The sequence below is a fragment of the Sarcophilus harrisii genome, chromosome 3, assembly GCF_902635505.1.
Source record: "Sarcophilus harrisii chromosome 3, mSarHar1.11, whole genome shotgun sequence".
NCBI lineage: Eukaryota > Metazoa > Chordata > Mammalia > Dasyuromorphia > Dasyuridae > Sarcophilus > Sarcophilus harrisii.
The window spans coordinates 310,511,370-310,799,727 of NC_045428.1; the positions used below are offsets into that span (position 1 = coordinate 310,511,370).

A 288,358-nucleotide genomic window follows, 5' to 3' on the forward strand; every position below is an offset into this window, starting at 1 on the left:
CTTTTTATTGTTGGTACAGTTGTTTTTTTTTTCTTGCTTATTTTTTCCTTTCTCATTTTTTACCTTTTGATCTGATTTTTCTTACATAGCATGATAAATATGGAAATATGTTAAGAAGAATTGCACATGTTTAACCTATATTGGATTGCTTGCTGGCTTGGGGAGGAGGAAGGGAAGGATAAAGGGAGAAAAATTTAAACACAAAACTTTGCAAAGATGAATGCTGGAAACTATCTTTATGTGTATTTGTAAAAAGAAAAAATAAAATAAAAAAGATTAAATGCTATTTAAAAACAAAATTTTAAAAAGAAAGATAACATCAAAGAAATTGTTTTAAAAGAAACTAGCCTCATCACAAGATGAGAGCAACAGTTAACTAGTGGGCTATGTTCTACTGGTATCCTCACAATGTGAAGAGAAAGTAAGGAAAATTCTCATCATTTCAGATGAATGCCTTGTGAAAAAATTTATGGGAGGATGACATAAGAGTTATACAAATGAGGAAACTGAAAGAAGCAGGAGTTATGTGATTTGCCCGGTCTATGAAGAATCTGAGTTAGAATATGAACTCAGGAGTTTTTGAATCTATCTGCACTCTCTGCTATACCACTTAGTTGTTTCTTTCTAGTTTTAAATCTATGATTCTGTGTTTAAGACTGCTTGTAAATGAGTTCCAATCTGCATCATGGAAGGGAATACCTACATGAGTAAGTCTGAATCATAGATATATTTAAGGATTTGAACAGTAAATAACTATACATCAATTCGCATATTCTACTAATTACCTACAATTTAGTCAACTGCTCTCTTTTCTTGAGAAAATAAAAAGTCAAACCAGTCCAGGTCATTAGAAGTAAAGGACAATCACTTCGGCTTCCATAATATGAGGAGTATATTTTGATTTCTTCCATGCCCTGAATCTTCCTATCTATCCATTTTCAAAGTCTGCCCATTTTCAAGTAGACTGTGTTATGGTTTAGTGGAAAGGATGTGATATTGAAAGTCCAACAGAAGACTTTATTTTCAGTTCTAGTTGTACTATTTGTGTGATGTTGGACATGTCCCTGCAACTCTCCTGGCCAGAGTTTCCTCATCTGTAAAATGAGGAACATGAACTAGATGACTTCTCAAGTGTTTTCCAGCTATAAATTTATGAGTCTATGAATCCTATTTACTTCTCTTTCTAAGTGATGTTACCTGTCCTGAGCATCCACAAGATAGTTGTAAGAAAGCATCTGTGAAGGAATAATACAAGAATGTAAAACATCATAAAATTGCAAGGCATATTATCACCACTGTAATTTTCTTATGCTGTCACATAATGGAAAAGAAATACTTACTCATTTTTTTTTCATGATGTGAAAACACTTCAAACATTCCTCCTAAACAGTAAGTACAGCCAATAAGTTCTCCGGATATGGGCAGTAAGTGTAGGCTTAAACCAAGAAGAGTGGGGCAAGGCTTCTGAGAGAATTTCATTGCAGTAAAGGTTTCCCTTTACTCAAATAAGCCAAGCCAGCTCAACTCAGAAGAGCAAGAGCTCACTCAATCCAGCTTTTGAACAGAAGGGAAAATAATTCCTGCCTACCAAGAGTGAGACTGGACTATCTAAGGAAAACACTTTGAGCAAATATCTATAACAGAGGGAAACTAACTGATTACAGAGCTGTTCCCCTCCTTGTGGCTTGGTTAAGAAGGCTCATTTTTTTTCATCAGTCCACTGCATTCATAGAGGTAACTCAGCTCTCCTGTGGTGAAGGGAAGAGAACGTGGGAAGAAAGACCATGTCAACAACCCTTTGCCAAATGATAGGGTTTTTCCTGTCTACCCTGGGATTTGCAGGGTGTATTGCTGCCACAGGGCTAGACATGTGGAGCACCCAGGACTTGTATGACAACCCAGTCACATCTGTGTTCCAGTACGAAGGGCTTTGGAGGAGCTGTGTGAAGCAAAGCTCTGGTTTAACTGAGTGCCGACCATATTACACTATTCTTGGTCTTCCAGGTAGGGACTCATTCCCCTTTATAGATAAAATGGAGATTCTACTTGAAAGTTCTGTGTGTGAATGCAGGGTTATTTGTGGCATCCATTTGTCTGACTTTATTTGGCAGATATGGAAGGTACCTGCAAGTTTGAGAATATGCTGTCACCTATTTATGAGTCCCTAATAGCTCTGGGCTATACCCCTTGGGAATTCACTTTTGTAGCTTTGACAGCAGAATCCAAACCTGCAAGTGAGAGCTAGTGAGAGATTTTGATCCTGTGCTTTTGCTAACCATTAATTTTATACAGTGACACTGTAACCTCCAAATCATGAGATCAAATGAAATAATATGTGAAAAAACTTTGCATAACTTAAAGTGCTATATAAATATTTGTTACTATTATTGTTGAATATGAAATATGATGTATATGAAGTGTAATCAGGATGTGGATTATCAAGCTAAAAGAATTGCTTGTGAAAGAATAAAACAATCTAGATGAATATATCTTTCAGGGCATGCCAGTAAAGGAAAGAAAACAAGCTCAATTGTGTGTGTGTGTGTGTGTGTGTGTGTGTGTGTATGTGTGTGTGTGTGTGTGTTTTAAACCAGAAAATAAGGCACTGGTTTTCAAATCACTGTGATTGTGTGTATATAACAGAGAAAGATGGAGATAGGGACAGAGAAAGAGAAACAGATATAGAGAGAAAGAGACAAAGACAAGTAAGGACTCAGTTACACCAGGGGGAGGGGGAATCAATTGATTTTATAATTCTCATAAAAAGAAAATTAGAAAATAAAGGAAAGAGGCATTGAATGCATCATTTCAGTTACATTTTTTTCTCTGAGGTTTTCAGGATATGGGTAGTAACAATTTATTATTTTCATAAAAGTGTCTTGATCTGTATTTGTGAGGAATTCTGGAATGTGAACTTCAAATACACATATTTGTATATATATGTGTGTTTTACACATATACACGTGTGTATATGTATACAATATACATATATAAAATACATTCATATGCGCTCACATCTACAAGAACATGCATACACATATGCACATATATGATTAAAGTTTTTGTTTATTTGAATCTGTGATTTCATTGGTTTAGGGGATTCCCATGGTATAAAGTGCCACTTCTAATACAGACTAATAATTTTTCCATAACTTATGGAGTACAGAGATCAAGTAATTTGTTCATGGCCACATAGGCAACATTCATCAGAGGAAGAATTTGAATCCAATTATTCCTGGCTCTAAAGCCTGTTGTTTATTGGCTACATACTGTTTTTGCTCCTAAGTAGGAATATATGCATACACATAAATGTATGTAAACACATACAAAAAAACCCACCTCTGTTCTTCTTTAGGTTATGTAAATAATCACTTCAAGGATTAACATCACTTTAGACATATAGAATTGGCCAGAGGTTTTGCTGCCAATTCTGATTATTTAAGAATGCCATTTTTTGGTGTTGGGGATAGGAGAGTAGAAAGGAGTCCCTTTTCTTCTCCTTAGAACTCATTGAAAGGTTAAACTTCTCCATGTCTCCTAAACCTAGCACAGGGATATGTGTAGGTTCCAGGAAAATGAAATAGAGAAGGTTTATTAATCAGTGAAGTTGTTCATTGTTTCTCTGGAGGGTTTGAATCACTTTTTTGAGATATATTTTTCCAATTACATGTAAAAATGATTTTAACATTCATTTTTCAAAAGTTTTGAGCTCTAAATTCTCTTCCCCCTTCTCCACCATTGAGAAGGCAAGCAATTTGATATAACATATATATAAAGATATAGATATATGTGTGTGTGTGTGTCATCATGAAAAACATTTTTATATTAGTCATCTTGTGAAAGAAAACATGGACAAAAAACAAACAAAAATATAAGAAATTAAAATTTCATGCTTCAATTTGCATTCGGTTCTTTTTTTTATAAGTCCTTTGAAATCATCTTAGATTTTGTGTTGCTGAGAATAGTTAAGTCATTTATACTTGATCAACAATATTGCTATTACTGTGTACAGTATTCTCTTGGTTCTGCTCTCTTCACTTTGTATCAGTCATGTTATTCTTTCCAGGTTTTTTCTAAAAGTATCCCATTCATTGTGTCTCATAGTACAATAATATTCCATCAAATCATATGCCACAACTTATTCATCCATTGTTCAATTGATGAGCATGCCTTCAATTTCTAGTTCTTTGTCACCACTAAAAGAGTTGCTGTAAATATTTTTGCACATATAACTCAGTTTCCCGTTTTTAAAAAATCTCTTAGGCATATAGACCTAATAGGTGTATTGCTGGATCAAAAAACATACAGAGTTTTATAGTGCATGATATATATGCAAAGCTATATATCTTTGAGCATAATTCCAAATTGCTCACCAAAATGGTTGGATCAGTTCACAACTCCACCAACAATGTATTAGTGTCCCAATTTTAGCAACATTTACTATTTTCCTTTTTGGCCATATTAGCCAATTGATAAGTGTGAGATAGTACCTCAAAATATTTTTAATTTAATTTCTCTAATAGAAGTCATTTAGAGTATTTTTTTTCAAATGACTTTTGATAGCTTTGATTTTTTCATCTGCAAATCAGTTGTTCATAGCCTGTGATCATTTATCAGTTGGGGAATGACTTCATTCTTATAAATTTGACTCCATTTTCTATATATTGGAGAAATGAGGCCTTTATCAAAGAAACTTGCAGAATTTTTCCCCCCCAGGTATCTGATTTCTTTTTAATCATGATTGCATTGGTTTTAATTTAATGTGATCAAAATTACATCCAGTAATTCTCTCTATTTCTTCTTTGGTTATGAATTCTTCCCATATTCATAGATCTAAAAGGCAAATTACCTAATGCTCCCATAATTTATTTATAGTAGCACTTTTTAAGTACATACCCATTTTGACCTTAGGTTGGTCAAAAGATGGTGGGAAATGTTGGCTTAAACTTAGTTTCTGCCAAACTGTTTTTCAGTTTTCTCAACTGTTTTTGTCAAATAGTGAGTTCTTGTTTCAAAAGCTTAAATCTTTGCATTTATCAAATACTAGATTACTATGGTAATTTACTATCATGTATTGTATTTCCAATTTATTCTACTATTTCACCACTCTACTTCTAAGCCAGTATCAGATTGCTTTGATGAATACTACATTATAATACAGTTTGAAATCTTGTATACCTAGGCTACTTTCCTTCACATTTGCTTTTTATTAATTCCCTTGTTATTCTTGACCTTTTGTTCCCAGTGAATTTTGTTATTTTTTCTAACTCTATAAAATATTTTTTGGCAATTTTATTGGTATGACAATAGAATCAAGTAATAAATTTAGGTAGAACTATATTTTTATTTTATTGACTCAGCCTACCCATGAACAATTAATATTTTTCCAATTGTTTAGATATTATTTTATTTGTGTAAAAATTGTTTTGTAATTTTATTCCTATAGGTTCAGAATTTGTCTTTGGCAGGTACATACCCATGTATTTTATGTATTTTTTTAAATGGAATTTCTCTTTCTGGTTCTAATTATTAGATTTTTTGATAATATATAGAAATGCTAATGATTTACATGGATTTATTTTATATCCTACAAGTCTGCAAGTAATTAATTAGTTATTGATTAATAGTTGTTAATTGTTTCAACTAGTTTTTAAAGCTGATTTTCTAGGATTATCCTAAGTACACTATCCTATTATCTGCAAAGAGTGATAGTTTTGTTTCCTCGTTGCCCATTTTTATTCTTTCAATTTCTTTTTCTTTTCCTGTTGCTATAATTAGCATTTTTAGTACATTATTGAATAATAATGGTGATAATGGATATCTTACTTCACCCCTGATCTTAAAGGGAAGACTTCTAGCTTATCATCATTATAGATAATGTTTGCTGATGGTTTAAACAAATACCACTAATCATTTTAAGTAGACCTTCTTTTATTTCTTTCTATATTTTCTGGTATTTTTAAAAGGAGTGAGTGTTGTACGTTGTCAAAAATCCTTTTCTAAATCATTGAGATAATCATGTGATTTTTGTCCTTTTTGATATTAATATGGCCAGTTTTGCTAATATATTTCCTAATTTTGAACCAGCCTTGCATTTCTGATATAAATCTTATCTAATCATAATGTATAATCTTTTAGATATATTGTCATAATATCTTTTCTAGTATTTTATTAAAAACTTCTGCATCAACACTCACTAGGGAAATTTGTCTAAGTTTTCTTTCACTGCTTTTTCCTGGTTTAAGTATTAGCACAATATTTGTGTCATAAAAGAAATTTGGTAGGGTTCCTTCTTTGCCTGTTTTTCCAAGTAGTTTATATATTATTGTAATGAATTGTTCTTTAAATATTTAGCAGAGTTTGCTTGTGAATGAATCTGGTCCTGGGGATTTTTGCTTAGAGAACTCATTGATGTTTTGTTCAACTTGTTTTTCTAAGATGGAGCTATTTAAATATGCTATTTCCTCTTCCATTAATCTGAGAAATTTATATAAAAGTTTGGATCTCAAAGTGTTAATTGTAAAAGGCTGAAATGATGTGAATTTTAATGTTGAACATCTATGAGATTTAAATGTGAAAAATCATCAGGTTAAATCATCTATGGGAAAAGAAATATAAGAGGTTTGTTATTTATTCAGATTAACATTCAAAATTTACATTTAGAAGCTCCATTTTATAGTAAGAGATGTAGAAGGAATGTCTTGAACATGCTTAGTAATACTTGAGCATGAGACTTGAGTGCATATCTAGGGGGATAGATCATAAGGGAATGAAGACTTGGTATTTATAAGTGTAATGAAACTAAAAAATGCAGAGATAAGAGTTTAATGAAGGTGAGAACTACACAGCAAGGCTGAATCCAGGCAACAAGCTTCAGGACCAAGAATGAAACTCAAAGGACCAAATGAACTTTATTTTGAATGGAGACAGACAATTAGACTGAGACAGATAGGGACAGAAAAAAGAAAGAGAAAAGTAAGACAGGCACACAAGCATATAGGAAGGCAGGGAGAAGGAAAAGGGCAGAAAGAAATGTAAGGAGAAAGTCAGAAGAAAGGCAGAAAGGCAAAAAGGAAGGAAAACTAATTCAGTATTCATATCATCCAGTATGGCAATCTCTTCCTCCAATGAAGCTAATTACCTCTTAAGCATTTCTCCATCTTAGTGACTTGCTGTACAATTCTCCTCCATGTTTTCCCATAAATCTTCCATAGGATATCTAGTCAATGTCTATAGTCTTTCTTGTTCTTTTTCATCTGGAGGTACCAATAAAGGACTCAAGTTTTCCATCTTCCATTCTTGCTTCATACCCACTTCCTTTTCCAGTCATCATCAAGGGTGTCTCACACTCAAATTGCATTTTACACTCTGATCATCACTTTATACTTTTGAAAATATTAACATTCACTATCCACTTTTCTATTATAAACTTTTGGGTTATCTGTAATTTTAGTTCTTCAAAGATTCAAGTATTCACACACAAAAAATGAAAACAGAATCTATTAATCATATTTTAGTTCTATAACATACAGTATATGAACATATAGTGAAACAGGTACCACTATTTCTAAGTGAAATTTGCTTTGTATTTTGCTTTTTATTCAGGGAGCAGCACATTTAAAAACTGATAGAAGGCATCTGAGAAAATGCAGAGCTGCTAGCCAAAAAGTCCCTGAGGTGCTTAGTAGGCCATAAAAAGGGAACCCCTAAGAATAAATCAGAGATATTTCTGTGATGTTGGGATAGAGGTTACTTTATAAATTTTTGTTTGTGAACTCCAAATATGTCCTTATGTTATCTCAACTATAATTATACAATAGAAAAGATACATAAGTTGCCTCCCCAATTAGATTTTGAGTTTGTTGAGGACAGAGATTGGGTCTAATATTTCTTGTTAGCACCATAAAAACTAACATTATATCTTATACCTAAAAGATGCTCAATTGGTGATTATGATTCAATTATTTTATCATGTATCTATTCTGTTATACAATACTATTCTGAGTAGCTTATCAAATAATTAATATCATGATTGGTATGAGGACATCCCTCCATAGGTATATGTTATCTTCACCAAGTGTTCCATAGATGTGAGAAAAAAGAGGTTTTCTAGGCCAGGAAAAGTACATTTCAAAGAAGTTGTTAATACCATCTCCCCAACCCCTTCCCATATTATCAAATGATATAATATGTGTAAAGCTCTTACCACAATACCTGGCACATAGTAGATATTTTTAAAAATACTTATTCTCATTTCTCCCCTTTCACACATACAAAAGTTCTTTAAATCAGAAAATTAAAAAAAACAGATAGACAATCAATGAAACTAACCCCCTTCAAAAGAGGCAATCATAATATAAAATTGTGTGCCAAAATCTGACAATTCAATTTACAGCCATTTATTAAATGCCTATTAAACAGCCAGATGCTATGGGAGGTTTCCAAAGACAAAGACAAAGAAAAGAACTCTCAAGTAGCTTACCATATAATGAGGAAAATAGAATTTAGTACACACTCACAAATAAGTAAGTACTAAGGGATTTAGGGAAAGAAAGAATGTTAACAGCTGGGGGAAGTCATGGGTGACTCTATAGTAAAGGTGGAACCTGGGATGAGCCTTGAAGGGACTTCTCAAAAGTAGAGTAAGTGAAATACAGGATTACATAAATGCACAAAATCAGGAAATATAATGTCAAGGTCAGAGAACAACTCACAATTCAGCTTGGCTGGAAAATAGAGCTCTTAAAAGTGAATAATATAAAAGAAAGCTGAAAAGTTTTGTTGAGGTCATATGCTAGAAGGTTTTCAAAGGCAAACTGAAGAGCCTAGATGCAAGAAGCAATAGGGAGCTACTAACATTTTTAGTCAGGATAGTGACATATCAGAACTTTCATGAGAAAATTATCTTAGGAAGGATCTGGTGAAAAGGAGGACAATGTTTAAGTCAATGGTATAAAAAAGGGCAATAATTGAAAATTATCTTGGTAACTATGTAAAGATTAGATTAGAAAAGTAAGAGATGGAAGCAGGGAGCCAGTGACTATTTCAATAATACAAGGAAAAAGTGAGGAGTGCCTGAACTAGTATAAAGAAGAAGATGGATTTAAAAAAAAAAAAAGTTGGGGGAAGTAGAATAATCCATCAAATGAAAAGGAGAAGGATCAACCAAACAGATAAAGAAAAAGAAAAAAGATGAGTAACATAGAAGCAAAGGGAAGAAAATGTATCCAGGAGTGTGTGGCTTCATGTAACTTGTTTCTCATAGATCTATTAGCCACCTTGTTAAAAAAAAAAAAAAAGACATTTAGATATAATAGACTAATAATATTGGATAGCAGTTTGAGTTTGAGATACCAGGTTACAAATAGCTGAGAAATGAGTGAGAAGTAACAAAATTCAGGCAATGAATATAGATAATTTACTTAAGGAACTGATTAACTGAAGGAAAACTAAGAGCATGTGCAGCTAGGTGGTGCAGCAGAGACAATATGGATTCTATAGTCAGGAAGACCTGAGTTCAAATTCAATCCCAACACTTACATGCTATGTGACCAGGACAAATTAATCAACACTGTCTCGGTTTTCCCATTATCAATTACAGAAGGAAATAGCAAATCACTCCAGTACTTTTGCTAAGAAAACCTCAAATGGGATCACAAAGAATGTGATGAAATGAATGAATAATAAATAAGAAAAGGGCATGAATCAAAGCTATTTAATAAATATACAAGTAGAGACTTGCCTATTTAGGATGCAGATCTACAAAAAGGAAATATAAATACTATTTAGAGAGACTAGATTCTTTCTAAAAGTGAAAAACAAAATAAAATCATATGTTTCCATGTTAATTATGGGGTCACTGAGGACTAATAATTCAGTAACACCAGTCTTTTTACTGTTCCTTGCACAAGATACTCCATCTCTTCTTTTTGTAGATTTTTACTGGTTGTGAATTCTCTCCCTCCTTTTTTCTGTATCCTGTCTTCCCTGGTTTCCTTCAAGTCTCAATTGATTTTGGAATAAGTATTTCCCCTTCTGCCTTAATGATTCTGCTCTGAGATTATCTCTAATTTTTCTTGTAGATACATCTTGTAGATATATTGTTTGTACATAATTATTTCCATGTTTTCCGCCCATTAGATTATTGCTTCCTTAACTTTTTTGCTTTTCTTTGCCTTTCCAACTCATAGCATAGTGCCTGGGATATAGTAGCCATTTAATAAATGATAGTTCTTCAGTCTCAAAGAAGACCATGACATCAGGAAGGTGATGCAGTGACATGTAAGTTACTTGTGTTCAGGCAGATGAAAAAAAAAAAAAAGGTGTTTTTTTACACGTAACCAAAAGAAACTGTGCAATGAGGCAGTGTCATATATTGAATCATAACCACTACTAGTGGATGATGCTTTGCCATTAGTTGTTAGCAAAAATGCACATTTCCTCCCAATTGAAGTTCTCTGGGGCCACTACCTGGCACAGTGGATTGAGCACTGGGACCAAAGTCAGGAAGATTAATTTTCCTGAGTTCAAATTTGTTCTCAGACACTAGCTGTGTGATCCTGGACAAGTCATTTACCCTATTTGTCTTGGTTTTCTTGACTATTAAATTATCTAAAGGACATGGCAAATTCCAGATAGAGTCATAAAGAATCCAACATAGAGTGTTTTCCAGTGTTTGATTAAGGAAATAAATACCATGCTATCTGAATTCAAACTATGACATTCTACTAGAAAGTGCCCTTGTCTGGTCCTTCAATTAAATTCACCTTGGCTACAAGAATATCTAGTACTATCTCTGTGATTTATGAGAAGAATGCTGGGATGAGAATGGAAAGAACTAAGTTGAAATTCTGGTCCCTATACTTTTACTTTTCTATCTCTGTAACTCATTTTCTTCCTCTGTAAAATGGAGATTAGTTATAGATTACCTATAAGGTTATCTTCATGCTCAAAATTCTGTTATTTTTAGAGAATTCAGGAGAAATCGGAATCACTAAGTCAGGCTTTAGGCTTTGGATGACTGGAGAGAATCTAGAACTGAAAACTGGACTTGGGGGGAAATTAAGGATCAAATGAAGTGGCCAACTGGCAACCTGGCTATGATACATTAAATGAAAACCAAGAAAAAAATCTAAATAATGAAGGGAGTTAAGTCAAGTTGTGCTTAAATTAAAAACCAAGTACTTAAATTCTAAGTATTTTTACATTCACAACTGTAACAAAGTAGATTTATGAATGGATAGAGAACCAGCCTTGAAGTCAGGAGGACCCGAGTTGAAACTCTTAACATTTTCTAGCTATGAACCTGGGCAAGTCACTTAACCTAAATAACTTTGCAAAAAAAAAAAAAAAAATGCTCTAAGAAGCTGCTCCTTGTGTATTATACTAAAAGATGACAGAGTAAAAGAAGCAAAGCATTGAGAGATGGAGAAATTTGTTCCAGGGACATAATCTTGTATTGCTGGAGAAACTGAGGCAAGATAGACATTAGAGAGTATTTAATAATTTACCAAGTCCCAGGGCTGAATGAGAGTATCATCTTCAAGAATCCAGCGAACAATGTGAGTTCTCAATGACATATATACACATGGCTCAGACTCAGGGGGTAGACTGAGGTAGGGGCAGAGTCAGGGTGCTGAGAGTGGGAATGGGACTCTGACAGGATGGGGTGAACCTGGATATGGGATGACATGATGGGAGGAGAAACCCTGGAGATGGGGAGAGGCATATTGATAAGACGGTATCTGATATTCTGACAGCTTGGGATGGGGAGAGGCATTCTGATATTCTAAAATATAAGATCTTTTATCCTTATCAAATATTCTGATTAAGAGAGGGGGGTGATTTCACTGGACTGAGCAGAACAATTATAAACTGAGGCAAAACTGAGTCAGGATAATTAGGGAAACTGAGTCAGGACAATAAAAAAGAACTGTGGCACAACAATCTAGAGAAAAGAAATTCTATATGCCTTGGATGATATCATCCATAGAAAGTCACCAATAAAAGAACATTCAAGCAAACCACTTTTTTCTATGAATAGAAGAAACTTCATCCAACAGTTGGGCCAGATCACTCATAGTGATTAACATAAAAGATCACTAGATTTAAAGCTGGAAGAAACTTTTAAAAGATCAGCCTCTTCATCTTAAAAATTAGAAAAATGTCCACAAAAGGAAGCTACTAAATCTAAAGTATTATATCATTCCTTAATTGATAAATGATCAAATGATATGTAACTACAGTTTTCAAAGGGGAAAAAAACCCAAACTATCAATAATATTGAGAAAGTGACTCTAAAGCACTAAAAATGTGAAAAATGCCAATTAAAGCAATTCCACGGTTTTACTTCACACAAGTCAGATTAGCAAAGTTGTTCATAAAAGGATAAATGTTGAAAGGTTTGTTGGAAAACAGTCACTTTAATGCAGAATTGATTGAGTTATAAATTGGTCCACTCATTCTGGAAAACAGTTTGGTACTCTGCCCCCAAATGTTACTAAATTCTACATACCCTTTGACCTAATGCTATCACTACTAGGTCTATATCCCCCAAAGATATCACAGAGAGAAGGAAAGGACTCAAATGCACAAAAATATTTATAATGGTTTTTATTGAGGTAAGAAAGAACTGAAATCTAAGGAAGATACATATCAATTAGGGAATGACTAAGCAAATTATTCTGTGCAGGTGTAGTGGAAAAACCCTTGTCCTATAAGAAATGACAAAAGGAATGTTTTCAGAAAAATCTGGGAAGACATATGAAATAATGCAGAGTAAAATAAGCTAGGAAAATAATTTTTATAATAAATTCTTGTATTATTTTTTACAAATTGTTGCAAAATTTACAACAAATTTTGCAAAGACAAAAACTTTGAAAGACTTAAGAATTAAAATTCTTATCAATACAATGACCGATCACAATTTCAGAGGACCAATGATGAAGCATGCTTCATCATGTTACTCAGCTCTGAGAGAGTTAGTAGCCTCAGGATAAAATATATGTTTTTGGATATGACCAATGCAGAGATTTGTTATTCTTACCTAACTATTACTATTTAACTATTAATAATAATATTATATCAGTAATAAATATTAACTACTTTAAAAGAATTTTGTTTTTATTTTTTTATAATGAGTGAGAAGAAACTGGTAAAGAACGGAAAAAAATTTTGCTCATTGAAAAAATAAATTTAAAAATAAAGATATAATATTTCAATAGATAATCACTGAAAAACATAGCATATATATTTACACATGAAGTAATGGGGAAATGATTTTAATGAGTTTGTTGTATTTATACCCCAGTTGCTCTTTCATAAGTACTCAATAGGAAATGAAAATAAGTATCAAGATAGTCAAGTGGATAAATACCACAAATGAGAATAAAGACTCCCTATGACATGTATAATTGAGGGTTAAAAAAAAAAAAAAGCAAACTCCTGAGAAAGTATTTTCAGACATTTTGAAAATGTGCTAACAGAAGCTTTGCATATTTCTGCAAGTCACACAATATTAAAACTTCCTGATAATAAGTAAAAAAATTTAGTTACCCCGATATTTCACTCTAGAATAAAATCCAGTATATATCTAAATATCCAGGTTCTAAATTCATCATGTTTTCCATTCTTTTTTTTTTTTTTTTTTTGTCCCTTATAGTTTATCTATTGTCCATTTCACTGGTTCTTAACCATCAAATCCAGAATCTGAAGTCCAACTGGACAACCAACTGTTCATTTTCATCTAGATGTTTTGTCATTATGTAAATATTTTTATATAATTTAGGGAATTTTTCATCAACCTGTCTGTCAAATTTACAAAAAGGGAAAGAACATATATAAATATAATAAACATTTTTTTTCCCCAAACCAAAGTTGAACACATGGTCTGACAAAGTGTGTTCCTTTTGCAAAGTTTCATTAAAAGTACTTTCTTTTGCTTTGACTTAGGTAGCTGAAGAGGAGGTAGAAGAAATAGAAAAATGCAGGTGATGTAAAAAACAAAATATATCCATAAAGATCAATTTAAAAAAAGAAGAAGAAATGGGATGGTTGCCATAATCGAGGTCAATACTAGTGTGGTGCAGAGGACTTGGACTCAAATCTCACCTAACACTATTCAATGTGAACTTGGACAAATTCATTTCACCTCTTTTAGCATCAATTTTCTCATCTGTAAAATGAAAGATTTATGCTAGTCTCTGGAGTCCTTTTTGGCTCTAGATCTATGATCCTGAGAATAATTATACAAAATTAATATGACAATTCTATAGAAAATTGATAACCATCTTTCAATAGAATTGGTTTCCTTTGTAACCATATATATTTTGTTTTGTGCATTAAAAACATTATTTTGAAAAAAGGCCCATAAACTTCCCAGATTGCCAGAGGAACTGTAACACACCCTGTTCTAGTTTCTTATCTGAGGCTATCTCAACCAGCTTTTCAATTTTAGCTCTGTTCATCCTGGATTCTTTGTTTGCCTGTCTCATATGGCTAGGAAAAAGCTAGGGAAAAAAATTTCTGGGAAAAAATACCATTGTGCTAGAACTTGAAGGAAGTCAGGGAATTTAGGGGGTAGATTTGAGGACAAAAAAAAAGATTCTTGGTATGGAGGACAGATGGCAAAAATGCTTGAAGTTGGGAAATGGAATATCTTTTTTGTGTTGTAGCAAGGGGCAAGTACGTAGCACAGTGGATAAATTGTCAGATTTGGAGTTAGAGTTTTTTCTGAGTTCAAATCTTAACCTCAATTTCTCCTTTTTAAAATGATAGTGAAAAAAATGATGGATTTGAACACCAACTTTGCTCTTTGCAACTCATGTGACATTGGTTATGTTACAACTGTCCAATGGCAACGTTTCTGTGCCAATCTCTAAGCCATTTACAAGGTCCACCCTTTATCACTTCCTATACACGTTTTAAGATTCCCTCCTAATTCAGACCTGAAATACAGACCTATATTTCTTTTCAGGGATTCACAAAATATATTTCATGTTAATAATAATTTTTCTTTTGTTCTAAAATGTTTCATTGTCTTCCATTCAAACATTTTAAATATTTAGGACTCTCCCTCCAATTCATTTGCATGTAAGTATACTCAACTTCCATTTCCTGGTCTACAATTCTTCCTCCTTTAGGAAATCAGGTATTTTAGAATAGGGAGGGAACACCCTGTTCCCATTTTTGTATTTGCTTCTTTCTGCTTTGAATCCTGCCCACCCTTCAGGTCTGATAACAGTTTTTATTCACCCAAGAAGAATGCTGTAATCACACCTTTGCAAAACTGAATAAACATAAATAGTCAGTTGATTTACCTGGTATCAACTGATAAGCACACCCCTCTTGATCAGAATAACAAATAAGAGCAGAAGTGGCTATTTTTAAAAAGAGTGAAATGAAAACCATGAAAACCTTCAAGTATAGGGCTGTTCTTTTCCGGTTATATATAGAAAGTGATTAAAATCAATTAATTATATTGTAACCCTAGGGTCAAAACCTGAGATATCTGTTCTTCTGTAATGGGAGACAGCATGGATTTTTCTCCTGCTTTCCAAACTACTCTACTGCCAGAATCTCACAGCCTACATAAAAACAAAGAATTGCCTTGCTAGGTCAGAGCTAATATTTCCTTCTACCTCAATGCATTTAATCCCAATAAGGTAATATGGTAGGGCAGACCCAGACAATGCAAGGAAGATAAAGATCAGGAAAAAAAAGGAATTAAGATTGACAAGTATTCAGAAACTATACAGAAATTGAAAATGTAGGAGAGATACAAAACCAAGTCAACAGTTCAGTCATCAGTGATCATTAACTTGGGCTTAGAAAGGGCACCTACTCTTCCTATCTTACTACACCTCATATTCCCCCCTCCCCCCTTCGTCTATGACACTAGACTCCTTGCTGTTCAGTTGTTATTCAACTTCCCATGACTCTGTTTAGGTTTATTTTTATTTTATTTATTTATTTTTTTTTACAAAGATACTGGAGTGGTTTGCCGTTTCCTCCCCCAACTCATTTTATAGATGAAGAACTGAGGAAAATAGAGTTATGTATCCAGGGTCACATGACTAGTATGTGTCTGAAGACAAATTTGAACTCAGGAAGATGTCTTCTTGACTCCAGAACTTACAGTTTACCCACTGTGCCACCTACCTGAACTTTCCTATTCCTCAAAAACAACATTCCATCTCCCAACTCCAGACATCTTCACTGGCTGTCCCCCATACCTAGAATCTTTTTTCTCCTCATCTCTACTTCCTGAATCCTGGCTTCAAATCCTAGCACAATTCCATTTTTTTTCCTGAAAACTTTTTTTTCCCAATTCTCCTTACTTCTTATGTCTTCCTTCTGTTGCTTATCATCAATTGATCATGTCTACATCTTTTTTTTTTATGTAGTTTGTTTGTTGTCTCCCCCATTAGACTGTCAGCGTCTTCAGCATAGGAGCTGTCTTTTTGCTTTTCTTTGTATTCTGAGATGCTAACACTGTGCCTGATATGTTGTAGGAGCTTTATAAATATGGATTTGAGTCTCATATCTAACATTTACTAGCTATAGGACTGTGAGAAAACTACTTTACTCTTTTGGCCTCAATTTCTCCTCTTTAAAATGAGGGTGAAAAGAATGATGGATTTGAATACCAGCTCCGCTCTTTGCAACCCATGTGACATTGCTTATGCTACAACTTCTCTATACCATACTTCCATCATCTATAAAATAGAGATGATGATGCTCCTTTAAGCTTAAAAGCCGAGTCTATTATTCTTTGAACTAGATGATCTCTCAGAATTCTAAATCCTATAATCCTCTGACTTTTCTGAATTTTAGTTCCATTATTGGTAAAAATGAAAATATTATTTTTATGCCCAATCTCACTATGTTGTTTTGAAGATAGACTTTGTCAGCAAAAAAAAAAAAAAGTACCTCATGAAAATATGTCATCATCATAATTATAACCATAATTGATGATATGGCAAGGTAGAATAATGGGAAAATGGACTGAATTAGGTGTCAAAAGATCTGAGTTCCTATCCAACCTCTGTCTGTTCATGCCTGTGTGATTTTGGATGAATCCCTTAATTTCTTTGGGCATCAATTTCTTCATCTAAGGTTACTAGCTATGTGACTCTGGGCAAGTCACTTAATCCTAATTGTCTCACAAAGGGGAAAAAAAAGGAAGAAAATTAGGGTATATAGCTTATATAGTGCCATCTAGTTCTAAATCTATGATCCTATAATTGTATTCTGATGCTTTCTTGGCAGAGATGTGGAGTATTATAGATGAAGAGTGTGTCATATACTGTGACTACTGTGCCATAAGATCATAGATGAATTGATTGTTTTTATTTAATTACTTTTCTTTGTTACAAAGGAACAATAATTTGGGAATGAGAAATAACAATAATATAAAACCAAAAAGCATTAACATTGTTTTTCAAGGGAAGAAAAAACACCAAAGTCCAAGCTATAGGTCTTAAAATCTTGTATTCTTTTGTTGGCTTCTTCTTAATGGTACTTTCTTTTCTGAAGCTCACATCACTTCATCCTAACACACACAATCATTTTGTGTGCTCCAACAGAGCTCTTCTTAGCCTGTAGCAAATGTTTCCTACTTATATCATTCCCAGGATCAGCACTTTGATCTGCCATCTATAATTATGTTATTTGGTGGGGCTTAGGGTGAATGAAAGTAAAGAGAAAAATCTCATGAGAAAGAATTTTTTCAGGATGCTAACTTTTCAGTTTGAAGTCATGACAAAGAGGATTGAGGTAAGGAACCATTTGGCTTCATTTAGAAGCCAAGCCCTGAAGAAATCAACTCAATTTTCCCTGAGACTTAAAAGATAAAATATAGACTCCTCTATTTGGTTTTTAAAGGTATTCTGTCTTTAATCTTATCTTTGGGGTTTCAATCTCTCTTTCTAGCCTGATTTCATAATACAATCCTCTCCCACTTCTCCTCTCCCCTCTGTCTTTTGGTCATAATGGTTGATTCATTAATTTATCTCCATATCCCCATGAAAATCTATCTCCCATTTCAGTGTTTTTCACAGACTCTCTTCAGTGCTTAAAATGTTCTCCATCCTTACCTCCACTTTTAGGAATAATTAGCTCCCTTCAAAGCCCAAGTTCCAACTCCCAAGGCCATTGTTGACATTCTCTACTTTTCTCAATTATAGTACCATCTCAACTTCCTCAAAATTATTTTGTTATTTTCTACATATGTATCTGTATACATATTGCTTCCCCTAATAGATTGTAGTGGTCCTTTATTCTTGAAGAGGACCATGACATCAGGGAGGGAATACATACAAATGAATTGGATTTAAGTGAGGGAGGGCTATGCAGGGTCCCCTGTCTCACTTTCCACTTCTGAGCCATTTGGGTCTAGTAGCCAACTGGATCCAGACAGTTGTCCAGATAGGACAATTGAAAATGGTCCTGGATGCAATGAGAAACTTTGACTTTTTAAGCTAAGCTTTTCAATAGGTCAGTTTGACTGAGGCAACACCATTTAGTGACTAAGACTAGGTAGCAACTGAGGTAAAGGATCTCCTCCTTCATCTAGTCTCCCCCCCCAAAAAAAAAAATCTAAATAAACAAATTAATGAATCTGAGAAGGGAAGAGCCAATAGGTCCCAGAGCAAGCTCCATTTGGTTGTTGTTTGGGTCCTGATTGATTTAGATTAAATGTAAATACTCATTTCTGCTTTGACCAGTAGATTGTGAACTTCTTGATGACAGGGACAGTTTCATATTTGCCTTGTCATCCCAAGGGCTTAGCATAGACAAACATACTAGGCCCCAAATATGCTTGTTGAATTAGTTTGTATTTTGTACACTGCTGGGATATTTTCTACTTATAGTTCTAGTTCTTTAATTTTGTGATGAACCAAAAAGTTGTTTAACATTTCACTAATTTAGGCTAATTTCCCCTTGATTAGTGTGAATTAATGTTATTTTATACTACCTTCCACTTAAGTTGAATTATATCCAAGGAAAGTTTGCCATTTAAAGAAGTCCTGGGTAGATTTTTTTGTTTGTTTGATGAATAATTGATATCTAATGTCTCTGTGAGCTCAAATTTTCATTTTTTTCCTTGTCATTTTCACCATAATTGATTTTTCCTAAAGCAAGATAACAGCTGGAATAGCCATTTGGTCTATGTGAGTATGTGGAAGGCATTTGGAAATTGATCATGTGATCATAGATCACAGATTTAGGACTGGAAAAAATCTTTGAGATGATTTAGTTCAACTCTGGCTCCATCAAATATTAGTTGTATAACCATTAGTAAGTCTTTCACCTTGCTAAGCCTCAATTTCCTTACTTGTAAAATTGGAATAATGATATTTGTTTTGCATTCCTTATATAGTTGTTTGAAAGACACTTTGTAAATTTTAAAGGTAAACATGTTACAGTTATGTGATTTAAAAAAAATTCTGATCAATAATTAAAATTGGATTACTTTGTTTTTTTTTTTGTCTGTTTTGTTTTTGTTTTTAGCTATGTTGCAAGCTGTGAGAGCTCTAATGATTGTAGGCATTGTCCTGGGTGCCATTGGTCTCCTAGTGTCCATCTTTGCCCTGAAATGTATTCGGATTGGCAACATGGATGACTCTGCCAAGGCCAACATGACTTTGACCTCTGGAATCATGTTCATTGTGTCAGGTAAGTTCCAATTCAATCCAAATAGCTTTGCCTAAGTGAAAAGCTCTTCATTCAATTCTAAGAAAAGACAAAAACATATTCTCTCCAGGAGCTCACATTCTGAACTTAAGCTATTACAAATATCATTATATCCTCCCCTGATAAAGGCAAAAATAAAATAAATTTGGGAGTATAAGAACATGACCATAAGTCATTGTAAGAAAGAAATGTTCTTATACTATTCAACTGGGCAGTGGCCAATCTCTAGAAAGAGTGAGCTCAGTGAACCTAGAGATTAGAATACTATAATTCAAGTTCAGGGCCTGTGATTACAAAACCAACTCAAATCAAAAGTGCATAACTAGAAAGAAAAGTCTTGAGTGATGCCAAAGGAGGCTAGGAAATGGGACCAGATGAACTCTATGATGTTTCCTAATTTTAAGATTCTATGGTTGTTTAATATAGATTGAACTCAAATGATAAGAGCTGGACATAAAATGAAATCATAATCAATCAATTGTCACCAAATTAGGATTCATGATAATTTTGACAGGTCATAAGATTATAAAAAAATGTATTACTATTATTATTATTATATTAGAATCATTAGAAAAAATCATAAAGATCAAGTCCAGCTCCTTATTTTACAGATAAGGAAATTGAGATAAGGATAAAGACATTAAGTTACTTACCCAGAGTCACAGAGCTAGTGTCTGAAGTAAAATGTGAACCCATATAACCAATTAAAGTTCTCAAAACATACTCTCTCTTGATGTTACGTTTGCTCCTTCAAACTTTCTCCCATTAGCCATTGCCTTTTGAAATAACCTCTCCTCACCTAAATCTTCACAGATATTTCAGTCCAAAGGACCTCAAAATATCTTAAACTATTTTGGTTTCTGAATTGGATTTTTTTTCTGTACATCTTCTCTGAAACAGTGTTGGCTAAGCAAATTAGTAATATAAAGAATATTTCAGGGAGAATAACTTACTTTCTAAAACATTTTTTTTTCAAATCACATACACATAGCATACTAATTATTAATTTTTCTGATTTACTTATTAAAGTAGATTTAGCTAAACTTCTAGGATGTCTTGTTGGAAAGTAATTCAAATGACTATATACAACTGAATTTTTGAAAACATTTCAAAGGTCTAAAATTCATACATTTCACTAATTCCTTTTCTCTGAAATTGTCTAAACTAATAGAGCTTTACTATGTCATTAATATTTAAGTTTCATAAAATGAGTATTTGAAAAAAGCCTAGAACATTCCTCAAGTTCATTCCTCAGGCTTCTTCTTGGTAGTCTTACTCATTGTCACAGCTTCAATATCAATGAAACATCTATGTGTATTGTCTATCAGTATCTCTAGCCCTAGCTTCCCCCCCATTCCCTCTACCAGTTGGGTAAAACCATTTGGTCATATTGCCAGTGCATTAAACTCAATATATTTAAATTCATTTTCTTTCCTTCTAAGACTTCTCTTCCCAGTTCCTTTCTTTTACCTCTCCCCCCCCACCTCATTTTCCCAGTCACTCTACTACAAAATCTTGGTATCATCTTTAATTCCTCTCTCTCCTTTAACCTGCATATCCAATCAATTGACCATCCTGCCTCTACTATTTAATATTTCTTTGACATCAGGTAACAGAACAGCTTGGTAACATAGTGGATAAAGTGTTTGGCCTGGAGCAGGAGAACCTGAGTTCAAATCTAGCCTCAGATATGTATTAGCTATGTGATCATGAGTAAGTCACTTCAGTTTCCTTATCTGTAAAATGAGCTGGAGAAGGATATGAAAAAACAGTTCAGTATCTTGACCAGAAAAAAAAAAAAAACAAATGGGGACACGACTAAACAACAGAAACAAATATTTAACCTCCATAAGCTGTTTCCTTACCTCTAAAATGAGAGGTAATTACCTCTAGCATCCCTTGCACCATTGGATCTAAGCCCATAAGATCCCACATTTTGTTATAATTTCTTCATGAAGTATCCCAATGTCCCCTTTATTTTATCTCCCTAAAGATTTTATTACTTCTTATTTTTATTATTATTTAGTGATTTTTCAATAATATTTGACTCTTTGCAAGCACTTAGCAAAAATACCAGAATGATTTGCTTTTTTCTTCTCCAGCTCATTTTACTAATGAGGAAACTGAGGCAAACAGGGTTAAGTGATTTGCTCAGTAGCACACAGTGTGTCAAGCTGGATTTGAACTCAGGAAAAAGAGTTTTTCTGATTCCAGGATTTATCCTCTGTACCACCTACCTGCCCATATTACTTTTTGCCTACATTATTATAGTAACTTCTTTATTTCTTAACAGTTCTTCTATTTCCAAACTCCTCTATGATCCATCCTGAATTACACAAAGTATTTCTGTAGCCAAAACCCACTATGATCTTGTCAGTAACTTTTCATTAAGTATAAGACAAATTCCAAATCCTGAAACCCTTAGTATTACAGTCCTATAACTGTGTTGACAATATTTTTCTGACCTCATCTCCTACAGCCTTCCTATATGTAGCATTTTAGTCTAGTCTACTTTCCATTTCTGGGACACATTTTTTTGCTCAAGTTTTTGCTTTGTACATCATTTCTCTATGTCTACCTATCCAAAATTTACCTATCATTCAAAGAATATCTCAAATATTACCTCTCCCATAAAATGTTTTCTGATCATTTTAGGGGAAAAAAAGGCATTTCTTCTTAATCTGACATCACATAGTACTTTGCTTTCTTCAACTTATCTAGTATCTATCATAAACCCACATGTTCTCTGGTGATTTGTATACCTTGTTTTACCTCTCCTGAAAAACTGTAAGTTTATGACTTCCTAGATTAGATCATATATGTCAAACACACAGTCTATAAGCTATGGGCAGCTCACAATAGTCTTAAGTGTAGTCTTAACTAGTTAAAATATAACTGGTAGATATTTAATGAAATAAACAAAAAATACAATACAACATAGATAATGTTGGCATGTGGTTTTCTAAGTCTACATGAAATCCACAGGGATTTTGAATTTGACACCAATGGACTAGATGACCTCGAAGGTTCTTTTCAAATCTAATCTTCTATAACAGCCTGATATACTATAGAGCTAAGTTCCAAAAGCTAAATATATAGTACAATTTGTATGTTTTCCATAAGATTTAGCGCAATGCCACAAAGAAAAGCATAGATTCCCAAGTCATCTAATAACAGTTTTCCAGTTTTCTTTCCACTGAATTGCAGTGTTTAATAATAACCAATTTCAATATTAGGTTTCTATTTCGATGAACCTTTAAAGAGTAAATAAATATATTAAAATAGTGAAATTATAGAACTGGAAGCAGACAGTTAGTCTAAGTTTCTGATTTGGATGAGGAAGCTTAAGTCTACTGAGATGAACTATTTTTTTCAAGATTGCACATCAAGTCAGTGGCAGAACATATATTGCTGTTCTATCTTTCCCTTAAAAGATATGCAAAGCAAAAAATTATAGTGGGAGGGGGGGCAAGGCAGAGTGAAGTTTTGGCGGTGGGAGTGGAAGAAGAATATCAATAAATATATGTATGTTAAAATTAAAAGCTTGCCTAATAATCAAAGTTGTTATGAATCAAAATGTAGTTTTTTGTCCTTTTATTTTTTTTTTAAATAAATTTAGTAAAGTTCTATCATTATGCTATGGACTTCTGTGATATGCCAGAATAGGATGATAGATTAGACTAAAAGGTACCCTAAACATCATTTAGTTCAATCCTTCATTTCCTTATTTTATATGTAAGGAAATTGTAGGCCAGAAAGTTCAAATAACTTACTCATAGTCATAAAAAATAATAAGCAGGTGGTGCTTTGATTCAAATTCATCATAATCATGGTTCATGCAAATTTCTCAAGGAATAAGACTGAAAGTTTGTTGGGGTTGGAATTCAAGCCAAGAAAGTGTCCTATAGGGAGATAGACTGCCCAGCTCCCACATATTTATTCCAGCAAAAAACTGAAATTCACAATAGCCTCAAAACGATAAAAATTTAGTCAGAAACTATAATAAGTCATTTTTTTTCTTTACCCCAGATTGACAAGTCAGCCTGATATCCATAAACAATAGGACAGAGGGTTACTTGGAAAACCAGCACTAGTGCAGATAAACAAGTCAAGAGTTTAACAGTACCACCAGAGACAGACCAATAACATGTACCCAAGTACCAAGCAAGGCTCTGTATTAAGTGGAAATAAAAATGAAAATCTTAGCATGACCTGAGAACCACAATAGGGACTCGCCTAGCAATGGGAAAACCAATGTATCAAAACAGTACTCAGTGCTCAATTCAACCAACCAAGGGATCAAAGGTCAATTATTCAATAAGCATTTATTAAGCACCAACTATGTATTCAATAACATGCAAAGCACTGAATGCAAGGTCCTTAGAATTCTGTCCTGAGACACCACAGATAACTCTGAAGATCTAGATCTCTGAAGATCAAAGATGCCCAAGGGATTGACTTCAGGACATTGAGGTCAATGCACAAGCCTCGTTGTCTCAGACAATACCAAACAAGACTGTAATTGAAAATACAGCTGTGTATTATGACCTTATCCAAAAGCCCCAGTTCAAGGACTAAACCCAGAGAAATGAGTAACCAAAGATGTCAACTAATTTTTTTTTTAAAAGTATATATAGAAGTACTCAAAAGTCAACCTAAAAGAGATTTAACTTATTCAAGTAACTTCAACTTCAAGTAGCCACTCAAAGGGAAAATAGATTTTCCACAAGGGCTGAACAAATATTTAGAAAAAAATAAAGCAAGAAAATAAAAAATGAAATTAAAGTCTATACAAAAGTCAATACCACATAAGACAGCTACTATCAAAAATAAGAAGATATCATGAGATACAATATTCTAAAAGGCAAAAGATAGAACTTACAACAAAAAATAACTTATACTGCAAATTGTGGTGGGAGGGGGAAGAGATAATCTTTAATGTAATAGAAACAACAGAAGCACTTATAATATTTAATAATCAAAGACAAGAGATTAGTAGGAACTTGGAAGCAGAAGAGTTAAGAGAAAGGTAAATTTATTTGAGAAATTAGAAAATAGCTATGTGATGATACGGTGGCAGCAATTCTAATAGGGAGAGAAGTAATAAGTGTTCCCTTCAGGGTCACAATATGTTCAAAAGGTAGTGAGGCAGCCAAATAAGAAAAATAGAAGTCCTGAATCTGAAGATTATTCTGAGTTTTAAGAGGAAAAAGAGAAGGGTAAAAGGAATACATTCATGTAGAAAGAAGGAAGGAGGGAGTGTAACTTATTTCTCATATAAAGAACAATAAAAAACACAGAGAGAGCTGACCTCAGCAGAACCTAACTTATCTAAAATGGACAAAGTAAGGTTGAGCATACACACACGCATGCATGCATACATTTTTGGTGTAGTAATATGTTAAACTCAATAGAAAAATCAGTGGAGATTGGAAGAAGCATTACGAGAAGAGAGAATATTGAGAAGAAAAATGTCATTGTTTAATCATTTAGTCATATCTAATTCTTTGTCTCGATCCTAAAATACATTAAAACTCTTATCTTTGCAAGGGATTGAACATTGTCTTGCTCTGTCATCCTTAATAAGGATGAGAGAGCAAAAAGTTAATATTTAAGAGACTTTGAAGATAAGTAATGACATGTTTTATATTTTTAGGTATTTGTGCTATTGCTGGAGTGTCTGTTTTTGCAAACATGCTGGTCACTAACTTCTGGATGTCCACAGCCAATATGTACTCAGGAATGGGTGGAATGGTTCAGACAGTTCAAACCAGGTAAGCTATAATTTGGTATAAAGCATTCAAAGCTAAAACTGCTGTTATATGAAGCAGATTTAAGATATGTGTAATGTAACTGTCTCTGTCTTAAATATGTATTTATAAGAAGCAACCATTTCATATCATAAATCAGCAATGATCTATGAACTCACAAATTTCATTTCAGTAAAATATGATTCGGTATATGATTTGAGTCTGATCTGACATTTCCATTGAAATACAATGACAGCTTACAGTATTTATCTCACATTCTTACACAATATCTATTGTGGTTGCTATGGGATGATTGTTATTAAACCTGGCATACAAATTAGCATCAACTTGCATTTTGTCTTCCTGAAAGAAATTAGGCTAAGCTTATAAAAATCAGGTTATAAATGAGTAAAGCTCTAATTGAAACATAAGCTGATTATTCACATGCATGCACACACACATTTTTATACATCTAAGTGTATATATAGCATGCTTCTATATTCCACAGATGGTCCTTTCTATCAGACGCAATACTGATAGAACCTAGGGAACTGAAGAAAGGTAAAATTTTGATAGGCTTATTTTATCAGCACACAAAAACATCTTATCATCTTCCTATATTTACCAGTAATAAAACTACTTGAAGAGGAATTTTTCATGACAGATATTGTATTTAATATTTTACGTGCATAATGAATCCTAATCTCATAGGAATAAAAAAGTTAAGTAGATACATTAATATTATGCACATCATCTTGGAGAATTCATGAACTTCAGTCTGATCACAACATGCACTTTTTAAAATCTAGGCTTTATATCCTCTACCTCCATGCTCCAAGGTCATCTTTTTTTATAGAAAAGGCTTCCATTTCTACTAGCATCATAGAATAAGGAAGTGGAAATTTAGTCAATAAATACAATACTAAGTATTGTGCAAAGAAAGGACATTCACAATGGACATACAAAATTAGAAGAATAAGGTAATCTATACTTTTAATGGGTGTTGCATATCTGAGGAGGGGCTAAGCTGACATTAAATCCAAGGACAAAAGGGAATATTCCAAGATTTGCTCTACATGAATGTTCAAAGGCTCAGGAATTGAGGAGGGATAACTATTGCATATGCTCCCTTCAACCATTATTTGAATAAAAGACAGCATATTCCTCTCAAAATGGAATTAGAGTTAAATGAAAATACTGTCCCTTTATGGAGAGAGAAAAAATAGGGGCTGTCTCAAGGAATGAATTTTGGAAGAATCCAAAGAATAGTTCCAGATTCTCCATCTTCCATCCATGCATTATGAAAGGAAAGAGAAACTTTGTTGACTTGCTTTTTTTGATTATGAATGAGGATGAGAGAAAGGTTTATGCTTAGATATGAAGCCCTGATATCAGCTATTGTAGAAAGTGCCTTGAACAGTTGACCAAAACTATCAAATTGCCTCATTTATCTTCTTTGAGAGATCATGAATGTTTCATTATACAATGTCTAAATTGTATATTGAAAATCAGCATTTGCAGAGATACCCCATTTCACATTATCCCAACCAAAGTGATTTCCCAATAGAATCTTTAAGACATTACAACTTATGAAATGATCCAACCATTCTGGAAATAAATTTGAAACTATGCCCAGAGAGTTATCAAACAGGACATGTCCTTTGATCCAGCAGTGTCGCTACTGGATCTGTATCCCAAACAGATCATAAAAGAGGGCAATGGATCCACATATGCAAAAATGGTTGTAGCAGCTCTTTTTGTAGTGGAGGGAACTGGAAATTGAGTAGATGCCTATCAGTTGGGGAGTAGCTGAATAGGTTATAGTATATGAATGTAATGGGATATTATTTTCTATAAGAAATGATGAGCAGTCTCATTTTTAAAAAACCTAAAAAGACTTACATGCACTGATGTGAAGTGAAATGAGCAGTATCAAGAGGATGTAGTACCAACACACAGTACACAGTAACAACAAGTTTGTGTGATGATCAACTGTGACTGTGATAATGAACTTGGCTCTTTTCAGCAATGAGATGATTTAAGGCAATTCCAATAGACTTGTGATGGAAAGTGCTATCTGTATCCAGGGAGAGAACTATGGAGACTGAATCTCCATCTTTGGATCAAAGCATAATATTTTCATCTTTGTTATTTATTTGTTTGCTTGTTTTTCTCCTTTTTGTGTGTTTTTCCCCTTTTGAATAATCACTCATTTGGGTACAGAAACATCTTATCCTACAAGAAAATTAGGAGGAAAAAGGGGAAAGCAAATAGAGAGACTGTATAGAAGGCAGAAACACTACGAGAAAGGGGTAAGAGAAGGGAGGAGAGATGATAGAAGAGAGGGCAGGTACAGATAGATTAGAAACAAAACACAACTAAGGAGACACAGGGTGAAAAGAGAGAGCAAAAGTATGGAGCAGAGAAAATAGGATGGATGGAAATACAGAGCTGGTAATCATGACTGTAGTGTAAATGGGATGAACTGTCCCATAAAATGGAAGCAAATAGCAGAGTGGATCAAAAAACAGCATCTTGTAAAATGTTGTTTACAAAAAACACATTTGAAACAGAGATACATACAGAGTAAGAGTAAAAGGCTGGAACAGAATGTATTATGCTTCAGATGAAGTGAACAAAGCAGGAGTAGCAATTCTGATCTCAGATAAAGCAAAAGTAAAAATAGATCTAATTAAAAGAGATAAGAAAGAAAATTACATCTTGTTAAATATTATCATAGACACTGCAGTAGTATCAATACTAAATGTATATGCACCAAGTAGTAGAACATCCAAATTCTTAGAGAAGTTGAGCCAGTTACAGGAAGAAATAGCAAGATTATCTTAGTGGGGACCTCAACCTCTTCCTCTAAGAATTAGATAAATGAGGGTAGGTAGGTGGTGCAGTGGATAAAGCACCAGCCCCAAAGTCAGGAGGACCTGAGTTCAAATCTGGCCTCTGACACTTAACACTTCCTAGCTGTGTGACCCTGGGCAAGTCACTTAACCCCAATTGTCTCAGGGAAAAAAAAAGAATTAGATAAATCTAATCACAAAAAATAAAAATTAGGGAGGCAAGTAGAATTCTAGAAAACTTAGATACTCTAGACCTCTAAAGAATAGAGATTACACCTTTTCCTCAGCAGTACATGGCACCTACACAAAAACTGACCATGTAACAGGGTATAATACCCTTTTGTTCTGATTTTTCTTTTGCAGCATGATGAATATGAAAATAATTTTAGTAGAAATTCATATATTTAATCTATATTAGAATGCTTGCTGTCTTGGGGAAGGGGAGGGAGAAAAAGAAGGGAGAAATTTTGGAACACGAGGTTTTGCAAAGGTGAATGTTAAAAACTATCTTTGCATGTATTTGGAAAAATACTATTTAAATACTATTTAAGCAGCAGAGATTAATGAATAGTGGGTTAACCTTAAATTTATAAATGTATAAATATAAATTATATATATTTGTATTTATTATATAAATTTATAAACATAAATTTATATTCAAGTCCTACTTTTGACATATACTAGATCTGTGACCATAGTCAAGTCACTTTATTTCTAAGTGATTCTCTAAAACTAAAAATAACTAAAAATTCCTATCTATGTTGATAGAAGTTTAAACACTAGAAGTCTTGCATACAGATGAAATCACAGGTCTGAACCAAAAACATAACAAAAACAAAAGCCCATGCCTAACTATAATATAGCCAAAATTTGTTATGATGTCATTTATTGACTCTTAAGGGTACCAATTATCTCACTTTCATAGCTATATTTCCAGTACCTACCATAGCACCTGACATCACTAGCCACCTAATGTTTGTCGATTTATGTAGCAGGAATAATTCAGAATGTGTGATTTATGGTTGAAGAGAATATTAAGGATCATCTAGTCCAATCCTTTCATACTACAAATGACTCAGAAAGCTGAAGTGAGTCATCTATAGTAAGCAGTAGGTGTCACAAATTCAATAATCAATCTTTCTGTTGCATCTCTCAGAAATAAAGAGGCTAAGCATAGTTTCAGGCAACTACATGGAACAAGATCTGAGATTAGTAAGGTTTAAGTTCAAATTGAATCACAGTCACTTACTAGCTGTGGGTTTCTAGGCAAGTCGCTTAAGTACTATCTGCCTCAGTTTCCCCAACTGTAAAATGGGGATAATGGTAGGACTTCTCTCCCAGAGTTGTTGTAAAAATCAAATGAGATAATATTTGTAAAGGATATAGTAGTTACTTAATTAATGGATATTTCCTTCCTTTTTTAGCTAAATAATTGCTCTTATAAAAAACCTTCTAGAGACTATTCAGATCCTTGCAACAAAGGAAGGTTATATAAGATGAAACATTGTGGTTAGAGCATTATTTCAAAGAAGACTTGCTTCAACTTGTTACCCATCCATGGTACCATCTATTTCCCTTCTCTGTTCTTTTTTTCCAAAGGTTTCTTCAAGTAGTCTTCAATAGTGTAAGATAGTAACCAAAAAAGTTCATTCAATTTTAGGTCCCAATAAAAGAGATATAGATTAAATGATTAAGAAGATAGTCACCCTTTTGCATTCTTCCCTTGTCAGACCACATTTAGAATATGATATTTAGTTCTGGGAGCCAGTTTAGGAGGGAAAATAATAATATGAGAAGCATCCAAATAAAGGCAACAAGAATGATGAAGAGAGTCAAAGATTATAAATATAAGGATCAGTTGAAGAAATAGGGAAATTTTTTAAGAAAAGTCTCAGGAGGGACATGATATTTATTTTCAATAAAAATGGATAGACTTGTTCCCTTAAAACCCAGAGAGCAAAATTGTTTGCAATGAATACAAGCTATAAAGGGGAAAACTTAAGCTTGATGGAAGGAAAAATACCTAATACCTAGAACTATCCAAAAGTGGGATGGGCTATCCAGGGGGTTTCTCTCTTTATGAAAGAAAGGAATAAAACAAACAATTGTTAAAAATCTACTATGGCTCGTCTTATTACAAATTTTACTTCATATGATTCTTACAACCACCCTGTGAAGTAAACATTATTATCATCACCTTTTTTTTACAGTTGAGGAATCTGAGGCAAACAAATTAAGTCTTGCCCAGGATCATACAATCATTAAATATCTGAGATTTGAATTCAGATGTTCTTAACTCAGGCCTAGTGTTTTAACCTCTTCGCCATCCTGAAACTTTCAAGTAAAGATTAATTTAGGATGTTATGTAGTGAGGATTTTCTGGAGATTATAGATTAGACTAATTAATTTCTAGAATTCCCTTCAGCTCTGAAAGTGTGTGATTTCTAACAAGTATCAGTGTGAACCTCTGTGAGAAATACTGAGGAGACAAAAAGTCATCTTCCAAATGGACGGATAAGCATTTATTAAGCAATTACTATGTAATAAGTCTTGTGCTAAACTATGAAAAAAAATGCAAAAGCAAAATGAACTTCTTCCCTTCCATTACATTCTAGCAGGAGAGAAAAAATGAATTGGGAAGTAGTGGCTAGGGAGGATTATTTTGGTCATATGTGAGTTTGTATCTATTAGACCTTAGTCTGAAGGGGGGAAAAGTTGATTTGATGTTATTGTTTAGTAGTAATAATAGTGGTTGTAGTGGATGTGGTGGTGGTGGTGATGGTATTACCAATTACTCCTTTTCTTGCCATAGGTACACCTTTGGTTCTGCTCTCTTTGTTGGCTGGGTTGCTGGAGGCCTTGCTGTGATTGGAGGAATTATGATGTGCATTGCTTGTCGTGGTCTAGTCCCAGAAGAAACCCAGTAAGTCTTGATATGCAGATGTATTGATTGTAATGTTTCCCATAATTTATAGCCAGAATTATTAATTTGGAGCTAATAAAGCAAAGTACTTTATAAAGAACAAACCACTATACAAGTATGGCTTGCTATTATACTCAGCATTATTGTTATTATTATTATTATTATTAATCTACTCAAGACCTCTTTCAAAGCTTCATTGTATAGAGGGGTCTCTGATTCCCCAAGGCTATGCCAGTGGAATCCAACCTAGGGCAAGTCTATAAAGCCATAAGCACATTGATTTAAAGCTAGAAGGGATTTCAAAATGTTCTTTTTATAGATGAAGGAACTGATGTAAAGAGTTGTCAAATGACCCATAAGATCATATGGGTAGTAAGTGTTACAGAACAAGGCTTAGAACCTCAATCCTTTCACTTAGAATCCCACACTTGTTCCACCATGTCCTGCTATCTTCATGACATCAAGTATGGGCCCAATTATGGACCATGTGTCTGCTATACAAAGACCAAAATAGCTAAATTCAGAAAGGCACATCACCAGATAACTGACTATCAAGTAGAGGGATGTTTTTGTTTTAAGGTTTTGGTTTTTTGTTTTATTTTGTTTTTGTTATAGCAAGTCATGAAACCACCTCCTAAAGTGGGGAAAAGTTTCATTCTGCATTGGTTGGTGGAATAGCAATTGAATCATAAGTTTTTTGAAGTTTTGAAGAAATAATAATATGGAAGAACACCATTAAAATAAAGTTGTAAAAGAATGTCATAACATTTCCTTCTCTTGGTGTATTTAAGAATAGAAAATACTGATCAATCTTGTTTTAGCGGGAGTACTTCTATATGAAAGCAGGGATTGGAAAAGATTTAAATCAACACAAGAATTTAGTAAATGTTTCTCATGTGCATAGTAAAATGGATTAGCCAAATTGTAAACACCAGAACTGAGTCCATCTTCTGAGTCCCATGCCAGGGCAATATTCTCTCTATTGAACCATATTGATATGTTGTTTTCTTTTTTTCTTTTAGTTACAAGGCTGTGTCCTATAATGCCTCAGGTCCCAATGTTGCCTATAGAACAGGAGGCTACAGAACCAGTACTGCCTATGAATCCAAAATGAAATCCAAAAATGGAGATGAAGCACAGTCACATCCTTCCAAATATGACTATGTCTAAGGACCCATTATACAATGTGTGGGAGAAGAAAATTGTATCTCATAAGTACTAAGGAAATTATACACAGGCTTCCTTATTTCTTTTGGCTAAATTTAGTTGTTTGAATATTTGGAAGACTTTTAATTTCAAATATTGGTTGTCATGTGATATGGTCTAATATAGTACATTATGTGGTTTTCTATTTACAATTCCATTACAGTGTATTTTGTATAAAAGTTATTAGGAGCATTGGGAACAGTTATGATTTTTGCAATTTCCATTTCCTTTGTTAATAGGCTTTTTTTTATTTAGTTATAGTGTGAGATTTAGATACTTTTTGAAACCTTTGGTGTATTAGCATGCTTCTCCCACTATGCCAAAGGAAAATACCCCACTTCTAATCAAAAGAAATCATTTTAACCAATCAAAAAAGATTTTTTCCTGATACTTTCTTTCCATTCAAAAGCCTTTAGTTTTTTGACCATGACTAAACAAATAATAAAGAGTTAACTGAAAAGAAGGAAGCTTTGAAACTTTCTTTGAGTCTTTAGGTGAAAAGAAAAAAGAATTGGAACTTCCTTTGAGTCTTTCTCTAACTAAATCTTCCCATATTATAGTTTTCAAAGTCATTTTTGCTTTATAAGAATATACATCCCTGAATCCAAATGATTTCACAATTTGAGAAACTTTGAGTGCCTATTCTATTTGGTGTTAGCATTTTTCTTCTAGCACTTCAACCCAGTTAGGAAAACATCTAAATATTTCTCACACAAGCTCTGACAGTATCATTTTTTAAAAGAACATGAAAATAAAGATTTGAGGATTGTGCCTTTAGGGGATAGAGATGAGGGTTCCAATGAATTGTTTATTTTTATTTTTTGCTACTTAAGCTCTAGGTAAAGTTAGCCCAAGTGTTAAATTATAAAAATGATAATACATCTTTATAAGACAGACTAACCACTATACAATTTAAAGGATGAAATAATTTTTAAAAATTAGGGTTATATTATAGGTTTTGTGCTTTTTATTGAATCTCCTTTATTTTTTAATCCAATAATTATTAACAGATTCTGGTAACTTCTCACCCTTCAATCTCTACTATTTATATTTTGTTCACTTCACAGGAATAATTTAATATGACATTATATCAATTTAAAATGAAGAAAGCCATCATAATGTCTGGTACAAAAGGAGGTTTCATGAGTATTTTTGATCACTGGTTACAGCATTTTCTGTCCATTATTCAGAAGATAGTTGTTCTCCAAATGGTTTGCCTGCAATTAACCTTTATGTTTCTATAGACACTATCATATTGCATCAAATCAAATCAAAAGCACTTTTAGGCACCATGCTTGACTTTTTTTTTTTTTTGTTATTTTTAGGTTGTTTTATTGACTATTAATTCAAATCCAAGAAATGCATTTTGTGTAGAAATACCCTGAAACTTATTAAACTGATTCAGATTATTTTACTACCACATTATATGAAAATTTTGCTCAACTTTCCATATTTCTTTTTCCTGGATCTGGTTGAAGACATAGTTGGGCAATAATTTGTCTGAAAAATTCTGGGGGTTTTAGCTGCATATGAATTAGCAGTGTGATGCAGCAATCAAAAAAGTTAATGTAATCTTGGGCTAAAAGGAGAGGCATAGCTTCAAAGAAGAAGGAAAAAATAGTTTCTATATATTCTGTCCTCATCAGATTACATTTATAGGATTAGGGCTGCTTAGGGTTCTATTTATGAACAGCAATAAGTTGGAGAGTTTCTAAAAGATGACAACCACCTTGATAAAGGACCTTGAGGCTATGTCATATATGTCATATTTGAAAGAACTGGGCTCAGAAACAAGTATGTGAAAGACCATATTGAAGAACAGGAATTAAATTTGTTGTTTTCCTCCGGGATGGCAGGACCAAGAACAATAAGAAAAACATTTTTTAAAAAGGCAAATTTAGGCTGGATAACAAGAAAAGCTTCCTAATTAGAGTTGTTCAAAAGTGGTTCCCAGAGGTAGTAGATTCTCCCCTCACTGAAGACATTCAAGAGCAGTGACTGAATTATCATTTGTGCTGTAATGGGGGTTCCTTCCCAGTTATGGGCAGGTCTAAATGGCTAGTGTGGTCCTTTCAACTCTTTTTTTTTTTTTTTTATTTTGGAAACAGTTCTCTGGGAGTAAGATAGACACTCTGGCAAACTATAGTCTCTCTTTCCATCTCTGATAACAGTTTCCAGTTCAATGAAGTAATCATTCATTCACTAGGGATACATGAGAATTGAAAATGAACGCAATTTCTAAGAGTACCTTATCTAGGTGTAACTTAGTCACTAGGGAAACTGGATGATAACATTGTAAATCAGTCAAAAGAATATTCACACCATTAATTCATTATGATCAATTTTTATAAGGACAAACTATATTCAAAAAGCATTTATTTAGCACCTATGATATGTAGAACACATTGCTAGGTACTGGGTATACAAAGGCAAAATTTAAATCTCTACACTCCAGGAGTTTAGTTCTAATTGGGGATATATTACAATTTTTCTATCTAATCTAATTGAACATTTATCAAGTTCTTCTTACATAAAAGATACGTGTTGTGCACTAAGGACAACCAGAAGCAGAATAAAAAAAATAGGTTCTGCTTTGAAAGAGCTTACTTTTTACTTGGAGCATATATTAGGACTCTTTTCAATCCAAAAGCATATATAGCACACAAACTGAGCACAAGGCACTGTATTCAATATTATTCTTTCATTTGGGAAAATAAAAAAGCTAAAAGCTTTCCACAGTATATATAAAGTCCTGGGGGTAATGAATTGGATTTTTTTCTACCAAAAGTTAAATTATTAAAGCAATAATGCATTTCTAGAAGTTTAAAGGGAGTAATTTAGGAATATTTTCATTGACTATTTTACATGATAAGTAGTATTAACTGAAAAGTGTCATGGGATGAAAATATAAGTAAATTCAAGAAGCATTTAAATGAAATCAAAAGGTGTAAAGGTTGTAAGTAGATTTTTAAAGGTATGTAGTTATGTTTTAGGCACATACCTCAACTTATGAAATAGATATTATAATCTCTATCAAAACCTTGGTGCTTTTGTCAAAGATAAGATGATGGCCTACATGCATAAACATGACATTTTGTATATGATCGCATTAATTTTGTTTTGTTTGGGTTTCTTAGTGTGATGCCTCACTCTCTAAAATTTTGTTTTAAAGCCTAGATTTAGAATGACTCCTTTATGATTAATTACTCTTATATACTATTTTTGTATGCATCAAATATAACTTCATATGTTTCTTTATTGAAATATTAAAGGCACTATTACCTTAAAATTGAATTATTTTCACTTTGTTTTACCATGACTTGAAAAGTATAGTTGTTTCTCCTTGTTAATGAATTTGTCTAAACTATGATAGTCTATCTTTTCTAGAACATAAGCTTTTTGACTCTAACTCGAAGCTATAGTAAACATCTGCATCCCCCTCCCCACTAGTCCAGAAAATGGTTATATCTAAAATAATCTTTTTATCATGGAGTAATGTATGCTTTATTGAACATTCAAAAGCAAACAAACAAAAATTAAATAGTTTTTACTATCCAGGGGCATGCATTATATTGACTAGGTTATCCATAGGATTATAAATTTTCTGAGTTGAAAGGGACTTCAATGTCCATCTAGTCCAAAACATATCTGAAAAATTTAAATCTTCCTATTACATATCCCGCTAAAGATCCTATATCCTTTGCTTAAAGAATTCCAAATATGAGTAACCCACTTTATGAAACAGCCTGTATAACTTATATTGTTGAGAAATTATTTGTTTTCCTGTCAACAATTTTTTATATAAATTGATCTTTGATGTAGGCATTAGTTGCATTAGTTTTATCAAAAATTTTCAGTGACTTCCTACTGACTACCAAATAAAGACAAAACTTCAAATCTCGACACTCAAGATCCTTCATCATCTGACTTCAAGCTATTTCTTTCAATCTGAATGAAGCTTCCCTTGATTTCCCCTCACCCCAAGTAGAATTGATTGTTTGACTTCTTAGAATTCTATAGTCCTGTATGCATTTTCTTTTTTTAAAATTTATATTTCTGTACATGTCAAACCCTCCCCCCACATTGGATTATAAGCTTCTTGTTATTGGAATGTGTATATTATTTACATTTGCTTCTAGATGTGTCATCGCCACTAGTGTCAAATATGTCATGAAGTATTCATGAAAGGAAGAAAAGAAGGAAGGGAGGAAGAGGGGAGGAAGGAAGGAAAGAAAGAAGAAAGGAAGAATCCCAACAAGTGTCATTTTACCACAAGTCAGTTTGATATATAAGGGAAGTGAAAGTACGAATGGTTACTAAATAACTGGAAAGAACACAGTAAACACTAGCAAGGAGTGTGCTGGTAAAATTGTAACAATCAGGTCTAAAAAAAAGTTTAATCTACATTATTAACTTTACTCCATCACTTTCTTACATCTATTCATTCAACAAAATAATAAATTAAGCTCTGATTTGTAGAATTTGTCAAGTCTTAAAGAATAAATATTTAAACTAGCATTTGGCTCTGGCACCAGCACAACCCTGGTTAAAGGTTACAATAAACAAAGCTGAACTGGTAGAATAAAGAATGGAAACCAGGAAAGAGTTTCTAGTATTGTCACAATTTGTCTGAATCAAATGCACCTGTAGAATCTTGGAGGAAAAGGTCCTATAATTAACCAAGAAAGACAACAAAAGGGAAGAAGCAGAGAAAGGTAGGTTAAGGGAAAGCATTTATGAATGTCCATCCTTCTGTCAAGTCATATTACAGGATCAAGATGAGGAAACCAGCAACAGGATGCAGAAGCAGATCTAAGAGGTGCCTTCTCATAGGGCCAGGTCTGACATCACCTCCTTTGGAAGGTGACTGGGTGCTGCAATCTGAGGTAGAAGCTAACAGCAGGAACTTTTCCAACTTGGAATAACTATCAATATGTCAGCCTACCAGTCAGATCCCAAACAGAGACTCTACCTGTCCATTGTCCCAATACATCTTTTCTTGAGTTAACTTTTCACTGCCACTCCTCTGGGTATCAAGAATATTGATCTTTTGTAATCCAAACACTATATTTGTGATTCATTATCTTTCTCCCCTTTCTATTCTCAGGTGTTACTCTTTCCTAACAGTTTATTATATTGTGCTTCACCCAACTATCCACTTAAAGTTTACTAATGTGTAAAATTATTTAAGAGGATATAAACTAGGAACATTCCAGATACATATTCTCATTATCATAACACAGGCTTAAAATAGCAAAGTCTTAAGATGGGTGGGTGCCTTCCTGTTATGACTCACCTTCTAGTCATTGCACAAAGAATTATTCTAGATAAGTAATCTACTTTTCATTTTTCAAAGTTTAAAAAAAAAAAGCAAACTCTGAAGACATATGAAAATATGCTCAAAATCATTTAAAATTTAAAAAATGTAAATTAAAACAATGTTGAAGTTTTACTTACCCCCAGAAAATTGGAAAAGATATTAAGAATCTCATAGACAGTATTGGAAGGACTATGGGGACAAGCACATCCCAAAAAGGTCAAAGACAGCAAAGCCCCTTATATATTTAAAATTTTATAATAGATTTTTAGTGAGAATGAAAAACTAGAAACAAAGGAAATTCCCACTGGCAAAAAGGGGGCTTGGGAGCATATATTTAAATGGAATGTGATTGTAACATAATAAATATCATGAATTCAGAGAGAAATGTAGGGAGTTTTATATGAACTCATGCAGAGAAAAATATGCAGAAGCAGAATAAGATACATAAAAAGTGCAACAAACATAAAAATATCCCTAAGTGGCAGTCAAGTTCAGATTAATTGCAATAATCAATTTAGCCATAGAAAATCCTCTAGGTTAAGAGATAGGAGGTTACAGGTATAGAACATTGCATATAATGTCAAAGTTTCTTTGTTTAAGTGTTTGGTTTTTTGTTGTTATAAGTGAGGCTTCACTGCAGGGAGAATATAGATAGCTAAATAGATAAAGCATTTTATGAGGCAGCTAGGTAATTCATGTCAATGCTGGAGTCAGAAAGACTCATCTTTCTGAATTCAAATCTAGCCTCAGACACTTACTACCTGTATGAACCTTGGCAAATCACCTAACCCTGTTTGTCTCAATTTCCTCAATTGTAAAATAAGCTGGAGAAAGAAATAGCAAACTGTTCTGGTATCTTTGCAAAGAAAACTTCAAAATGGGGTCATGAGGAGCTGGACACAACTGAAAGGCAACAATAAAACCATTTGTCTGGGAAGGATTTAGATCACATGTACAGTCGATCATTAATTATATGAACTCTCAGATTTTATACATCTTGAGGATTCTCTTCCCTTCTTTGAAAGATAAACCAAGCACCAAGGGTGTTTCCTTCCCATGACATGAAGTATTATCGAAACAGGTATAACCTGTTACCAAGGGATCTGACTATGTTAGAAAGCTCTGATAAGAGTCTCATGATTAGCCAGTTGCTATTTATTCTGAGTCAACAAAAAGGATGGTCACAATCCAAGAAATCAATCTTAATTGGAGTGATGTCTGGCTTTGGGATTTTATTTTCTTCTTTTTAATAGATAATGACAGTCTAATGGAAAGAGCACTAGTCTTCAACTCAGATAGACCTAGTTTTGCAGACCAGCTCTGACAACTGCTTACTTACTGGCTGTGAGATCGTGGACAATTAACTTACCCTGTGAATTCACTTTGCTTCAGTTGCCTCATCTGTGGGGGATAATAATAGCACTACTGTCCAAGGGTTGCATGAGACTAAGATGAGGTAATATCCGTAAAACAATTTGTAGACTTTAAAGCGCTATATTTTCAGTCATTTTTAAGTTGTTTATCTGACTCTCCACAAAGCCATTTAGAGTTTTCTTGACAAAGATAATGCATTGGTTTGCCATTTCATTCTCCAGTTCATTTGAAAGATGAAGAAATTGAGGCAAGCAGGATTAAATGACTTGTTCAGGGTCACACAGTTAGTAAGTATCTGTGGTCAGATTTGAACTTGTGAAGATGAGTCTTCTTGACTGCAGTCCCATATTCTACTTACTGAAATACCTAGTTGTCCAAAGCACTATATTAATGCTAATTATTGTTGTTCATGATGTTGTTATCATTGTTATTACTTTTATGGCCAAGAACAAGTCATTTATAAAAATCAAATTAGAATATTTCTGCTGCCTATCTTATGGCATAAGTGTCAGAAAAGTACTATATAAATGTGAATTTTTCTCATCTGTTTTGAATCAATTCCCATCTGACACACTTTAACATTCATCCAATAAAATGTAGATTTCTTCAGGACAGTAACTATTTAAAGAAATTGTCTTTGTGTTCCCCCCACCCCCTGCCATTGCTTATCAAAGTGCCTGGTACATAGTAGGTGCTTAATAAACACTTATTGAATAAATAAATAAGCAATATCACTTGATCCATAGGATGTCCTCTGAAGTATATGTGGCAAGTATCATTACTCTTATTTGACAGATGATAGGAAACTAGAAACAGAGATGTTTGACAGCTTTTATCAAAGCAAGTCAGTCAATAAGTCATGAAGAAAATCTAGTAGAATATTAACTCCTTAAGGAGAGGCACTATTTTTCATTTATGTCTTATAGTGTCTAGGGCCTATGATAGTGCTTTGCATATGGTAGATGTATCCAATTTAATATAATATAATACTATATTAATAATATTATAATAATTATAATAAAAATAATATAATATAATACAATAGAGATCCCATGGCTCCTGGCAAGATGAGGTACTGGACATTGAGGTCCTTTCTTGAGTTAAACTGCCAAGCATTCAAATTCTACTGCAGAAAGCATAACTTTAATGGCTGACCACATTGGTTGAATGCCAAATGTACATTTGTCTAAAAGACTATTTTACAAAGAACTCATACATAACAAATGCTCATATGAAGGTCAAAAGAAATGCTACAAGGACATTCAATATCTCTCCGAAGAATTTTGGAGTTAATTGTGTGACCCAGGAGACAGTGGCAAAAGACTGCCCAACAAAGTGTGCTCATATCAAGAAAAAAAAAAAAAGCACTGGAATCTATGATGAAAGTGGTAGTAGTGCAGTAGTAGTTTAACAAATTAAATTAAATTAACAATTAATTAAATTAACAATTAATTTAACAAAAGACAACAATCATCACATGGATCACAATCTTTCTGCTAGATCACATTACTTTCCCAACTCTACACATCTAACCCATGACACAACATTGCATTACAGAATTAATCTCTTTTTATATACTGACCCCCTTTCCAAACAAGAGGTGCCAAGTCAGAACAGAAATTAGTGGCCATTGGAGAATAACCTGATTGTTGAGAAGTTTCCTGGAAATATTGCTCCCTAAGTATTACTGGGCCGGAAAGATAGCTGGATTTTCAATCAGATGACCTAGATTCAAATCTTCCATTTACTCTTTCATTCACTACCTGTGGGACCTTTGCCAAATCACTCCATCAGTTTCTTCATCTGTAAAATGAAGGGATGGGGCTAGATTGTCTCTAAGGCCCCCTTTTCAGCTCCATGATTCCCTGATCAATTAGAAGTAACATGAATTTGAGGGCGGAGAGAAGACAGCATTTCTCAATTCATGAAAAAGCACATGACAAATCTAAAAAGGGAACAGGAAGGTTTTTGCATATCATGCTTTTAATAATAAAATAATTGGCTAAGAAATAGAAAGAATGAAAGATCACATTTATATTATTGTTTATTAACTTAAAATAGACTTCTTAAAACAAAATCTCTTTCAGACTAAGGGTGCTGGGACAATGAGGGTGGAAAGATGGTAATGAGGTTTTTTAAGTCAGGAATCCTGCTAGCATTTCCAAAGGCCCTGCTTTTCCTACTGCTATGAGCTGGTCAGAAACCTTCTTCCTTATTCTCCCAAAGATAGGAAAATGGAGCTGGGAATGACTTTTAAGATATTAAGTTCCTTAATCCTGAAGAAGACCTACTACACTCATGGCCTTAGCATATTCCACAACTTGAGAATAAGAAAAAGTGTGATCTTTCTAGTCTGAGTCAGGAAGCTCTGACTCTACCACTAACGAGCTGACTCACTAGTTAATCATTTAACTTGAACCTTAGTTTCTGAAATCTGTAAAATATGGAGCAGAATCAGAGTTAGGAGATCTAGGAGCTCCTTTTGAGTACTACCATTCTATGGTCTACCTTTTCTGGTTTTCTCCCTTTGAGGGCAAGTGCAAGTGAGCACATACAGATACTGACACACTTGCTCCCAGGATCATTCTTATTTGAACCTTATAACCTCATGCTTTTCAACTTCCTCATCCCTCTTGAAATCCCTCATTACCATGTCCTTGATGTTGACTACATTGATTTAATATTGGGAAGTCTGTGGCAGAACAGAAAATATTTTAAGAATATTGATCCAGAAACATAACTTTGGAGAAAATAAAATTTAGTATATGTTGTTTCTATTACAGGGAAATGGAAATATAATGGAGTTGCTTATAAATGCCAGGCCAGTAAATGATTATCCTGGAAATATAGCTACCTAAGAAATTTTAGGTCCAGTTTTATGACCCTGTAAAAGGATAGCTATGAGAAAACTTGGGAAATTTTTGATGAAGGTTCAGACTGCATGAGAGAAAGAATAAAGATCACAGGACTACTATACTGAGGAATCTCTAAAAACAGGAACAACTCGAGGATACTGACCCTGAAGGTGGGTCCCCAGTTGGAGGGCTTCCCTGAGCTTCATTTCATCACACTGTATCATTCATTCCATTTTCTACATCACAGTCGTGCAGAGAGGGGCTTCCCACAGAGAACTAAGTAAGGCTTACATCACCCTTAGAGCAGTCTGGCTTCCTTTTTCCTTCTCAAGTAAAGCAGCAGGTATGCAAATCACTTTGGTTTCAAGTCTTAGACTGGGCTGAGCTTTCCTTATTATCAAAACCCAAGCAGTTGGCACTTGTTGATGATAAAAAAAATAGCCTTGTTGATTTTGTTCTTCAAGCCACCTTGAATTCCCCAAAGAAGATTTTGAAAAGTAAAATATCAAACATATTAACCAAGTCAGAGTTTGCATACCTCACACTGTGTCCAAAGAAGGGATGGAGGTTACCATGGTAACTCTACTGATAGGAAGGAGCCCAATGGAAAGCTACACAAAATACCACACTAGGGACAAAGGAATATGCAGGGAGCAAAAAGCATTTTAAGGGGGTGGGTAGTTTACTAAAGTACTTGGGAGTAAAATCATGATTACAGAGGGAGCTAAAGAAACAGAAAAAGAAAGTCACCTGAATTCAAAGAAATAAGTGGTGGAAAATCAGGATTCTTGAGCAGACATTTCTAAAGCAAATTCTTATAGCTGGTGCAAAACAACTCTGAGATCAGGAACTTTCAACCAAATTGCTCATTGGTCATCAACACAAGAGCATTACAAGCTGAGATCTCAACAGAGAAGTCATTCTGATGAAGCCCCTATAGAGACTGACTACAACTGATTGGCTTACCCCAAAGTATAGTTAAAATGGTCTTGCTACTATATAGAAAAACAGTACTTGTGAATGTGTGTGTAGAAATGTTCAAATTCCACTGCCTAGTCATGATTGTAAGGAAATATTTTATAGTCAAATTTTTCAATGTATAGAAACCATGTTTTGAAATTGGGGGAAAAGTTACCCTTACATTTGGAGCACAAGTTTCTTGCATACTCCTCTCCCCAAACCTTCCCACTTAATTTAAGTATTTAGCATTCCTTTCTGTATCTGAAGTTTTTAATCAGAGATCTCACAAACTTGAGTTTTTTTATTTTGATAAGTACATTTTTATAGTTTTCTTTCTAATTTTATGTATCTTGTTCAGTATATTACATTGAACATTATATAAACATTATTGTGAGGTGTACATAAGTTTCACCAAGCTACCAAAGAGATCCATGAGACATGTATGAGACATACATACATTTTTATAAACCCTTTTTTCTATATTTCTATGCTCAGCAATGATTTTCTATTTAATATAAAGTAACTGAAAAAGCATGGAACATGGAGTCAGAAAACCTGGTTTACCAGCAATTCGATTTTGACTAAGCTACTTCATCTTTCTGTTTACTTATCTGGAAAGTGAGATTAACATACCTCATGGATTTGTTTGTGTTGAAATCACACTTTGATAAACTTTATAATGCTCTATCAATGTATATTATTGTTGTTAATGATACCTGCCAATCACATGAAGTATATAAATTGAAAGTTTAAAATTGTAGCAGAGCAGTTATTATATTTACTATTTCATTCCTCATATTCTATTTATTTCATCACTATGTTATGGAAATAAATTAAGCCTTTAGTAATTACTCTATAGAAAACTTTCCCTTTTGGTCCATTTTCATACTGGAATTTTGCTGTATTAAGGGGAAAATTGAATCTTGAACACTGGACAGAGAGAGATGGGATGAGCAAGGGACAGCTGATTGAGTACTGGGAGTCATCTCCACCAATAAGGTTTTCCTCCAGGAATATAGCTACACTGGACAGAACCAACACCAAGATCAAGGGACTAGAGTTTTTTCTTCCTTTCTGAGTTCTGCTTCAACCATATGTGTTTGGTTTAAAAATGACCATCCACAAATTACAAATCTCTTTCACTCATTTGCTTAAATGTGAGTTTTTCTTCCATTATTCCTTCCCTTCCTGGAAGAAGAACAAAAACAAGAGAAAAAAAAAGAACAAGTTGTAGAGGAACAAAAGGAAGAACAAGAACAAGACAACAGTGCCTGCTGAAACAAATACCCCAAGCAGAAAGTGGCAATAACTCCAGTAAAGATGTAAAATTTCTGAAAATTTAAAAACCATAAGGAAAAAATGTATATGGTTGATTGTTTATTGGGTTGACACCAATAATTGTCTTTTTTTTTTCTCCTGGGGAAGAAAATTTGGAGAGAAATTAAATATATGGAGTACTTTTGCAGTATTACTATTAAAGTCCTACAGTGAAACAAATAAAATTTTAGTATTAAGAAGACACAGAAGTTTCTTATACAAGAAGGTGAAAAAGAAAGATAAAAATTACCTCATCAAATACAGTGTTTTACATTAAGTACCTCATCTTGATTTCTGAAGCATCCCTATTTAGCTCTTTCTATTTCTTCTAAGTACTTCATTTCTATCATCTCAAATGAAGATTTTTCTCAAATAGAGGCAAACTGTAGCCTTCATACCCGTGTTAGTTCAATTTTTTTATTTGGATTATTTCCAACCCAGGGCATTTTCTTTTATATGGTGTAGAAGATGGAAGTAGGCAAAAGAGGAATCAGAGGTTGGGTTGTTCAAAGACCTTGCCTATCATGGGAGAAGGGTGAAGACAACATTTCTGTACCAAGAACTTGAAGATTTTCTATTCTCTGCAAGAATTTCCTTATTGTTAAACAGTAAAAATGTCAATTGTTTTGTAATCCAATTGTGAATCCATATATGCATGTACTTTGTATGTATGAAGCATTAAACTGTAATATTGGCTTTCATGTACCATTACATAGAGAAAAGTCCAGCCTAAGATTTTGAATTAACTAAGGGTACAAGATAAGAACAAACTAAGATCATAAGTTCACATTCTGTGCCCCCCATTGTGAGACAGGGACTATCTTTTAACTTTCTTTGTATCCCCAGAAGTTAGCAAGATGCTTGGCAAATCATAAAGGCTTAATACATGATTTATTGACTGGATGACTAAACACCAAATAAAGTTCTATCTAAGTTATCATTTTATGCCTCTTTCAGTCAATGCTACATATATTCAGAGAGAGTTGGAATGCATGAATCTCCATGTATGATTTAAGAAATATTCATAGTCTCATAATGAAGCTTACTGTGCTGAGATCTGATGAAATGAAATATTGTCATGGAATATGATTATATTTGTATTCTAGCCTTCACTATGTTGAGGTACTTCATTTGCCTAGATTTTTCTTCTCTCATTACTTGTAGATTTAAATATTCAGTAGGACAATTTATTATAACCAGAACCAAATGAGGAGAAAAAGAGACAAAATATCTTTCTTCCTGAACAAAGATAGCGTACTAACAATGCACTATCACTCATGGTTCAAGATAGTAACGGGTGGAAGGGTTTTCCCTCCCTTTCAGGAACAACCGATATGGTTACAATCAGGGGTCATGTAAATTCACAGTCATCAAGAACAAAATATCTTTTCTGTTGGAACCATTGCTCCATGGACCATGTTTCTGCCAGCTTACTGTATGTTTTCCCATTTCTGCTCCAAGAATCCAAATGGGTAAAGATCTAGCATTGAAACAATTGTGGGATATTGTTAAAAACCAAGACACTTTACAATTCCTGACACATATTAAGTGCTTTCAAAATGTGTCAACTGACTTAGTATAGATGGATCTCAATGTGATTTAGAAATTTCAAGGAATAAAAAATATGAGAGGAAAGATATAAAGGTTTTTGTTTGTTTTTAATTATTTTTGATGCTGTCCTCCACCCACTCCATCCCCCTAGGACAGGAAAACATTAGATAATTTTGGACAATCAAAAAATATAACCTTGGAGATTTAGGCCTTAAACATCATGTAGTGCTATTCTCAGGGCAGGTGAATTGTAGAGAGAGTAGAACACTTATCTGAAGCCAGGTATAAATACATATTCCTGATTCCAGACCTAATAATCTATCCACTGCAGTACTTAATTGCCCCCCAAACTAAGGAAGGGCATCTACTAAGGTGGATTTATCAGAAGAGGTTATATACATACCCATATTAATATACATACACATATTAATTAATAATAACAAGAACTGAAATGTGCATGTGCTTTAAAGTTTGCAAAGACATGTTTCTTAAACTATCTCATTTAAATTAGATAGCATTCCTAAGAAAGGTGCTAAAAATATTATTATAACCAGTTCTTAGATGAACACACTATGGTTGACAGATTAAATGAAATGTCCACATTCACATGATTTGATATCAGAAAAATCTGAAGGCCAACATTCTTTTTGCTAAACATTGCTGTTCTTGTCCAATTCAATAGTCTTCTCATTACAAAACTATTGGAGATGTGCTGTAATAAAAACAACAATAATTATCATTGTTGACTTTAAAAATAGTAATTAGTCCAAACAATTGAGGTTTTACCCTTTCTCTACAGCCAAAGAGGAGGCTCAGAGTTGTCAAAAAAAAAAAAAAAAAAAAAAAAAAACTAGAAAATCATAGTGTGGTCAGCAGGGAGAAATAGCCAGAAGCCAAGAAAAGTTCAGAAACTTATTTTCCTCCTCTCCTGCTTACATTCAGATGTGCCACAGAACAAAACGACAAGAGGACATTCCATTATTCATGCCAGTTTACATTTGCATGAAAAGTGATAACAAAAAATGGCTGTTACTGGAATCCCAATTGTATCTGCTGTGAGCTGCCTGGCATTATCTAAACTGTTTAGAATCTTACTCAAATCTTTGCAGAAAGAGGAAAATTCATACTGGATTAGGCTTTTGTTCTTTTGTATTTTTCTCACAAGGGAAGCTGAATTTGTTTACTAATGCCACAACAAATAGAATTCTGTACAAGGGGATTGCCAAGACACCTGTCTCTGCATTGAAACCTGATTAAAAGCAAGTTTTGCCCACTTTATGCTCTCATGAGTCTTCCTAGTGTTCAGAGTTGTTTGGCCCTTTGTGACTCAACAATTTATCTGGCAGGAAGACTCTATTCTCATGTCTTCTCTTTATTATCAACACATAACACAACAAGGGTACTAACTACCTTTTATGTAGCCAGCAGGACCTGTTTTACAACAAAGCTCAAGAGGCAGTTGCTTTGTGATATGATTTAATAGGAACAGAAAGCACCCCCCCTCCAGGTCCAAAATATCTTCTCCATGCTTAACATTCTATCACTAGAGATGTATTCCTTTGAATTATTAAGGAATAGTCAATATTCCCAAGAGAGGTCTAAAAATTTTTTTAAAACATTGATAACTTGGTGTGAATAATTTCCAATATGAAAACTAGTTGTCACTGAATAATAAGACCAAAAGCATGTTCAATTTAATAGAAGGAAGGAGGGCCTTTAAATTAACAAGGAAGATAAGCATACTTGTGTAAGGGACTCCAAGTGGGAAGCCCTGGGTAGCCCAAGTGCCAATAGTAAAACACATTTAGGACTATGGGGAAGGTGGTGATTTGCATTGGACCTTGAGGGACAACAATATTTATGATTCTAAAATCATAGATTTGGAATTAGAAGGGATCCAGAATAATCCCAGATGAGGACACTGAAGCTGAGAGAGATTAAATCATTGCCCAAAGTTGCCCATGTAGATGAGCTACATGGGAAAGAAAAAGAAGGGCTTTGCAAGGAGGGGGAATTGCTAGAGCAAAGACACTGATGTAGGCCTAAGAATGCAGACTAAATATAAGAAAACCAACCCAAATGAAGAAAAATTCTAGGAAGTTGGGAAATATAAGGAAGTATGTAAATAAGGGTAAGAGATTACATTTTATGGTGTTTGAAGCTCCTGACTACAATGTCAAGAACACACAATTAGGATATTTTCTTGTAATCCAGAATTCCCTTTGTCTCTGTCTCTCTTTATCTCTTTCTCTATCTCTAAGTGTGTCTCTCTATGTGTCTCTGTCTGTCTGTTTCTCTCTGTCTCTGTCTCTGTCTCTTATCTGTGTGTTTCTTTCTCTTTTTGTTTCTGTGCATGTTTCTGTCTCTGTGTCTGTCTCTTTCTCACACATACATGCATACATACACATATAGACACACACACATACACATACACTATGGTCAACAATGGCCATATTAGTGAAAATTCAGCTTCATTTACCATCCTTAGGTAGGCATTCCTGCACAACCCTAACATAGATCTCAGCAAGAATATCACATTCAATGATACTTATCAATTTATCATTATCCCATGCAACACTATATTTTAGTACCCAATCATTAGGCCATAGAAACTTCTTTGTTATATAATATCCTATATAACAATTATTCTCAATTTATTCATCTGTAAGGGGAGAATATAGCTTCACCAGCTCACAGAATTATTATAAAGATAATATTTTGCAATGTTGAAATGATTAAAATGTTTTTGTAATGGAAATTGTATCAATATAAAAGAGAATAGAAAAAGCCAAGACTAAAAGAGAGCCTACAATTTTGCCACTCTGACTCAATAGACTTTCGAGCTGGCTGATAAGAGCTGAGTCCAGGAGTAGTCTCTACTTGAGCTTAAGTAGAGACTTAAGCTTGAGCTTAAGTCTAAGCTTCAGAAGTTGTGCAGCTTGAGGGAGGAGACTTTACCACCCAGACTTTGCCCTGGATCAGAATACTTTGGGAATACTGAAAGCCTGCAGGTCCCTAGACTATCCCTGGGATCCTGGAATAACACAGCACTCAATATTCCCAAGAAAAAATCTACAAGATCAGCTCAGGTCTTTTATCCCAAAGTAAGGCAGAATAAGACCTAACATCAAGTCAGGAAATGAGTTGGAAGAATGAGCAAACAAAAAAGAATCTTCTTCCCTCGTAATAAGTTATTATACCTTCAAGGATGCTCAAGTCAGAAACACAAAAGAACAGAATGACTCTAAAACATCTAGAAGCAATACATCAACTTGATCAAACCTTATCTAAAAGTCTTGGAAGAGGTAAAATTAGAGTTTTTAAATGAGTTTAAGACATTTTCATAAATGAGAGACTTTGAGGAAAAACTTGGAAAAGAAATAATACACATAGAAGAAAGAATTGGAAAGGGAATTAACAGTCTTACATAAAATGTTACAGAAACCTTTCACAAGCAACAAACTCCCTGAAAACTAGAATGGACCAAATAAAAGTCAATGACTTCATGAGACACCAAGAATTATTAAAATCAAAAGGTTAAAAATAGAGGAAAATATAAAGTATTTCATAACAAAAAATTACTGACACTGAAAATTGATCAAGAAAAAAAAACCTAAGAATCTTTGAATTATCTGAAAATCATGAACAAAACAAAAGTCTAGACTTTATATTTCAGGAAATCTTAAAAAAAAAAAAAAAAACAGCCAAGATCTCTTAGAACTAAAGGGGAAAGGAGAAGTAGAAAGTATCCACATATCATCTGCTGAAAGAAATCCTAAAATGTAAACAGTTAAGAACATCATAGTCAAATCCAGACTTTCTCAAATTACTGTCAGCATTCAAAAAGAAAGAAAAAATAATAAATAATAATCAGGATTTAAAGGAACAGAAAACTTAGAACAAGACATTTCAGAAGGTAAAGAATATGGACTGATAGCCAAGAATAACTTACCCAGGAAAGCTGAATATGATGCTACCTCAGGAATAAATAGACCTTTAATGAAATAGAACTTTTTCTAGGATTCCTGATTTTAAAAAAAAAGACCAGAGCTGTGGAGAAACTTTGAAGTAGAAATAAAAGTATAAAGTACAGGAAATGATGAGATCACAAGAAAAGTGAATAGAGCTATTAATCAATTGAATGCGGTACCTTTTCCAAGGACAGTTATTCCCAACACTCAAAATCTAGACTATTTCTCTCAAAGTCCAAGGGAAGGTGGTAGTCAAGGTGTTAATGGTGGAAATGGAATTTCATGGCATATATTGCCTCCTATCTCTTCCTCAAAGTTCCCTTTTGCTTGAGATAGCCTGCCTGTCCTGTGGGTGAAATTTGATCAGCAATTCATTGGGATGACTTTTTCCAGGATTCTTTTATTCTTTTTATTGATATCCCCAAAGCCTAGCAAAGTGTTTTTACATTAGTACATCCTTAAATAGTAGCAACTGAATAAGACACAAGAACATACATTGCAGGGAAAATAATTCAATGAAACCATGTTGGGAAAAAGGGAGCACATACAATTATGTACACTGATACTCTGCAAACATTCTACCCACTTGAAGGTTGTTTGAAGCCACTGTTTTTGAAAAGACAAGAGGAATCCAGTTTTTTTGCTATACTGAGTTTGATCACTTATAACTGAATGGACACAGAACTATCAAACTTGATGAAAGAAAGGAAAGATATTAGTTTATATTTTCACTATACTGAGGCAGCACTGCTATTGTGTTCTGTATTTCTAAGTGTTTTCCTTCTTTTGTATGGCAGTAGGTACTGTTGAAGTCAACTTTTTTTGAAAATACATTATGTATGGCATTCTTGACTTAAGGATAGCTCAGGTATTTGAGACTGTATTGCCCAATTATCCCATAATTCAGACAAAATTCATGCCACTGGGAAATTTATCTGAGATTATTCTGTACCTTAGAAACAATGGAAGCTATCCATCTTATAAATGACTTTTGATACTACTCCCTACACAGTAGGCACTAGAAATGAAATATAAAGATCTTAAAACCTAATGTGAAAGAATAAGATGTATATATAAATAATAGTGAATTAAAATGAGAATCAGAAATGGAATACAAGTACAAGTAAGACATGACAAATGCCTATAATCCTTGATACTGGGGAGGCTGAGGTTCATAGGTTGCTTAGTATGTTATAGTATGGCTAAAGCTAATTAAGTCATCCATTTTAAGTCTGGTTTCAATATGGTGAGCCCCCAAAAGAGGGGAACCACCATCTTGACTAAGCATGAGCAAATTAGCTCAGGTCAAAAACCTAGAAAATCAAAGTTTCCATGATAATCAGAAGTGAGATTCAATCTAGAATACAAGTAGGTCAATCAACAGGTAAGATACAAAATCTAAAAGGAAGATAGCTATCAAGACATCTAAACATCTATAAGCATGTCTGTCAGTATTATAAGACAAAGGAAATTAAACCAATGACTAATGAATAAAAAATACTATGTTACCCCAAGAAATCATGAAAATACACTTGATTGTTCCCAAATGGTTCAAAAGAAAAATAAAACTATTGAAATAAATAAGTTAAAGAAAAACAAACGTTGTAATATATGGCTACCACAGTACAAATTATTGATAGAATAGAAACTTGAATTTTTTTTAATGAGAATAAAATTATATAGAAGTGAAGGTTTAATCTAGAATAAAAGAACTAAAAGCATTAGCCTTAAAACTATGTGTGTTCTCCATATTAAATAAAGCACACTGATTTTGAAATCAGGAGGCACAAAGACAAGTTAAGGATTATAGACGTCTCAAAAGAGCTTAAGTCAAAAAGGCGAATATCATAATGCAAGACACAATACAAGAATACAAAAATAATACAAGATAATTTCTTGTAACTGATAAATATAGATAACAAAGTACCACTTCCAGGAGAATAAACAAAACTTATACTTCAAACTCCAAGACACATATTGGCTAAATTGAACAATTCCAAAGGCAAACAACAACTAAATAGACTTTCAGATATAAAGGGAAGAAAATGTGAATAATATGAGATTAATCTATACTCACCAGAAACCACTAAATGGAACAGGATAATGTATTCCAAGATGCAACCCCAAAGAGTTTATTCTATAAACTTGAATCTAATCAACATTGACAAAAGATGTGCATTTAATGCAAGAGTGATATTTGAAATTTTCCTATAAAAAATAAGTATGGAAAAAAGTGAATAGACTGCTCAATTTTCAAACAACCAAACAGTAGAAAGAAGAAACAATCACAACTATTAAGGAAGATACATGCAACAAAGTTAATTCATCTCTAGAAATTATAAAAGGAGGAAAAAACTTTTAAAAGAATGACATATTTGGAGCTTTAAAAAGAAACAACAGATGACCTTTTAGATATTTCTCTCTAAAAGCATACAAAATGATCAAGTGGAAAGTAAACATAAATAAAATAAGTAGTGGCACAACAGGCCTGAGTTATCATTGACTAAACCTCACAATCTCTTTCCCCAGAAAAATCAATGCATTTTGTGAAATCAAACTACAGCAAAGGAAAATGCATAAAAGGAAAGAAGGAAAGTTGAAGGTAGAGGAGCAAAATGTGATTTACCTAATCAAATTTGTAAACAGTGGAGGGGAAAATAATAAATAACTTCTGGAACCTCTCAGCAAGAAGAGGAGCTACAGGAAAACTGACTAGAAAGTAGAGAAGTATTGAGACAGAAAGAAAGAGGGAAATCTGAGTCGATGTTAGGAGAGTGAGCTGAAGAATATTCCTATGGGAGGAGAGATATAGGTATATATCTAGTGTTGCTCTTATATAAGTATACACACTTATATAAATGAACACAATATAATTTAAGTATAAAATATTGTTTCACAAGAAGAAGATGAAGCACAAAAAATTCAATCCATAAAAAAAAAAATCAATACTAGAGACACAAATGAAGGATAATTTCAATCTAATTCTCATAACTTTTGGTACAAATTAACTAATTCAATAAAATGAAAGAGTGATAGATTAGTTACAAAGCCAAATCCCACAATATTTTACTTAACCCCCCAAAAATCTGAAAAGCAAAGACATTCACACATATAAATGAGAGACTAAAAGAAAACTTACTATGTATAGGAATGAGTTTTAAAAAGCAAGGGCCAAAATCATGCCATGATAAAATAACAACAAAGAAAAATTCACAAATTATAAGTCAATATAAATATTAAAGTTGTATGCTCCAAATATCACAATATTTGAATTTATAAAGGAAAAATTAACTGAATTTAGACATAGAAAACAACCTAATAGTAGGAGACCTGAAAGCAATAGGAAAGTGAGCTACCAACAAAGTCAGTGCCAAAGCAGTGTACCCTCCCAATGTGACTAAAGACTACACAAAGATACATGTAAGCTTGCAATATTGGTTCCAGAGATTGCCACCAGAGTTCACATAAGATATCCCCAAAGTAGCCAGAAAGGCCCAGGAGGACCTTGAAAATGTTTGACAGTGAGCTAAGACTAGTGATATGCTTTAGTCCCACTTGAGAAAATCCGAGGCCCAGTGCTCTGAGGTCCCAAACACCCTGTCCCAAGAAGTCAGAAATGATTCAGAAAATTCAGTACTGTTTCCCTCAGAAACTCAGGAGAGTGCTAACTCCAGCAGGTAAAGATCAGCACGGGAAACTAAGTGATTTAGGAAAATACAATCAGGGATTACCACTCTATCCAAAAGCACAGAAGGAATAAAATAATTCCAGAGAATCCTGGTTAATTAAAGCTGATATAGAATGAAATAAACAGAACCAGAAGAATAATTTATACAAATAAAGCACTATTTTAAAGAAAAATAGAATTTAAAGACTTTAAAACTTTTATAAATAGAAGAATCAACTATGTTTCCAGAGTCCCTATGATAAATCAGGTTATCCATCTAACATAGACATAATGATAAGGTCCACAAAGAAACACACATAGTCTCTATATGGGTTCATTTTAATAGATAATTTATTTGTTACAAGGATTTTTTTCTTTTCCTTCTTCAATTTCCTTCTTAATGTGAGGGAAGAGAATTTAACAGTAATGGGAGGGGGGGGATATTGAACTACTTTTAAGTGCACAGAAGAGAACAAAATAAGTTCAAGTCTTCATCTAATCAGATATCCCAAGAGGCAAAGCCAGTAGCAGTAAAAGGATATGAACCAGCCTTCTGACTCCAAATCAGTGTTTTTGGCACTAATACATACCAACTAGTTGGTCAGTAAAAGTTTAAGTAAGAGACTTTAGCTGATGCCATGTTCTGTACTCCAGTACATGACATAATTCTTGACACATAAACACTAAATAAATACTTCTTGATTAATAAGCTGATCAATTGATAAAGAAAGAAGTTCAAAAAAAGGTATTATATGTTTTTCCCTTGATATAGACTATTGCCATGCAAATACAGAAGGAAAATGGTTTGGGAAAATAATCAGTTATCATCCCTGAATCTCAATTTCATCATTTGTAATATGAAGGACTTGTAATATGAAGATGGTTTCTGAAATGTCTTCCTCCTCTAAATCTGTAGCCCTATTATCCTATGGAAGGATGTTATTAACGCTAGAACAGATGGTCAAATCTTCTTTCCACCTACTATTAAAAGGAAGAAAAAATAGTCCCCTCTTTACATAAAAATTTTCTCGGATCAAAGCCTGTCTAGAGGCCCTAGAATGTGCTAGATGGCTTTTTAAAATCACTTCTGGCCCTGGCATTCTCAGAAAGGTTTTCAAGATAACTGAAGGGCAGTCAGTCCTCCAGCTGCATCTTTTTGTCGTACTTCAGCATCCCACTGTAGGACCATAGTCAGTAGCCGCTTTCCCATTACTTAGGGATGGGCTCTGATCGAGGCTTAGTGCTCTAGGGAACAAAGGCCTGAAGGAACAGAAGTCTTAAGAAAGCCAATTTCTGTCAATGTAAGAGAAAATAAAAAGCTTTCTAATAAAGATATAATCTGTGTATGAACTACTTTCTGAGTGGCCCTGTCAGTGAAGGTGTTCAGATAGACTTATCAGAGAGATGATAAAAAGAATTTTTTATACTGGGGGTGTAGCTGGACTAGAAATATATCTAAGTTTCTTTGCAAGAACATTCAGTTATTGTGAAGATTTTGTTTTTTGAGATTTTTTTTTTAAATGGTTTAAAATATTCACTTCTTAGGTAACAGCGCCATCGTGTGGCTATTTCATTTTACTTTCTATCATATCCTCACAACAATGATTCCAGTACTTTGAAAATTTAAAACACAATAATAATATATTTTAACTCCCTACTTCCCTTTTATTCTGGAAGCTAAAACCACCACGCCTGAAAAACTTCACACTTTAACTTTCTCCACTCTTCATAACAGTGAAGGAATATTTCTTATGAAAAAATTTATTCATATTTCTCTGCTCAAAAATCTTCAGTGTCTTCCTGTTTTCTGAGTAAAGTTCAAGCAACTTTGCCTGTTATGCCTTTAAGCTTTATTTAATATCACTACCTTCCACGAATTCTATTTCCTCATCAGATTTGTATGCTTTCCGTTCACAAAATACTGTATGCATCATACATTTCTATGCTTTTATTCATGCTATTATCTATGCTTACAATGTCCTCCCTTCTCTTTACCAGTGGAAGTCCTTGAAAGCACAAAACAAAAGCCACCACCTCCAAGAAATCTACTTGAATGCTTCTAGTAAATAATAACTTTTCCTCAAATTATCCCCCAGTATTTTTTATATCTTCAATGTACTTTTGTAATATTTTGTATTATTGTATATATTAGTTATTTTTATTTGTATCATAATACCCTAGAGTGGAATAATAGACTGGAAAATGCATGAAAGCAAGCAAGTATATTTTATCTGTGCTTCATAGGTCCCCCAATCCCTAGCATTTAGATATTTAATAAATCTTGGTGGAATGAATGAATGAATGAATGACCATGAGTTACTTCAATTTTTTACAACTTAGTACTCTACTGAAGTAAAAGAATGAGTAAAAATTTTACAGGTTATTTATCTTTCATACAAAACTACATTCCAAATCCTTAAATTGTATCCATAATTCTTTTTGATTTTGCAACAAAAGGACCACTATCAATCAGAAGAAAGACCATATATGTAAGGATGATTCATATCAAAGTCATTTCCCTACTGGGAAAATAAATCAAAGTCCAAAGTAGGTCAGTAGCATCATCTTCATAGAGTAGGAGAATACTTGACTTCCCTCCTATAATTAGTTATGTTACTTTTTTCCAATTTGGTTGGAAAAAAATAAATCTTCATAAGTCATAATAGCTGGTTTTTATATACTATACTTTTATATAATAGTATATAAATATATATATACTACTTTATTTGGTCTTCCCAAAAAATGTATAAAATTAATATACAGTTATTATTATTCTTATTTTCTAAAATGAGGCTTGGAGAGGTTAATTTATTTGATCATATATAGCAAGTATCAGAAGCAGCATTTAAACCCTCATTCCACGTCTCCCATTCTCTCTTCTCTATCCTATTACTTCTGATTGATCATTGGAAGAATCAGGATTTGAATTTATATGTCTAGTCCACAGACCTGCTAAAATCTCATCTTTTACAGGAAACTTTCCCAATCCCTTCTAACTCAAGTCCCTTCTCTCTCTCTTCATTATTTATTTCTCCTGAACATACTTTATTATTTTCTCCCACTTTATATTGTAATCTCCTTGAGGAACAGAGATTGCTTCTTATGGTATACCCAGAGTTTAACATGGTGATTGGTACATAGTATATACTTAATTAGTGTTTACTGACTTTCCTGCATCTATTACCACTTAATGTGGCTTGATGGTGTTAATCAGTTGCAACTATAGTTCCTTGAGAAATACTAGTGGGATCCTGTGCCTTCAGCATCTCTGCTCCCTAAAAAACTCTCGGCAACCAGAAGTTTCAGGACACATGCATTTCTGCATTAATAGGAGAGGTTCTTTTTTTTTTTTAATTTATTTAATAGCCTTTTATTTACAGCTTATATGCATGGGTAACTTTACAGCATTAACAATTGCCAAACCTCTTGTTCCAATTTTTCACCTCTTACCCCCCCCACCCCCTGCCCTGGATGGCAGGATGACCAGTAGATGTTAAATACATTGAAATATAAATTAGATACACTATAAGTATACATGACCAAAACGTTATTTTGCTGTACAAAAAGAATCAGACTCTGAAATCTTGTACAATTAGCTTGTGAAGGAAATCAAAAATGCAGGTGGGCATAAATATAGGGATTGGGAATTCAATGTAATGGTTTTTAGTCATCTCCCAGAGTTCTTTCTCTGGGCGTAGCTGGTTCAGTTCATTACTGCTCCATTGGAAATGATTTGGTTGATCTCGTTGCTGAGGATGGCCTGGTCCATCAGAACTGGTCATCATATAATATTGTTGTTAAAGTATATAATGATCAATGAGAGATTCTTAATCAGACCTCCACATACCCCCAAAAAATTAGACCCCCCCAAAATCATTTAAGTCTCTGTTCACAATTCTATTTTTATTTTTCTATTTTAAAAGGCTGCTTTTAAATATTTCAGAAGAAGCAAGAAGCAAGATACAAATAGAAGCAAGAAGCAATTTGAAGCAAGAAGACAAATATAGCAATTTACTTCTGGTCCCTGCCAGTTCCTGTTGCATCCAAAACTTCCTGAATCTCAAGATAAACTAACACAGCTGTGAGAGTTCCTCATGAAATTTAGTCATAAAGGGATAAAATTCCTTGATTTCTATTTTCCTTACAGGTGTACAATTTATGCATTGTTTTTAAACATGGAACCTGAGTTCAGTTATAAGAAAACTGTGTACAGATTTTAAGTGATTAAAATTGTTTATATGTTAGCCATTCCTATGAATTAGACCTAGATAATATGACCCAAAGAAAGAGCATTGATTTTGGAATCAGAGATCACAGGTTCACATGCTGATTCTATTTACTACCTGTTTAATTTGGGAGAAGATATAATTTCTTTGAGCTTTAGTTCTTTATATGTAAATGGGAGAGTAAGACAAAATTATCTCCGAGGTCTCTTCCAGCTCTAAATCTATGATCCTATTATACTATGAGTTAATACCACCTAAATTGTTAATTCAATTCTTCTAACCGTGAGTTATTACTGAAGCTGTTGAATCTGTAAGCCTGAAGTTAAAAAATAGTGGTAGATGTCACCCCATGTATATTAATGAAAGAGTTTTACAGGGGCAGGGCTGAGTCATTCCCCATTTTAAGTATTTTGTGGGTCAGAAATGTCTCCAAACCATAGCTCATAAGCTCCCACTGAGGGATTTTACTTTTTACCAGTCAACCTCATCCTCTCTCTGACCTTTCTACACTGATTTTATGAGGAAAATAGATAATTTGTTTTCTTACGCACCGAATCATGAAATTTTAGAGCCAGAGAGGGACCTTAAAGGTCATCTAGTCTTTGAACATAGCAGGTAATAAATATTTGTTGAATTTATTCCATTCTAACTTTCTGCAGTAACCCAGAGTGCTTAGAGTTTCAAGGGCTTAGGTTCCTTTGAAACAACCTTCTACTGGAATCTTCCATACTAATGTAACAGAATATATTCCTTCCTCCTTAGAATGGGAATCACCATTTCTAATGACCACATGGAAGCTTGGGAGGAAAGGTGGATGTTTTCTTGATATGTATAACATGCCTGAGAGACTTGAAATGTTGATGGGATTTAGAGAATTGGATACTAACCTGATGACTCAATGGATGTAGAAAAGCAACTACTAATTTTTCTTTTCCTTTAATCATGTAAAGGATGAGTATTATTTAGAGTTACTATTCAAGAGTTATATGGGGGAAGGAGCAAGTAGCCTGTCTCCCACTCAATTTCCATCTGACATGGCTGGGTTTATTAAGGAACCAAAGAATTTTCGCATTAAGGAATACAAGAATGGGGAATTTAATTCTGCTGATTGGAGGTTGGGATTCTCTAGCACTGAGCCTCATTCACAAATCACAATCAATATCTAAGTACAGAACAGGGAATGGTTCAGGACTCCATCCCCTCCGAGTCCCACCCAACAGTGTCTTTTTGATAGTGTAGAATCTTCTATATTTGGAATTGCCCATGTTGGACATATCTGAATATCTGTTAAATATCTTTAACATCAGCCCTTGCTAGGGTCTCCCTATCTTTAACATCATAAGTCAGTCATATGTTCCTAAGTAAAACCTTTTTCACCCTATAGAACTTATTGTTCTCAGCTCAATCAACAAACTTTCCTGGATTCATGATAATATCGAATCCAAGTACCCCCACTATGAGGGATAACAGCTTGGCAAAACTGGCTGAATCAAGTACCATCAAGGATGGTGTCATCCACAATCCTTCTTCTTCCTGCTTTGAAAGCAATAACATCCAGATTTCCAATGATTTCCCTGTTCACCCTTTTCTTTTCCCCATCAATCACCAAAAAGTCTCTAGTTGGACCTTTAGCCTTGCAATATGTGGCTTTAAAATCTTCCTGTAATAAAGTTCTATTGCTTTTATGATTTCTGAGACTCTTTTGTGAGAACTTCCTAAGCACCAAAATGGCTGTCATGGACTAAAATACCTCCCCATTTTACAGAAAAGGAAAAGAATTAAGTGATTTTAACGGTCATCACACAGTTAGATAGTGTCAGAGTCAAGATGAAAACTCATGTCTCTTAACTCTAAAGTATTTCTTTTGAATCATTTAATAGAATGTTTTGAACCTTGGGGTTTTTTTTGGGGGGGGGGTGTGGAGATAAATATATAAATTATATACCCGAATGATACAAAATACCTGAATAAAAATTTAAAAATTTAAATATTATACTTTGTAAATATGTCAAAACTTAGATTATTTCTAAATTCTTCTTCCATATATTTTTTTGAGTCATATCTGTATAATCAAAACCAACTAACTATAGTAAGCATGAACTAATGATTTTGAACCTGTTTTTAAGGAAAAATTATTCCAATTTTGTTGTTGTTTGGTTGTTTTATTTGTTTTTAAATTTTTATGATCCCATTTGGAGTTTTCTTAGCAAAGATGTTGTAGTTACTTGTCATTTCTTTCTCAGGATTTTACAACTGAGGAAACTGAGGCAAACTGGGTTAAGTGACTTACCTAGGGTCACACAGCTAGTCAGTGTCTGATAACAAATTGGCTCTCACAAAAATAAGTTTTTTTGACTCCCGGTTCACTGTTCTATCTACTGAACCTCCTAGATGCCCATAAATGGGCAAAATGCCAATCCTGGATTATCTAAGGACATTGTATTATCCAGTCCATTGAAAACATCAGTATTTAACCCTGAATCTCTGAAGTCCCAAGTTTCTGCATTTTGGGAAAATTCAACAAGAACTTTCTCAGATTGCAAGTTTGATTTGAAACTTCCAAACACACATTTTAGAGACAAGTGAGAAATACTAGCTCAATATGAGAACTATAAGAAGACTGAAAAGATGTGATAACTTTATCTTCAACTTTAAACTTCAACTTTATGTTGTGATAACAAAGTGATAATAAACTTCAACTTTAAAAAAATAGCCTAAAGTTGAAAAAAAAACTCTTTACAGAGAATAAAATAATGTAATGTATTTCAAAGTATTTGGGAGAGGGAAGAATATCATTAAAAAAAAAAAAAAAGAAAAAAAAGTAAAGCATTAAAATGTTATTGCTTATACCAGTCCTTAAAGTGACTCAAAAACACATACAAAAAGTATATTTATGAACCTAAAATATAATGATGGATACCTTTAAGAACAAAGTTCATCAGAAATTCTCTTTTCCAGTAATCTTTAGAAATGCTAATATGCATTGTGGAGGGCATACGGTTTCTGCCATTCTTTAATACTTCTCTTTCTCTCTGACTCTGTATGTGTGTCTTTCTCTATGTGTATGTATCTCTCTGCCCCTGTGTATGTATGTCTCTGTCTGTCTCTGTCTGTCTCTGCCTCTGTCTCTCAGCCTCCTGTTTCTGTCATCTTCTTCGCTCCTCCCTCTTTCCCTCCCTCCTTTTTTCCATCCCTCTCCCCCTCCCTATATATATATATATATATATAGAGAGAGAGAGAGAGAGAGAGAGAGAGAGAGAGAGAGAGAGAGATTTTCTCTGCCATTTGATCTGAGGAGGATATAGCCTAAGCATTCTCCTACAGGTAGAGTATACATATAATAGGTTGAAAAAGTACTATAGGAGCAGAGAGAAGGTAGTCATCTAAATGCATTTTATATGCTCTTGTTCTATACTTTTTCCTCCAAAAGGGAAGAGTGATAATAAGACCTGAACATAATCACAGTGACTAAGCTTAACTCTGGACATTTGAGAAAATGCATTTCCCACCTTTCCTTGATCAAATTGAGTAACTATGAGTGTGGATAACATATTGACTGGTTCTATTCTATGGGAAATTGTATTTCCCCCTTTTCTTTTTTAATCTGTCATAAAGAACGGGTTTGCTAAGGATGGGAGATGGAAGAGACATATTCAGACATGAGTTCAGAAAAAAAAATTCCATTAGATTATAATGGACAGATGTCTTTCTTTTAATTAGTTGTAATTCTAATGCTGAGCACAATGCCTGATACATAACAGGTATTTAATAAATGTTTATTGGATTGAATTAGAGAGGAAATGGAGGTGATAATATAAAGAAAGATGCCAACTAAACGGGTAAGATGTAAGATGTGTGAAATGGGTACTCCTAGTTGCCCTTGGGAAGTTGTCAATGGGACAGCACCATCTCCCTGACAAGCTGGAGGCATGTCCGTGCAAATCACCAGCCCGCAACCCTGGGGCTACTTGAACTCCAGACACTGGTGCTCTGGGAATCTGTGGAGACCCTGCCACGCTTCTCAACTGGTTGAGACCAGGACAAATTCTGTGGCTGTTTTTTCTTCTCATTCATATCTAAATCCTGAAGAATTTCTTCCAACGAGGAGATATCTAAGTCACTGTCATCTTCAGAAAACTGTAGTAATAAAAGGAAAGAACAATTTTACAAATGAGAAAATAAGCAGTCAGGGTATATACTGCATCTGGATTAAAATTAAATCAAAGTACTTATTTAGGTAGAAAATGATAAGAAGGAAGGAACATTTTTTCCTTTTCCTCAGATGCCATTCAGTTTAAAAACTATTCCTGAAATCTTGTATTATACTTTGTAATCTAATAACTGTCCTGCTAATAATAATAATAGCTAGCATTTATATTGAATTTTAAGGTTTGTAAAGAAACTTACATGCTATTATTTCCTTTGATACACACAAGAAGTAAATGCTATGATAACCCCCATTTTACAGATGAAGAAACTGAAGTCAAAATAAGCTAAGTCACTTGTCCAGGGTTACACAACTAATTAAAAAAAAAAAAAAAACCTACTCATAATAAAAGGGGGGGGAAAAAAAAAAAACACCCACAACCATAAGTACTTCTATTATATCATTGACTCCTTATTTGAGAAAATGGTCTAAGGTCATTTCTCCTGACATTTGCCAGATAATCTGAATGAATATCTTAAGTATTCATTTGCTTTTATCTTTAAAAGTAGCTACTCTTTCACTCTTTTTCCTCCCAATAATAACCTACATAATGAATATCCATTTGGGCCTAAATGGCTTTATAATATCTGGCACATTGTAAAGATCATTTGTTGGGTTTTTTAGTCATTTCAGTTGTATCTGATCTCTCATTACTCCATTTGGGGTTTTCTTGGTAAAAATACTAGAGTGGTTTGCCATTTCTTTCTCCAGCTCATTTTCCAATGAGGAAGTTGAAGCAAACAGGATTAAGTGACTTGCTTAGGGACACAACCTAATGTCTGAGGCCAGATTTGAACTCAAGTTTTCCTGTCTCCATCCAGGACTGACATTTTATGTGCTGTGCCCAAAACATCTACTAGGTGTTTAATAAGTATTAATTAAAAAAAAAATAAGTATTGATAGATTGATCTACATCCCCCTTTTTAGTTAACTTTGAATAAATCACTCTTGTATTCTTATTCTATCCAACAAATTAGTGAACCAAAGAGTAGATTAGGAAATCTCTAAAATATTCATTTGCTTTTATCCCTAAAACTGGATAGTCTTCCATTCTTTTTTTTTTTTTCCTCCAATAATAATCTTACTGATGAGTATCTACTTGGGCCTAAATGACAACTAGACAGTCTTCCATTTTTTTTTTTCCTCCAATAATAATCTTACTGATGAGTATCCATTTGGGCCTAAATGATATCTTGTTCTGTAATAATCCTGACCCTTTAAGCTTTCATTTTAATGAGCAATTTTTTTTTTCTTTTTCGCCTCCTCCAAAATGAAGGGAGGGAAAAGAAAAATTCCACATGCAAATAAGCATAACCTAGCAAAACAAATTTCCCTCCTTGGTCATCCTAGGATTTTTCCTGTGCAAAAAATGAAAGCCATCTGAGAAGCCATCTTTGCCAAGGGCCTTGTTATCTCACTCCCATTTCTAGCCAGATGTAAAGAATATCCTTTCACTTGGCTCTTTTTAACACTGAGATAATTCAAGGCAATACCAAAAGACTTGATAGAAAGAGCCACCCACAATCAGAGAGAGAGACTGAATGTGGCTCAAAGCATAGTATTATATTTTTGCTTATTTGCTTGTTTTTTTTTTCCTTTCTTGTGTTTTTTCCCCTTTGATCTGATTTTTCTGCAGCATCACAAATATGGAGATATGTTTAGAAGAATTGTACATGTTTAATCTATATTGAATTGCTTGCTGTCTTAGGGAGAGAGAAGGGAAGGCGAGAGAAACAAAAATTTAGAAAACAAAGGTGAATGTTGAAAATTATCTTTGCATGTATTTGAAAAACTAAAATACTATTAAAATAAAAAAAAATCCTTTCATAAATCTCCTTTGAACTCATGAATTTTATGTCTGGGTTTCATTTTCTCTTTCCTGGTTTGTATACTTAAGTTGCCACATAAATCATTCATTTGAACAAGCATTTGACACCAAAGTAGGGTTTGAAATAGGTAGGAAAACCTAATGAAGTACCCTTTTCATTTTTGATTTCCTCGCACTCAAGGAATCTTCATTCCAGTTGCTTCTGTGAGTCATCATGACTTAAAAGTAAATGACTGACTTAGAAAAGAATGTGTGTGTGTGACTTATATTAAACTTTATATGTTACCTGGGCCTTCTTTGCTGAGATGGTTGTTTTAGATGGTCCAGTATCTGAAGCTGAGAAAAGGTTCACTCCTCCAGTAGGCTTCTTCCCAGGAGCAATTAGCTGTTTTTCTAGAGTTTTGGCCATTGACTGGACTCGAGTCCCTACAAAAAAGTCAAAGGGCTTAGATCAGCACTAAAAGGCTGATAAGTAAATGTTCTACTATTTGTGTCACCTAGTCCAACTTTTATAAATCAACTTTATAAAGGTTTATAAAGATGAAGAAAGATCAAAAGAAAGAAGAGTAAAGAGAAAGAAGAAAGAATTAGGAAGAGGATGTAAAGCTTTGTGTTTGCTGAAAAACCAATCAATAAGTATTTATTGTATATTATTGTACTGGTATGGAAATTCCCTCTACTGATATAGAACAGCAACTTCTTTTCAATTTAGTCTTAATGAGTTGCCTGGGGCATGGAAAAGTGATTTATTAATGATCACATAACTAGTCTATATCTGAGACAGAACTTAAAACCAGATTTTCCTTACTCCAAGTTTCTATTCATACTTTACTACCTCTCATTCTGCACAGAAGAGAAACTTTATAAATATTTGTTAATATAAATAATAATTGTGATAACTAACTATTGCTGTTCAATCATCTTTCAGTCAGGTTCGACTCTTTGTGACCCTATATGGGATTTTTTTTTTGCAAAGATACTGGAGTAATTTGTCATTTCCTTCTCCAGCTCATTTTACAAATGAGGAAACTGAGGCAAATAAGATTAAGTAACTTGCCCAGGGTCACACAGCTTGTGAGTGTCTGAGGCTGGATTTGAACTCGGGAAGAAGTGTCTTCTAGATTCCAAACCTGGCTCTGTCTACTGCACTTCTAGTTGCCCTCATGACTCACAGACTGCAATTGTTACAATGTATGACCAGTCAGTCTTTTAGGTTTCCTTTTGATCCTGTTATTATGGGATCTAACAGGTGAAAAGTTTAAAGCTACACATGGCCAATCAATTTAAAATAAAATTCTGAAGGCTAAGTAAGCAATTGAACTGTATCATATAAATGGGGAAAATATCAATTAATTTTTGTGATCTCTGATAATATGTGGAATTATCAGAAAATAACATTAGTTTCTACCTCTGTATTATATATAGAAAAGAATGCCAACAGAGATAGGCAGACAGACAGACAGAGACACACAGAGAGAGAAAAAAAAATAAAGATGACTAAAGGATATTAAATTAACCAGATAAATCGAGTCTTGCTTACCTCATCAACCAACTAGAAAGTGTTCACTCACCTGTGGAAGTTAGTCCACCAGAACTTGCCAAAATAGGCTCAGGGGCTTTCTCATCAGAAGTTTCAGTATCGGACCAATCCCAATCATTGTCATCTTTAACAGCCATCTTAGAAGGAGCCTGAAGATTTGAATAGGAAATACGGTCTCTTTCTGAATCATCTTCAGATGTGAAAGGTGGGGTGCTAAAATATATAAATATAGAGAAAAGGTAAAGTCACTCTTGAAGGAACTTGAGTAACATTTTCAAATATAAGTAAAATGAAATAATGGGTATGAAAGTATTCCAGAAGGTTAAATGTGCTAGAAAGTATAAAAGATTCAAATGTATGAAAAGGAATGTTAAATTCTTTGAAAGAAGGAATTTTTTTAACTTTTATTTTTCTGTCCTTTAGCATTTAATGTGGTAGAGAAGGAACTTAAGTTTTTATTGGATTGGGTCAAAATAGATCCCAGTGGCCTTCTAATAAAACTCATGCCCACAAAAAAAAAAATTTCTCATTTCCCAACTATGACATACCTAAAGACTTCCAATGAAGAGGAATTTATTAGCTGAGGTAACATATTATGCGCCTCTAGATAGCTCTACACATGGGAAATTTTTCCTTCTAATATGCCCGAGTGCTTGACTTTACAAAACATAGCTTAAGAGTAACTGTTTAATGTTATGAAGCAAAACAAGTCTAATATTTCTTTTGAATAACTAATTTTCAAATATTTGACAAAAACTATTATATCCCCCTAAGTCTTCTCTCTCAGCTAAATATCCCTAATACCTTCATATAATCCTCAAGTGGGATGGTCTAGAGTTCCTTCAAATTTGCCCTATGGATAAATTCCAAATTGCCAAAATCTTTCCTAAAAGGTATTACTGAGAACTAAGCACAATGCTTCAAATGTGAAGCATTTGAATTATAATAGCTAAAGAATTATAATAAAGATCTTCCATCTTCTGTATACTCTGCTTCTCTTGAAATAGTCTATGAGTACACCAGCTCTATTTTGACTAATAGCCTAGGGAAAATCAAATGAGATAATAATTGTAAATCACTATATTAATGTTATAGTAGTAGTAGTATTAGCAGTAGTAATAATAGCAATAGTAGTAGGTATAGTAGTTATCGTAGTAATAATAATTGAGTAGTAGTAATACTTTTTAATAGAATTTCATTTAATAGAATAATTCAAATTAATTTAATAGAATAATTCAAACTAATTCTTTCTTGGCTTGTTCATAGCTCTCTAACCAGCAGGCTCAGCTAGTAATTTCTCCCTAAAACTTTTCTTCTACTACCAGTTTTTCACTCTAATCTAACAAGCATTTATTAAGAACCTACACGATGCTAGGCGCTATTTTGAACATAAGGATGACCAAGCAAAACAAAAGCACTGTTTGTTTTCAAGAGTATTTTACATTCTAATTAGGGGACATAGCATATCAACAGATACAGTGTCTGCATATGGTATTTTGAGAGAGTCTGAAAAGGAAAGTCTTCGATTGGCAAAGACATACTCATTTTAGCCATTTTCTTCTCCAGCTCATTTTACAGAAGAGATATTGAGGTAAAAAGGTTTAAGTGATTTGCCCAGGGTCACACAGCTAATAAGGATCTGAGGTCAGATTTGAACTCAGGAAGATGTTTTCCTGATTCCAAACCCACTGCTTTATCCACTGTACCACATATATGTTCCTTCTTCTCCATGACTTCCCATAAATTCTCTATAGAGAGTCTCCCAATATTCTAGAAGCTATTCTCATTTTCTTCTGACATTGTGAGGGTACCAATGGAACATTCTTGTTGTCTACATGTCATCTTTTGTTGTCACTACATAATCAGGTAATCTTATCCTCATAGTTATGTAGTATTTGTAATGAACATACAGTTCATTTTTTTTATTAACTGTTTTCAGCAGTTTCACAATTACCTTCAATTAAATTAAATTAAAACAAGCATTTTGTGAATAGTGAATAGAAAGCTAGTGCTGAAGTTCAAAAAACCCAAGATCAAATCAAGTTTCAAATATTTATTAGCTATGTGCTTAACTTCTGTTAGCCTAAGTTTTATCATCTGTAAAATGGGAATATAATAATATCTACCTCCCAAGGTCATTGTGAGGACCACATGAAAGAACATATATAAATTTCTTTGCAAACCTTAGAGCACTATATAAATGTTGGCTACCATCATCATCAACAGTCATTATTATTGATACTTGAAGTAATTTTTATATTCAGTCATAGTTTGAACAAATCATGAAACATACTTCCCTCATCTTATTAGAAAGATCAGGGAATATGGGGACAGAATGTTGCATGTATTATTGAATATGGCCATTGTATCAAGATACTTTTACTTAATTTTTCTTTACAGTTAAAAAGGAAAATTCAGTTCTGAGGAGCCAGTACAAAGAATTCTACAATGAAAAAACAAAAGGTGTTAGTAAACCATTTTTTCAAAGCAAAGAAGGACCAAGAATAAAAACTTATTCTTCAAACAATGGTAATGTTCAGACTCCAAAGAGGTAAGACAATGTTCATGATGTAAGGGTAACTTTGACATATAATGCCAAGTAATTAGAATTACTTGAAGAATTGAATATTTTCATATTTATCTTTGTAATCCTCAGGCCTAGCACAGAGCTTGACATATAATAAGCATAATATAATAACCAAAAAATGTTTTCTTATTAACTGATTAGTTGGTTGGTTTAATCTGTCAGTGGCCCCAGACAACTCTAAGGCAACAAATAGAGGAGCGATCTGCATCAGTAAAAGGGAGATTCCTTCTTGGTAGTTTCCTAAATCAATAAAATGGCAGTTACAGTCTGAAAACAAATAAGCAAAACTTTTTTTAAAAATCAAGGGAGGCTAAAAAAAAAAATACAATCATTTTTACTCCACACTTCCCAAGCTGAAATGCTCTATTTCCAAAGACTTTTGCCAGCGAATGACTTCAGCTGTATCCTGAGTCCTACTCTCACGGCTTACTCCCCAGGGACAGCAGCAGTTGGGAAGGTAAGTCAATGGTAAAGAGAAGCAACTGTCCTTGTATAACCGTTACTCTCTCCACTCCCAAGTATCTCGTGTACTATGGCTGTGCTTGGTACTGCTCTAAAGTAGGAAATCATTAAAGAGACCAATTTACCCTAAAGCTAATCCAGACATAGCCTAGACTGTATACCCATGCAGAAGAAAGTTCAGAGAAGATATAAACAGAAAATTTTTATTACTATTAAATTTAATTTAACATGTATTTTTTAAAATTATATTTCATCCAAAGTCACCATTTTATATTTTTCAAAAATGAGCTGAGATCCTACTCTACATCATACGTTAAGTACTAGTAATTATTAATATACCTCTAGGCAAGGATATGTTAGAGACATTTAAAAGTGGTTCCTCAAATGGAAATTTATTGGTTCCTATATATCTTGACTGCAAACCAGAACTTGATATTTTGTGGATTGTGTAGATTTCAAAAAGTGATGAAGAAAATTTTAATAATGCAGATAAAACTTAAATGAGTGTCCTGTGCATTAACCTAGCTTGTTGTTAAACATTAAACATTTACTAGCACACTTCTGCTTCTAGAGGTATATATAAGTTCCAGAAGGAAAAATTTGGAAGTGAAAAAAGGAACAGGTTTAAGCTTGGATTTATCCATGCATATGGTTATCACAGAGAGAACACTGGCAATAGCTATGAGCTTGAGCCTCACCTCAGTCCAGGCCGAGGGGAAACAGGAGGACCAGGAGGACCATAAACTTTGCTCCGTGGAGTTGGGACTGGTATCTGTGGTGTGGCAGGGACATGACTGACTTTGCCCTGAGATGTTGTTGGCTTAGGTGACACTGTTCGTTGAGACTGTGATTCAACTCGCAGTGTTCTGGATTTCTGCTGAGCTTCTCTTGTGGACGATGAGCCCTTCTGACTTTTGACTAGGAAATAAAGAGGACTGAATAAATACATATTCATACCAAGCACAGATGGCAACCCCATCAAGTATTCTTAAATGAAAGCAAAAATTTTGGCGGGAATATTGGGAATGAAAAAACTGAAAAAAATGGAGAGAAATCTTAGACCCAGCCAAATCTTGCACAAATACAGTCAATATTATATTCAAAAACTCCTGAGTATATTGAGGGTTGGATTGGAAGTCAGAAAAGCAGGGATATAATTCTGGATCAATAACTAACTAATGTTTCTGAGTAAAACATTTTCCCTTTTTGATCCTCATTTTCTCGTCTATAAAGTGAGAAGCTATATTTGGATGATCTCCAAATTTTCTCCTAGCACTAAAATAAAATTATTCCATCCTAAACAAACAAATCCCTTCATGAATAATAGGAACTCAACACAGATTTGTTTAACTGAATTAAATTTAATTTATTTAAAAAAATACATTCTCTACTAGTAGATGAAACATATATTCATTGATCTTCAAGGTATTAGAACACAAAAAAAGAGAAAACTAAGAAAGAAAAAACAAGGACAAAGAAAAATCAAGAGATTATTAAACACTAGCATCTCATTCTCTTTGCTTAAGCCTCAAGAACATAGCTTCTTTTCCATGTTTTCACTAGAAGGCTGATTTTCTTGATAAGTCAAGATTTTGATATAATAAAAATACCGGTGGACCTTGATCAGGAGACTTGTATCTTAGTCGTGGACTTAGCACTAATTATACAACCTCACTGGTTCACTTTTCAAACTATTTTAGAAAATTTGACAAGAAATCCCCAGTTAAGTCCCTGGGTGGCAGTATTTATCCAAGCAAAGGGCCACATGTTTTGGAGAAATCCCAGAGAATACAACACAAAAAGTAAACAGGAAACAGCATCGCTTATTTTTACAGCCAAGTCACTCTAGCTGTAGCCTAAACCACAATCCCAGGACTTCATCATTCAAGCCTCTATTCTTGACTGAATTGCTTGGGTCCATAGTGCAAGAAAGCCTCTCCACAAGAGGTCTTAGCAGTTACTTCTAACTGAAGATTTAAATATCTCTGCGGAGATTTTTATGATGGAGAAGTTGAAAATTCAAACACTGAACATCTCCATTGTGAATTCACTCATTCTGTTCTTGCTGACATAAAATTAATCAAATCAAATGTTTGATTATAAAAAAGCATATTTACCCTGAAGTGGGCACTTTCTAAGAAAGATAGAAAATAGATGAACTTGCAATAACAGGAAAATAAGAAAAATACTAGCTTGGCAACAAGAAGGTATAGTATCAAAGAATATGTAAATGCTTATTCTTTTCCTTTACTTACTATGTACCTAGCACTATGCCAATTGCTGAAGTTGGCACAAGACAAGAATAACATACGCCCCTGATCATGAGAGGCATAAGAAGCAAGGCTCATGAACAAGAAATCAAATAAAACAACATGGGATATTATTCAATTCATCGACCATATATCGAACCATGTTGCAGTTACTATTATCAAGGTTTGATTATACAAGAACTGTACTGGTTTTTTCAACTGCTATAGGAACTCAGAAAAAGGAAAATCATATGTGTTAGGATAATGGTAGAAAATAAAAGGGAGCTCAGCCTAAAAATTTTGAACAGGACATGGTTAGATGGAAAGGATTTGGATCAGATGCATTCAGAGGAATGCTAAAAACAAGCTTTTCTGATGATCAAGGAGAAATCTTTGGGGTCTATTTGAAGACAACTTTAAAATACAAATAGATATTGGAAGATGCTTTAAATCAAATAGACTAGAGCTATATGATTTCTATTAATGAAACACAACACAAAGTTACTCACACTCCACAAGGTCCTAGCTGAATTAAGCAGAAAACAGAGTAAATAAAAGGTCCCTCCTACCATCCTGACTGCACTGAGGTTGAAGGAGAGGAGGAAGAGAAAGGGATCAGCAATTAAAAGAAAAAATAATGACCTTCATTTAGAAGTCTGGAGAATGGTAACAGTCATTTATTGCCTTTATGAAAGAAAGAATGGAAGATTTGGGGAGGAATTGAAATAGGAAAGTCAAATTAGATATAAAGAATATCCCAAAAGTTACACACTGAAAATATTAGTGAAGAAAATGAAAACTATTCTTGAGCTTTTTAAACAATAGTATAAGAACATATCCATCTGAAAGGACTTAGATTCAACTTATTTATAAGTAGGAGTGCAATTTAATTAAATTCGCTTTCAGACCTAAGAAGATTAAAGACAGAAAGAAAACTCCATCATATAACAATATACATATTGATGAATAACAATATACATATACTTTTATATTATTAAGGAACTAGAAACAGAGTGAGTATTCATTGATTAGGAAATGGCTAACAATCTAAATCCATTAGTAAACAAAAATGATTTCTTAATTCTTAATATGTTTGTCCAGTAGAAGCACCAGGAAATATTATAAGTATTGAGCTCTATATGAGATCTGAGAGTCTTATTATCCATTTGTAATCCTATTTGCCTTTTCCAATAGCCTCATTTCTTTTAGGCCCACAGCTCATTTGCTGGAGCTAATTTGTATGCAGTGACCACCCAAAAAGCTCTTAGACTGAAGGGAGCCCTACAAAGGTTGGGGAAAGTTTCCCAGATTAAGCCTTAAATATTCACATGGTAGTTAAGAAATAGCAAGGGAGTCTTTTCTGACAGTTTCTGTTTGAGGACCTAGAGACAGAGGTAATATGGGACAGCAGAAAATGCAAGATAGTGAAATAGAATGAATATTTGCTTTGGGAATCAGAAGACCTGAGTTTGAAATCCAACTTAATCATAATAACAATAATAAAAATAATTAACCTGCTTTGTGCCAGATACAATGCCAAGTTCTTTACAATTATTATTTCATCCTCACAACAACCTTAGTAAGTAGGTATATTAGCTCCATTTTACAGATGAGGAAATTGAAGCAAACCAGGGTTAGATGATTTGCATAGGGTCACACAGCTAATAAGTATGTCTGAGACTGAATTTGAACTCAGGTCTCTCTGACTCCACACCCAGTAGCTATGTACTATGATACCATCTAGATGCCCAGTGAGTAGGTTATTTCCTTTTCTAGATCTTACCTTTAACCTCCGTAAGAGTTTTCTAAGTCTAGATCTAAGTCTAGATTTACAGATATAAAAAGAAGCAAATTATTATCTTAGCCAATTTGCTTAATCTGTCTCAACTTTAGCTGTCTCATCTGTAAAAGGAAGGATTTGGATCTGATGGTCTTTAAGGGTTTTAAAATTCTGAACTATTTATAACATAGCTCCAAGTTCTATGAATATTGATGTATTAATAACTAGAATTCCCCATGTTTCATGCACAGTTTCCCAGAGACAATTCCTCTACCTACTTACCTACAGCCACCTTAGCAGGCTGTAACAGTGTACTTTCATTCTGCTGCCTTTCAATGATTTTTTGAGCCACCTCCTTGATAAGCTTGTCCCTTAGTTTCAAGAGTTCTGAAAACCTTTTGGCTTTTTGTTCTCGGTGGGTTTTTAATATTGAGTCCAGATTTCTGTGAGTCTGATCAGATATTCCCTTTGTACCCTAAAATAGACAAAAATAGATGATAGATACAGCTACCAGTAAGAATCTGTGTCAGAATTCCAAAGGATTCAGGAAGAAAAATGTTATTTGCCTCCAGAAAAAGAACTGATGGAGTTTGAAAGCAGATCAAAACAGACTTTTTTTCACTTTCTTTATTTTTCAAAGTTTTTAAAAATCTGTGTTCTTTTGCAAAATGAATAATGTGGAAATATGTTTTGCATGACTGAATATGTATAATCTATTATAAAATTGTTTATCATCTAAGAGAAGAGGGAGGAGAGGGATAAAGGGAGAGAATATGGAAGTCAAATTTTCTTTAAATGAATGTTAAAATTGTAATTGGAAAAAAATAAAATATTACTTTAAATATTTATTTAAATATAAGGAGAGATGTCTTTCTTGTATCTTCTCTTTAGTCTTATTTCTAAATATTTTTCCAGCCCACCAGGAATAATGAAGAAAATAATAGGGGCAACTAGGTGGTGCAGTACATAGAGCACCAGCCTTGAAGTCAGGAGGACATGAGTTCAAATCTGACCTCGACACTTAACACTTCCTAGATGTGCGATCCTGGGCAAATACCTTAACCCCAGTTGTCTCAGCAAAAAATAAAAATAAAAAAATAATAATAGGGGCAACTAGGTGGTGCAGTACATAGAGCACCAGCCTTGAAGTCAGGAGGATATGAGTTCAAATCTGACCTCGACACTTAACACTTCCTAGATGTGCGATCCTGGACAAATAACTTAACCCCAGTTGCCTCAGGAAAAAAATAATAAAAATAAAAAAATAATAATAGCTCATATTTATATATCATTTTAAGGTTTACAAAGCACTTTACATAGTTTATTTCACTTAACTCCCACTTCACTGGTCTGGTGTAGAGATCATCTTCATTTAAAGCTAAGGAAAGTGAGGCTTAGAAATATTAAATAGCTTGCTGATTTTCACACAATGAGTGTCTAAAATAAGATTTGAAACCAAATTCAAAAGAGGCACCTTGGTGGTATAACAAAGTGATGGAGCTGTAATCAGGAAAGCCTAAATTCATATAGAGCCTCAAACATTTACAAACTATGGGACATGAACAAGTGTCTTCTGTCTAGCTCATCTCTGAATAATAATAATAATAATAATAGCATCTACTTTCCAGGTTCTTGTAAGGATAAAATGAGATAATATTTGCAAAATGATTTACAAAACTTAAAACACTACATAAACACTAAATATTGTTTTCCATTGTCTTTATTCTGATCTCACGCCTGATTTCAGAAGCAAATTTCCCATTAATAAAACAAGTCTGGAGATTTCACCATTCAACTGCTTTAAAGCAATTATTTTGAATAGTAAATGTGTGAAACAAAATGTAATTCATTAAGAGTCTATTTTTCTTTGCTTGCTTTTTACCTTATGGTCTTTAACATATATATTATTCGTGTGTGTATGTATGTTTTTCCCAAATAAAGTTAAGTAGTGAAAGAACAACTAACAAATTTGTTAATTATATTGTTATATATAATTCATTAGTTTAAGAACATTTTATATCTCAGAACATCTCAGCAAGTAAAAGTATATAATTACTCCTTCATTCATAGAAACTTGCCCTTTTTAGTCCCATGCTTTCCAGTTTTTCTTCGAGGGTTTCCTCTAAAATTGGCCGAAACTGCTTCAGTAAATTAGGGTTCCTTCTCAGTGCTTCCAACACTTTCTGCTTTCTATCTAAGGAGTCTTCCAATTCTGCAATACAATCAAATCACTGAGATCAGACAACCTATTTAGAATGCCTTTCAAACTTGACCCTAACTCTATAGACTGCCCTGTAATGATAACCCTAATGGAAGCCTCTGACATCTGGCTAGTTTTCTAAAGCATACATTGAGGGCTCAGCAGGACTCATATCCAGCAAAAATTACCAAAGGAACAAAAGCCTCTACCCAAGAATTAGACTCACTTTGAGGAGTCTATTCACTTATGCCAATGTCTCAAACTTAAATTTTCTGGATTCCATGTTGATAGCTTTAGCTATCCATATGAAAGATATCAATGAAATTACAATCCAGTCATTATTTCATTATTTTAGATGTGTTACTTAGTTATAGAGATAGTTTATTTATTGCTTTGGAATGACTAAAATTATAATTCCCTACTTTAAAAAAAAAAGAGACCCCTATCCTAGAATACAATTATCCAATTGGGAGAGGAAAACCATAGGATTCCCGCTTCTACCTACAAAAATGCTTCTGAAACCTTGTCTTCTTTTATGAGCATCTCTAAATATAAAACACATTAAAAGACAAAAAGAAGTAAGAAAATAACTTTCCCACCTTCTTGCGTGGAATCCTCTTCTGTGTCTTCTGCCTTTGTTACTTGATGGGTCACTGTCAAAACAACAAAAAAGAAATTGTTGATGGTTCCATTCCATGTTGTCTCCATCCCACATTCCTTCCCCAGGAGGCAGTGGTCTAATGGGAAAAGCATTCTGATGGGTAGAAAACCTGAGTTTGACTCAGCCCTCTCATTTACTGTCTTAGTAAGTCATTTAGCTCTATGCTAAGCCTTTGTTCCCATTTTTGTTCTTTTCTTGGAAGAGGTTTGGAAGTGCAGCACTGCTTATCTGGGCAGAAAGCTGACTTGCTCCAGTTGGTCTATCCTTAAGCAACCTGGCACTACCCAGCTTTAAAGGATTCATCTTATTGGTATCAGACTTGGGGTGGCTTTAGCTCTACTGTAGCTCAGAACTCTCAAGTCACATAACCCTGCAGTTTCAGTTTCTCAAGAAGCAGGGTTTACAAGTATGTATGATACCATATACCATTTCCACATCAATAAAATAGGCAAAATATTTGATCCATATAAATCACAGGATTTAAAATAGTGTGTCAAGTGCTTTGTTAAACAAAAACAAACGAAAAACCTAAATATGTGAGTTTGCACTTATTATTAACCCTCTTTAACACAAAGGAATTGAAGACTATAAAAACCAAAAGCATCATCTTAACTTTAGCTTCTTAAAAACTTTTAGTCTTTGTTCATAGTTCAGTTCTCAAGCAATCCAATTCAATTTAACAAGCATTAAGAACTTCCCATACATTGTATGAGAGGATATAAAGACAAAAATGAAAACATCTGATGTTAAGAAACTTACTTCCAACTAGGGGAAAATAATATGGCAGCAGAAGGGTAGTATGGCATATGATACAGTGCTTCTCGTACTTTTTATCTCAAGATCCTTTTATGTGCTGACAATTTGAGAGACCCTTTTGAAAGACCTCTTTTTATATTCATCTCGATATATAATTTTAGAAATTAAAGTCTGTTAGTTTTGTCTTCAAAGATGACCAGGGTCTGTGTTCCCAGACCACAGAACTGCTGATAGTGGGCCAGCAAGGAAGACCTCCATTCATATACTGTCTCCAACATTAGTTGTCTGATTCTGAGATAATCACTGAATTCTCTGCATCTAAGTTACTTCATCTATAAAATGAGGAGAGTGGACTCCCTGACTTTTAAGGTCCTATAAAGGCAGCTAGATGTCTCAGTGGACAGAGTGCTGGATTTGGCATTTTTAAAAAAACCTGTGTGGCTCAGGAATAGTCACTTGACTTTTGTGAATTTATTCATCTGTAAAATGGGAATAATAATAGCTCCTAATTCTCAGGGGTGTCACCACAGGAAGGAAGATAGGACCAGTGAAGAAAACCATTCTCCATTAGGAGCATCTAGTCTTTTCAACCATCCCTTTAGAAATTCAATCTGCTAACTATTCTTGTGGGAAAACCCCCCAAAAAGGAGGTTATTGTCAAGGAAGTCTTTAGTGCTGTTAAATGCTTTAACATCAGAAACTACTGTCATTTTATCAGTGGAATTGACATTAAGGAAGAAGAATTAATATATACTTATAATATATTGCTGTTCCCTTAAGACAATAGGACATTTCCATCTGACTTACAGTTGAAACCTTCCTCATGTGTTGTCTCTGACATTAGAACATGAGCTCCTTCAGAGCAAGGATTGACTTTCCTATTTGTATTATCTCTAAGCTCTATCCCCAGTGTTTAGTGCAGTGTTTTTCATACAGGAAGTACTTAGTAAATGTTTCATTCATTCATTCGTCCAACCAAGGATAGATGGAGAAACTTATCTGAGACAATTAACACAAAGCCCAAGATGACATCAAGTTATATGTTTATATATATACATAAGTATACATATACACATGCATCTTCCATATTTGGATATATGTCTTTACATTTCCTTAATTGTCTACCACTGTGCTTTGCACACAAGATTAAATACATGTTGAAATAACTAACATCAGTATCATATCTATATAAGAAAAATTATTTCCCCATCTTATATTTGAGCAAAGTCCTCTTCTAATCCATACCTTATTATGAATGGTCCTTCTCAACTCTAAATTTCAGCCAAATAAAAATTAAATGCATGGCATATAGTTATAGGGACATGGATTTCAGTTATAAAACATGCCAATGGAAATTAAAATCGCTTTATAGAATTCTATTGTCCTAGATTTAAATGCTTTTTTTTCGATTTCATACCTTTTCTTAGGGCATATGACCAAAAGACATGAAAAAGAATCATTTGGAACAACCAAAGACTATGTGTTAGATATTATTACTAGGTATTAAAAATGTTATTACTTTTATTAGATTTCTTAAGAATGTGGTTGGAAGATGGAGTTGGGAAAAACCATAAATGAAAGACTACAACTAGTCCAATTCATTTAAAAAATAAAAACTTACCTTCTTCCTTTCTGAGAGACATCCTTTTAATCTGCAAAAATTTAAAATAAGGAAAATAAGAAGCAGATTGAATGACTTTTATAATTTTTTTTCCTATGTTCTGAGCAATTGTTCTCTCAGAAGTAGAGCATGAAAGGCAAGAGTGAGAAATAAAACATTAGAAGAACTGAGTTTTCACTCTGATTTGACCACTTCCTAGACATAATTTTAAGCAATTCTCTTCATTATTCTGAGTCCTATTTATTCATCTGTCTGATGAACACAGTGATATTTGTCCTGACTGCCTTAATAAAGATCACTTATAAAGAACCACATAGACATAAGTGAATCTTCCTATAAGAACAGCAACATGAATGAAAATTATTTATTCAATAAACCCATAACAATATTACTCTTAAATCAATTTCATATTGATGGTAACTAAGAATATACTCTCAATTCCTTACAAACCATGCTTTGTGTTTCCCACTGCACCAATGAAAGAGGATTTATCAATCAAAACTTATTTATGGTGGTTCTCCATCTAAAGAAATATGCCTTCAGTCAGTTGCTAAATAAGAAAGACATTGAGCATAATGACTAGCACATGGAAGTATGAATGAAGGGAGATATGAAGTTGAAATCAAAAAGTCCCAAGTTCAAATCTTGCCTCAGATACTTAACTAGTTGTGTAAACCTGGAAAAATCACTTAATCTCTTGTAGCCTCAGTTTGCTCATCTGTAAAATAGAAATAATAATAGTACTTATTTCATTGGGTGTTTATGAAGTATGCATGAAATAACATGTTAAATGCCTTGTAAATCTTTAAGCACTATAAAAATGTTAATTTTTATTAAGTATTATAAATATTTATTCAGTAAATGAATATATTCATTCAAGCTAAAGTATTTAGAGATGATAAGGCCTTATCTGTATCCCATTTCCAGACAAGTTTGCATTACAATGGGATAACTCAATTAATAAATTTAATGACTGAGTTTAATAAACAACCCTAACATATTACCCACTCCTTCTGGATATTTGCATTTTAAAAAAAAATAAGTTATTTGCCAAAGTATTATTTTGGCGCCTCATTTGGCATTAAAGTGGCTCTGTGTTCTCACAACCCCAAAGATTTAAGAACCTCTCAAAGGACAGACTCTGTTAATTGTCCAGCTTCCCAGCTAGTAACAGACTCATTGGCAGATTTGCCACTGGTAACGAACTTGTGTGTGTCTGTGTCTGTGTGTGATGACAAGCCATAGACAATGCAAATGTCCTTTGGCCCTTCACATCCCCATTCTGCTTCTACAATTATATTGGCAATATAAAAAAGAGGGCAGATACTACTTAGATAACACAATGTATTTAGACTAAACTTGAATTTAATTGCTGGTATTCTTGACAAGAGATTGTTGTCCAATAACCAATGAATCAACACGTGCTACTGAAGGAATTTTATCATATTCAAATTTTTACTCTCAATAAACAAAAAGACATGAAGAAGTTAGCAATAATTCCAAGGGTAGCTCATGGGTTCTCTGCTCTGAGAAGTGAATAAATAAATTGGCAGAAATGGTTTCATTTTTTTTTTTACTCAGAGGTTTTAAAAAAAATCGTTTAATGAGATACTTGGTAATATCATTTTGCAATGCACATAATGAGTATTAGGAAACAGTAAAGAAGGCAATTTTTTGCTTATATGCCAGCATACATTGCAAAGGATTAGGACATAAAGAATTTTGATGAAAAACTTGACAGAATCTTCTAAATTATGTCAATGACATTCTGATGCCAAATGACTTGAATTTAAATGTGGCTTCACAGTAGGACAATAAAAATTTGTGGAAAATGTACTTCAGTATCAAGAAATGAAAAAGGTGAAAATTTTTTAGATTGCTTAGAAATACCTGTTCATCTCAAATACTTTCTTCAAGAGAACTGGAAATCATTGGATGAGGTGAGCATAGAACATTATAATATTTTTTAAAATGAGGTTAGCTATATTAAACTAAAAGGGTGTAAATCAATTACAATAATAAATATTTAAAAATCATCTGTTTGGATGCAGCTAAATAATTGACTTATTGAAATGAAAGTTAAAGCAAATATTCTATTAGAAGACTTAAGGGCCAGAAGGGAGAGATAGTGAAAAGCATATTAAAGACATGACCTTGAGGACAATATACACAATGACTAAAGTGAAAAGATAAAGCTAATATTACATAATATAATCATATAGTTAAACACAAAAATGATTATAAGACTTAATGTTGTCCCAGGAGAACAGATAATGAAATGTGTCTCCCTTCTTTGGGTAGAGATGGGAGGGTATATATACAAGGAGTACTGTAGATGTGCAAATCTGCACTGTATCTGTTGGTCTCAGTTAACACTTTCTTACTTACATGAAAGAAACTCATTTGAAAAAGAGAATAATATCTAGAAATGACTGTGATATCCAAAACAAAAGTCATCAATAAAATTTTTTTAAAAGAACTTAGTCAGAATGTTCATTTCCCAAGTTTACACTTCCTAGCTTCAAAGCCATGAAATTTTTTGAATTGGTTTTGTTCTGTTTTTGTTTTTTCATCTTAAGGCAATTGAAAGTATAGTGGATAGGGTGCTGAATCTGGAATCAAGAAGATCTGAGTTCAAATCCAGTTTCAGACACATATAAGCTCCTGAGTAAGTCATTCAGACTTTCTTTGCTTTACTTTTCCCAAATGTAAAATGGGGATAAAAACCCTTTGCAGGGTTGTTATAAGAATCAAATGAGATATTTGTGAAGCACTTAAAAAGAGTGCCTGACATATGATGGGTACTATATAAATGCTTATTCCCCCATCCCCCACCTATTAAATGTAGATAAACAGCTGCCTTATAAGATTTTTATAGGTGAAGTGTTTTATTAATTTTAAAACATTATACATATATATATATAAACTCCAAAAATAGAGTATATAAAAATTAAAGCACTAATTCTGCCTATAATTAGTTCTTAGAAAAGAATTGATAGGAAATACTTGCTATAACAGGAAACAAAACTCCCACATGGCACACAATAATGACAAAATCTTGTGTAGAGTACAAATTTCTTTTCTAAAACATTATAGGGAAAGTTCACAAATAGTATTGCCTCACAAGACAGCAAAGTGTAGTTGAATAAAAATTAAGTCTTCAGAAAATTTGCTATGAGATATGGCTAAGCAATAGCATCCTAAGAGCATTTGTGAATTGAAACAAAAAAGAGAACAATGAATAGATGCAAAAATGTGACTGATCTATTGATAATTCATAAGGATCTACTTTCATTACCAAATATATTGAAACTACCACTTTTGGATTCTATCACCTTTGTGCCCAAACAACAATGGCACATAAAGCTGAAGTGAGAAAAAGAATGGATCTGAACAAATACATAAAAGAAATCTATGGTAGTGCTGATACTACCTTGGAAGTACTCAAAGAGAGGAAGATTCCAAGAAATCATACTTCTACCAAGAAGGTGACCAATAATACAATGGTCTATCTATATGCTCTCATTTCATGTCTATAAAATATTTACAAGAAAAGTTGATGAATGCATATATCATGGATATTCTTGGCAGAAACTTAAGAAAAAAACAGGCTTTTGAAGTTAATTCCCTATCAAAAAATCTGCATCTTTCCAGTTACAAAATGGCAGAGATACTTAGAGAATATAAGAATTCAGTTCTAGTGGGTTTTTTTAAATGAGTCTCAGAACACTATAAAACCTCATCACTAAAATTTTTAAATGAGAGGAAAATGCTAATTTTATTTTCTGCATCAGAAATAAAAAGTAAATGAAACTGTATTATCCAGGTTGTGAAATGATTTAGTGGACCAATGGACCAATATCCCATTGTGTTTCTCTGGGTCAGCCTCTAAAAGTGAACAAGGGAGATCATCCTACATCATATTTGGAAAGTTCTTCAATGCTTTCAATAATTCTCAAAGGTCAAGGTTATCTACTACATCTCAGGCGAGCATCTGTCTTACCACTAGACTTGTGAGACTCTGAAGGATAAAGATATGAGTTTGTGCAGTTCTGCCTCACTTAAATCCAATTCATGTACCATTCATGATGTCACTCTCGTGAAGTCATTGGTCCTCTTTAAAAACAAAGGGATGAATAATAGAAAGCCAATGTCACAAATGGTCATCTTTGTAGCCATTATTCTCCAAGAGATATTATAGGGCCACAAATAATGTAATACTACTCTTTCAGAAAAATCAAAATCACAAGTAATCCCAAAGTCAATGAAAAGATTAATGATTAGGTGTGAGAGCACTGAAAAAAAAAAAGTTGAATTTGGAGTCAGGAAGACCCAAATTCAAATCTTGTCTCAAACACTTACTAGTTGTGTAACCTGGGCAAGTGATTTAACCTCTGTCTGCCTCAATTTCTTCATCTATTAATTGGGAATAATAATGGAACTTAACTCCCAGGGTTCTTGTAAGGATAAAATGAGATAATATTTATAAAGTAGTTGGCAAATTTTTAAGCATTATATAAAAATGCTAACTATTATTGTCATTATTATCATCAACAGCAATGACAAAACTTGAAGAAATTACATAAAAACTACATCAAAGACATGGCGAGAAAGAAATAAACCAGTTACATAGATAGACTAAGAGAAGAGATGGAGAGCTCAAGTTCCCGATAGGTAACAGTGAAATATTAAAAGAATCACAGGGAGATCCCTGGAATCTTTGGGGAAGGATTCTCAATGGAGGGTTATAGAAATATATGATTTGTGCAGAATGAGATGGCAATCGTTGAGATCCTTGCTATTAAAGAGACTACTCATACTATTCAAACCCCAGCCCAATCAGTATTAAATTCTCAATAAAATAAATGGATGGTTCTCTAAAGGTGACATTTCAGGTATTAACAACAATTTAATGAAAGATATATTTTTGAACAAAAGAATTTTATGCAAAATAAGGAAAGAAAACCATGTTTGTTTAATTAATGAGCCACATGCTGCTGGTTGTGTCTAACAATTGTAAACTGTCTCAATGATCAATACATTAATAAATTGTGCTTTTATTGGCACACATTTGACTGCTCCTCATTAGGATCTAATAGCATAGAAAAGGACAACTGCTTATTACCATCATCAAGAATAAACTAGAGCATAGCAGCTTTGGATTTTGATTTTGTTTTTCATTTAATTGTTGCTTTATTCAATTGTTGTCTAATGAAGACAGAAGTCACCACTATAATAAAGGAAGATAAAACCCCTTCCAGTTATTGGTTTTCTATTTCCAGTCCTTTTTTCATTTCCCTCTTCAGGAGAAATACTGTAAACAAGACGGGAACCAATGACAAAAAAGAAAAGAATCTAACTTTAGTTATAAGCTTAATATAAATAAAAGACTGGCTTTGAAGAGATGAGAAAATGTGCTTTTTTCCCCTTCCTTGCAAAGATGGAAAATTATGAGTAGGCCATATGATACATACTGCCAAATTCAACTGACATATTGATTAGTTTTACTGAATTATTTTTTTTCTCTTTCATTTTTACTCTTTGTTGCAAGGGATGGCTTACTTCTATGGATGAAGGAATATATTTGAAAATGAAGGTGATGTAAAAACAAAGATATCAATTAAAATATTTTAAAGACTGGCATTGAATATCCTAAACTATCCCAGTAAAGAAGATGGCAGACATACCATTTCTTCCTGGGATTTAATGATGTTGGCCTGATCTTGGCACTTGGCATTGAGTGAATCCATTTGGCGTTGAAAATGGTCTGCAGCTTTCCGTTGATCCTGAGACAAGGAGACTCGGAGCCTTTCATTTTCATCCTTCAACTGTTGAGAAAATAGGTCTGTTAAATTTCTGGTATGACCTCTGGGATCCCATGTGCTATATTAAAATTTTGTCCAATATGATTTCATCCCAGAAGAGACTAAGATAATTTCTTGTTAGAGGAGATCAGATTTCAGAAAAGTTTATAATATATCACCTAATTCAATGAAATATTCATGAACTACCTGAGCTCAAATAAGAACTCAGATCCTAAATGGCTTGCCACTAAGGCAATAACTATAATTATTTGTTGTAGATATTTTTAAAGTCATTGATATTTTAATACAACAATAATAAAGATATTTTAAAAGTCATTGTCTAATATATTGCTGTTATTTTCCTTCTCTGATGAAGTGAAATGAATTATTTACTGAAAAAAAATAAGGAAGTTTTCCCTACACATATGTAACAAATGACTTGTAGAAATGCATGAAATAATAGCAGTAAGTGTCTTTTAATTTATCTACTCAATCCATAATCTACATAAAATATAATGGAGCAAGACAATATTGAAGACCATAAGCTTAGAGAAAATGATTTGTGGTCAATGTGGTCAAATGAAGGCAAAAAATATGTTTATTCCTCTCTATCAATACAAATAAGAGGAACCATATGATCGACATCACCATCAGCTTTCCCTTGGGGAAGTTTTTATAGTTAGGGAAAAACAGAAATAACTAAAGATAAACCTTTGAAATAACTACTGGGTTTAAGACTTTGTTAACTCGGATCATATATTCCTCAAAGCCTCCATTTGTCTATATCAGGGATCAATGAAAGTACAATTCCTAGGCCAAATCTGGTCCAACCATCTGTTTTTGTACACTCTCTGAGAATCTAAGGGTTCATAGCTCACCACTCCTTATTCTACACAATTACATTAAAATGAGTTTTTAAAAGATTAAGTGACTTTCCCAGGATAACAAGAAAATTCTGTGTATATAAACAAATCCTATAAAAATGCATATCTTTACCACTAATACTGGATTTACCCCCTCTGCAGTATATCATATTGACACACAATTTTGATAAGGAAATATTAACAGCTTTTTTCCTCCATAAAATTGTATCCATTCATACTGGGATTAGCAGAAGTAGAAGGTCCACTGATAGTTTGATAAGAATAGCAACTAAAAAGACAGAAAAGGTGGTTTATTTAAAGTAAAAGTCTGCTTAACTGCAATTCATGTCTCTTCCACTCTTCTTACCAACTTATTGAGGCTTTCTTTGTCCAAGAGAAAATATGAGCCTGTGCTTTATTGTTAAAGTTCCTGAGATTCTTTTGATTTTTGAAGGTAACAATGTCAGTAGCTGTGTGCAATTTTTTTTATCTTAAATCTTCTCTTCCCCATCCAACCCCCAAATCATTTTGCCAGTAAACTATCACTTACCTAAGATAAGGCATAGGGAGACTTTTGAGAGGAAACAGATGGAAACAAATAAGAAAAAATAAAAAACAATCAAACTCTAGACATTTTCATTATATTCTTTACCCTTTTCTTTTCTGCCATATGTTCTTCCTGTAGCTCCTTTAACTTTCTCTTCCATGTTAATTTCTGGAAAATTAAAAATATATAAAGGATAATTATTGATTATATCCTTTACCCTTTTCTTTTCTGCCATATGTTCTTCCTGTAGGTCCTTTAACTTTCTCTTCCATGTTAATTTCTGGAAAATTAAAAATATATAAAGGATTATTGAGCTTTGAGCAGGAGTTCTTAACCTGGAATCTATGAAGTTGGTTGTTTTTATAACTATAACTATATATATATATATATATATATATATATATATGTATGTATACACGCTAAATATAGAATTACAAAGGAAATCATATATATGTATACATAGCAGTTTGTATATTTAAAAACAATATCCCAATAAGTTACATCAGCTTCTACAGACTGTCAAAAGTACATATTCCCCCAATACACAAAATTCCCCCAACTTTTTCTGTTTCCCTAAATCTTTTCCATATTATATTTCTATATACTTATGTTTAACTGACTACAAATAACAGGAGCTTCTTCTTTTGACCCTTTAATATAGAGCTGGATTATATTAAATCACAATTTGCCCTATAATGATTGAAGCAGGCACAGATAAAATAGTCATATAGAATTATTCTTGTTTGTCCTTTGTTTTCAAATAGGACCAATGATATCATGGGTGATGTCTTACTTTGTGAATTAATCGGACTTAAGTGAGGCAGAGTTGCACAGTCATCAGCCTTCCTTTCTCAGAGAATCATCAAAGTTCAGTAATAAGACAAAAGTCCAAGATGCAGTGGATGACTTGAACATCTTTGATGATCAAGTTCTAAGCATTCCACAGCATCAGCTTCAGGCATCTTCATGACCATTGGAACAAATTCTGCCAAGGGATGCCTTATGTTTGAAATAGATAACCCTCTAACTCACCAATGGTTCTGCCGACTCTAGGTTACCCTTAACATGATTAGCCCACCTGGGACTTACTGGGATACAGCTGTTACACATGCTTGTGGCTTCTTGGAACCACAAGGGAGAATTGAGTGTCAGGTAGACACTAATGATGGATGAGCAGCTCTGAAATTAGTTTAGGAAGCCTTCAGATCAGAGATGCTAGTCCGCCTTAAAAACCCTATACATCCTATATAATCATAAAGAATAACATATAGAATAAAGCATGTTTATATAAGCAAGGGAAAAATTAGTCCTTATTTAGGTAATTTTTAATCAAGAATTTCCTTGGTCTCTAGCTTTTTACTACTTCACTTTAAGCTGCTCTCTCCTATCAGAGTCACTCTTCTGGCAATGGTAGTGATAAGAACAAATGAGAATCTTTAACAAACTAATAAAAATATTTATAGATAGAAGGCTACTTGTGATCAATCTTTTAAATAGCCTTCAATTTATTTTATACTAACATCTATATCAGGAAGAATAATTAGGAAATCTTTGAACTGTGGTTCCATTGAGATTTCTATTTTCACTAATGAATTATCTAGGTATCAGTTTTAGTACAACCCTATATCTGGATTAAAGATGACTGAATGTTTATAGGAGAGTTAGGAATGAAATATAAAACCTATGAAGTAAATATATAACTGTGACAATGCAAATACAATTTCATTGATAAATAAATATAGGGATATTTAGCAAATGTGATTTCATAAAGAATATATCATGCTACATTAATCTCATTTTTTTCCTGAGGTCACTAAAGTAGCAGACTGGGCAGGGTGGGAGAGGGTTAGGGATGCACTACAGATATAGTTTAACTAGATTTTTTAATTTTATTTTTTATTATAGCTTTTTCTATACAAAGCATATACATGGGTAATTTTTCAACATTAACCATTGCAAAAACTTCTGTTTCAACTTTTCCCCTCCTTCCCTCCACCCACTCCCTTAGATGGCAGGTAGTCCCACACATGTTAAATAAGTTAAAGTATATGCTTAACTAGATTTTAACAAAGCATCTTATAAAATCTTCCTTGTTATTCTTGTGAACAAAATAGAGAGGCATAAATAGAATGGCAATACACTTAGGGTAATTTCTTACTAATTGAATGGCTAAACCAAAAGGTCCTTAATGGTCCACTATATATTTGAAACAAGCTCACTGTTGTTGTGTCTACAAAATTTTTGCTTGGACCTAAGTTATTTAAATTTTTAACAATGTCTTAGATAAAAATCATAGTTTCCATGTGCATCAAATATTCAGATGACAGAAAAATAGGGAGATGTAGTTTTATAGACTATATACTTAGGATCCAAAAAGCACATGGTAGATTGAAACATTTTAGCTGAAATTAATAGCTTGGGATAGGGGGAAGGAGGTGTGTGTTTTATAAATACAAATATATTAGTTAATTATACCATATGGAAGCAAAAAAAAAGGTATTGTGATCTAAGATTCAGTAAAAGAAGATTAGTATTAAAAGTAGGGAAGCTTTGTCTTGAACTTTGCCCTTGTCAAACCACATCTGAATCAGTCTAATACCATCCAGAAGTGAAATGTCTCAAGTTCATAAAATGGACTAACTGAAAAAACTAAACATGTTTCACCTAAAAAAGAAGACATTCAATGAGAATATAATAGCTGCATTCAAATATATGGAAAGTAATCATGTGGAAAAGAAGTTAGGATGTTCTGCTTGGTCCCAAAGGATAGAAATAGAAGCAATGGGTAGAAGATGCAGAGAGACAAATTTAGGCTGTATGACAGCAAACACTTTCTTAAAATCTGAGCTATCAAAAAGTGAAAAGAGTAGATTTAGCTTTATGAAGTCATAAAGCAAAGGCTAGGAAACCATGTGGCAGACATGTTGTAGGTAAGACCCTTGTTCACAAATAGGTTAGAATAAATAGTCTCTGTGGTCCTTCCAACTCTGAAATTAAGTAATGCTATGAGCAAAATCCCTTACTTAAAAAATAACTTGGGGAATAGAAATAAGAATAGTTTTATTGTTGGAACTTGATAAAAAATTTTTTGTTGCTATGGAAAGTAATCATTGGCCATAACTTACATAGTATTCAACCTTACTATAAAAGAGTTTATCTTAAAGAACTCAAATTTAAGGGACTGCTTCCATTTTTTAAAACTTCATAAATTGGCAGGTAAACCTTAAAAGTCAATAACTCAGACAACATTTATCAAATTCTTTTTGTGCGCCACACATTGTACTAAGCAGTAGGGATACAAGGACAAATAAGTTTATTATCTTCAAGTTGCTTCTTCCATTCAACACAATGAAGATAACTTTGAAGGCAGATAGAGTATCTCTAAAATGGAACTGGAAATGAAAGATATGAGAAAAACTCACCTGATTTTCAAGCTTCTCCTTCATCTCTTGTACTTCCTTTGCCTGTTTCTGTTGGTCTTCAGAGTCATCATCCCTCAGTGTTCCAAGGCAGGACTCTACAACAGTGTGGTTTTGTAATACTTGGAGTTTCTGAAGAAATTGATTCATATTTTAAACTAAAATCTCATGATAATAGTCTCACATCTTCTGCTATGTAAAGGGCATACACTGAAAAGCTCCTTTAACTTGGCATATCAAAAGATCTTCAAATCTTTAAATATCTTTATCACCCTGCAAAATTTTTATCTGTCATTCTTCCATTTATATGTGTGATAGTGAATGGCTTCAAGCAAAAAAATGCTGAAAGAGGACACAACCTGGGAGACAAAATAATTTTCTATTGGTATTTTTATTTCTCTGAAGTCTAAATTGCTTTAGACTCTAATGTTTTTCCATTATCTAAAAACTTTAAGTCCTATATCTTAAAATTAAAATTAAGAAATTGAAAAGCTGTTTTTACCTTTCTACATGTTTAAAATCTTCTTAAAAATTCAGTTAGTTGGTGATGTAATTTCCAATGGTTTTCTTTTTTAATTCTTTTCAAATCACATGTAAAAACAGCTAACTTTTTTTTTAATTTTGGATTTCAATTTCTTTACATTTCTTTTATTCCTTCTCATTGAGAAGGCAAGCAACTTAATATAGATAATACATGTATACTCATGCAAAACATATTGTGAAATTCAAAATTATTTTATGTTTGTAATAAAGTTAAGTTCAGAAAAAATTACTTATTAAAAATAAATTTAAGGCAATGAAATAAAAAAAATATTCCAAACTATAAGATGTAGCTATATAAAAATAATAGCTGATATTGAATTTGGAACCAGAGACTAATTGGGTCCAAATTTAGTCTGTTATATTATCAACCTGTATAACACAGTTTACCATGCTGTTTCTGAAATTGTCTAATGAAGAACTCTTCAGTGAATATACTAAGTCCTTTAATACCAATAACTAAATATGTAATGCACATAGACAGATGCCTAAAATTTATATTATAGATATGAAAGAACTAGTGCTTCTTTGACCTGAAAGAGACATGAATAGTGAGCTAAACCCTATAGTCCTTTAATACAAATGTATATAGTACACATACACAGATGCCTAAAATACACATTACAGATATGAAAGAGCTAGTGCAAAGAGAGAAACTGAAGAAATGAGTGGGAGAGAATGGCTGCCAAAATAAGATTCTAGGATGTTGTGTTGGACTGAAACCAAGGATAGAAAGACCTATCGTGAATAGCAAGAATGTCAATAAATTCAGAACCAAAACAGGAATAGAAATGATTAAAAAGAACAAATAGAGAATTTCATTTGCAGAAAATGTAAAATCTTTTGTAGGAACAAAAACAATGTAACTAGAATTCGGTTGAAAAGCGTCTACCAGGAGGAAAAAATCTTTACATCAAATATCTCTGAAAAAATCTGATATCCAAGATAGACATGGAATTAACACAAAGGTATCAATGGCATTACTTAATAAATAAATGGTCAAATGACATGTTATAAACAGTTTTCAAAAATAACAAACTGTCAGCAATCATGAAAGACATTTAAATCGCTAAAAAGAGAAAAGCAAATTAACACTCTCATGATTTACCTCACATTTATGAAGTTGGCAAAAATTATAAAATGTAGAGGATGTCTAAAAAACAGGCATATCAGTAAACTAATGTTCTGGAAGACAATTTGGAATTATAAGAGAAAAGTAACTAAATTATTTCTATCCTTTGATTCAGAGATCTCAATGTAGAACATATATTCCATAAGATTTACACAAAAAATATTCACAATAGCACTTTTTTGTTAGCAAAGAACTGGAAACAAACTGAGTACTCATGAGTAGGGAAATGACAGAAAAAAAACATGATATATTAATATAATGGAACATTATTAGACCATAAAATGATGAATATGAATAATTCATGGAAAAATGTTAATGTGAAATAAAATAAGCAAAAACAGAAAAGCATGACTACAATAGTGTGAATGGAGGGAGGGACTGGAATAAGCATTTATATAGCATTATTCAAAGCTCTTTACTTATATCATCTCATTTTATCCTCAGAAAAACCCCATGTTACAGATATAAAAACTGAGGCAGACAGAGGAAGCTGACTTGTCCAGGGCCACATAGCTATTATGTCTGAGACTGGATTTGAATTCAGGTCTTCTTAACTCCAGACCCAGAATTCTATCTATAGCACCAGAATGAAGATATTTTGTAAATTATAATGACCTATCACAGCCATAGTAAAGAGATGAGGAAATGAAAGGAGATAGGGAGAACTATGGATTCAGAATATTACAGACGTAATTTTCTTTCTTACAAGAAAAGGTTTATGAGGAATTGGAGGGGAGAAGGGTGCAGAAATATAAAGAGGAAAAAATAAGCAGAAATGACTGTGATGTAAAAATACATGAAATCAATAAAACTTTTTAAATGGAAGTATCCTGATCTAGAAATGCATTTTTGAACTACAAATTCATTGCCAAGACAACAGCCTTATGCTACTCTTACGATAAATAGGACAAACAGCCCCTGTTTTCACCCACTTCACCTTCTAATGGCAGATGATGCAATGTGTAACCAAGTATTGAATCCCTTTTAGATAGATAGATAGATAGATAATATAGATATAGATCTCTGTATCTATAGGTATAGATATAGATATTGAGAGTGAGAAAGAGAATATGCAAAACATGGCTTTTCTAAAAATATTTTAAAATGTGAATTAATTTAAATGACATCACTCAATACCTATTCCTCTGTAGAGTAGATCCTGACACTCTACTAACGGCAGATTACATTTATATGAGCTATAATACTGCTGTGAGGAAAAGGTGAAACATGTAGCCAAATGAAAGTGTGTAAATTTTTTTAAGTAACTTACTTCTTCTAGCATAGAGTTCTGACTAGCAACACTCTTGAATTCATTTAGAAGCAATTGCTTCAAATTATCTATTTCCTGGTAAAGCTTCATCCTTTCTTCTTCTTTCCATCTGTCAAATTCCCTTTTTGCCTCTGTTTCCCTCAAGCGAATATTTTCTGCTTCCTGAAAAGACAAGCAAGAAAAATACAAAAAAAATTTCAGTTTGATTTCTAAAACAGTCATTGATCCAAAATGTATCCAAATAGCAGTTTAGCAGCTATGGAGATACACAAGAGAACTCTCTATCATACAGCATTGTAGGATCCTTAGAAGCTCCGGAAGTACATTCACACATATACAACTTGTTAAGACATTCCTTGAGGGCAGAGTAGACCATTATTCTACTCTTTTTGTATTTTTTGCTAATAGTATATTCTCACTCAATAGATGCTCCAATAGGCACACTTCATGTGAACAAATGATACAAAAAAGGCTAAAAATAATTTGAGTTTAAGTACAATTTGGTGAGTAAAGGACTTTAAGTTACTCTATGTGTGTGATTCACTTCATCTATGCAGGCCTGACAAAATCATCCAAATCTCTTTTCCAGATCATCTAAAATTATTTTTGAAATCAAGAATTGGAAGGCTTTCTTCCTCAGTAAAATAGAATTAAAATATCTGTAGCATTGCAGATTATACTATCTGTAGCATGGTAATCCTCATGAGGATGTTATAATAATCAAATAAGACAGTGTCTATACAACACTTTGCAAACTTTACGGGACTATATAAAAATCACTTCTTATTATCCTGCCCTAAGAGGGCTTACAATCTAGTAAGAGGACACCATTTATTCACAAATGTCTATTATACCAAATAGAATATGATATACACACCAAAAAAAGAACAGCTTTGGTCCTCAAGCTGGAAAAGTCATCCAGAATTGTTCCTAATTTGCTGTATAGCTATAATCTATGTCCGTGGGGAACTCTGCAGCCCCAAATTCAGTCATTCTCTTAACCTTCTTTATCCCGCTCTTTCCATGTTCCCACCTGGAGCTGCCGTTGCTTCTCCATCTCTCTCTCAGCCTCCAGCTGCAACTGGGTCCTCTTCAGCTTTTCCCTCAGTTCTTCTATTCCATCTTCCATGTCTTGCATTTGTTGCTTTTGTTTTTCTGTCAAGGCCATCCAAACAAAGGTGTTCCAAGCTTAATCAGTGATTTAGGATTGTCTACACTAGGAATGTGTGTGTCTGAGGGATTAAATAGATTTATAAGCATCCTATCATGCTCATTATCCCTTAAATTCACAAGACATGCCTTTTAGACAAATATCCTTAACTTTTTGTGTCATGGATCCCATTGATAGTCTGGTAAAGCCAAAGGACCCTTTCTCAAAATAATATTCTCAAGTGGACGAAATGAAATACATAGGATTACCAAAGAAACCAATTGTACTAAAATATAGTTATCAAAATTTTAAAAATAAATAAAATAAAACAAGTTCACAGGTTCTAGAATAAGAATCCTTGCTTTAGAAGATAGTTAGATATTCATAGGACTGATGTATATAATTAATTTTTCTGCCAACAAATGACAGTGATACAAACCACATTTGAACAGACAGGATCATTTTAAAAGATAGTTAGCCAAGAACTTCTCCTTGAAAATCCTGTTGTAATGTTTTTTCCTGATGTGAAAGTGGATATGGAAAGTTCAGAGGATATGCACAATATTTGGCACATTTTACCAATGCAGAAAAAATTCAGATAGAGTCCAGCAAGAGGCTGTGTATACATAATCAGATTAGCCAAACTAGATCCAAGGAGGCTCATCATTGGATGGTTTGCCACTAGGTTCTGAATTTTTTTCAGGCATAATTCATGAAGACCATCTACTGAGGCAAAGTAAAGGTTATAATCTGTCTTGTTGAAGGGAATAACCGTATCAGTAAATTAGACTCATCATGGAGCAGTAGAATATCTAGATCGTGGCTCTGGAATAAAATGACAGATTAAACCCTGCCTCTGCTGTTCATTCCCTGTGTGACCTTTCTGTTTCCTCCTCTGAAAATAAAAGTACTGGACTAGATGGCTTCTGAGGTTTCCTCCAGCTCCAAATATATGATGATTATTATGAAATACTATATTCTTGAAATACCAAAATATTGAGACATATAAGAGGTTTTCTGGTAGTATAAAATGCCATTATCAGTACAAAATAGTTTTAATTTAAATCCTGTAAATTAACTCCATGTACCATAGAATTTTTTTATCCCAATCCCTCTTTCTACAATATTTTGGATTCTCAATATAGAATTCCATTTAATTATTAGACCTTTGGGAAAGGATCTTCTAATTAGTGAATAATAAATAAATCACCTTAATTTTATAAAAAATCAAAATCTCCACAAACACTTAATTCTCAAGTCATAGAAGTGGCAAAAATTGGGAGGGGAGTTTGTCTTTCTTCATATCCATAGAACTTCGCACAGTCCCAGGTACATGATAGGTATTTAATAAATGTTCATTGGCTGAGTTATTATTCTCATTTTAAACCTAAAGTTGTACCCTAAACACCTCTCAATCAAAATATAATATTTCTATATTTTAACTTGCCCTTCAAAACAGCCTCTTCATGCTAATTTCACAGAATTATTCTGGGAATCTGCTGAGATCTCTTGAGAAAGCATCATAGAACTACAATGATTCTTCTTCCTTATCAATTAATTAATCACCTGTCAAGCACTGGGAATACAAAAACAGAAGAAAAATAGTCCTTACACTCAAGGAGCTAATATTCTACTGGAAGGAGGTGGACAACTTATAGAAAAATAAATATAGGATTATACAAAATATATGTATGCAAGGTAATTTGAAAGACAATTAATAATTAACAACTTGGGCATTGATTCTCACAAGATTTTGTCATGGCTTAATTTCCTTATGTGTTCCTCAAATTATCAGGAACTCAAATTAATCAGTGATTTAGGATTGTCTACACTAGGAATGTGTATGTGCAAGTATAACTTGCAATTACATGCTCATGCAATGATCTCTTGGAAATGCTATTTAAGTACTACTCACATTTGTCTCTTGCCTTTTCCTTGGTATACCAAGGTATACTCCTTGGTATAAAGAATAATGCTGTACTATCAGCAAAAATAATTTAAGATTCACTTAACTACAGCAAATCAGGAAATTGCTCTTGAAGGACATAGCCCTTGAGGAGTCTTGCAGTGTGACCACTCTCTTCACTAATACAGATTGCAACTCTTCCAAACTTAGTAGATTGATCACAAGTTCATAGGCTCAGAGTTGGACAAGACCCCCAGAAATCATTTAGTCCAAGTCCCTCATAGATGTATCACCTAAAGCACAGAAAGGAAAATTTACTTGTCCAAGGTCATACAAGTGGTAAGTAGCTGAGTTAGGATTGAAACTAGGACTTGAATTTTAATTCACTTTCTACCGTAAAAAGACTATTTTCATGAGGATCCTTTACCTAATGACCAACTTGAATTTTAATTCACTTTCTACCGTAAAAAGACTATTTTCATGAGGATCCTTTACCTAATGACCAACCTTTGAGTAATGGGACTGTTCATTAGGCTAGTCCTTGGGACACAGACACACTGTCCATTACTAGACTTATACTTGAAGCTTTTTCACCTTTGCAGGATCTGTCATGTGAGCTTCTCCTGGCAAAGCCTTAAAGAACTCAGGATCAACATGCAAAGGTGAGTGATCAAAGTATGATGTTGATGGAAAATTTTGTTATATAAATAACAGTAATCAAATATTTAGATTTGGTTCTGGCAACTTCAAAAAGAAAAAAAGAAAAAGAAAAAATTTTAAGATCTTATGGTCTCATCTGAATGGTTCCATAGTACATTATGGGATAAATGTGAAGATAAATAAGACACTATTTAATTAACTGTTCTTTGCTCCTAACCAACTCATCATATGACTGGGAAAGAATAATTATAGTAATACTTTATAAAATAATGTAAAAAAATAATAATACCTAACATTATTATAATATTTGCAAAGTATTTTTCACATATTATATGTATTTGTATAGAAGAGAGGAACATAATTTCAAATCTTTTACATTAATAGAAGATTTTTTTAAAAGGAAAAGGGGAGATATTTTCCTATCCTGTAAGGCTAAACTAGATAAGCCATAGGAGTATTTCCACCGCTGACATTCTTTAGTGCTATGACTCTATTCCTGGAAGGGTATTTTTTCAAAGAAGAAAGGGACTTCCATAGCAAAAGAAAAAAAGAAAATTCCTAAAGTAACCAATTCTCTCAATATTCAGAAAAAAAACTAAAAAATGCCTGAGGGCAATTTGGGTGTCTTCCAGGAGCTTTTCTTTTAATCAAACCTTCTTGCCACAATTTTAAATCTTTCCTTATTGTATGGTTCCTTCTCTTCTCACTTCAAACATGCCAGATTTCCCTCATCCTATAAAAAAGTATTTTACTCTTATCACTCCCCAATGCTTTCATTCCATGTCTCTCTCCTCCCTTTCATAACCAAACTTCTAAGTAGGGGTAAATGGAAAAGGAGACTGCCTATAATGCTTCCATTTTCTTATTGCCCATTCATTTCTCAAATTCTTACTTGTCCCAACTACTCCCCCATACCTGCTTATCTCTAAGTTCATAGATGGTCTATTTATTGCTAAAAGTCTTTCCAAGGTCACTAATTATCTTTTTATTACCAAATCCAATGGCCTTTTCTCAGTTGCCCTTCTTGTCTTCTCTGCAGCATGTGTCACAGGCGGACTACCTCCCCTTTCAGAATATTATCTATTCTTTTGGCTTTCATGAAACTGCTGGTGGGGTCCTCTATCTACTTATCAGATCCATATTTTTCAGTCTTAAAGCCTTTGCAGGATTATCACCTTATGTCACCAACTATCTTTTGGTCATTTCCTCCTAGATGACTATAGGGATCTTGAACTCAAAATCCAAAACAAAGCATAACTTCTTCTAACTTCCCTAATTCTATCAAAGGCATATCATTGGCTTATAACCTCAGAGTCAACCTCAGTTCTTCCCTCTGTCTCACCATTCAAAAGGGAAGAGAAGGGAAGGGAATGAGTAAATATAAGTTGCCGAGTCTTATTGAATCTACCTCCTCAAAATTTCTTCCATCACTTGCTCTCTATTCCTATCATAACCACTTTGATCCAAGCACTCATCACCTCTTACCTGGACATTTCAATAATCTCCTAACTGGTCCTCCTACATTCATTTTCTTCCCTCTCCAATCTATCCTCCACATAGCTTTCCTATTGACATTCCTAAAGCACAGATCTGACCATCTCCTTCTTCTACTCAAGAAACTTCAGTGGTTCCCCATTTCCCTAGGATAAAATACAAATTCCTCCACTTAGCCCTTAAAACTCTTCACAATCTGACTCCACCCTATCTTTCCTATAGACTGATATGAGGCAACAAATAACCCCAAAATCCCACAAAATTGCTAATTGGACAATACTATTCCTCATCAAAGGAACTCAAAAGTGCTCCCACCCTGCTTATATTGTTCCTTTAATCCTATGTCCTCGGCATTTAGGTTCATGACTAGCACTAAATATATTTATGTTTATTTGTTTCTTGAGCACTGGACTTAGAATAAGGACATTTATATGTAAATTCTGACTCTGACTCTTAGCAGCTTATATTTATATAAACGTTTTCCTCACAACAACCCTTGGTATATGAAGGCCAATTTATTATTCTACTTTACAGACGATAAACAGAGGCCAAGAGACCCATCAAATATCATATAGGTTATAGATAGTGAACCTGGGACTTGAACTCAGATTCTTTAATTCTAAATCTAATATTCTTTCCATGACAACAAATAGTATCTTCAGGACATGTAGGTCATTTAATTTCTCTAACCCTCAGTTTTCTTATATTAATCCTTTACAGTAATATAAAAGCTAATTTTAATATTGTCTTTAAACTATCTTTCTATGTGTATATTGCATAGCTTTGATTATAAACTATGTATTATTCCTAGTTCCCTAACACCAAGGCCTAAACTTTGAAAGGATCAGTAAATGTTGCTCACCAGATTGCTTGACTTCAACATGTCTTCGCTGGATATGACCTTGAAGGTAAGAGTTGTTTATGAAAGCCTTGTCACACAAATGGCACTGCATATTAAAAAATAAGAAACATTAAAATAGATGATAAAAATAGTGACATATTTGGCATATCACTTTATAGTCACAATATAGTTTATGTATATGTATATATGTATATGTGTATGTATATATATATATATATATACATATATATATGGTTTTTTATTCTCATAACTACCCAAGAGGTAGGGTTTCACTTATCTTGTTTTACAGATGAATAAATTGAGTCAAGGGACTTCTTAAAAGCCATAGTTAATAAGTGGCTTTATTTCTTCTGGGCCTATGTCTGGTGATAATTTTTTTCTATCAAGGAGCTTAGGGTTCCTTTCCTACTCTAGAGTGCTCACCCCTACTTCTCACTCCTTTTCTCTTTTTTATTGCATAATGGATTCATAAACTTGACACCTTTCTTGTAAAAGGCTTCTGACACCTAATCTAGGATTTCCTTGAAGAATCCTTTTATCCTTTGGAAATAAACACCACACACTCCAATCATCCCTTTGCTATATGAATTGTGATCCATTTTCCAGTGATCTATTATAACAACTGGATTTTTTCTCTAGTATAGACCTGTCTTTAAGCCCCATACTAACTTTGTCCTTCTCCAACAATCTAAATTGGTACAAAATCTATAAGAGAGAACCCTTGAGCATGAAAAGAGGATTCTTTTTTTTCCCCACTGAAAATTTTTAATAGTCTGCCATATATAGACTTATTAAGATTATCTAAATATCACTTAAATTATAAAGTTGATATAAATGATTCTATAAAATGAATTCAAGTTACATATCATCAACCCCTACAGTCTAGTAATGGTCTCCAAAGCCTAACAGTATGAATACAATCAAACACATTTTTAAGATGACATAACTTAGATATTTAAATCAAGGTAACTAAAATCAGATTAAATACATTCATTCAAGTACAATAAACTTAACTTGAAAAGTTTTGCAACCATCAGTAAATAACAAAATTTTAGATACAATTTCACATGTTCTCATATACTTTCCAGTGTAGCTCCCAGAATAATAAAATATCTTTATGCACTCCATTTTATTTTATAAGCAAGTGCAATATATATTGTTTATGGAATATTTCATTTCATATTAAATGCTGAAACTGTGGAAGAGAGGAGTTTTATATTTTCCTTTATGTTGTTCTGGACAAAAATGACATTACCAACATGCTGGTAATAAGTCTGTCCATATATAATTGGTCTGATTCTCAGGAAACAGCCATGGGAGATGCTTTTCCAGCTTGGTAAAGATTACCTAAACTAACATCTACTACCAAAGTCTTTAAGAACTTAGCATGATATGGAGGGGAAAAAAAATGTTCACTGGCTCTGGAATCAGAGAATATAGTTCAGTTCCACCTTTGACATTTATTACCTATCTGATATTGAGTAAATCATGTTCATTTGTCTGTGTAAATGTAAAATGAGGGGATTAGACTAGAATGTCTTGGGGTTATTTCCTGCCTCTAGACTTAGGATCCTATAAATGATAAGATCACCTCCACAACCAAACCATTCAAGTTATCACTCATAAACCAAACCAAAAAACCCTCTACAACAGACAACACAACCAGATGAAGGACTTGGGACACTTAGCACTGCTCTTTCCTCATCCCCTTTCTGACTGCTCACCTTGTGATAGCTGTTGGCGCCAGCCTGTATCAGTAGCTGCTGCATGCTGAGCATCTTCTTTCTCCTCCGGCTCTCCTCTTTTACTCCCTTCAGTTCCTCTGCTTGTTTGCCCAGCTTCCGTTCAGTCTGTTCCTGCTGCTCCAGTGTAGACTGGAGTTTCTCCTCTAAAGAGACTATACTGGCACTCAGGTAATCCTGAGAGTGTAACAAATATTCAATGATGAGCTGGGCCATTTTGAGAACTTTGAGGAGTACAGGGTCCACGGGCTGCTGGCAATAGGCACATCTCTCTGAGTCCAGATTGCAATAAGTGACTCCAGTGATGTGGTCCTGTAAGGTGGTCACATCCAGCTCCTGAGCTACCCGATCCACATCGATAGCACTTAAGCGCCTCCAATCCACACTCTCCCTCCTGGGCTGGAATTTGAAAGCTGAGATCCCATACATATTTGAAAACATTCTCCTAAAATTGCCTTCATTGGCAAGATGGTCCATGGATGCTGATAAGCTTGGCATAAGGAATTTGTGATTTCTTAAGAAGGGCAACTCTAACAGGTAGAAGAGCTGGGGAAAAGTTAAGATAATGAAGTAAAATGTACTTATAAAGCTACTGTCTAAAAAGTAAGAACAAATTAAAATGATATCAAAATGTACTAATGTAAAAGTAACTAAATAGAGGGTTTTTTTATTATTATAGCTTTTTATCGACAGAACATATGCATGGGTAATTTTTCAACATTGACCCTAGCAAACACTTCTGTTCCAACTTTTCCCTTCCTTCCCTCCACCCTTCCCCTAGATGGCAAGCAGTCTCATGCATGTTAAACATGTTAAAGTTTTAAATAGAGGTTTAAGAAATGAAGAAGTTCTTAAAACTTAAAAGGGCCAATAAAATGAGAAAAAAAAAAGAAGAGGAACAAGAGAGGAAATAAAATGGATCATTTTAATTGAATAAAATTGAAAAGGTTTTGCATTAAAAAATCAATGAAATTAGAAGATAACTGAGAAAAACTGCAGCAAATTTTTCTGATCAAGTTCTGATATTACAAAATATATAGAAATTTGATAATATATATATATATACATACACATACATACAACACATACATGTATACACAACACACATACATACATTGATACGTGCATGTGAGTATATATATATGTATATATGCATATGGGTCTTTACCCAACAGATAAATGTTCAAAGACTATGAACAAGCAGTTCTCAAAAGAAGAAAGATAAATTATCAACAACTGTATGAAGAAAATGGTCCAAATAATTAATGCTTTTATAATATCAATTAAAACAATGCTAAGATTCTACCTCACAATCTTCAGGTTGGCAAACATGACAAAAAGGGGAAATGTCAGTTGTTGAGGGAAAACAGATATGTTAATGTAATAGAACTCTTACTTGGTTTAACCATTCTGGAAAATAGTTTGGAACCATGCCCAAAATATATAGTAAAATTGTGCATTACTTTTGAACCATAGATGCCAATAACATTGTTCAAATTATCATCTTTGAAACAACCTTAGAACATTGATTCCTGACGTCCAGTGTTGAAGCACCTACTAACAGAAAATTAGGTATCAAAAATATGTAATGGGACATATAATTCTGGGCATTCTATATATATGAATGTATAGATTTGTTTTGCTTAACTACCAGAGTTATGCTTTTCTTATCTTTTTTAATTAGTGGAAGGAAAATAAAGGTTTAGTGATGAAACAAGGAAGGAAGGAAGGATGTAAGGAAGGAATTACTTTTTAAAATGTATAGATTAGAACAGAAGGAAAGAAACATGCAAGACAACTTTGAAAATAATGTATTCAATTTATTACATACTTTAAAAAATATTGCGTCCTTCCCAACAGAATTGCAATTTCACATGCATTTCTCTTTGTTCTGATTGAGATATAGATGGATAGATAGACAGAAAGATAGAGACTCTCTCTCTTTTTTTGGTATTCATTAAATTCACTACAATTTTTTTTTCAGTTGATCAACCCAAAAAGTCACTCAACTGTGCATGCTCTTTGATCCAGCAATACCATTACTAGGTAAATAGAAAGATTTGAGAAGCACAGAAACAGACCAACACAGAGAGACAGTGATAGATGTCTCTATCTATATTAAGCAAGAGATAGAAAGAAAGTGAGAAAAACAGAGACAGAGACAGACAGAAACAGAGAAATCATCCATGTATATAGCAACACTTTTTTTTTCTCACAAAAGACTCAAAGTGGAGTGGGTACCCATAAATTAAGCAATGACTAAATTGTTATGTGTTGCATACTTGGTAAGAGAGGTAAGAATGAAAAGAGGTACACAGCCAGATTTGTGACAAATTATTCCCCAGTATATTCCCAGTGTCCCAAGGACACTGCCATGAGTTGGGAAAGTGGCAGAATACTATGACTTTCATATTGGCTCTAAGTTAGGTTTTTTGGACAATTAATTTGAAGGTCAGAATAAAAGTTAACAGCAGAAGCTTTCTATTTGTACCATGCAGAAAATGTGTCAGAAAGACACTGAGGAAGTTAGTAGGCACTAAGCAGAGTGGATTGGCAAATGTTAATGCTCGTCTTTGATAAGGTTAGCAAGCTAATTAAGGGCAATTAAGCTATCAGCAGACACAACCAATTAAGGACCAGAGTCCCTTACCAGATATCAATAGTTTCAGATGTTTCAGAACCAAGATTAAAAGCTTTGTGATTTTTAAACAGTCTATTCTAGAAAGTCACATTAAAAGATTATAAAAATTAATCAACAAACATGTATTAAACATATACTATGTGCCAGGCATTTTTATGCACCTGGGATACAAAAAGAGGTAAAACCCAATCCTGTCCTCAAGGAGTTTATAAACTAATAGAATAAATATAACAAATAAATATTTAGGGGAATAGTTTTTAAATTTTTTCTCCTAAGAATGCTTGGGTTTTTTTTGGTAGAACAGAAGCACTAATTCAAATGAAATCCCAGAGGGCATCATAAATAGGTACTCCTTCTAAACTATCCCCTAATGGTTACCAAGTCTCTGTTTGAAGACCTCCAGTGCTTGAAAATTCACTACCTCTTAAGGCAGCTCATTCCACTCTATGGTATCTCTATTTATTGACTTTATTTGATGAAGAAAAAATTTTCTCTGCAATTTATACCCATTGCTCCTAGTCTCATTTGTGAGTCAAAATAAATTTTTAATAAGACAGTCCATGAGACATCATAAGACATCAATTATCATGGTCCAACTAAGTCTTCCCTTCTCTAGGTAAATGTACCCAGATTAATCAACTTAACCTTGTAGAACAATGGTTTCCAATTTTCTCACCATGATGATGATGATAGCTCTTCACAGGACATATTTCAGTATGTCATTGGATTTCCTAAAATGTCTCACCTGGGACTGAATCTAATACTCTAACCATGTTCTAGTCAGGTCAGAGTGCCATAACAGCACTAGTTTCTCTCTCGTTTTGGACACTGTACTTCTATTAATTCAATGTAAGTTGATATTACATTTTCTGGTTGCCAGGTCACACTGTTGACTCCTGCTAAGTTTGTAGTCCACTAACTTTCTCAAGTCTTTTCACATGTATCAATTGGTGTCTAACATCACTCCCAAGATCCTACTCTTATGCAGTTGACTTTTTTTTTTTTATCCAAGTGTAAGATTTTTACAAGTCTCTTTTAAAATTGATCTTCTCAAACTTGACTTATTATTCTAACCTGTCACAATTCTTGTAGGATTTGCCTACAATCCATCGTGATAGCAATCTGCCTCAGATTCATGATAGAAAAAGATATAGTTAATCAAATTTGCCACTAAGTGCTTAAATTTAAAAGGTTAAATAGCATGCAACTAAAAACAGATCCATGCACTTTTTACTAGAGACCTCCCTTCTGGGTCAATTCCTCAAGATTGTTCATTTAACTGGTTTGGAATTACCCTGACTATATTTTCAGGTAGCTCATTTCTTTACATCCTCCCCATAAGATATCATAGTCCTACATTCATTCTATCACTTCCCTGTCTGATGTAGGAAAGTCTAATGATTCCTTCTATTATTCCACTCCTCCTCCTTCTACCTCTTTGCCTCATTACTATTGACAACCCCTAAGTCTCCATCTTTGGCTTCAAAGCAACCCTAGTTTCTCTATCCATTTTTCAATCAAGAATAGAATTCACTTGTATGTCTGACTTCCTTTTGGTTACAATCTTCATTTGTAAAATCAGAACTATTAATAAATAAGTAGTATTTAAATTAAGACAAATTGCAAACAGTTTCTTCCTTAGAAGCAGAGGAATCCTATGTGTGAGGTTAGCATGTGGCTTAATTTGACTCAATTATCAAAAGTATAAATGGGATTAATGTATAATAACCCCCAAAACATAGGATAAGGCCAAATTGTAGAGGTCTCTAAATGGCAAACATATACTTTTTTTTTTTAATCCTACAAGTAATAGAAGAGATGACACAAATGTTCATTCCAGGCTTTAAAAATCATCACTTTAGTAGAAATGGGAAAGAAGGATTGAAAAGAGTAAATGGATCAGGTTGATTGATTTACCTTCCTAGTTACTATTAACCCAATGCTACCTGCATATTAGCATGACAATTAGTATCAGTTCTCTGGTACATAGCCATTCCCTTGATGAACTTAACCACTTTTATAGGTTCAATTAACACTTCTATGTAAATGACTTCCAAATCCAGTTGATCTCCCTTCTAAGTCCCATCCCTAAATTTCTATCTGATGATTAAACACTTCCACTTGGGTATCCCATTATCATCTCATACTAAGAATTATTTGATCATATTGCCTCTCTGCTCAAAAACTTTCCCCATTGCCTACAAGATAAAGTTCAAAGTCCTAATTCTAATATTAGAGGCTCTCCACAATCTGACCCCCAACAGGTCCTTCTGCTCTAGCTTCCATTATTCCCTAACTCTTGTGTTCCCTCCAGAATGATCTATTCAATGCTTCTCAAATATATTACACCTATTTTGTTCATTCTCTTCGACCCAAATCCGAATTTTATTCAGCTATACCAAAGCATTTCCCAATCCTTGCATGAGTAAGGAAGCCATTTTGGTGGCTTTAATGAAATCTGATTTCTGTCTCCCAGCACAGAAACAACCCCCACCAATCTCATGTCATCTCAAGAAAAAAACCTATTTAAAAATAATTTCTCTCATGTTCCTACTTCATGAACGGCATTTTTAAAAATCACTGTGGCTTCAGCACTACATACCATGCTTGGGACAAAGCTGCAGTCTCCTATCAGTTGAGCCTCAGAAAGACCAAGACAACAACAAACCAGGCTGCAGAGCAACAGGATTGTTACTAAGTATTCAGCAGTGTCCACAGGTAACAGGACACCTGCATCCTGCATTGTAGAGAACCAGAGCTACCCAGACATTTCCAAGCATTCATTATTCATATTTTGCTCTTTGAATTTTTCCAGTGGCCACATTCAAGCTGATCACCGAACAGAATATCCTGACACACACACGTTATGTGATCTTTGGCAAGTACTTTATCCTCTCTGGGACTTAGTTTTCTCATCTATAATATTGGCTCTGCCATTCTTACTATCAAAGAAGACAATACATATATAATATGTTTGAGCATACATATATATGTGTATATATAAATAAATATATATGTGTGTATATAAATATGAGAAAGAGAGAGAGGGAATATACGTGTGTGTGTGTGTGAGAGAGAGAGAGAGAGAGAATGAGAGAGGGCATGAGTTCTCTTTAAATTATAAAGGCTCCATATATAAATAAATATATATGTGTGTATATAAATATGAGAAAGAGAGAGAGGGAATATACGTGTGTGTGTGTGTGTGTGTGAGAGAGAGAGAAAGAGAGAGAGAGAGAGAGAGAGAGAGAGAGAGAGAGAGAGAGAGAGAGAGAGAGAGAGAGAGAATGAGAGAGGGCATGAGTTCTCTTTAAATTATAAAGGCTCCTATAAATAATTTCTGCCTACACAAATGAGAGAAAGGTACAGAAGAAGATTTAGGTTGAGCGTAAGGGAAAATTTCCTCATGATTAGAGATTTCCCAAAATGGAATGAGAGATAGAAGGTTCCTTTTCATTAAAGATCTTCAAGAAATGGCTAAGATGACCACTTGTCAGGGGTTCTGTAGAAAGAATTCCTGTTTGAATATAGGTAAATAACCTCTTCTGAGATTTTGTTTGATAGTTTACCAAATACTTTCCACACAATAGCCCAATGAAAGACTTACTATCTTACTATCAAAGAAGACAATACCTATATAATATGTTTGAGCATTTAGGATAGTATTATCACCATTTTACAAATGAACAAACAGGCTAACGGACTTAGAGTTCCATGACTTAATAAAAGTCAGAGCTGAGATTCAAACCCCACTCTTCTTATTCCAAATCTAGCACACTCTCTATCACACCACTTTATCTGTCATTATTTCTATTTTTATTATTGTTGTTATAATTGCCTTTAGTAACAGAGACATAAAACTGGAAGTTAATAAGATTTCTATAATTTAGACCCAACTCAATATTTGAAAAAAATAAGAATAATGCAGTTGTCAAGAAAGAATTTGAATAGATAGTAATCATACAGTAAAATCTCACTGATTTAGACTTATTGCAGAGTAAAGGTAAGACAATTGGAATTAATGAAGATCCTGAATTAAATTTTACTTTAAAAGAATTATAGTATTATAAAAAAAATAGTGGACAAGCAAGGATCTCAGAGGTCCTAAAGATCTCAGGTAACACAGTAAAATAAGCCCAAAGGTAATAAGGCATAAGTCAATGATGACCTTATGAAATGTGCTTTAAGGAACAGTGACTGATACTTTATAATTAACATATTATTTACATAAATATTTTTTGCTAACAGTCTTTTTTTAAATGATATCTTTTTATTTACAAAATATATGCAAAGATAATTTTCAACATTCAAACTTGCAAAACCTTTCCTTTCTCCCTCCCTTTCCCTCACCTCTTCCCCTAAAAAGTAAGTAATTCAATATAGGTTAAACATGTGCAATTCTTCTATACCTATTTCCACAATTATCATGTACACACAAAAAAATCAGATCAAAAAGGGGAAATATGAGAAAAAAGCAATTTGCTAACTTTCTTTAAAGCAGATTATTGTCTCAGGTAGGTTAAATGTCTTTAGTGAACTTTTATTTCACAGATATCATCAAGCCCAGTCCTGAGGAGAAATCTTAGGTCCAAATTAATGTAGCATTACTATATCAGCAAGAGCTTAGCATTTGCTTTGGGGGGCTTTCAGAGCTCCATGCTGTCAGAAACATCATGACTGACTCCAAGAACAAGGAAAAACTGTCTAGACACTTGGTGAGCTGACATTCTTCTGGTCGTCATTCAGCAAGGCTGCTTTCTCATTGTCATTTGTAGAATAGGTAGCATAAATCTTGGGTATTTCTCACAATAAGGACATCTGGTTACCCTTCCAAAAAATAAACATCACTATAACTGAAACACTCATTTCCTAGTAGAGATACTCCAAGGATGCAGCACCATTATACAAGACCATAAGGGACAACAGAACACCTTTCAAATAGATACAATTACCTAGAAAACTTAAGATGAAGGAATGCTCCTTAGGTAGTTCCCTATCATCTCAAAACTCACCTCTGCTTTACCACATCTTGCGTTTTTGTGGCTTTTCTTGCAAGAACTGACAGAAGACAAAGCCAAATCTAACTGCTCCAGGTTACCTAGAAACCAAGCCACCAAGGAATAGAGAAGTCCTTCTCATTACTCAGGTTTCAGGTGCTTTCTCATTACCAGGCTCCCTTATCCACAGTCAAAAATAGAGAAATAACATAGAGATAAGTGAATTTCCCTGAAGCCTCCTTATCTGCTTTGTTTTTAGGAAAATCTGAATCTTTACAAAATATATTCAGATGTTTGAGCTTCTTCTGTGTAAGAAATGTTCCAACCCAAAACCAATTATCATTAAACAGCAAGGTCCAAATTAATTTCATTTTCATAGAGAAAATTATCTTCTGTATTACTATGCTCATGTTACCCTATGATCAAGTGTTATAGTTCATATTGTATTTTAAATAAAATTTCATTGGGTTGCCATAATCAAAGAAAGTATCACCAAGTAGCCAATCTACTGGTAAGGAAACATCTTATATTCAACTGGAACAGTCCATGAAAAGAAAAATAAGGGGAAAAAAAAGAAAGATAAGTTACTAGAACTTAGAAAATTTCTGAAGAGCAGTCTAGTATCATAGATAGAGATTTCAAAGCCATGAAATTCTGCCTCTGATATATATTGCCTGTGTGACACTGAGCAAATCGCCCATCCTCTCAGTGTCCCAGACTATTGCTGATCTTAATAGATAGAACTTCTTAGGAATTCCTTGTACCAACGAAATCACAAGTCTAATCCCTATCCTATTATTTTGTAATATGTCCCATTCTAACTGAAATGTTCGATGTCTCTGGCTTATAAATCAATTCCTAAAATTTCAATGAAAGTTCTTCATATTTTTTTGAAGAGTAAGATGAAGGCAAAGTGGTTATGAAAAAACATTTTTGAAGGTATTGGCTCAGAGGGGTATATCTTCAGTAAGCCTGCCTCAAATCTGCCACTTTGGACCCAAAAGAAAAATCTCATCATGGATATCATCCTAGAAAGTCTCTAGTTTTTCCATGGAGAGTTCCCAAAGATTCCCACACCAGAGATATCCATGTGTGAGGGGGTTACTACACAAGAGTTGAAAGGGAAAAGTGTCAAGTGTTTGAAGATATTGACAATTGTGACAAGTTAATATAAGCTGTACAAAATAAAAAAAAGTGAAATAGAAAAGCCAGTCTTCTAAAAATCCATACAATAGATGCCAAAAGATTCATGATCCTTATTACATGAATGCACAAAGGATTTGCTTTATGCAAGGTGATTGAGGAAAGTCAAATTATAATAGCATTTATACATTAAAGTTTTCTTTTTTTTCTTTTTTTTTTTCATTTTTTCATTTTTTTTTGTTTTAATAGCCTTTTATTTACAGATTATATGTATGGGTAACTTTACAGCATTGACAATTGCCAAACCTCTTGTTCCAATTTTTCCCCTCTTTCCCCCCACCCCCTCCCCCAGATGGCAGGATGACCAGTAGATGTTAAATATATTAAAATATAAATTAGACACACATGCATTAAAGTTTTCAAAGCACTTTAAAGAATCATCTCATTTGATCCCCACAACAATCCTAGGAGGTAATAGCTATTGTTAAATTTTACTTAAAATACAACATGAACTTTACTTTTACAGATAGGAAATTGAGGCTGGAAGAGATTGGGACTTGACCAGGATCATATAGCTAATATTTGAGACAGGATTTTAATTCAGATCTTCCACACTCTAAGTCCATCACTATATTTACTATGCTTCTTAGACTAAATAGATTCCTGTAGACTGTCTTCCACCCAGACACAGGTTTGCTTTATATGCTTGTTAGCATAAAACAATGGAAGTTAAAAGCAAAAACTGAACCTTCAAAGGATTTTTAAGTATAAAGACCATAACACTGAAAAGGCTGTCTACTAAGATTTGCTTAAACTGCCTGTGCTCTTTTAAGTGTACCAGGTTCATTTAATATTTATTCAATACTTTTTTTTAATCAACCATTATGTGCAATGTGTGTTCTGCCAGGTGTTAAGAGAGATAGATACGTACACTGACCAGGTTTGGGCCCTGCTCCCAGAAAAACAAATTGTCTAGTAGGGATAGTCTTATAGTTCCAGATAGATTTTGTTGAAATTGTTGACTTCTGATGCTCTTTCTAAAACATTTCATTTTGTAGATCCCCCTTTCAAACAATTATAACTTCCTCCATGACCTCATCCTTACTAGGATGATAATACTTTTATTCATCCCTTTGGAGTCTTCGGGGTGACTAATTTTCCTTTATTCTTCTATGTGTTGCTGCTGCTTCCATGTCTAAATCTTCTGAGTCTGGGAAAATCTTCTGAATCTGGCTGACATGTCTCTAATAAAATTCCTTTGAAATATCATGTTTTCTACCTTTTATTTTTACTTTTTTTGTATTTAAATTTGTGTTTGACTAGGTAAAGGGGGTACCTCAATTGTTACCTACCCTTAATAACTTCATGAGTGCAGCCTCAGTCAATCTGAGACCTGGGAAAGACTTCAGCTTAAAAAAGACCAAGGTCTCCCATTGCATCCAGAGCATCTCCAGTCATCCTGATTTTTATCTGACCAGTGCACCCAGATGGCTCTGGAGGGGAAAGTGAGGCAGGGGACCTTGCCCAGCCTCCCTCCTGAAATCCATTTCACTTGTATTTCATGGCATCATTTCCCTGATATCATGGTCCACCTTCAGGAATGAAGGACAAACAACAGTTTTTATGTGACTGGTAAGAATGCACCTTAAATTGATGGATCAGTGAATTTGTTTACAATGTGATTTGTTGTTCAATCATGTCATTTGTGTCTGACTCTTTTAGACATCATTTGGAGTTTTCTTGGCAAAGTCCTGGAGTGGTTTGCCATTTCCTTCTTCTGCTCATTTTGTACATGCAGACACTGAGGCAAACAGGAGTAAGAGTCACACCGTACTAAGTACTTGAGGCTGGAAATGAATTCAGATCATCCTGACGCCAGGCCTGGCACTCTGTAAACAGTGCTACCTACCTTTCCCTTACAATGTAATATTTCTATTAAATACTATATTTTCAAATGAAAAAGAGGAATTAAAAGGAGAGTGGTATCCTTAATTTCCTCTAGATACATTACAACATGCATTTTCTCATAGAAAAAAAATGTTATGCCACAAATTGTTAGCCTAAATTATATCTGTAATAACAAGTACTCTTAGTTCTATGATCCTATTTTCCTAGCAGTTTTTGTCAAATAGCAAGTTCTTATCCCAAAAGCTGGGGTCTTTGGATTTGTCAAACACTAGATTACTATAGTCATTGATTATTTTGTCCTGTGAACCTAATCTATTCTACTGATCGACTACTCTATTTCTTAGCCAGTACCAAATGGTTTTGATGACCGCTGCTTTATAATATAGTTTTAGGTCTGGTACAGCTAGGTCACTTTCATTTGCATTTTTTCCACTAATTCCTTGAAAATCTTGACCTTTTGTTCTTCCAGATGCATCTTGTTACTATTTTTTCTAGAACTATAAAATAATTTCTTGGGAGTTTGATTGGTATGGCACTAAATAAGTAGATTAACTTAGGTAGTATTGTCATTTTTATTATATTTGCTCATCCTTTGGTTCTATGATCCTAAGACTTTGTGGGTTTCTGGAGAAATGGGCTGTTAGTTTCAAACAATCAAATTACAAAGGGATTTTTAAAAAATATATCCTGTTTGTAAATTGAAGATTTACTGTAATAGATTCATTTCCTCATTGTTTTAGAGATATAGACAAGTTATATAACCATCTTCCTCTAAGACTTTGAGAATTGATAAATTTCACAAAACTCTCACTAGTTTTACCTGAACATGTCTTCTTTGGATTAAATTTCCCTGTTTCTCAGTTTGTCTTGTCTTTGGTGAACAGAATTTTCATGAGAACAGGACTCATATCTCATTAATGGGTTCTCTAACATCGGATTCAGAGCAAACAGCATTGACAAGGCCTGGATTTTTTTTCCCATGGTATCACCATAGCTAAGATGAGATCACTTTTTATACCACAGGTATGTTATAAAGGGTATATAAAATATACAATGGGTCAGCCAGGTAGTGCAGTGGATAGAGCAACACCCCCGAAGTCAGGAGGACCTAAGTTCAAATCTGATCTCAGACACTTAACTCTTCCTACCTGTGCAACCCTGGGCAAGTCACTTAATCCCAATTGCCTTAGCAAAAAATATAAATATATATATATATGTATATACAGTAAGTACCTTGAGTTCTCTGAAAGTTTCTAAGTTACTCAATTAATCACTAATTAATAACAGAAACAAGAGCAATAATCTAGTTTCTAATAGACTCTGAGTCTATCTTTATGACAAAAAATAATTAAAACCATAGAATTTTAAAATTGTAAGGAACCACTAGAATAATAATATAAATACTTAGGAGCCAATTCTAATGGCATTTTCAGGATGAATATTCACTCAGAAGGTAAATGCTACAAACAAGAGTTTGATTTATTGTTTTGTTGATTGTCCACATTTGAGAAAGTGATAGGATAAATGTTAATAATGTAGATAAAACTTTAAAAGGTGACATGGGTACATTTTTTTTCCTGAATAACTAAACATTATTAAACATTAACCAACACACTCCTGTTAATTTCTTACATCACAAAGTTCTGCACAACACTTAACACAGATTCATCTAGTTCAGTCTCTCAATTAGCACAAAACTTCCTTCTATGCGATCACTGACAGGTGGTCATTCTGTCTCTGCTTGAACTATTGTGCTACGAATTAGCTTGTTACCTCAAAAAATAGCCTAGTCCTTTGTAGAACTACTCTACTTCTTAGAATTCTCTAGTTTATGTCAAAATCTGTCTTTATAAAAAAAACTATCTTTATATCAGATTTCACAAAAACCAAGAAAACAACTAATTTGAAAGCAATCAATTATATTTTTTAAAGAGAAGAAAAACTCAAATTACAAATCAATTCATTAATTCATCTGTAATTCATCACTTAATCTCTCTGCCTGCCTCCATTTCCTCCTTTATAAAATAGAAGTAAAAATAGGACCTACCTCCCAGGATACTTTGCAATGTTTTTTAAATTTTAATTAATTAATTAATTTATTTATTTATTTTGCTGAGGCAATTGGGGTTAAGTGACTTACCCAGGGTCTCACAGTTAGGAAGTGTTAAGTGTCTGAGATCAAATTTGAACTCAGGTCCTCCTGACTTCAAGGCTGGTACTTTTTATCCACTGCACTACCTAGCTGCCTCAGTACTTTGCAACTTTTAAAAAGCTATATAAATGCCAAGTATTATCATAACAATTGTTGAGTCTGAAAGGGAGACAGAAAGGGCAGGTTTTTTTCCCTTGTTTGAGATTTTTGAGTTCTATTTTGCCAAAACATATCATATATTAAGTGTTTTATTGTATGATCTTATTACTAATTTTCCATGTTTTCATTTGATGATTTGTTTTGTTAATGTTTATATTCTTGATTATTGCTTTTTGTTGTTTATGTGTAATCATTTGTTTTAGTTAGTGGTGTTTTTAATTTTTAAAAAAATGAAGTTGATAAACAGTTGTATGACTAAATTCAACTATTATTTCTTAACATACATAGAAAACCATAATTAAATCTTCCTTCTGTTTCTTTTTCAAGTTAAGTGAGAGAAAAATTCAAAAAGGCCATACCTATTGCTCTATCTGTAGTGCAAAATGTCATGATTATTTGTATGCTCATCAGACAAACTTCTGGCACCTATCCAGGGAAGAAACAAGCCCATAGAGAAAACTGCCATCCTCAGGTTATTAGCTCTAATTGTTGGGGCAACCAAGGAAACAACAATACATCGTTTACAAACAGTACTATGTACACATGAAAAGCAACCATAGTTTAAAAAATGAAAGTGGAGGCAGAAAAGAAAGGGCGAGGGGTAAAACAAAACAAAATGAACTAAAAATAATAATGAATTTGGGAGACTTAAAATTCCTAACCAATTTTTAAAATATTTAAAGAACTTAATCTTGACAATTAATCTTTCTTCTTTCTCATTAGTATTATACTCTTGGGGTTTAATAAATCTCTCAGGATTAGAAATGTGTTGAGACAGATGAGTACATCAAGAAAAGAAATTTCTCTTGTTGCTTCCCCAATTCCAAAAGCTTTCAGTAAACATTTGTAAAAGACTTGGCTATCTGTGGAAATTTTTAGCCTGAGATTAGGGACAAGAAGGGGTAAGAAAGAGGGGGGTAGAATGGAAATACCATCCAAAACTTGGAGGAAAAAAGCTATTGACAAAGGGATATTCTTTCAAGTCTCTTCATTCATTCAATAATTTAATTAAAGAACAATTTATCAGACATCTACCATGTACAAGACATTGTATTGGGTATTGAGGATAGAATCAATTATATTGTGTTTTCCTTCCTTCAAAATACAAAAACAAAAACTCTCAAAGATTGGAATTCATTTCATAGTTAAACTATCTAATAAACATTTCTATCTGAATGTCCCCCTGATGTATTTTAAAACCAAACTCATCTTTCCTCTTAAACTTGCCCCACCCCTTCCAAATATACTTATTTATGGATTCGTCACCACCACCCTGAGGTTTAAAATTTGAGAATCATATTGATTCTTCCATCTTTCTCATCTCAATCCACATTCACAGTTACAAAGTCCTGTGTCCTCTCCCATAACTACACAGCTAGCATCCATCCCCTTCTTTCTAGCTCACAGTGTCCCAATCTAGTTCAGGCATTCATCACCTTTCCCTCTGTCTATTATAATAGTGCTGCATCCTCACCCCCAGGACTTGATTGCCCAGAAAATGGGTAAGGCTCAATTTCTGCCTACCTTGATGCAGCCTCCAGATTTTTGGCTATATTGACTTTACCTCTAGGTCCCCTAAGCACATAAAAAGGCCCACCCATATAGGGTGAGCACCCTTAAGACTTGATGGATGTATCATGATTAGTAATTTATATATTTGTTGTGTGTGTGTGTGTGTGTGTGTGTATAGTACTATTGTGATTGAATATCCTTATCCTGTTAGGGACTCTCTGAAGCTTTCTATAGTGTCTCTTTCTGAGCAAGTAGAAAAATATTGAAGGGTAAGGGCAGAAATGAGGACGGATGGAGAAAAAAGGAAAGGAAATCCCCTCAACTAACTGTTGAATGATCTGTGTGTACCTTCATGTCATCCCAAAACAAAATCTGAAGAAGGTACTTGCTGGCACAGTACTAAGACAAGGCTAGGGTTGTGAGTCATTTGGTTTTTTTTCTTTTTAAAAGTTTTTCACATTAGGAGATATCAAGAGAAAAAAGAAAACATCATTGGGTAAAACAATCTAAGGGGTCATTTCTAATACTAATCTACGAAGTTTTCAAAAACTGAGAATGAACATTCACAGGCTTTGCAAACTACATTAACTATTCCTGTTGCTGTTATAGATCTAAGGGGGTAAAACATTAAGAAGAGAAAAGGCTGAAGAATTGAAAGAATGTTTCTGAAATAGGGAAATCAGTAAATAAAAATTTTGAGAGGAGGAAAAATAAAGATTCATCTTTTGGAAAAGAGAAAATACAAATGAATGCCATTTAAATTTAAAGAATACATGGAAAAGCTAAAACAAAATAGTAGTTGGGGCAATTAGATTGTGTAGTAGATAGAGCATTGGCCCTAAAGTCAAAAGGATCTGAATTTAAATCCAGCCTCAGACACTTAATGCTTCCAAGCTATGTGACTCTAGTCAAATCACTTACCCTCAATTGCTTCAGGAAAAAAAAAAAAAAGAAGAAAAAAATCGCCCTTGATAGGGCCAGGAAAAATAAAGTATTCTTTTAAGAGAATACCAGCAGGACAATTTACCTTGGCAGCTATTTCCCAACTACTGTGGAATTCATCAATTTTTCTCCCATTTAAGGGAAATCTAGAACTATTTATCTGTTCTATGAAGATTTTCAATATTGACATCACAGCTGGTCCTAACAATTTTCATATTTAAATGTTAATATATTGGCTAAAATATACTAATTTGCAGGATTATTGCATGTAAATACTATAACCACATTATTAAAACATTTATATATATATATATATATATTTACTAAATTATTATACATAACTATATTCTACATATACTATATATGTTTACTAAACTACTATACATACATTGTACATAACTACTATATTATACATATACTATATATATTAACTAAACTACTATACATAACTATATTCTACATATACTATATATGTTTACTAAACTACTATACATACACTATATCATACATATACTATGTTATACTATATATACTATGTATATATATACTATATACTATGTAATGTATATAAAAATACTAACTACTATGGTATACTATATATAGTATATATACCAATCCTGTAGTATATGTGTGCAAGGCACTCCCTCTAAAAAGTATACTCAACAACTTAAGTTTTACTAGTAGGTTGGGTCTCTCAGAAGGAGGTTCTTCGGATCCAAAGACACCCTTAATGTTCAATCTCCTAAAACAATAATTCATAATTACCTGTAATAACCACCCAGTAGGTACAATTAACTCAAAGAAAAAGAGTTCATTAAATTATATGTGTGTAGTAGATGTACATATATACATCTACTAATCACACATTATGTTATATATGTGATGATAATATAATGATATATGTGTATGTATTATATATATATCTGTACATACATACATACATATACACACACCCCTTAAGGACAGTAACCCCCAAACATTTTCCCCTATTAGCCCGGGAAAAGGGTAGGTACAAACAATTGTATTAAATAATGCATGCAAATCGTCCATGGCCCAGAAAACTCCTCTCTCTCCAGGACTGCAGAATCCCTTGGGTCCTTCCCCTTCTAATGGAGTCCTCTGGCAGCTCCCTCTGGGTCTGTCTCCTCTCCTCAGCTAACTGCAAACTGCTAAGATTCTTTACCTCCTGAAATCTGGTGACTGCCCCTGGACATCTGTCTAGAAAACGTGTGATCTTGCTGCCTGCCTCGTCCTACTTTACTTTCCAAACTGCTTCCTTCCTCGGCGAGAAGCGAGTCGTGTTGTTGGGCGGAGGCAGGCTGTGGAGAGGTAGAGGGGAGAAGAGGAAATCCCCCAAGTTCCCAGTGCCCGGGGTGGGAGTAACACGGCCCGCAACTCCCCCCCACTGAGGCTAGCAGGCTTGGGGTTATTCAGTCATTTCAGTCATGATCCCATTTGTAGTTTTCTTGGCAAAGATGCTGGAGCAGTTTGCCATTTCCTTCTCCTTCCTCTTTTCCTCAGAAGACTGAGGAAAACATGCTTAAGAAACTTGTCCAGATCACACAGCTAGTAAGTATCAGAGACCGGATTTGAATTCAGAATATCAGTCTGCCTGTCTCCAGGCCCTGGGCTTAGCTTTCTAAAAACCAAAAGAAGAATGATCAATTGTCATCTATTTAACGGGCAGTCTCAGAGAAACTTTCCCCCACTTAATAAAGAAACAACAAGAACATAAAGTAGTTATCTTTAAACTTTATTTACATATTCATATGTTAATTGTTCTTTAATTTCTGCAATGCTATTAACTAAAGGGAAGAGGGCCCAAATCCTTTCTACTACTATACACAAGAACATAAACAAGTGATTGGATTATAGTTCCAAACTCTTAAGGTCTTCTAAATATCTCTCTCTGCAGTCACCCAATCCTTTTACTAGTTTACTCAGGACAGAATGGGGTCCTCAAACTACGTCCCGGGGGCCAGATGCAACAGCTGAGCAGTTTATCCCCCTCCAGAGCTATGAAGTTTCTTTATTTAAAGTCCCACAAAACAAAGTTTTTGTTTTTACTACAGTCCGGCCCTCCAACATTGTCTGAGGGACAGTGAACTGGCCCCCTATTTAAAAAGTTTGAGGACCCCACAAATCCCCTTCACCCAAACCCATTCTGAGTAAGGCCCACAAAAATATAACTCTGACCTTAACTCTGAACTTAATCAGTACTACTCTCATTCATCCTGTTCCTTCTCAATTAAATTATCTTAGAAAAAGAATGCATCCAAATGGATCCCATAATCTGAAATTCTCTTTCAAGTGCTTGTAAGGTTTCTATTAGGTAATCTGAAAGAAAGTAAAAAACTGGAGAAAAACATTTTTTTGAGGTCTAGATGTAAAACTGTGATTTTGTTGCCCTATACATTCCCTTGTGAATAAATTCCCTATACCAAAGCAGATCAGTAATTGTTCTGCAACTTTAAAAGTTACGGAGAGTATTGAGTAACTGAAATAGCTGGGTGGTACAGTGGATGGAGTACCAGGCCTACAGTCAGGAAGACTCATGTTTCTGAACTCAAATCCAGCCTCAGGCAAACATACACACTACTTGTGTGACCTTGGACAAGTCACTTAACCCTGTTTGCCTCCGTTTCCTCAAGTGTAAAAAGATCTAGAGAAGGAAATGGCAAACGACTCATGTATCTTTGCCAACAACACATCAAATGGGGTCATGAAGAGGCAACAGCAGCAACAACAACAAATTGAAATACTTCCACAGGGACACACAGACAGTAAATATAACAGGTGGGATTTTTTGCACAAGGAATTCTGCTAAGCCCTGGATTACAAAAATAGATGCAACAAAAGCCATGCTTCTAAACCGCTTACAACATAATGGCTAAATATATAAATAATCAAATAAATATGAGCAAGCAATTTTCAAAGAAAGAAACCCACGTTATCAACAATCACATGAAAAAAATGTTCCAAGTTACTAATAGTTATACAAATTAAAGCAATTCTAAGCTCCCACCAAAATCCCATCCTATTGGCAAAAATGACAAAAGAGTTAAAAATGACAAATGTTGAAGGGATTGTGGAAAAATAGCCATACTAAAATTACTCTTGTAAAAGCACTTGATCCATCCATTCTGGAAAGCAATTGAAAACTATAGCCAAAAAAAAAAAATCACTAACCTGCATAACTTTTGATCATAGGCCAAAGAGGAGGAGGAGGTAATGGGGGGGTGAAGTTGTGCAAAGACCCAAACATACAAAACTATTTATAATAGCTCTTTCTTTAGTGGTAAAATAAAAACAACAACAAAACAAACAAACAAAAAACTTGGAAAATGAGAATATGCACTTATTGGAGAGTGGCTAAAGAAATTTTGCTAAATGAATTTCGCTGTAATAAATGACGAAATGACAATCCAAAAGAAGCCAACAAGACTTCTAGGAGCTAATAAAGAGGAAAGTAAATAAAATTAGGAGAATAATTTATTCAATGACAACAACATTATAAAAGAAAAGCAGCCTTTAAAAAAATAGAAGTCTGATTAAACAATGGTAAATCATGATTCCAGAGGATACAGAAATGAAGCTCACTCCCCATCTCCTACCAGATAAGCAATGAACTCAAAATGCAGAATGAGACATTTATGGGCAAAGGCCAATGTGAGTATTTTTTTTTTTTTGCTAGACTATGCACATTTATTATGATGAAGGAAATGGGAGGGAGAGAAGATACCTGTTTATTAGGGGAAATTAATTAAATTTTAAAAAACAAATTAGTGGATGAACAGATGATTTAAAACTTGCTGAAATATATAGGAAAATAAGGAAAGTACAAAGGATGGGTCTAGGAAAAGTACTATCACTAATCTGAAGAGGGAAAAACTGCATTTTCATCTAAAATAGGCATGCAAATAAACATAAAAACACTAACCAAAATAGAATAATGAAAAATGATCCTTTTAAATTGCTTTTTAAAATGTAAATCTAATTTTAATTTTAATTTTAAAATTGCTTTGTAAAAATGCAATTATCCCCAAAAGCTACCTTTTGCAGAGGCGACTAACACAGAGTTCCTGGCCTCAGCATGGTTAAACACCTGTGACTCTAGTAAAGACCCTCTTAAATTACCTTATGAATAGCCCAGAGAAAAAGGAAAGGCAAGAATAACTGAAAAAGAGAAGAAATGCCTAAACTTTAAGGGAAAGAAATCATACCAGCAAGTAGAATCTGGGCAATGAAATGTGAGACATAAGGGGCCTTCGTGGGTTGCTTAGCGATGCAGGACTTTACACAGCCGCTAATATTTAACCAAATGAAGTCAATGTGAAACAATCCTGCTCTAACTTGGGGATATTAACCAATCTCTCCCTTCTCCCCTTCTAAGTTAAATTCTTAAGGTAGTTTGCCCACATTCTCCCGCAGAATTTTGGGAGTTTCAGTCTTCTAAAACTTAAACAGGATGGGCCACATATGATCAGTGTACCTTCTACTTCCAACCCCTCTCTTTAAGAAAATGGAAGGAAAAAGAATACATACACAATAAAAAACAAACATATACACATGCACAATAAAAATAAATTAAAAACCAGAAGACCAGAAAGACGTCTTCTGCTTAGTCTCCAGGCTTTCGTTTTCAAATTCTTCTACTCTTGGACCAAATCCCTTGTAGCTAAGGAAAACCTCCCACCCCCATCCTCAACCTCACTCCATTCCTCTGGAAAATTCAGAGTTCCCTTTTCACTGGGAAGTTGCTATCCAAACAAAATAAGAAGCTAGCGAGCTCTTCCTAGGAGATAGAATTTAACTGTGCCCTACCTTCAGTCCTTGGGAAAACAAAACAGCTGCAGAAGTTCCTGTGGAGTTGTGGTAAAAGGCATCCTGGGGGAGAGGCAATTCACTCCTACAGGGCTTGCTTCCTGGGTGGTTAGATTCAAACAGATGAGACCAACCCCATCCTCCCTCCCACCAGTGGGAGGGAACTGACAGCATCAAGGCAAGCTATTTTTAAGTTTGTTTCTGTTTGGGGAAAAAAAAAAAAAAAAAGAAATCTGTAGTTCTCTTAGCTAAGGAAAAATACCAGGAATCCCTTATTAACAGTATTCAAATGTGTCCTTTTACTCTGAACTATAATTTAGGGGTAATGATTATCAATAAGGAGAGAGTAAACCAAGATGGGCCTTTCCCTCCAAAACAGATTCATCAGCCTCCCAGAGTACCTAAAATTTCACTGCAATTCACTCCTTTCAGCTAAAACAGCTTTCCTCCCACTACTTCCTGGGGGACATTTTTTTTCCTATTGAGAGTCATTGTATCGCGAAAAAAAAATATCAAGTATCACATGCAAGCAAAAGATCAATATGGTTTGGTTTAAAGGGTATAAGTAGTTGAGACTACCTCCTTTTTCATCCATGTATTCCCATCACTTAATATGGTATCCTGTACGTAGTTCGGATTTAACAATTGTTGAATTTTAAATGATAAAGATTTAACTCTTTTTAGCTAAGAACAGGAATCATAAATTGTTTTTCAATGAATGCACCAAAATTTAAATATGCTTTAATAAATGGAGTAGAAATCAAGGGCAAAAAGAGTAAGATAGAAACAGAAAGGCTTGCTACCCAAAGAAAAGCCAAGAAAGGCAAAGATAGCCAGATAAGAAAAGGAAGCAGAAACAGCAGCTAGTGGGAAGGGGGAAGGGGAAAGGAGAGCCTAAGGGAGAGATAAAGTCACTCCCACTTATCAGTCAGTCAGTCCTAGTCCTACAATTCCACCTTTCCTAGTAATACCATTAATGCTATTTATTGGTATAAGAACTATGATGTATTGTCTCCACTCCTTTCTTTGCCTTTTTCCTGGAGGAAAGGCTTTGTGGAGGATAAGTGAATGGAACTATTTCTTTCCTAAAATCCCCAGGTTCAGAGCTACCTGTGTACTTTCTAAAAGCTGCCTGGATTAAGAGCACTGACAGTCTCTCCTGGGCCTGTATCCCAAAGAGATCATAAAGGAGGAAAAGAGACCCACATGTGCAAAAAGGTTTGCAGCAGCCCTTTTTGTAGTGGCAAGAAACTGGAAACTGAGTGGATGCTCATCAGTTGGAGAATGGCTGAAAAGTTATGGTATGTGAATGTTATGGAATATTATTGTTCTGTAAGAAAGGATCAGCAGGATGATTTCAGAAAATCCTAAAAAGATTTACATGAACTGATGCTAAGTGAAGTAAGCAGAAACAGGAAATCATTAGACACTGCAACAAGATTATACGATGATCAATTCTGATGGACGTGACTTTTTCTAACAATGAGATGACTGATGCCAGTTCCAATGATCTTGTGATGAAGAGAGCTATCTACACTCAGAGAGAGATCTGTGGGGACTGAGTGTTGATCATAGCATAGCATTTTCACCTTTTTTGTTGTTGTTATTTGCATTTAGTTTTTCTTTCTCATTTTTTTTCCTTTTTTATTTGATTTTTTGTGCAGCATAATAATTGTGGAAATATGTACAAAAGACTTGTACATATTTAATATATATTGGATTACTTGCTGTCTAGGGAAGGGGATGAGGAAAGGGAAGGAGAAAAAAATTTGGAATGCAAGGTTTTACAAGGTTGAATGATGGAGATTATCTATGCATATTTTTTGAAAATTAAAAGCTTTAATAATAAAAAAAAGAGCATTGACAACCCATAGCCATATAGTAGATGATGTATAATGTATTTGTAATGCTTCCTCTGGATGGGATAAGAAATGCCTTGCATCTGCATGAACTTCTGAGATTTGGAATTCTGTTCAACTCTTGAGTCAAGAAAATATCTCCTGATTTGGGACTGGTGGCAAGAGAAAGGAGGCAGGGGGTAGGGGAAAGAAGGAGGGAAGGGGAAGAGAAGACTAACAGACAAACCCAGGAAAAACAAGAGCAACACAAGAGAAAAAAGGAAGCAGCACTTCTTCTGACACATGGATCATTGGCCAGACAGAGGCAACTGAGGTAGTACTATAGGTCTTCCCAAACCTACACTTCTGGACTAGAGAGATGAAAGTTAAAGGGGAACACTACAAGATATGACTGAATTTTTATCACAGGCATTTGTTCAGATGGGTGGAGAGCTGGAGGAAAAAAGAAAAAGAAAGGAATTAGTGATCCTTATTCCATTGCTCTGAATATAATGGGCACCCTTTTCAAAAATCTTTTTTTTTTGGTTAAAATATTTTTTTTTCTCTTTAAGACTACATATGAATACCTCTATAACAAGAATAAAATACTATACACAGTCTGCTTTGCATGACTTTCCTGTTCCCATGGAGTCTCTTGCATTATGCCAAAGTCTCATGACTAGGACTCAATGAAATATAGTTTATTAAGAGATAATATTTTGCCCACAGGATGAAGAATCAGAGTTAACAAAATTGGGTCAAGTCATAATACCCACCTCCATTAAAATGTCAAGTTGGCTCAGTCGACCAGAGAAAGGCAAAGCTAAAAAATTTTTCAGTTCTTTGAGAATCATGGAGACCTTGAATCCCTCAGGAGGGTGAGATATAGCACCTCCTGCAAAATCATGAGCTAGTCTATCTACTGATGCTTCCTATTGAATAAGATCTAGTTAGGTGACTGGCTGGGTCACCTAGTGGTTAAATATATCATCACATCCAGATCCTGTTTGCAATTATCTACCTTGCATCATTTAATTAGATTATTACCTTCTTTTTTGTGATAGATTTTAATACCTAGTTCACAGTCATCCTCACATGTTCAATACCTGTCCTCTTCATTTTCCACCTGGATTTCAACATGTCATCCAGAAATTTCAGCATTCTGCAAAATGATATCCACCCTGTAATTCATACCTCATCAGTCCCCTGAACCCTACCCCTGGGGCTCTTCATCCCTCTGATTAGAGAATGTACAGGAGAAATAACTCCTCCTAGACTCTCTTAAGTACTATTCTGGCTTGCATCATGCCCCTATATCAGGTATCTTCTACCCCATTTTAAATCTCTTTTTTAATGTGTTGTCTCCCCAATTTGATTGCAAACTCTTTGAAGGCAAGAGTTGTCTTTGTCTTTCTTTTTATCTCCAGAGCTTGAGCACAGTGTCTAATTCATAACAAACATTTAATAAGTGCTTATTTATTAATAAATTGATTTTTATTTTATAATAAACTGACTGATTCCAATATGTCTGATCAAACACCTCAGAGTTCATCAGTTTTCTCAACTCCTGTGACCTTCGGTGGTAAATGAATTACTAGAGACAAACAATAATTATGATGCCATTTCTTTTTAATGACAAAATGACTAAGCTATGTGCTTTTATTGACACTAGATTGACACAGAATGTCTGACTTTGATTAGATAAAGTCAGAATGAACTTGTGTCTTCACTTTCAGCTAGTTCTTTGTCAGTTGAAAGCTGGATTTCATGCCATACCCTAATTCCATTGCTCTCTTTTGTTGTGTTTTTAATTATATGGTTTTTAAAGAAAAGATATTGCTTTAAGTAAATATGAAAATGTTGTAGCTATTAAAGAACATACTTCAATAACTCAGATAAACTGCAATGATTTTTAATTTGAGCTAGTCAAGAATTTCAGGATCATTCAAGCCCATTCAGTTACACCAAAATGCAAAGAAAAGAGGTTTTGAAAATGAAAAGCAATGACAAAAACTGACACCCTGATACTGCCAACCAGCCTAATTAATCCTCAGAAAACAAACCTATTCTTTTCAAAAGAACCAGATAACTAGGTCTCTTTAGGGCAATCTATGTTTCTTGAAGGTGGAGAACATTGAGACTATTTAAAAAATCAACTAATATTTTTATGGGGAAAAATGTTTGTCAGAGGCAAAACAACACAAAGAGTCCTTTCAGTCATGTCTGACTCTTTGTGATCCCATTTGGGATTTTCTTGGCAAAAATTTTAGAGTAGTTTGCCATTTTCTTCTCCAAATCATTTTATAGATGAAGAACTATGCCAAACAGGTAAATAACTTTGCTGAGTAAGTGTCTGAGACCAGATTTGAATTGAGGAAAACAAGTGTTTCTGACTCCCAGCCTAGCACTCTATCAACTGTACCCATCTAGCTCTGGCCTATATAAAAATAGGCAAACTAAAGATTAGAAAAAGATAATTTGTTCAGATAAAACACTTTTTCATTCAAAATTATAACAAAAGAAGAAATACAATGAGAATATAAGTGATCATCTTCACCAGACTGGTAAATATCCATCCAAAATAAAATATGTTTAAGAGATTTTTTTTTAAATTTTCATGGGGCTTGGAAATCTTTTCTCCATTAACAGAATGATAAACTTTGATAAAAATGTTTACTATAATTATTCCAGAATTATAGAATCTCTCAAATAAAGATGGAATTCTTCTACACCATAATCTTACTACAAAAGATTGGGAAATTTATTCAGGACTTTGTTGCTTTGATGGCCAAGTAATACAACTGTTTTATTTAAATTGCCCCTGAAAAACTATGGGCTACTATAAACTATGGGTTATAAAAATCATGGGCTAAACTTGGAGAAATGGATTACATGTTCATGTATTAAAGCATGCTTATTATCCAATGTGGTTAAAAAATGTTTTCTCATGATAAATTAAAGTAATATGTGACAAAATCTTGTGAACTCAATGCCAAATTGTATACAATAAATGATTACAACAAAAAGACAAGGTGCCAATTATATATAAGTTAGGGTTTTTTAAGATGTAGAGCTTCTAAGGTTTATTGCATAAGTGAATAAATTTCATAATTTTACTTTGTCCTAGTTAATTTGCATACTGATTCAGAAAGAGAAGAGAACAAGCATTTATTTTTTACTATATGCTAGACATGTGGGTTCAGTGATTATCTCTTGACAAATGTCTCCCAACTCAACATATCCACACTTCAACTCTCTTCTGAGCTCTTCTTTTTCACATCATTAAATGCCTGTTATACATTTTCACTTTGATATAATAGAGATATATCAAGTTCAACATATCCAAATTATGTTATATCTTTTTTTCCCCAAACCGATTCTTTCTCTTAACATCCCTTTTTTCTGTTAGGGACATCACTAATCTTCCACAGCATCCTTCACTTCTGTCCCTTTCTCTCCACTAGCACAGTCATTTCCCCAGATCAAGCTATCAACATCTTTCACCTTAACTATTGCAATAACTTTCTCATTAGTCTTTCTGCTTCCAATCTCTCATCTCTCATCTCATCCCTCTTTCCTCAGCTAACAAAATCATCTTCCTAAAGTGCAGGTCTGACTATATCACTTCCTTACTTAATTATTTTCAGTGGTTCCATCCTGTCTTAAGGATAAAACACAAACTCCTCACTTTAACAAGTAAAATTCTTCACAGTCTGGTCCTGGCCTTCATTTCTAGACTCATCCTCATTATCACGCCCTTTCATATAATCTGTGTTCTAGGTAAATTGGGCTATTTGTTTTTTCCTGAGCTTTACAATCCATTGTACCTTTATACATCCAGGCTGGAATCCATTTCCTCTTCACCTCTTAGAATCTTTAAATGCTTTCCAAACTCAATTTTGGTCTTATATCTTATAGGAAACGGCTGATCTACTGAATTTTCAGTTCTTTTTTTCTTCTTCAAATTTTCTTAGACTTACTTATCTATGTAAATAATCAGTGTACAAATATAGCAAGACCAAAGGAGGCCCAAGTAGTAGGAATAATGAATCTTCTGAGATGGTTGCATGTATTCAAATTTATATAGAGCATTTCCATTGGGCTGGAACCAATTACTATGTTTTGCATAACTCCAACTACAAATAGTACAACTCAAAATACATGTAACCATTTTAGAGGATTCATTATTCATACTAATAGTTTAGCTATATGTTAACACAATTTATTCATACTCTCTAGTCCTTCCTCATACCTTTTTTTCCTTTTCTAGTATCATTGATAATTGGAAACTTCCATGCTAGAAATTTCCATCTTCCATGGTACCTTCCTGCCTGTGCCATCAAGGAAGACACAGAAAAAAGTCAATTTATTTATAGGAAGGTACTGCTTTTGATTCTATTTTTTCAGGGTTATTATATAATAATATCTTGAATATAACAAGTTGTAATAATACAAAACTTTCTGATTTTGGGAGGCTGGCTTCTTGAAACAGAGTGTTCTTACTTTGGATGTAACCCCTTCTCCTGCCTGTATTTCCCCTCTTTTATTTTCTGGAACTATATACATCTGGAATCATCTATGTGTTCCAGGATGGAATATGATCAAAATACCATTGGATTCTTTTCTATAATTAAATAAAACCATAACAAAATTTAGAATATAGAAAATCAAATGTGCAATTGTGAAGAAGAGGAAGATTATTGGAAAAGCAGAATAATTTACTAAAGGCAAAAGAAATAGCGTTGAACACAGAAGAATTTTAAAAGATCTTGTGCAAAAATAACAAAAAATATGGACAAAATAAAAGACTAGAAAAAAATCTTTGTTACTAAAACATTTGATGGAAGTCTGACATTCAGAATCTATATGCAAATGACATAAATTTATTAGGGCTTACCTCTTTTCTAATGGATTAAAAGGATATGAAAAGACAATTTTTGAAAAGGAAGAAATATGAATTGTAAATATTCCCTTGAAAAATTGTTCATATTCTCTATTAATCAGAGAACTGTAAATTAAAACGACTTTGAGGTAGCAATTTATATCATCAAATTGACCAAAATAATTTATGTTATTTAAATCTAATATTAACAGGACTGAGGGGAAATATATATTTTCATTTTTTGGTTGGAACTATAAATTTAGGCAATATTTTAATATAAGAATTCCAGCAGCATACAAGTTACAAAACTGATTATACCTCTTGACCTAATGAAATCACTATGGAGTAATCCCATAGTTCAAAGACATTATTAAAAGAAAAAGACCTCTCTATACAACAATACTCATTGCTTCTAAATTTGTAAAAAAAAAAAAAAAAAAAAAAAAACTGAAAGCAGCCTTTGGATCATTAATTCAGAGTTGGAAGGACCGTAGACATCATCTAATCCATTACTCTTATTTTATAGATGAGAAACTTAAGGGACAGAAAGTTGTGACTTGCTCAGTTTTGCTTAGTAGAAATCAATTAAGTGTATCAAGTCCAAGTCTTCTGATTTGAAACTCAACATTCTTCCTACTGCATCCCACTGTTTATGTTTAATGATTGGAGAAGGCCCAAATAAATTGTGGTATAACAATATAATGGAATACCACTGGATAATTAAAAAAGAATAAACTACATGGAAAGAAATATACAAAGTGGTACCAAGTGAAGAAAACATTTTAAAAAACGGAGAAAATTTAATAATGAAAAACTTCTCAATAATTGGAGGTATCCAAAATTAAAATGTGCCTCCCTTAGAGCTAGTAAGTTCCTTCTCATAGGAGCTCTTTAAGCAAAAATTCAATTTTGACTTAAAATACCATAGGATTGGATCATGAGTGACTATTTCTCTTCTAGTCTAGGCGAAATAGCAATACTCAAAAAAATATATATATAAAGTATTTTTTTAAAAATGCAGTATTTACCTTACTGAACCATAGGAATCAAAAGTGTCTCTATTATTTATTGCTATTTGGAGGGTGGGGTGCCTTTTGCTTCCCTTTGATCTATTCTCTCTTTGCCTTGAATGAGAGTTTTGTAAGTTATGGGGCAGTACCTTCGATAAAGATTTTCTGCCAATGTGTTGCTCCCTCGAATTACAGCCCTTTTTTCCTGATTCATGTAGTTCCATAAATGCAAGGCATAGGAGTCATTGAAACTTGGTTCTACATCCCAGACCTCATAGTAACGTTTCCATTCTGGGTATGAAATGGGATAAAATCTCTGGGGATGTAAAAAAGATAAATTTGGACACCTGAGGTCTTTTACCTCCTGAAAATCTGTAAGATTACATGATAGCTTCAGCATTCTTGTCATTAGTTCAGGACCCTGGTTGCCCCAAATGTCCCCATTATAATGCTCAATAAAATTTTCCATACAATCCCAAATGAAAGAGTGATGATGGTGGAACCCAAAAACCCCATTGCTAGAGAATTTAGAAGCTTGTGCTGCCAGAAAATTATCTTCTGGAATGGGTCTGATGGAAATTATATCAGTGTCCATGTAGATTCCACCATATTTCCAGATGAAAGCAAGTCTACAAGCATCTGAGCTGATGTGGATCCAACTCTTTTCTGCACTGGAATTGACCTGCAGGGATAGATAGAAATCAGTCTTCTGAAAAAAACAAACAAACCCAAAGCTAAAATGTTGAGTAAAAACAAATGATCAGATAAAGAAGTAGAAACAAAAGACAAAGGTAAAGCAGTTTGGTGATGATATATTTAGTAGCCTAGTCCCAGAGTCTGATTTTGTGAGGCAGTTTCTGACTGTTAGTCAAATCGCCTAGAGTTTGGCTCCTAATTGGTGCTGAGAATTGACCTTTTATCTATAGAATAAAAGAATTCCAGTATCTGTTCTTAGCCTTTTAAAAGAAAAATAAATAAAGACAACTTAAGGTGGATGTTATAGAATCATAAAAACAATGGTAAGATTAAAAACAAAAGGGAGATGATCTAGTATAAATGATTAGATTATGGGATGATCATGAAGACTAGATTATTAGAACCATACTCTCAATTGTGGAAAAATTTACTTTGTATTCATTTTTAAGTTTTACTACATATATTAAGTGAGTAAATAGAACTTTACACTTTTCATTTTAAGCCAAAAAGGGGGAAATCTATTTAAATGAGTTTCACTAGGCAATTCTAGATAATTTGTACATATGGATTGTATGTCCTATGCTTTAAAGTATTAAATATAAAAAGTATTGTTTTCAAATCTTCAAAAATTTAAAGGAGTTTTGTTTTGTTTGCTATATATATATCATTATATTTTATGTGAAAATTTCTGCAAAAATCCTCTTGCTTTGGTGAGAAGAGCTTTAAAAATACATCTTTAAAAATAGTGAAAGTAAATTCCAAATGTGATGCAATGTGGGTAGCACTTGTAATATGGACTAAATAAAGTTGTTCTTTTTGTTACAATTCCTTCTATTTCAGAGTTGCAAGAATCTATAAAATTAGAAATCATTGAAGAGAGATTTTTTTATCATAGGATATCTTTTTTGCTTAAGTGATTTACATGACATTACATGTATTTATTCAATAAATAATTCATATAATAAAGAAAAACAAATAAAACTAAACTAAATGACCAAGTTCAGAGTATCATTATTACAATGGCAACTTCTGAAGAATCAAAGAATCCAAAGAAAACAATTCCTATATTTGGAAAAATCATCTCATCTGAATCTTTCATTGAAGGTACTAGATCTATGTAATTTGCCCAAGAAGAGATGACCCATACTTATTGTTGCTGTTTGTCCTTCATTCTTGAAGACCAATGACATCACAAGTATGATGCCTTTACTTGCATGTGAACTGAATTTGAATGAGGCAGAGCTGTGTAAAGTTGTCACGCTCACTCTTCCAGGGTCATCAGAATCAGAGGCAAGAAATGACAAGATGACTGAAGTTCCAGGATACAGTGGGTGACCTTAGGCTTTCTAAATTAAAGTCTTTCCCATGTTTTAGTTTGTCTGTGCAAATCCATTAAACCCAGGAGTCACCAACAGTTTGCTGAACCCATGACAATGGTCTCTGGGAGATCTACACTACAATGGAATTGGGGGATGCATGAGCACTTGCCATCCTCAGATATCATCTCTATCAAAATACTTATTTAGTAATACTTCTCTTAGTTGTTTAGCCAGGTTGTAACTCTCAAAATTGCAAGGCTTCATACAACCCAGCACTCTGAGGTTATCATCATATCATAATGGCCAATGTTTTGTTGCCTCTTGTAGATTTACCCTAAAGGGACAATATAACCTCTTATAACCTGTTTCCTTATTGCAAAAAATGATTTTTAAAATACTTAAAATATCTGCTTCAAAGATTGTTGTGAATTTTAATTGAGATGATCTATTTAAAATGCTTTGAACATTTTAGAACCACATATCTGTTGTTATTATTATTACCATTCCTCTTCCCTTCCCCATTTTTTTTATTGATGGCAATTGTAGAAATGGCAGAGAAACTCAAGAGGAAGCCATGTGAATCAGTGGCTAAAATTCTTGATAAATTCTGCCTCAGATATTAACCACTGTGTGATATTGGGCAAATCACTTAACCTCTCCAAGCCTCAGCTTCCTCAACTTAAAGTAGGGACAATAATAGTATCTCCTGGGATTGCTACAAGAATCAAAAGAAAGAACATATGTAAAGCACTTTGCAAATCCTAAAATTATTTATCAGTCTAAAAATTATTTTCAGTCATGCTATTATTAAATCCTAGAAACCAAGAAAATGGTGAGCCTGAAATTCAATATTATGATGTATAGCTATGTCCTATTAGAAAATGTATGGACAATATTTGTTTGGCAGATGAGATACTTGATTGAAATGTTTCTTATTTCTTATGCATCATTAGTAGCAAAAAGAGATTCAAATTTCCAAGTTCCCTTAGCATCAAGAATTTCTTAGTCATTTCTTAGTCTGAGCTGATGTCACATAGCATTATCCTTTGATACTTCCTAAATAGTCTGATTTAAATTATTTCTAAGATACAAATATATCATCCTCAAAAAGGATGAAAAATAAACAAAAGCAACAATTACAAAAGGTAAGAGTTACATATCATTGACCTGAGAGGGATATAGAAATTTTTTCCAGATTCTGGCAGTCATAAAAGAGAGAGAGAGAGACACAGAGAGAGAGAGAGAGAGACAGAGGGGGGGAGGGAGGGAGATTGGGAGGGAGGAAGAAAGAAAGGGAGAGGGAGAAGAAAAGGGAGAGGGAGAGAGAGAGAGGGAGAGGGAGAGGGAGAGAGAGAGAGACTAAAAGAAAACAAACTAAAGAAAAAAAGTTTTAGAAATATCTCTTGTAGTAAGTGACAAGATATTTTCCTCTTTTCCTTTCCTTTCCTTTCCCATTTGAGTAATTGAGAAAAATAAACTCTGTCTGCAATATATGCCATATATGCCATATAGAATATATTTGATGATGGATATGGCCAGTAACAAATATGGGTTGAACAAAAAAAAAAAGGAGAGAGCAGGGATTTCCCCTTCATTTTACGTCAGATCAGTGACATAGAGAGAATGCAGGGCTCTATTAAAGATTTGCCATAAAAATTTTGCCAGAAATGAAGTATTTCATTTCTGATGACTGATTATACTGCAGAGCCATTAGGAGTGAAGAAAGAAGAAGGAAAGGAAAATTGAATGAGTGAGGATAAAAAGAGTATAAAGAGGGAGAAAGAGACAGAGACAGAGAGAGACAGAGTGGGAAGGAGGGAGAGAGGGAAGGAGGGAGAGGGAGACGTAAAGAAAGAAGAGAGAGGAAGAGAGAGGGATTCCTCTACTCTTTTCTCTCCCTCTTTCCTCTTTTTAAGCACTAGGAAAAAGAAAGCTGCAGTCCTATATAGAACTCATGAGGCAGAGACAGTCAAAGGTAGCTTCAGAGGCAGTACCTTAAGCAACTCTGGGAGATGTACAAGGGAATGAAAGACTGGCCAATAAGGGTCCAGTTCTGGGAGCCATCACATCCAGTGAAACTGCTTCTGAAAGTGACTAATGATGTGGAATGGAAGGGCCTTGCTCTCCATGAAGTATATATAGGTTTTTTGACTATTTCTAGTCTATTAACTTCATGATGGAAAAGCTTTTGTTTGGCTGTTGAATCTGAACTGAGCGTGCATTAAAAAAGACACTAATCAGCTACATCAAACCTCTCTCTCTCTGGTGATGTTTGTGGCAAGAACAGTTATAAATCCACAGGTGGAAAGAGAGACAACAAGTTGTGGGAATGGTTTTCTGTTTCCAGTTACTTATCTCCACAACCAGGACCCACATGTGGCCACATGTGACGATGGAAATCCTGCTTCTTTGCCTCTCTGTGTTTAGTCTTTCCTACCCTTAGGTGAAGGCACATTGGAGATAAAACAATGAGATCTCAAAAGGGATGGTGATGTGAATCCAGGCTAGAGTTTACTACCAGTACAGCCCCAAAGAACCACTTGTTGCACCAAACCAATCAAAATAGCAACTGAGACATTGTTTTCTGGAATAACTTGGCCTATATGCATTTGAAAGTAAACTTGGCTGGGCAAATGCTTTACTATGAATGCTTTAAATCTAAACTCATCCTCCTCAAGGATTGAGCTTGGCAGAGGGGAGAAAGTGTTTGTGGTTCAAAGTAATGTGTTTGTATTTCCATTCTTGCTACATCTTTTTAAGTATTTTTATCCCTGTTCTTGAAAATTTTATTAATTTGTTCATTGATACTGGGATACTAATCACCTGTTCAATCAATCATATGAGTGCAATATTAACAGTAAATAGTGATCATTACTGAAACAACACTCCATAATGGAGTTTCAAGACATTAGAAAACTGACCCAAACCTTCAGGGGCACCCATAAACTAGAGAAAAAGATGTAGCCTTACTCAGAGATCAGTAAGAGAAAAAATTCTCTCAGATGTTTCAAAGTCTAAAGAGAGGGTCTTTGACACAAGAATTTTATTTTCTTTTTTACTTGAACACTTACTTGAGTATACCATAAAGAAAGAGGTGTCTCCTTTAGCAAAGTTTCCATATCAAGAGGGAAAAAGAAGACATTCTCAATTGCTGATAAGAGGGAAAAACCTCGGTAAGTAGCATTTAAGAGCAAATGAGTAGAATTGTTATCCAGTCCTTTCATTAAAAACATAATAGATCTTTCAGGATATATTCTAGCTGCAGACTCAACAGCACATGAAACTAAAGGAGAAGGCTCCAGCCGATCAGTGGTCTCCAGAAATACAATGCTTCTTTTATGTCTCAAAATGTTCTCCGGTCTCATCATTGTCTTATATGCTGGTGTGCAGGAGAAGAAACATCTGGGTTTCATGGTCATTTCATACAGGAATCCACAGGCAAACAGGAAAAAGACAAAAAGGGAGATCCGAAACTCCTTCAGCATTGTTTTTTCTTTATAGACCTTTTTCTTTAAAATGAGAAAACAAATTGAAAAATGAAAATTATTTTAAGTACTGGGCTTGAAATCATAAACATCACAATCATCTGAGAAGCAGCATGGAGAAATGGGTAGATTATAGGACTTTAGGAAGAGTAGGGCTCAAATCCTACCATACAAGGACTGTGTGTAACACACAAAGGAGAAGGAGAGGGAAAGGGAAATGGGGAGAAAATGGAGAGGGAAGGAGAAAGATAAGACAGAGACAGAGACACAGAGGACAGAGACACAGACACAGAAAGAGTCAGCAGAGAGACAGACAGGGAGAGACAGAAACAGAGACGAAGAGGAAGAGAGAAAGGAAGGGAGGGAGGGAGAGTGAAGGACAGGGAAAGATGGCAAAGGACAGTGAGGGAGAGGAAAAGAGGGAGGGAGGAAGAGGCAGAAATAGAGAGACAGAAACAGAGGTAAGAGAGAAAGAGATGGAGAGAGACAGATACAGAGACAGACAGACATGGAGGGAGACCTTAAGCAAATCACTAAAGCTCACTAACCTTTAGTTTCCCCATCCATAAAATTAAAGAGGTCTACTAGATAACTTCTAAAGTAACTTGCAGCTCTAAATGTATGTTCCTACACTCTAATACTCTCTCAAGGGAGAGCATTATGTATTTATGATCTTCAAAGTTTTTAACTGATTCAGTGTGGTAAAGAAATTCTCACATTAGAATTCTTTAATCTCCTTTGGTCCAGGAGTAACTTACAACTGTTGAATAATGTATGCATTCATTTAAGAATAGGCCTTCACCACACACCTCTCATATTGGCTAAGATGACAGAAAAAGTTAATGACAATTCTTGGAAGGGTAGTGGGAAAACTGGGACACTAATACATTTTTGGTGCAATTGTGAAATGATCCAACTCTTCTGGAGAGCAATTTGAAACTATGTCCAAAGGGCTATCAAACTGTGCATACTTTGATCCAGAATTCTATACTGTGTCTATATCCCAAAGAGATATTAAAGAAGGGAAAGGGACTCACACATGCAAAAATGCTTGTAGCCGCCCTTTATGTAGTGGTTAGAAACTGGAAACTGAGTGAATGCCCATCAATTGGAGAATGGCTGAATAAATTGTGGTATATGAATATTATGGAATATTATTGTTCTATAAGAAATGATCAGCAGGATGATTTCAGGGAGGCTTGGAGAGACTTAAATGAACTAATGCTGAGTGATTTGATTTTTCTTGTGTTGCACGTTAATTGTAGAAATATGTATAGGAGAATTGCACATGTTAAACATGTATTGGATTACTTGCCATCTAGGGGAGGAGTTAGGGAGAAGAAGGGGAAAATTTGGAACACAAGATTTTGCAAGGGTCGATGCTGAATAATTATCCATACATATGTTTTGAAAATAAAAAGCCTTAATTTAAAAATTGCATATGTTTAACCTATATCAAATTGCTTGCTGTTTTGGAGAGGGCAGAAGGAGGGAAAAGAGAAAGAAAAATTTGGAACACAAAGTTTTGCAAAGGTGAATGTTGAAAACTATCTTTACATGTATTTGGAAAAATAAAAGACCAAAGTTGATGAATTGTTTATACCTTTTTTTTCCCTTTTAAGCCAGTTATATATTGATTTAAATATATTGAATATAGAGTACTGCATGTGGATTCAGGAATACCTGAGATCAAATATAGTTTCAGACACTTCCTAGCTCTGTGGCCTGGACAAAATCACTTAACCTCTATTTTCCAATCTCTTCAACTGTAAAAAACAAAAAACAAAAACAAAAAAGCGAGGATAACAATAGCATCTACTTCTCACAGCTGCTGTAAGGATCAAATGACATAATATTTATGAAATATATTTAGCACAGTGTCTGGCACATAATAGACTTTATACAAATGCTTATTACTTTTCCCTTTCCTTTCTACTTTTCTTCCCCCTTCTAACTGCTATACTGTACTCCAAAGAGATTTTAAAAAGCAAGATGTATGGATAGTATTATTTGTGAAAAGAAGATGTTAGAGCTAAAAGTATCATAGAATGGATGAGACAAGTAGGCTATGCTAATGTCATATAATATTACTACAATATAAAGCCCACTTGTTGATACTACAAAAAGGCGACATGTATATAGAGTTGAACTCTATAATTTGTAAAGTCCCTTCTGACTCTGAAATATTATAATATTATTGCTTAAAATATGATATATTGGAAAGAGCCCTGGATTTGGAGTTAAGAGAACCGTATTTGAATTCTGTCTCTGACACTTACAATGGAACCCAGGACAAACTCTCTGAGATTGTTTCTTTTTCTATAAAATAGAAATAATAACACTTGGTCTCTCTACCTCAGAGTTGTGGTAGAGAGAGAGTGCTTTGTAAACCTTAAAGTGCTATATAAATGCTATGTAAATATGAGATATTTTTATCTAGGAAAGCTTACTTAAAAAAAAAAATAAGATCCAAGGTGCTAGTTATTATTTCCTTTCCACTATGATTTTTATGAAACATACCAATTTATTATGTAAGAGAACAAACAAAAAACATTATTTTCTACAATGCTAGTGTGATAGAACCAATTGTAATTAATTTTCTATGGCAAAAGATACTGTAAATTTAAGATACCTTTCTACCACTGGGTGGCAGCATACCATTGTTGAAAGGGTCTTTTCAGCTAAGAGAGCTCTGAAATGAGCAAAGTGACAATTTTCACAATGGAAATTGGGACAGCTGGGCCTAAGGGATGCTCATTTAACATTTTTTAACTAAATTAAATTACTTTCCTTATTCTGTTGCAAAGCTAAAAGTCTATGGACCTGAATAATTTATACTTTTCCCACTCTTAATTTTTTTTTACATTAAAAACAAAAAAATTTTAAAAATAAAAATCTTTTCATATTTGGTCTTTTTCTTATTCTACCAGGTTCCCAACTCACATTATAAAAATATCACTTGTTAGAAGTAATAAAAATGAAAGAATAAGGGGCAGACAGATGGCAGCGCAGTGGATAAAGTGCTGACCCTGGAGTCAGGAAGAACTCTCAGACACTTAACACTTCCTAGCTATGTGACCCTAAACAAGTCACTCAATCCCAATTGCTTCGCAATCTACTGATGTTACTATTGGACATCAATTGCAAACCCTTTTCTTCTTTTTTTCCCCTAGTAAAAAAGACTAATAAAAATCTTACCACTCACCTGGAACCATATCTTTCCTTTAAAATGTCTAAATAGTGTCGCTTTCTAATTCATTTCAACAAACACGCATTAAGCCCTCACTATGCGTGCAACTGAAATAAGACCAGTTCAAAATTTAATTACCATCTCATGATATCACCAGAAAATTTCAAGCAATTTGAGGTTTTTTTGGGGAGGGAACATCACAGAGGGGACTACTGTATTGGGACAAAGGTTGGACTCAACAGTCTTCTGAGTCACTTTCTACAGGACCCATAATGAAAATGCTACCCATCTTATTACAGAAAGAGAATGGATTTATATATTTGATATGAACATTGTGGAAATTTGCTTTGCTTGACTATGTATATTTGTTACTTTTTTTTTTTACCAATAGCAAGGAGAAAGGAGAGAAAGTGAGAAAAATCTATTTTTGTTAGGTGAAAAAAAATTTAAATGTTTAAAAATAAAAGCATTAGAAGTCGATATCAATAAGAATCACAATTATAATTATAATTATCTACAACTAGTACGGCAGATTGGGTCTTCTGGAGGACTCTTACCACTGGTTCAAGATACTATGCAAAGATTTCTTTGCCTACCAAGACCAAGTTCTACTGTATCCTTATTAAATTTCTTTGCTGAGATAGGGCTAAGGAAATCTCCTTTTAACTTTTCACGGACCTATGAATGCTTCATTCTATACCAACATCAAACATGAACAAATTGCATACCAGCATGAGCCACCTTAAATGCTTGATATAAACTATAGATCAAGTGTGGGGGTGGGAGGGAGAGAAGAGAATTGCATATACAGAGGACAGGGAGATCATAAAGCTGGCTTCATAATCAGATGGCTAGATTCAATCGGCACTGTGGAATCATACTGCTTTTTGGAAGTCCTCTCAGAGACAGGAAGGAGGTCCTAATTAACTCAGTGAGTGCTTGAAAAGGCTGCTAAGGAGTATTTAAGGGGGGAAAAAAGCACCAAGAAACCCATTCTCTAGTTGTTGGCTGCTCTATCAAAGCTGGACTGTCAGTTTAATAAGACTATAAAGTAAAATGGCCCAGCAATTTGATAACTAAAAACAGAACTTTTGATTTTTAATTAACGCTCAAGAGGCAACTAATGGAGTTGGTGCCCAAGCAACTTAAAGTAAAATCTGGACAGATTGAAGTCATTAATTCATCGTATAATATGGTCTCTCATGAAAAAGTTTTGCTGCAATACACTGAAATCAGAGCTATGAGATAAGAGAATGTGAAGAGAAGTAAAGATGATAACTGGGAAATCCCACCTCATAGAAAAGCCCTAGACTTCTCATACTACAACTCCTAAGAGGAGGGTGATTTCCTTCAATGAGAGATCAGGAGATAGGAGGGTTTCACCATTATGGAATTGCCAAGAAAACCCCAAATGGGCTCATGAAGCATCTATAACGATCCACACAATTGAACGATAACAATAATTTGGATTAGTTAAAGGAAGCTACAAGGAGTAGAACATGGAAGGAGGTACATGATCATGTGGCTATTGATTAGCAGACTCAAACTTATTCTGAGATAGAAGAGTACCATTTTGAGTGTTGGGGTGAAGTTGAGGGCCACTTGGGTGGGATGGGTATTCCAGCTAACACAAGAAGCCTAGTTAGGTAGAAATGGGAATCATATCGTCCTACATCCAGCACAACATGATAACACTAGCTCACCTATTGGCAATGGACCTACTTCCCAATCTCTACATTCCTTGCTTGGCATATTTCTTTGATAGATACTAATATACCCCACAAACAACTATCTGTATGGAGAAGAATCAATAAAATTCCTCCATTGATTATTGCACAGGAGAGCCTTTAATTGTGGAGTTATATATTCTACAGAGCCCAGATCACTTGCCCTGACCCATGATTACCACCCAGAAATCAATGTAGATTAAAATCTCTGCTCTGTCTCTCTCTGCTTCTTAATATGTCAACCATGTAGCCTGGAGTTCAGTCCTCAAGAGGAATTGTCAGGATTCATTAGAGTACTGCATTTTACTTGGGTTAATACAGCTGAAATTCAGTTGCATACATCTCTCTCAAAGCAGTTGGAAAAGACAATAATAAATCATTTGGCATTTGGCAAGAACTAGGTTCTTATGGGTGAGGTGTCAATGGGTTAGAAGAGTATTAGAATTAATACAAGGGGCTAAGTCACTGGAATTGATAGAGGCAATAATTATCTAATTTAGCATGGTACTTAACAGTTCTCTAGTTCAGAGTTCACACCTTTCACACCTTTAAGAAAGCATATGTAAGCTAGGAACGTCAACCAGAATGCACTTCAGGAGATTCAGAGCCAAGATTCAGTTGAGGAGATTCACAAGTCAGAAAACACAAGCCCACTCTTGGATGTGGAGTCAGATTCATTCCATTTTCCATCTTTGTGCTGGCTAAAGGCTGAAGTTGGAGAGGCAAAGGACTAGCAGCAAGAGCTCTTGGAACCAAGGAGAGAGATAGGCCTCTAAGAAAGCTAATTGGGCCCAAGGAAGGACACAAGACTTGGAAAGAGAAAATAAAGGATTTGGACTTTAATCCCTGGCTGCATTTGAGGTGATTATTACTCTGAACTGAAAGGAAGGCTGCGTCCAGAAGCCTCCCAAGAAACCTGCTCCCAGAGAACATTATATTTTAGAGAAGAACACTACAAAAGAGGCAGATTGAATTCTTGGGTGCCAGCATATTTGTAGGTCTTTCAACAACCTCTAAGCAAATCATTGTTTGAAAATTAAACAGCAATCTTTGGATGTAGTTAACATCTAATAATATTGGGTCCCCAGATAGGTAAAAGATATTTGTTCTCTATTGCCAAAGATGAAGAGAAATGGAGGATTTCATTATACCATTTCTCCTTTACAATAATCTTGCATTACTCATGAGGAAAGCAGAAGGCACCTAGCAGCTTATAGTGGGCAACAGGAAGCTGAACAAAGTCATTATGCTCAATCACTTCAGTTGTTCCTGATCTTATCAATGTTATTGAACAAACCCAGGATAAGTGGTTTGGAGTTAGCAACCTTGCCAAAGTTTTTGTCTGTGCCTGCAATTAGAACTAGTCAGGAGCAGTTTGCTTTTACCTGGGAAAGGAAGCCTTTCTTGGGGCTACCTGAAATCTCTCAAGATCATATTACAGTGACCAAAGACCTGAAAAATGGTTCCCTTTTTGAAGGTACTGGGCACCACAACACTGATGACTTAATATCAATCCAGTCAGACTTATATACGAGATGATAATCCAGAAAAGGAACAATATAGGAGGAAAACCAGGAGAGAATAGTATCCCAAAAACCTAGAGAGAAAAGAATATCAAGGAGGAGAGGATGAAAATGTCAAAAGCTGCAGAGAAATCAAGAATGAAGACTGAAATAAAGCCATTGGATTTGGCAACTAAGATATCATTAGTAACTTTGGAGAGAACAGTTTTGATTTGGAAGCTAGAATGCAAGGGGTTAACAAGAGAGTGGAAGAGAAAAAGGAGAAGCACCTATTATAAATGGCCTTTGAAGAATTTGAAGAATTTAGCTAAAAAAGAGCAGAAGAAATATAGGATAATAGAGAAAATGGAGAAATAAAGTGAGGTGTTTTTCAAGAGAGGGAGAGCTGGATATGTTTGTTGGCAATAAGGAGTGGGTTAGTAGACAGAGAAAGATTGAAAACAAGCGAAAGAGTAGGCAGGACAGAGGGGACAATCTATTGGAGGAGAAGGGATGGAATGTAAGTCTTGACAACTAGAAAGTTCCAGTCAGGTAGCTGTAATTATATACCAGAAACTGTCTCTGAGACTTTATGACTAGAATTACATACCAAAAGTTCACTATCTTCTTTAAACTGAGAAGACTAATCCCTATATTACAAATACAAACCCCAAAAATAGCCCTATGAGTTCAACAAATTCTGGAGCCAATTAATCATTGTAGATGCTACCCACAACTGCTCAAACATGACATCAATCTATCAAAATTTAAGATCAACATTTTAAAAAAGTTTTTACCATGTATTCATTGTCTCCAAATCACATGGAAAGAAAAGCTCTCAAAATATAAAAATTTAGCAAAAGAAATCAAAGCCAAGAAGATACAAGAAAAGATATATGTTATCCCTATCTGCTAATAGATTAGTCCCAACGATATTTTCAATTATTCTAAAGAAGATGAACTTCATTTCCAGTGTTCTTATTCAATTGTCAAAAAAAAAAAATAGTCATTTTTATCCTCTTGTACAATCACTCACAGAACATTAAACATTGAAGAATAATAGCTAGATTTTGACATCTTTGAATTGTTTTGATCAAAACTCCATCAAAAAAAAAGATGAAAACAAGAAAACAGTGATAATTTTGGTAACAGAAATATTCCATATTTATATGGTGCTTTTAAGTTTTTGAGATATCTTTTATATACTATTTCATTTGCTTTTCACAACAACTGGGTAAAATAGGTGGTACTATTTATAGATAAGGAAAAAAATTCTAAGAGACTGTTTGATTTGCCCCAAGTCACATAGCTTATAGAAAAAATATCTTAGTTTGAATCTCCAGTTTTGCCATTAGCTATGTGACAGAGAACCTCAGTTTACTTACCTTTAAGACTAGTTTTCTCAAAAAAACTTTTGAAAAGTTTGTGAAAAGAAAATGTATCACTACACTATAGAATTGTGAATGAGAAGTATGATTATCTAAAATGTATTTTCTCCCTTGATTGGGGAAATCTTAATTTTGTTTGTCCTCTTTCTTCCCATTTAAAGATTTTACTAGTTAGTACAGTAAAATATCTACAGAAGACTATTTCAACATTTTTAAATCAGTTGTATAACTTATTTATTAACTCTAGAGAAGCTTTAACTTTGCTTCTTTTTTGAGATATGTCTCTATAAATGAAATTGAACTGATCATTCCTGGAGAAAGGCAGAATAAAGACTATGAAGTGTACCTATAAAATTTACTTAAAAAAAAACAATTTTCAGCCTCCAAAGAGTGTTTTGATATAGAATTGAATATTTCAGAATTAGTTTAATGAAATCTATCAATATTCTGCAAATCTTTGAACTATTTGTAAAATAAATAGGAGCTATCTATTTCTGATTCTAACATTCTACGATTCAGTGGTTCTATAGAATTATCTATCACTTCAATCTAGATAAATACTCAAACATTTCCTATCTAAATTAGACAAAATCTATACCTATCAATAAAGTTTACAGAAATCAAAATTGACTAATTTCAGGGACAGCAGAAGTACTAATCCTCTGAAGCTTTTTTAAAAATTATTATTATATTCCATATTATAAGACCCTGAAAGCAACAAGATAGGAAAAAAGAAAACACCTACCTTCAAAAGCAGGAATGTGCAATATGTCAGAATTTGGAATCTTGCTGCAAATGAGAATAGTTTTTATTCCTGTTCTCCTTTCTGATAAGCCACTACCCAAAGTTCCAAAGCAATAAAGCTAAGGAAACAAATCCGGGATAGCAATCTCTAGCTAAATGCAAAAGTTCCCTGCAAGCTCCTCCCTTTCCCATGGTGGCAAGACATAGTCTGCTGAAACAGAGTATTAGATTTGGAGTCAGGCTTGGCTTCTGATCTAGCTTTGTTTCTTATTAGCTGTGTGACCTTTTTCAGGCATCAAATACATCTTCTTCATCTGTAAAAATTAGATAACTGGAATAGCTAAGAAGGTCCTTTCCAGTTCTAACATCCTATAACCCATTGGAAGATGATGATGAAAACATCAAATTCAATCTTATGTGATCTGCCAGAAGTAGTTAGAGTACTTTGTGATTATTTAGTCTGGAGAATGTTTAACAAAACATGGTATTTGATTGCTTTCCAATGTATGTCAAGTTATTATTAGCCTAACTACACATCTTGAGGAAATTCCTTTCTGACACAGTTAGTTACTGTGGCCAAAAATATTCATTAATTTATGGCCAACCTTATGGAGACAAGCTACCCCACACTTAGGTAGTCCGGATGCTGCTCTCCCTATCCCAACCAGATATACAGGACTAAATTCAACAACATGCTAAAATGCTAAAGACTCTATGGGACATATAGGTCAGTCAATCAATAAACATTTATGAAATATTTACTATATGCTAAGCACTAAGAATACAAAGAAAGTCAGGGGGAAAAGCAGTTTCTACTTTCGATGAGCTTAGAATACTGAATTATTGAAGGTTATACCAACAAAGCACTGACTGAATCGTCCTACCAAGGATGATCCTAGGATATGTCTTCATCCCAATCTTTCCCCTATAATGCAGACATAAAGCTTTCCAGGATAATTATAGTGGGAGCACAAGCACAGTCCCACAATTCTGCTGACTTTGTTCTGGAGGGAGGCCAAAAATCAAAGCATCTACATATATACCCACTCAAGAAACTTGGACTTCCAATGGCAGCCATAGTAAGAGCTTCGGCTCTAGAATCCGAAGGTACGGACTCAAATGTCAACTTTGCTACTTTCCACCTGGGGTATGGTAATTTTGAGAAAGTTGCATAACCTCTCTTCAGTCAGATTTCTTCTTCTTTAAAGTAATCATTGGATTAAAATAAACTGAAAGTAACATTTTGAAGTGTGCAAAGCAATGTACTAAAGAACAAGGAGGATACAAAATGTGCTAGGACCAAAAGGTTGGATGGACATGGCATTTCTCTCCCCACTTTCAGTTTTTATCAGAATAATACCACCATTTCCCAGTCAACCAATTGTGAGTTGAGGTCTTTCTTCAGAAGTGACCAGTTCTTACTAAAGATAATGGAATTGATTTAAGAATTTCCATAACAACTAATCAACACAGAAACAGTAGATAAAAAAGAACAGCCAAACCCCACTCCAGTTCAAGTCTATCTGCTTAAAACATCTGTATTACCTGTTGGAAGACAACTGATCTAAAAAAAGCATCCTTCCTGACTTCAACTCCCAAGAAGAACACTCTACTACCTGGTATTAAATTCAAATAGAAAAAAGAGTCACTAATCCATACAGAAGACATGCCTAAGAATCCCTGCTGCCATATATTGACTTCATTTTAAAATGTAATATTATCTTTGTTTTGTTGCACTTTACTTTATTAAAAATTGTCCAGTTATGTTTTAGTTTTGTTGCAACCACACTTGGGAATGTTGCAGGCCACATGGCCAGAAGGCGGCATATTTGACACTTTTTGCTCTAATGTCATACTAAAGATCTTAAAATGCCCTGGCCTCCAGAATACAGCTGAGGGGTCACCAACCTCAAATAATGCCTAGATTGGTTTGGTCTAGCATCCACTACCAAGATGCACATCCCCAAAGCAAATGAGTTACAGACCCCACCATTTCTTAAGTAATTTAGAAATTCTAACTGGAAGCATCTACACCACATTGGATTATGAACAGCTCCTCTTCCTAAAAATTAGAAGGAATAATGCTATGGGACTGTGTGCTTGAAAAATATGTCTGTAATAGAATTGAAAAACAGTCATAAGTAGAGGTAAAGATACTTCAATATCTCCCAAGATACTGAAATAATTTGAAATTGTATTTACAAAATCATTATTCATACTGGAGAATTGTGGAGGATGGAAGAAGTAAGAGAATATGACAGTTGGCCAAATACCTTCCAACCTATAAACTGTACTTTATAAATCTAATGTTGTCCCACGCCGAAATTCTGTAATCTTATTAGATATATGATTTGTTTAAAAAAAAAAAAAAAAAAAAAAAAGGAAGGAAGTAGTGATCAAAAGGAACCAGTATAGGTTCACTAAGAATAAGCCAAAGCAAACAATTCCTTGCTGTTGTTGGAATTTTATTTAGGTAATTCAAAAAGAGATCCACAGATATGATATTCAATGTAAAAAGAAACAATTAGAGGCAGCTAGGCGGCCCAGTGGATAGAGCACCAGCCCTGAAGTCAGGAGGACCTAAGTTCAAATCTGGTCTCAAACACTTCATACTTCCTAGCTGTGTGATTCTGGGCAAGTCATTTAGCCCCAGTTGCCTCAGCTAAAAAAAAAAAAAAAAAAAAAAAAAAAAAGAAGAAGAAGAAGAAAGAAAGAAAAAGAAAAAGAATTTAAAATCCTTAAAAAAAAGACAATGCTTTCAGTAATTTCAAGATGTTCCTGAGACAAAGACCAATCTTTTCAATGCTAATATTCTTTCATTGATATTAAGCAAAGAATACCATTGTTACAGGGTTCTAGAGCATGTACACAGCACCTTCTAACAGTCTCCATATGGAGGGGCTGAAATGCTGCTTCTAAGAGTATTGTGATTACATGAAATGAATATGCCTTAAAGACAGTACAGCCTATGTAGCCATTTTATAATTGCTTTTGTTCTGTTAACTGTGATAATAAGAAGCCTTTTTTTTTTTTTTTGTTCCAATTTTTCTTTTTTTTTTTTTTTTTTTTATTTAATAGCCTTTAATTTACAGGATATATACATGGGTAACTTTTCAGCATTAACAATTGCCATACCTCTTGTTCCAATTTTTCACCTCTTACCCCCCCACCCCCTCCCCTAAATGGCAGGATGACCAGTAGATGTTAAATATATCAAAATATAACCTAGATACACAATAAGTATACATGACCAAAACATCATTTTGCTGTACAAAAAGAATCAGACTCTGAATTATTGTACAATTAGCTTGTGAAGGAAATCAAAGATGCAGGTGTGCACAAATATAGGGACTGGGAATTCAATGTAATGGTTTCTAGTCATCTCCCAGAGTTCTTTTTCTGGGTATAGTTAGTTCAGTTCATTACTGCTCCATTAGAAATGATTTGGTTGATCTTGTTGCTGAGGATGGCCTGATCCATCAGGACTAGTCATCATCTAGTATTGTTGTTGAAGTATATAATGATCTCCTGGTCCTGCTCATTTCACTCAGCATCAGTTCGTGTAAGTCTCTCCAGGCCTTTCTGAAATCATCCTGTTGGTCATTTCTTACAGAACAGTAATATTCCATAATTTTCATATACCACAATTTATTCAGCCATTCTCCAACTGATGGACATCCATTCAGTTTCCAATTTCTAGCCACTACAAAAAGGGCTGCCACAAACATTCGTGCACATACAGATCCCTTTCCCTAATAAGAAGCCTTTTTAGACTGACTTGAATTGCCATAACTGGGGAAGAATGGATGTTGAAAAAGGCTTGAATCAACCTTAGCCTAGTTCTCTACATCCCTCTGATGATTTGAAGTGCTTTGAATCATCATGTATCCAGTGAATGGATCCAATAAAAGACCTTGATTAAAAAGAGATGCCCTTCGGAACTTCTCTTTGCTAAGACCAAGTGACCCTTCCCAAATGATCTTGGTTCTTGTCCTCTGTATTTGTTCTTTTCCATTCTAAATGAAGGAGCTTCTAATCTTGTAAAATTCAAAAGGTCAGAAAGGTGAGTATCTAAGATGTCATTATATCACAATATCAATAATCAAAATCATGAGTATCCATAAGGACAATGAAGAGATGTGTGATAAGTATAAATAGGTTATAGGAAGTTTATAGTAGTGATTTATGTACAAGAAATGGTGTTAAAGTTGTCATCAAGGATATATATAACCAGAAAAAAGCAAGATGGTCACATACTAAGAGAATGGAATGGTTCACAGATCTAATGCTTCACGGTCATCAACAAAATACTTAAAGACTTAAAATATTATCTCTAGTACAATGGAGAGATAGCTCCTCTTTAGAGAATTTATATGAAAATATGCATAAGTACTACATAGCAGCTAGGTGGCCCAATGGATACAGTTTAAATCTGGCCTCAGATACTTAGAAGCTGTGTGAACAGAACTCAACCTCTGCTAGCCTCAGTTTACTCATCTATAAAATGGGAACAATAAATAGCACTTACCTCTCAAAGTTATCATGAAGACCAAATGAGATAATAATTATAAAGTGCTTATAATACTGCCCAACACATAGTATGCACTATAGAAGTGTTTATTAGCTATTATTATTTTGCCTTATTTTCCCATGACCTTTAGTAAGACATATGTAATCCAGACAAAGTAGAATAAAATGTTGGGATCAAAAGCTATTAGAAAATATTCAGTCTGATCAAATATCCAAAGCAGCACAGTCTCGGCATTCATAGAATTGAGCAACTAAAAATGTTGAAATAATGGCCAATGGAGAACAAGACTACCTCCAATGACTCTTATAGTACCTACCACCATGATGATAGATAGATGTCATCATCCTGTACCTGCTGATCATTGAGATCAATCACCCAAGTCCCGCTATGGTACTTGAGTTAAAAGTCATCAGCCAAAGAACGATTTGCTGCTCTGAAGCAGCCAACCAATTGGTGACATCATGCCAGTGAATTGTAATGTCCAAACTACTAAAAGATACTCCACACTTCTGTATATTCCAAACTCCAAATCTCAAAGAATTAGAACCTCTAATATGTTACAGTTTCAGCAGATAAGGGCTTCATTAAAGCCTCTCTGGATTTGAGGAGACCATAGTTAATAATAGCTCATTGTTTTTCAAAATAACAATATAATTTAGCAAAGACTACAGCAAAAATATGAAAGCAGTCGATTCCAAATGGAAACGTCCACAACTTTCCTAATAGGCAAATAACACACTTAAGATGGAAGCAGTTCAGGTTTTGTTTAGGATGTATGAAAAAGGAAAAGCTAAAGAGATCTCTAAGGTAGTTTTGTTGAATTCAAATTGCTTAAAGAGTTGAAAGACTCAAAACTGCTCTATTTATCTTCAAAGCTTTTAGCACTATAGTTCCGGTTTTAATGCGTTCATTAAGCAAGAAACATAGATATACTTGTTCCAGCATTCAGTTATTAACAGGGAAAAACAAACATCCAACATGATATCTTATCCATACTACCTATTCACTTCTCCTCAAGTCAGATGTTGGGACAAAGAGTAGTGTGTTTAGTTTACATTAATAAAGACTACATGATGTAATATTTTAAATGAAAATAGCCTGTTATGCAGTACTTGGCACCTTTTCATTTTCAGCACTTTTCATAACATCTGATATTCACCATTTCACACACTTCACATATTTTGCAATTCATAGGAAATCTTTGGATTGGTTGACTTTTAAGTTCGCTTCCAAAACTGGTCCCCTTTACTGAAGCACTTCAAAAAAGAATTCATGAAGATTATAAAATCAGCGACAGAACTAGAACTTCATTTGCCCATTCTTGTATACAAAAATTGCATAGAAAACTATTGGATTAGATGTACTTTGAAGTCTTTTTCTATATTTACATTGCCTTCTCTCATTGGGAAAAATGATTCTATTCTTTTGTTAAGATTTGATAATTCTCTAGGATGCCATCATTTCCTCTTTTCGATTATACTACCAGTCTGTGACCTTATTTACAAAACCTCCAATGTAGCTGGTGTTTGCTCATGAGTTGACTGTGTTTGTTCACATATTGTTCTATTTTTTAAGATTTTGTACTGATAAAATTAGAGCGAGGATAGGAAGGCAGAGAAGAGGTCCCAAAAGAAGCTAATGAAACTCTTGGCTCAACAAAAGTTTGATGACAAAGTTTAAAGAGGTATTCTATATTTCCTCTTCAAAAAATGAAGGAAGAACACATGATAGGGGAACAAATGAGTAAATTTGATTATTTGAAATCTTTGTAGATCTGACAGGAAATACCATGAAGTATTTTGTGCAATTAATAGAATTACAGGAGAAACGTTGGGGGAAGGGGAGTTAAGAACTTTGCTAATTTTTTAAAAACCAAAGAATCTTTGGTTTTTCCTTCCTGGCAGAAATTTTGCAAGTCACAGATTCATCTTTTCTAGAGCAAATGAGACAGAACATTTTCTGATTTCAGAAATATAGGTTGCCATAAGTTTCGACATACTTGGGATCTAAAAGAAAATCAAAATGAGATAAAAATAAATTAGCCAAAAATTTAAAAGAAACCAAATAAATTCTGATTTTCCTTTTTGTTCCTTTGGTTAAGAAATCTATGTAAAAGAATTGGGGGAAGGGATAGGAGGTAGTCAAAATGGAAAAACTTTATTCAAAATGAATCATCATTTTCTTACATATAACTCTAAAATTTAAATTGTTTAATTAAAGAATCACAGAATTTCAGAATAAGAAGGTACTTCAAAGACTATGTAGTCAAATCTATATCTATACAAGAATCTAATTTACAACTACCTCAATAATTGTCTATCTGATACTTGAAGACCTATGTGAAGGAATTTAAAACATATTTGTCTTAAGTAAATTATAATTATGTGACTTTAAGTAAACATCAGAACTATTCCCAGAATATAACAAATCAGGATGATAGTCATTGAGTCTAATGCTATTTAGGGCAGGGGTGGGGAACACTTTTAGGACAGGAGTGGGGAATGTCTGGCTCTCAGACCACATAAGGCCTGAGAAATCATTTGGTCTGATCTTACCAAGGCAACCACAGGCAATGATGAGCTGAAAGCTAGGTACAACAACTTCCCATTGCTTAAGTTCTATAAGTTGATAATTTTATATAACCCATGAATTATGTTATACATATTATTATAAATAGCCTTTGGCAGAAAAAAGGTTTTCCACTTCTTCATTAGGAGAAGTTGGTACTGCTGAGAATGGTCAATGACTCACATTGGTATTGGATGAGCTGAATAAGGTAATTCCTATCAGTGATAGAAAAGAAGCAAACTCCACTGTGCCCGAGCAGGCAAACCAGCCCACATGAAGCAAGGCACCCTGAGGGAGAGATAAAAAGTGTCCATGTACCAGGCAAGTCCATACACCATTACCTTGACCACCTCTCATCAGATCTTGATGGAGATCACCCTGGACCCAAGAGTGCTGGGAAAAGCACTGCCCCTCTGATCATTAGCCTTGCTTCCAGCCTGTCCCTTTTAGCCATCATCAAGAGGAGCAACTACTATAGAGAATGGATTCATCATTCACCACCAGCACCTACTGCTCCACTGCCTTTGATAGGCAGGTAAACCTAAGAGCCTAAAACACCCGAGTATTCCTCATGCCCTCTGACCACTGGTCCTACTTTGAACTCAGCCCCCATTGCTGTTATTTGTCCTTCAGTTTTGAAGACCAAGGACTTCATGGATGATGTCTTGACCCAGGGGTGAATTGGATTTAAGTGAGGTAGAATTACACAAAGTTGTCAACCTCAGTTAGGTACCTAACTTACTAATAGGTTTGAGGTCTGCCAGTTAAAAGATCATCATCCAAAGAAGTAACCAAGGGGCCAGCCATCCCCATTGCCAACCAACTATCATCCATAGGAGCAGGCAAGCTGCTAAAGCAACAAAGTACCCTGAGGAAGAGATACAGGAGGTAGCATGACATCTCAGGTAAATCAAACTTCCATCACTATACTGACCACTACCTCCACTCAAATCAGATTGAAGCTATCCCAGGACTATGAACCTAGAAGTAGCAACATCCCTCATATCACCAACCTTGCTTCCAGCCCAGCCTCAGGAATCAATCCTTGTAAAGAAAGAGATGCTGTACTCCTGAAGACCTAGAAAAGAAAGTTCTTTCTGCCCAAACTCTTTTCATCATCAGAAATGGATATGGTTTTAGTACTAAGAAGTTAAAGAAAATACTTTACCATCTGTTTTGCTACTGTATCCTAAGGATCAAGAGTCCTTTTCTACCTGATTTGCAGTTGAAACCTTGTATGTGTGTTGCTTCCCCATTAGAATGTGAATTCATTAAGATCACAGATTATATAATCTATAATCCCCACTTAACAAAGGGCTTCATATATAGCTAGCATTAAACAAATGTTTTCATTCACTAGGGAAAAGCATTCAGAACTCCTATAGTCTCCCTTATATACTTTTCAGACTACTTTTTTATGCTTTCTTTGGCTCTTCTAAACTGCCTTTGCAATTTATTTTAGCCAGATTTCATGCATATAAAAATATTAGGGAACAAAAGAGAGTGGCATGAGAGGGCAATAATATACATTATCATTGGGCTGGGCCCTATACCTACGTAGAGATGGTACTGGCTTGGATAACCTGCATTAGACAGGCCTGGATTTTTATTGTCACTTCTGCTTTCAAAGTGACCTAGAATGACATATTCTGTCTCTTAGTAGCACTCCACTTTAAAGCACAGCATGTGAGGAGACCTGGGTTTAGAAAATCTGACTAAAAATTTTGATTTCCACATTTACCATTAATATTTTATAGAGTTTTAGGTTTGCAAAGCATTTTATATGTTAACTCATTTGATCCTCAGAATAACCCTGTGAACTAGATTGCTATTATCCTGATTTGACAGATAAGGAAACTGAGGCACAGAAAGGTTGTGACTTAACTTTAATGACTAAATTTCTCAGGATTACATAAGAAGTATCTGACATTCAAACTTAGATCTTACTGATTCCAAGTCTTGTGTTCTGTGTCATCATGCTGCATTCTATTATTTTCCAGTATTTTGAAATAATGAACCTAACCTATAACGTGTTTCCTTCTTGAATCATATTATACTAGGAGAGAATTTTTAACTGGGGAAATGAGTTATATACGGAGATTTTCCCAACATTTGATGAGAGTAGGATCAAAGTACAAGGTTAACTTATTATATGCAAATGAACTTCAAAAAATCCTACAATTCTTGAGGACACTGAGCAAGTTTTGGCTAGTTAGGATAACTTCTCAACTATTCTATTAGGCAGTGAGCCAAATCTGTTTTCTCTTTCAACCTTTAGAACCAGGATTCAATTTCTTCTTTCATTAGGCTCCATCTTCCTAGTTTCATTATGAACATCAATAGCTTCTCTCTACATCTTTATATAAGTAAAAACCTCTAAGCTCCAACAATCTGCAATAGAGGGAAACCAAACCCTTACTTACCTCTCTCATAATCCCAGGCTAGTAGGAAGGGGTGGAAGCTAGAGGAAGCATTATTTACTAGTTAGATCCAAATCTAAGCTTTCACACTTAGCCATTTCATTGAGTACCAAAATCCTAAGACAGCACCCAACAAAGGGGTATACTTGTCAGGAGACCTGCATATGTAACATATTGAACACTTACTGTGTGAGTCCACATTACTCACTGAACTTAATATTCTTTAAGCCCTCTTTCCTCAACTCTGAAATAGATCACATTTATACAACTTGGACTTACCTGACATTCTACAACTTTGATTGTTATTATTTCAACTAGTTTTTTAGTTAATCCTCTAGTCCTACTAGATATTCCCAGAAAGAGAGCAATGCTTAGCCCAGCACTGAACAGAAGATCCAAGTAGTAAGTGTCAGATAGCACTGTCCTCCAGCACAATGGAGGAGCATTTTAGATTATACAGCAGGCAGAGATAGGGGCCCCATTAGTAGTAGTTAAGAGACATTTATAGGTTTATGAAATGCTTTCTTCAAAAACAACCTTGAGGGGCAGGTAGATGGTGCAGTGGATAGAGCACCAGCCCTGAAGTCAGGAGGGTCCGAGTTCAAATCTAGACTCAGACAGTTAATACTTCCTAACTATGTGATCCTGGGCAAGTCACTTAACCCCAATTGCCTCAGGTAAAAAAAAACAAAAAAAAAAAAAAAAAAAAACAACCATCACCACTACCACCTTGAGATAGTATACGTGAAAGCTTCATTTTATAGGTGAGGGAACATGGCCTAAGAGACACTACATAATTTGTTCACAGTAACTTGTTCACAAGTGGGACATCTACTCAAGCAAGTCCTGAATGCAAATCCAGTACCCTTTTTATTATACCTTAGTTCTATGTCTAATATTTGTTTCTCAGATTCATGAGTTCACCCTAAAAATTATCTAACTTCTTCAATTTAACTCAACACTCTTCTTAATGCTTTTTCAACTTAAACAATAAACTTATTTTTGCACAGCTCAAGTTTATTAAAAGTAAGCTGAGGATAGCAAAAAAAAAAAAAATTATTCATATATTTTTGCGTTTAGAAAAAATGAATTTAATCTGGAATATACAAGAAGTTAAACAGAGACCACACCTAGCCTCCCTTCAACCAGAAACAAATATTAAAATTTCATGTATTGATTCCACTGACCAAAGTTAAGTCCAGATACAAAGAGTCAAATTTAATGACATCCACTACAAAAAGTAAAATGATTGTATTTTACTACAATTTATTCTGTATAAAACAAAGTTTATGTAAAGTCTCCCATTTCTTTCATTCTACATTACTGTCATCCTCTGCAGAATAGATAGCTTGATTCCTTCTCTTAATTTTCTTTTGTAAATGGTTTCCATTTCCAGTTTCATCACTTAGTCTTTTAATGGATCTCTCATTTACATTCTTCCCTTCTTCTGATTCCTGATTTTCACTAGATTTCTCCAGTTCATTTGTAGAATTCATTGTATCATCAGAAGATACTACCATGGAATCTGGTAAGATCCTAATGTCAGAGAAGCTTGTTGAAAAATCAGAAGGGTGATGATCAAGCGAGGGCTCTACTGAGGGAGTACTGACATCACCAGGTAGACCTGTAATACTATCTTCACCCTCATCATCGTCATCCAGCATTATTTCTTCTGGGTTAATAGAGGAAGACAGAACAGAATTATCTGTGTTATATTCACTTGGTTCCTCTCCTGATCCATTACTGTCCACTTCGTCATCATAATCTCCACGCAATGAACTTTCTTCTATCACCTGTTGAATTCTATTATTAATATCAGTGAGGCCAAGTTGGGCACAAAATTCTGTGGTCTGAGGACTGATCCTATGAACTAATTCCATGTGCTTCTGGGGCTTGTTGGGATCATAACATATAGCTGTCACACTGAAGTTACATGGAACTTTGAGGTCATGGTTCATTTCTTCTAATATCTCTTTCATTGCTTCTTCTGTTGCACTATAATCCCACCTAAAAATGTTAGGGAGAAAAAGCATTATTTATTTTTATCTTGGTTAAAATTAAACAATACAGAATAGGAAATTCAAAAAACAATTTTCAGCTCACGAATAGAAAATAAGTTCAATTTTGTTAAGATAATTTTAAAAACAATTTACTCTGGAGGCAAGTGGGTGATATAGTGTATAGAACACCCACCCTTGAATCAAGAGGATATGAGTTCAAATGTGGCCTCAGATACTTGACATTTATTAGCTTTGTGACCTGGACAAGTCACTAAACGCCAACTGATGGCGGTACAGGCAGAGATGGAAGAATTTATTCTAGAAAGCTATCTCTAACTGATGATAGACAAGCCCATGTCATTCCAGAATAAGAAAAGTCTTTCCTCTAGAATGCTTTAGTTACAAGTGACTTTTAAAAACATATATGTGGGGGCAGCTAGATGGTGCTGTGAATAGAGCACCAGCCCTGAAGTCAGGAGGACCCGAGTTCAAATTTAACCTTAGACACCTAATACTTCTTAGCTGTGTAACCCTGGGCAAGTCACTTAACCTGAATTGCCTCAGCAAAAACAAACAAACAAACAAAAAACTATATATGTGATGGTAAGCTCCTAACTTTCCTTTTAGATGGTATCTACATCAGAGTTTCTAAAACTTTTTCTACTCAGGTACCCTTTGTTGCCCAAGAAATTTTTACATGACTCTGGGTATATAAGTATATAAATCAAACATTTACTGATTATATGTGTATATATATATATGTAATTTTATCATTTATTAAAGATGAAAAAATTTGCATAATAATTGGATGTGCTTGTTTATTTTTACATAAAGAATTAAATCTTGGCAGAATATTTTACTATTGTCAACTTTTTCACAATCCTACATTCAATTACATGACCTCATATAGGCTCTCAACCCATTGTTTAAGATAGTTTGATCTATGATGTCATTAGCATTTTTTGTTTACATTAAGTCAGTGAGAAAAAATTTATTTTGAGAATTATTCAAGAACAATTTCCCCTCATTCTAGACTTTTAAGTTATGCACATATAGGAAAGAAAAAAATCTTTTCAATAAAAACCATGGCTATTTAATAAGTATATAAGTTCCTAACATGTGTTAGGTACTGGGGATAAAAAGACTAAGCCCAGGCCCAATCTTCAAGGGGTTGATAATCTACTGGAAGGATAGGATAGAGAGGAAAGGGGTATGTCATGTACACAGATAAGCATATATAAAATAATAAAATAATATAGCATCTGATTTAACTTACTTTGCATGGAGGCCATTATTTTCTGGCATATTCCATAAGCCTCGTGACACATTTACAAGACTATTAGTAGCCTTTAGAACACTGAGCCATTCAAGATCATATTCCAAACAGTCGGGTGCATTTGAGTCATGCTCTACTTCTATTATCTGTGTAAAAAAAATTGATTACTTTTAGGAAAGTCTAATCACTTTGACACCATTACCATTAAATATAATATGCTCTCTATTTTTAACTATTTATCAAGAAGAACACAATGATCTGATCTGACTCAGGATTAACTACCCAAAAGAAATAAAGTCTAGAGATGTACTATACCATAGTATAATTATCTAACGTTTAAAAAAATATTCTGGCTACCTAAAGCAACATCTTATTTTAGGACTATTTAAAACAACAATTCTAATTTCCAAAATTTTATAATAATTATAATTCCCAATTCAATTATCCAGCTTCTCAATCACCTATGCCTCTTCCCTACAGAAGAGGATCTTGATCATAGTATATGGTATTTTAAAATAAGTGCAATAACAAAATATCTAAACCTAGGATTCCAAATAGAATTTTTTTTGGAATTTATTCTATCACATCATTGTCTCCAAAAGTTCAAATTTTTTATTTCATCTTTTAGAAACACTAATACACTGTTCCTAGAATTGTGAATCAATCCAACCAATCTAGAAAACCATTTGGAATTATGCAAAAAAACACCACAAAACCATCTAGATATAGTTGATGTCAAATTTAAATGTCTTTTTCTTTGTTACAAGGGAAAGCTCAATATGAGGTGGAAAGAGGAGAACATTCAGAAATAACTGTGACGTAAAAACAAGACTTGGAAAAAAGAAATAAGATTAAACAAAACCTATATAAACATGAGCCTATATTCGCATACATTTATAGATAGCACATTTTTTTTACAAACTCTTCTTTTTCAACAGTACCATAAAGTAGGTTACACAACTGTTTTACAAATATGAAAACTGAAACTCAGATAAACTGAAGTTATGATTTGCCTACAATCATACAGCCAGTAAGAATGAGAAACAGGATTCCAAGTCTTCTGACTCTATGACTGTTGGAATCCTAGTGTCAACTCAACTTGAAACAAGGTGAAAACTCAAGGGTGATGTCAAGGTCCTGGTGTTAACTCAATAGAATTGATACAGTGCTTGTTGGTTCATACCTTAGAGCGAATCCTTGCAGGGATTATGGGTTATCTCCCAGAGTTCTCTCTGGTCCTAAGAACTTCAAGGGAGGTGTGAACACAAGCATTATTGTCTATCAGTATTAGCAACCCATCACCCTGCAAGGATTCGCTCTAAGGTGTGAACCAATAAGCACTATATTAATTCTATTGAGTTAACTAACACCAGGATTCTGACATCACCCTTGAGTTTTCACCTTGTTTCAAGTAGAGTTGACACTAGGATTCCAACATATGACAGACATAAATGTATTCTTGCAGAAATATTAACGTGGAGCTTTATAAATGAATGAAATTCTTTTTTATATTGTAAGTATATGAACATTACAAAAGATAATCATATTATTTCATTTTTACCTGTAAGAAGTCTCTGTGTGGCAGACATTTGTCTAAGGCTAAAAATTTGGTTACTTTTGGCAGCTGTCCATCATTGGCCTAGAAAACAAAAATTATGGTTTAATTACTAAAAAGCAGGTAGGTGGGTATTAATTAGAAATAGCTAAATAAGCCATGATACATACATGTAATAGGATATTTCTATGCTACAATGAATGATGAATGTCAAGAATTTAGATAAATCTCATTAATATTTAGGTGAATTAATAATGAATTAATCCAGAATGAAGCAGAATTAGAAATGCACAATGTCTACAACATTATGGATAGAAATAAACAAAAAAAAAACATGAAACTACATACTATATTTTGGCCCTGGACAGGAGCTGAGAAAATGCACTTTCTTTCGAGAGGTAGGACATTATGGGTATGAAATACTGCATGTGATGTCAGAGTCCACTGATGTGTTAGTCAGCTAATTTCCCTGAACTGTTTCTCTCTCATAAATTCTGTTACAAGTGATGGTCTGATTAGGTATAAAAGGTCATTCTTTAACTCATTCCTTTCTTAGCTTTAATCACTGAATGATTATGTGCCCAAGATCTGTTAAAGATCATAGCTTAAAGATGTCCCACTGCATTCAGGGTCACCTCCACTCATCCTCTTCTGTATCTGACCACTGGACACAGATGGCTCTGGAAGAGTGTGAGGCTGGTGACTGCTATTCTCCACCCAAATCAAAATTATTCTGTGCCAGGCACTGTGCTGGTTTTAGAGATACAAATTCAAAAGGAAGAATTTCAGGCTCAAAGAGATTACATTTTATTGAAGGGACAGAAAATGTTCACAGAAAAGTAAAGAAGATATACATCAAATATTATCAAAGTAATTAAAAGGAACTGGGGGAGAGGGAATGACAACTTAGAGAATCACAAAAGTCTTCTTGAACAAAGTGTCACCTGAGTCAAGCTATAAGTTCCAAGAGGAAGAAGTGAGAAGAGAGAACATTTTAAGTATGATCAGAAGCCTATGTAAAGATTTGGAGGCAAGAAATAGATAATAGTGTACAGAGAACAATAAGTAAATCAATTTCATGCCAAGAGAATGTATATAATTAATGTATATGTAATTCATCAGTCTAGAAAGTGGCACCAGGAAACAAGGTATTAGGTCAATTTATTTCTTCTCAATGAGTCTGAAGAAGTAAAATGTGAAGTTTCCTCTTCAAAGAGCTGTGGTATTAATGAGGGAAAACCCTTTTAATACTGACATTAAAAAGGCTTTCTAAGTAAGATTTGCAATAGTAACTACATATCTGATAAACGTTACCTGATGTTTCATGAAAGCTGCAAACTTCACATGAAGGTGTGCTGAGAACCAATAAGTAGGTTTCAAATGATGTAAAAGCTCTGAAGCAGCAGGACTTCCTAATGTGTTGTTTTCTACTTCTTGTCGAAAAAAGGATTTTGTTTGAAGAAGTTGCTTTTTATTGCCATAATGGTAGATACTTCTTGGCCAGTCATGAGACAAGAAAATATCAATAGGTTGTTTCAGCTGTAAAACAATACAAAACATTTAAGTAATCTAGTGACCTAAAAATCAGGATGCTCATTTTCTCCTCTATAATTCCTCACCTAGCCATATAACAATATGGCCATTCTATCTACTGCTGCTTAAATTAAGATCTCACGTCCCTCTAACATTAAGATGGTCACTGTTCAAAGCAAATAGAAATCTTTGTTCTAAGGAGTCTGAGTCAGCTTTTCACATAACTTCTAGTGCAAATTTGTAGTATGTATTTTAGAAGTTTATCATTGCCATACATTTACTGAGCACATGCTAGGAAATGTCAGACAATTAAAAGTCTAAGATAAAGAATCTGCCACCAGCAATTTACATTCTAACTGCAGAAGAAACAAATTATGTGTGTAAAAATTCACAAGACTTAAATTAAGATTTTAAAGCAAAATTATGAGGTTTCAATAATGTAGGATTAATTGACCAATTAGTGTTACAAACAGTAATTACTACAGAACATCATTTGGGGTAAGAAAAAACCTAAGTTAATACTGGATTGGATTTGAATAGGCAGAAAAAAAGGAGGGTGTAATTAACAGTAGAATTGAAGAGACAAAACATAAAGGAATACTAGTAAGCAAATAGATTTTCTACATTATGAAACATTGCACCAATATGATTATTTAAAAAATTTGTAGGGAGTTTAATTTTTATAAAAATGATTTCTAAGGTTGTTTTAGTGTCATTTTTCCATACCTGTTTTAATTTGAAGACCTCAATATTTCTCACATGGTATACACTTCTTACTGAGTTTTGATCATAAGGAGGACACTCATAATGTCCTGAAATTAATAGTGAAATAAGTTACATTTAAATCACCAGAATAATATACTTTCCTAGTGTTCAAGACAATTCACAAATGCTAAAACACATCACACCATTGTTTGCTAGCAGTACATTTGCTTTTATATTTTGGAACTCTGGCACTTTTCAAACAACAGATTCATTTTTGACTTATAAAAGTACTATTAAAAAATTAACTGATTTGTGGGATAAGATGTGAAATCTGTCAATTATGTTGTATTTATTTGTTTTAAAGTTTTAAGAGTTCATATAACAAGGAAATATGCTATATTACCTATAAGTTTCTATGTGGCATTTTGGAAGTCATATTACCTTTGCGGTAGTCATGAGATTTGAAGATACCAGAAATCCCACCAATTCTTACACCACGGAATTTAACCACTCCAGCATATCCTGAAAAATTATACATGCAAATAAAATCCCCATGTATTTCAATATTACACACATAAGAAATATGACCTCAAAGTTATAAATAAATGAGCTAATTATGTTTGTGTTGTGTGTAAATTCACAAAAATTAGCTTAATTCTCAGAATTTTATTCTCAGAAAATTACCCTAAATAAGTTTTAAAATGAAAAGCAATAAGCAACAATAATGAAAACATGAGGCAAATCATTACCAAGATATGCTGATAAATAAAAATTTCATAATTTCATAAAATTCCCAAGGTCTTTATCTTGGCATAGGTTGATGCTCAAAATAAGGACTTGCCTAATACAAAACTTTTGGGGTTTATATGAAAGAAAAAGAAAGGATGCCTTCTAAGGAATTCTCATTAAAATTGATTTATCTTAGGGCTCTATAACACCAAAACTAATGGATCAAGCAACACCTATTTACCAGCTGGGCTATCAGGGAGAGAAAAAAATAAGGTACTGTCCTTCAGGAAATTTACTTGAGAAAATTATCATCCTTTACTTATTTAGCAAAAGCAAGCTTGTGAATACATGATTTCATTTTACTTTCAAAAAAATCCTACAAGATAAGACCACCCAACTATTATTCCTATTTTATAGATAAGGAAATTAAGGACATTGACAGTTATTAAGTGGCAGATCTCTTCCAGTCAAAATATGACTTAACTTTACAAAAAAATAAATGAATCAACCTAAAAACACCAGTTAGATTCCTAATCTCCTTACCATATGAGAAAACATGTAAATGTGTTCTTGCCCATACAAAGTTTTAACCCTTTTATTTTTGAATCCATAACCTTAGGTCCCACTGCCTAGATGGTAACTATCACCCATTGAATACAGATTTTCTTTGAATTTGAATTTGTCTAAGGGTACATATAAAGATACATACATATCTCCCACCACTTCACATAATAAAAAACAAAGAGCAAATACCTAGATAATATATGTTTGGGGCCACCCAGCCACCATAAGGTAGCTCTTGCAAGTGATTGGAGGCTTCATGATTCCCTCCAATGAAGATTGTAAGAACAGGAGCTTTCTTCTCACCAGAGTAATACCTAGGACGCAAGTATACATTTGTCAATTACATTATACAACTCCATACTGTCAGGTTATTGACATTGTTAAATGTCAGAGTGCATGTATATGCATCCAATACACTACAAAATTTTCCATAATGGCAACACAATTCAAACATTCCTTAAGCAATAACACATGAAAAACAGGTCATCCTGGAGTATGAAATTAGGAAAAGTATGGGAAGTATTTTTTGAGGATATTTTAATCTGCATTAAGGATAAGGAGAAATTAATCTAAACTCTAGGGAGCCAGAGCACTTTTTTGTTTTTCTTTTTACAAATCCGAACATACAAAGTACTTAAATACTTGTTAAATTAAAGAGTACACACAGAAATAGGCACTTTACAATCCAAGTGATTAGCATATATAACGTAATTAAGATTTGCTTGGTAAAATAAAGAACTCAAGTTTACATGGCCCTCTAATCCTAAAATAACCCAATAAACTGGATGCTATCATTGACCACATTTTACAGTTAAAGAAATTGAGTCTCAATGAGGTTAAGTCATTCGCCCCGGGGTAGTCCAACCATTTAACTCAATACAAACATTTATCAAGTGCCTACTATGTGCTCTGTGCTAAGCTCTAGAGATACAAAATGAGGCAAAAGACAGTACCAAAAGTGGGAACTTTCTGATTACGAAGGCACCCTATAGCTTAGTCGGAAAAAGGACCTTGACACTCTGAGATTGATGCATAAGTCATTACATCTACTCATTCCCCTTTCATTGGCCACAAAGATTTGACTTGCAACTTGGGGTAAGAGGAAGACGGAAAAGCTCAGGAATTGCTCCGGGAAAAGAGGTTGGGAGAGCGTCGGGAGGAAGACAGGAGGAGGGGAAAGGGAAGGAGCGAGGCAGGGAGTGTACAGGGGATGGAAAGAGGGGGTGGAAGTTCAGGAAAAAGCACCATGAAGGGTGCCGACTTAACCTGTAGAAAGTCTGCATGTGCCGGTACTTGGGGGGCACGGCCATGCAGCGGAGGTCAGCCTCGTTCCGCACCGCCTGGAAGTCGCCGCAGCACAGCAGCAGGTCCGCCGGGCCCCCGCCCCGCCGCTCCGCCAGCGCCAGCGTTTCGTAGATCTTGTCCAGCTCTCCATGACAGCAGCCGGTCACGGCCACTCGCATCTTGCCGGCCCGAACTTGAGATCCCCGCCCTCCAGCCCAGCAACCAAGCCCCGCGTCAGAGACGGCCTCCACCACACCGGAGGAGAGGCTACTGCCAGATGCCCACTCCGGCCCGGGGCGACCCGACAGCAGCAGGGCTTCTCCCGCCTTCCTCCGGTTCCAGTCAAATTTGAGCGGAAGTGGCGCATCTCCTCGCTACAAAAGCTCCAGTACTTCCGGCTCGTCAACTCTCGCAATGAAGTGAGAACTCCGCTCGCGAGAGTTGACAGGTGCCTGGCCAGTGGCAAGTCCTGGTCTGACTTGCAGGAAAACCACGTGTAGCATTTGTGATGTCCCTTTCGTTTAATGCAGAAGCAGGGCAAATAAAACCTTGATGACTAAAAAACAAAAAAAAGTTTTATTTACCGAGTTTTTTCTTTTACATAACATACATTTCAGTTTACTTCCATTTCATGAGAAATGTTTTCTATCAAGTGAAACTAAGAAAATAGTGACCTCTGAAAGCTCACGCAACATTCTACATCCTAGTAGCCCCATCACCATCATCCATCACCACCATTCTAATTATCTAAAAGTTAACAAACATATTTGCCTTCCAACTCTATCCCATTGGGGGGCAAGAGAAAAAAAAATTTCTTGTAATAAGCCAGTTAAGCAAAACAATAAAGAGAACAATATTTAATATCACCTTCCAGAGGGGAGAAGTAGTGCTTATACTTGGAAAACTTATGAGGACAAGTCATCATGAAACTAAGAGACACCATCTCCCCTTAAATCTTTGAAAGCATAAATTTTCTCCCGAGTCTGCCATCATTTTAAGTTATCTTCCTACATCTCTGCTCTCTTCCTTGCTCCCTAGCTCCAAACCATAGCACTTGATCATCCATGTCTTCTTTTCATGTTAAACTTGAATGCTATACCCAGTTATATTATCTCTTATCACTATACCCAGTTATATTATCTCTTATCAGTGAGCTTTCTTAGTTCCAGGGCCATCCCCAAATCCATTCCATTTTCACTTTAAACATTGTTTTCTCTCCTTTGAAGCTCTTTGAGGACAGGACTTTATTCTGATTAAAAGATCACATATATGTAATATTCTTCTCTAAAATGTAATATTCTATTATTGGGGTTCTCGTGGGGTCTCTGGAGACAGCTGTCCTTTCAGTTCAGTAATCACCCCAAATGGAGCTAGGGATTAAAGTCCAAATCTTTTATTGTCTCCTTCAAAGTCTTGTCTCTTTCACTTGGGGTTCAGCTAGTTTTTTTGTTTGTTTGTTTGTTTGTTTGTTTTGGTTTGGTTTGGTTTTGGAGTCCTATCTCTCTCCTTGGTTCCTTGGGCTTGAGTTCTCACCTACCTTCTCTGGCTTCTGAATCTCCCCGACTGACTCCTGGCTGAGGCTCCGAGAGCTTCTAGTGTGCTTGTCTTCTCTGGCCCTGAAAGCTTCTTGCTTATATACTCCACACTGAGTATACATCAGTCATTATGTCACTAGGAAACCATTATTTGTTGTAAGATTAAATCAGTGCTAAACAAAATTTAACCATTGTCTCCTCACTTCCACTTAGTATCTTGTTCTGGCCCATAACATCTCCTTGTAGGATTAAGTCAATCATACCAAACCATGCTAAGTTAGATAACTATTGTTCTCTATCAATTGCACTGACTTAGTACCTTGTTTCAAGTTCTGGCCCATAACATCACTTGTCTTGATTACATGTGTATCTCTACAGTTTAGCACAGTACCTACCACGTGGTAATTGCTTAATAAATATCCTTCTCATAGTCAAACTCCTAAGAAAAAACATCTACATTTATTTCCCCCAATGATCTCTCATTAACTTCACAATCCTTTATAGGTTTAAACCTCACTGTTCAACTGGAACTGCTTTTTCTAAAGTTACCAATAATCTATTGATTTCAAAATCTGATGTTATCTTTTCTGTATTCATCTTTCTTGACTTCTCTGTAGCATTATCTACTAAATCTGATCCTGCCCATATTCTTTCCTAGATTATTTTTCATGTGTTGTTCTTTTTACATATAATCTGTCCTGAGCCCTCTACTATTTCTATCTATTGTCTCATGGTGATATCATAATCAAGATGACTCCCAAATCTGCATTTGCATTATTTGTCTCTTTCCTCCATCATCAGCTGCCTGTCCAACCAAGTGATGGCAGACTCAAAAGAAAGTTTAGACTTTCAAGGGTTTAAGGAGAGATGGTCTTGATACCCTATAGGCACCTCAAGCTCAACAAACTTGAATAATTATTTTTCCTCCTAAACCCAGAACTCCTAACTTCTCTATTTCCTTTGAGGAATGCCACTGTCCTAATCATATAAGTTTGTAAACTTGGAGCCATATTCTACTCTTGGTTTTCTCTCACCCCCAAAATCCAATCAATTGTCAAGTCTCCTTAATTCTAACTCTACAATATTTCTTGCATCTGTTCTCTTTTCTCCCCTTTACCAATTAGGGCCTCTTTGCTGATCACCTGGATTATTGCAGTAATCTCGTAATTGGTCTCTGCTCCCAGGAGCAGAGGGAATTTTTCTAATGCTATCTTATAGTAGAAGTGTAGAAGTAAAAGGTATTGAGATTCCATTGCCTAGATTTGGAAAATGACAGGCCCACAGAGATGAGAGTACTTCTTGTTTTAAAGTATGACTAAAATTCTTTGTATTGATAGTTAGGTACAGGGGAGAGAACATTATTAGGCATGGAGTTATGAAGATCCGAATTTAAATATGGCCTTAGTCACTTACTAGCTGTATGATGCTGGGCAAGGTACCTAACTTCTGTTTACTTTCCTCATTTATAAAATGGGGAAGAATACCACCTATCTCTTAAGGATCATTTGAGATACTATTTATAGCACAGTGCCTGACACATAGTAAATATTTATTTCCTTCTCCTCATATAGAATGATGTCAGCTGAGGCAGAAGCTGGGGGTAATGATGCCTTTCTTTACTTGTGAGGCAGAGTTGTACAAAGTCATCAGTCTCATTCTTCCCTCCAGCATCATCATAGTCCAGTGACAAGACAAAAGTCAAAGTGACTTGTGCTGGCCCAGGATGAGAGTATATTTTAGGAATCCCCTGTATACACACTTTTCTGCCTGAGAAAAATTTGGCCAGGTTAAGATAGCTATGAGGACATTAACTGACCATAAAGTCTAATCTTTTGTATACTACAATATGAGCTTCACAAAGAGAATCCTCCAAAACACCATTCTTAATCTTGAGTGTAATCCTTTTTCAAGTTATATATCAAATTAGGACGTATATGATGACAGCTCAAAATATAGCACTATTGATGGATGGGAGTCAAAGATTTTCAGTACTGTTGCTCTGTCATATTAGTTCTGGGTCTTTTTAGAAAATCTCAGGTAGGAACCCCATCCATACTCAGAGTTTTATTTGGAAAGATTGCTTTTTGTGGTAACTCAAATAAAATATGCTTTTGTGGAATCACCCTAATCTCTCTTTTATATATGAGGTCAGTAACTTACCTAGTGCTGCTAAACCAGGTCTATTTATAATCTCTAAGTATATTTATTTGGAAGATATGTTCTATTCTTTTTTGGATATCATTTCCTTCTCTTAGCAGCCTCCTATCCAGCATGATGCAGTGGAAAGAACACTGGATTTAGAGTCAAACTGGAGTTTATATTTTAGCTCTACACCCTTATTACCTGTGTGACCTTGGACAAATCTCTAAGCCCATCTGGTCCTCAGTTTACTCATCTATTAAGTTAAGGGATTGGAACAGATGATTTCTAAGGTGCCTCTTAGTTCTGATTCTATAATTCTATGACCCGATTCTCTAACTCTATCATTCCTAAGAGTTGGCTGAGATCTCAAAAGTAGTATTAAAAATATTATGTCTCATTTTGATTTCAGGAAGCAGTGAGGAATGCTAAATGAAGCACTGTTTCCATTTCCCCCAGTTCTTCATTGACTGTCTCATCATCCATTCATTCTTAGCATGTAGTCATCCAACAAACTAAAGTCATATTGAAGTTCTCTCTCCAATAGAGAAATTGCTTTAGTGGGATAGTTGTCCAAGTCACCTTGTGAGGTGGCGTCAATTGGGCAACTATTGTTCAACTCTCCAGTCCACTCTATTTCCCCATATGGGAAAAATACATTTCTCTTCAGAGAATTCAGTGAGGGAGGCTAAGCTAAGCAAAATCATAACTAGCATAAATATTATAATAAATGAAGATATGTTTCCAACCCTTGAAATACAGGAAAAGGCCATAAAAATCACTCCCTAATGCAAGAAGGAATAGTAAATGAGGTGTGTGTGATTTGCTGGTTCTAACACATCAGAACCCCATTCTTTGTAAGCATCATTTCACTTTTGGTTCTCTTTGATTTAGGACAAGTGGTGACATTCATCCAGGAAACTGGAATTTTTCTTAGACTTAAACACATAGCTTGTAATAGAATTACAGAAACATTTATTCAAGCAATATGGAGTGGGGCAATAAAAAAAGCAATAAATTAATAAAAACAACAATAATAGTTGATTCTCATATAGCACTACAAGGAGTAAAAAGTTCTCTTCAAGATCTTAAAGAAGAGAAAGAGACCTCTATGTGCCAAAATATGCCAAAAAGGCAGCCCTTTTTGTAGTGGCTAGAAATTGGAAAATAAATGGATGCCCATCAATTGGAAAATGGTTGGGTAAATTGTGGTATATGAATGTTATGGAATATTATTGTTCTGTAAGAAATGACCAGCAGAAAGAATACAGAGAGGCTTGGAGAGACATGAACTGATGCTGAGTGAAATGAGCAGAACCAGGGGATCATTATACACTTCAACAACAATACTGTATGAGGATATATTCTTTTTTTTTTTAATAGCTTTTTATTTACAAGTTTTATGCATGGGTAATTTTACAGCATTGACAATTGCCAAACCTTTTGTTCCAATTTTTCCCCTTTCCCCCCATCCCCTCCCCGCAATGGCAGGTTGATGAATACATGTTAAGTATGTTAAAGTATAAATTAAATACAATATAAGCATACATGTCCTAACAGTTATTTTGCTGTACAAAAAGAATCAGAATTTGAAATAGTGTACTATTAGCGTGTGAAGGAAATCAAAAATGCAAGCGGACAAAAATATAGGGATTGGGAATTCTATGTGATGGTTCATAGTCATCTCCCAGAGTTCTTTCACTGGGTGTAGCTGGTTCAATTCATTACTGCTCTATTGGAGCTGCTTTGGTTTATCTCATTGTTGAAGAGGGCCACATCCATCAGAATTGATCATCATATAGTATTATTGTTGAAGTATATAATGATCTCCTGGTCCTGATCATTTCACTCAGCATCAGTTCATGTAAGTCTCTCCAGGCCTTTCTGAAATATGAGGATGTATTCTGATTCCAATTGATCAATGATGGACAGAACCAGCTATACCCAGAGAAGGAACATTGGGAAATGAATGTGGACTACTTACATTTTTGTTTTTCTTCCCAGGTTATTTTTACCTTCTGAATCCAATTCTTGTGCAACAAGAGAACTGTATGGATCTGTACATATATATCGTACCTAGGATATACTTTAACATATTTAACATGCATAAGACTGCCTGCCATCTAAGGGAGGCGGTGGAGGGAGGGAAGGGAAAAGTTGGAACAGAAGTGAGTGCCAGGTACAATGTTGTAAAAAAAAAAAAAATTACCCATGCATACATTCTGTCAATAAAAAGCTATAATTTTAAAAATAAATGAATAAAATAAAAATATCTTCTGGAAAAAAAAGTTTTCTTTACAGCTATTGATGAACCAACAAGCATTTATGAGGCATCTACTGTGTGGCATGCATTGTACTAGGCATTGGCGATGCAAACATAAAAACAAAACAGTATCTGTCATCAAAGAACTTACACTCTCATGTGGGGAACAATATACACACATATGTAACAGGAATTGATACCTCTGTAGAACATCTTTAACAGTTCCCCATGTGGAGAAAGCTAGAAATCCAAGTCCCAGAAGAATCGGGATAAGTAAAATGGAATGATAATAACAACAATATGAAGCATTTGTATAATACATTAAAGATTGCAAAGCACTTAATAGTACTCTTTCATTTGATCTTCACAGCAAGCTGGGAGGTAGGGATATTATTATTATTCTCATTTTATAGATGAAGAAATTGAGACAGACAAATTAAGTGAATCTCCCAGTATCACTCAGTAAGTATCTGAGATATGATTTGGATTTAGGTCTTCCTGACTCCAGGTCCAATGCTCTATATACTGGAAAGGCCTTGAAGAAACATTGGAATATGTATAGATATTTTGTAATTGATTTTGGTTAGTCACATGATGAAGAGGATGCTCATTTATTGACTGCAGAAGCATTTGGAAAGTATTAGCTGATCAGAGTATTAACCAATTCTCTTTGAATAATGAATCTAATAGATCTCTGTTCTTAGTTTGACTCCTTCACTGACAGTACATAGTGAAAGATATTTTTGTAAAAGGAAAGGCATTGGGCTGTATCCACTGAGGCCTGAATGTAGACCTGTGAAACGCATTCATCTTTGCCTCTATATTTCTTCTTTCCTATTTTAGGTGAAAGAATCAGAGGCTACAACCTTGTTAGTTTTGAAAAGTCAATGATCCTCTGGAAGCTTTCCCATGTCATAGATTTCAAGTATCTGAATCCATGCTGGCTGTGTAGCTAGTTTATAATTAATATTCCAAGAAACCTATGGTTTCTGAATACATCTATTGCTGAAATTAAGAATCATTTGTCAGCCTCTAAACATACACTTGATGAGATTGGTCCTTTTTAAGAACTGAACTATATTTCCATCTACTTTCTCTAGAGATCAAAATGGTGTAGAGCAGGGTATCCCCAAGTTACTGGGGAAAATATTTGTGCTTTTATTTTTGAAATAAATATACCTTTGTAACTAATTGATTTTAGGTAGTTAAGCAGAACTCGGGCATAACAGAAGATACAACCAATGTTTTCTTGGATTCAGGTAGATATGGAAATGAATAGAGTGCTGGACTCAGAGGCAAGAAAACTTGAGTTCAAATCCAGAAAAGTAAATCACTTAAACTCTATCTGTCTCAGGTTCCTCTGTTATAAAATGAGGATTTTAACAGCACCTTTCTCCTAAGATTGTTGTGAAGATAAAATGAAATAATATTTGTAACACACCTTGCAAACCTTAGAACATTATGTAAATGCTAACTTTTACTTTTAGAGAATCAAACTGATAGCATCAGAGAAGCGAAACCTCCTGTCACCCCTAGAACCTTGAGGAAGAGAATTAACTAGCCTCACTCCAGGATAACAAGGACAGAATATACTTACTATAAGCAAAACATATGTAGCTATGACTATCCTAACCCCTACTGCCAGAAGAGAAGTTATGTTTCATGCCCATCTCCAAGTATCTTAGGTACCATTAAAGGAAATTGGGGATGCTTAAGGCTATTTGCCAATGACTCTAGTCCCCACTGATGATGTTCCCTAGTTGTAAGAGATGGATCCTCTACATGAAGTTCCATTTAATGACAAGTCAGATTAGCTTTTATAAACAAATATTTACTTCAAAAGTATAATTTCAAATATACAAATTTACTCTACAATGTATGGGAAGCATAACCTCAACTCCATACCACCTCAGTCTCTATGAGAGTAAGATTAGGTTTGTAGATAAATTCATTTTCTATAGAGTACAATCTCAGCTATCTATAACTCTCACTTGTAGAGTGTACTTCCTATTGTTTGTTGAATGTAACAAATCTTATTAAGTACTTCAACTACATCCTCATTTTGGATTTGTTTTTGCACACTGCAATTAGATTGTTATAAAGCTTAGAAAGTACATCACTTCCCTTTTCCATACCTGGTGTTTTTCCAGGATCACTTGTTATTGAAATGCCAATAATGCTAATAGTTTTCCTTTTATTAAACCAGTCCTACATTTCTGATATAAATCCCAACTAGATAAAGTGTATAATCCTAATGATACATTACTGTAATCTCCTTGCTAGTAGTTTACTTAAAGTTTTGTATCAATATTCATTTGGAAAATTGTTCTATAATTTTTTTTCTCTGTTTTTGTTCTTCGTGGTTTAGATATCAGCATCATGTTTGTGTTGTGAAAGGAATTTGGTAGACTCTTTCATTGCAAATTTTTCCAAATAATTTATATAGTATTTAAATTGTTCTATAAATCTTTCATAGAAGTCACTTTTGAATCCATCTGATCTTGGAAATTTTTCCCTTAGGGAATTAATTTATAGCTTGTTCATTTTTTTTCTAAGAGGGAGTTATTTAAGTATTCTACTTCATCTTCTATTAATTTGAAATTTTTATATTTTTAAGTATTCACCCATCTTGCTTGGATTGTCAGATTAATTACCATAAAATTGTGTATTATTTCATTTTTTTTCATCTCTGGCTTCATTTCTTCAAGGTATTCATGGTGTCATTCTTTTTCTTTTTTTTCACTTTGAGTCTTTGTTATAAAGTAAACTCCTTTCTAGGTTGGATATTTTGTTATAAATTTGAGAAATACAATGATATTTTATGTTTGTTTATGTCTTCTGTGGCTTACCCAATTCTCTAGCTTTAGTACTTGAATTATTGAATTTGGGAAACCAGACTTTAACCTTTATTGCACTTTCAGATGGAATGGTCAACCTTTTGTGATATTACCATGAGTCACTTGAGTTTATGCTCTAACCCCTCACTTCAAGGATTAGGCACTCCCATGTTTTTGAGGTTCAGAGTATAGGGTGTTCAAGGCTCATTATGGCATTTCTAAGTGCCTTAAATTCCCTGAATACCTGAGCTGTCTCAAAATGAGCTCATAGCAGTGATTACTGACACTACTGGTGGCTTCCAAGATTTCCATTTTGCAATTCTGACAACTCTGGGGATTATGACTATGGTGAGTATTTCTTGGGGAGTCCTTCATTATTACTGCTTCTAGATATAAAGCCTTGCAATTTACAAGTAGCTAATTGAGATGAGATGTTACCAGCTTGTTTGCCTATATTAGCCCTCTCTTGGTGGATGTTCTCTATTTTTATATTCGGCATTACTGATTTTTTGGTGCATTTTGGGAAGAAGTCACATATTATATTTTGCACCTCAGGACCTCTCATCCCTCAAGTTCTCCCACATTCCTTGAGCAGCATTCCTTGCTTCTAGAGGCTTTTTAACCCTTACAGTATTCCATGATATTTATTTGGTCTAGTGCATATTTTAGATTTTTGTTGGAGTATTTTAGGTTTTGTTAGGTTAGGTTGTTTGGCTTTAGATATGGAGAACTAAGGAAGTTAAGGAATATGCCTGCATTTCTCAGCCATACTGTCCAGAAGTCCCACCATTTTTTAAAGCATTAAGAATTTCATCTTGGATTTGTCATCTGTCTATTCTTGCCCTTCTTTCTGCTTTTCCTTTGTTTATATAAATACGCTTTACATAATGCACTCATATGTCTTTTTGCCATCCTATCTTTTCCCCAAAACACAACTGTTTAATTCAGACATTTTACCAAAAATACTGTGATTACTTATATTATACTATAAAAGTTCTTAAATTAAAAGCTAATTAATCACATATGAAAAACATGTATTGTTCTAAGTACTCGACTCTCTAGTATCTCCCTACAACTTAATTCTAAAGGGTTTTTGAAGTGTTGTCTTAACACATGAATTATTTTAGAACTTTATAGCTCTTAACTATAATTACATGTCTTTTACTTGCTTAACTATTATCTATCTTTTACTTTCAAACATAATTCTTAGATCTGTAAGACCTATGTCCACTTTATGATGGTGGACATAAGGGAACAGAACATATGCATAGAGACTCAGTAACCTGTTTACTGGAGAGTCATGATGATATATATTGGAGAAACTATGGAACATGCTTAGCTATTTTGTAATTATCTTGAATTTGCTAACCACAAGGTGAATAGGAACCTTTCAATTATCTGCATAGATGAAACTGGAGGAAGGAATTCTCAAAAAGCTCAGTAAACATAGGGTACTATCTTTTGCTCTCTTCTCTTGTTGGATCTCTTCCCTGACGAGTCTGATAAGAAACACTGTTTTAAGGGAAGAAGCCTGGATCTTTTCCCCCTAAGGCTTTGTGGTTCCATGAAAATAGATCTTAATCTTTTGGCTTTTAATTTGTTCCTTTATGTTTAAGCAAATGGATTGTGATTATCTATAGATAAGAGGAATGAACTGGACATCCTGGTGTCCCAATATCAGAATAAAATGTTGCAGTCATCACAACATCAATTCCTCAGGGAGGAAGGAGTGACCTTCAGGAGTAATTGTTGAGATCTGGTCTAGCAAAAGCAGAGACAAGTACTCATGCAGCAGTCATAGCATACTAGGTATAAGAACTTGATGGGACTAATGCTATATAGAAATTATGCTAAGCATGAGGCCACTATTATCAGAGATTGAAGTATATAGGTGTTATGGGCCAGAACTTGAAACAAGGTGCTAAGCCACTGGAATTGATAGACACAATGATTATGTACTTAGTACTTATTAGAATTCACACCTTTCACACCTTTAAGAGAGCTTATATAAGCTAGAAGCCTCAACTAGGATGCACTTTGGGAGATTCAGAGCCAGGATTCAGTCGAGGAGATTCACAAGTCAGGCAGAATGAGGGAAGACAGAAATCCACAAGCGCACTGTCTCAGAGGTGGAGTCAGATTCATTCCAACTTCCATCTTTCTGCTGGGTGGAGATTTGGAGGAAGAGAAGCTGAAATTGGAAGAGACAATGGACTAGCGGCAAGAGCTCTCAGAACTAAGGAGAGAGATAGGCTTCTAAGAAAGCTAACCAGGCTATTTTGAAGGAGACAATAAAGGATCTAGACTTTAACTCCTGGCTACATTTGAAGTGATTATCATTCTGAACTGAAAGGAAGGTTGTTCCCAAAAGCTCCCTAAGAAACCTGCTCCCAGAGAAATTATATTTTAGAGAAGAACATTACATAAAGGGGTAAGTTTGCCTTTGAGGATGTGTGAGGAAATGTTTGTACTTTTTAATGCTATACCATCAAAGCAAATATTCCAGTTAAGCGATTAAATGGAATGGGCTGTTAACAGTGGAGAATGTGACAGTGGATGACTAAGCTGCTAATATTAGAAAAAGATAGCTCCAAAACTTTCAGAGTACCCTTGGGTGAGAGGAGTTCACCTAACTGGATTTGAAAGTCAGTTAAGGTACACTAGTTATATCTGCATAAGCTAAAGTTCAAGTTTCTTCACATAGGAGTACTGTGGATTCTTTTTATTTATAGGAGGTTGCTTGCTTTTGGATTTCACAAAATTATACTTCCCAGTTTCCTAAAATATATTAGATAGTTTTCTTCTTTGATATTTTTAAAAATTCTAGTAATTTTGATATTTTTCATCACTCTTTTAAATAGTCATTTTCATATATGTTTCTTTGAAATATTTTTTCTGAGTATGTATTTCTGTCTTTCAATTTATTAATTTTGCTTTGGGATATATTCATTTATATTTTCAAATTCTCTAGTAATTTTTTGCATATATATTATTCTCTTATTTTTAGAGAAGATCATGTGAATTCTCTTCAGATTCTAACTCATCAATTTGAAGGATATAGGGACTCCACTGATCCCCTACTCAGAGTAAATTTCATGGTTAAAAAAAAAATAACTGCAATTAGTTTTCTGATACTTCCTTTTCTTATGAATGAAAGCTACTTCTAACTATATCTGTACCTCCAATACCCGGATCAACACATTCTTCCTTTGCTTTCATGTAGCTAGATAAGACCAATTCACAATTTAAGTAAACTTAAAGAACTTAAAATAGGATATATAAAAACAATAGGGGAAAATCTGTAACAAAGACTAGCATTTTATTAGTGTAAACAAAATTACTTTGATATATGAATTACTTGAGATAAACAATAATTGATATGATTTCATTTTGTGACAGCAGTGGTTATATGTGTCTTTCTACTGATACTTGACTGACTAAGCAGACTGAGACTATGACCATATGAAATCATGCTGGTTTCCCTATTTATATATGGTTCTGTCAGTTGAGTGCTGGATTTCATGGCACACACAAATATTTCATTGTTCTCATTGTTTTTTTCTAATTCTGTGATTTTTAAAGAAAGAATGTTATTTCAAGTGTGACTCAGGGCTACTGTATTTTCTTACTAGTCATCTATATTTGCTAGAATTAAGATTAATTCTCTTAGTTCCTCTCCTGTACGAGACATTAGTCAAAATTCACAGTAATAGCTATAAACTGACTAGACTTTTCCAATATGTTGGAAAGTGGACAACAACCCAAACAATTATCTTACCCCAAGTGATATTAATAGATATGTGAAAACAGTGAAGAGATTTTTTACTGCTGTCCTAAAGGACACTTATACTCAGCATGAAAGGTGTCAGTTCAAATGAATACTCAAATTTTAAATTTGTTGAAATTCAAAATGATTTTCAAGTCTAAATTATAAATTAATTCCTCTTACTACTGCCTCCCCTAATCCACCCTCCATTTTATGGGTCCTCTCCTTCCCTTTTTTTAATCTTCTTCCCTGCCTACTTTTTTTTTTTTTGATAAATTTCTATACCCAAATAATTCTTTCATTTTTTAAATAATTTTGATGAAAGCGAGGTTCAAGCATTCTTCCCTATTTCCCCTTCAGTGTAAAAGCTCTTCTTCATATGTCTCTTTTATGTGACATAATATTCTCCATTCTTCCCTCCCTACCCCCTCTTGTGGCATTTCTTTTTCTCATGCCTTCATTTTAAAACATCATTTCAACATAATAGACCCATTCTTCTGCCCTTTGCCTATATAAAGCCCTAACTGCACTTATAGTGATAAAATCCACAGGATTGTATGTATCAATTTCCCATATAGGAATGTAAATAGTTTAATCTTATTAAGTCTTTTTTGATTTCTCTTTCATGTTTACTTCTCTATGCTTCTTTTGCATTTGAATATCAAATTTTCTATTCAGTTCTTGTCTTTTCCTTCATGTCTCTTCTGTTTCATTAAATATCTACCTTTCCCTTGAAGGATTATACTCAGTTTGACTGGGTAGATGATTCTTTGTTATAATCTTAGCCCCTTTACTTTCAAGAATTTCATATTCTAATCCCTCTGCTCACTTAATGTGGGGTCTGCTAAATCTTGTGTGAGCCTGACTGTGGCTTCACGATATCTGAATGATTTCTTTCTGGCTTCTTGCAGTATTTTTTCTGTTACTCAGGAGCTTTGAAATTTAGCTATAATATTTCTAGGAGTTTTCATTTTGGGATCTCTTTCAATTTCTATTTTATTCTTTGTTTCTAATTATCAGGGCAGTTTGGTTTGATAATTACTTGAAATATAATATCTAGGCTTTTTTTCTTTGATGACAGTATTTAGGTAGTACAATAATTCTTAAATTATTTCTCCTTGATTTATTTTCCATGTCAGTTGTTTTTACAAAATAGGAGGCAGCATATGCCAAGCAAGTCAAACCACCACCACCACATTGAACACTATACCCCTTCAGACCATAGTGAAAACAGCTCAGGAACTTAAACCTAAAGGATATGGGACCTTCACATTTGATTTGTTGCTGAAATCTTCTACGTGGATTATCTTTTCCATTAGAATGTGCGTTCCTGGAGAGTAGGAACCATCTTTTCTATTTCTATCTCCAGAACTTTACACAGTGCTTTGTAGACACTAAGTGCTTAATTTATTTTTTTATTTATTTATTCATTCTAGAATCTCATAAGTCGAAATGGAATACCATAACATAATCTTGCATCATGCTGAGTGTTATAAAAGGACAAGAAATGTAAACAAGAGATGGAGATAAACACACTTCAATAATCTAGAAGCTTAATTTATACTGCATTGAAAATCTGTAAGCTTTTGGAGAATGATTGAATAGATTATGGTATACAATTATGATGGATTACTATTGTGCTATAATAATGAAAGAGATGCTTACAAAAAGACACCTAGGAAGACTTATATGAGATGATGCAAAGTGAAGTAAACAGAACCAGAAGAACAATGTACACAGTAACAACAATAATGCTAAGATAATTAGCTGAGAAAAAACTTAGCAATTATGATCAATTTAATGACCCGTAACAATTCCAAAGGATTCATGATGAAAAATGTTACCAACTTCCAGATAGAGAACTGTTGGATTCTGAGTATATATTGATGCATATATTTTTCCTCTTTATTTTTCTTGTCTTTTTACCTCATGATATGGCTAATGTGGAAGTATTTTTTGCATGATCTTATATGTCTCTTGCCAGTGGATAGGAGAAAAGGAGGACAGAAGGAACCTGAAATTGCAAACAAAATTAAATAAATAAAATCTATGGGCTATACTCAAAGTTAGACTTAGAAAGGTGAACTGTTTATCAATACTATACTTAATATCCAATAGAATACAAGTGTTGCTTCATTATTTGAAACTAAAGAATTTGTATCAAATCTTGTAAACTCAATGCTAAACATTTCAGTAAAGAAATATTGAAAAAAAATTACAATGTAAAAAATTGTGAAATTCATTGACAAATTTATTTTACTTTGTCACATTTTGGTATTCTTGAGAATGAAGGATGAACAGCAACCACAGCTTGGTTACATTTAGTTAAAATACTAAGGTAACAAAAGGATGTCTTTGATCCTTTGATGATTAATTTCAAGTGTGGCTTAAAATAAAGAGATATAGTCTAATATTTGCCACTATCATGGAAAATGTTCACCAGAGTCCAAATGAAACTGTTTTCATATAAATGATGCAAGGCCTTTAGATGTTCCTATTTGCAAATTACTTAATTCTAATTATATGAAATTATGAATCTTTGCAAACCCTTCTAAAAGGAGATCTGTTGGAATCCTAGTGTCAACTCAACTTGAAACAAGGTGAAAACTCAAGGGTGATGTCAGGGTCCTGATGTTAACTCAATAGAATTGATACAGTGCTTGTTGGTTCACACCTTAGAGCAAATCCTTGCAGGGTGATGTTGCTAATACTGATAGACAATAATGCTTGTGTTCACACCTCCCTTGAAGTTCTTAGGACCAGAGAGCACTCTGGGAGATAACCCATAATCCCTGCCTTCAGAAGGAGGAGTTAACCTTTGGGAGATCATATATATGGAGGAAACTCTTAGAGCTTAGAAGAATTTCTCCGGAACATTCACTGGGGTTGGAGAGGAGCACTCTGGGAGGAAGCCCACAAGCCCTATCTTCGAGGCAAGAGAGATTCATTGCATCTTCCACCTTGGTGCTGGCTGGAGGCTGAAGAAAGCAGAGGTAGAAGCCAAGGACAAAGCTGCAAGAGCTCTTAGAACCAAGCAGAGAGATAGGCCTCTGAGCTAACCGGGCTATATTGAAGGACACAATAAAAGATCTGAACTTTTACCAGCTGGCTGCGATTTGAGAGTAATTATTTATTTCAACTGAAACTAAAGCTGCCTCCAGAAAACCTCCCGGAGAAACCCTCTCTCCCAGAGAGAACCTTTATTATTTTAAAGAAGAGAAAAAACACCACCAGACATCCATAATCATTGAGAAGAATATTTAACTACCTTACAGAAAAATTAAAGTAGATGAAGAATACCTTTTGCCCAATTAAAAGTCAGTAAAGAAGTATTTATATATGTGTTTGTTATGTGCCAGATATTGTGCTAGGAGCTGGAGTTAAAAAAAAAAAAAAACAAAAACAAAAAAACTTTTCCTATCCAAAGGAACTTACATTCCAAGGGGTGAGATAACATGCAAAAAACTATACATGTATAAAATACAGACAGGAGACTTGAGTATGTACAACATACTCTGTCTTTTGACAATCAAAATGGAAGCCTGGCAAGTCTGTTTCCAGAAATGCAAAATGGCATATAGTGGAAGGATTCTACCCCACTTTAGAACATGCACAGGTATTGGCTTTATTGTACTTTTTAAAAAATGAATAAGTGATGAAGACTATCTGTAAGCCTACTGCATAGGAGAGGGGAAACTGCTTCATCCATCTTAACTATACTCAGACAACCATGTAGCTATAAATGCATGGTATTTATAGTGGTTTTAATTTCATTTTTTGCTTTTTAGTAATATTTTATTTTTCCAAATATGCAAAGACAATTTTTAACATATGCCTTTGTAAAACTTTGTGTTCCAAATTTTCCTCATTCTCTTCCCCACTTCCTCTCTCTAGAACAGCAAGCAATCTAATATAAACATGTGCAATTCCTTCAAATATATTTCCATATTCATCATGCTGCTCAAGAAAAATTAAATCAAAAGAGAAAAAAAAAAATCATGAGAAAGGAAAAAAATACAAGTAAACAAACAACAACAGAAAGGTGAAAATACTATGCTTTGATCCACATTCAGTCTCCATAGTTTTCTCTCTGGATGCAGATGACACTTTCCATCACAAATCTATTGGAATTGCCTTAAATCATCACATTGTTGAAAAGATCCAAGTCCATCACAGTTGGTCACCACATAATCTTGTTGTTATGGGGTACAATGTTCTCTTGCTTCTGCTCACTTTATTTAGTATCAATTCATGTAAGTCTTTTCAGATTTTTCTGAAATCAGCCTGCTCATCATTTCTTTTTTCTTTCTTTCTTTTTTTGCTAAGACAATTGGGGTTAAATGACTTGCCCAAGGTCACACTGCCAGGAAGTGTTAAGTATTTGAAACCAGATTTGAACTCAGGGCCTCCTGACTTCAGAGCTGGTGCTCTATCTACTACATCAACTAGCTGCCCCCATCATATCTTATAGAACAATAATATTTTATTACATTCATATACCCTAACTTATTTAGCCATTCTTCAACTATTCCAGTTGCTTGCACTACAAAAAAGGGCTTTTATAAACATTTTTGCACATGTGGGTTCTTTTCCTTCTTTTATAATCTCTTTGAAATGCAGACTCAGTAGAGACACTGCTGGATCAAAGGGTATGCGTAGTTTTATAGTCCTTTGGGCATAGTTCTAAATTGTTCTTCAAAATGGTTGGATCATTTCACAACTCTACATGATACTTATGCTGTTGTTTGTATCCTTTCCTGGACTTAAGTGAATGAGCATTAGAAATAAATGGACTAGATATGACCTTATGGACTTTTTAGTCAAAAGAGGCACCAAAAGTCTAACAACTGGATCCCATGATAGTCTGCTGCTAGCTATAGTAGCTGAAGCATCCTTGTGGAACAAACTATCTCTTTAAGACCAGCATGGAATCCTAGCAGCTTACTCACAGTGCCTTGTCATCTGAGTGGAGCAACTCATGCAGTCACTATGCCATAAGTAGAAGAGCTCTTAGTAAGGCAAATGTAAGTAGTCACCACTTTAAGTTTGAGTCTACTCTCCCCAGGAATAATGGTAGTAGAGGTGAGTAAGTTACCTTTTTTTGCTATCTATCTATCTATCTATATCTATATTTAGGTGTCAGTCAGTGAGTTAATAAATACTTGTTAAGTGTCTTCCATATACCAGGCATTGAACATTAAGAAAGGTAGAAATAGTTACATCTCTCAAGTTGCTCATTGACTAATAGTGGAGAGAGCATGAAAACTTCTATTTACAAACAAGATATAAGCCAGATAAATTTAAAATTTGATACTTCTAATTATGCGTGTTGTTATGTGATTTTGGGGAGATGTTACAGCCACATGATATTTCAGGGCAATATGCCAGATGAGGACTTATGTTCTAGTATTAGGAGGATAACTTCACTCTAGCTCATATTGTGGACTGGGGGAAGAAGCTACCTCAGGAAAATGCTGATAAATTTAGTTTACCACACCCCAGAATCTTAAAGTTACAAGCATCTACTGTCTGGGAACGCAACTTGCAAGTGCCTGCAAGAGTTAGTCAAGTGAACCTTGAGGGAAATTACACAGTATAAATGAAAAGTAATCTCAGAAGATTGTAAGAAGAAGCAGAACAGCCAAAAATCTCTCATCCTTTAAACAGATGTAGAAACTGCATCAGTCTTAATATGTGTAATAGGTATCATAGTCCTTGTCTTCTAAATGAGGAGGGGTAGAGGAGGAGAGAGAATTGGAACTAAAATAAACTATATGCATATATATATATATACACCCACTGAATGTCAGTGATGTTGTTGGCATGGAGAGTTTTATAATCTTTTAGGAATAGTTCCAAATTGCTCACCAGATGATTGCATTTACTTTAAAATTCCACCAACAATGTATGAGTCTCACTTTTTTCCACATCCCTACCAACACCCCTCATTTCCCCCTTTTTGTCTTATTTGCCAATCTGATAGACGTGAGGTAGCTCCGCAAAGCTGTTTTAATTTGCATTTCTCTAAACAATAGCTAATTTTTTCAGGCTTTAATTTCTTTGCCAGATTTCTCTTTTCACTGTGATGAACCTTTTTATGCAGAACCTTTTTAATTTAATGTAATAAAATTATTCATTTCATGATGTTTTATCTCTCTTATCTTATAAATTCTTCTTCACTGTTCTGATGGGCAGACTATCAGATGGCATCATCCTTTATGTGTCCATCATGTACCTAATTTCATCTTATCTTGATGTGAGGTGTGAGATGCTGGTCTATACCTAGTTTCTCCCATGCTATTTTATAGTTTTCCAGCAGTTTTTAATCTCAGAAACTGGAGTCTTTGAATCTTGGCGCCGTTTCAAGCAATGCAGCCACACCTTAACACATTCATATAGGGTAAATTCTTGTTACTTACTTTGGATTTTTTTTTGTGCTGAAATACACAATTTGTTATAATTATATAATTACCTCAATTGTTTAACTTCACTTTTAATTAGGGGCATGAGCCGTAGGGGTTAGATACAAAATAACGAAGTGACCCTGGCTTAGTCACATGACTTCTCTGTTTCCTGACGTGTTTTGGGAAATGAGGGCTCCATAAATCTTACAACGCTCCACACATGAAGGAAACAACCTCGAGAAGGTCTCCAAGAACCCACGACGGGATCGCTAGTTACTAAGTGTGTGACCTTGAACAAACCCCAATCTGGGCGTGCCTCTATTTCGTCATTTGTAAATGGAAGACGCTGGACGAGATTCCCGACAATTCCAAATCCAAGAAAAGTTTTCTTTTAAAGGAGCATAAAATAGGCTCCATTAATTCTCATCCTCTAGAGGGCTCCCACTCAACGTGCAAAGGCCTCGTCCCGCCCAGGCGGAGGGGTTGCACGAGGGCAATTCTCCTTCCGCGCATGCGTCAACTGCTGAACACCGCCCCTTTCCTCCATCTCAACGCCCCCAACTAAGATTAACGTCTGTTTCCCATCTGCTGATTCGTTAAGAAGCTCCCCTTTCTTTTTCTTTTCCTAATCGAATATCCTTCTCGGAGCTACAGCTGCCCCCGTAGCGGCGTGAATCTCTCCCCCGCCGGACTCCCCGCTAGTGACAACGATTTGTAGCGACATAGGAAGGCCGCGGTCGAAAGTGCCGAAGCCATCCCTAGCCTTAACCCCAACCCGGTGGGAAGGATCAAGATGGCGTGTCTGCTGGAGACCCCAATCCGCATGAGCGTCCTTTCGGTGAGTGACCCGCGGCGGCCGCTCCGGGTGGGGGCGGAGGGAGGCGGGCAGCTCCGCCGCCTTCCGCGCGCGGCCACCTTCTGCGGCGACTCCTGGGGTGCCCGTCCGGTCTTCCGGAGGGCGGCCCTCCCTGAGCCGACCGGGCTCCAGGGAGGTGTCTGGGGAGCGCACGCTCTAAAGACTAGGGAATCGGAGATCAGCTTCGGGCTGCGGGGTCCTAGGGGAACCCGGAACCCCCGGCACCGGTGGGGCCAGTCTATTCAGGGTTGCCCAGAGGTCGGTCCGCCCCGAGACCTGGTAGCGGCTGGGGCTGATGGCGGACAATTCCCCCCCCCCCCCACCCCCAACCCCCGACTCCCTGGGGATCCCCGGGAGGCTCTAAGGGAGGGGCGGGGCGAGGGCAGCTTGCCGGGCTCGGGGCTCCGGCCTGCACACTCACTCCCTGTTTTTCGAGAGGGCCAAGCCTAGGAGCGGGACAGATGCGGGAGTCGCTTCTTAGTTTGGGGCTGGGGGGGAGGGGTGTCTTATTGCAACTCGTAAAAGTGTGTGGAGGGCTTGCATTTGCTGTCTGACCTCTTTTTTCTGGCGCTGTCCAGGGGGTCGGTTCTCTGGCTGCCTCCGCCCGGGGTTTGTGTGCTTAGTGGTGGGTAACATACAGCCGACTCCTTGGAGGGAGTTAGTTAAAAGACTAAAAAGAGGATGACCCGACATCCATAAGCACGGGCACGTTTGTAAGTTTGGCCTTACACCACTTAAGGCTGACACTTAGAAGGGATGGATACCAATCAGTTTTGCTGGACCAGAGGTTTGAAATTTTACAGCCCTTACAATTGGAGCTGTCCAAAAGTAGTTATAGGACTGGAGAAGTCGCGAGCTTGTTAAGGTGTCTAGAATTGTTCAGGCAGAGATGGGGTGACTGCTTGGGAGAAGTACTTTAGAAAGGATTTCTACATGGGGCGGGGATTTGGAACAGATAACTCTTTTTTTGTTCCCCAAAGACCCTCACATTTCTTTATTCTAGTGCTTTTCTTTCCCCCTCTCCACACCCTTTCCAATGCTTTGAGTTTTGAGATTCTACCGAGCAGATCCCTTTGACTCCGTAGTTTCAAGTAGATTACATCCTATTCCTCAACATACACTGTATTTTGAGAGGGTTTTGGAACAGAACAAGTCGGGGCTAGGAAATGGTAACTTTTCTTATTTACTGTAGATGTAGCATGGTGCATTGACAATGCGAGTATTACAGTTTTAAGCAATGTCCATGACACCAAGTCCATCTTAATAAATCCTATATACCTCAGTATCTTATTTATCAAACTCAACACAAAGGTCTAAAAACATGTATTCTCACCCTACTCAGATCAGGTTATTGTTCTGTCTCTGACAATGACACCAAGAGCATTTTTGGAAGTATGATGGTAGTTTTCTTTTAGCAATGTCTTTAAAGATTCTACAGTTCAGTAGAGATTTATTGAGCAAGTACTGTATATACAGTAGTGGTTAGGAAGTAATAGAGTACAGATCTGACATGGCCCTTGCCCCAATGAAGTTTACAGCCCAGTAGGGTACTATGAACTTTTAATTTCTCTAGTTCTATCAACCATACTTACAGAGTAAAGTATTTCTAATTTTGTCCAGAAACCTTCTTCAGGGCAGCTTCCTAATTCGTGTTGTGATAATCATTGCTGGATAGAGCAAACTGGATGATTAGCTCTTATCTTCTGAAGTGCAGTTTGTTAGTGGGATTGTTACAATTTGAGATATGGTTTCATAATTCTGTAGGTCCAGAACTTCATTTCACCCAGAGTTGTTGTCTAAGATAAACTGACTTATACTGTCCAAAAGAGATGATTTGATCCAGAATACCAATTTATTAAATTAGTGGATACATTAGTTAAGTGACTGAAAGCTTCATTTACATTACTCTGGGGATCTCATTTCTAGTATCTACAGGCATTAAATCAGAGAGAAAGTTGGATTTGGAATAAAATCTCTGACTCTCCTATTGATACCTGTTTAATTTTGGACAAGTTGTTTAACTCTGGACTGCAGTTTCTTTATCTGAAAAATGAGGGAATATGATTAGGTAAACTTTGAGGCTCTTTCTAATCCTAAAACTTATGAGCCTATTACTGAGTTAAATTATCATGATCATGATCCTCTTAATATTTATTTAGTGCCTTAGGGTATGCAAAATGCTTCAGAAGTATTATTTAATTTAATCTTCCCAACTACCCTGTGAGATGCTGATCCTATTTCCATTTTAGAGATGTAGACACTGGGTCAAGCAGGGTTATATGACTTGCCTAGGATCACACTAGAAAAAGTTTTAGGCCACATTTGAATTTTCTTCTTACTCCAAGTCTGGTGTTCTATCCATTATGCCACTTAGCTTAAAGAATTTGAACATTTCATTCAGCCTAAAGATTCTCTCCTATACTTTCTCTTTCAGAGAATTTATTCCACCGGCTTTAATTATCATTTTCTCTATAGATAACAGTTCTCTATCCCTGGCATTTGAGGATTTTCCTGAGCTTCAGTCTCAGGTCTCCAGTTTCTTGCTGGACACAAATATTTGAGAATTCTATCATAGCCTTAAACAACATATCTACAAATGCTGTATAAATTTAAAGATAGATTTAAATATATACACATATATATTCATATTCATAACAATGAAATTGTTAGAATGTAAAAGTCTTGCAAGTAGTAATTGCTTCATTCTTTACATTTGTATCCCCAAGGTGTAATATTCTTCTCTAAAATGTAATATTCTCTTGTTGGGGTTTTCTTGGAGTCTCTGGAAGCAGCCTTCCTTTCAGTTCAGTAATCACCACATGTGCAGCCAGGGATTAAAATCCAAATCCTTTATTGTCTTCTTCAAAGTCTTGTCTCCTTCACCTGAGGCTCAGCTAGTTTTTCCAGAGGCCTTCCAGGTCTTGGTTTCAGTGGAGAAGTGAAGGAGGACAGCCTGCCACCACTTCTGTGGTCTTCCTTCATTCTGATTCTGGCTGAGTTTGTCCAAGCTTATATAGTCTCTTATCGAAGGTGTGAATCTTGTTGAACTGTAGTAAGTACATGTAGTAAACTAGAGAACTCTTTAATACCATGCTAAATAATCATTATCTCTATCAATTCCACTGACTTAGCAACTTGTTTCAAATTCTGGCCCATAACACCAAGGTAAATCAACTCCTCTGCAACTTAGAGTCTTAGATAAGAATTGTCTAAAGCAGGAGTCCTCAAACTTTTTAAATAGGGGGCCAGTTCACTGTCCCTCAGACTGTTGGAGGGCCGGACTATAGTAAAAACAAAAACTTTGTTTTGTGGGCCTTTAAATGAAGAAACTTCATAGCCCTGGGTGAGGAGGATAAACATCCTCAGCTGCTGCATCTGGCCTGTGGGCCGTAGTTTGAGGACCCCTGGAAAGTATCAAAAGTTTGAATGACTTTCTTAGCCAGTAGCTGTAGACATAGGACTTGAATCCAGTCTTCCTGCTTTCAGGGGCAGCTCTATCCACTATACCAAGACTTAAACTGGGAGTTCACGTAACTAAATGTGAAGGTTGTGAAATTATGATTTATTTTCAGTGAATGTTTAAGGTAGCTACATACCCAGAATTGGGAAAAAAATTTCTCTGCTGAAAAAAAGGGTGGCTAGTGGAAAAATTTTAAGAAGACCTGAACTATACCACTGAAGCTTTTCATATAGATGTAAGATGTTATTTCTCGTGGTTTTCCTCACACCTATGATGTAATACATTTATTACTTTCCACTTAAAGTAATAATATTAATAGCCTTCTAACTGATGTCATTATCTCTCTAGTCTTTTGATTCTACTGTCCGGTTATCCTTAAACAACTTTGATCTTATCACTCTTCTACTGAAAAAAATTTATTCACTCTTGATTGCCCACATGATAAAGTCTAAATTACTTAAGTCTTTCATTGTGATACAGGGAAAAGAGCGCTAAACTTATAAACTAAATTCAAATCCCAATTGTGCAACTTATCTGTGTGGCCTCAAAATTGCTTAATTTCTCTGTGCTGGAGTATATTCATCATTAAAACGTGAACCTTGAACTAGATGCCTGTAGACCCTTTCAGTTTCAGTTCTATGATCTGATGGTCCAGATGTTTCAGAATTTAGGATCAGTTTACCTTTCTAGTCTCTGCTTCAACTAGATGGTTTGTTCTATTTCCTGAGTATATGTTGCAATTTTTAATCTCCATGTTTTTGCTCACATAGAATGTCCTGTCTCTGTTTTTCTCATTTTTTTTTCTCATTTTTTAAGATTGATCTTAATTTCAGCTTTCTCTGTGAAGTCTTTCCTGACCTATGTGAAACCTTTCTTGGTCCAGTGTATTTACACATTGAATTTAGAAAGCTTTTCTTATTTAACTCATTAATTTTACACTTATTTGCTGCTTTATTTATTGTTTTATGGATACATATCTTCCCATCTTGGTTATAAACTGTTAGAGAAGAGATCCTGTCTTCTACTACTTGGTATCTAGAACAGAACTGATAGGTTGAAATAATAGTTGTATTTGTGAACTCATATGCTTAATTATGGAAAAAACTTTGTTATTTTGACCTAGAATATTTTTGTTTTCCCAAGACTATGTTGAAATTCTTACTATCTAGTTTTGTTTTGTTTTTTCTTAGAGAGCATGACATTTATTTCCTTTTTCTCCTAGTGCCTATTAAAAACAATCAAAAAAAAAAAATCCGCCAAAGATGAGGATATGCTTTCTGTGTAATTTTGTATATTTTCCCCTAATACTAAATGGACCAAGTATGTCAGTTGATGCAAAAAAAAAAATTACGATTTTATTTAAAATACATGTTTTCATCCTTTTTTTCTGCCTCGTGGGTTAAAAAAAAAAAACATGCCAATGTATGCAGGTGGTCCTCTTAAATTCTGGTCCTTCTGCGTTAATAATGCTAGGCATTTTGTCATCCTATTTGGCTGCAGCTTCACTTTTAACTGATGAGGTTTGCAACTTGGCACTCAAAACTTTTTATATAAAGATAAAATATTACTCATCCTCGTTTCTTAATAGCAAAATTATAGTAAAACCAATGAATGGAATGTTGTAAAGATTTAATGAACAATTTAAAGTAGTTTGTCATTAATTTACTATAAAGAGCCAACTATAGAAAGTATATCAAAGGTTGTGCCAAAATAAATCAATACTACTGGATTTATGATTTGTTATTATTGGTCCAAAGAGAGTTGGAAATACAGTAGTGATGTCTGTTCTTACATGGACTGTTTTGTTAGGCTTTCAACACTATCTGAATTCAGTGTGTGGAGACCCTATTAGCTAAGCCCCTTCATGTGAAAAATTAAAGAACTCAAGTTAATGATGATACTAAGGATTTCTAGTGATACTGGATTTAGTCTAGCTTTTTTTTTTTGATTTGCCAGTAGACTTGAGCTGCCTTAACTTCTGCAGGATTGCCAACTCACACCATGGTGATTGCAAGTTAAAGGTATAACAATATTTGTTAAAGTAGTTCCTTTTCTTCTGAAAACTGTAGAACCACTTGCCTTCCTTCATTGAACATTAGTTATTCACTATGCCTCTATGGTCTACCTAGTTATATATGTTTCAGATAAGAGGTATGCATGTGTAGTCAAAATATTTTTTGAAAGAAAATTGACCCTTGTAGTTGGTATATTCCTACTTGAATATTCAAAATATAAATTTTTCTGGTTGTAATGTCAATTAGTGGTTTACTGCTCCTTCATCTCCCTCTATATACTTCATTTGTGATTCAACAAAAAGCACCTAGGAGCTAATAACACGTAATTAATATGGGAAAATGAAAATGTAACGCAAATTTTCTGTTAGTTCTAAAGTGTTTCAGATTTAAAACACTGCAAAATAAATCAACAAATATTTAGCAACAAATTACTTTAAATTATAACTTTTTTAGTATTTGTCACATGTTATAAAATTGTTAAATATGAATAACTTTGATACATATGGAATTTAGTTCCTAGCATATTTGTAAAAATATGTATCACATATATTGTATTTAACTTATACTTTAACATATTTAACATGTATTGGTCAACCTGCCATCTGGAGGAAAGAGTTGGGGGTAGAAGGGGAAAAGTTGAAACAAAGTCTTGCAATTGTCAATGCTGAAAAATTACCCATGCATATATCTTGTAAATAAAAAGCTATAATAAAAAAATATATCATGTATCAGTGTTTTAAATAACTGTAATTTCATTTATGTGGATATTTCCTCCATTGGAAACGCCTTTCCTCTCCAGTTCCTCAACTTAGACTTTTGTAGAGAATTGCTGACTGACAATTCATCATCCTGTTGTCAAACTGATGTTAAGCCTTATAAAACATAACAACAGGTGTACAATCCAGTGGTTGATACTGAAAAACTTTACAGAGTTCGTAAATTCATTCAGAACTTGTGTTCTGCCTACATAGTCTAAAAATTCAAGATTATTTTCACAATTAGGCAGTGAAGTAAGACCTATATTAGAGTAGGACCTCTAAGTGCAAAAGAACCATAGTGGTCTTAACATAGGCTGCTACTTACACCCTGAGTCTGGTTTCTATAAAACTTAAGGAGGGGTGAGGGGAGTGGGTAGAGATTATAATTATACTGGTAGTAAAGGGACAATGCAGGTGATGACAAAAGTGAACAAAATATCTTTACCTGAATGAAAGCAATGCACAAAACCATTCCCTCAGTATATATGTGATATAGGTTTATTTCATACATGATTTTGTGTGTGTATTTGCGTGTATTTTAGTATTTGTTTACATTTATAGAGATCTTAAATAAGAGATGTAGTTTATATGTGGGAATGTTCTCTATTTGGACCAATGTAGGATAAGCCTTCCATTAATTTATAAACCATAAACTATAATTTTTTTTTTAAGTTCATAGGATCATAGATTTAGAACTAGAAAGTTCCTTAAAGGTTATCAGTTCAACCCCTTCATTTTACAAATGAGGAAACTGAGACTTAAAATGTAAAGTGATTTGCTCGGCTATATATGAAATGGTATTTGAACCCAGGAGTTGTCTAGCACTCTCTCCGTTACACTGTCCTCCCACCAATTAATACCTTTTCTTTTTATTACACAATCATTTTTTGCTATTTATTCCCATCTGCTACTGAATGCTGCCATATAGCTAAGAAAAAATAATATTCTGAAGGGGAAAAGTTTTGAACACTTATTTTGAATTGGATTCTTAGTTCATGCTTCCAACAAACAAAGATTATTCACCCAGGTGTGTTGCTGGGGCAGCTAACATCAATTAGACAGGTCCCCACTCTTAAGGTACAGTATAGGTAGAGATCAGATGGGGAAGAGGATAAGAAATGTAGATAGATAAATATAATACATTAAAATATATTGTTTGTAAAAGGGGCACATAATATTTTGAGGTCATGAAAAAATATTTTACAGGTTGGGAGATAATTGGGGAAGATTTTATGGAGGAGGTAATATTTGACTTAGGCCTTTAAAGAATGGGTGATGGAGTTAGTCATAAAAAGAGGTCATTTCAGGCATTTGAAATCATTTGAACAAAAGTGCAGAAGTAGGAAACTAAGTGATGTGCATGGGGACAGTGATGAATCTAGTCTAGAGTGGAAAGGTAATTTGGAAATATAGAGAACCTTCAATGCTAGACTAAGGAATTGGGTTTTTATTCTGTGCTATTTAGTGTAAAACTCTTTTAAACTTTATGGAACTCTAGTATTCCCAGTTTGATATTTCTATTTTGTGCCATCTTCATATTCAAGAATTCTGAAATCTCCTTATCTGACAATAACCTACTGTTTTTTCTTCTTTTATAAAACCCTATTCTGTCTGCCTCATGACCTTCAAGCCCCTTGACCCTTTGATTCTCTCCTTGATCATCTCCCTCTTTCCCTCATCTTGACCGCTTGCTGCCAATTCAACTCTGTATTGTCCTTTCTTAGATAGTTCTATATTTGGACTGCTGAATGAAGGTGGAGAAAATCATAAAACTATTTTGATTGACTATTCCACAAATTCATGTAATACAGCCTCAACTGAATCCTCATTGATGCTAGGTAATCCTACTATATCTCATTATCCCACACTTCACAGCAAATCTTTTCATCTCTTCTCAAACTTCCTGTTTCCCTCTCCTTCCACTCTCTCAGGTCCTTTCCTCATATTTTATTTTATTCAAAATACATGAAAAGATAGTTTTCCATATTTATCCTTTCAAAACCTTGTGTTCCAAATTTTTCTCACTTCCCCTAGACAAGAAATAATCAAATAGAGATTAAATATGTGCAATTCTTTTAAAACATTTATCATGCTGCACAAGAAAAATCAGATCAAAAAGGAAAAAAAAATTGAGAAAGGAAAAAAAAGAAAGCAAACAACAGAAAATATGTGAAAAAAAAAATGTGGTCCACATTCACTCCTCATAGTTCTTTTTCTGGATGTAGATGGCTCTATCACAGGTCTATTGAAATTGGCCTGACTCACCTCATTGTTGAAAAAGAGCCAACCCCTCACAGTTGATCATCACATAATTTTGTTGGTGCTATGTACAACATTCTCCAGATTCTACTCACTTCACTTAACATCAGTTTATGTAAGTCTTCCTAGGCCTTTTCTGAAATCATCCTACTGATCATTTCTTGTAGAACAATTATATTCCATTATGTTCATATATCATAACTTATTCGGTCATTCCCCAACTCATGGGCATCCACTTAGTTTCCAGTTCCTTTTTCTTCCAACAAATTGCCTCCTCAGTTAGTATGTTCTTTTCTTTTTTATTAGATTTATATTTTATTTATATGTAGTTTATATATATATATTTTTTTTTTCTTTTCTTTTTCCTTCATTGAAATACAAGTTCATCAAAAGTAAGCATTGTTTCTTCTTGTACTTTTATCCCCAGTACCCTAGCAAAGGGCTTGGCATACAATAGGGCTTAATTTATACTTTTGATTGATTGCTTTTGACTTCACTCTCACTATCTACCTACTTCTTTCCCCATCCTTTATTCCTAATTAAAATAAAACCTTGTAATAAGCATAGTTAAGTAAATCAACTTTAATTTCCTGTACATTGACTGTCTGAAAAGGTATCTTTTTCTACACCTGTATTCTATAATATCTTTAGAAAAAGGTGGGAAACATGTTTCTTCAGGTAGTAGTTAAGTGGATAGAGCTTGTGAAGGCAGGTAAATCTGAGTTCAGATATGGCCTCAGATATTTATTGGCTATCTGGCCTGGACAAGTCACTTAACTTGTGCCTAACTTTCCTCATCTGTAAAATTAGGTTAATTATAGCACCTGTCTCTAAGAGTTGTGAGGATCAAATAAGATAATAATTGTAAAGTGCTTAGCTTGTGCCTGGCACGTAGTAAACACTATGTAAATGTTATTTTTGTTATTAACAGGATTCTGGGTTTGTGAGTAGACAGTGCATTGATCAGAGTCCCCGAGTTTTTCCTAGGCTGTTATCCTCCAGTGTTATATACAATTTTTTCCTGTTTCTGCTTGATTTATTATCTACTAACCTTTCCAGGTTTCTCTTGAGTCCATCATATTTATAATTTTTTATGGCACAAGAATGTTCTATTAAATGTTCTATTAAATTCATATACCCTATATATTCCATATACCATATAAATTCATATACCATAATCCAGCTATTCCTCAACTGATATATCACTTTTATTTCCAATTCTTTCCTGCAACAAAAAGTGCTGCTTCTTCCTTTTCTTTGATCTCTTTGGGATCTAGGACTACAGTAGTATCTATAGATTGAGAATGATTTTTAGTATACTTTTCAATTACTTTGCACAAGATTTGGACCAACTCACATCTTCACCAAAAATGTATTAATGTAATGAATATCCTTCCATAACCATCAATAATATTTTTCCATGTTTTGTCATCTTTGCTATTATGATGGATGTAAGGCTTTATTAAGGTGCTTAATTTGGATTTCATATTAGTTAGTTGGAATATTTTTAATGTGGTGGTTAATAATTTGTCTTTTTTCTTTTTGATCATTTATATATTGGAGATTGGCTTGGATATTCTTAAGTATTTGTATCAGTTCCTTATATGTCATGCATAGCTGACTCTTATCAGAGAAATTTCTTATTTTTTCTAGTTCATGGTGTCTTTTATTGTAATTACATCTATTTAATTGTTTTTGCAGAAGCTTTTCAATTTATCATAATCATAAAATAGTTGTACTTTTTTTTTCCTCCTGTTATTTATCTTTGCCTCTTGTTGGATCCCCTTACCCTTGTAGAACAATAATATTCCATTATGTTCATATATCATAACTTATTCAGTCATTCCCCAACTCATGGGTATCCACTTAGTTTCCAGTTCCTTTTTCTTCCAACAAATTGCCTCCTCAGTTAGTATGTTAGTATGTTCTTTTCTTTTTTATTAGATTTATATTTTATTCATATGTAGTTTATATATATATTTTTTTTTCTTTTTCCTTCATTGAAATACAAGTTCATCAAAAGTAAGCATTGTTAGCAGAGAGTTATCTCCGTCTTTTCTCCTCTAATTTGTTTTATATAACCTTTTATATGTAGATTATTTATTCAATTTGAGATTATTGTGGTATATCTATCACATGACTTGTTTTTCTCTCAACCTAATTTCCATCAGATTGCCTTATAGTTTTCTCCATAATTTTGTTCATTGATGAGTCCTTACTCCATTCTTTGGTTTTATTAAATATTATGTTAGTGTGTTCAGTTGTATTCAGGTTTTGTGTACCTAATCTTGTTCTTTTACCAACTTAAATTTTTTTTAACCAACACCAAATTAATTTTGATGAATATTGTAAAATAAAAAATTCCCCTGATATTCTTGACAGGCAGGCTTATTTTCAAAACATCTTTAGGTTTAAAACTATTTGTCCTTTATTGTTGTGCAGTTCCCTCTTTGCATTTTTTTTCTTTTCTATTTCTTTCCTGCTTTTTTTTCTTGTTTCCTTCTACTTTCTTTTTCTTTCTAGCTGCCTCTTGTTCCTTCAACCATAATATGGAATTGCAGTTAAAAATAGTTTTGTAGTTTCTTTGCTTAATTTTAAAATTGTTTGCTAATGTTAATATAACATTTTAATTCTTTAAAATAAATAAATGATTTTTACTTCTCTGTAACTCTAAAGTGTGAAATAAAGGTGCAAAGTGATTCACATTTTCAGACAAAGTCAATTTGTGGATTCATTTTGATTATCTTATGGTGGAGAACTGCTTTGAGATGGTGATGAGAACAGTTGGGTAGTAGTAGTGATGCAAAAAAAAAGAGAAGAAAATAAAAAATGCAAATGGAACATTAAGAAATGCACATCAGAGTAGAATTCCTTCTGACTCCAGGGCTGGTGCTCTATTCACTGTGCATCTAGCTGCCTCTATGCTTTCGAATGGTTATAAAACTAAACAGTAGAGTACAGTTACTTCAGTATTAGATTAAGAAATTTGTCTTTCAGCCATCAAGCTAGAAATGTAGAATTCTTTTTTCTCTTTAAAGCTATGGGGGAAAGGGGAGTAGGAGATTTTCTACTTTGAATGTACTTGAGGCGAAACACCAGTAACAAAATAGAAAAGTATTCTGAAATAAGTTGAAATTAGGAAATGAATTCCAAATATTCATTGTAAGACTTGAAACAGAAAAAAAAGAAGAGGACTGGTAGCATTTGGAGGACATAGGGATTCAGTATCTTGGTGAGAAAGTTGGGGATGTTAAAAGTTAAGAATGAAATTCATAGGATTTTTTTTAATTGAGGGATTTATTAGCACCTTCCCTCTTGAATTATTTAGTATCACTTTGTATATAATTAGTATTTATTTTTATATGTGGCATATTCTCCTACAGCTAGTGATCTCTCAAATGCCATAGTATTTGTAAAACACTTAGCCCATTATTATGACATATTGTAGGTGTTAAATAAATGTTTATTCTCTGCAAACTCCCCTCCACAACTATCTAGTTTTTAACTGTTTTGTATATATTTGTATTTATTAATTGGATATTAATGCTTTATATTTTTTATTTAGCTGTTTTCTTTTATTGGAATGTGAGCTATGGAAAGAAGGATATATATATGTGTGTGTATGTGTGTGTATATATATGTGTATGTGTGTGTATATATATATTTATTCTTTGTGCCTGGCACATACTAGGCTCTTAAATACTTGCTGATTCAATAACACTTGGGATGTTGAACATATTAAATAATGTATGTAAAGCACTTTGTAAACTTTAAATTGCTATTTAAATGAGTGTTATCAACACATAGGTTTCCTTATACTTAAATTTAACCCTTGATATCGAATGATTAAAAGAACTTTATTGCCGTAAACATCAGTCACCTCTTACCACGCCTAATTCTCACTTGTAGCCATGGCTTTCCTATTACTCCAGAGCCTGGCAGCTGTAAGAATGATTTGTCAAGTTCCCTTCTACTCTAAATGAGAGACCTTAGATGGAAATCCATTCTCAGAATATATTATAGTACTCTTGTTTCAAATGACAGGCATTGCTGATGAGTAAAAACCACAGAAGCATTAAGTAGGCCTAATAGTGCTCTATTCTTTATTGAAGAGAGGTAAGACAACTTCACCATCATAAAGCTGTAGTTTGAATTTTTATCTGTGATCTAAAAGGAACAATGGGACCCTTTCATTCAAAATCAGATAAATTTAATTCAACAAATACTTAGTAAGCATTTGCAATGTACAGAATACCATGCTAGACATAGAGATCCAAAGCTAAATAAGATATGATTATAGCGATTTTGTCAAATATTCAGATCACTCTCGGGTGGATGTCTGCAAATGTATTTCTTTTGTTTTAACCAGGAGCACCTGAACTTATATCCTATGCTTGTCATGATACCCTGTCCTTCAGAAATTTGGGACTATTTATAAGAGATATCAGCATCTCATAGTGGAGAAAGCACTGGACTTGGGAGTCAGAAAGATGTCGTTTTGTGATTTAGGTCTGCCAAATTATGACAATAAGAAAATAAATTCATCACAGTGAAACTGCAGTTTCTTTGTAAAATGGGGATAATGATAATTTTGAAAATCAAATTAAATATAACTGTGAGTTGTTAAAAATTAAAAAAAAAAAATTAAATAAAAGTCTTCATGTTCTCATCTGAGTTGAGGGCTTGAGGAAGTGCCAGATGTGTCTAGATCTCATGTTATGTTTGTCTATGCCAATGGACACTAGAGATTACACAACCAGTTACCCAGCCATGAAATATTGTTTGTATACATTTTATTATGAGTCTTTCTTTTTCTTAGAGTGCATAAACTTACTTATCAAACACTAAGCAATGCCTCACATCTAGTAGATACCAGTTCACTGAATATAATTGTAGAGTATTATGCTAAGAAGCTGGGGAAAATACAAAATTTAGGTAACACAGCCCCTGCTTCTAGAATGTCAACACATAATGCTTATAATCCTCTCTAATAGGGAAGCTAAGGTTAGTAGATCTCTTCAACTCAAAAATTCTGCAGTGGGTTATGCCACTCAGGTGTTCAAACTGGGATGGAAGGTGGGAGAGAGTACCTATTGCCTAAAGAGAGGCAAACTGGTTGAGCAAGGAAATGAAACAGGTCAAAAAGTTTCTATGCCTGAATGTGCTTAATTTATTCCCTATTCTTATTTAGGTTTTGGGATTAGAAAGTTACTATTGGTACTTGAAAAGCTGATGAGGTGTTTGCAACTTGGTACTTTTTATTTTCAAACTTGAATTATTTTTGAAACAGAGATTAATTTTTCCTTGGAATTCTAAAGCTTTTGTATATGAGAGTGATTTAAGACTTTGCAAAATCTGTTCTTAAATTTGTTCTTTGAAAGATTATGGCTGCCCTCTTTTTCTAGTGGCAAAGAACTGGAAACTAAGGAGGTGCCCAATCAATTGGAGAATGACTGAACAAGTAATGGTATGTGAAAGTAATAGAATATTGTTGCATCATAAGAAATGACAAAAGGGATGGTTTCAGGCAAATCTGGGAAGACAGTTTTTAAAATAACAATAATATTGTATAGAAAAACAACTAGGAGAATTAATCACTTTGATCCCTGCAGTGACCAGCCATGATTCTTGAGTACTATTAGTGAAACATGCTACCCATTTCCTGACAGAAAGATAAATTCTAGGTGCAGAATAAGATATGACCAGTATGTGGATTTTGTGTTTATACACACACACACACACACACACACACACACATATATTTATGCATATTTCATATACACACAAAGTGGCACCCAATAGAAGATATCACATTCCATGAAAATACTTGTTAGCATGTTTAAACCATAGCTACAGTTTTTATAGTGTAAAGTAGTAAATAGAAAGTTGCGTTTTAATAAATATAACTATTAAGTAGTGATGCTAAAATACTGGGATGCAGTGTACTTGGTAGGTGTAAGGGAAGACAAGAAGCTTAAATATGGTATTTCTTAATGGGGGAAGAAAGAGGAAATCTACGAGTAAAGATGACCCTTTAGTTATCTTCAGATATTATAAGTGCAATTGTCTGGAAGATTTATTTATTCTTTGTTTCTTTATATACCCAGGATAAATGGGCAGAGATTTTGACTTTATAATTTGGGAGAGAGGGAGGAATAAGCATTTATATAGTACCTATGGCATGCCAAGCACTATGCTAAGTGCTTTACAATTATTACCTCATTTGATTCTCACAACAACCCTGTTATTACCTCTACTTTTCAGTTGAGGAAACCGAGGCAGACACGCTAAATGTTTACTGGAGGTCACACAAGTAATAAGTGTTTGAGGCTGGATTTGAATTCAGCCTCAATTCTAGGCTCAGCACTTCCCTATGCCACCTTGCTGCCTCTGAATAGCAAAGCCTTTTCCACTTGTCAGAGCTGCCCTAAAATGAATTGTATTACTGAAAAAAGTACAGTCTTCCTACTCGTTGAAAGAAGAACTTGCCCAGAGTGCTCCATTGCAGTTTTCTCCAAAGTGGATCATGAGATCTCCTAGGGGACCTGTGATTTGATTCTAAGGGTTGATCATTACCAATTCAAGGGAAGACAGTTCATGTCTCCTATAATAGTTAGTCAGAAGGCTTGTTTCCAACATAATCCTACCCTTATCTCCAATCTCACCATTCTATTCCTTCCCTCTATGGTACAAGCTTTCAACGCTCTCCTTTTTGAAGTAGGTGTCAGATCCTTATGGCAATTATAACCGAAACTAACCACCACATAGCAACCCACAGCACTTGTGCAAATGGCATTGGGCAAATTCTACTTCTTCCCCAATTCCTCTCCGACTAGGATCTGAGGATCTCTGGACATCTGGGCATCTGGGGATATCTAGAGACAAAGGCTGGAACCTGTTGAAGGCTAGCTCTTACATTGTGGGCAATGAAAGTTCCGGCTTCTTGCAGTCATCTACGTTTGCATAACCTCAATGTCAGCATCAGTTTTTTCCCCTCCAGTCTCACATATCTATTCAGTTGCCAAATTGTTGATTTTTACAACTGTATCTTTCATATTGCTCTTTATGCCTCTCCTCACACAGCCACCATCCTAGTTCAGGTTCTCATCACAAGGTGATTGGATATGGCTCCTAATTGTTTTCTTCACCTAAGTTAACTTCTTTCTCCAATCCATTTTCCCTACAGCTGCCAGTGATTTTCCTGTGGTGTAGGGCTGATCATATTTACTCTTACTATGTAAACTCCAGGAGTTCTCCCTTGACTATAGGATTAAATGTTATTTCATCTTTATCTTGACCTTTTAAAATTTGTATTTTATATAGTTATGTTTTAGTACAGTAGCACATGTATATAATTTATAAGTAAGTTTTGAGACCTTTGTTCTGGAGAATATGCGTTTGAGGTGAGAGGTTATACTTTATGATCTCCAAATTATCTTCTTGATTACAGCATTAAAGCTCTTGAATTCTTGTTACCTTTTATTCACATTAGAAACCAATTAGACCCTTTTCCCACCTCCTAGATTTTTTTTCTTTTAAAGGTAAAACCCAGAAATATTGATTTCAGAATGTAACATCCTGGTACTATGGATTAAGACAGCTCTAATCTTACTAAGAACAAATATAAAATAATCAGAATATATATTGGAATTTATGGGGTGAGAGTTTACAAGTAGATAATGCAGTTAATTATTATTTTAAAGAAGTGTCAAAGTAATAGTGAAAAAGAGGGAATTTATTTGAGGAGGTGTATACTGTTAATCTGAGGACTCTAGAAAATTGCAGTTAGGATATAAATAAGGTCTAGAACTCTACATACTTGATTGCAACATTATGTGTGTTTTAATTACAGTAAGAAACCTTTATGACATAACTTCTGACTATTGGGACAAAAATAAATCTATCACTATCATACAGGGGTCTGCACATATTTTATTTATCAGGCATATAAGAGATTTTTAAATTGGATGGGAAGTTGGAGTAGATGACCTCTAAAGCTTTTTCCAATAATGGGCCCATTAATGAGGTATAAGTGGAGCTATAATTTGGTCTAACCATTTTGAAAAATATTATATTAAAAAAGTCAATACATAACCTGACTCAATAATACCCCAAGGAGGTGAAAACAGTAAAGTTCCCATATGGAAAATCAGTCATCAAGTACTTGCTAACACTTTTCCTGACACTGTAGTTGGGAATACAAAACCTAAAAATGGAAATAACCACTGCCTTCACAGAACTGAAGTCTTTTCAGAGGAGACAGTATTGACATTTATGACCTAAGCCCTTTCAGTATTTCCAGTTTTCCTATACTTTTCTTATCAATATACACACACATTAGGATTGGGCAACCCTTTCTCCCACACTCTTGTCACTCCATCTCCTGTATCTCTGTCTTTGCTTTTGCACTTGCTGGTCCCCCCCTCAAATACTCTCCCTTTTCATTTTCCACCTATTTAAATCTTGTGCATCAGTATGAACCAAATAAATAAAATTTAATTTTTAAGGGGTGGCATTAGCAACTGTAATATTCAGGAAAGTTTTCATGTATTTAAGCTATGGATACTAAGAAGCATAAGTAAATAGGGATTGAATTTTGTGCATGGGGGGAGGGAGATCAGCAGCCAATACCAAGGTGAGATGACAGGAATTTAAGTAATGCATGTGAAGAGGAGCAAGAAGGACAGTTTGACTAGAGTGTGTGAAGAGTGTATAATAAAGCTGTAAGTTGGATCAAGATTATGAAGGGCCTTAAGTGACTGAGGAACTTATATTTGACCTTAGAATAAATAGGCATGTGATGTTTTGCTGCTGTTCAGTCTTGTTGGATTCTTTGTAATCCATTTGGGGTTTTGGCAGAAATACTGTAGTAGTTTGCCATTGTCTTCTGCAGCTCATTTTACAAATGAGGAATCTGAGGCAAACAGAATAAGTGACTTGCTTTGGGTTACACAGCTAGTTAAATGTCTGAAGTTGGATTTAAACTCAGGAAGATGAGTTTTCCTGACTTAAAGTCCTTAACTTTATCTATTGTGCCACCCAGCTGCCCAGGGTTGTGATAATATCAGACTTAAAAATCACTCTGGCAGATGTGTGGAAGATTAACTAAAGAGGGAAGAGATTTGAGTCTGGAAGATATATTGGGAGACTAGCATAATCCAGATAAGAAGTGGCTCTGAGTAAAAGGGAGATTTGTTGAGGAAAGATGTAGAGATAGAAAGGACAAGTTTGAAAACGATTTGGGTATAGGAAGTGAATGATGGGGAGAGATCCTGGGGAACACCAAATTTGCAATGCAAGGCAATTAGAAGGGTTGTTGTGTTGAAGAATGTAATAGGAAAATTAGGAGAGGATAGGTTTGGGGAAAGATTGTGAGGAAATTTGAGTCTTGGAGAGATAAAATGACTCACTCAAAGTTATACAGTTAGTGAGTGGTGGAGCCAGGATCTCTTTAACCTCTTTAAATCCTAATGGTTATTGAGCACAGAAATCTTTGCTTTGTCTTTTGAGTCATTTGTAATTTTAATGCCATGACTTGAAGCATCAGAATAATGATATCAACAAAATTGGCATTTGTGACAGGGAAGAAACCCAGTTATGTAAGCATGGGATCATTGAAAGCACTTGTAATTTACCACATGCAGTCTAGCATAATATTTTCCTACTCAAAATTTAGGCCAAGTATATTGACCTGTTTTCTTCTGGTTTTATAATTATTTACTTCATCAGTTCATCTGGAGGTTATTGTGTGGAGTATGGATCTAAGTTTTTCTTCCTATTTGTTTTGCCCAGTAGCATTTGTTGAAATTCCTTTCTCTGTTATGTAATTTTATTGGGTTTATAGCATAGATCCAGAAGCAAAAAAGAGTAAATCTCCAATGTTTCGGTGGTGTCTTTCTGATTTTTAAAAATTAATCAATTTTCTAAATTGTTTTAATGTAATTAATTTTTCAAAATATGAAATAACATTAAAAATATTTCAGAAAATAGAACTTTCTTCCCTTTCAATTTATTCTCAAAAAAACCCCAAAAAGCTATTTCCTAAAATTCTCTTTGGTATTTTTGCTCACTAATTTTTTCATATATATTTTGCTATGAAGTTATTTATTTATATAAAATGTACTGGAATTTTAGCTGCTAGTGTTTAAAGTCTGTAAACTTCTAAAATAGTGTCATTCTCATGAAATTTACTCTTCCTAGCAAAGAACAAGGTATTTTTCAATTTAATTTTTCTAATTCTTCATTTTATCTTATAATATACCCTGTAACAATAATTAAAAACAAAACAAAAAACAACCTGATGCTTATGCAATATTTAAGAGTTCAAAATGCACTTTACCTTAGAAGTCATACTTGAGTCTCATACTACCTCATGGATATTGGTTACATTTATTATTATACCCATTTTACAGAAGAAACTGACTTAGAGAGGCTATAACTTTTCCAGGGTCAGTTAGGAATTCATACATACTCAAATGAAATATTATAACAGGTAATTTATTTTAAACAGGTTAAAGGTAGCAAAGTTTATTATCAAGTCTATTCCTATTTCTTGCGATAAGTGAGAATTATTTGTTTATATAAATATTGGCTGGTTATTATAGTTGGAGCACAGTAAAGTATTTGCAAAATTTCCTTATCTCTATAATTGGAACTTCTCATTTTATTATGTTATCATGTAATTCTTAATTTGGAATTTTTATTTCCCCAAATATCCTAACAGTTCTGAACTATCAGTGAGTTAAAATTTTATCTTATTTTTTTTTAATAAATAGGTTTTAAAGAAAATAATTAAATAAGTTTATAGTAGAATTATATTATGATAGAAATGACAAAATAGTTATTTTTAGAAAAGATCATCAGTTAAGTATCACATACTTAAAGACTTCAAATGAATCATCATTTAATCATGAATATCCAATGTGAGATAAATCCTGAACACTTTTCAGGAAGATGATGGCGGTGACTGAAAATTTGGTCATGAGACTTTTAAAATATTAAAAGCTTGTCTAGTTTGGTATAGGGTTTATTGGAGCTTATGTTTTGATTATAACAGCCTTTAAGAAATTTAGGATCACTCTCACATCAGGGAAATTTTATATTGGAATAGGATAGTAGTTGGACATTTTGCATACTTACAGGGAGTAGCAATACTATTTTAAAAATATAATTGCCACTCTCTTTGTCAGATATTTAGTGTTATGGATAATTTTGTAAATTTGTTATTTTCTTGGCTTCAACTATCATTTTTTCCTCTACTTTTTAGGAAGTGACAGCTAGCAGTCGTCATTATGTTGACAGATTATTTGACCCTGATCCCCAGAAAGTTCTACAAGGTGTTATGTAAGTAATAGTTATTTTACCTCTTTAAGAGTGTATTTTAAATTTTTCTTGTTTTCAGCATTTGAATCTTTTGTCTTATATTATTAATTTTACTTGGATTATCTGTGGAAAATAGCACATCACTGTGTGATTCTGTTGATTTCAGTTTTACAATTAAAAAAATTGAATTTTAGTAACTGACTAGGAAGTGTAGTACTATTATTCATAGTTATTAATATTTCCTGTGTGAAAATATTTTTGCTGCTATAGAGAACTGGTTGATACACTAAAATGAAATTATTCTTTTTATCAAATTGCAAAAGACTCTCACTTTATATTTTTCCTCTAATATTACTCTGAATTTTGTATGGATGGGTCCTTATCTTCTGCAGCTCCAGTCTCTATTACTAAGCAGTTTTATTTACAGAAAAATAGCTATTTACATAGTTATCATTGACAAGGTTAGTTATATTTTAAAACTTTAAAATTTTTTTTTCTTTCAGCAGTTACTTGATGTTTAAAGGAGAAGACACTTTTAAAAGAATATAGTTGTATTTATGTGAAAGACAGAGAAAGAAAATAATGTAATTCCTTTTCCTGTCAACATTTTAATTTGGACCTTAAGAATTATGGGTCTAGGGGATACTATCATTATTTGTTTCATTTCTTATTTATTGTTTGAAGCTTTTCACTGGATTTTGACACATCATGGATCTCACAATCCTGTACTTCCAGATTAAGGATGATTGAAGAATGAAAGGACTTGAGAAGTTTTTGGTTAGGGTATATAGCAGCATATGAACTGACTTTCTTTTTCCATTTCCATAGTGAATTTTTCATTTTTTAAGTCAATGGCACCTTTTCATTTGGCCCTTTACTTGCAAGGCAAGTAAAGTTTCAATTCAATTCCACAAATATTTTTAATGTGAATCTTTTGTACAGAGCACCTAGGTAGACACAAAAGACATGCAAAGGTTAGATAAGACAGTCTTTGCCTTCATGAAACTTAACACATACACAAATAAGTGATATAAAATGCTTGATAACTTCATTAGAGAAACACAAAATAAAGTGCTTTGTTAAGTCATAAGGAGAAAAAGTTTTGCTAATTAGTGGAGTAGAGGAAGGTTTCATGAAAGAAGTTATATTTGAGTTGGGCTACTTTAAGGAATAAGTATTAACTTGAAATAGGCAATAAGATAAAGCTGTTGCATAGAGATGAACAAGAAGGATATTTTCAGAGAAGAAAGTAAATAGTCAGATGTGGGTCTGACCTCATGGCTTTTTGTTTAGATTATTGTCATAACCAACTACTCTTAGTCCAATCTTTCCTTTCTCCTGTCCATCTGTCACATGGCTGTTTAATCATTATTCCTAAAAACCTTGTCTGGCTACCTCTCTGTCTTGAAGCTTTAAGGGCTCTTTTTCCTTTGAGATTTCACAGTCTTATTCCAATCTTAGTTTTTTGGCCTGTGATTATATATAACTTACTTTCTTGAGCTCTAAAGCTAAGAAAACTTAAATTTTGTTTTGCAAACATGACATTTTCTCTCCTGCCTCTTTGCCATTACATAGATTCTCTCCCAGTGTGAAATATTGTATCTCTGTGAACCAAAAGTTCCCTTTAAGATTCAGTTCAAGTGGTATCTTAGATGTTTTTTCTGATTGTACCTGCCCAGCCCATACACAAACCATTGTGTATTTATTTTGTGTCTCTCCCTATCTATAAACATTTTATGTTTGATTAATAGACTATAAGCTTCTTGAGGGCGGGAACTGAGTCATTTTTATATTTGTATCCCAAAAAAGCACATTTTAAATGTTTGCTTATTTGATTGACTGAAGCTTTTGCCTGTGTGTCAACTCTTCAGTGATATTATTAATGAAATTATTCTCTCAAGCCTTTTACAGGTTGTAGCTCATTCTTCCTTATCCATCCTGTGTTGCTCTTGCATGTGTCTTAGAAACATCCTATTATTATTATTATTAACAATATTATTATTGTTTATCATTATTGATAAATTTGCCAGATGAGTTCCATTCAGCATGTTGAGGGCCATCCTTTGACATTGTGTGTGTACTAATGGAGTATGCAGACTTACCATACTCTCCCTTGTTAGATGACTGGCCCATCTTTTTTTCCAGTCATGCATTTTTGTGATGACAGCCTAAATATGAAAACTATTGTGTAATTTCTCATTTGTATTATATTGCAACTATTCATATTCACTATGAACTTCATTTTTGTCCTTTGCAACACTTTCAACTTTAGTTCTTTAAAAATTGCCATATACTATTCCATGACATTCATTCATAGAAGTTTTCAAAAAGAATATTGTTAAAGAAAAAGATGGATTTTTTTTTTCCAGAGAGAAGCATTTAAGACATTAAAAGAATTGTTCAGATTCCCTAAGGAAATTTAACTTTCTCTCTTCTATTCAGTTTTAGACCCAGCCCATTGTCCATTTGCAGTGTTTTTCTTAAATTTGTTTAGTATTGGAAAAACTCAATAAATTGTCAATTTAACTGAATATGATAGTTTGAATCATAAACATCTTATGGCAGTTAGTTGGCATAGTGGAGAAAGTCTTGAATTTGGAGTCAGGAAAACCTTTGCTGAATTTGTGCTTTAGATAGTTCTTAGTATGTGACTATACCAGTCATTTAACCTCTGTTTGCCTCTATTTCCTAATCTTCAAAGTGAGGATAATAATAACACTTACCTTACAGGATTTTTTGTAAGGATCAAATGAGATAATATATATAAAGTACCCTACAAATCTTAAAATCCTATATAAATGCTACTAGCTATTATTATTTTTCTTTTTTTTTTCTGCTTAGTTTTTCTTTTGTGGATAATTTGATTAATATCTCTTGAGTGACTAAATCTAACATAGGAGATTATAACATCCCAAAATTGACGTATTACTAGCAAAACTGGCTTAACAATGTTAAATCTTTGGCTAGAGTTTAGACAAACCAACAAATATGAAAGTAGAAAATTATGATTTCCTTGTAAAAGAAATTGTAGGAAAATACATGAAGAAATGTAACTTGACTTTTCAAGTTGATTCTTAAGAGAGCTTTCAGGCATAGGATGTTTACTGTATCTTTCATTATATCTATTCTTTTTTGTTGTTGTCTTGTTAATAATGCAGGTAGCAACAGAGTATTCTTCTCACCATATTTTTGGTCTTTGTTTTGTTATTTAATGGGATACTGTTATTTAATAAGATACTTGATAAAGTTTGAGTCAATTGGGGAATTGTGAGAAATGGTCATTATCAATTCTGATATTGCTACAGATTTGGAAGGAAAAAAGACTTAAAATAATAAGAATAACAAGTATCATAGGTCCAACTTAAATTACAAAATAGCTTAATATGTGTAATAAAATCAAGTTATTTTGAGATTGCTTTAAGTTGATTTAAGTAAATAAAGGGATTTTAGGGAGATCTTTTAAGCAAAAGAGCTGAATTGCCTTTTATTGAGAAGAAAATAGCAAAATAAAATGACAAGAAAAATTGTGTGAAATAGCATATGTTCATTAAGCTTCAGTTTCTGAATTTTGATTAAATTCATCTTTCCTTCCTTCCTTCTTTTCTCCTTCCCTCCCCTCTGCTGTGTTCACTCATTTCTTACTAGACAACTCTCCCTGCACGTTCTATAAGCTCAACTTGTTTAAATTGGAGCTCATTATTTCCAGGCTCTTTCTCATTCTCTTTTATTCCAGCTAAACTCTCAGATCCTCAAGACTTTATTTTTTCAATTGAGAGCTGTTTTCTCTCATCAGGGTTCATAATCTTTGAGTCTTTTATAACTTTTTTAAAAAAATTATTTAATATTTTTCTCCAGTTATATTTAAAACATTTTTTTAACATTTGCTTTTAAAATTTTGAGTTACAGATTATCTTTCATATCCCTACCCTAGTCTCCTTAAGAAACCATTTGTAAAGTTATGCAAATCATTTCCCTAAGAGCCATGTTGCGAACCCTCAGGAAAAATAGAAAGAAAAAAAGAAAGGGAAGGGGAATTCCTGGGAGGGGAGAGAAGAGGGAGAGAGAGAGACAGAGTCAGAGAATATGAAAGAAAGACAGTGCTACAATTAATTAATTAATTAATATTCAGATACAATCAGTTTCTTCTCTGGGTATTGATAGAATTTTTTGTCATAAGTCCTTCACAGTAGTCATAGATCTTTGTACTGCTGATAATAACAAAGTCATTTACAGCTGGTCATCCCAGAACATTGCTATTATTTTGTATACCAGTATATTTCACTTGGCTTGAGTTCTTGGAAGACTTTCCAGGGTTTTTTGTTTTGTTTTGTTTTGTTTTTTGAGAGCATCCTTCTCATTATTTCCCATAGAACAGTAATATTCCATGAAAACTACATATCCTAATTCATTCATACCCCAGTTGATGGATATTCCCTCAATTTTCAAGTTTTTGCCCTGAAAAGAAAGCTGCTATAAATATTTTTGTACATATAGATCCTTCCCCCTCCTTTTTTTTTTTTAATCTCTTTTGGTATTCATGCCTACTGGTAATATTATTAGGTCAAAGGCTAGGTATGAATTTATAAGCCTTTGGGAATAGATCATATTTTTTGGTCATTTATCTTTTTGCCGTTCTCTTATCTCATTGAATGTCCACCTTTTCCTCTGCAGGATTATATCCAGTTTTTCTGGGTAGTTAATTCATGGCTATAATTCAGACTCTATTCTCCAGAATATCATATTCCAAGCTCTCTGATCTTTTAATGAAAAATTTCTAAATCTTGTGTTAACTCCATTATACTTGAATTGTTTCTTCCTGGATGCTTGCAATATTTTCTCCTTGACCTGGGAATTCGAGAATTTGACTTTAATATTCCTGGGAATTTTCAATTTGGGATCTCTTATAATCTGTAGATTCTTTCAATTTCTATTTTACCTTCTGGCCCTAGAATATCAGGACAGTTTTCCTTGATAATTTCTTGAAAGGTGATGTCCAACCTTTTTTTTGATCATGACTTTCAGATAGACGAATAATTTTTAAATTCTCTCTCCTGGATCTATTTTCAGGTCAGTTGAAATTTTCATATTTTTTTCTATTTTTCTATTTTTTTTCTTTTTCTTCTTTTGGTTTTCTTTATTGTATCTCAATTTCTAATAAAGTCATTAGCTTCCATTTATTCAATTCTAATTTTTAAGAACTTATTTTCTTTACAGTGCTTTTGTATCTCCTTTCTCAATTGTCCAGTTTTGCTTTTTAAGACATTCTTCTCCTTGTTAGCTTTTTGTATTTACTTTTGTACTTTTCTCAATTCTTTCCTTAATTTTTTCTCTAGCTCTCTTGATTTTCAAAGACCATTTTGAATTCTTCCATGGCCTGAACCCAATTCTTATTCTGTAAGACTTTGGATATAGGAGCTTTGATTTTGTTATTTTCTTCTGAGTGTGTCTTTGATCTTCCTTGTCATTGCATTAACTTTATGTAGTCAGATACTTCTTTTGTTATCTGATCATATCCTTAGCCTATTATTTGGCTTTTAACTCTTTGTTAAAGTAAGGCTCTGTTTCCATGGTGAGGGTGCACTGTCCCTAGCTTTAAGGATTTTGTACAGCTGTTTTTAGAGATCCTTCTAGGGATCCGATCATAAGTACTTTTTTCTGCCCTGGAACTGTTAGGATGTTCCCACTCCACTGTAGCTATAGGATCTAGTCTGCTAAATTGACAGAGTCCTGCTTTTCTTTCACCAGAGCTTCGTCTGGGCTTGTGTGCTTGACTCCTACCCTGTAACATGCCACAGACCTTTTCTGCTGACCTTCCAGGTCCTTATTGGTGTCTCTGGGCTGAGAGTTTTGGAAGCCGCCAGTATTGTAGCTAATTCAGAGCTCTGTAGACCTGTTCTTGCTTTATTAGCATGAGGCTAAGGCTGGGACCAGAGCTGAGCTGGTATGACCTGCACCGGGCTGCACGCTAGACTCCCACCCTGAGTCACAGACTTTTTCTGCTGACTTTCTAAGTTGTCTTCAGTTGGAAAATGTTACCTCATCTTTTTGGATATTCTGACACTCTAAAATTTGTTTAGAGATAATATTGAAAGGAATTTGGAGCTATTTGGGGGAGAAGTTGGACAAGTTCCTGCTTTTATTCTTGCCATCTTGGCTCCGCCCCTCTTTTATTACTTTAAAAAAAATTATGCTGGAACTTTTATATTATAAATATTTCCCAGTATTTTCCCTTTTCATGTGTCTACTCTCTATCTATATTCCCCTTCCCCCATTGTCAAAAAGAAAACAGTTTAAAAAAACCATCATAGGGACTATATATAATAATGCATATACCATTTAGTACCCATAGTTCCCCTTTTTCTCTGTCTTTAAATATACATGTAATCCCCTTTCTCTATACCTCTATACAAAGAACAGGAAGGTCTGTATTACAATCCATGCCCTAGAATCAATCTTGATCATTGTCTTCTATTTTTTTATGTGGTTTTCATTTAAATTATTATATGCTAGTTTTGCTTTCTTTGATCAGCATCAATTTGTATACATCTTCTAGTGTTTTTCTCAATTTCTGATATTCATCTTCTCTTGTGATGCAGAAATATTACATTGCATTCATATATTACGATATGTTGAACAATTGCTCCAGGTGGTGAGCATCCATTTTTTTAAAAAAAATTTTCCTATCATAAAAAGTACTACTATGAATAATTTGGTATGTATATAACCTTTTCTTTTGTCTTTGACTTTGTAGTTTACATGCCAAGTGGTGATTTCAAAGGGTATGAACAACAGAGATTTTTCTTGAATGGTTCAAAGTAATTTTTTCAGAATTGTTGGACCAATTCTCTGTCCCACCAATAATGCATGTTTCTGCTTTCCACTCTTGATTCTTCATTCTCCCACAGCCTCCCAAAAATCAGTTTCCAAGACTTCCTTTTCCTTAAATTTTCATAATATCTCATATTTATCTAGATATTTCTAGTCTAAATTCTTATTACCACATTTCTTAATAGCCTTCTATTTGTTATTTCTGTTCCACTTTGTCTCTTTCCAATCCATCTTCCAAAAATAGTCAAAATGATCTTCCTAAGGCATAGGTCTTACTGTGCTAAACTCCTAACCTTCTATTACTCCCTATTGCCTGTAAAGATAAAATGCAAACTATCTAGCCTGGGATTTAAGGCCCTGCATAATCTGCTTTTTATCTTCCTTTTCATCTTTGCTATGTGATTCTATTATACACAATTTGTTCCATCCAAAGCATATTACTGTTCCCTAACCTACTATCTCCCATTATGTTGTTTTATCCCACCAAAGTGATTTCCCATGCCTGGAATGAGTTCCTTTCATTCTGCCTATTAGAGTTATTTTCTTTTAAGGCTTTAAGTCAGCAATATATCTTCTCTGACCATTACAGCTGCTATTTCTCTTAAAATTACCTTCCACTGTCATACTTATATGTTCAAATACCTTTAAATAAAATGCCTTTTCAAGACTGTTTTGTTGCTATTTTTGTTTCCAGTAATTTACAGCATATTGTACTAGTAGTATATGGTATCGTTACAATAAACATTTATTAATAGAGTTTAGGAAAGGAAATGTGAAGAGAAAAGTCATTTTGTAGCTTGTGGTGCTCTGCCAGAAAGCATAGGTCTCAAGTTTTGGATATCTTTGGGCACTTGGAGGTCACTGGTTACTTTCAAGGTTTGGGATTAAAGAGTGTACTAGGAATAGAGGAAAGGATAAGGGAAGACTAAATGTTAAAGGTCTCTTCTGTAAGCTTGCTAGGCTAGGATTAGTCTTGTTTTATATTTAAATGATGAACACACAATTTATATCTTCTTTTAATTCTCAATTTATACAGTTGTCCCCACTCCAAGTGAAGCTTTTAGCTTTCCTTTCATTATTATCCCTTTTACTCTTAACAGATAGATTGACACAAACAAGTCCCCAGCTGACCCCTCTACATAAATCCCTGAGTCATTTCTTCCTGAATTTACTCTCAGTGACAGCAAAAGAAAATGGGGAATTATCTAAATCTGGTGCTTATTCAAATAAATATTGACTTTGTTCATTTAACAAAAGCTTTGTCTTTAATGGGAGTGTATAAATAGTTCAAGAATTTAAGCTCAGTTTGTTTTATAATTGGCTAAAAGTAGTATTAATGGAGAAAATAAAACAACTGAATAGTACAGTTGGGAAAAAATGATAAATAGGAAACCTTTTTGTTTTGTGATGCATGATATAACTACTGTAGATTCATCAATATACAATAGTTGAAAGATAAAAACATTGAAGAGGAAAAAAGTAGATAAATGGTATTTTAAGATATTATATGTAAGAAAAAAATGAACCACAAAGGGAAACTGAAATAAACTAATAGCTTTATGAATTGTCAATAAATATATGTTACTAATATATGTGATATTAATATATAATATACATTATATTAATATCCAATTATTAGGTAGATAATTAATATTTATAAAGATCATTTAAGATGGAATATAAAACTTTCTTGTGCTGAACATTAGAATAGTTAGTTTTCAGTGCTCAGTATATTCAGCTATTATAATCCTCCCAGATGAGTTGGAGACCCTGCAATCCTCATCTCTGTGTAAGGGAAATTTGTCAAATGGATTGTAGAACAATGTGGTCTTGGCCCTTAGCAGTATGAAAAGGAGCCTAAATCCTGGCAACTCTCCATAAAAATAGTTTTCTAGCATCTATTATTATGGTAAGCTACAGAAAAACTTTACTTGATCAGAACTCAACTCATCAGAAACCCTTACTTAATGAAAACTTTTTTTCTCCCAGGTTTTTGTTGATAAATAAATGCTGTTTCAGAGTATATCTTTGGGAGAGGTAACATAATACAGTGGAAATAGCTTTGAACTGAGAATCTTCCTTCCAGAGTCCTAGCTTTGCCACTTTAAAGATATTGGAGTAACCACTGATCTGAGCCTTGGTTAACTATCTGTAAAGTAGGAGTAGTAATGCTTTGACAGTCTGCTTCACAGAGTTGTAAGGAAAATGAATTGCAAAATGGAAAGTGCTATATAAATGTGAATTAGTTATTACTGAACTGTCATTCATGTTTACAATGATGACTTATTGGGGAACTGTGACATTCGTAATCATAATAGAAAGATTGAGTGTATTCATTTTGGCATGCAAAATAATAAGAAAAAAAGGTCTTAATATATTTTGAAGAAATTTTCAATTACTAAAGTATCAACTAAAACAATTTTATCATTAGATTGTTAAACTAAATCTCTACTTCCTGGAAAACTTCAATTAATTGATTTACATTGTGCTTTCTTTATTAATATTTAATATCTCCTCTTTTTTTTTTTTTTTTTTTGTTTTTGTTTTTGTTTTTGTTTTTGTTTTTGTTTTTGTTTACATTTTCTGACTGGATGCCCTTTGATACCTGTCTGGTCTGCTCAATAAAATTTTAAGAAAAGACAGTTTTGCTTCAGTCTATTATCCATTCAATTACCAAAATTATTTTCTTAAAGTTCTAGTCTAACCTTGTTACCTCCATACTCAATAAACTCCAGTAATTCCCTATCACCTCTGAGATCAAGTATAAAATTCTCTGTTGGCATTCAAAGACTTAGTACCTTCTTACCTTTCCAGTCCTCTTATGTCCCCTCTCTCCCTACAGTCCCACGGCTATTCCACAGACAAGACACACTATCTCTCAGCTCTGGATATTATTATTATTATTATTAGCTGTCCTCATGTCTAGAATGCTTTCTATCCTCATCTCTTGTTCTTGGTTTCCCTGGATTTTTTCATATTCCATTTAATATGCTACCTTCTACAGGAAACCTTTCCCAATCCCTTTTAATTTTAGTACCTTCCTATTTTTCTTATATATATCTTGTTCGTACATGTTTGTTTGCTTCTTTCTCTCATTAGATTGTTGGCTCACATAGAATAAGGACTGTCTTCTTTCTTTGTACCTCCAGAGCTTAACATAGTGACTGGTACTTACTAAGTGCTTATTGACTGAAAATACAGGACTTTGTCTAGACACTGATGTTTAAATCTTGGATGACACTTATTAGCTGTGTTTGACCAAGTGTCAGACCGCTTTAGAATCTTGGCTTACTTATCTGTAAAATCACTACTTACTTCAAAGTAGTAAGCTAAATGCTTTGTAAACCTTAAAGTGTTATCCGTTATTGTGAGGCACAAATAACTTATTTTTCAGAATAATTTGACATACAGGAAGGAGAGAGTAGAGCAAGACAGGTGAACTTCAGTTTCCCAATTCTTCCTCAGTTAACTATTTACAGTCTGCACTTTGAAATACGTTATTAAACATTAATAGATTCAAATGTAAATTTTCAAACACAAAAATTAAATTTAAATGATTTGAGATTATAAACTTGTTTCAATGCAAATAAAATCAGTAATTTTTTTTATGGTTTTTATTTTATTTTATTTAATAGCCTTTTATTTACAGGTTATATGCATGGGTAACTTTACAGCATTAACAATTGCCAAACCTCTTGTTCCAATTTTTCACCTCTTACCCCCCACCCCCTCCCCTAGATGGCAGGATGACCAGTAGATGTTAAATACATTAAAATATAAATTAGATACACAATAAGTATACATGACCAAAACGTTATTTTGCTGTACAAAAAGAATCAGACTCTGAAATATTGTACGATTAGCTTGTGAAAGAAATCAAAAATGCAGGTGGGCATAAATATAGGGATTGGGAATTCAATGTAATGGTTTTTAGTCATCTCCCAGAGTTCTTTCTCTGGGCGTAGCTGGTTCAGTTCTTTACTGCTCCATTGGAAATGATTTGGTTGATCTCGTTGCTGAGGCTGGCCAGGTCCATCAGAACTGGTCATCATCTAGTATTGTTGTTGAAGTATATAATGATCTCCTGGTCCTGCTCATTTCACTCAGCATCAGTTCGTGTAAGTCTCTCCAGGCCTTTCTGAAATCATCCTGTTGGTCATTTCTTACAGAACAGTAATATTCCATAATATTCATATACCACAATTTATTCAGCCATTCTCCAACTGATAGGCATCCATTCAGTTTCCAGTTTCTAGCCACTACAAAAAGGGCTGCCACAAACATTTGTGCACATACAGGTCCCTTTCCCTTCTTTATAATCTCTTTGGGATATAAGCCCAGTATTAACACTGCTGAATCAAAGGGTATGCACAGTAAAATCAGTAATTTTTTAAAAAATTGAAAATAAGGAGTAAAACAAGGATGTCTATTTTCACCACTATTATTTGATGTTTTTTTTTTTTTTCTAGAAATGCTAAGCTGTTGCTATTGTAGGAAGATACAGAAATTGAGGGAATGAACAAAGACAAAGACACAAATGATTGCTTTTTATAGATTTCATTTTCTCAGAGAACACAAGACTTAAACTTCACTTAAATGGCAGGCGATAAAACAAAGCCCAAGAAATCATCAGCCTTTCTGTATATTGCAAACAAAAACTCAGCAGGAAGAAATAAAAAAAAAAAATTTCCATCAAAAATAAGTGCTGAATGTATAAAATATCTGGCAGTTTACTTAGCAAGATTCATAAAATAATTGTAGAACTACAAATACAAAACATTTAAAAATATGTAAATTTTAATTGATATTGTTTTTATATAACTTACATTCTCTACTATATGTACCATATGCTCTCAAGAGAATTGTCACTATGATATAAGAATAAAAATAGAGTAATAATTTTTTAAAGGTCTATATAACCAACATATCATATTTAAAAAAAAAGAAATCTGATTTTATTTATAATTCATGATTCTCTATCTTTAAAAAGATATGGGGGAAGGAGGAGGTGTTTTCTCCCATCTTCTTTGGGGCTAACTTAGATCATTATGACTTTGTAGCATTCAGTTTCCATTGTTTTGTTTTTTTAACCAGTTTACCTTGTTTTAGACATTGTGTACATTGTGTTGTATTTATTCCAACTTGTAGCAGGTAGGTTGAGCTAATATATTAAAAACATTACCTTAAATTGTTCTAAACTTCATTTATTTGCAATTGCTTTCCAAATATAAAATACTCTGAAGAAGTAATAATTAAATAATTCGAAAGATTAATTGCTCATAGTTGAGGAATGCTAATCATAAAACCTGATGGTCCTAAGTTGATTTATAAATTTAGTGTTATACTAATGAGATTACCAAAGGATTACATTACAGAACTGGATAAAAATCATTTTTTAAAATATATTCAAAAGAAGAATTAAAGGTCAGGAATCTCAAGGGAAAAAATGAAAAATAATCTATAAATTAGAAGGAAGGGGACCTAGCAACACCAGATCCCAGGCTGTGTTATAAAACAATAATCACTGAAGTTATTTGGTACTTAAAAAATAAAAATAACAAAACCAATCATAATACAAATTAGTTCAGGAACACACAGAATAAATGCACTTTGTAACCTAATGTTCATCAGATATAGACATCCCACGTACTGGAGTAAGCACTTATTATTTCACCAAAAACTTGAAAGCAGTCTGTCAGAAACTGGGTTTAAAGCAACCTCTCATACTATCAAGATAAGGTCTATATGGCTTCATAACCATGATACCTACAATTTTTTTTTTATCAATGGTGCCTTCAAGTGTCCATACTGCTTTATGAATATTATTCTCATTTGAACCTCACAACAACTCTGGGAAGTAGGTGCTATTATTATTCTCATTTTACAGGTGAGGAAACTAAGGTGGACATGGTTAAGTGACTTGCCCAGGGTTGCACAGCTAGTGTCTAAAGCTGGCTTTGAACTCGCATCTTCCTGCCTCATGTCCTGACTCTTATCCATTACACGACATGTGCTCATATCATAAACAAAATAGAGGAGCAAGGAAGAAATATCCTTTTGGATTTGTATATAGGGGAAGAGTTCCTGAACAAATAGAAAGTATCACAGAAGGTAAAACAATTTTGATTATATAAAATTAAAAAAAGCTTTTGCATAAAATAAAAACCCAATGTAGCTATGATTAGAAGGAAAGTCATTTACTGGGAAAACAATTCTTGCAACTAGTTTATCTGATAAGTCTTATTTCCTAGATATATAAGGAATTGATTTCTTATTTTACTCACTGTCTTATTTTTCTATTTATATTCCCAGCACTTAGCATAGTGCTTTTCTCATTGGCACTTAATAAAATGCTTTATTTATTCATTTTAAGTTTATAAGAACAAGAGCTATTCCCCTAAATGTCCAAAGGTTATGAACAAATTGGTCTCAGAGAAAGAAATCCAAGTTATATCCACATGAAAAAGTTTTCCAAATAATTCATGAAAGAATGCAAATTAAAACCATTCATCAGAATGGTGAAATTGAAAGAAATGTCAGTTGGTCTGGTCATTCTGGAAAGCAGTTCACTTCAAGCAGAATAACTTTTCTTCGAGCAATATTGATACGATAAATACACACACACACACAAATACACACACACACACACACACATATATATATATATATATATATATATATATATATTTCAATGATATTACCAACCATAGGGACAGTACCCATATATTTAAAAAAAATTACAACAATGCTTTTTTGTCATAGCAAAGAAAAGTGGGTGATTATTAATTGGAGAATGGCTGGGCCATATGTAATATGAATGTAATAGAATTTTTCTTATGCTTTTTACAGTGATGAAAGCGTTCAGAAAAATCTGGCAATACTGGTATGAAATGATGTGAAGAGAGTAGAACTAGAATTATAATGAGTATAACATTACAAGTATACAAGAAAATAACTTTGAAAGAATTAATGACTGACGCTAACTCCACAAAGACTAATAAAGCAGAGAAGTGACTGATTTCTAGGTGTGGGTAACAAATGCATTTTAAGACAAGACCTATGTGTGAATGTATTTTATTTGACTATACTTATTACAAGGAAAGGTTTTTATTTATGGGTTAGGTTATAATTGTGAATAGAGGAAATAGATGAATAGTAAATGACAAGAAAAAAGCATTAATGAAACATTTTTAAATGCACAGAAGAAAGCAGAAAGAAGTTTATAAATAGATACAGATAGTCAGGGTAGTTTTATTACTATTGTGTTAAATTTAGTATATATTTAATTTTAAAAATAATTTAAATTGTAATTATAATTTACAATTTAGATCAACTTTTTTGTTGAAATCTTTTGTTTAAGAGGACAGTATATATAAAGATATCTTTGAAATTTCATGTTAATTAAAAACTGGTATGGGGCGGAACTATCCAAATTTATTATTTAAAGTCAATCACACTTTATGAACATCTTTTGAATAGGTCATCATAACAGGTCTTAATATTATGTACCCAGTCTTAAGAGGTTCCTAAATGATATAAAAACTATCCAGTACAAGGGATTATTTTCTAAGTCTTAGAAGGATGCTGGTGTGATTGAGGGATGCTTAGTTTCAGTTTTCAAATTGTAAATTTATTTCTCTTATACTAACCTGTTTGTTAGAATCTTTGGAGATATCAGACCTGAAAGACTAGTTGCATTTGCAATTTTGTAGAGAGAGTTAACCCTTTACTTCTTTTTGGAAGTGCAATGTTTGAAGCCATGTAAGTAAATGGTAGTTTGTTGTGGGCAGAATCAATTTGACCAAGGAGGTCCCTTAATATAACAAATGATAAGATAAACCATAATACAATAGTTGTAACCTAACCCTAACCCTAACCCTGTATAGCCTGTGTAGCAATCTGTATACAAGTAGCAGACCAGAGTTAAGTATAAAGGACATCCTAATCTTTGTGGATTGAAATTTTCTTATGATTTTTAACCCCTTCCAAATATTCCTTTTGTATACTTTTCACTAAGGGGGTATTAGGAAGAGGATAAAAATCATTAAAAAAAAAAAATTTTCCCGATTAAAAGATTGGGGGAAATGTATATAATTCGTGTGTGTGTGTGTGTGTGTGTGTGTGTGTGTGTGTGTATACATACATACATATAAAAAAGAAAGAGGTTTTTTTTTTTTTTTTTTAATGAATTCTTTTGCACTATTTGATGCTTAGGATTTTTTTCCTCCTCTAGATTCTGAGTCTATAATAAAATTACTGAGCACTGTCCTACCTGATAGATTTAAAGTAAACCATATATCATGTTTTGTGCAAGTAATTCTCTTTGAAGAGATCAAAATGTCCTTATCCAGGTTCATTGTTAATTGAGAAAATAGAAAGCTTCTTAAAGTACAGTACGGTTAATTGATAACTGAGCTGGATGTGTATTTCCTAACTGGTGATTCTGATTCTTCAAAATAAGATAAAGAATTAAAAGAGTAGAAGTAGCTGATTAAGATCAATTAGTAAAGCATGGTATTAGATTAACTTTAACTGTAGTTACTAATTTATATAGAAATATATTATATGTATATATATATTTCTGTATAAGTTATATTATTATAAGTTATATATTATTAGTTACTAACTTATAAGTTTTCCATTTAGCCAACTCTACTTTTTAAGGAGTTATTTTCTGTGGCCTTTTGCACCTATTTTGGCCTATTTGGATTTTGGTCTGTTGTGTTTTTTAAGATGTTATTTTCTTAAGTAGTTTTTGTGTCTCCTTCATCAAGCTATTGAGTCTTCCATGATTTTCTTAAAACACTCTCACTTCTTTTCCCAATGCTTTCTGTACTTTTCTTTATTGATTTTTAAACTCCCATTTGAGTTCTTTCTGGAATTCTTTTTGGACTTGAGACTAATTCACACTTTCCTCTGAGGCTTTAGATTTAACAGTTTTAACTTTGTTGTCTTCTCAGTATATTTTGGTCTTCCATGTCACCAGAGTAATTTTGTATGGTTGCACTCTTTCTCTGTCGTTTGCTCATTTTCCCAACCCATTTCTCTGGATTTTTAATTTTACATCAAAGTTGGGCTCAACTCCTCAAGTGGTGGGGACAAGCTGAGGGTTTTTAAGTTTTCACTTATTCCAAGGTGGTATGATCTAAGGAGAACTACATTTACCACTCTCCTAGCTTTTGTTTAGGTCTGTGAGTGAGCACCAGCACTCATTTCTGGCTTGGACCTGTGACCCATAGTTCCTGTGTCCCTGCAGCCACCAGCTCTAATATGCTAATGCTGCTTCTCAGCTTGGAATTGTGACCTAGATCTGAATATGGGTAATATGACAGAGTCAGTGTCAGCAAAGAGACACATGTATTATCCTTCTGATTGGTCGTCTTACCATCTATGGGCTGAGAACATGCTGTTGCCCAGGACTTAATGCTGGTTTACTGTTGCACAGGTTATGCTCCAGTCTTATGCTGGTGCAAGAGACTTTTCCAGCTGACATTCGAAGTTGTCTTAGGCTGCAAAATTGATTTACCCTATACTTTAGTAGGTTCTATTGCTCCAGAATTCATTTTGAGGCATTATTTAAACCTAAATTCTATCTTAGAAAATAAGACCAAAACTTCTTTCACTCAGTGTATAAGTCATTGCATTTGTCATTATAGTTCTCTTGCATAACATTTTCGTAAATAAAGATTAATTTTAGAAAAATAAGGAAAAATGAATTTTCTTATTTCTACATATCCTAGAGGTAAAGTGAAATTAAAACAAATTCTTTAATTCTATAATATAAATATTATAGGGGGCAGAAAGAGAATCTACCTCCTCACCTGGTATTATCATTAAGTTTTGTATATTTAAAACATGCTTTCTATCCTACTTTTCATATCCAAATCAACTATTGTATCCCAGAAATTCTATTTCTACAATAACTCTGTCAATAAAGCAGCATTCTCTAGGTGTTATTATTCTCCAGAAAAATCTTTCTGATTGTTATGACCAGTGACACTGACTTGCCAGTAACATTCAATATAAACTCATCTATTATTCCTAACACAATATGTATCTCAGCTTCAATCTCATCTTCATTTTCACTTAGAGACTTAAGTTTTCTGATGGAATATGAAGGAGGGGTATTCATTATTATTTCCAGGAATCTGTACAAGTATATCGTAAGGAAACCATACTACAAATGTCTCCAAACAAGATATAAGGTCATGATTTCTTCCAAGTTCTCCTGGATGATAGGCACTTAATGACATTATTGGCATAAGCAATATAAAAATTAACATAACTAATGTTATAGTGAGATTTGAAGTTCTGCATGATACCTGTGAGATGGGCAACTTTATTATAAAAACCTCTTTTGAAATGAAATTTACATTTTTAAATTATTGCTTTACCCCTAGATTGAATCTACAGAGTGATATAGGAAAAAGACTAAGAAAAATTATTAAATAGTTGTGAGCATTATAACTAACAAAACAATAGCTTTACTATTTTATTTAAAACTATATACACTAAGTAGAGTTGGCCAAATGGAAAAGGAGGCACAAAAATCCATTGGGGGCGGGGGGGGGGAAGCTCCTTAAAAAGTATATTTGGCCAATTGTAAAAAGACTTAACAAAAGCTCACTGAAGAAAATAATTCCTTAAAAAATAGACTTTGGCAAGTGGAAACTATGATTCTATGAGACCTAAAGAATGAAAAAAAGAAAATGTGAAATATCTCATTGGAAAAACAACTGACATGGAAAATAGTTTCAGGAGAGATGATTTTAAAATTATTGGACTACCTGAAAATTATGATTTTAAAAAAAAAAAGAGCCTAGATATTATCTTTCAAGAAATTATCAAGGAAAACTGACCCACTATCTTAATCAAGAGGGTAAAAAATAGAATTTGAAAGAATCCATAGATCACAGTCTAAAAAGAGATCCTCAGATGAAAACTCCCAAGAATATTATAAACAAATTCCAGAATGCCCAGGTCAATGAGAAAATATTGCAGAAAGAAACAATATGGAGCCACAGTCAAGATAACACAAAATTTAGCTGTTTCTACAGTAAACAAGCAGAGTGATTAGAATATGATATTCCAGAAGGCAAAGAAACTAGGATTATAACCAAGAATAACCTACCCAGCAAAAATTGAGTATATTCCTTCAGGGGGAGGAAATGGACATACCATGAAATAGAAGACTTTCAAATACAAAAAGCAAAAGAATCATAAAAAGGTAAATAGAAAAGTGAAATCCTAGGGATTCAATAAATTGTTTAAATTTCTGCCTGGGAAAATGATACTTGAACTTTCTCATTTGGGCAGTTAGTATACAGAGACAGAGTTGATGTGTGAGGTGAATATAATGGAATGGCTTCTAAAAAAGTAAAGTTAAGGTGTAAGAAAGAGGAATGTACTGGGAAAAGGAAAGAAAGATTATCTCACAAAAAAAGAAGCATAAAGGAGCTTTTATAGTGGAGAGGAAAATGAGGGAGATAAGGCAGAATACTTGAACCTTACTCTAATTGGAATTGGCTCAGAGTGAATAATATAGACACTTATTTGGCTATAAAAATCATTTTTATCCTTCAGGAAAGTAGATGGGGAAGGGCATGGTGGGGAGGTGATGCAAGGGAAGACAGATTGGATCATAGTCAGAAGTTAAACACTTGAACACGTACAGGATAAAAGAAAATAGGAACAGGATAAATAGGAGAAACAGGATGGTGGGAAGTACACAGTGAATCTACCTGGAAAAAAATTATAACATGTTTCTTTGATAAAAGTCTTATTTCTCAGATCAGTAGAGAACTAAATGAAATGTGTAAAAATAAATCCCATTCCCCTGTTGCTAAATAGTCAAAGGTCAAACAGATAGTTTTCAGATGAAGTAATCAAAGTTATATCTGCAGTCATATGGGAAAAAAATGCTTTAAATCCATATTAATTAGAAAAATGCAAATTAAAACAACTGTGTTACCACCTCACCTCTATCAGTTTGGCTAATATGACAGAAAAGGAAAATAATAAGTGTAAACTGATTCTGGAGAGCAATTTGGAACTATGTCACAGCAGCTTGAACAGACTTCTTCAACCTAGCATCTATATCTGTACAGAATTGGAAAGAGGATGAGGTGATGGTTGAGTCCTTTAGTCAGCTAATGCATCCTCTCTGTCAATAACAGGGTATAAAAGAGAATGCTAAGTGAATTTAGGGTAACTTGTGGTGTGTATAATTTTTATATTCAGTTTCCTTAGTTCTTTTTCTGGATATACATGACATTTTCTGTTCAAAATTTATTGGGATTGCTTTGGATCACTGAACCACTTAAAAGAATCATTTTTTTTTAACTGATCTTTATACATTCTTGCTGTTATTGTGTACAAGATATATTCCTGGTTTTGCTTGTTTCACTCAGCATCAGTTCATGTAAATCTTTCCAGCCCTTTCTAAATTCAGTTTGTTCATCAATTTTTATAGAACAATAATACTCTGTTATCTTTTTATGACCACACCTTGTTCAGCTGTTCCCCACTTGATTGGCATCTGTTTAAATTTCTACCTGGGAAAATGATACTTGAACTTTCTCTTTTGGGCAGTTAGTATACAGAGACAGAGTTGATGTGTGAGGTGAATATAATGGAATAGCTTCTAAAAAAGTAAAGTTAAGGTGTAAGAAAGAGGAATGTACTGGGAAAAGGAAAGAAAGAATGGGGCAATCTTTTTTTCCAATTCTTTACTACCACAAAAAGAGCTGTTAGATTTTTGTACATATTTTCCTTCCTTTATGATTTCCTTGGGATATAAATCAGGTCAAAGGATACACACAGTTTGATAGCCCTTTAGGCATAGTTCCAAATTGGTCTCCAGGATGGTTGGATTATTTCACAACTCCACCAATAATGCATTGGTGTCCCTGTTTTCCCACGTCCCTTCGAACATTTATCATTATCATTTCCTGTCATTTTAGCCAATCCGAGAGGTGTGAAGTAGTACCTTAGAGTTGTTGTAATTTGCATTTTTCTAATCAATAGTGATTTAGAGCATATCCTTCATCTTGTTGATCCATGTTTTCATGTAAATAAATGCTCTGTTGCGATCTACTTAACACTGGGAGGCAGACTAAGATGGCAGAATAAAGGCAAGAACTTGTCATAGCTTTTCCCCAAACTCTAAATTCCTTAAATAATAACGCTAAACAAATTTTAGAGCATCAGGACACCCAAAAAGACAGAAAACATTTTCCAGCCAATAACAACTTAGAAGATCAGCAGAAAAGGTCTGTGATTCAATCTGGGAGTTCAACATGCAGTCCTGATGCAGACCACGCCAGTGCAGCTTCTACCCCATGCCAATAAAGTAGAAATGGGTCTAGGAACCTCTGAATCAGTGTCAGTACTGGCAGTCTTTAAACCTCTCAATCCAGAGATACCAAAGAGGACTTGAAAGGTCAGGAGAATCTACCTAACATGGTGGGAACTTTCCCATAACTCTCCTGATGTAATAGAAATTGTGGGATGGCCATCTCTGCAACTCAGTATATGATCAACTTCTCCCCCTACCCCCCCCCCTTTTTTTTTTTCTGGAAATACAGCTCTTGTTATATTGTTTGCACTGTTTCTACTGAGCCATTTTTCATTTCTGTTATATTTCTACCTACTTAAAGCCCTTTGAGTGACCTGCAAGAAGATTGACATATAACATCAATGGAAGAATAATGATGTTACCAAGATAGTCCTTTTGTTAAAGGAGACTCTTAGAACCATTTAAAACACTGCACAGTTTCTCAAAAGTAGAAGCTTGTTGTCCTCTAAAATACTGGGCCTATTTGATTATTTTCCTGCACTATCTACACAAGTTACATATTCTGAGTTGTTTTTTGTACCTGTATAACACAGTGTTGACAAAAGGAATTTATTTTTCTTTTTTCTCCTCTGTATTGATGGCTGTGTTGAACTCTTTTGGATGCTTTGTGGTATTCTGGAGTTCGTTGCTATCAAAACAAATGTCATTCACAAATAGTATCTGGAAGATTCTATCACATGTGAGGAACCCTTTTTTAATTTGAAATCTACATTGGATGTCTTTTCTTACTAGAGGAGGAAGATGCTTATGGCCTTTAAACTATATTTACTATTCTATCTTTTTAAAGTGCCTTATGTTTTATATGTGTAGATAGACAGGTAGAAAGAAAGGAAGGAAGGAAAGGGAAGATGGGAAAGAAAAGAAGGGAGGGAGAGAAAGAGAGAGAGAAAAGAAAGAGATATTATGACTATCTTTTATATACTGAAGATTGTACTACTAGGCAATTACATGCACCTTTAGTTTATTTATGTTGAGTTACCTCTACACCCCCTCTCCATCTCTTCTATTAAGTCAATTAGCCAGAGAGAATACTCTTTTGGATATGGGAGTGTGTGTGTGTGTGTGTGTGTGTGTGTGTGTGTGTGTGTGTACACTTTTGTCAATCACATGATGCTGCTATAAGAATTGTCTACTAATAGAACCATTTGATAAATTTCTCTCATATTTCAACATAGTTCACTCTAATTTTAGAGACATGAAAAATGCTGTAATCGGAAACAACAAACAGAAAGCCAACCTTATTGTTCTAGGAGCAGTTCCAAGGTATGTTTTTGTGAATGCCTTTTTGTTTTTTGTTACTTGTAATACATTTTGATTGTTTATACAGACAATAGATGGGCATCCCTGTAACATCCAGTTCTTTGTCACCACAAAGAGAATTGCTATTAATATTTTAGAACTTGAAGGTTCTTTTTCTTTCTCCCTAATCATCTTGGGAAGCAGATCTAACAATGGTTTGCTGGGTCAAAAGGTATAGGCATTTTGATAACTCTTTGGGCATAATTCCAAATTGGAGAACAAATTTCCAAATTTCTCCATATACCTTCTAACATTTGTCATTTCCCCCTTCTATTACTTTAGTCAGTCTGATAAGTGTAAATTGATATCTCAAGGTTGTTTAATTTGCATTTCTCTAACTAGTAATGATTTAGAGCATTTTTCATATGAATGTAAATTATGAATGTAAATTGTTTTAATTTCTTCATTGGAAAACTGCCTATTCATGTTCTTTGACCATTTATTAATTGGTGAACGACATTTGCTTTTAGATTTAGCAAAGTTCTTTATATATTTGAGATATGAAATCTTTATCTGAGAAATTGTCTGCAAAAATTTTCCCCCTCTCCCCTTTTTCTCCTTTACTTCTGATCTTGGCTTCATTGGTTTTATTTGTATAAATATTTTTATTTAATGTAATCGAAATTTTCCATTTTACACCTCCCAGTACCTTTTTGTTTATTCATAAATTGTTCACCTCTCTATAAATCTGATAGAGAATATGTTTCATGTTCTTCAAGTTTTCTTTTAGATTTAAAAAAAATTTTTTTTAGGCTCTTATATCTGCTTCAGCAAGAAACTTCAAGCACAGAGCTAAAGACTGAATGTGCAGTGGTGTTGGGAAGTCTTGCTATGGGTACTGAAAACAATGTCAAGTCTCTTCTGGACTGTCATATTATTCCTGCCTTGCTGCAAGGTATGTTAATCTTGAACTTTTAATTTTAAGGTAGTGTATCTTAGTATATTTTTTCTGTTTTTAATGCAATAAATTAATCTTAAAACTGAACAGTGATCCCACTTTTTATTTATAGGACTGCTATCACAAGATTTGAAATTCATTGAAGCTTGCCTTAGATGCCTTCGTACCATTTTTACTAGTGCGGTCACCCCAGAGGAGCTACTTTACACAGTAAGTTTTATGAAGATGAAAACCTAAGTTCTAATAGCATAAATTTAACTATGTGTTAGAGATTTTTAAATTCTTCATTAATTTTATGTAACTAACTTAATATCTAAGAAAAAGACGTATTTCCTCATAATTCTTCAGAATTTTTTGTCCCCAGATATTTGTTGAACATCTGCTTTGCACTTAGTGCTACTGGGCACTATGGGGATTTATTAAGGGTATAATACTTGTCATTAAGACCTTATATGAAAATCAGGGAAGCTAAAATGAACAAAAAGCTAACACAGATTGCTTTATGATTGTGTTTTATTTATGATTAGGTTTGAATGAGTTATGGAAGTACTAAAAGAATTGATATTGCTATCAGCTGAGAAAGACTTTACAGAGAAATAAACTGGATTTTGAATGGTGTTAAGTTTTAAATAGAAAAATACAAAGGATATTTTACATAATTAAACCACTATGAACAGTGACTTAGAAAGAAATATGCAATGTCTTTTCTCAGGACAGTGTAGATTAAGTTTGGTTGGAATGAAGGGTTTCTGTAGGAAACTAATGGATGATAAGACTGGAAAGGAAAAGTTGTCTAGGTTATAGAGGATCTAGAACACTAAGTTAAGGAATTTGGACTTTGGATCACTAGCAAACAGGTTAAGTTTACCTTAAAGTTTTAGTTGGAGCCCCCAGAGTCTGAGTGCAGCAAATATGATAAGGAGATGGTATCACAGGTGTTACCATAAAGGTTAAATAAAAGAGCTACCAGAAAGTAGGCAGAAGTTCTATTCAAACAATTATTATAGGCAAAGAGAATTTGGCATTGACCTGCAGAGTATGCTATGTTTTTCTTTCTTCCAGTATCAACATTTGTTTATTCACAAAATGCCCTATATTTTTAAAAAGTGAAAGAGAAATAAATACAACTCCTAGACTATCAGGAATAATGAAATGATGCAAAGATGAATGGAAGAAATAATTCAAGGAGGATATAAGAAAGGTATGTGAAGAGGAAGAAAAAGCTTTTTGACAGCATCAGAAAGTTAGGGGATAGGAGATTTTGACAGAGAGAAGGAAAAGAAGAATGGCCAGCCAGTATTTAGAATAGATTTGAGGCTCTTTCTATAGAGGGTGACATCAAACTGTATACCGTGAAAAACTCTTGAGCTTCAGTGAGAGACAATCCATGAAGAGTCAGAGTTTAAGTAGTGATGGTAGATGATTCCCTGATGAAGGATCTTTGTCAAACTGAGTTAAACAGTGAAATGGTTTTATTGTCTCATGGCTGTTACCTATTTCCAGTGATTCCTAAAGGGAAAAGGATACCATCAAAAAAGAATCTGGGAAGTTTTGATAAGAATTATGAAGTTCTAAGAAAAAACTTAATACTTATGAGCATAACTGTTAATTTTCATTATTAATGCTGATTGATAATAGAGGAGTCAAAAGAAAAAAACTGATTTAAGAAATTAACAATAGATTGTGTCTGACAGTGGAAATTGAATTTCTGTGCCATAGTTTAACAACATAGGGATGGTAGTCAGGGATAGAATATATTTAACAGTTTGGTAAAAACATATTTATCTAGAGGCTTAAAAATCTGATCAAGAGGGATCGCATATGTCGAGTCTGTTACCATAATGCATATCACATCAAAGGTGGGAAGAATGGCAGAAGAGAGAATCAGTAGTTTATAGAAGAAAATATCCCAGATTAGAATCATCAGCAATGCGTCTTTTTACATATTCACAAAGAAAAAATAATAAAAAGAGCAGAGATATTAATATGAAAAAGAACTTTACCTCACAAATATTTTTGAGACTTGATAGAATAAGATTTATAATTGGTCGGTGACTTTGGAAAAGTATACTTTAATTGAAATTGAACAAAGTAACATAAAAAAGAAAAGGGGTGTGAAGTAATGTTTCTCTTAGTAGTGTGTTTTGTTTTTAATTTAAACAAAGGAACCCCATATGGAAATCCAGTAACCCCAAATAGGACGACATGGAGAAAAGTTAGATGAGAATCAAATGAGGCAAAAACCCATATGAAAATCCAGTAACCTCAAATAGGATGACATGGAGAAAAGTTAGATGAAAATCAAAGGAGGCAAAAACAAGTAATATTATTTTTGTGTGGTACACACTCCTTTATCAGAATAAAGAGTCTGAGAAACACAAAACAAATCACATTTTTGTGATAAGGGATTTCAGCTATCTGGATATGTGCCAGAGCTTTCTCTCTCTGTCAGAAGCAAAACAACTGACAAATTACATGCCTGATGATAATTTCTTCCTTCAAAAAGTAGAATTAAGTACTAGGCATTTTAGACCTAAATCTGACTATCAGGGAGGAACTAGTGGCTATGAAAACAAGTTATTGAAGAAAGGAAAAATTAGTATAGTCTGACATAAAACTTAGATTTTAGAAAAGCAGAAGTTAAAAGCTTCAGAGAAGTAATAATCAGGATTCTAAGATTTTATAGAGGAAGTTTGTCCAAAAGGTAGAAAGCCTTCAAGAATGAAATTGCTAAAACAGAAGCAGAAATAATTCTAAGAAGGATAAGAAGGAGGAATAATTTAAGAATATCAGTATAGTTACACAGAGAATTTCAGTCATATTAGATTTTGAATAATAAAGAATGAACTATTAACTATATTAACAGATGTTCAAGTGCTCTAATAATAAAACATAATCAAAAAAGCTACCACCTTACATTCATTATAATGTCAAACATAGTCCTTCCCCCCCAAAAGTAAAATTGTTAGTAGGTTTGTAAGAGCATATTAAGTGGAATTGTAGCTTCTCATATGTAAGACTTTTGAGGGATCTATAGACAAGAGTACAAGAATAGCACAAATATTTTGAAAAACTATATGACCATGTGTACTGCAAGAAATCACAAAACTAACAATCTTTTACCTAATTCTATTGCTTTTCATAGAAAAGGGAAGAGACCTATTTGTATATTATATTCATAACATATATATAATAGCAAAACACTAGATGTGACCTGTATATCTTCTTAGAGAATGAACAAATAAGTTATTATACATTGGTGCAATGGACTGTTATGGGACTACAGAAATTATAAATATATGAAACATACAAAGACAGAACAGCCTAGTGCAATGATGCAAAGTAAAAACCAACAAAACCAGAACTGTCTACATATTAACCAGAACTAACTTTAAAAAATAAAAAAATATATACTGAGCAAATTGGGGGAAAAGGGAGGTATAAACATTTTTCTACTCTAAAATGTTACCATAACCTTCTGTTTTCGGGGGAGGGGGTGAGGAGGGTGAGTTAAGTTTCTCTAATGCCCTGACTTAAGCCTCAGACCTGGGCTTATGTTCCACTGTTAGGTATTACTGAATAGTACCCTAGTTTGACATCAATTTAACCATTTGACATCAATTAGCTTTTGAAAAGGATATTTACTTTAGAGAATAAGAACAAAAATATAAACATTTCCTCCTAATTTCTCAGGTACATACTCTTCTCTATCCTGAGTTTTTGATGAGAATAGGTTCAAAAATATTTAATCCTTAAAAAGCATTGCTCTGATCAGGTTAATGTCCAAATGTTACATTGCTACCAGAGGGGTCCTATTCTCAACTGCTGTTGGGCTAGGTCACAGAAGTCATTCTTTACTTCTTAGAGCATTGATTTAGAATTGGCTGCAAAACTCAGAATCTGGGATGCTGGAATGTCAAGATTTTTACTCTCCTGACCTTTCAAAGTTTATAAAATCAAAGTCTCCCATCACTTTAACCAAAATGGAAAAGATTAAATGGTGAGACAACAGAACTAAAACCCATTAAAATAGGACCACATGTCAGCCTAAATAGAGAATGCTCAGACTCCCTTTACAGTCTCTTACTGGATATCAACCATGAAGGAGTCAAACAAAGAGTGATCACCCAAAGAGAAAAATGACCAAATTTCTAGTTGCTAGTGACATTTTGAAGATATTAGTTCTAGTTGTCCAGTCAAGCTAAAAGATTTGTCTTAATCTAATCTTGTGGTTAGCAGAACAGAACCAGTTAGAGAATGTGTATACCTCCACAAATTTCCCAAAGGTGCATCTGTTATATATTATCATCACTATTATATATTATCATCACATCATCATCCTAGAAATAGACTCCATATAGGAAATTTGTATCAACCAAGCATAAATATATGCTGCAAATGCCTCAGTCTCCATTACACTATAGTCTTTGTAATTTAAAAAGCTTAGATTTTTATTTCTTACTGCATATGTTTGTTTGATTAATAATAATCATCAGCTACAGATTTTTATTTAAAAATTGTTTTGTAACATGTATACAAAGATAACTAGGATAAATATTCAAGGATGATTACAAAAGAGTAGCATGTTCTTGTAAAGCAGTATCAGGAGAAGTAAAGTCGAGAAGAAACTGAGTGACAATGAATGCTAAGAACCACAAAAACTAATTTTTATAGTTATATTGGGACAGAGAGGCAGAGGGGATAGAGAACTTGACTCAGAATCAAGAAGGTGGGCCTGAATTCTTGACTCTCAGACTAGCTGAGTGATCCTTGTTAACTATTAAATTCTCAGTTCCCAGGGCAACTCTTAAAAACTAAGTTGTAGAGATGGTCCTATTCTACTTGGGAGAGGAATTTTCTCTTCAAAAATAATTGATAATGAGGAACTTAAATTTCTGGTTTTAGAGAATAAAAGAAAGATAGCATTGCTGCCTGAATTGGATTGGATAATAAGGAGAATGATCTTTGGATTGAGAAGGATAGAACAAAAAATGGTAAGGACTTTAAATTGAAGATAAATAAGATGTTAAAAGAGTGCCTAGCTGCCATCAAGTAGATTAGGTCTCCACATTCAGATGAACAACATCCTAGTCTTTTGAAAAGAATAGGCAGGTGGTGTTACTGAGCTACTCTCAGAAACCTTTGAAGGATCATTCAGAAAGAGACAGGGCTTCAAGACTACCGAAGTGCAAAAAAGATTTTCGAAAAAGAGGAGGGTTGAATCTGCAAACTGTTAGAAAGTTTGATTCCTCTCCTGGTAAAATTCTAGAATATCTTAAATGTTTAGTTTATGATCCTTTAGAAAGGGAAGACCTGATATTCACAAAACATGAAGTCATCTAATCAAACTAACCTTGTTTTTTTTTTTTTTTTTTTTTTTTTTCTGAAAATGGAAGCTCAGAGGAAAGTGGAGTCATAATATTAAATATATGTGCAAAAACTCTTGTGCTCTCCTTATAGACAAGATGTGTGGATATATGAGTTAGTTTATATAGTTTTGTGAACTGGATTTGAATGACCACTTTCAATTTGAACTTGGAGAAAAGTACCTGAGAGTACCTGTTTATAGTGTCAATTGAGGTATATAAGGTGTTCAGAGAAGCCTAGCACTTTTGATATGAAGGTATGTTGAGCACTTTGCAGGGCTGTTCATCCATCTTTGGAGTTCACTTGCCATGCAACTCTCATCTGTGCTTTCAAGAAGTTGTAACATGTGCAGTGGGCACATGCTGCTAAAACTCTCAGCAGACAGGTTGAGAATAACTGACAGGGGGCAGCTAGGTGGTGCAATGGATAGAGCCCCAGCCCTGAAGTCAGGAGGACCTGAGTTCAAATCTGGCCTCAGACACCTAACACTTCCTAGCTGTGTGACCTTGGGCAAGTCACTTAACCCCAATTGCCTCAGTAAAAAAAAAAAGAAAGTAAATGAGAGTAACTGACAGGCTCAGACCTGTGAGTTAGAGCGATGTTCATCCCTAGCTTGTGAAGACTTCCCTTGGTGGAATGGACTGATAAGAGCAAACTGTGCCAATGGCCATGAAACGGCTGAAGCAGGCTCCATGGAGTGCAGACAGCAGAGACCTGAGGTCACCAGATACATTCCAAGCCATCACCAGTTGTCTTGACTTCTGTCTTGTCACCAGACTTTGATGAATCTGGACTCTGCCTCACTAAATATAATTCACAAGCAAGGCAACATGTCACCCATGATATCCTTATTCCTTTTTGACACTAATGACAACTGTTTCAGAGGAAGGTTAAGACTTTCTTAAAGCAGTTTTAGGCATTGAATTTGGTAATTAAGATATTATTAATAGCCTTTGGGAGAGCAGTTTTAGTGGAAACAAACACTGTTTCAGGGTTAAGAAGAAAGTGTGGGTAATAAGCAAGTTGGAAATATTATGTATATGAACAACTTTCTCAAGAAGAAACTTTCTCTTTATTCCTTCTTAAGATTATTGAGCTCATCATATGGAAATGTTTGTTTTGTTCCATGAATTGAAAATAAAATAAATTTGTTATATGAAGAAGAAGAAGTAGTAGTTTCTATGAAGGGAGAGATTATTACTTTTCATTTATAAGCCCCTTGACTAATTTTTTTTCTCTGCCCATTCATCACTGGCCCTTGATCAAAAAATTTTCTCATTCTTGTGTTAAGCCATGAGTGGCAATGAAATCTCAGTTGTTTATAGATTTGTGAGTTTTTTGTCAAAGGAGTTTTCTTTACATATTAAGTTCAGACTTTTTTCAACCGGTATATAAGGGACCAGAAAGATGTTTGGATCAGGGAGGATCTTAGTGTTGCAAAGAAATAGATCACCAAGTTATAATGTGGTAGAAATAATCTGATAATATTAGAGAATGAAGAGAAAATAGTTAGTTTTATGCTTCTGCTAAGATCTCTCCTTATCTGTCCTATAATTAGTTCATATTCTAACAAGTTGAAGCAGATAGAGTTCAAACTGGAATTTTACAAGCTTTGCTACTTTTGTAACCTGTTCTTTCATTATAAAATTGACAGTATTTATCAAATAATAAAATAAGAATTTCAGGTAAACATTTTTATACTATGATTTCTTTGAATGTTATTTAGTATAAGAAGTCTTTGTTATATTAAAATATTAGTGTTTTTTTTTTTTTTACTAGTAATCCTGAGTAGTTTACAAGACATGAAATTTAAACTTATTTTAATTATTGTTTCCAAGGACAAACATTGAAGGTTCTATTCTTTTTTACCCTGAGTTTTTCAATGTTCGTAAACCTTTATCAAGTACCTACTATGTGTCAGGCACTGTACTAAGCCCTAGAGATAGGAGGGGAAAAAAAGGTAAATGATAATCCCTGCCCTCAAGGAGCTAATTGGAGAGACAACAATCTAACAAATATATATAAACACTTTATATACAGGGATCAATAGGAAATAATGAAAAGAAAAAAAGTATTAGAATTAAGAGGATTTTTCCTGTAGAAGATGGTATTTTAGTTGGAATACAGCAAGCCAGGAAAGTCATTAAGTATAATTGAGGAGGGAAAGCATTCCAGATAAAGGGACAATTAAGAAAAAGCCAAAAGATGAGGTGTCTCATTCATGGAACACGGAGGCCAATGTCACTGGATTAAAGAATGTGTGACAGGGAGTAAGATGTAAAAAGCCTGGAAAATACAGGGACACAGGTTATGAAAATCTTGGGATATCAAATAGAGGATTTTATATTTATTCCTGGACATAATAGGTAACCATTGGAGTTTATTTTCTCATTTCACTTTTGAATTTCTGGCTTATTCCTTGAAGGTATATATTCACTGAGGTATATAAATCATATAACTGAAATGTTGGATATTAAATAGTTTATGGCCTATAGTATAAAGTATATTTTCACTGATTAATACAGCTAAAACTTTCTGTTATTAATATTTTCTTTTTCAACCTTTCCAGGATGCTACAGTTATTCCCCACCTCATGGCACTGCTTGGTAGATCTCGTTATACACAAGAATACATTTGCCAGATCTTCTCTCATTGCTGCAAAGTAAGGATATAGAATAAATTTTTTTTCTACTGCAAAATTTTGTATTCCTAAAGGAAATTATTTTTTAAGTAGAAGTAATATGGAAAGTTTAATATGATTCCATAATTATAGGAAACCCTCAAAGCAGACCTGCAACTGATCTGAATCTTAGAGAGACCTTGAGAGATGAAGTGTGCTGGCCAGGATCACACAACCAACCATATGGGTGTCAGAAGTACGGCCTCCCCCAGGTCTTTTTGATTCCTCAGCTATCTATTCAATATGTGATAGTGACTCTGAGATAAATTATTATAATAGAGATAGGGACTGGACCTATAAATTTATTGGTAGAGGTAATCTCTAGAGAGGCAACTTTTACAAATGTTGAACAACTTTTCTGTGATTTATTGTCTTCCAAGAGTTGTTTCAAGAGGCCAAAGGACTTGTTCAGAGTCTCCCAGCCAGTATTTCTTAGAGGTAGGACTTGAATCGAGGTCCTGTTGGCTTTGGGGCCAGATATCTCTGAACTATGCTATGCTGCCTCTTTATTTAGAAGAAATAATTTCATTTATCAAGAATTTTGAAAGTTATAGGTCTTGGTTATTATAGGAAGAAGTTTTTCTGCTAATGAAAATTATTCTATTAAAAGCAGTAAGACTTCTAGGCTCCTCTTTGCTGAGTATAATGTTTTTGTAAATAGATATAATTATCAGATTTATACTTGGGGACTCCTGTTTTATTAATGGTCAAGGTTCATAAGATGTAAGGAAATAGCGTAGTTAACTGAATATCTGTAATGTAGGAATAATTATAGTAGGAATTTTAGGAGATTTTTCAGATGTAAATATAGTTTACTTTTATCAAAGTGAAGGTGAGTGATATGGAATTTGGAAATATAACATGTTGAAGTAGCCTTTTAAGTTATCATCCAAATCTGAATTTATCAAGTCACATTTATAGAAGAAATATTGCTTTCTAAAAATCCTTCACATTAATCTGTAAGCATTTATTAAGCAGGCATTATGCTAAGTGCTAGTGATAAAAGGGAAAAAAAAGTTAATTCTTGCTATCTTATACATACACATACACACAGACATCTACCTCTATATATAGACACACACACACACACACACACGTAAAAGTTTCACAAGCTATTAAGTATTCTTTTCTTCCTGTCCTCCTGCACATCTTTTTTTCTGTTCTGAAACCATACACACATTCACAGATACACAATTAAATACACAAATACACACTCACACACGTATATAAATGTTATATATATCCATGTATATCTATATCTATATCTATCTATCTATATAATTACAAACTTTCACTTTTGTTGAATGCTTGTCTGTTAATTCATTGAATAGTCAATGACTTCCAAAACTTTTCCATCTCTCTTTCAAGTTCCCATGACTCTTGCCCCATTCTCTCAATGGAGATCCTTTCTTTGTATTTTACTGAAAAATTGCAGCTATTTGCTGAGAGGTCCTCTCCTCTCTTGTTCCTTATTTCGTCAGTCACAGGTCTTTTGTTAACTCTCCCCTCCTTCACTCCTGTATTGCCTAGACAAAACTCCTTACATCAGACTATCATCTAACTATCTTCTCCAACAAGGCACGTTGAAGTAGACTTGGACCCACATCTTTCTGGCAACCCTTCTTCATTGCACTAAGCCTCTCATATCAAGTTGATACAAATTTAATTTTACCCAGAATGCATTTAAAAACACATAGAAGATCATGCCATTAACAACTTCTGCTCTGGAGTGTCATGCTTCTTCTGCATTATCTCTTCCCCCAATTATTGTTTACTTCACTTTCTATCCAGGTACTTCATCCACAAGTTTCTTTTTATTTACCCCTTCCTTCCTGTCCTCCTACCTACCATGTTTTCTTTGTGCTGGAACCATTCACTATCATCAATCTTCATACTATTCTTCCTGAAATGAAGAGTTATCATACTTCACAAAGGCCTTCACAACTACCCCCCACAGTACCCTATTTGGTTACCATTCCTATATATGCCATTTCCCCTTTAGAATGTAAACTTCTTGGATGCAAGCCTTGACTTCTGTATTTGTATCCCTGATGTTTACTATAATAGATTACTCACAGTAAGCTTTTAATAATGCTTAATTTTAATAATTTCCATTGTGTAGTCATCAACAAGCATTATATACCCCACTTTGTAGGATGAAGTCTTGATCATAAAAAGAAAAGAAAAAAAATAGCCCCTTCTCTCATGGAACTAATATTCAATTTGTAGGAAACAAAAATATACAAATAAGTTTATAAAACATTTAAAAGTAAATTTCCATGGAGAAGCATTATTGACTGAGGGGTTAAGAGAAGACCTCTTGTAGGAGGTGGCACTTGAGCTGAATTTTAATGGAAACTAGAGGCTCTAAGAAATGAGGAGGGAGAGGCTTCTAGGTATGGAGTCCAAGTATGCTAAGATATAGAGAAAGGGATTTTAAATTTTGAGTGTGAGAAACAGTATCTTGTTGTGAAGAGTTTTAAACAGCAAACAGGAGTTTGTATTTGATTCTAAAGGGAATGAAGAGGCACTGCAATTTATGAGAGAGGAGTGATGAAGTCAGGCCTGTGGTTTAGAAATAACACTTGGGCAAACTATGTGAAATATGTAATATCCTTGAATCAGGGAGACCAATTAGGAGTCTATTACAGTAGTCTGTTTCAGAGGAGGTGAGGGTCTAAATCATAGTGATAATTTGTGGAAAGAATTTCTTAAGAATATATTATACAAAGTTGTAGAAAATCTTATGTTATTTTGCCTATAGTTTAAAACAAATACTACTGAAATTACTTTTAGCTAATTTTAAAGAATTAACTATTAGAGTTTAATTATTATTGTCAATATTTACAATGATAACATTTTTAAGAGTTAATAATATGATTATAACTAAAATGATGTATATTACTATGGCAGTATTTTTTTTTTCCAGAACATTGTTTTAAATAAAATCAATATTATTGAAGTCTTAGGTGTAACTTAGAGCCCTTAAATATGGGTAGTTATAATGAAAATTATAATCGGTTATGCTTGTAGTTAATTATGATTACAAAGATGTAATTTTCAGGTGAAAAATGCCAAAAGGAGCCAACATGATTTCACTTTTATTATGTTTTTATAATAAAACTTTCAATGTGTATTTTTCAGCCTTGTCATTGGCAAAGCTATGACTTTATCATTACCCTAGTGACTTATACATGTTCCTCTCCTGCAAAAGAATTTGTTGTTTTAATTATATTGCTTTATTAGAAAATGTGTCTGTGATAGAAGCTAAATCAACTTAGAGGTTTTAGATGATAAATTCTAAATGCTTTTTGGATAATTTTGCCTAAATGTAAATACTTTAAAGGCATTTTTCAAATATTCCATAATTCAAAAATGAACATAATTATTTCTTTAGTTGTTTAAACCACTAATATAAAATGTTACACAATGCCTGCCAATTTTTAGTGCTGCTTTGGATGATCTGATCCATAGTCTTTGTCACACAGACCTTGCAAATCAGAGTGATAGGCACAGAAACTGTGAATTAAGTCGATGTCTTGTTATCTTAAAATCTCTGGAATATATCCTGAGAGGGCCTTTTAGTAGTAGTATGGCAGTCTATTAGTATATCTTATGATGCTAATATAGGTTTAGTATTAGGAAATCCTAGTTTTGTTTATTTGAATTAATTTTGATAAATTATGTAATAATACTTCTCAGAAATTCTTTTCACTCCTTGAAAAATGTACTTGAAACCTGTTAAGTAAACAAGTTAAGAATTGTTTTACATACCCAGTTGGTTGAATCAGAAACAATCAAACAATTATTCTGTCTTGTGTGATAGAACTCTGTGAGGTGCTAAAGACACAAGTGTAAAGAATATAACTGTTCACAATGAGCTTACATTCCAATGGGGGAAACAAAAACATAGAGAAATATATACAGCATAACTATAAAGTTAATAAAGACATATGTATAATGAGTTGTTGAAATCACTATGTTTTGCATTATTGCATTCCATTAAGTAACAACTTTTTGTTATTTACTTCACCAGAACTAAATGGTTTCAACCCTAGATTCTCTTGTTGTCTCTTTCTGTTTCTGTTTCTCTCCTTCCTCCTCCCCTTCTATCTCTCCCCCTCTCCTTTCTCTCTCTCTTATACACACACATATGCACACATGTATATATCTACATAAATAGAATAGTTGAAAACAGGGTAGCTTGGGAAGAAAGACTCAGCTTTGGAAAGGCATCTTGCAGGACATGGTGCTAGGACTTCATATTAAAGGAAGAAAAGGGGAATCTGTGAGGTTCAGGTAAAAAGGGAGTCCATTCCAAGCATGGAGCTGGTTGTTGCAAAGAGATAGAAGATGGAGGATCATGCATGAAGACTGCAGTGAGGCAGAGGAAGTAATAGCCAAAGAAGATGAATTGACAAAACAGCCTTTGAATAAGATCTTCTCAAAGAACTATGCCCTGATCACAGTGAAATTATGAAAATCTTAGATTCCAAATGAAATACAAAGAACTTATCACTCTTTGTGATGCATCTATTTGCTTGGAAGCAAGAAAACAAAAGTATCTTTTTAAAAATTATACGTGTTTTTAAATTTTTATGTTTAATTTTTTTCCCCAGTCACATATAAAACCATTTTTTACATTTGTTTTTAAAACTGAGTTTCAGATCCTCTTCTTCACTCCTACCTCTCTTTAAGGAGGCACATGTGAAGTTAAGCAAAATAAATTGTATGTGTTTTTGAGAAATTTCAGTTACTTTTTTTTGGCTTATGTATTTTAGAGTGGCATAATTTTTGTTATTTTGCCTTTATACTAAGTAAGTTACTCTGGTCTTCCTATTTCAAAGTACAATAAACTGCCTACTTCCTCTTACTCTCCCTTTCCTGTCCCTAGTTTTACCAAACTTCCTGATTTGCCATTTATGTTTTTAAGATAGAAGAGATCAGACTTGATGGCACACACACCTGTGATCCCTGCTATCAGAGCAGAGCAAAACTGAATTCAAAAGTGTTGAGTTCAATAGAGCTAAAGACTGCATTCTGTGGCACCAGTAGGGCAAGTTTCTAGGGATGAAAGACCCTCAGAGTACCCAAAAATAGAGGACTCGCCCTAGATTAGAAGTGAATGGAATCATAGCTTCTATGTGGAACAACTACAGGCTCAGACCTATGAATGATTGCTGTACTTCTAGACTAGGGAAGATATGGAGACCCAGTCTTCTTCCCTTCCAACTCATTTTCACCCCCCTAAAAAAAAAAAAAAAAAAAAAAAAAAAAAAAGAAAGAAAGAAAAGAAGTATCAGGGAGAGTAAGTAATTCTGTTCTCAAATACCTTGTAGGTTCATCATAGATGTTCTTTGAAGCTGAAAACTATGATATAAAAAAACGAGTTGAATTTTAGAGAAACCATTTAAAATCATATGAAAGTTGAAAATTTGGTTGTTACAATAGTCGCCCTCAAAAATGCTCATCCTAATGTTACAGATTATAGAATGTTAAGACTAAAGGGAGAGACCTTATTAATAATCTAATCCAATCACTTATTTTACTAATGGGGACACTGAGTCTCAATGGGGACACTGGGGTAGCTTTCTGGAGGATCTCAGGACCAGACTTGGTTGTAGTGGAGGTGTGAAGGAGGCAGGAGAGCCACCAGGATGGTCAAAGATGGAGTGTCTCATTTATAGTCCTCTCACCCCTTAAATACCTCAGCATGATTACATTATTTCAGGACACTAGGCATGTGCTAACTAGAGGACCATTATCTCATTGATCACAGTGAACAAGTGCTAACTATAAGCATCCTGCTATGTAAATGCCTCTTGCTGTAAGTATCCCTTGCTTTGAAGCAAGAACACAGGTGATCAAGCCCTCCTTGACTTCTCAGGAAAGGTGAGAACACCAAAGAGAGATGTGGCACCAAACCAGATTTGTCAGCAGGTTCCCTCTGGGCTGAAGGGTCTTATACTTTACCCAGAGTTCCCCCGCTATCTGCAGCAAAATTATCTTACAAATATCCATAGAACCAGAATTTGAGTGTAGGTTCCCTGGTTTCAAGAATAATGTTTTTACCATTATCAGTTCTTAAAACATTGTATAAATGTTAGCTCTTATTATTAATAATAAACCATATTTTATTCTTTCAAGTCCTCTGTTTAATGGTAGGAGGAATTTTGAATATCAGTGAGTTACCCTTAGCATTGGACTGGAAAATCAGATTTGAGATCCTCTATTAGAGTTTTATCAACGATTTACTCAGGATTTCCAGAAAGTGGCATAATCTTGTATGTTGTGTTCCACTCGTGAAAAATAGGAGATTCTTGCTGTGATTCTGATGGAGGAAGAACACAACTATGGCATTATTTAGCTGTTGTGAATTTCTGTCTTTCCTTAGCCAGATCTTTGATGAATCTCTTAAAAATAAACAACTTAAAGATAGTAATTTCATTCTTCTACTCTTTACCCATTCATGTTTCTCTTAAAGCAGTAATAAGGGGGGAAAAACACCTCAAAGTCAGACATAAATCAAACACATATATGTAACTTACACTTTTTTGGTTTTTTACCTCTGAATAATTAAGAATGAATAGTATGGTTACAGACTATAATATGTCCTACCAGCAATTTACACAGATAACATTAATAAGTTAAAATTAAGTGGGGTCTGGGTTTATTTTAGAACTCCCAGAATCTTTTTTTTTTTCTTCATTTTGAGATAGATGATACTTCATTAAGGGGAAGGGAAGAGAATAAGCTTTTAAATAGCATCTATTATGTTCCCAGCACTCTGTGCTAAGTGTTTTTAAAATATTATCTCATTTGAAACCCACAACAACTCTGTGAGATCCCATTTTACACTTATGGAAACTGAGGCAAAGTGACTTGCCCAGGGTCACAACAGCAAGTTATTGTCTGAGTTCAAACAGTTCTTTTGGACTCCAGATCCCACCTTCTCCACACTTTATCACATGTTTAGTTGAGGTTTATTTAAAGACTCCAAGCTGCCTCTTTTCTTGCTCCTATCCTTTGTGGGCCCATAATCAAGGACATAAACAGGAAATGCATTAGTGCTAATCATTTAACTAATAGAAGTTACTATTAGGACAAAGTAGTTTTCAACTTTCCTTATGTTTTTCAGAAGGAGGCCCCATTATTGTGTCAACCAAACCAAATCAATCTCTAACCTATGGATGACTGAAGCCAAATAGGACAAGTTGGAGACAGGAGATTCAGGAATTAAATGGTTTCAAAGTGAGGGAAATGACTTGCAAGTAAGGAGTCAGGTTATTCACATATTGCAGGACTTTGCCCTTAGTTGGGGGATGGGGAAGAACCTGCTTTAGAGTAGGCAGATCTCAATACTTAAACTAGTTGCTACAAAGTGAATGGTAGTTCTGACAATGAAACATAATAGCACCAATGTGACAAGTTTGATTCCTAACAGGTCTTCATGACCAGAACTTATTCAAGCTTGTCCAGTAGTTGTCCAAGTTCAAAGAACACCTGGTCCTGGTCAGCAATATAGTAATTATGAGTTTTTGTCAGAGAGTGAACGCAAAGGATTGTTGTTATGCCAAACTCAGGGCACAGGCTACTTGGTGGGCCTTAGCGCTGGAAAACAGAGTGTCTCCCAATATCTTGACAACAGCAAAGGTTAGATGTGACTTTTGCAAAGGGTGCTGGGTTTGTATGCAGGTTACCTGCCTTGTTTCAAGATACTAATGAAAGTATTAATATAGTGATAAGACACCTTATTGAACAGAATTTCATTTTAGCAGATTGTTTCATCAGGCCTGCACAAATATATTGTCTTTTCTTACAGGCACCAGATCATCAAACAATTTTATTTAATCATGGAGCCGTACAGAATATTGCTCATCTGCTAACTTCAGTGTCATACAAAGTAAGATGTTAAACTTAGAACAGCCTTTTTTTTTTTTTTTTTTTTACTTGATTTTTATTTCTTAAGCTGCTTTTCAAGAAAAGAGCTGTACTTTATTGCATTTGTAATATTTGCAGTCAGGAAAAAGTGACCTTGTGAAGAAAATATTCATGAATATTTTATTATCTATCAAAAGCTTTCCTTCTGACTTTTTTAACAACTGCATAGTACTTTCACTTTTTGGTTGGCAGGAAGTTGGTTTTGGTTTTTATCTGTTTTCATCAACAGTATTTCAAGTCTTTCCTGGCCTGAAGCCAATGAAAAATGCTAACTATCCTTTCGAGAAATGTCTTGAAGTGTATGCTGCTTCTGAAAAAATGGTGTGTCATTTCTGGAAGTACTTTGGATTGGAAATTTCTAAAAACTTTTCATTATCCACATAACTCTTCAAACTAACATGAAGCATCTCGATATGAACATTTGAGACTGATTACACTATTCCTGAGAAATTATAGTGTAAATCAAATCAGCATTTGACTATTTAGTCAGTCTTCGCCCTCCTTCTTCCCCTTTCCTCCCCCCATGAAGCAATTGGAGTTAAGTGACTGCCCAAGATCACACAGCTAATAAATGTTAAGTGTCTGAGGTCAAATTTGAACTCAGGTCTTCCTGACTTCAGGGACACTACCTTATCTACTATGCCATCTAATTGCCCCCGTTTAGTCAGTCTTTAAAAAAAAGGTAAATAAGCAATAAATTAGCCCTTTGAAATACATTTTTAAAATAAAATCTTGATAATATCAATTTGTTTCTCAACTGTGTTATATTAGTAAACCAAGAATATGTACTTATGTCATAGTAGATCCTGTTTGGTTTTTGTTTAATGCTTTAGAGGAAGTTGTCAAGCATCCTAATAGGCCACCTATATCATTCTTATGTAGAATCTGCTTGTTCCCATGTTTTATATCATCTGTTTTCAGGTTTCCATAGTTCTAGTTCTATTAATTGTCAAAAATGATAAACCCAGGGTGATTGTGCCATCTTGACATTAGGTTAGGACTGCTAAATAGGCAGGCTATCTCTTTGCTTCCCTTTTCTTCAACTGTGGATTGGTGATGTAACTTTTTGTAGCATCCAACTGGTTCTACTGATCTAGGCTTTGTTTTTCTTTGAGAAATGGGTTTGAGAATTATTAAAGGAGGAAGATAGAGGACTATGACTCAAGGACAAATAACTACAAGAACTGCAACCAAGAAGGATCATGTGATTATAGATTAGATAATTAAGACCTTAGAGATCACCTAATCCAAATCCTTCAAACCTTTCATTTTACAGATAAAAAAACAAAGATTGAGAGAGATTAAGTGCTTTGTCCAAGATGATATAGACAATAAATGACAGAACCAGGATTTGAACTCGGGCCTCTACATCTAAAGCTAATGTTTTTACATTGCACCATCCAGTTTTTTTTCTCTTCTTTTCTTGCCCCTCTCCCTCGCCATCCTGCTTTTCAGGAAACCAAGAAAACCATGCAGATCACTTTAAACTTTCCAAGGCAGATTTGTTGTTGCAAAGGATATGCAGAGGGAACAAAGCAAACAGTTGTTTTGCCAACCGTAAGCTTGGCAAATGTGATAACTACCATGAGCAGTTGTAGAGAAAGTGTTGATTTGGTTTTGATAAATGAAATTCCTAGCCATAAATAGTAGCTTCTGATGCCTGTAGATTTCAAAGTAGGAAGAGATAAAGCCAGTATCAGAATAGTTAAGTAAGTCACTAGGCTATCTAGCCATTGTATTGGACACTGAGACTGTAACTAGAAGGTTGAGGATGAGAATATAATGACACCAGAGAGAGGCACCAACAAAGTCTGAGGCTAGGTGCTCCAGGTTTCTTAATTTAAAAAGTAATGGCAAAGCTCTAATCTATTTTCACTATTGCAACCAGCAGAGTCCAAGGGTCATTAATTTTCATACCACCTCTTGTTTTCTTGTTCCCTTTATACACTCAAACCTTAAATTCCTCTTCCCCAATTAAAATAAGCAGTAAATCAATTTTTAAAAATTATAACTATAATTTCTTTTGTACTATCAGTCATTTAATCATTTGTTTCTAAATATAGAACAAAAAGCTTCTTCCTCATTAAAGAAATTTCAGGCATTAATGTTTTTGATTTGTTTTTCTCCATCAAATATGACCTTAAGACAAAAATAGGCTATACTTGAAAGTAAATCAGATTTAGTGCTTTTGAGATTACTGAATGGAATGAAGGAGGACTAGAAGGAGTGCATGGTCCTTACCTGGACTTTTCTAAGAAGGCTAACTGAGGTCGCTGGAGGTCTAGTGCAAATTATTGCTATATTGAAGAGTCCTTTGTGTCCTTGATATCTTTGAGGGTCTAGATATCATACTTTCCCGCAAAAGTGTCATGCCTAGTATACATATGTATATGCAAATAGCATCTATATCTATATATATTTATATGTATTCATATATGAGATAAAATAGAAATTTCATGAAATGAGAAATTTCTACACATCTCTGTTAGGTATAATTTGCCTTTTAAAAAGCATGTAATAAATTCCACAAGTTAATTTCATAGTTGTCTTGCTTCTCCATGTCTCCTAAACTTCTTTCCATTCTTTTTCTGTGATTTAGTGATCCCCTTTTCTTTCCTTTTTTCTTTTTTTTGGGGTGTGTGTGTGTGTGTGTGTGGCAGGAAAGTATCACCATGGCTAATCCCATTTTTCCTTATAACCTTTCTTTTATTTAAAACAAAAACAAAAATTTAAAAAAAAACCCTTATTTGAGCAAATAAACATAGTCAAGCAAGACAAATCTAGGTTTCCCTTTTGTTATGGCAAAATAATATTCCATTCCATTTATTTATTATAATTTGTTCAGCTACTCCACTGTTGAATGATAGCCATTTAGTTTCTAGTTTCTATTACATAACAAAAAAGTCTGTTTTTGCACATAGAGATACTAATTTAATTTAACCTAATGTAAATTCTGAGACTAGATTCTAAGACTTTAACTTAAAATATAGTTCCTAAACAAGAATGCTGGACTGCATAAAACTTGCATTAGTCACGTACTAAACACTTATTTTAATAGCAACAACGAGAATGACCATTTGTTAACCATCTATGATACTCAAAATTCCAATTCAATTCCTTCCTTATATTTTCTTCCCAAACAATCATGGAATTTCTTGAACTTTGGTCACTATAGCTATTTCCATTTCATCATTCCAATTGAATGTGTGATTTTCTGTTTAAATTAATCATTTTGTGCATTGCCCAAATCTCATGATGCTAGATTACTAGAGCTCGCCAAATCACAGACATGAAATAAATAGATGTGATAGAATCGAATGAGTGGTTATTGGAAGGCAAGAGAAGTTTTTTGTTTTCTCCCCGCCCCTCCAGGTCCCTATCTTATTCTTTTTACTTTTTAATCAATTCTTTAAAAAATATTTTTAATTCTCTTCTCTCATCATTTTCTGTCTTAATTGCCACTCAGATTTATCTTCAACCTGTCCCCTCTACTCTCTATCCTGCCAAACAGTCACAAGTATTTATTAAGTGCTTCCTATATGCCAGGGAGTATGCTTATACCATAGCAAATTATGAAATTGCCAACTGTAATATAGAATGAAAATCATCTGGAAACTACATTAGTGATAGAGTGTAAAAAATTTTTGATGTTGTTGACATCCTTTATAAATATTACAGTAATGTATGTAACTATCCAAACTATTGCCTATTTTACTTGGATAGTTCATGTGGATGTTTGCTATTTTCATATAGTATAATATACTATTGACTAGTGAAAATAGTGTTTGGAGAAAAATAAAAACAATTAAAATTGTCCTCTTTGCAAAAGGCAGAGTAATCCTTCTTTTAGAAAAACACAGAAGTGTTCATAATCCCAATGATAACATAGGTGCTAGGTATAAAAAATAATTCATTAAATATTAAGAATTTAATTATGGAGGACAACAGTTCCTAGGTAGCATATAAAACTTAATAAATTAGTGTTTTCAAAGTCTATACAGAACAACTTGAATTATTTTTAGAAATTACTTGTCTTCTCCTTATTTTATTGTTCCTTTCTTGTTCTCACTTGTCTCACTTGAAATGTACTTGTTGATTATCATTATATGATAATCAACCCTATTGTTTTAGTTGGTTGTTTTAAATACTTGCCTTCTTGTACTACTTCATGTCTTCTACTACTTTAATATAAATTGTCCTATTTTAAAAGATACCTATATCTTTATTGTACTTTGTAGTACTCTTTTGGTTCTTAATGTAGATTTCTCTTTTACAAAATGTTTATTTAATGTTTCTTCATAAGCCTATATTCTAATTGATTACAGATCATTTTTTGCAAACTGTGAATAATGTACATTTTCTGGTTTGAGGTTGGTTGGTTTGTTTGTTTTTCTCTTTCTCTCTTTTTTTAAACAGGTTCGAATGCAAGCACTGAAATGCTTCTCAGTTCTAGCCTTTGAAAACCCCCAGGTATCCATGACTCTTGTAAATGGTGAGCTAAAAACTTTATCAGCTTTTTTCTATATTTTAAAATGAATAACATATTTTAAAAGAATTTCTAAAGTTCTGGTTTGTTTGTTTCTTTTATTTCCAGTTTTGGTTGATGGAGAATTATTACCCCAGATTTTTGTGAAGATGTTACAGAGGGATAAACCTATTGAAATGCAGCTCACATCAGCAAAATGGTAAAGCTTAAGATAACATGAAACAAAAGGAAATGCATTTATAAGTATATTCCACAATGGTAGTTGGATACCTCCCAACTGATGCTTCTTTCATTTGAGAAGTTGGAGAAGTTTTTGGTTCTCCTTTGCGTAATTTAGTCTTAAATAGAATTGAAAATTAGCAGAGATCTCATCTAGAATCGCATTTACCAAATTCCAGAATGTGTTATAGTAATTGATATGTAATATGTTTGTCATCTACAGGAAAAACTAAAACAGTGTTAATGTCGCAGTGTTTTTAATTCAGTTGCCAATAGTATAGAGTCATGATTCTGAAAGATTTAATTAATATGCACATGACTATATAATATGAATACCTTTGGACTAGAAAGATGGCATATTTTGACAACTAAACTGCATTTAAATTCAAGCTCTCTGTTAGGGTTGTTTTTAATGGTATATTTGTTTCTAAATGTCATCTTTACATTTTATTTTATTCATTCTTTTTGCTGTACCTCAGCACTGTCTGTGCTAATAGTTGAGCTTGTTTAACCATTTGATAACTGAATATAGGAAAAGAAGTGTATTCTTAGTAAATAATAATTCACCTAATTTTCACATGAATCCTTAAAAACAATTTAAAAAAAAAAGATTTATAAACCAATAGCAAGTTTATATTTTTCTATTTATTTTTAGCTTAACATACATGTGCAGAGCTGGAGCAATTCGGACAGATGACAATTGTATTGTATTAAAGGTAATTTCATTTCATATTGTTCTTAGATGGGATGTTACTTGTTCAGAAATCAAAATATTTTACACATTTGTTATTATTTTCTGATTTTTTTCTCTATATTCATTAATCATTGGATGATTTAGATATATGTATATATAAAAATATAGAAGTATTTATCTGCATGCATTAGTTTACTTCATGGAAATGGGTTAATCATTTAAATTTTTTAAAATTGGTACTAGGTAGGTTTTGAAAAATCTCTAAGACTAGGAGTAAAATATTTATAATCACTTTTAGCATCTTCTGATAATGATTAAGACATAGAATGTATGAATGTATATGAACACTATAAAGCCAAAAAATATTTTGCTGTTTATTTTTTTTTTTTTTTTTGCTTTTATATACTTGGAACTTGCTTTACCTATAATGTAGTCATTTAATGTTATCTCAGTTTGACAAGTATAGACAATCACAATCTCATATCAAGGTATTATTAAATATTCTATAAGTCCTACTCTTATGTCTCAATCATAACATTAAGATGATTCTCCATATTGGCTTATACTTATTTATATTTGCATTCCCAGTCAGTTATCTTTGCTTTAGTTTCTATAGTGATATTTGCCACCACTGATTGCAGTTTTTCTACTCTGCTAATTATATTTCCTATGTGTGCCAGATATTCTGCTTTTGCAATTCTTATTTCTCTTTTAAATGATAACATTCTGCCATGGTTCTATACTTTCTGAAGACCACATACTACATTAACAACTCACCTTACTCCTTTCACCATTAATTTGTAAGGAAATATCTAAATTATCAGTCCTTAGCCCCTTATACTCCACCTTGACTTTTATTTCCTGAAAATCCAAAAAGTTCTCTGTCTCAGGTGTTGATTAATTTTTTTTTTTTTACTTTAAAGTATTTGTTCATAGGTGCTGAACTCTCTTTATCTAATTAAAGGCCGTATACCCTTCTGCTATTAATATTTTCCCTGTTGGCTTATCTGCTTATGCTCAAGGTCTTTATTTGAGTTTTCTTCTTTTGGTCTTTGGTCATTTGAACTTTTTTTTTTTTTTTTTAACATTTGAGTTAACCATATGTAAAGCACTCTCAAAAATTAAATCTGTATAATGTTCATTTTCTGACTCCTCTTTGATGGCAGTTTTCCTGAGAGCAAGATCTCAGAAGTGACTTGGCCTTTTTCCATAATATATTTCAGTCCCAGTTTCTGAAAATTGAGCACAGTGCCTTATAGCCATACACTTGTGTGCTGTCCCCTTTTCCTCGGTTTCTCCATTCTCTAGTCAAGTTTTGTTGCAGCACTGAATGATACTATGCTGTTTTTCACAACCTGCACAGATTTCTGCCATTTAGATCTCCTTGACATTGGGGAGGTAGTGGGAGGAAGAAGAGTGTTAGAGTAAAGAATTGAATTTTTTATATGCATGTAAATTGTGGATGGGTGGATGGTGGGGAAGGAGTGCTTAAGGAGTTAGAGAATTTTTTTCTTATTTTGTAGTTCATCAGATTTTTACACTATTTGGGTTCTTGATGTCCTAGATTATAGAGACAACTAAAATTGTTCTATATCTTGTGCATAATTCCTATTTTAGAAAGGTTTGAGAGGTCATAAGGATCAGAGAAAATGTCTAGTTCTCTATCTTGTTGGTCACATGACTTGGAAGTTGGCCCTAGTGGAGTTCAAGTTCTGGCAGTTATCACTAGCTCTAAAAGGCTTCAGAGACAGACCGGGTAACAAGACTGGATATCTTTTATTCAGAGACTAACTTTGCTAAGTTGAGAAAGTCTCATTGTTATAGACTAATACATTTTCTAGGGTTCAGCAAGTCACAAAGATCACCTGCCAAGGTATGTTTTAAGAATGACCTCAGACATAGACAAAATTACAGATTCTTGAAACATGAGTTTAAATCCTAATTTTAAAATTAAACATAGTAATAATTAATGAGTTAATCTGGTAACTAAAGGCAAATACAAATTAATATTACAAAATCTGTCAACTTTGAATTATATCTGACTTTGTGAAAAATGTGAATTAAGCAGTATTTTTAAATTATTCCATCAATTTCACATACAATAGGCCATTTAAGTTAAAGAAAAATGTGATTTAATGATGTATACTTATTTCATAATAATTTTCCATTAGCAGAAAAATAAACAAGTTTTATGATGTATATAGTTACTTTTTAACTTGCAAAACTGATATCGGCCCCATAAATTGTAAGTAGTAATAATTGTGAAAATCAAATGAATTAACATATGTAAAGTATTTTGTAACCTTTAAAATGCTTATATAGATTTTAGTTTAATTATTGTATAGCTTTTGGTTTCTAGTTATTGTTTCTGTTTTATACTTTTATAGTCATTTTTACTTTGTTTTCCTGGTTCTGATTACTTCAGTTTTTTTATGTCATGGAAGTCTCCCCATGCTTCTCTGGATTCATAGTCATTATTTTTAGGAGTAATAACATTATATTACATTTATGCACCATAATTTATTTTGCTTTTTTTTTCTTTAGTGGCCATGTACTTTGTTTCCAATTTTTTGATGCCATAAAAAAAATCACTGTTAATACTTTGATTTATGTGACACCTATCTGTCATTGATTTCTCAGATATGTGCTTAGTGGTAGGTAGGATCTTTGGGTTAAAAATGTATGGTAATTTTAGATGCCATTTTAGTGTATTAATTTTTTTGGAATGGTTGGACCAATTTACGTCTAAGTCAGTACTGTGTTTATGAGTCTGCCTTTCTAAACATTGCCCTTCCAACATTGATTATCTCCATGTTTTGTCATCTTTGCCATTTTGCTGTGAGTGAAGTAAAATCTCAGAATTATTTTGGTTTGTATTTTTCTTCTTAGTAATGATCTGGAGCAGACTTTCATATTGTTCATTGTAGTTTACAATTCTTCTATTGAGAATTGTTTGTTTTTATCTTTTGACTGTTTATTCATTGAGAAATTCTTCTTGATTAGGAAATTAGTACAGATAGATATATCTTGACCTTCAAATCTTTAATACAGACATTTTGACTAAAATATTTCCCCCTAATTAATGGTTTCCTTTGTTATTTTATGCACATTGATTTTGTTTTTACAAAAAAAAAAAAATTATTTTCATGATTTCCCCTCTTCCTTGGTTGGTTATGGATTCTGTCTTCAACTATAGTTTTAAGAGGTACTTGATTTCATTCTATTCTTTTTGGCATTTCATTCTCTTCTCTCTTATTCTTATTCTTTTACATTCAAGTTGTATATCTATTTTGAGTTTATTAGGGCATATGGAATAAAATGTTGGTCTAAATTTAATTTCTGCTAATGTGCTTTCCAGTTCATTCAGCAGAGGTGCTAGACTTAAAAAAATAAACACCTAAAGAATAGGCAACTCTGCCTAGCTGTCTATCAAAATGAAAGTATTGATTAAAGAAAAATGATGACAGTTTTTGTTTAAAATGAAAGATTAGGGAAGTAAGTACAAAGAGAAATCTTTGTGAAAAGTAAGAGGCAAATTGGATATTATACAAGACACAATAAAAATGTGAGAAATACTTACTCTAGATTTCAAAGCCTATGATAAAGGCCTTTAACTATAGCAAAAATGTTACATAATATTGTCCTAAAAATTTCTCAAAAATTATATATAAAAAATCTTCTTATATAGGAATATAAACAGCTTAACATTTTTTTATTGAGTTCCTTGTGATTATTCTTTCATGTTTATCTTTTTTATGCTTCTTTTGAGTCTTCTGTCTAAGGAGCAAGTTTCTACTCTACGGTGGTTTTTTCAACAGGAATATTTGGAAGTCCTCTATTTCCCTAAATGTCTATTTTTTGCTCTGAAGGATTATAGTTAAGTCTTGTTTGGTTTGTTGTTTTTGGTTGTAACCTTAGTTCCTTTTCCTTCTACATTATCATATTCCAAGTGTTCTGCTTCTTTGACATGAAGACTATTAAGTCTTTTGTGTTTCTGACTGTGACTCCATGATATTTGAATTGTTTTTTTCTCACTACTTGGAATATCTTCTTCTTGATCTGGATACTGTGATATTTGGCTATTAATAATATTCTTAGGCATTTTCATTTTGGGATCTCTTTCAGAAGGTGCTCTATGGATTCTTTAAAATTCTATTTTACTCTTTCGTTCTAAAATTAGGTCAGTTTTCCTTGATAATTTCTTGAAAAAAGATGTTTAGTTTGTGTTTTTTGTTTTTGTTTTTTATCATGGCTTTCAAATAGTCTAATAATTTTAAAATTATCTCTCCTGGATCTATTTTCCAGGTCAGTTGTTTTTCTAATGAGATATTTCCCATTTTCTTCTCTTTTTTTCATTCTTTTAACTTTGTTTTGTTCTTAATCTCATAGAGTCATTACCTCTTCTTGCCCAATTCTAATTTTGTTTGTTTTGTTTTTAGAAATGTAGTGTGGCATGAACGTGCTGGAATGACAAATAACTGGTGTGCTTTTATGTGACATTAATATGGATTCTCATGTTGCACATTTTTTGCATGTGTTCTGGTGAAAATTATTCTAGCACTGTGAAGCTTCAGATACCTTGAAAAACATAACACTAGAATTGTAAATGTTATTTATGGAAATACCTTTTTTCTGATACCATTGAGAAATTCAAGTCTCCTATTGTACCTCTTCTTGCCCAATTCTAATTTTGTTTGTTTTGTTTTTAGAAATGTAGTGTGGCATGAACGTGCTGGAATGACAAATAACTGGTGTGCTTTTATGTGACATTAATATGGATTCTCATGTTGCACATTTTTTGCATGTGTTCTGGTGAAAATTATTCTAGCACTGTGAAGCTTCAGATACCTTGAAAAACATAACACTAGAATTGTAAATGTTATTTATGGAAATACCTTTTTTCTGATACCATTGAGAAATTCAAGTCTCCTATTGTACATTGTTCTTTGATATGTGGCCTAGTTATGTTTTAATTTTTTTGCTACTGTGCAAGTTTTGTGTGAATAAAAGCTTTGTGGAATGATGATTTCATGGTTTAGTGAGTGGTCATCTGAAATTTTAAGCTCCTGACCAATGTTCAATGGTATGTTTAATACCTTCATGCTGTTGTAGCAATTTAGCCCTACGTGAATCTCACTTTATTGGTCCTGGGCAAGAAGAATATAACATAAAGCTCTGGCTTGGCTCCACAAGCAAAGACACTAGAGCTGACCACTCACAAAGAGATCTGATATACCCTCTGTGCAGGGCCTCTTTTAGTCATCAGAGAGAAAAATCAAATCTTCTTAATGATATTCTTAGGCATTTTCATTTTGGGATTTCTTTCAGAAGGTGATCTATGGATTCTTTAAAATTCTATTTTACTCTCTCATTCTAAAATTAGGTCAGTTTTCCTTGATAATTTCTTGAAAAAAGATGTTTAGTTTGTGTTTTTTGTTTTTGTTTTTTATCATGGCTTTCAAATAGTCTAATAATTTTAAAATTATCTCTCCTGCATCTATTTTCTAGGTCAGTTGTTTTTCTAATGAGATATTTCCCATTTTTTTTTTCATTCTTTTAACTTTGTTTTGTTCTTAATCTCATGGAGTTATTATCTCTTCTTGCCCAATTCTAGTTTTTAAGAAATGGTTTTCTTCATTGAGCCTTTTTACCTCCTTTTCCATTTGGCCAATTCTGTTTCTTTTTTTTTTATTTCAATGGTATTTTATTGTGAAATACATATAAAGAGTTTTCAACATTCATTTTTGTAAGATTTAGTATTCCTATTTTTCTCCCTTCTTCTGTTACCTGCCCCCTTCCCCAAGATAGCAAGTAATCTGATATAGGTTAAATGTGTGTGATTCTTTCAAACATTTTCATATTTGTCATAAATTATCATACATTGCAACAAAACTCAAATCAAAAAGGAAAAAAAAACTATGAGAAAAAACAAAGGTGAAAATACTAATTTCCATCCACATTCAGTCTCCCTAGTTCTCTCTCTCTAGATGCAGATGGCATTTTCTATTCCCAGTCTCCAATTCTATTTTTTAAGAAGTCCTTTTCTTCAGTATTTTTTTGTGCTTCTTTTACCAAACTATTAATTCTCTTTCACAATTTACTTTTCCCAATTTTACCTCTATCACTCTTACCTCTTTTTTTTTTTTTTTTAACTCTTCTAGGAATTCTTGAATCCAATTAGCATTTTAATTTGAAGTTTTGTTTTTTGCTGTTTTCACATTGTTGTTTTTCTCTAAGTCATGTGTTGGTTCTCCCTGCCACCACAGTAACTTTTTATGCTCAAATTCTTTATTGTTTTCTTATTTTTTAGCCTACCTCGTGACTTTTAGCTTTATGTTAAAGTTAAGTTTCACTTATCTGAGAGTGAGGAGGCTCCATTCTAAGTTTCAGGCTTCTTCATCCTGCTGTTTTCAGAGCTAATTCTTGGGAGATAACAGTTTGGAGTACTTTCAAGGTGACGTGATCTGGAGAGAGGTGTTGCCATTGTTCTCTTCGTCTCTGCTCTGGTACTCAGGAAAGACTGCCACTCTTCTGCAGCCACAAGTACAAGCTCTTCTCTTGGCCCTAGAAATGAGAGTAGGGTCCTTGCTCCCTTATGACTGACCACAAGTCTTCCTATTTTCTCTGGAACTGTGACCCAGAGAAGTATATGGACAGTAGGCTTGCCAGTTACTGTCAGGTATACCTAGGGCCAGCAGAGGGTCTCCTCTAATCACTTTCTGACAATTTATCATCTCTGGTCTTAGATCTTCAGAATCTGCTGCTGTAATTGTCACTTCTACCTCCAAGGCCCATTTTTGGTGTTCCTGTCATGCTCTGGGCCTATGTCCAGCCAGGTGTTCTAGCTCTTTCATGTGGACCTCCTAAGATGTCTTAGACTAGATTAATGTTTCTCTCCCATTTTTTCTTGATTCCAAAATCTGATTTGAGGAGTTTTTTTAATGTCCTTTTGAAGAATTGCGGGGAGTTAGTACTCTGTCATCTTGGCTTTGCCTCTGTATATGTATCATTTTTTTCAGACTTTAAAAAATATTTGATGTGGTTTCATATCCATCACTAAATATTCAAGCATTTTTCTTTCAATGGCTTATGTGGCTATATTTTATACATTGTATAAAAGTTATCTTCAAGCCATCAACAAAATAATAAATTTTTTCCTAATCAAAGTTTCTGAATTAATGAAGTTCTATTTTTCTTAAACTAAAGTTAGCATTGAAAACTCTAATCCATAAATAATACAGATGATTTAATTTCCATTGTAAGGTTATAGATATAAAGCTTTATTAGGGGCTATCTAGGTTGATCCCCTTCATTTTACAGATGAAAAAAACTGAGTCTCAGAGAGGCAGTTAAGTGAAATAGTGGATAAAGTCCTAAACTTTATCAAGAATACTCAAATTCAAATCCTATTTAGACACTATATGTGTGCATCTTGACAAGTATTTAATCTCTTAGTTTAGTTTTTTCATCAGCAAAATGTCAATAATAGCTCTTTTATAGGGTTATTGTAAAAATGCAAAATATATGTAATATATTTTGCAAAGCATAAAACTATATAAATGTGAGCTATTATTGCCCAAAGCCATGCTAGTAATAAATGTCAAAGGTAGGAGTTAGTTGGTGTTCTTTTTCCAAAACACAGCCAGCTGATAAAAGTTCAGATCTTTTATTGTGTCCTTCAATATAGCCCGGTTAGCTCAGGCCTATCTCTCTGCTTGATTCCAAGAGCTCTTGCAGCTTTGTCCTTGGCTTCTACCTCTGCTTTCTTCAGCCTCCAGCCAGTACCAAGATGGAAGATACAATGAAATCTCTCTTGCCTCGAAGATAGGGCTTGTGGGCTTCCTCCCAGAGTGCTCCTCTCTGACTCCAGTCAATGTCCCAGAGAAATTCTTTCCAGAGTGCTCCTCTCCGACCCCAGTCAATGTTTCCAAAAAAACTCCCTCAAGCTCTAAGAGCTTCCTGTATATATATGATCTCCCAAAGGTTAATTCCTCCTTCTGGAGAGAGAGGGATTCTGGGTTATCTCCCAGAGTACTCTCAGCCCCTAAGGGAGGTGTGAATTCGGATATCTCGTACTAAGCCATACTAAGCCCTGAAATCTCCCAAAGGTGTGAACTCCATTGAGTACTTAGATATTTATGAGCTCTCTAAAGGTGTGAACACAAGCATCATTTCTATCATTTGTACTTAGTACCTTGTTTCCAAGTTATGGCCCAAAATATCTCCTTCTAAGATCAAATCAATCATATTGAACCATGCCAAATTAGATAATTATTGTCTCTATCAACTCCAATGGCTTAACAGTTTGTAAAGATTCCAACAGGAGTTGAACTCAGATTTTCCTGACTTAAATCTTATCATTCTCTTATAATTCTACCACACTGCTATGATTTTATTTGCTCTCACTCTGAAGAAAAATTCTAAATCATTTTCTGACAACCATTGTTTGGAAATTTTAACCATTCTGACTATAAAATCTGAATGATATTTGTAAAACCAGCCATCTGCTATCTTTAAAAAAAAAAAATCCAAGTAATTCTTATGTTTTTCAGACTTTGCCTTGTTTGGTTCGAATGTGCAGTAAGGAGAGATTGCTAGAGGAGCGAGTTGAAGGAGCTGAAACACTTGCCTATCTGATTGAACCAGATGTTGAACTACAAAGAATTGCCAGCATAACAGATCACCTAATTGCCATGCTTGCTGATTACTTCAAGTATCCCAGTTCAGTCAGTGCAATCACTGATATTAAAAGGGTATATTTTATTTTTCTCTTTGTGTTTAACAGAAAGAGACAATTTTTAGAAATCATAAAAATTTCAAACTTTCAAAATTTATAATTATAGTTTAAAACACTTGTAGATATGTAATTTTAAAAAAATTTGATAATACTGGTTTTACCATTTTTTAGCTTTATAACTTGATGACATCTCAGAATTTTTTTCCATTTACATATATAAGTAAATTACTAATAAAGATTCATTGAATTCTCCCATGTATCTCCCTCCATCCTCACCTCTCAAAGAAAAGATAGAAAATAAAAAAGCAAGGTAGACTTTCAAGGACTGACATGTGACAGTGGTGATAAGAATAAAAACTTTTCTAATTTTCTTCAGCATCACAAAACACTGCCACTACAAGTTCTTCCTCTGGATCTAGGGTCTTATGTCAGAGATGGCACCACAAGACACCTGAAATAATATCTAATGTTATTCTTGTGTTTCCTGTAATATTCACCTTTCTTTTTTTCTCTTTCTCTCTTTTTTTCTCCTTTATTTCTCTTCCTACTCTTTTCCCTTTATTTTTCTTCTAACATGGTGAGACATTCTATTATGGATATGGAAAAATAGCAACATATTCTTTGAGGAGAAATCACATTGTCAAAGTAGATATCTGTACTTACAATTTAGGCAAGTAGCTAGAATGACTATGATAATTGAAATTGTTTCTTTATTACTATTTCTTACAAATGGTCATATATATCTAAAAGTTTCTCAGATTTTCGAATAGTACCAGCATATTCATTTTGCCCGTTTGAGATTAATTAAATCTTCTAAAATATTAATAAATTGAGATTTATATTCTTTTCATGTCAAATCTATAAGCTTTCTTTAAATTTCTTTAAGACAGATCATTTTGTTTTTGTTTTTGTTTTTGTTTTCTTTAGCTTGACCATGATTTAAAGCATGCTCATGAACTTCGCCAGGCTGCTTTCAAGCTTTATGCCTCCCTTGGAGCTAATGATGAAGACATCCGGAAGAAGGTGAGTCTGGGAGAGGGGCGTCCCCCAGTCCTGACAGCCAGCAGGCAGGGAGTGACATCATCCTGAAAGGCGTGGTGAAGAGCACTAACAGTGACTGTTTGACTATAATAAAACAGAGGGACTAAAAGCATAATTGAAGAATGAATGGGACCCGGATGTGGGTTTTTTGTTTGTTTTGTTTTTAGAAACGTAGTGTGGCATGAACGTGCTGGAATGACAAATAACTGGTGTGCTTTTATGTGACATTAATATGGATTCTCATGTTGCACATTTTTTGCATGTGTTCTGGTGAAAATTATTCTAGCACTGTGAAGCTTCAGACACCTTGAAAAACATAACACTAGAATTGTAAATGTTATTTATGGAAATACCTTTTTTCTGATACCATTGAGAAATTCAAGTCTCCTATTGTACATTGTTCTTTGATATGTGGCCTAGTTATGTTTTAATTTTTTTGCTACTGTGCAAGTTTTGTGTGAATAAAAGCTTTGTGGAATGATGATTTCATGGTTTAGTGAGTGGTCATCTGAAATTTTAAGCTCCTGACCAATGTTCAATGGTATGTTTAGCTCCTTCATGTTGTTGTTGCAATTTAGCCCTACGTGAATCTCACTTTATTGGTCCTGGGCAAGAAGAATATAATGTAAAGCTCTGGCTTGGCTCCACAAGCAAAGACACTAGAGCTGACCACTCACAAAGAGATCTGATATACCCTCTGTGCAGGGCCTCTTTTAGTCATCAGAGAGAAAAATCAAATATTCTCTCATTATTATCAATATAAAGGACTGAGAATCAGTCTGTTTTTATTGAATTTGGTAGTTTCTTGGCTATATTCATCTAGAGTACTTTGACTCATTACTATTAGATATATTTTAAAACATACTAAAGACTCACATGTTTCAGAGATATATTATAACCCTTATATTTATAGTGAGGAATACAGTTACCAGAATATAGTTAAAGCAAAAGAACGGAATGAGGCCATAGAGGGGTCATCTTGGGGAAAAAAATAAAATAATAATAGCATTAGACACAACTACTATACTTTGTTTTCTGTGCACCTTCATTGGCACCATTAATAAAATGTTTCTTAACTAGAAGAGTGCTTAAAAGACAATCTGAAAAAATTAATTTTGTATCTCCAAACACCCAACAGGCAAAACTGTCACTTCAGGCTTAACTAAGTGATAATATCTGATGCTGTCCATATCAAAATTTGATATGCTTTATGAATTTTGACACTTTGTCTTACATGTAATTAGGAAAATTTTGTATTCCAAAGCAAGGGCTTTATGTGGGACACCAATGTGGATTAAAAATTTATCAATACTTTGAGTATCTGCAATTTCTTCATTATTGGTTAAAAATTAAAAAAAAAAAAAACCCTCAAACTTCTAAATTTTAATGTGGGAAATATTGAGGAAATTTATAATTGTATTAAACTATGAGATCTGATAAATTGATATGCTTCCTGGAAACCGAAGAATTATTTTGCCCATTGATAAAGTTTCAAAAGAGTTTTTTAGGGAAATGCTATGGGCTAAAAGGGAGATAGACAGATGGGCCAGTAGAAAAATAGGGTGTCCTTTTTTGTACTTGTGTATAATTTTTCATTTTCTTAATAAAACACTATTTTGAAGTTATTGACTTAATTTGTGACATAATGTGTTTAGTGTTATTTGCAACATAGTCTAAATAGTAGTTTATTAAAAATATTCTGTGTGTATATTGTGTATATCTCCCCCCACCTACTTTTCAAGGATAATTTTTGAATGTTTCTGTAGAAACATGAAAAAAAAATAAAGAATAACTTTAACTATAAATTGTAGTTTGCTGTGCTGAAAAGCAAATGCTATACTATTCTTATATTATATACATTATGTGATTTCTGGGAATTTCAGTCTCTAAATAATTGATAGTTCATAGTAACTACCCAAGAGAGAAATTGTAAAATGGAAAATATAGTATGATTGTGATGATGAGACCTTTTTGGAGATCAACTTCAGAAAGTGGTAAAACCTTATTTTGAATATATAAATGATATAGATTAATTCTTTTAAATGCATTTATTTCTGTTTTATTTTTGTTCAAGTTTATATTTGGACAGATTTTTATTTATATTATCTGTAAGGTGCTTATTTATTTGATACCAATTGTATTCTTATTCATGTATAGTCTGGAAATCATTGTTTAATATGATTTTTTTTAACATTGCATATTATTTTCTTGAAAGCTGGGTAATTTTTAGAGCTCATTTTTAGCTTTAGTCAAGGATAAGAGACCTTTTTAAAAACTTAGTTCAAAGAACCACAGATGGAACAGCATTTGAAAGCAAGATAATTGAGGGTTGTTGTTGTTGTTGTTGTTGTTTTCCTTTTCAAAAGAGACAAATATAAAATGATGCACAGATCCTCTTACAAATTAAGAATTCGCAGGGAGGGGGGTGTGGATAGAGCACTATTTTAAGTAAGTATTATAAATAGTGAAATATATATTCCAGGGATATATAATTACAGTGATCAGTTAAATAGGGGCAGGACACAGAATAACAATAATATCATCTCACAGTTTACTTAGGACTTTAAATTTTATAAAACACTTTTCTTATGACATCTCTCTGTGGTGTAGGTAGTATTAGCAATGTAAGTATCATTGCAACTCCCTTTCAAATGAGAATACTAAAGCACAACAGAGGTTAAGTGATTTATCTAGTAAATTTCACAGCCCAGCCTTAAATCTGTGTTTCCAAATTCCACCAAGGCTTTTTCACATTTCAAACAATGGGAGAAAAATAAGGAAAGGGGCAGAGTTGAAAAATTGTAGAGAAATATACACACACACACACACACAGGGAAAAATACTACATCAGAAGAACTATAGGCCCTTTATTTTAGAGGAAAGTCATCCCATTTTGTGACTTTTTAAGAGTTGTTCCTAAAAACTTTTTAAAGCTGTGTTACATTTTTGCCTTTACAGATATAAATGATACTTTGTGTTTCTTGAAGACTAATAAAACTAAACAGACTGAGGGTTGGATTTGTTGTTGTCAGTGGTAAGAGTCTAGATGTTTTGAAGGTATGCCCCACTTAATTGAAACGAAATCTACAGACATGGAAAATTAAAGAAAAAATATCTTAGAAACCAATTTCTTTAATTTACATGATGTCTCACTATATAGAAGGATGCTGTTGTTTTATCTTGATATTTTTTAACTTTTTTTTAACCTTTTATAAATTTCTAAATTTGTCATGGCACTTTATGGTGGAAATGAGGATATTTTGCTATGGGAAAGAGCTGGGAATATTAGGCTTTTTAAAAAATAATATGCTGTTTTTATGATAAAAAGGAGAAACAAAAGAACCATATCTGAATCAGTACCAGTGTGGCTTGGCTACCTTAGGGAATATAGTTTAGATTGTGAGGTATTAGTACTGTCCTTCATTTTAAATGAAGACTTAATAATAATAGGATTCAAAGAAATGGGTTAAGGGAAGCTTAGGACATCATACTGGGAAAGGACAGATAAATGAGCAAGAGTAGTTCTTGAGACATTCTATACAGGAAAGTTGCTTAAAGTAGAGCTCAGAAGAAATCTCAGTTTTCAGAGACACACTGACATGATCTTTATAGTATTAATTTTTCTTATCATATTGGTAGAAATGTACAATTAATGTTTATTAGAGAACCAAAAGGGAAAGGAATGTCTTTTTCCCCCTCATTAGTTTGAAGAACTTTAAAAGGTGTCAAAAAAAAAAAAAGAACAAATTTTTTAATATTATAACATCCTTAAATAGAACAGAAATATTTACTTTTATAATTAAGAACAGAAAGAAGAACTCATCAAATACAAGGAACAATGCATCAGACAAAAAATTCCTGTTAAGGATCACATTTAGCATTTTAAAAATAATTTTAAAATGTGTGTGTGTGTGTGTGTGTGTGTGTGTGTGTGTGTGTGTGTTAAGATGGAGCAAATTGTGGGAAATTATTTGTCTTTAATAACAATAAAAGGCATTACAAATATTGGACAAAGTGGTAATTGCTGGCTTTTCTTGTCATGGAGAACAAAGAAAATTCTCAAGAAAATTCCTTCTTAGTGGAATAAGGACATCAACGAACCCAAAAGCCGTTCCCAAAGAAATTAAGCACTTTTTTTTAGTTTAGGGTAGAGAGTAAACTTTAGCTGTTCACCAGTACTTGGAGAATCTCTAAAGCAGGAAGTATGTGCCCATTGACAACTTTTGTAAAGAACTTTTAGGTCTTATTTTCTGGACAGCAAAATGGGAAATTTTATGAGTACAGAATATAAAGTTTAAATTGTGGAAAAGTATAAACTGTGATGATGTCAATAAGGGGTTGCATTGTACCTGAAGTAGAATGAGAGAGCTAAAAGATTTAAAGGAAATATCTGTGTATCAAACGAGGGCCAGCCTACAAGGGTGCATCTGCTTCTCACTTGGATCTAGGCTGAAGGGAACACAATTTTCTGGTACAGTATTTGTATTTTTTTTACTTGCTTTAAATATTAATCTCACTTAATCAGAATATTATTGTTTTTGTTTTTAAATGTGTGCTTTAAAAGATTTGCTGTTCTTAATGTGAATCATTTTTATTATATCAGGAGCAAATTAGAAAACATTATTGATACCTTAAAAAATGGCTTCCTGTATATCAGTTCTGTTTTGTAAAATAAGCTGTACTTGTTTAATGTTAAATTCCAATTTGATGAAATACTTTTGATTTATGTGTGTGGATATGTATATATAGATATGTGTGTATATATCTATATTATATATGAATGAAATATTCATATTGGGGCTCAAAAATAACAATTTAGTGAATAAAGAGCCAACCTGAGTTGTGTAGATCTGGATCCAAGTCCAGACTCTTAACGCCCTCTCTAAATTACCTTGATCAATTCACTGAACCTTTCAATGCCCCAAACAACTTTTGAGTGCTAATTAGAAACATTTTAATTTATACATTAAAGAACTTATATTTTCTTACATATAGTTAACCCCTCACTCATCTCCATCTTCCTTGTCTCTAAATATCAGCTCTCATTTCAAAGGCAAATCACCCTCCTTCTCATGTTTCTTATGTCAGGTATATCTTCTTTGCATTCCAAATTAGCCTTAATTAATGGAGTTTTATCAAATTTCTTTGATTAAAAAAAAATTTATTTTTTACCCTTCAATGAAAGGCAAAAATTTTTAAGCAGTGGAATATATACAGAACTGTCCTGAAAGTTAGTGAGAAAGAAAGAAATAACAATATTGTTACATGGCATTGCCCCCAAATTTAATTGAGGATTCAAAATTATTTAGACTTAAATCAATTACTAGTGATCTACCTAAAGCCAGAAAAATGAAGAGAGAAATCCTTCATTTTTGAACCCAAATGAATAAAAACTGAGCCTTTAAACCACTGCAACTTTTTACAATATTTATGTGTAAAGACAAGCTACAGAAAGTTCTTTTCTATTTTTAAGTCACCAGGTTTTTCATGGAAAAGGAACAAAGGGTTACTAGCCACTCCCTTTTTCATAACAGTGGAATGGGGGAGGGGAATAAACTATTTTGCATGGATATGATTTTTTTTAAAAAAAAATTTTAACTTGATAATTTTTATTACTATCAAAGAAAAAAAGACAAGGAATATATACATTTGAGTAAGGATGAATTATGAAAGGAGATTTTAAACCAAAAAACTCAAGTTTTAAAATCTAAATGTTTTTCAGATCAAACTACATTCAGATAAAATGACATACAGAATAATTTTCATTTGCATTTTAATGAACTTTACTTTTAAGTTACCCCTTTTTTTATTTTGGCTTTAAAATAATTTTATAAGTACTGAATTGTCTTTGCATATTTAGAATATGCATATTTTATTTTGTGACACACTTATTTCCTAAAATATCTAATATTTTTGTTATCTTTGGGATTAAATAACATTACGTAGTTAAATTTTTTTATAACAAAGTGACAGCTGTTTAAATAAAGGAATTAACAAAGAAGAGTCAAAATGCTCTCTAATTTTTCATTTTATGCATATAAACATAACCCTGTTATATACTTTTCCAAAATAATATGCTGTCATTTATCTGAAGTCTTATTTTTCATTTTTTAAAAAGTATATCCTTATATTTGATAATATCAGAGAGATTTGTATTTCACATTAAACAACTGTATGAATTTTGTATAACTAGAATTTTAGATCAAATTCTTGTAATTTTAAGTGGTTGTTTTTCTAATCTGTAAAAGATATTCATCCAGATGCCCTTCATGATACTCTCTAATTTGTTAAAGAGCATTTTATGGTTGTATGGTTCTAATATATTAAATTCTTGGCCAGCCCTTTATTGTGTTGAGGACTTTTTATCTTTTATTTTATCATGTCCATGGTTAATGCTAGTATAAATATATATATATATATACGAAACCTAGGGTTTTTGGTTTTTTTAAGCTTCAATTTCAAGACTTTCTTCCATAATGATATTATTTAGATAAAAAGACTAAGTTTATAACTTAATCTATATATTTAAAACCAATAACTTGGATCTTTTAAAGGTAAATTATTATACCCAATAATTTAATGAGGGAAATCCATTCTGTTCTTAGCTACCAACTAGCTGTGTGACTATGAACAAGTAATATTCTTTGCACCTGTTTCCTTAGTTGCAAATTGTAGGGATTTATCTAATCTCTAAGGTTCTTTCAAATTCTAAAAATTATATGATTCACTATGATCTATCTGTATTCATTATACTTTTGTTGTGTTGTAATTGCCTAAATGGTTATATCGGTTAAAAAAATAATCAACTGGGAGCCAGGAGATTTGACTTAGGATTATGTCTGCCATTCCATTCTAGCTAAACTATGTGATCTTAGCTAAGTCATTTAACCTCTTTGGGCCTCAGTTTCCTCATCTTTAAGGTGGTAGATGAACTCTAAGGCCATTTCCAGCTTAGAATTGAAATCAGTGAAATGAACCTTGAGGTTCCCATAAAAGGTAAGTGTTTTAAATGAGTTCTTAAAACAGGATGAAGTTTTGAAACCTTTTGTAATTTGGGGGCCTTTTTCTTACAGTGTAAAAGTGAAAATAAGCTTTTCATGATATAATACTTTTGAAAGAAAATAAGAAATTAAGTATTTCAGAATTTGTTTAAATGAGAAACAACTTGAAAAAGTAACAGGGATTTTGGTTTTTAAGCACAAAGTATATTGTTTAGATTGGTGGTTTTTATTAATCTTGTGTATAATAAAACAACTAAGAAACACATAGATTTTATGCTTTAAAAAAAAGTTTTTAAAAATGGGACCCCTATTAGATCTATAATCTTAAAATAGTGATTTATGTGTTTGGATTTTGAGGAAAGTTTAACTTAGAATTAAACAAATGAAAAAGTGAGGATGTGGTTTGGGGCTTTTTGATATTCTAGTTTTTATAGAAGGAAAAGTAATGTTGTTACCTCTATTGGGGCAAGTGTTTTCTTTTCTACTTTATATCTCCCCTATGCCTAGCATATGGTTCTACATACAGCCAATGTTTAACAAAGCTTTATTGAATTCATCCTACAGTTAAAATAGGAAGTGCTCTGGGATACTATGGAATTTGTTTTTGGCCAGTTTTTTATACTCTGTATTTGCCAGCACAGTTGGCACTAGGGGAAGAAATTGGGTCCTAGTAGCACGAGGGTAAGAGACAATACCTACATGATATTATTGTCTGGGATCAATTAGAATGGGCCAATATCACATTGTGACATAGGATTATCTCTCTTTAGTTTTCTTGTCAACAAGTTTAACAAGAACAGTCATATGTATCTCTACATTCATTAAATTTATAGGTTTTAGCAGTAGAAGGATCCTTGGGAATTATATAGTTTAATCAGCCTGATCATTTTACAGTTAAGGATGGATATCTTTGTCTACAGAGATGCTTTTTGCTCACCTTTAAGATAACTTTCTCAAGGTATATAAGCAGCATATAGAAGAACTGAATTAAACCTAGGTTCTCTAATATCAAGGCTTATGATATTCCTTTGACACCATGCTTCTACCCACTCTGACATATCTATGTTGTTATTTTAGGTGTTAGAAATAGAATATCCAATGATGACAGCAGTTTTAATAGGAAAAATGAATTGAGCAAAGAAAAACAAAAATCATGGTCAGTTTCTGACCCAGAAGCAGGAAATGAAACAGGAACAGATCAGACTCTTATGTCTCTGATCTTTCACGTTTTATTATGTGTCATGCATCATGAGAAAGGCTTATCTTCCCTTTGACTTGGCCTAGATGGACCAGGCAGAAATAAAATAAACTGTGAGATTAACAAATAGGTGAAAGGAAACATGGTGGGTTGAATTTCCACAAATATAGTTCTGTTGACTTTTTAAATCAATTTCCCAACAATTTATACAATTACAATCAGGAGATAATGTGAGACAAATTATGGAACATTTTTCATTCTAGACTGATGTTACAGATAATTTTGCAGTATCTATGTTCCAAATGAGGTATAATCTTTCCTTATTGTACAGGATGATGTAAAGGAAGGAGCATTAGTTTCATTCCTTAGTTAAGTCCTTCATGAACTACAAGCTTTCTGTGAAGCATTGGACAAGTTATTTAACCACCACCCCCCACTCCCCCCTGAGCCTCTATTTCTTCATATGTAAGTTGAAGACAGAGGAGAGGCTCTCCTCTCTCAATCGGACTCAATGAACTCTAAGTACCCTTCCAACTCCTTAAGTGCTACAAATATAAATGGCAATTTTTTGGCCTCAAGATATTCTGACACTTCTCTTCAGCAGAAACTACCTCCAATGAACTTCATTCTTCACCAAGACTGCTTTTCCATGAAATACCTACAGATAAATCCAGTCAATGTATATAAATTAAGGTCTGACAACTCAACAAATATTCAAATCTTCTGTATCCTTCACTTTTCTTCATCCTTCAAAACTTCAAAAAGAAATGGCTATGACTTTAGGATACTTAAGGGAGCAACAGAAAAAATGAGAGTGTGAACATTTATTAAATGCCCATTGTGTTCTTTGCACTGTGATAAGACTTTACATATATTAACTGATTTCAACATTACAGCAACCCTGAGAGGTAGGTGCTGCTGTTATTCCTGTTTTACAGATGAGAAAACTGAGCAAACAGGTTAGGTGATTTGACCAGTCATGCAACTAGTATCTTAGGACAGTTTTTGAATTCAGGTCTTCTTAATGCCAGCCTCAGTAATGTGTCCTTTTTACCTCCAGATGAGGAGAGAAACAAATTTCTCAATTTTATTCTAGTATAGGTAAGATGTTAACTTAGTTAATTTGAGACAAATTAACAAAGTGCTGGATTCAGACTCAGTAAAGCCTAGATTCAAATCCCACCTCCAATGATTGGCACTGTGATTGTAGGCAAGTTACTGAACCAAATAAGTCTTTATTTCCCCATCTGTTAGGTGAGAATAATGAAGACTATTATATGTCCTTTAGTGGGTTATTGTGAAGATTAAATGGCAATGTATGGAAAGCACTTTATGAATCCTGAAGTGCTCTATAAATTACAATGAATATTTTTACTCATTTTCTTTGAGCATTTTCTCTGAAAAGCATTTATGTAAACTACTTATCTTCTATGAGAGAACCTGACAGTATCTGGAACCTTCTATGGTCCTTCTATTTAATCAAGATTGTGAGGAAAGAACTTCATAAATTATTTAGTGTATACACACACACACACACACACACACACACACACACACATGTAAAGCATAATCTGTTTAATTGTGGCTCGCTACAAATCAAAATCTCTAAATTTACATGATTTACCTGTAAATTTACAGAATTACAGGATTCTTGAATACAGGAAAGGAGGTCTTTTTAGGAAGTTGCTTACATAGTATCTATACCACTGAGTCTATTTTCAGTTCCTCATCCTTGTGCTCACAAGAATTTTTCAAGGTTCCATTTTATATCTAGGAAGGGAAAGGGGAAAAGGAAACTGCAATTTTTTCTAGTATGAGCAGATTCTTATCTTGCCTCAAACTAAATATCCACACCCTCTCCTATTCCTTTTTTTTCTGATCTTTTATTTCTATTGATAGCATCCCAACCTCCTGGACATCGAGGTGTAAAAGTCATTACCACTTTCTCTACCTCCTAGATACCCTTAGTTGCTAATGCCTGTCAGATCCTAAAAGTCCTGTTGCAGTTTCCTTTGTTGTAAGAATGCTGAAGAATCTCTGAATTCAAATCCAGCCTCAGATACTTAATAACCGTGTGATATTGGGTAAGTCATTTAACAATTGTTTGTCTCAATTTTTTTATCTATGAAGTGGGAAAAATATTACCTACTTCCAAGTATTGTTGTGAGGATTAAATGATACTATTTATAAAATACTTAGCACAGTGTCTATCACACAGTTGGCATTATAGAAATGCTAACTATTATAATCTCCCAGGAAAAACTGAAGCAAGCAAACTCCCACCTCCTATAGTTGCTATTGTTTTGTCAAAGAATTCATCAGACCATATCCTCTTCAAGTCCTTTAGCTTTGCAGTGACAGCCCTTTATAGAGACCTAAAACCATGCAAGACATTACAGCTACCTAGCTGGATCATCTGGTGCCCCTGCACTTGACAGGATCTGAAAAGTCATATGACACCTGTTCCAAGATAAAATTCTTTGACAAAAACTGTAGGAGTGTTAGTGTAGTTACTATCAACATTTAAAGGTTATGAAAGAGTTCATCCCTTGCCTAATCACTTAATATTATTTGGATAGTAGTCCTCATCAAAATTGGTGCCATTATTTCTACAAAGGCCTTTACTGTAATACTAGCAGGCAGTATATTCTTTTTTTTTCCTGAGACAGTTGGGGTTAAGTGACTTTGCAGAGTCACACAGCTAGGAAGTATTAAGTATCTGAGGCTAGATTTGAACTCAGGTGCTCCTGACTTTAAGGCTGGTGCTCTATGCACTGTGCCACCTCCCTAGCTTAGTATATTCCATTTTTATGAAGCCATTCATGAGTGGTTGTCCTAGTCTTTCTAATTTTGAAAGGCCTTCCTGGGACTGGTGGGCTTGCATACATCCTAGATGTGGGCTTGCATACATCCTAGATTTGGTCCATTTAAATCAAACCAAAATGGTTAATTAAATGCTTGACATTATTTAAAGTCCCTCCTTAGTTACTATCAGAATTATTAGTTTCCTTTCCTCATTTTCATGAAGTTCTTATATAATTAAGTCTTCATGCTTGACTAAGCTCAGCTCGTCTGTTTTATCTGTTAGATTGTCTCATCACACTGACTTTATTGTGGGCAACTAACAGTAACTAGGTAGGACAGTCTTCTGCACATGCTCTGTGCCCTGATAGCCCAAGAACGTCAAGTATATTTACTAAGAGAAGGCAACCTATAGGTATCATATGGAGTGCCTGTTTTTTGGTTTGTTTTGGTTTTTTGCTCTTTTTGTTTGTTTGTTTTTGCACCAAAGCCATCTGATGAAATAACCTTTTCTGATAGGGATATATGACATTCCATATGTTTAGTCATCCTTTTTCTTTTGAGAGGAGGAAGGTATTTATTAGTTCTTTAGGACTGGGAATAGCTCGTGACAGTTCATCAATTTGCTCATTAGCATGATTATCATTTACATATATGTATGGAATTCTCTTGATTGTGCTTTCTTCATTCTGCATTGCTCTAAACATCTTCCCATGTTTCTGTGAATTCTTCAATTTGTTATTTCATAAGTAATGTATTTCATTCCTGTACACTACAACTTATTAAGCCATTCTTCAATTGATTGTTTTCACTCCTCTGCTATTACAGACAGTTCTACTATGACTATTTTGTTATACATGAGACCTTTCTGTCATTGACATTATAGAGTAGGATCACTGAATTAGAGAACATAAGTGATTTAGTGAATTTCCTTGCATAATTCTACATTGCTTTCTAGGATGGGTGGACCAATTGAAAGCTCATTTTACTATAGATGATGATATGTGTCTGTGCCTTGAATTCTACCATATCCCCTCCCTTTTGCCACATGGTGAGTAGAGACAGAAAAATATATAGTATTTAACAGATACTCAAATCTAAAGAAGTCTTGGGGACAACTGTTTTATTTGAAAAATCAGGAGGATGTATATCTTGAAAGCTGAGCAGATCTATTCAAGTTTTGCACTCTAGTTACCACCCCCCCCCAACAAATTAGAACCTCAAAGGTAAGAGTATACGTCATAGAGTGCTGTGACATGATCCCCAGCATATTTTATGTCTACTCATAATAGTCTTCATTATTTTACTTGGCAATTCCCTGACCACTATTTATCCCCTTTCCTCCCTATTTCTTCTTCTAACTATCCTATTTTGGTTGATAGCACCATTTCCATCTGAAACGCCCAGGCACAAAACCTTGAAGTCATTTTTAATACCTCCCCTTCATTTCTGCATACCATCATTTGCCAACTTCTGCCAAATCTTAGCAGTCCTACAAGTTGCAGTAAGTATCTTTTGTTGTAATTTAGCTGAAGGATCTCCTAGTGAGAAGCTTAAAGTAGACTTCTTAACTCCTTCAGGTGCTGCTTTTATGACCTCAAACAATGACTAAGTTCTTTGGGCTCAGAGTCACCTACAGTTTTGTTCAGCATAAAAAAAACAGTTTTAATTATTTTGTATGGGCAGCAGAAAGGACTTGCTATTAAAAATACTTGAGAGCATCAGAATGAAGTCTCCTAGTCTGTGTTTGGTTATTTTGGATCTAACAAGCCCCACATAGGCTTTGAACCATGACCTGTGACAAAAGTAATCCAGGTCCTGGTGCTTTCCCTCCTGCCCGTTTTTCCCTCAGCATAAATACCAGCAAAAATAGTTATGAAAGACTTTTAATCCCATTCTGTATGCTAACCCATCAGATTTGCATTTTTCTCATCACCTGTGACCAAACCTCTATATATTCTATCAAAGAAAATACTTTTTTGTATAATGCTAGCTTTCCATTGTCATTCTCCAGTGACCTAGCACTAGCCCTAAGACTAGCCCCGATGCCCTTAAATGGGCCCCAAAAATGTCAAGTATTTAGTTTTCCCCACCAACAGCATCCTAAATTGAGTAGTTTTTCATTTCCTTTCCTATCTGGCTACCTAGCCTAGCATCCTTTATGTAGAATCAGAATTCGGGTTGGTTAGTATTACTTTTACTTTATCCTAATTGACCTCCTTGGACTTGATTTGTTGACTTCTAGATTTTCCATTTCTACCAGAATCCTCCCAATCAGCTGAACACATAGTTTTGAACTCTCTTTGCTAGACCTCTTTTGTTGCCCATGCTGCTTCTTAGCAACACTATAACTTTGATGTTATTTCTGTTCTCATCAGATATTATACAGAATTTGAATCATTATTTAAAGCTTCCTCTGTCTAGTTACAGTGTACAAAAAAATAATTTTTTGTTTTTAACTCCTTAAAGGTCTTGGGTTATCTAACTTTAGAAGAAGGAGGGTATTGGTAACATTTTGAATTTACAGAATTATGTATCATTATCAAACTGTAAGAACTTCCAGCTGATTGGAATTAAAAATTACTCATTTTGTTAAATTATTTCAGAACTTTTATTACCTGCTTTCAAAGATGAAAGGATGTGAATTATCCAAATTTCATAAGATTGCTAGACTTGCAGTTCAACAGTTCAACAAGTATTTGTTAAATGTCTTTTATTTGCCAGGCATTGTGCTAAGCTCTGAGAACATAAACAGACAAAATAGCCTTCTTTCAAGCACTTTGTAGTTTTGTTTTTTAATTTTAGATTTCTGCCTCTGGATTTTTTGCTTCCTTTTCAGATAAATATTTGACCATTTACATCCTGATCTTATAGTAATAATATTATAACCCTGTATAAGAGGAGTTTATGAAATGAATCATGGAAGAAAGGAGGAAGGAAGAAAAAAAGGAGAGAAAAAGAAAATGGGCACATAGTCTCTCTTCTTAGATTTATCTTTTAAGCTATCAGGCCTCTTACTCAAAAATGTTAAGATACCTTCTTGGATTTGGCATCGAATAGGGGGCTGAGGAGAGTTGTCTGGGAACGTAAATTCAGTATAAATCTGTGACTTACATCCTTGTAATCTCAAGAAGAGGGCTTGCATCTCTTTGATTTAGGAGATTCCCACCTCATAGTATACTCTTTTTTTGTTTGTCCCAAAGAAAATTTTTCCATGTCCCCAAAACCTGAAAATATAACTTAGGGCAAGTCAAATTAAAACAGCAATATTCTTTAAAACTGAGCTCAAATGCTGTTTCCTTCATGAAGCCCTTCAATGCTAAGTAGAGCAAGAGTGCAATTCAGAAAGGCCTCAGTTCAGATTGCACCTGGCAACTCACTTAACCTTTTGGAAGCCCAGTTTCCTCATTTGTAAAATGGGAGATCTTAATACTTCTAATACCACCACGCATGGTTGCTCGAAGATGATTATGTGAAGTCTCTTGAAACTTTAAAATATTCTGTGATGCTATTGTTGTTATTGTTAATCTAGATCTGTGATTTCATTAAGGAGTTCTCTAGTGAGGAAACTTCTCCATGAGTTGCAATTTTGCAATTTTTTTTCACAATTTACAGTTGCAAGAAACTTGTCCAGGATCCCATAACTAATGTGTATCAAAGACTGAATTTGAATCTAGGTTCTGCTGACTTGACTTCAAAGCTAGTTTTCTTTCAGTCATATCATACCTCTCAGTTTTCATCATCATCATCATTATCATTATTGATACTAGTAATGATAATAACAATAAATCATTGGGTTTTTAGGTAATAGGTAAAAGTTTTTATTAGCTAAGCATCTAATTCTGTTAATTCTGTGAGTGCTAGAGAGCTGTAGATCAATTTAAAGTAGAATTCACTTTACCATGCTATTAGTTTGAAGAAGTTATTTAGGTAATAGGATATGCTTTTGTTTCAATGATATTTACCACTGTATAATCCTTCTAGAACTGAATGGTTTGGTCAAAATTGAATGATAATACTATTAAGGAAGCCAAGGTACTGACAGGGTAATCATCTTCTGTCCTAGAATGTCCTGTACTATACTAATTTTTTCTTTCAGTGCAGAGAACAGGAATCATCAAATTGGTTGCATATTTATTTACTGTGAAAAGTACTGGACTAAGTTAGGAAACCTGAGATCTAACTTTGGCAACCCTTCTAGTTGGGCAACCTTTAGTTAGCCATATAAACTCTGAGCTTCCTTTCCTTTATCTTTAAATGAGAATAATACAGTCAGGCACTGTCTTTGTGTCCCTTTGCTTTTCTTGACTACTTCTTTGTTATAAGAGAAGACTTTGTTGGGCAAAGGGATTGGGACAGGAATAAGGTTTTTGTTGTTGTTGTTTTTAATGACAGCAATAACTTTTAGTTATTAAATTTTTTTTTAAAAAATAGGAGCAATGATATCTACTCTAGCTATTTCTCATGATAGTTATAAACTCAGTGAAGTAATATATGTGAAAACACTTTAAAAATTATAAAGAATTGTACAACTATATGATGGTGTCAATATTATTTCTGTTACTAGTTTCAGTCTCATGGCTGCAAGGGATCTTGGATGAATTTCCCTGAAAAGCATTTGAAATTGGGCCAACATCAGAAACATCTTTGTTTTATCCGTTGTTGTTGGGTCCTCAGACTATAAATTTAGGCGAGGGAGTTCTGTCTTTAATTAGTTACAATCCATACCTGGCCCTGTTTTCTTTCTCCCTTGTCCTATCAGGTCTACAGATGGATACAAAAGAGTGTCAACCATTCCTGATGTAATAAGACTAATGTGAAGGATCTTAGAAATTAGCTGGTCCAATCCAAGCATTTTGCAAATTAGATAGCCCAGAAAGGTGAAGTACCTTATCCACAAATGCACAGATGGTGTGTGGCACAGCTGAGATTCAAACTCAAGTCCTTGGACTCCACCTCCAACCTCCTTTCTGTCAAACTATCTGCCTTTAAACATATTTCTTTTATTTCTAAATGGCTCCTGCTTTTAAAAAGAGAGAGAGAGAGAGAGAAAATTCCATTTCCCCAAATGAGGGCTTTAAATTTTCTTACCTTTTCCCCCTAGTTCTCAAACAAACCCTACAAGTTTTACAGTAGTCACACTTTGGTTATTATAGCTAAAAAAGTTAACCCTTTTTAATTCATCCATATTTCAGAGTCCCTTTGACGTCATACTCCAGTTATTATTTCCAGGAAGCAATCTTATTGATTTCTTGTCTTTAGTACTGAAAGTTTTAGGTTTGGGGAATATCCAGCTTTTTGCAGATAAAGCACTTCTTTCTTAACCCCCCATTGGCAAGCCCTTTGCCATTCTCCATTTCTAGATTTTTTAATAATATAGACTTGGCCTTCTATTTTAAGGCAGCCTTCTTTCTCTCTGACTTTTGGAGTCCTTTCACCATTGACTTTTTCAGAACCCAGCTGTTCATTTAGATTATGGACTCTGCAGAAAGGGAGTTAATATATACTAAGTTGTACTTCACTCTGACACCAAGAACAGTATCTTAATATGTAATGGATACTAGGGTGGTGGTGGTAGAATATTTGTTGTTTTTGTTGTTGTTTGTTTGTTTTTTGTTTTTTGTTTTTAATGAGTGGTGGTGGCAGAAAGGATCAGGGATACCGGGAAAATGTGGGAAATTTTTAGAATATAATAAGTATTCTTTTGGGTTTATATAGCATAAGCACTTATTTGAAGCTAGAATACTTACGATATAGATTGTCTATACTAGAATATAGGATATATGAAGAAAATAGTGTGAGATAATTCCAGAATAGTAAATTAGAACCAAATTATAGTGCCAGATTAAAGCTTTGACTTTGTCCCAGGACAGTGGGGAACCATTAAACATTTTCTAGCAGGTGAATAAAATGGTAAAGTTGTTTTCAGAAATTTATTTTGGTCCCTTATGCATAATGAATTAAGAGATTATAGTCCGGGAATTCAATTAATAATCTGTCTTGTCATCAAGTGACAAGGTCCTGAATTAAGGTGGTAGCAAGTAAAAGAGGAAAATAATAAATGGGTATAAATGATACTATAATGGAAGAATGCATAAAATTTGGTTACTGGATATTGAGGGTGAGAGGCCTCAAGCTTGTTTCAATGTTTGGAGATTGGCAGCATGCTGTTTAGGGAGAAATTTTGTTTCAATTTTAGACACATTTAGATTGAGATCCCCAAGGAAGAATAAAAATGTCCTATAACTCACTATAAATGTGAGAATGATTTTTCAAACAAGAAACATGTTTTCCCAGTATCAGAAATTTGCTCAAGTCTACTCCAACGTCTTTTCCTTTACAGAAAAGGAAAGGTGACAACATGCAGAGTATTTCCTGGTATTTAAAACTATTTGCCAACACTAAGGTAAAAAAGAATATAAGGGCCCTCATATGCCCACTGGAATCATAAAATATTGGTGCATCTCTTTCCCTGGTATCCCTATCTTCTAGCATATACTTAATGTGTTATCTGACCAGGTCTTAAGGGTTGGTTTCCAAATCTTAGGTGAAGTTTGGGTTTATCCTATTCAACTAGTAGCTATTCTACTTCTACCTATACAATGAAGAGTATAGGAAAAGTGGTGGATCCAAGCTCTTTCTGTCACTAACCATCTGCTTAACCTTGGGCAAATCACCTCATCAGGCTGACCCTTAATTCAAAATCTGCAAAGTAAAGGAAAAGGACATTAAATCCTCTTGTAGATATAACATTCTATGAGTCTGTGATAGTCCTATCTCTTTGTGTATGTATGCCTTGAATGTTCTGTTACTCCCACCCTGCCTCCTACTGCCCCATCAAGACACAAACCAGCTTCTCAGTCATACCCACCATGAATTAAATGTTCCCACTCTTTTAACCAAAGTTATTGGGGACAATAATTTACCTTTTATAAGGTGTGAGTTATCCTCCTTATAAAAGACTGTGGTAAATACTTTTGCAGAAGTTATAGTTAGTATTTTCCAGGTATTCAACTGGACTAAGGGCTTCAGTGAAAGAAGACAGTAGTTAATTTTTAAAAACATATGCTTGGTTTAAATGTCAAGAAGAAAGTAAACTGCTGATCAAAGTTAGAAAATCTTCCCACTCAGCAGGATGGCTTGGGTAGGAATCTTAAATCTCTTTGGAGAGTCTATGTTGTTTGTTCCCTTTCATATTTGTTGGTCTAATAGTAATTCACCAAACTAGAAGTCATTTTCCATTATTTACTTTTTTTTAATTGTCTTAGATGGTTATAAGTGAAATGTCTATGTTTTCTTCATGCTATTTATTGTCTTAAGTGTTTTTATTTTTCTAAAAACAAAGCCTTCTCTGTGTCTATGATTTATGATGGTAAATGCTCATAATCGGTAGGTGTACCTTTCTGATGTGTTGCCCAGGTCCAGTACAAGGTTGCTGTATATAAGGTAAAAACTTTTACCAAAAAAGCAGCATTTAAATTGTAATGGCAATTTAAAAGAGGGAGGAGGGAGGAAAAACTACTAACACTTACAAGAATTAAATAAATTGTCAACTTCATGTTGTTATTTATGCAGAATTAACCTTTTTCTCCAGATCATTGAGACTGAAAATATGATGGACCGAATTGTGAATGGCTTGTCTGAGTCTAGTATCAAGGTGCGGTTAGCTGCAGTCAGGTATGAGCTTTAATGGTCTGAATAAAAATCACTTGCAGTATATTTAATTCAGTTAACTTTCTGGTCCTTCATGAAGTAAGAAACCAAATGAACTGACCATAAACTTATAAATGCAGTATGTAGCATTAATGGAGAAAGTACTTGAAGTGTTCTGAAGTGGTTAAATACTTATATATGTGTTATCTGCAGTATATAAATATTTATGAACCCCCCTAATTTTTATGTTTGAAAAGTAAAGGTTTAACCCTCATGTGAAGCTAATTTTGATTATTCTTTGTAGATGTTTGCACAGTTTATCCAGGTCTGTGCAGCAGCTTCGAACCAGTTTTCAGGATCATGCAGTATGGAAACCTTTAATGAAGGTAAGAGGAGGGGAAGAAAGAGTGCAAGCACATGTCATTAAGACTACCTTTGTAACAACTCATTTCCCCTGCCCGCTTAGTTTTCCATTTAGGGTCTTTTGAATAATCGATGTGCTAAAACCTAATATTTGGTATTGACATATCTAAAACAGTCTACAAAAAGTCTTTCTACTTTGTCCTCCTTTGCTCTTTAAAGTTTTAATTATCCATTTGAACTTATATAGCATACTTAAAATTAGCTAATGTTTATCTTATTTTTATGAGATTAAAAAGGAAATTAATTTGTAGTTTGTGCATGAGTAATCTAGACCTTTTCTTCTTAATCTTTTATCAACTATAGAACATTCTGAAAACCTTAATTTATTTTGATAAGGAATTTCTATAGTTTCATATATCAATTTTGTCACCATGTCTTACTCAGAATATCATGACTTTGATAATTCCATGATCTCATTATTTTGTTCACTCCTACCACCAATGTGATAACTAACATTTATAGAGCACTTACTATGTACTGGCACTGTGCTAAACACTTTACATTTATTAACTTAGTTAATACTCAAAATAACCCTACCAGGTGGGCACTATTAATATCCCCATTTTACAATTGAGGAAACTGACACAAGCAGAGGTTAAGTGATTTGTCCAGTGTCCCATAGCCATTAAGTGTCCAAGGACAGATTTGAACTTCAAATAAAGGTCTTCTTGATTCCTGGCCTAATACTCTATCTTCTGAGGCACATAATTGCCTAAGATCACAGACTACCATACTTTCTGATTCCATGCAATTCTTATCCAAGACCTTCCTTTCTTTTGGTCTTTTAATATTTTATAGATGACAGTATAAGATTCTGATCATGATTTATTATTTCTCACTCTTACTATACAATCAGCCTTTTTTCTCTTTGGTATTTTTTATACTGCTGCTTGCATGTTAGTTATTATTGTGAAATACAGCCTTTTTACAACCACTACACGTTTTCCATTGCTCTTTGAGATGATTAAAAGTTTTATTCTTCAAAGATCATGTTGTTCAGATTGGTAATAATGACTATAGGTAATATTAAAGGCTTGCAGAGCACTTTACAGATATTATCTCATTTGATCCTTCAAATGCAAACCATGCAAAGAAGACTCTGTCATTATTCTCATTTTACAGTTGAGGTAACAGTCTTAGAATAAGTTGCTTGCTTAGGGTCATTCAGCCAGTTAATGTCTGAGGCAGGATCAAACTCAGGTCTTCCTGGCTTTAAATCTAGCATTCTATATCCAATATGCCATCTAGCCAAAAATATAATCAACCAACAAGTTCATGCTGAGTGCTTGAGTATATTCTGTATTGTACCAGTATATAAGTAATACAAGAGAAGACATGATTCCTGCTCTCAGGAAACCTAGAATCTTGTTAGAAAATAGTATCTACTGTCAGCTAGCATTGGAGCTCTGGATTTAGGTGTTCCAGCTTAGAGTACCTTCTCCAGAATGTTAGTAATAACGGGATATTGGGCACAATAGTGGCACAGTGTTTAAAGCACCAGGCCTGGATCAGAAAGACCTGAGTTCAATTCCAGGCTGAGATTCTTAATAGCTGTGTGATCCTGTTATTTAACTTAACATCTATAAAATGATCTAGGGAAAGAAATGGCCAATAAAACCCCAAATGGGATCATGAATAGTCAGACATAATTGAAAAATGAGTGAATGACATTGCAACCTAGAGAGGTCAAATGACTTGCCCAGTTTTCTTATCAGTAAAATGAGAGTGCTGTGATCTCTGAAGTGCTCTCTAACACTAGATCTATGATTCTATGACTTCTGACTCTGGAGTCACCACCCATCAATCACTCCTATCATATCATCTGCCACCATTGAACCAAGTCATCTCACCAGTCACCCCTGTCAAAGAATCTTAGACATCTTTAACACATGTGTAACAGACACCCTATTAAAGGATACTCTTTTTTTTTCTTCTTTATGATATATATGATTCTTTATGATTCCTCCTCCCCCCCCGCCCCCCCGAGGCAATTAGGGTTAATTGACTTGCCCAGGGTCACGCAGCTAGGAAGTGTCTGAGACCAGATTTGAACTCAGGTCCTCCTGAATCCAGGGCTGATGCTCTATCCACTGCGCCATATAGCTGCCCCAAGGATACTCTTTAAAAGATGATATTTTGCTTTGTCAAATCCTTTGTTTTTAATCAAGAAATAAATGCAGGATGTGTGTGTGTGTGTGTGTGTGTGTGTGTGTGTGTGTGTGTGTATTTCAGTCATTTGTACAAGTGTGAAAAAGTGGTCTATTATGAGAATTGTCTATGAAAGCATTTTTTCCCTTTTCACATTTTTCTTATTCTATAACTTATATAATTTCCTAAAGCCAGTTGTATTAAATTATATATATTAAGTGTGTCTTTGGAAATTGAGTCAGGTCCATTTTCATTGTAGAATTGACATAGTTGCTCTGCTACTAATTTCCATTCCTCTAGATCCAATTCTTTTTCCATAGAGAACCAAGGAGATGTGTACTGTACAGTTTCTAAAAGTTCAGTGATCTGCTCCCAAATTATAATTAAACCTTGGCTTTTCATAAGTCTGACAATGCTCTCTACACATTTTCCTTGAAGAGGAAAAGAAGACTGTTTTCTAAACATTTGTCCCATTTTAGCTGAAATACTATTTTAGTTCTTTAACAAAGTTTCCTTGTTGTACTCACCCTAATTTCTGGGTCGAGGAGACTTTTCCACTGAAATCAGGATTGTGTCTCCCATGTTCGGACACCAAAATATAATATTCTCCTCTAAAATGTAATGTTCTCTGGGAGCAGGTTTCTTGAAGGAGTTCTGGGGGCAGCCTTCATTTCAGTTCAGTAATCACTCCAAATGCAGCCAGGTATTAAAGTCCAAATTCTTTATTGTTTCCTTTAAAGTCTTATCTCCTTCACTTGGGGCTCAGCTAGTTTTTTTTAGAGGCTTTTTTTAGTAGTCTTGGTTTTGAGAGCTTAAGCTGCCTTCTCTGGCTTGTGAATCTCCTCAACTGAATCCTGGCTGAGGCTTCAAGAGCTTCTAGTGGGCTTCTCCTTCCTGGCTCTAAGAGCTTCTTGCTTATATGCTGTACACTGAATACATACCAATCATTATATCACTAGGAAACCATTATTTGTTGTAGGATTAAATCAGTGCTAAACTAGATTTAATCATTGTCTCCTCAACTCCACTTACTTAGCACCTGCTAAGAATGCTAACATGTTAACATCAAAGGTACCCCCTTCCAAGAAATGTTCATTTAATTTATTGGTTCCCTAACTCCATTTCCTTTCTGGGGTATTGTCCAAGCTAATCTCCCACACAAGGGACTTTGTCCTTAAATACTAAGACAAATAATTAGTTTGGTCAAGTCCACCAAACCCCTAGAAAAATCACTAATTAGTAAATGCCTAGAAAGAGAGATGATGAACCCAAAGTGGTAAAGGTAGGCTTCTAGACTAATTTCATTTTTTTTTAAATGAAATAGCTATCCTTTTTAAAAGCCTTTTAATGTTTGCAAAGTGTTTTATATATGTTCTTATTTGACATAAGTTGAAGATAGTTACCAAGATTTTAGCAATTTAGTAATTAAACAAGGACATGGCTATTCTTAGAAACAAGACAGAAATGTCAGCCAGACAATGCTAGTTAGGTAGATTCAGAAATGGTTGAATGCCTAGTTCCAAATGTCAAGCTGGCAGGGACTCTCTAAAGAGTGCCTAAGACATCTGTGCTTATGTTCATGCTTTTTGATGTTTTTTTTTTTTTCTTCCCAGTGATTTGGATAAAGACATAGTTGAAATGCACATCAAATTTGCAAAAGATTCAAAAGCAGAAAAGATAATAATACAATGGATGATAGAACCAAGATCCAAAAAAGATCTCACCAGGCCAGAATACCAGTTCAACTGAAATAAGATGAAAATTTAATAAGAACAAATGTAAAGTCCTAAATTGGGGTTCAAAATTTCACAAAAATGAGATATTGGCTACTGGCCAGACAATAGTTTGTCTGAAAAATCACTCAATAGGATGCTACAGCAGCTCCCCTGCCTGACTCCCCTCTTCATCCCCCAGAAAAGAAAAAATAAATTAACGTAAGAAAGGCATAGTGTCCTGCACTAAGTTAAATGATTGCCCTATTGTACTCTTGCCTCCTTCTGACCATACCTAGAATATTTTGTTTAGATCCAGGTATCATATTTTAAAGCATTAATAAGTGAGATGACCTCTAGAAGTATTCTAGATCTGAATAGTACTCAAGATCATGTCATATGAATATGAAAGAATTAATATATAATCTTGAGAAGAGCACATTTAAGGAGGACATTCATGGAAACTCCCCAAGTATTTGAAGGACTATTGAATAAACTAGGGATTAGACATCTGCTTGTCTGGAGAAAGCAAAACTAAGATCCCTGTGTGAAGTATTCTAGAGGCTGAGTTATGGCTTCATATAAAGAAAAGCTTCAAATAATTAGAGCTATCTCAAAGGGGAACAGATTTCCTTGAGAAATAGTGGTATTCCTTGCACCAGAAGTTTTTAAGTCAAGACTGAATGACTACTTGTTGGAGTATGTCATAGAGTGAATTCTTGTTTATGTATTCATTAGGCTCTGAAGTTTCATAAAATTCTGAGATTCTGTGTTTCTATAATGTGACTTATTGATCACAGATTGAATTTGTAAATAACACTTTCCAATCTCCTGTGGCACATTTGTTTCAGTGTTAAAGAACAAGTCCTTATATTGGTGAATAGCTCCTAGAGAATCCTAGAAAGGGAAAGGAGTAAACAAGGAGATTAATGTAATATTGCTTTGAAAAACACATCATAACTGCATGTTATTCAAATTAAATTGGATAGAGGGGGTGGGACAAGGAGGGGGGAAAAATACAAAAAAGAAAATAGTAAAAAGTAGATTCAGTAGATTTAGATTTGAGCAAGGAAATGTGAGATGGGAAGAAATTTAATGGACCAGAGTTCAAGAGAATATGCAATGTAGTAGGATCAAGGATAGCAAGTAGGAAAAGGAAGTGAGGATATTGAAAGGAAAGGAGGGGCAGTTAGGTGGTACAGTGGATAGAGTACTGGCCCTGAAGTCTAAAGCACCTGAGTTCAAATCCAGCCTCATACACTTAACACTTACTAGCTTTGTGACTTTGGGCAAGTCACTGAACCCCAATTGTCTTTCATACCCTCCCAAAAAGAGAAAAATCAGATTTAAAAGAAAGAAAGGAAAGGACAGGAGAAGAACAGGACAGTGCAGTAAGTTTCTGTTGGTTTACTTCAGTTTTCTTATAAAGTTGAAAGATAGTGTTAGAGACTTACGAAAAGAAAATATTTAGAGAAGCTTTTGTGGGAAAAGATGAGAGTAATGAGGAATTTTTCTAAAATTGGCATAATGACAGAGTGAAATTTCACAGAAATTTCAGTTAAAAGTAACCTCCACTGTTATTTAGTCTAACCTAGCTGTAAACTTTCCTCTTAGTTTTGTGTCATATACAAACTAAATAAGTATGCCATCTATATGCCTTTATGCAAGTCACTGACAAAAATGTTAAAAAAAAAAAAAAAAAAAAAAAGAACAGGTTTAAGAACAGATCCCTTGGTCATTGTACTTTTAAAAGATTTTTCAAGTTGACACTAAAGAACCAAGACATTCACCAGTTCTGGATCAACCTACCTAGTCTGTTTTGTTAAAATGATTATTTTCTTGAACTGCCTAGAAACAAGGTTTTTAAGATTTATAGTGCCCAACAAAGCCTTATAAAAATTATCTGTTTGACAGAATAATTGGAGAAAAAATAATTATATAGGAAAATAATTCTTGATCACTTTCATATTAGCATTTTGCTTTGTCACAAATTAAAGGATCACATATTTAAAGGAAAGATTATTCAATAAAATCTTCGTTACTTATGGTTCACTTTTTTCTTAATTATTTAAAGGTTGATTTTCATACTTTTTTTGTTCCTCTTATACCCCTTCATCTTGCTTGTGGAGTAAACATACACTGTTCTTGTTTTCATTAGTATTTACAGAAGATAAACAAGGGCAGAGAATGTGGGATCTTTTTTTTTTTTTTAAAACCAAGTGATTTAATTGATTCTTTAAAGTTTTGGTGTTTTTTTAAATACAAAGTTAATTTTCAAAACTTTTGCTCTGCTTATCATTTTGATGAAAATAAACTTCCTTAAGTATTAAGTTCATTGCTTTTTATAGTTTGACTATTATGCTGTCCTGAAGTCTGGAGGTACTCAGAATCCCTAGTGTTTGATCTAATTTGCAATCAAAAATTGATTAATTTAAAATTAATTTAAATATCATGAACAATAAGAAAATTTTTAAAAAGGCAATAGCTGCAGAGTGAATCCTATCAAAGCAAAGTATTTTTTTAAACCACAAGTGAGTACACTTTATAATGAAAAGTGTTTACATTCTCATTCAAGAATCAGTTTAATAATTATGCTCACTGAAATAATTTTGGCCTGGTTGATTTGTTGATTTAACTTTGTTAAGTAACATGTTCAATCAAAAGGGAAGACTATTTGTTCATTCAACAGACTTTTTGTGGAATTCCTAATATTTGCAAAGATGCATATGAAAACCATCTCATGTCATTTGCCTCACATCCTGTAATTGTGAACTTCCAAACTGCAAAATAACCTCATTGGTTAGCTGAAGTGGGTAAAGTGTGTAACCCTCTGTTACTTCCTGCAATTATAATATCTTCTTGATTATCATTCTAGTACACTGATCCTTGTGAATTATAAGCATAGATTACTTAGATAAGTAGTCATTGGTTGCAAATGCTGATTTTTATCAAAGCATTGAAGACCATCTTGGGACCCATAGGGGAAGAATCCTAATTTGTGATAATCTGTTAGAGCAGCATTACATGCTAACAATGCTAACATGTTAATAAGTCCCTCCAGGAGACAAAACAGAAAGTCACAGTTGCTACCAAGGCTTAGCCTCATTATTTCATTTAATTTTCTGTAGTAATCCATCAGTGATTAATGTTGTATAATGGGAAATGCACTGGATTTGAAAGCAAAAGATTGGGTTCATGCTGTAACTCTACTGTTTATTACCTGTGTAGCATGAAGGAAATCACTTGCCCTCTTTGTCCCTCCATAAAATCAGGGGGTCAGGCCAGGAATCCCCAAGGTCCCTTCCAAGTTGTTCGATGAATACAGAGTACAGCCATGCTACAATGGCTATTATGGTTTCCTAAAGACTTTCTTTGAAGGGTTTGTATTTCTGTACACAAAGGGTTGAGGTTGCTTTCATTCATTCAACCAGAATTTATAAGCTCTTGCTATGTACTAGGTACTTTGATAGTTCCTAAATAGTGGCAGGTACTTTGATAGTCCCTAAAAAGTGACAAAAACATAAGTCCCTTTCTTTTAGGAGCTTACATTCCATTCATAGAAAATAATATTTTATAGAAAATTTAATTACAAAATACATATAAAATGATTTCCAAGAAAAGAGCACCACCTAGGGGTTCAGAATAGGCTGTTAGCATTTAAGCTGAACTTTAAAGCAACTTCAGGGGTCCATGAGACAGAGTTCAGTAGCAGGTGAGAATACCTTCCAGACATGGGGATGGGAAATGGAACAGACCAGTTTTCCTGAAAGAAAGAGTAAATGAGAGAAAGTAATATGCAGTATACCTGGAAAACCAGACTACAAATGACTTGGAAAAACAAACAGAAGAGTTTGTATTTTATCCAAAGGCAAGAGGGAGCATTGAAGCTTCTTGAGTGACAGAGTCAGACTTGTTTTAGGGATGTCATTTTGGAGGATGGATTGGATAGAGAAAAAACTAGCACCTGGAAGACCAAGTTAGGTCTCTTGTAATAGTTCAGGTAACAGATGAGGGAAATAGGGTCTAAAATAGAATGATGACTGTACATGGAGAAAAGAGGACAGATGCAAGATATTTTGGAGACAGAATGGGCAAGAATTGGTGACTGAGTGTGAAGGACTAGTGAGAGAGAAGATTTGTGAATGACTCCAAGTTGGGAAATCCGGGGGACTGGAAGGACAGTGATGTTTTTCAACAGAAATAGGTCTCTTAGAAGAGAGGATTTTTTTGAGGAAAAATAATGAATTCTGTTTTAGATACCCCATTTCACTTGTTCATTTTATTACTTCCTTTGTTCTAAAGTTAATAGAGCTTTTGTCTCTCCTTATAATTCTCTTAGGTTTTACAAAATGCACCAGATGAAATTTTAGTGGTAGCATCTTCCATGCTGTGTAATCTATTGCTTGAATTCTCTCCAAGCAAAGAGGTTGGTATATATATTTTTTCTCAATTTCAAAATAACTTAGTTGTGTTGTGGTTATTATTGATTGACAATGTATTTTCATTGTATTTAAAATTATTCATTGCTTTATTTAAAGAGTAACTTCTAAATATTAGATTTCTTTGAATAAAATATACAAAATTGTATTTTAAATGAGGGTATTATTTATCTTTTTCCATTTAAACTATTATAATTTATAGTGCTGCTCATCTGTGTAGTACTACAAAAATATGTTTTTAATTCTACTTATGTTAACCTTCTAATTTCTAAAACTGTATGTTCAGAAATGAAACAAAACCATCCATATTTCTGATTGATTCACCAAATAAGTAAGTAACATGAACTCATTCAAAAAAACAATAATAATGTAGTTCTCTGGAGTTTTACCCTAGGTAGTAACAATGACATGTTTTCATGTGGCAGGGTTTTGAGGCATGGATTCAGATCCTCCTGTCCTCATGAACCCAGGAGTACTCTGTTATTGGTGATTTAAGAATGCCTTGAATTCATGATTTGTTAAGCAATCATCTGCCTGGTTCTTGGGAAGGTATTATTGATCTGATAACTGAACTAAGTTCAAAGAGACATTTTCCAAAGACACACATGGGAACAAAATAAGATGAGAAAAGTTGCTCATTCAAAGAGAAGGAAGATATAGAGGGTGTACTTTAAGAACTATTGTCCATGTTTCCCTGGGCCCTTGTGATGGTTCCATTAAATAGCGTCGCAAAGTTGGAAGAAGTCTCAGAAACGTTTAACTTAAGTCTCTCTCTTTCATCTTGTAATGAAATCAAAACCATTCATTAACAACACTTTCCACAGGATTCAATTCAACAAGCCATTAAGCATCTATCTACCTTGTATAAGACATTGTGGATATAAAGATGAAATGACTAAAATTCCTGCTGCCATACATTTACAGTCTAAATGAAGACAATAGGACAGATAAGACATGGTTATAAATGACTACCAAACAAAATTAAATATGAAAAGAAGGATACAAAATGCTATGAAAAATTTGTAGAGGGAGAAATTACTTTCAGCTGAAGGAGAGGAGCTCAGCTAAGAGGTAGCATGTGAGTTGGGACTTGAAAGAAAGAAGGTATTGAGCCAATGCTCTTATTTGAAGAAGACAATAGGACTAAATTTGGCAAGAAACAGGCATTTATTAAGTATCTTCCTCATGCCAGGCACTCTACTAAGGACTTTAGAAATACTATCTCATTTAACAATGAGGGACAGAGAGCAGTCTAGTTAGCTGCAATGTAGATCATAAGTGATATGAGAAAAGTCTGAAACAATAGACTAAAACTGAATTGCAATAGCTCTTTATTGTCAAAATAAGGTACTTAACACAATACATATTATGAAGGGATTTTTCTTAGGGGTAAGATTACCCATCTGGATATGTCATTTTTTAATATTTTTATAGTCACTTCCAATTAGTGCAGAAGACACAAATGTATGTTACTGTGCATACATATTTCTAAGAGTAGTGAGCATGATAGGTGAAGGTAGTAAATAGTAACAGGAGAACCCAGAGTGAGAGCAGCTCTCTGTAATAGTCTATAATAATGCCATTTGTCACCGTGTTGCCTAAAATATAAGAGAATATATCAAAGGTTATCAGAAAAATTTGTGGACTGAACGAGTGACTTAATCTAGGAAATTTTTTCTGATGAGAGAATGATAAATATTTACAATATTTGTGTGAGATCACTTTTTTAAAAAAACTTTCTAATTAGTTCTTACTCAGTGGAAGAAAAATATTAATTTCAGTAAGAAGGGCACAGGAAAAACTTATGGGAAGTAACGTTAACATTTGTGCACATTCACTTAGTTCACAAACATAATCTTAAATTTCTTTTTTTCTTTTCTTTTCAAATTGCAGCCTATTTTAGAATCAGGAGCCATAGAATTACTTTGTGGTTTAACCCAAAGTGAAAATCCTGCTTTACGAGTGAATGGGATTTGGGCTTTAATGGTATGTTTTCTTTATTATCTTTAGGGGATGAAAAATAGAAGTAAAATATATATTGTATAATAGTTCAAAATTTTGCTTATGAAGAATATTGGATGATAGTTTGGTTCATTTCCCCAAGTGATGAATTGGAACCAAGCAGACCCCAGAGGTTCAGTCTTCTAACTCTACTATTTATGGGCTCACAGAATTTCAGAGTTGAAAGGTAATTCAGTGGCATCTATTTCAGTCAATGCAACATATCCAAGAAATGGTCATTCACTCTTTCTTAAAGATTTTTAGTGAAAGACAAAATTCTTCCTTACAAAGAAGCCCATTCCATATCTAATTGTTAACTGACAATTAGATAAGTCCAATTTTTAGGAATGTTTTTTCTCTTTACTTTAAGCCTGAATTTCCACTTTGAGCCTTCTATCCATTGTTTTATATTTCTGCTTTCTGGGGCCAAGTGGAACATTCTAACCACTCTGCCACCATGAGAGTTGGTTAAATCCTTGAAAACAGCTATCTTCCCTCCTAAGTTTTCCTTTCTCCAGTTTCTTACCAGTCCTCACATAGCATGATCTCAAGGCCTTTCATCATTCTTGTTGCTTTTCTCTGGACACTCCCTGTCTTTTTTAAATATTGTGTCCATAACTCAGCATAACATTCTAGATGTAGTCTGATGAGGCCATTATAGCATGCTTATCAACTCCTTATTCCTAAATACTAGTAATCTCTTAATGTAACTTAAAATCATACTAGGCATTCTTGGCTTTCATATCATTACATTGTCCTTGAAGTCCACTAAAACCCTAGAGCTTTCAAACTGTTCTCAATTCATATTTTCTCATCTCTTACCTGTGAAATAGATTGTTAGCCCATGTGAGATGTTATATTTGTTCCCTTTAAATTTCTTCTTATTACATTTGATCTGATGTTCTAACTTGTAGAATATTTTTAACTTCCAATTCTCTCATCCAGTGTTTTAGCTATCTCTCTTTGCTTTGCGGAATATACAAATTTGCTGAGCATTTTATCTCTGCCTTTAAAAATGTTAAACAGCATGGGAACAAGCAGAGATCCTTGGGTCACTTCACTGGAAACCTCCTTCTAAATTGACATTGACCCATTAATGACTACTCTGTTTTCAGCCATTCATCAAGTCCCAAAGCCACAAAATTATACTATCATCTAAGCAATATCTCTTCATCTTTTTCACAAGAATGGCACAAGAGACTATCAAATGCTTTGCCAAAATCAGTTAAATGATATCCACAGTATTCCACTCATCTATCAGTTTAGTAACTCAATAAGTCATTGTAAGACATAAAGTTAAGTTTGGCATGATCTATCTTTGATGAAACCATGCTGATACTTTGTGATCACTATGTTCTTTTTTTAGTTGTTTACTAATCATTCCTTAAAGAATGCATTCTAAAATTTCTTTTTAATTTGTTGCTCAAATAAGTCATATATTATTTTTGTTCCTCAATTCAGAAATGAAACTGACCTATTATAAGGCTATTTCAAGGCACTTATTTTACAAATATATATATATGTACTTTTATTTGAATAAGGCTTCATATTGTTCAAAGCCCTTTATCACATTTGTACAACAACCCTTTAAGGTTGACAATAAATACAAATATATGCACAACTCCACTTATGCCCTATATTTTCCCCTCATTATAATATGGAGTTAACCTTGGATTCTCAAAGCCTATGCAAGTGGAAAATAGATTAGCAGGTTATGTCACGCTGAGGGACATATATAGCTGTTAATTAATGGACTCTTTTTTTAAAGGATGAGCCTAGTCAAATTCAGAGAAACCCACCACCCAGAAGCTTGACCACCAGGTGAATTTTTTAAGCTTGAACTACTCAAGAATAACATCTAAAGCTTGGTCCAGTGGAAAGAGTGCAAAGTTTAAGTTAGAGTATCTGAATTCAAATTCTGTCTTTAGCTTGGACAAGTCAGTTACTTTCTAAGCCTCAGTTTCCTGAGTTGTAAAATAAAGGTGTTAGATTAGATGACCTATAAGGACCCTTTCAGTTCTGAATCTATGATCTATACATATTACCATTTCTACTTTACAATGAAGAAAGCAACACACTGAGATCAAGTTACTACCTAACCATCACATAATTGCTACATAAATGTTTAGTAGTTCAGTATTTTAAATCTTTTATTTCAGTAATGTAGTTACTTTCATCATTGATGTACATTGGAATCAGAATCCTATCATTCCCAAGTAGATAGTTTCATTCATATCACCTGGTAGCCAACTTTCTGATGATGAGTACTATATAATTTGAAGTACTATTTTAAAAATTAAAATGTTTAATTAATTAAATTTAAAAATTAATTTTTTTTTCCTTCAAGGTGGACACTATTAAGATCCAACTGAACCAGCCATCCTTTGATCTTTTTATAATTTTTAACTTTGAATATGGCATATATAAATAAAAATTTTTGAAACACACAAATGGCCATGCAGCATGGAAAGAACTGATCTTTGGGGCCATATTTAGTGTTTGAAAATCAAAATTTCCATTTAGAAAGACTGAATACTTTACAATTAGGAATCATAATAATAAAATGACTAAAGAAAGATGCTTTAAAGCCCCCTCTTACTCTAACTTTAAAAAGAAAAACCACCACTTAACTCAGAAAATTTAACATTAGAAGATAGTTACAGATGTGAAGACGATAACTTTTTTTTATCTTTCAGAATATGGCATTTCAGGCAGAACAAAAAATAAAAGCAGATATTTTACGAAGTTTAAGTACCGAGCAGTTATTCCAGTTGTTGTCAGATTCAGACTTGAATGTGTTAATGAAGACTTTGGGACTTCTCAGAAATCTCCTTTCCACTCGCCCAGTAAGTAAGATCTTCCAGGCTGCCAGGAATCTTACCATGAAATAGTTATTTTCTTTAGTATCAGGAATACAAAGGAATCAATCAGTCTACCATACTTTACAGTAATCTATATGCCGAGTTGTATGCTTATATATTGCCCCCAACAAAGGAGTAAACCACCTACAGGTACTTAACATCCATTCTGGTATATTTCTTAACACGATGCCTCCTCTCTATCATTCCCATCATTATTCTCTCCCCCTCTACCCTGAGGTCTGAGTATTGCTCCACTTTTAGTTTTCATTTATTCTTTTGCCCTATCTAGTTTCCAAGGCCAAACTATTTTTATCACTTCCCTCAATGATGTCTTCTGATCTGCTTCTTCTTGTCCCTGAGTATTCTTTCTGATTTCTATTCCTTATTCTCTCTCACTTTATATGCCCACCCGACCTCCCACTGAAAGGTATAGCTGCTTTTCATGGAAATTGGGAAGATGAGTGGACGTGCCCTACTCAAAGATGAGATAGGATGGGCTTTTCTAGTATCTCAAACCATGTCAATGATGTCACTTCCAGAAATGGTTTTTTGGCACTTCATTGATACTTCCCTACCATTCTCACTTTTCTCTGCATATGTTTTTTCCAAAGATACTGTTTACATTATCCACACCCAATTTTGTTATATCTTCACTCTTTGCCCATTGCCTTTTTTCTTCCTTACCACTTTAACATCTAACCAAAGGACTCCTATGTCCATTCATTGCAAAATACTGTCCTTTCAATATTTGTCTTCCTCCTTCAAGTAATTAAGGAAAAATAAATAAAGGGCAAATGGAAGAAAGTTTTAAAATTTTAAGAATAATTCTGTCATTTTCTAAATGTAATAATTCTGTTCCCTATTCTTTAATTTTCAGAAAATCTCTGTGTTGTTTCTCTCTCTTACTCTGCTGCTGAGAGATTAATTGTTCATTTCCAATTGATTTTGCAGCACATAGACAAGATAATGAGTACTCATGGAAAGCAAATTATGCAAGCTGTCACTCTTATTCTGGAAGGGGAGCATAATATAGAAGTCAAAGAGCAGGTATATTTTACTTTTCTATATAAAGTATATTTTGTATATATAAAAAGGAAGAGTATTAGAAATCTCAAAGAACTAAGCCTACAAAGGTAGTGTATTAATATGTTAATAAGAATAATATAGGAATACAATAAAAGGTGGGAGAAAATATTAGAAAAAAAAGAATATGTAGGAAAAGCTAGTTATTATCCTACCAATTATTCCGTTATTTTCCTATTGTCCAAGAACACATTCAGTCACTAACTCACTATCTAGAATGTAGATATACAGTCATATCTGGTTCATTCTATAACCTTAGAAATAATTTCCTCGGACATCCATATCCCCACTTGAAGTAATCTTTTCTTCTGGAACCTTCCATTTCTTGTCTATTCCTCATTCATATACAGAATCCATGTTGTTCTACAGGAAAACAGTCTTTCATTCCGGAGATGGCCTTTCTTTCACAATAGATCATCTTTTGGTTCTCCTTTTTCACACATCCTCCTACTTCCACCTCTAACTCCTCCACCCTTTTCTCCTCTCTACTGAGTTACAGCATTTAGGGTGAGTTAAGAAACTATACATATAATATAGCAAGGGGCTATATTCAAATGCCTTTTCATTTCTGCCTAATAATTTTCCCATGAATATTAAATCTATATATTTCATTAAGTACTATAAAAATTCACTTCAATTTTACAGTAAACATTTGCAAGATTTGTAGGATAACATTTATGAAACATGACAACTAAAGAATTTCTTTATTCAAAAGAAACATTTGCTAGGGGAAGATGAGAAGTGGCACCATATTTGAAGAAGATATATTTATCTTATGGAAGCCCATGACCCTGAGAATGAAAGCATGATAAACTAAGTTTGACAACTTTGAGAATGTACTCTGGATCTCCTAGTAGAATGGAATACTGATTCCTAATAGAGACCATAAAACTGACAGAGACAAGAGATAGAGACAGGGGAACTTCAAACATCTTGGGAACAACTAAAGAAAGAGAATTTTAGAATTTAGACCAACAGCAAATAACTAATTGTGATTTAGAAATATGTTCTCACTCCTTCAATTAAATTTATCTTATTTAATGTGCTGTACTTTCAGTAATATGTAAGCTTCTTAAGTACAGAGATTCTATTTTCATTTTTTTGTTTTTTGTATTTCCAGTGCCCAGCACAATGCTTTACACACAACAGTTATTTGCTATATGTTTCTTGAACTGAATTGAAGTGATCGTATGTATAGTTCGTATTAGGGAATACTGAGTCACATATGTTGTTTACATACTTTAATAAATTAGATGTCAACAATTTCAGAAGATGATCTCATGACTAGAATCTCTGAATGGAAATATGGGAAATCATGAAGCATGGAAGTTCTCAAATATGACATTCTGGCTATATAATTATGAACAATGTCAATGAAAAAGCAAAGAAGGAGACAGTTATAGAAAGGAGCACATCTTCCCAGGAGATTTTGAAAAACTAAATATAAAAGCCCCCCAAAAATAGTACAAACTCTTAAAAATGGTGTCTGGAAAGCCAGCACTCAGAATGAGCCAAAGTTTATTTTTTAAAAATACTAGAAAACAAAAAAGATCTATGTGATCAGTAGTTCAGTCACCACTTGAGGCATGTAGACTCATAAAAGTTTAATCGTATTCTTCAGACATAGTCTCATTTTAACATGACAAATGCAGTTATTAAACTGCTGTTGAATTCTCAGTTCTTCAGTAAGAAGGTTAGTCAT

The 288,358-nt window shown here is 33.9% G+C and overlaps 5 protein-coding genes and 1 long non-coding RNA gene across 9 annotated transcripts in view; 2 read left to right on the forward strand and 4 right to left on the reverse strand.

Annotated features, from left to right (window-relative positions):
• Positions 1–1,430: 1,430 nt before the first annotated feature.
• Positions 1,431–35,718, forward strand: CLDN18 (claudin 18). The gene is made up of 5 exons (XM_003763724.2): positions 1,431–2,004; positions 19,513–19,677; positions 25,352–25,469; positions 31,113–31,223; positions 32,246–35,718. The coding sequence occupies exons 1-5, from the start codon at positions 1,785–1,787 to the stop codon at positions 32,391–32,393; spliced, it is 762 nt and encodes a 253-aa protein (XP_003763772.1). The 5' UTR covers positions 1,431–1,784; the 3' UTR covers positions 32,394–35,718.
• Positions 35,719–61,418: 25,700 nt separating this feature from the next.
• DZIP1L (DAZ interacting zinc finger protein 1 like) lies at positions 61,419–119,417 on the reverse strand. The gene is made up of 16 exons (XM_031959797.1): positions 119,229–119,417; positions 98,933–99,496; positions 97,209–97,293; positions 92,170–92,291; positions 91,137–91,298; positions 88,198–88,326; positions 84,993–85,055; positions 83,249–83,389; positions 77,562–77,592; positions 75,123–75,176; positions 74,402–74,535; positions 72,606–72,798; positions 68,993–69,212; positions 65,277–65,458; positions 63,992–64,131; positions 61,419–61,807 (listed from the first exon to the last, which is right to left on the reverse strand). The coding sequence occupies exons 1-16, from the start codon at positions 119,400–119,402 to the stop codon at positions 61,613–61,615; spliced, it is 2,589 nt and encodes an 862-aa protein (XP_031815657.1). The 5' UTR covers positions 119,403–119,417; the 3' UTR covers positions 61,419–61,612.
• A 7,602-nt stretch (positions 119,418–127,019) lies between these two features.
• On the reverse strand, positions 127,020–132,458 carry A4GNT (alpha-1,4-N-acetylglucosaminyltransferase). Its single transcript, XM_031961292.1, has 2 exons — positions 132,045–132,458; positions 127,020–127,640 (listed from the first exon to the last, which is right to left on the reverse strand). Exons 1-2 carry the CDS (start codon positions 132,456–132,458, stop codon positions 127,020–127,022), a joined length of 1,035 nt encoding a protein of 344 aa, XP_031817152.1.
• Positions 132,459–151,758: 19,300 nt separating this feature from the next.
• On the reverse strand, positions 151,759–161,779 carry DBR1 (debranching RNA lariats 1). Its single transcript, XM_012544606.1, has 9 exons — positions 161,712–161,779; positions 160,157–160,730; positions 159,080–159,204; positions 158,039–158,119; positions 157,619–157,704; positions 156,674–156,898; positions 155,366–155,443; positions 153,805–153,950; positions 151,759–152,535 (listed from the first exon to the last, which is right to left on the reverse strand). The coding sequence occupies exons 2-9, from the start codon at positions 160,351–160,353 to the stop codon at positions 151,839–151,841; spliced, it is 1,635 nt and encodes a 544-aa protein (XP_012400060.1). The 5' UTR covers positions 160,354–160,730; positions 161,712–161,779; the 3' UTR covers positions 151,759–151,838.
• A 17,760-nt stretch (positions 161,780–179,539) lies between these two features.
• The window catches only part of ARMC8 (armadillo repeat containing 8), a 120,432-nt gene continuing 11,613 nt past the window's right edge, over positions 179,540–288,358 (forward strand). Inside the window, exons 1-18 of one of the 4 annotated variants that reach the window (XM_012544612.3) lie at positions 179,540–179,956; positions 199,733–199,809; positions 221,165–221,236; positions 222,025–222,167; positions 222,283–222,380; positions 230,107–230,199; positions 238,040–238,120; positions 242,575–242,650; positions 242,753–242,843; positions 243,519–243,579; positions 252,110–252,310; positions 253,222–253,317; positions 271,931–272,013; positions 272,294–272,375; positions 280,612–280,698; positions 282,605–282,697; positions 285,409–285,558; positions 286,525–286,620. In XM_012544612.3, the coding sequence (XP_012400066.1) occupies positions 179,912–179,956; positions 199,733–199,809; positions 221,165–221,236; positions 222,025–222,167; positions 222,283–222,380; positions 230,107–230,199; positions 238,040–238,120; positions 242,575–242,650; positions 242,753–242,843; positions 243,519–243,579; positions 252,110–252,310; positions 253,222–253,317; positions 271,931–272,013; positions 272,294–272,375; positions 280,612–280,698; positions 282,605–282,697; positions 285,409–285,558; positions 286,525–286,620 (1,725 nt within the window). In that variant the 5' untranslated portion in view covers positions 179,540–179,911. Of the gene's footprint in view, positions 179,957–193,898; positions 193,934–199,732; positions 199,810–221,164; positions 221,237–222,024; positions 222,168–222,282; positions 222,381–230,106; positions 230,200–238,039; positions 238,121–242,574; positions 242,651–242,752; positions 242,844–243,518; positions 243,580–252,109; positions 252,311–253,221; positions 253,318–271,930; positions 272,014–272,293; positions 272,376–280,611; positions 280,699–282,604; positions 282,698–285,408; positions 285,559–286,524; positions 286,621–288,358 lie in introns of those variants that run through there. The other 3 variants (XM_023499128.2, XM_023499129.2, XM_023499130.2) reach the window with 3 other exon arrangements.
• Positions 248,095–248,536, reverse strand: LOC116422389. The gene is made up of 2 exons (XR_004233005.1): positions 248,496–248,536; positions 248,095–248,225 (listed from the first exon to the last, which is right to left on the reverse strand). It is a non-coding gene; the product is annotated as an uncharacterized LOC116422389 (long non-coding RNA).

What these genes read in the sequence shown, in the direction of transcription:
- CLDN18 (XM_003763724.2), top strand. Translation starts at nt 1,785, where the DNA reads ATGTCAACAACCCTTTGCCAAATGATAGGGTTTTTCCTGTCTACCCTG. An exon ending in CACTATTCTTGGTCTTCCAG is followed by an intron (nt 2,005 to 19,512) that starts GTAGGGACTCAT and finishes TTTTGTTTTTAG; the next exon opens with CTATGTTGCAAGCTGTGAGA. An exon ending in AATCATGTTCATTGTGTCAG is followed by an intron (nt 19,678 to 25,351) that starts GTAAGTTCCAAT and finishes TTATATTTTTAG; the next exon opens with GTATTTGTGCTATTGCTGGA.
- A4GNT (XM_031961292.1), bottom strand. Translation starts at nt 132,458, where the DNA reads ATGCTGAAGGAGTTTCGGATCTCCCTTTTTGTCTTTTTCCTGTTTGCC. An exon ending in TTTCTTTATGGTATACTCAA is followed by an intron (nt 127,641 to 132,044) that starts GTAAGTGTTCAA and finishes CTATCCCTGCAG; the next exon opens with GTCAATTCCAGTGCAGAAAA.
- DBR1 (XM_012544606.1), bottom strand. Translation starts at nt 160,353, where the DNA reads ATGCGAGTGGCCGTGACCGGCTGCTGTCATGGAGAGCTGGACAAGATC. An exon ending in CCCAAACATATATTATCTAG is followed by an intron (nt 158,120 to 159,079) that starts GTATTTGCTCTT and finishes ATAATTTTTCAG; the next exon opens with GATATGCTGGAGTGGTTAAA. An exon ending in AATAATGGCCTCCATGCAAA is followed by an intron (nt 152,536 to 153,804) that starts GTAAGTTAAATC and finishes TAACATTTTTAG; the next exon opens with GTGGGATTATAGTGCAACAG.
- DZIP1L (XM_031959797.1), bottom strand. Translation starts at nt 119,402, where the DNA reads ATGCTGTCAGTTCCCTCCCACTGGTGGGAGGGAGGATGGGGTTGGTCT. An exon ending in AGAGGATTCCACGCAAGAAG is followed by an intron (nt 74,536 to 75,122) that starts GTGGGAAAGTTA and finishes ATTGTATTGCAG; the next exon opens with AATTGGAAGACTCCTTAGAT. An exon ending in TCCCCTCGGCCTGGACTGAG is followed by an intron (nt 65,459 to 68,992) that starts GTGAGGCTCAAG and finishes TATATATTTTAG; the next exon opens with CACCCCACCTTTCACATCTG.